Source organism: Sciurus vulgaris, assembly GCF_902686455.1.
Source record: "Sciurus vulgaris genome assembly, chromosome: 6".
Taxonomy (NCBI): Eukaryota; Metazoa; Chordata; class Mammalia; order Rodentia; family Sciuridae; genus Sciurus; species Sciurus vulgaris.
In genome coordinates this window covers 89823054-90111411 of record NC_136466.1, presented here as the reverse complement: position 1 = coordinate 90111411, position 288358 = coordinate 89823054, and the positions used below count along the sequence as shown (strand labels likewise).

Sequence of the window (288358 nt, the reverse complement as noted above, 5' to 3'; positions counted from 1 at the left end):
CAATCTCACTCTGTATTTTAAGGAATGATTTTTCCAGGCTTCCTTGGCTTCTGTTTTCTAGCAAGTTTCAGCTAATGGATTAAGTACTAGCAGGGCAGGAGGATGGTAAGCCAGAGAGTATTTTTTCCCCTTTATCTGTGCTTCAGGAGGGAGTCTGGCATGGGTGAATGGTTGGCTTTCACTGGGAAGCCTCCCTTCTCCCAGGCCAGTCATGTGGTTCCTTGGTTTGCAGCTCCATCAGTCCAATCTATACTTCAGTCCTCACACAGGTTCCTTACTTTGTGGAGGTGAGTGTCTTTTCTCTTTTATAATGACACCTTCTCAGATTAAAGACCTACCTTATGACTGCATCTGAACTAACTACACCTATAATAACCTTATTACCAAGAGACCACCTTCTGCAAAAATGGTCCCTGTTGGTGGGTTCCACCACCACCACTACCTCCTCCCATCATCTCTACCTAGTGGTGGTAGGGCTTTCTTCAGCTGCTAATCCACAGGTTTCCTCCAGGGGTCCCGGTAAGCGTCTCAGCCTTTCATCATCTGTGCAAGAACTTCCTGTATATAATGTCTTGCAAATTTGTAGACTGGTTTCTAATTTCTGATTGGAGCTCTTTTCTGATTGTTGAAGTCACTGCATTTTCCCCAAGGAGTGAATCTTGTTTCTCCCAACTGAACATGATATCTGAATTCCTTCAGAATTCAGAAAGACAGTAAAGAGAAACCACCAGGATGCTAAGGCTTCTCAACATTTGAGTTACACCAGATAATCCTGGCCTTTTATGACTTCTGCCAACCAGGTTTGAACCTTCAAAGGATCTTATTCCAGAAGCAAAAACTTGAATATTTGTCAATTTTGTTTTCACTGGCTAAGTGTATGCCTCCTTGACGTGATATCTCTGTCAAAGACCCACTTTGGGAGTCAGACCATACAATGTGAACAGCTCAGTTTTTGCCCCATGGGCCAAGTAAAGGGCGAGATCATCAAACCTCATCAGTCTTCCTTGTATTCTGCTCTCAAAACAGTCCATTCCTTCTGTATTTCTTAAATGTGTTCAACTGATGTTTCAAGTTCTTCCTCTGACCTTCAACACCACCTCATGCTTTCTAAGACCTGCTGCTCTGAAGAGCAATCTTCACTGATTTCTTGTACGGGGGTCCTGGGATGTGTGTGCTGGAGGAGGGCAACCAGATTTGATGGTGACAAGGTCTTCCAAAGGTTTTAGCATTCCACTTGTATATTTCCATTCTGTCCACTTCAACCTTCTTTGAAGTCTGTATGGACCACACAAGGATCCAGTTTCCACTCCCCAAATACCTTTTGTAGGAAACCTCTCCCGAAACCATTGATAAGCCTCACATTAAAGCAGTGTTCCAGATCTCTATCAAGGTATGTATTCTCTGGTCTTAGAGCCCCACACCATGAATTTCCACGTTAGATCACTTCCATCCCGTGAGGTTTCTCCCTTCATAAGAAGATACATCAAGTGTCCCAAGACTCAGGTTGGATCTGAACATAGTTCTTCTGCAGTGATTGAGTGATCTTGGCTTGTGACACAGCCAGTTTCTGTACTGCAGTTCTCCAAGGTCTCTACCACATTTGGGAGACATACTCCAAGAATGAGTCCAAATTTACTCCTAAGTGATTATAAGCATGTACATTTGTGAAAGGTTTATTTGTTATCCCCAAGGAGGTTTTCCTTCAGAATAAACAGAATTGAACAGGGATGTACATGGAAAGTTCTTTTTCCCTTTGCCACTCTCTGCCCTTTCTTTGGGGGCACCAGGTTGCCCCTAGTGATTAAAGTCAGCAAGACTTGTGTCTGTTTCTAGCCCAAGAAAACAAAGATGGATCCTTAAACTCCCCAGTGTGCAGCATCTGTAAGACAAAGAAACCTCTCTTGCTAATGAAGATCACTTCTTACGTAACATATCTGCAGTGTTTGCTTGTTCCAAAAGATGATCCCTTCCTTTCAAAAGCAATAAAGGGAAGAAATAGAGAAATTGAAGGTGGAAGATGACCTCATTCAGTTAGAGAAAAGAATAAACAATGAACAAACTTCACAAAAATGAAAAAGAACCCAGTAACATCCAGTTTTTTGAATTTTGGGGAAAATAGTGTGAGAATAAACAAAGTTGGATGAGTCTAAAGGATTTCTAAGAAAAATCCTTATAATTAAGGTTTTCTTCCTTTAGTATTTATATAACAGTTGTTTTATAAATAATATTCTTCAATTCTGTTGTGCAATAATACTTTTTAAAATCCCTGTAGAGATAAGTAACTAGACAGATAAAAGCACTAAACAGGTAGATAAACAAACAATATAAATCCAATCATATCACTGATGTTTTGATTCAAAGTCATTAAATTGCAAAAGAATCATCTATAAAGGAAAAAAAAAAATCTCCTTACGTGGTGGTCATTTATTTCAGGGCACAAAAGCAATCATTTGTGTGTGCGTGTGTGAGAGAGAGAGAGGAGGAGGAAGGGAGAGAGATAGTTCCTATGAAAGTAATTATTTTTCTTCAACAAGAAATTGTTTCAAGGGACATACAAATGCTATGAACTGAAATGGAAAAACCAATAAGTTGTTCAGTTCAAAATATCTTCACTCAGTTCAACTGATCCCCCAAACTGTTGAATAAATGGTTAACCATCTATGCAAAACTTTTTAAAGTAAGACTTGTTTGGAATGATTCCTTATATTTTTGGCATGTTGTGTTTTCTCTTGCTTTGGAACAAAGAGAGATATGATGCATCTTCTAATATCCATTCTCATTTCTCATGCAGAACTTGGGAGGGTGCAGAAGTCTATACATCAGTGAGTTTCTTAATGGTGCTTTGAGATATTTTGTAATGTCAAAATGATGTGTCCTAAAAGACAAATTTTTTAAATTCCACTCATTTTTACCCCTACACACATACAAATTTTTTTCCTTATTTGGTGAAAATAGTGGAGAACAATGAAAAAGAACATATATGATTAAGTCAGTTGGCTGGAATCCGTGACTTGACAGATTGCTTGACTCATTTATATCAAAGCATAGCTAGCTTTACAAAAAATACACTTTTACTTCCAATGTGTATTTATATTTGGGAAGTGAGTACGACATACCACCATGAACAAGGATGTTCCTGGGGAGAATGTTCTGTCCCTCTTTGTAGGATTATAAAACATTTGAAGCAATGGCTTCTTTCAGCCCCTGAATGACATGAAGAAGACAAGCACAGAAGTGTCAGCTGACTGCTTCAAGTTTGCGTAATGTGGTGACCAGTCATTTCTGATTCCCCACCTCTGTCCTGGTTTTAACACTGCAAATCTCATGTGCTAAGCAAGCTCACCATTGCTTCATTGGGATGGTTGAGTTTACTAAAATTAGTTCTAGACTTCAGGTCTTATGATTACTAACCCAGAAATGCTTGCCCATTCATCTTTGGGGTTTTTGTTTTGTTTTGTTTATACCAAGAGTGTAGTTGTTTTACTTCTAGAAGACAATTTGCATATGTGTTTAAGAATTAATTATGCATTCCTTAAATATTTAAGGTTTGAAATTTTAAAAATTGGTTTTAGTTTTGGTTTTCCAACAAATTTTTTAGAGAATTATTTCCAGTTAAAACCTGCTTTAAATATTATTTAACTTCATTCTCTCTCCTGTCTCTTCTTCCTTTTTATTCTTGGAAAGAAATATATTTGTGTTGTTATGCATGAATTAGACTGATAAATCAAATCAGTTAGACATTTCAAATAAACAAACAAAATGAATTTGAGAGGTTATAAGTGTTTGCAAGTGTCACCGTGGAGACCAGAGAATGGATTGTCACCATGGATACTTGCATAAACACTCTGCTTGTGATTATTTTCATGTGAAATCAGATATGGAGGAGATCTAGGAAGGAGGATATATAAATGGAGCTGGCATTGTGTGACTGGAGATGAGTTGTGTAAGAAGATTGGGGGGATACTAAAACAAGTACACTGAAATCTATCTATGCTCACCATTGCTCCATATGTGAGCAAGAAAAGTGTTCAGCAAAACCCCAAAATTCAGAGGGGAGGGTTCAATGGTGTGCTACATCAGCTACTAAAATGTTGCAGTGTCGAAGGTGATTCCCACCTAGTCTTTCAGTTCTTTATTCATGTTAGCCATCTGTCGCTTTTTAAAAAAATAATGTTTTAGTTGTAGATGGACACAATATTTTTATTTTATTTTTATGTGGTACTGAGGATCAAACCCAGGGCCTCACACATGCTAGGTGAGTGCTCTACCACTGAGCCACAATCCCAACCCCCATCTGTCACCTTTGTTATATCAAGTTCTATAGGGTTATGATCATAACCAGTCTTCATCAAGTGCTTATCACATTGCAGAGGCTGTGATAACATATTAAGAATATTATATTATTTGAAACTGAACAACTCTCATAAAGAAATGCAAATATTATACCCATCCTACCAACAAAGAAATTGAGGCACAAAGAAGTTAAATACATTGCAACAGTAAAGCCAGGAATCAAATCAGGCAGTCTAATGGCAAAGCCCATATTCTCCAGTTCTACACTCTCACAAGAAGATCAAGTTCTTGTCTCTGGGGTGCTTCAAATATAAACGAGGAAATAGAGATAGTAATGAATAGTAACACTAGGGTAAAAATATTATTTCTAGTACACAAATACATTTTAGCTAGTATTTAATTATAGGTTACTGTCAAAATGAAACTCATACTCTGATCTCTTGCGCCTCTGCAGATGCTACATGATTGAGAGTCTTAGCTGACGAAAACAGATTTCATACTAGCTAGCTAAAAAGAAAGAAATTAAAGTGCTTCACTTAGCTTATGAGATATCTTGGAGGTCATAGAGGCACACTTGAAAGGCACAGTACCCTAACTGCACTCCTTTTCTACTTCAGTGTACACATATCTGAATGCAATTCTCCCTGAAATGTACCTTCCAGCTGGCAGGTGAATTGACTCAAGGGTTAGACACATTTAGAATAATGCTGGATCCTCCCTATAAACTCTTACGTCCTCACAGAGCACCTGTGGACAGCATCCAATGACCAAGCTGTTCCACTGAGCACAAAGCTTTGTATGAGGGGTTCTCAGGATTCCAAGAAGCTTTGTATTGGGTCAACAAACCTTTCCTGAGGAGTGATAGGCATCAACAAATTTATTGTAATCTTAAAGAATGGCTACATCAATAATATTAGATATTATTTAAATCAAATCTGTGGAAGATTTCATTATAAATTATTGATACACAGAGATTCAACTGATTTTGTACTAATCAGTACTCAGCATACAGCAGGGTATACATGATCTTTTTTTTTTTTTTAAAGGAAAAGTAAAGGGCACTGCAAAGCTCATTGGATTCAGTCCAGAATAGGACTAAGTTGTTATAAATATTGAGCTAGAAAATACAAGTGTAGTGCCTGGCACTGAGCAGACAGACATACAATACCTGGTACTTCACTTCCTCCATCACATCTAACTCGATGGCTTCTCTGGACATGAGCAGTATTTCAAGCTAGGCTTGTCTAAACCAGAATGGAAAGCAGAATGCTATAAGTTATGTAAAGGTAATTCTGTTTCCTTTCTCCCTTTGATGGAAATTTCACAGTAAAACAGGTAACCTACCTCTATTTAGCAAGTGTGTAGAATTTCATGGCATAATTATTTAGTATTCTATACACCTTACTTCATCATACATTTTAGTACTTATTTTTTTCTTTTAAAACAATGTTTTATCTCACCATGTTTTATGAATCTTTTTGTTCTTAAATCTTATTTTGAAAAAGTGGCCTGACCACTTGGCTGTTCCTATGATGTCTGACAGTCACTCTGATACTCAGGATCCACTTATAATCTCTATCCCTGCTGTTTCCATACCTGAGGCTCCTTCAAAATTATTCCTACTTTGAGTTACAAACTGGTTCTGATTTTTTTTTCTTCAGTTCAATCCATCTGCCTTTATCTTTCAGATTTGTCATGATGTCTAGTCCCTAAATATTTTAGACAGTTTTTCTGCTGCTGTGACCAAAAGACCCAACAAGAACAATTTTAAAGGAAGAAAAGTTTATTTGGTGCTCATAGTTTCAGAAGTCTCAGTCCATGGACAGCCCACTTCCATTGTTGTTGGTCTGAGATGACAGAGAACATCATGGTGGATGAATGTGGCAGAGGAAAGCAGCTCAGGACATGACAATCAAGAAGCAGAGAAAGCCCCACTCACCAGGGATAAAATATAAACCTCAAAATCACAGTCTCAGTGACCCATCTCCTCCAGCCACACCTGCTTATAGTTAACCACCAAGTTAATCCATGTCAGTGGACTAATGCACTGATTAGGTTAAGGCTTTCAGAACCGAATCATTTCAGATCTAAACTTACTTGCACTGTCTCACACATGAGCTTTTGGAGGACACCTCCTATCTTAACCATAACAATGAGAGTCTCCTACCCTGCTTTTCAGCACTGAGTTTCATTTGTTCACTCTGTATTTATTTCTGTTCTGGAGGTGGGAGAAGGAGAATCAGAAATGTGCTCAGTCTGCCATCTTTTCACATATTCTTTGCTCTCTACCTCAGGGTAGATTTGTTTACCTACAGGCCACTGAACAGATATATGCAGATGTGTCAGAGAAACTTCAACTCAGAGTCCTAAAGCAAGTCACCTTGCTTTGTGTGTCCTTCTGAATAACCCAGAAAAATAATCTGCTGCATCCTGACCCTTCTCCCTCTTGCAATTCTCATTCAATAAATGTCCACATTCTAGTTATTTCACATCCTAAACACTCAAATTCATCCACTTTTGTCATCTCTTCATTGTTATAGCATTAGAGAATCCACCTACTATGTGCTGTTGCAGACACTAAACAAAACAGATTGTCTTTGCTTTAACTTTTATAACATATCTAACAAATAATAGTGTTTACAATGAACCAGGAACACTTCTAAAAGCCTGTGAGACTCAGTTCTAGTGGGAGATCCACATTAGTTTATCAAGATTCAACTGAGATCTTTTTCGAACCTCTTTTGAATTTTTCAGGCTGAGCCAAACCCAACACATCCTATGTAGACCATGCTCCCAGCATATAGTTCCATGTTCTGATCTCCAATGTCATGAACAATCAAGACTTCATTAAAGCTACACAAGTCAGGTAGAGAATTTTACAGCAAACCTTGAAAAATTATATAGAGAACATTGGTTGATTCTGCCATGGAACTGCAGCTTCCTGAGCCCTGCTCTTCCTATCCTTCCAACTGTATTATACAACACTGAATATGTATTTAGTAAGTGTTAATAGAAAACTGTCCGACTAAGCAAATTTGATCATGTCACTCTGATGCTTTAAATTCTTTGAAGAGTTACCACTACTAAAGGCCTTAAGTTGTCTATATTCCTTAGAATGTCACACAGGCTGACCCCCACCTCTCCTTCTGGCTTTGCCTTCCCCAGTCCTTGGTTTTATTTCTTTTTCTCTAGCCACACTCAACTATTTATTATGCTGCCAAAATAATGTCCTCTATAACTTCTCAAGGTTTGCTGTTAAATGCTCTACCCAACTTGTATACCTTTAATAAAGTCTAATTTATTTGTTCATGATGTTGGAGCTCAGAACACCATACCTCAAAGAATGGCACTTTGGTATGCTGAGTATTTTGACCTAAAGAGATTGGATTCCCTCAGAAAAAAGATCTCTCTGACTTCCTCTTGTCTTCCTGTCTCTGCCAGTCTTTCTCCTCCTGAAGCAATTCATAGAAATTAGAATACCCCTGACTAAAGATGCAGCATAGACATTAAAATCTCTTTCCTACAAAACCAAGCTATAAAATCCAGAGAGGTGACTCTCTCCCTTGTCATTTCTCTCTTGAAGATCCTCACTCCAAAGGGGTCCTGCCTCATAGCTAGGAAGAAGGAATGTTCTATAGAGAAGCCAGGAAAATTCTGAACAGAGAAAACTTGCTGAGTTTCCTGCTGCCTTACCTCTACTCAGCATCTTACCATTAGATCACACCCTTTTGTCCAGTCACATTTCTGCATAGCTGTCCAGTTTTCATCCATCCTAAGTATAAAAATAGTTTTCCCTGGGTCTTTGGATCTTCACTACTGAAATCCCCATGTCAAGGAAAACTTTGATTAATTAAATTCATTAAGCTTTCCTGAGGTTTTCAAGATGGCGGCCTAGAGGGTGGCTGCATTTCATGTTGCTCCAGGACTCAGGATTCAAAAGAGGAGATATTGAGACGCTTGGGACCAACTCAAAGCAGCCGGGTGACTCTCACCCCCTGGGGGGGGCATCCCGGATGGGACGGGGGTCCCGGAACGCAGGAAACTTTGTGAAGTAGAACTGCCGGCGAGACGCCCCTCCCCCCGCTGGAGCAGTGAACTCGGATAGCTGGGAGCGCCGTAAAGGAGGCCGCTCGGCACAGCGCTGGGACTCGGAGCAGCCACTGGGGCTCCGGTGGCTGCCCAGGGGAAGAGTGGCGAGGAGAACTGTGTGGACTCAGGACACCGGGGCCTGCCCTGAGGAGGAGGAGAGGAGCGTGGCCACTTGGATTCGGAGAGACTGCACCAGAGCTACAGGCGGTTGCCAGAGGAGAAGCTGCCCGGCGAGCTGTTTGGAATCAGAACGACGCTTCTGAACACCGGGGCCTGCCCTGAGGACGAGGAGGAAGAGGAGCGGCCGCTTGGATTCGGGTGACTACACCAGAGCTACAGGCGGTTGCCAGAGAAGGGGCTGTGTGGCGAGCTGTTTGGACTCTGACCACTTCTAACCCCGGGGCCTGCCCGGAGGAGTAGGAGAAGGAGGAGAAGGAGCGCGGCGGGTCCTTTGGACTCGCAGTGACGGCATTAGGGCTCCAGGCGGCTGCTCAGAGGAGAAGGCGAGTGGTGAGTTGTTTGGTCTTAAAGTGACAGCTCCTGAACACAGGGGGGCTGCCTGGAGGAGAAGCGTGGTGGGACACTTGGTCTTGAGTGGCCGCAGCTGAGCTCCGGGCGGTGCCCAGAGGACCCGTGCAGCGGGTCACGTGGATTCAGAGCCACTCAGAGGGACTGCTCCTGAACACCCGGGGGGTTATCTGGAGGAGGAGGAGGAACGGGCAGGGTCACTTCGACTCGGAGTGATTGATTGCCCCGGGCTACGGGCGGTTGGTGGGAGGAGGAGGCACGAAGTGAGTTTCTTGGACTCCTAGTGACCGCACCGGCATACTGGGCGGCTGTCTGGAGGAAGAGGCCTGTGGCGGGTCTCTGGGACTCAGAGCGATTGTTCGGGGCCACAGGTGGCTGCTCAGAGGAGGGGCCACGCAGCCAGGCGATTAGGTGCAGAACAGGGTCCCAGGATCTAGGAGGCTTCTGGGTGGAAGAGCCGCACAGAGACAGGCTTAGGGCGGAGCGAAGGTTCCAGGCCTGTGGGCAAATTCTCTGAGGAGGGGCAGCCTAAGGAGATTCATCTGCGAAGGGTGAGGCTCCCAGGCCCAGGAGGTAGGGCCGGGCCCCTGGAAACTTTGCAGAGGAAGGCAGCCCAGCCCAGGCAGTAGCTGTAAATTGAGGGGAACCTCTAGGAGGAAACTGACCAGCGAGACCTCCCCACTGGGTGAGTCTTCCCTGCCTGGTGAGGTTTCCCCACAAGGACGGTAAAACCAGAGACACAGGCCCAAACAGGCCTTGCCTCAGCCCACAGCCTAGGTCCCCTTTGGATGACCATTGGTCAACAAGTGGAGGCACCTCTGCCCATTAGCAGGGAATATACCCCACCTGAAGGCCACCACTCCTAGAGAGGCAGATTCCTTGTGGAGCACCGCATTATCAACTTCCTCCAAGACTTCAGCCTACTGAAGGCTAAGAGGGGATAAATATAGAAATCTTCAGGGACATTGTAAATCAACAGAGGAAATCTGCAATATCTCAGCGGTCCACTGATATCTGAACAATATGAGAAAACAAGGAAAGAAAATGCTGCAAACAAATCTAGATGTTACATCAATAAAACCCAATGACAGCATGGCAGAAGAAATGACAGAAAAGGAGTTCAGAATGTACATAATTAAAATGATCAGAGAAGCAAACGATGAGATGAAAGAGCAAATGCAAGCATTGAATGATCGCACCAATCGACAGTTAAAAGAGCAAATACAGGAAGCAAAAGATCATTTCAATAAAGAGTTAGAGGTATTGAAAAAAAACCAAACAGAAATCCTTGACATGAAGGAAACATTAAACCAAATTAAGAACTCCATAGAAAGCATATCCAATAGGATAGAACACCTGGAAGACAGAACCTCAGACATTGAAGACAAAATATTTAACCTTGAAAACAAAGTTGAACAAACAGAGAAGATGGTAAGAAATCATGAACAGAATCTCCAAGAACTATGGGATATCATGAAAAGGCCAAATTTAAGAATTATTGGGATTGAGGAAGGTCTAGAGAAACAAGCCAAAGGAATGAACAACCTATTCAATGAAATAATATCAGAAAATTTCCCAAATCTGAAGAATGAAATGGAAAATCAAGTTCAAGAGGCTTACAGGACTCCAAATACACAAAATTACAACAGACCCACACCAAGGCACATTATAATGAAAATACCTAACATACAAAATAAAGACAGAATTTTAAAGGCTGTGAGAGAAAAGAACCAAATTACATTCAGGGGGAAACCAATACACATATCAGCAGATTTTTCAATCCAGACCCTAAAAGCTAGAAGGTCCTGGAACAACATTTTTCAAGCCCTGAAAGAAAATGGATGCCAACCAAGAATCTTATACCCAGCAAAACTTACCTTCAAATTTGACGATGAAATAAAATCCTTCCATGATAAACAAAAGCTAAAAGAATTTACAAAAAGAAAGCCAGCATTACAGAACATTCTCAACAAAATATTCCATGAGGAAGAGATGAAAAACAAAGAAGCAAATCAGCAAAGGGAGGAATTATCCTAAAGGAATTGTCAAATAAAGGAGGAAACAAGTTGTGTCAAACAAATAAATAAACAAAATTTTAAAAATGAACCAAATGACCGGGAAACCAAATCATTTCTCTATAATAACCCTGAATGTTAATGGCCTGAATTCATCAATCAAAAGACATAGACTGGCAGACTGGATTAAAAAGAAAGATCCAACAATATGTTGCCTGCAAGAGACTCACCTCATAGAAAAAGATACCCATAGATTAAAGGTGAAAGGATGGGGAAAAACATACCATGCACATGGACTCAGCAAAAAAGCTGGAGTATCCATCCTCATTTCCGATAATGTGGACTTCAAGCCAAAGTTAGTCAGAAGGGATAAAGAAGGTCATTTCATACTGCTTAAGGGAAGCATAAATCAGCAAGATATAACAATCATAAACATCTATGCCCCAAACAGTGGCTCATCTATGTATGTCAAACAAATCCTTCTCAATTTCAGAAACCAAATAGACCACAACACAATAATACTAGGTGATTTTAACACGCCGCTCTCACCACTGGACAGATCTTCCAGACAAAAATTGAACAAAGAAACCATAGATCTCAACAACACAATCAATAATTTAGACTTAACGGACATTTATAGAATATACCATCCAACCAAGAGTGAATACACTTTCTTCTCAGCAGCACATGGATCCTTCTCTAAAATAGACCATATATTATGCCACAAAGCTAATGTTAGCAAATACAAGAAGATAGAGACACTAGCATCTATTCTATCAGATCATAATGGATTGAAGTTAGAAATAAATGAAAGAGTAAAACACAGAAACTATTCCAACATCTGGAGATTAAACAATAAGCTTTCCTTTTGTTATTCTATTCTTTGTTATAGGGGTGTTGACCATGAACCGCATGATATCTGAGGAAAGATATGAAACCCTCTACACCTCCAGTGACCCAACTCAAAGGTCACATAGCACTACATGTCACATGCTTCCCATGGGACTTTTATATCCATATAATTGCCTAGACTTATTTATCATATTATCATGACTTATTTAAGTGTGTCTATCTTTCTCCCAACTCACCCCATGGACTTTGAATTCTTTAAGTAAAAGTATTATATTTTACTCATCTTTGCATTTTCTCTACTTTCATATGTCACATATCTTAGCTGCTAGAACATAGCAGATGATCAAGTAAAGTTTGATATGATTGATTTATGAGTGAATAGATTTGTGCACCTCCATACAGAGTACTATATAGGATGGCCAGAGAGACTTCAAACCTCAGTTTATTTGAAATCCCTACAGAAGGTAGGATTCAGGGTCTTATTTTTAATTCAAATTAGAAATCTTTATTTTTCAGTGCCTCATCTACATAACCACACTTGTTTTATTGGCTGGCTACCCAACTCTTCATTTTTGTTACATTTTAAATAAAAAATATTTTTGTCCTTAGAGTGTGATCCCCCATTTCTAGTAGAACACTCTGTCAGTACCATCATCTAGTTATTACCTCTTACACAGTCTATATATATAACAGTTTCTTGAAGGCAAATTTCAATTTAAAATACCTGTAGGTGATTGTTAAAAAATGAATTTTAGCCCATCTCAAGTCCATATATTGGAAAAGAGATTGTTGTTGCACAATGAAAAGTAGTAATAATCATCTGCAAAGAGACTTAAAGAAAATGTAACCTATGTTTTCCCCAGGCCACATGAACCTCAGGGTAAAAAGAGGTCATATAAATAGGAATAAACTGTTTTTTAACTTTGATCCCCACTTAATATTATAGGACCTCAAACCTTTTGCAAAATGTTCTATTCCATCCTCAGCTATTTTCAAAGGATACTAAGAAATGATTGAAATGTTTCAAAATAAGTCCTCACAGCATCCATGCAGCATACACCATGTTTCTCCTGGCCCCTCCTCTCATTTGTGCCAGTACCTGCTGGTGAAGATGCTTGGTCTATCTGGTCAAAGGGCAACTATGTCACCTTCCTTAGCTGCTAATGCCACCGGAAAACCCCAAGCATTGACATAGCTTTGTCATATACTCTATATGAACATAACATAGGAAAGTTATGTTCCATTCATTGTCTTTCATCCTTCCCATTCCCATTCCCCCTCCATTCCTCCCATCCCCCCAATCTGGTGAACCTCCACCCCACACCCTCCCCATTGTGAGTCAGTATCCGAATATCAGAGAGAACATGTGGCCTTTGGTTTTGGGGGGCTGGCTTATTTCACTTAGCATGATGTGGATTTCTTATATAAACCATTTTATGGATTCAAAGCTGATACGTGGAATCAGAGAAGATGGTTGAATTGCTTGTGCTACCTGCACTGATGTGGGACAGGACAGTGTATGGAGGATTCATGCTTTATTCTCACTGCGGTGGATGCATTTCCCTTCCTCACACTGAAATGGCCACCCACCTTTTGCTCCTATGTCTAACAGACTCTGTTGTGAGGGCTAAAAGCAGAAGTTGCTGGATAACTTGCAGGTAAACCCAGCCTCAAGTTTTGTTTGGTGGCATAAGCTCAGGAAAGCAATGGCAGCAAAGAATCTGCAAAGTGATAGGACTCCAAAATTTGGGAAAAGCAGGACTGTATCAATTTGAGAAGTAAAGAGGCTTTGGTGTTTTCTTGAAGCTGAGGAGAGGAGGACTTTGATCATCTAGCAAAGAATGAAGATTAGTGCCATGCTTGTTCACAGCACTCTGAGACACAAACGTCCTATATGGGAATAATCATGTGTTGTAGGCATGGAAGATGGACCCAGAAGTATATCCCAACCTTGGAGACATTCCCTGTACCAAAGCTGCCTATTTCCAAGAAAGCATGATCAGGATGAACCAAACACTGTGGTGTACTTTCCTATATTCTGGATTCACAAATCAACAGAGACTACAATTTAACCCTAGAGAAGTAGAGGTGGTGCCCCCAAATGAGAAACTATGAATTTCCTGCCACTACAAGTAAGTATAAGCTTATGGGGAATCTTACTTTTCAAATACAATGTTTTTTTAAATCCATGCCAGGCAAGGCGGCATATGATTAATCCCAGCTACTTGGGAAGCTGAGGTAGAAGGATCACAATTTTAAGGCCAGTCTCATGAATTTAGTAAAACCCTGTCTCAAAATTAGAAAAACAAAAAAGTAAAAAGGATTGGGGATGTAGCCAAGTGACTAATTGCCCCTGGTTTCAATCTCCAGGATGTATACATACAGACATAAATACATAGATCTTGTGTTGGTGGTTCACATTTATTTCTGTTCTGAACACTGGAACTGGAAGTAGAGCTTGATCCCATGGTTTTTACCCTGTGTGATATTCTTTGCAGCTTGTTGTTCCTAGGGTCAAGGATAGAAGTAAGTAGGAACAAGATTGATTGCTGAAGAAACGAGATTGATGACATCTTAATTCCTCATCTTGCCTCCTTGTTCATCAGTGTTCTGTTTTCCCATGTGGATTTAATACTGCATGGTTATCTGGGGGCTACAGAGCCCTTAAATGCCAGTACTGTCTGTTCTGTGACATGGACCACAGATAGGCTACGTCTCACAGAACCAGGCATCATTATAGACCCTTTGTCTATGATCTCATCATGACTGTGGCAATTTGTATGCCAGGATTTTTCTTTTTAATTCCTCAAATATCAGACCAGGGAAGAGCTCTCTCCTTGACTGTGTAGTGGGAGTGGGAATTATTGTGTCTTGGAACTCACCATGATTTTCCCTGTATCTGAATCTGGTTACAGATTTATATACCAAGCCTCCAAGGGAAACCCAAAGTGTTACAGCCAGTGATATTGATGATTTAGTGGAGAATGTTCTTTTCTCTGAACTTCAAATGAAACCAGAGGGTTATGAAGAACCATCCTTCAACTGACCCATAAAGACAAGTTCCTGCCCTCTTGTGGTTAAAAATTCATGAAGCATTTTCTAAAAGGCTGTTGACAATCAGGCTTCTTTACATTCTTTCCATGTCCCTACTTAAATGTCATGTATATGATTAAATACCTTTAGAGGTCTTCATTTTTGCCAGTGAACTGCAATCTGGTGTTTCTGGTTAAATAAGAATAATGTTAGACCTGGTTACCATTGAGTTAAGCTAAAGAAAAGCATGGAGAACCAAAGAACAAAATAAACTGTAAATGCCACTTAGCTTTATTGGGATTTGCTACAAAGGTTAGCAATATGAAAACTGGCATACCAACATTTTCTCCCCAAGGTGGATAAACCTAACTGCCAACATGGGGCCGGCAACAGCTGCTGCTTCTACTGTCTAGTTATAGTTCTTCAGAGAGAGATCTTTGGTACTGGGGTGGAAGGAAGAGGGAGGAGGGCTGGCAATTGATCACACTGACAACAAAAACTGGTCCTGTGTCTCATATTTGTCCCACATGCCATAGGTTGCGGATGCCTACATTAGTGCTCTCATAACTGTTTCAAATAGCAAATTTTGGCAACCACATTATTCTCAGAGATGCTTTGCTTTTGCTATTAGAAACTTGTCCAAAGTCATTGAAATATTTCCCTCTGCAATGACCATATCATTGGGAAAAAGGCAGGGATCTTGATGAACTAGTTTTTTCAGAATTGTCGATGTCATCTAGGGAGGGAAATATGCTTATTTCTATCCTTTTAGGTTATTTGGGGTAAGAATTAAATTGACTTTAGGAAGATTAACAGAAGAGCAGTATTAATTACATGGGTGCACACGGGAACACAGAAACACATGAGACTCCAGGGAACAGCCAGATGATGGAGACATATTTCATCCTGCACTAGAGAGCGAGAGGGGAATACAGATTTGGGACTATGGGTGATAGAGGGTGGAAAATTATGGAAAGGAAAATGAAATGCATAGTGAATAAAGTTTGCTTGATTATGCAGATGGAAGTCTCTCCAGTGAGAAAATTTGTCTCTGAACAGCCCTCTTCCTTGTTCAGATATCTTTATACTAATGAAAATTTCCTTTATAAATACACATTTCCTTTGCAAAAAGGTGGACAAGATTTATACTTTACTTAAGGTAGTTGAGAATTAGAGCTTTTTCTGCATGGGCTGGTTCTCAACTTCTTTTAGCTCAAAATAATGACTGTGTCCACTTTGCCAAAGTGGCATATTTCAGGTGACATGTTCTGAACCCCTTACTGCCCTCTTACAATTAATAATTTATGTTGTTTGCAAAAAGTTCTTAACACGCAAAACTTGACCCCATATTTCTCAGCACCCTGACTTTGGTCTCAAGAGATCTACCTTTCAGGTTCAGGGCCTGTGGTAATAGTGACTGTGTTCCTGCCCACTTAAACTTTCTCATTCAATACACATGTGTGCATGCACATGCACACACACACACACACAGATTTCCAATTAGATGCTCATTTTTACATGAGACTATTCAAATTTAAAGAGGTTAAATAACTTGCTAAAGTCACACAGCCAGAAACTGGCAGACATGGTATTCAAATCTAGATGGTCTAACTTCCAAACTCAAACTGCCTCAGACTCACTCGAAATAAAGCATTTTTAAGCTTAGTCAGAACACACAGAGGGAGGCAGGTGTCATCCTGGGCTGAGGAGGCAAAGGAAGCTGTACAGTCAGATCAAATTAATTAGTGCAACTTCCTCCCCACCTGGGGTTCTGTCCACCCTCACCTCTCTAGGCAACCATTAACACGGCCTTCCACCAGGCCCCGCCTGTTTTCATTTATACCTCCCCCGAGACCAGAGGAAAGTATTACAAGTCTGATTTCCTGTGAACAACATGCCCCCGGGGAGAGAAACAGCCTGCAGGAGAATATTGCACATGGTCCACGTGTTTCACAAGATGTGGGGACAAAGACAGATGCTCTCCCCTAACAGTTGTTTTCTCTTGGATGTGATAAGACAAGATCATATTACTATTCAGAAACAGCTTTTATCATTTCATCAAATATGTATTATACTTCCAAATTTGCCTAAAATGACAATTTCTAAGATTTTTCTATTAAAATCAAGAATTATGACATTTATGATATTAGCTAACAGCATGTATACTGCTGACCCAAGAAATTATTTGTAGTACTCCAAGGTAAGAAAAGGCTCTTTGATGAAGATTAGGTTGGACAAAGCACCATACCCAAAGTCATGAGTAACATCTCACAGTGTCAGCTCTTGAGTTGAGTTTTAGTTCTCTACACAACCCATTGTGTGTCTCTGTTTCTTCCTTGAAGGTGTGGATCTTGGGAATGAAGCCAAGAATCTGTAGCAGGACAAATGACATATACCTGATGAATGCAGCTGCTCCTGACATTGAGATCCTCTCCATTCGCCTGATCTATTTGGTGACATTTTATTTGGCAGGTTTAAAGGAGTGAAATAGAGAAAGCTGTCTGGGCTTAGCAAGAAAGTCTTGCCTCTTTATTATTCCTGTGTTGTCAGGTGGTGTCATGATTCACAGTTCATTTTGAACTGAATATTTGTGGCCCTTATCAAACAAATCATGTTAATTTCATAAAGTTGAGTCAAGTAAGGATAACAACAAAAGATTCAGAGAAACTTTCATTTGGAGTGATATATTTATAGGCAGTTGAGTTCCTTCAGGAAATAATGTCTGTCTATTGTGTTGTTTTCTAGAACAAACTGCTTGTCAGCATCAGAGCTATCAGGGTTTTTCTTCCTCCTTTATTTGTTTACCAACTTTATTGAGGTATAATTGACAAACAAAACTTTTAGGCTTTAATTGATCCCTGTTTTCAGGTTTCTATTGTGCTTTAAAAATTAAGCAATGAAACAGATTGTTATAGTATTTTTCAGATCTATTTAAGGCAATATTTGGCTGCTTAAAAATACTTTTTTGAGATTTTAGCATTCATTTTAAACCATATTTATCCATTCTACAGGTATTTGAGAGCTTCTATGAGTCAAGCCTATGCTTGTGTTGGAGCAGCAGTGGTAAATACAATTGTACTGTTTCCACTTGCAGTATGCCTCACTATTTAATGAGAAAGAGAAAAATAAACAAAATGAATACTTTTAAATTTGGAAAGTTCTACAAGGGTGATAATAGTGCTGAGGACAGAATGGCATGTGCTATTTATGCAAGCGGATCATGGAAGGTGTCTCTGAGGGGTAGACTCGCAAACAGAGGTCAAAGGATGAGAAGCATGAGAAGCCATGCAAGTAAATAAGCAGGGAAAACCAGACATGGGAATGGCCCTGCCGACAGGAATTGTTCTTCACTGAGATTCTGCATAAGAGAGATAAATTGAAGGAGGGTACTGGAAACTGACACTGAACTGGAGTAAAGATTTCAAGTAGGCAACTGGAGAGTCTCGAGTCCAGAAATAAGGTCAGAAAGGAGATATGAAGTAAGAACTATGAGGATGTTGATAAACAGTTTAAGACAATATAGTGGACAGAATTGCCCAGCAAGAGAGTACAGAGAAAAGAAAAATTCTTCAGTACAGAAGAAAGACCCACAAAAAAAGTCAACTTAGAAAGAGGAAAACTGGAGGAATAGCTTATCAGAGAAGCCAAGGGGGAGGGGAGAGAATTACTGGCTAAGAATGTGAAATGATGGAACACATGTATTTCTCCCCTTTCTATTCCAAGACTACAGAAATGAAGGCAAATAAAGATTTTCAGAAGACATAAAACCACCACAACAACGTCACCAGGAAAAGAACCAAGATCAGTGGCTTTTGTGTCAACAATTTCAGGAGACAGAAAGCATATGGAGGTAACTGTGATAGAGGGAGACACAGCTCAGAGAACACACAGGGAAAACAGACTTCAGTAGAGCCCTAGGCTGCACTGCAGAATCCTGGAGTAGCCTGGGATATGCCAGGTGTGAGAGGAGAGAAATAAGACTCAGGGCTGAAACAGGGTAACTGAGTGCAAGAAAGTATGCAGAATTGTTGCTATTCCTCCATACTCATCCTTGCCTTCTGAATTTCTGTTACACATACCACAAATTTCTGTTACAGTCTCCTCTATAAAAACTGGTTGCCTACATTCTCTACCTTATAGAGATTTCTGAGTATAAATAATGTCTATTCCTAGCAAGCATTTTAATGTAAAAATTTGTGAATTAACAAAGAATGTGGGAGATCAAAACTACTTTTCAAGTAATAATGGCATAATATGACTTTTCCAATGCCACATTATGCACTGACAATGGATAGGCACTGGTGGTTACAATAGCTAACACTCTTTCAGTCAGTGTGGGGTACCAAGCATTACCAGTAGGCAAAGAATTATTTTCTACCATGCACTGTTTAAAAAAAATGGCACATTTCATTTAAGAATCTCATTACTGACATAGTAAAAATTATTGATTTTATTAATCTTGACCCTTGAGTACATGTCTTTTTAATATTTTTTGTCAAAGCAAGAAGTGAGTTGAATGAAGATGTTTTTGCTATTCAATATATTATAGTTATTCAAACTTGGAGTTTTAGCAGATATTTCCTAAAATGAATTAAATAAGCTTGTTATGTCAATGAAAAACAACTGACAGTAATTTATTGCTAATAATAAATCATACACTTTCAAGCAGAAATTAGAATTTTGAATTTGTCGTCACCAGAATGAGCTGACAGATTTTCACTACTTAAAGACTTTCCTGATGAGATCAATGATAAAATTATCAAATATTATCTTCTGATATTGTAAAATTAAATGTAAAGATCATGTTACACAATGAACTAACATTTTTTAAATAACCAATGCATGAGGTTACAAAATCATATACAAGCAAAAAGCTATTCATAGTATGAGATGGATCAATACATTTTAGTGCAACATTTTCTAAATAACCAATGCATAGTGTTACTAAATCATACATAAGCAAAAGCTATTCAAAGCATGAGATAGATCAATAGATTTTAATGTAACAAAGTATGAAAACGGCAATGATAAGATATCAGATTCTTCACTGCAATTAACCTTTAAAAAATTGTTTTGATGAAGTATAAAAGAAAAATATCCACAAGAGGCATTATTTTCTCTTTAGTGAACAATATTTACAAAGTTACAATAATGTAAGCACTTCTTTAATATGCAATTTTTAGAATCAACTTATAAGTCTAACTGTTGTTGCAGAACAAGTAGTAAATATTATAACCATGTCCATCCAGTAAGGCAAGTACAGAAGGCAGAAAGTGGGAGGGAGGTAGAAATGGGAAAGAGATACAGTATAAGGCAAAATAAATAATTCTTTCATCTTAGAAAAAGTTAAAAGTCATTACCTATAGATGATGGAATAAAAAATATGAAAATATTTTTAAAAACTATATCTTTTGGTATATAAAAACAACAAAACACATGTTCATTGTGTTGAAACAATATGCAAGCCTTCCTGCCCCTACTTAAACTTTCCAATAGTCCCCATCAGTTGTGCTATGATTGAAAAAGCTATCTCATTTCTATTGCTGGAGTCACATATGTGTATGATGAGCTATTGATGACCTTAAGATGAAAACTTGTTATTAAAACACTTCAGTTATTATGTTTCTGCGAGCAGCACAGGAAGAGTAGGAAAAATTTCATGTTTTTTTAAACACTTGTGACAAATGACTCAACATTTCCTTTCCAAAGAGGTCATCCATCTCATTTCACTTTCCTCTGTGTTACCAATGGACTCTGCCATCCTGGAAGCAGAAGGAAAGTGAAAGAGTAATAACAAAAGGAGAAAAAATTTTTCTTCCTTTGTTTTGGAAGCACTCCTTCCAAGAGTAATCAGACTGTAGCTGAGTCCCTTGGTTCATACTTCTACCTCCAACTTGACTTCCTTCTTCTCGATTCCTCTAGTAGGCAGTATGTCTCCACTTCCTCCCTTACCCACCCAAAAACCTCAGTCAGGTCATACAACCTATACACAAGGCAAACACTGGTTAAACAGCAAACTAAAAATTCTTTAGACAAACCAGAGTCACCCAGTGTCTTCCAAGCCTTCTATTGAGTGACTTTCTTTCAATTACCTGCATGTTATCTAGAGCAACATCAGGATCTAGTCATGAACAGTTTGAACAGATAAAAGTACCAATTTATTTTAAACATCTAGGAAAACAGGCCAGTGAGCTGTAATTGATACAGACATGAAACTGTACAGGGATATAAGGATGTAATACTTATATCATGCCTATTTATATAAGGAGAATTCTTCTATATTCCTAAGTTAAGACAGATAATGTATGGAGTTCTTTCTAAAACCAACTTACTTTGAAAAATCATTTAAAAGCATATAGATTAATTACAATAAGCACTGGAATAGTAAAGTAAATAACGAATTGCCTTAAAAAGTGTTGGACAAGCTTATGAAATTTTATAGAATTACTTGAATTTCTGAATTGATAATATAGTCAAAATCAGTGGGAAAATTAAGAGATATTAAGTTGCTATCAAATAGTTATGGACTAACTTAAACCTTAATTTTTTTTTATAACCTTGGTCTCTTAAATTCAAAAGGAACAAAAAATATAACATTGAAATACTGTATTGTCCATCATTCATAAGACTTCCCATAATTCCCTCAACTACATAGTCTTCTGGCCATAAGTGGAATGACTTTTGGAATACTATCTCTGTATCATAACCTTAGTTATAGAAATACCAGGTTATTGCATTGTGTTTTGTAAAAAAAAAAAAATCTCAGGAAGTGAGGATCAAACATCAATATCAAATGACTCATAAAAGTACTGTTTTTAATGGTTCTGCTGCTATCATGTCACATAAAGGGAAGCTCTTTATACTTGGTCAATATTGTAACAGCACATCTTCTGAATATTGTATGAAATAAACAATAGAAGTTTAATGATTTTGTCAGATCAACAACTAGCATTTGCAGTTAAATCAAATTCAGATTCTGTTCTATCTTATTTGTATTTTCTCATAAAAATATCTATGAAGATGATCACCTGAAATGTCAAAATATCACCCTTTTTAAAATGTAGCAATACTGACTCATGGTGCTCAAAACTGAGTAATATCTCAAGTGGTTGAGAAAATCAGCAAGTCTTAAAAGGATTCCAACTACGAACTGCAACCATAAGCCCCCTACTTTGACTGATGGACCACAATGGCATTTCAATTCTCCAGAAATTAGACAAGGCAGAGTGAACATCTAGTAATGCCCCAAAGATATGAGTATTTCTTTTTCTCCAGTACATGATTAAATAAGTTCTCTGGAAAAGACTTGGAAAAATATTTATATTATGTACTTCCAATCCTCAATGAGGCAATGAAATACAGATTCCCCTTCAGTTAAGAGATCTAGTGTCTGCAAATTGACATTAGTTCTGAAAACTGAAAGAAGGATATGATTCTCTACCGTGGTAATTAATATCAATATTTTGACAACCATAGATTGAGGTTTTCTATGTTATGTACATATCAACCAATATGCTAGTAGATGGGCCATCTGTATTGTTCCTAGAGATACCATGATCAATTAGTTGTCACCAGGGTTTCTGCAGAACAAATCATTTCAGTCACCAGTACTTTCCTGCAGTCCTTTGTTGTCTATGTACCTTCTTTGTCTTTGGTCAAGAACTGACATTGGACACTGCAATTCTGGGTTCTCATTATTCTCACTGAAATTAGGGCACTCATTTCAATGGCAGAATCCCCTATGGCCTTATGTCATCTACAAATGGGAGCATAGAGTTTTCAAGGATGCAGTTACTCCTAAAATTTATTTCTCTGTGCTTCAGTAAAGGGAGTATCTTCTGGGTAGGGCTGCCAGATTTAAGCAAAACAAATAAATATCCTTAGTTCAATTTGAATTTCAGAAACATCTTTAAATAACTATAAAAATTAAATAGTGTAATTAGTTAAATCTAAATTAAATTTAACCAAAAAATTCAAATTTTAGTGTATCTCTGCAGTGGCCCTGAGTTTTTTTCAGACCAGAGTTGGTTCATGGAGAGCAGGGTAGGCAGGTAAGGAGTCGGGCAGATGAGCAGGAGCTCTGCTGCAATATTGGCAAGCTGAGCTGGCCAGCAAGGCGCCACAAGCAAGACACAGCAAGTTTGAAAGTGAGCATCATGAGTGACCTACATGCTACCAACTACTGCAAGAAAATTACAGCCCCTTCCTCCTCATTTATTGAAGATGACCTTTCTAGCACACTCTTCTGGAAAGGAAGAACTTATTAGCTTACCAGAGCCAGCTCCAATATTGCTAACAGGACAACAAAGGGTAGATTAGAGCTATAAGTCAATTGGTCTTAATTTACTGGTACAAATATAGATGGTAAAATTCTATGATGCTAGCACATGAACACACACATGGAATAGAGCACACCACCAATATGGATCCAAGCACATTCTGGTATTTGGCATATAATAAATCAGTCATTTAAAATAAGTGGGGGAAAATGGATTATTCTAAAACTGGTTTTGAAAAAAATTGAAAAAGAGAGTTGCAAAAAATAAATTAAGCTAGACATTTACTTTACTTCTTAAAATAAGATTCTAGGTGGATCAAAATAAATAAATGGGAAAATCTTAAAATACAAAAATACAAAAGGAGGATACGTGTGTGTGCACATACTAAATATCAGAGTGGAAACATCTTTTGAATTATAATAGAAAATTTATAACCTATAGATGAAAAATTTCCTACACTAAAAAAAAGGCCACAAGGTAAAAGTATGAAAACTCAAAAAATAAATGGCAAATGGAAAAAATATTTGCAACTCATACCACAGATAAATGAATAAGAGAGCAATAAATTATTCAATTATCAAAATCACATTAACAAAATGTTTCACTGCATAAAACAATGAATGTTCCTCTTCAATGTATGGTAAGTGCTCAATCTCTCATAATAAGTAAAATACAAATTAAAATTACAATGTAATATGTATCACGGCCTTTCAAACTGAGCACTAAGAAAAAATTGGATAACAAATTGTGATAATAAGGATGTAGGGAAACAAGAAATGTCACATATATTGTGTGGGAGTAAAGAATGATACAACCTTAATCATAAGCAATTTTGCAAAGTTATCAAATTTACATATACACATACTCTCAGAACCTACACTTCTACAAATTTTACTATAAATGTACTTGCATAGATGTGCAATGACATATGTCTAATGATCCTTTTGTACTATTGTTTGTGTTACAAAAGGTTGAAACTGCTCTCAATTGCCAAAAAAATGGAATTGGTTAAATTCAATGAAAGACTATGAGGTTCATTTGTCATTTTTTAAAATGAGGCAGCTCATTTGGAATGCAGAATAATGTCTGATGGGGTTTTGAAGTCAATACCCTAAATATTTTAAGTTGAGGAAATTTGAAATATTCCCAAAACCAGGAAGGTCACTCTGACCTTCTCCCATACTACCCTGAAGCAAGTCAGAAGAGCCACATGTAGGAAGTACCCTGCCTATAGGTAAAGGACAGAAGTTTTCTTATCTCAGAAGACATAAAGACCCCCAGGAAAATCTTAACAAGGTTTTGCTAAGTTGACCCCAGTTGATTACCAATACTTGGATCCTGATATCTTTATGAAGACTCCCATGTTACATGAAGATTATATTAAACCCATTTCTAATTTTTCCTTGTTAATTTATCTTTTTTCATAGGGCAGTGGTGAACCCCAACTGTGTAGAAGGAAAGATATTTTCCTCCTTCCACATGTCCAAAAATATTTTAAGTGAAAAAAAAACTGAAGTGCTTAAAAGTGTGCCTAGTATTCCAACATTATCATAAGTGTACTCATAAGCTTGAGATTTCCTGGAAGGAGACACAAGAAACTTGGAATGATGTTTTTTTTCCCAAGGACATAAATTATTGACTTGGAGTGAAATGTACTTGTCATTATGTCTACCTTAAGATGTATTTTGAATTTTGTACCACATTACATGGACTACCTATACAAAAATGTAAGTATGCTTTATAAAAGAATTTTTAGGGATTTAATTCTATCAAAACATCAGTTCTCTGTTGCAGTTGCTGAATTCCACTGTTAATTGGATTTTGAGGAGAACAGATTTGCAAGGAGCCTCTCCTGACCAATTATGCTATCTTCATTCAAAGTTCTTGGCAGAGGACATTGGTAAGGTCACTTGAGCCTATGCAGACATCAGTGTCCCATCTGATCTGGAGATAAGAGTGACACATCTGTTTCTTGTGTTTTGCTGATCATGTCAGCAAGACTGTTGTCAGAAGTCTGTAGAGAACAGTCATCTTAGAAAGTGCTGCTTGAATTTCTGAGCTATGACACATTTCATAGAGAGCACTGTTATCTATACAATCATCTCATTAAGTTTTTACCTCTACTTCTGAACAATGGTTGATATTCAGGAAAGAGAACAATTTTTCTTAATCCTCCAGGGTCACCAAATACCATTGTTTTATAGGAAATAGGTGCAGGGAGGGATGCTCCGACTCCCTACCAACTGTAAGGTTCATGGAGCACTTTTCTTCAGTATCTTTCTGTTTGCTTGCTTTGGAAACACAATAGATGCCTCTCACAACATATCAGTTCCAGGGAAAAGGTTAACAGACAACAAAATCTTCCAATTGATTTTTTTACTTAGGTATGTTTTCAGAAACAATTTTCCAGACCAGGCATCTTATTTTGTTTTCCAGATTTTTCCTTTTTTAAGCATAAGCCCATCCTGATAGCTAGAAAAATGTTTTCAATTAGAAGATTAATACACATTTAAAAAGCAAACAGACTTTCAACCAGATAACACTACAACAAAAGTCCTTTGAGCTAACACCAGCTCTGAATCATTGGGGAATTCAAGTAAGAACACATCCATTAACACTCTAATCTAAATGTCACCTATTTTGAGAAATATCTACCAAACAACCCAACTAACTCCCCTCCTTCCTCTTAACTATTAAAACATTCATCATACAGAAAGGATTTTAAATGTTACCACAATGAAATGGTTAACTATTTAAGGAGATAGATACACTCATTAGCTAATTTGATTGTCCTACATTGTCACATACATCAAAACATCACATTGTACCCCATAAATATATGTAATTATCTTTTAATTAAAAATAAAATTAAGTAAAGCACACACCACATGATTTATAATTATTTATTTACACTCCCTTCTTCTTTCCTTCAAAGAAGGCCTGTATAAATTTGATCCTTCCACAAGTTAGATGGTAAATGGTGAGAGTACAAACCAGCAGCTAAATGTGCTGTTTAACATGATGCTTGACTGACTATAATCACTTTGCAACTAAATGAATGAGAGAATAAATGAAGTGGTATGGAGCTCACTCCAAGGAAGTATTTAAGTAGGTGGACTATGGGTAAGTTGGGTATGAGACACTGAAAATAGGTTGCCTAATTTTTCTGAACCAACCAGTCAGGCTAGAGTGTGTGCAGAACAAGTCCATGAGAAAACTGCAATCTCCCCATGAGATGGACAGGGCAGAAGGGAATACCTGCCCTCCCACAAAGTAATTGGTGCTCAAATCAATCTAGAAATCCTATATTCACTCTCCCTTTTAATGGGAAGCCTCTCTGCCTGGATAGAATTTCAGCAGACATATTTCCAGCTGGCTTTATTATCATGACCCAGATATAAATATCATGGCAGGAGCCCATGAGGTGGGAGCACAATTTATCCTAACTGAAAATAGAGGCAGAGAAGCATCAGCTCTAGTATCCCTGATACTAGAGTGAGGTTGCCATAGCAACCAGCTGAGTCACTAATGAAAAAAGAACAGTTGCACTATGACTGGGCTGACATTCTGTGACATTCTCTTATTTTACTGTAGCTCTAATGATGTCTTCAGTAGGAATGACAGAGAGAAAAGGTTCTGACCTCTCTATTAAACCTGCAGCTGGCTTGACACGCTCTGTCTTTAGCTTAATGAATGTGAATTTCTATGTGCAAATTCTGCCTTGGAGAAATCACTTTAGGAATTCGAATCATATATTAGACTTGTTGATTCCATTGTTCCTTTAATGTCATCCCTTCTTTTCCAAATTAAAATGGCAATGAAGCAGATGAGCCCCAAAAGCAAAACAGGAAGGGAAAAATTACTAAAAAGACATGATAGGGTGATGCTAATCCATCACCAATGATGGGAAAACAGCCAGAAGCTTCTGCCTCTTCATCAAAAGGGATAAACCAGAGGGTGTTAAGCAAGAAAGCTCGAAATCTTAGCCAAGACAGAGGAGACCCACAGAAAGTAGGTCATGAGACCTCCATGACATACAATATGCACTTAATGGTCATTGGTCAATGGTCATTATATTCAGAGCACTGTGCATGGAACTGTGGAGTGTAACAGAGAAAGATTATTCTCAAGTCATGGAGTCTAAAGTTAAAGGAAAGGTGGAATGGGTTTGCAACTTATAAATGCATGTGATCTGCACCTGGCATAACCCCTGCTGCTGCCAAGAAATGTTCAGAAACTAGCACTTTGGGATACAAGTTTTAAAAATTAAAGTTAATAAAATAAAAAATTACCACAAGTTTGAATACACAAATATATACAAGTTTGAAAATAGAGCTAATCAAGACACTGTCATTGGGTTTGTACAACACTGAAAATGCTTTGTTTCAGTTGTTTTTTCTTTTAAAACATACTCATTTGCAAACATGTGAACTTGTTTTAAGCCCAACTTGGGTTGCTTTCATCTGTACAAGAAGGATCATGAGGGCCGGTATCAGCATTTGCTGCAATTTATGTGGGAGTTTTTGCATTTGAGTGTAGGCTTCTGCATCTCCTTATTAGCAGGAAAGAAGAGAGTTCATTCATTATTAAAGCAGCCTTCTAGCAACACTCTTTCGTCAGCATAACACTGCCAGACTAATGTTCTTAGTCTCTGACTGAAATCATGTTTTTCTTCTCTTCATGATCTTAATTGAGCACATTCACTACGTCACTCTCATGGTTAGGAGTAGATAATGGTTACCCATTATGAATCAAGTTACACATAACTCTCCTACCTGATTTGTAATGCCCTCCACAGTTTTGTCCCAGCATATCCATCCATTGTATTCTTGTTTCTCTGAATGCTAGTCCTTCATTCCTGCCAGACTGTCTCTTCCCAGGCCACAAAAAGGCATTACTAATTTCTATCTCCCTGTCTTGCCAGGAAAAGGAAAACCCTTCTTGCAACATACCCAATCAATCCTAGCTCATCCTTGGAGAATAGGCAAAGGCCATTTGCTTCATGGTGTGCTCTGAATAACTGTTGCTTTTATAAACAGAACCTTCTACCCAGTTGACTACTTAACATTTTTTTAACCTGTTGTTTTCTCTGTCGTTTGAATTGTTCACCCCTTCAGAACAGGCTTAACATCACATTCTTCTCTTTTATGCACACAGTCTCATAGTTCGTTTACAGTCAGTCAGGCAATAATGCATTAATTCAATAAACACCAGTGGGGACATTAGGCCAGGGGAGATACAAAGAACCATAAGTTTTCATGTGGACCTTTAGTTTGTAGTGTCCTGAAGGTAGAAAGGAGGTAGTATCAGCAGGGTAGTTCAGAACCAGACAATGAAGACATCTTAGAATGACCTAAGGATTTAGGCCTTCTATCAAACTGCTTTGTTAGACTTTCAGAGTCCCAGGGAGGAGAATAAAACTATAGAGGAGGCCGTGACTGTCATTTTCCCTAATCAGAGCAGTTTTACTTTTATTTGCTCTTTTGGTTTAGACTTCAGGAAATATGGATTAAAATTTCTTTTGAAATAAAGAGTACTTTTCGACTGGACAAAGGTTGAAAACATCTTTTATGGGTACTGAGGGAGAGCCTTGTGTTAGGGCAAGCATATATCTGATGCCAAGTTAAGTCTTAATCCACACCAGAAAGTTGGTAGATGGCTTTACCCTTCCTTCAGCATCTCACAAGGCATCATGCATCATGGAAAGAACATAGGTGTTCTTTCATCTGCTTGTTACTATTAAGAGACATAAGTTAAGGTAGTTGGTTTTATCTTTAATACTGAAGGAGTTTAGGAATATTTTGTCATTGTTTTGCTCCCAGTTACCAAGAGAAAAAAGTGTCCCCTTTTTCTGTGCATATTTATTCTACTTTATGGGAATGTTTACTTTCTTTGGCTTGTTGGATAAAGGAGTATGTAAAGGAATAGCAGAAGACAGCTTCCACAACCAGCTCTAATAACTAAATCTATGCCTGTATATTAAATCATCAGAGAAAACGAGTAAAAGAAGTAATGGAAGTTTAGGGAAAAGGAATAACATAAGTGTGAGAAATCAGCATAGAAATGGTCTTTGCTGTTGTGTCAGAACCAAAAATAGAAGAGTGGGCTGTTGCAGAGCAGCAGCTACCCTCTGTTCAGATCAGATCTCCTCCGGACACTGCTGCTTTCTGAACAGAAGCCCATGGCTGCCACCTCCTCAGCTGCTGCTGTTACACATTTTAGGATAATGAGTGGAAGAAACTCCCTGAAGGTTTCTAGGTGCCAAATCAACAGAAACAAACTTCACTTTATGAAATACTCCCTGCCGAAATAGACATTCAAAAACACTCCCAATGTTTCAGCTCTTGAATAAACAGCAACAGAGACCTCCCAACTCTTACATCTGTTTCCTGCTACAAAGGTGATTTAGAGCCCAGGGCCTCTCGCTTGATAGGTAAGCTCTCTAACACTGAGTTGCACCCCAGCCTAGAAATTGTTTATGTGTGTACGTGTATATGTATGTGTACATGACAGTCTTCTGGAAACCACTGAAAGCATTGTTTCTGAGACCCAGAGACCAGTCCCATCTGCTGCTCCTATAAGCCCTAATCCTTTGCATCTGTTGCCCATGGCATTCTTCATCCCATTCCAGATTCTTTTACAGGTCCTCCTTCCCTGACCTATTATTATGTCTTGTCAATTTCCACATCAGTCTTTAATTTCCTTCTTTGTCATTCTCAACTTTTTATTGCTAACTTAGAAGTACCAGAGTTTAGCAAGGTCTCACTTGAAGGGGCTAAAGGTCTCAAAACAGCACTAAACAAGTCATCCATAGTGACAACGCAACTACTGATCCAGTATAATAGCTCATGGTGCCTATAAAAGCACCCATGGTTATTTCATTCTTCATTCGGCTATCCCTCAGCACTCTTTTACTGTTTGGGTGGAGCTACTTTTTTGCCTGCCTACCCTCTTCTATGTGCACAGAGCAAATTCTCCTATGAGTCAGTAAACCAGACATCCAACTTGGCTCCAGCTCAATATTATGTCTCACCTGTTTCCTTTGTATAGAGCAGGTGGCACCTGGCTCTCAATCACATTTCTCAGTCTAAGACCTTCTCAGTCTAATTCTATCTGACTAATATCACAGTGACAGGTTGTATCCTCAGATATAACAAAAAAAATTCCTGGTCTAAAATCAGTAAGCTTGCTTATGAAATTGTCACAGCACAGTGGTTGAAAACCACAAGTTTATGAACTTATCTGTCTGCCTCCAAGACTATTATATAATCCTTAATATGCTTTTGAAGAGGACTTACATCTTGTTTGCCACTGTATACCTTGGTTCTCCACAGATGGGCAAAAAGAAGTTCAAAGAAAAAAAAAGGAAAGAAAAATAATAGCGTGTTTGTACTGCCAATCTCTTACACTACAACAGGTGAAGAAGGAAACATTCACTGATCATGGAACTCTAGCCTAGATTCCTGTTATAGAGATCAAGGTAAGGAGAAGAGTGACTAAATTTGAAGAATGGGGACGGGATAGATTAATTTAAATCAGGAGGATCTTGAAATTCCAAGAAAGATAATTATAAAGGTGAAATTAAGGAGTAGCAGGAAGTGATGGAGGAAAGCCCACAAAGTTAGAGATGGGAAAGGGGTATGTGTTAGTCAGATTTGTACCACTGTGACCAAAATACCTGCTAAGAACAAGTTAGCGGAGGAGAAGTTTATTTGGCATCCCTGGCTTCAGAGTTTCAGTCCATGGTCAGAAACTTCATTGCCCTGGGCCTGAGGGGAATCAGAAAATCATGGCTGAAGATCTTGGCAGTGGAAAGCTGCTCAGCTCATGGCAGCTGAGAAGAGAGAGGCAAGTGACCAGATGAACTCTTCCAGAGCACAGCCAAACTTCATGTAACTAAGTCCCACCTCCTATTATTCCCTTCAGCTATCAACGAATTAATTCACTGCCAACTTCAGAGCTCTCACAATCCAATTATTTTCTCAAAACTCCTCTGAACCTGGCGGCACTGGTGACCTTGTTTTTATCACATGACCTTTTGTGGGACATTCCAGGTCCAAGCTATAACAAAAGGGAAAAGAAAAAGGATATTTGAGAGGAGCTTATGTTAGTCAGCTCTCCATTACTATAACAGATACCTAAGATAATCAACTTATAAAAAGAAAAAGGTCATTTGGCTCATGGTTTTAGAGGTTTCAGTCCATGATTAGTTGACCTCTTTGCTACGAGGTCTGTGGGGAGGCAGTGCATCATGGTGGGGAGAGTACAGCAGAGCAAACTATTTACTTCATGGTAGGGAAGGAAAAGAGAAGAAGAGGAAGGGGCCACTATTCCCTTCAAGAGTATACCCCTGGTGAGCTGAAAACCTCTTATGAGGCCTCACCACTAAAACTTCTACCACCTTCCAATAGCATCACTCCGGTGAACAAACTTGCATAATAAGCCTTTGAGGAACATTTAAAATTCAAACTGTAACAGAACCCTCTCCGTAATTAACACAATGAAAATATAAGGAAGATAAAGAGGAGCCTTAGAACATGTATAGTGTACTTAAAATAAGTTTCTTCCCTTTCAGTATTTATTCAAGCAATGTCAATAAAGATTTACTTAGTTTAATTAATTAGTCTTGTTTTATTTTTTGTTTGTGTTTTGTTTTTATTTTTTGAGATGGGATCTCACTGTGTTACCCAGACTGGTCTTGAAACCTGGGTTCAAGTGATTCTCCTACCTTAGCCTCCCTAGTAAGGAACTACAGGAGCACAACCACATCCAGTTTTTCAGGAAAATTTTGAATTTGTGTTCACTACTTAGAGAAAAATCTTGAATGGGATTTCTTTTGAATACAATATAATGCTGCAACTGAACACAAGGTGACCCAAGTTTATTTGAACTACAAACAAAAGGTATAATTTCCTGGTTAAGCAGAGGAGTGAACCAGGTGGACCCTTAGACTAAAACTGTCACAAAACAAAACAAACAAACAAAAAAATCAGTGTTAAATTAATTTTTATTAGGAGTGTCTGATGATCCCCCATAAATTTGAATAGTGTTATTAATTTGAGACCTTTCAGCAGCATGATGGCATCTGGCTGGGCAAAATCAGGTGTGTGTGTGTGTGTGTGTGTGTGTGTGTGTGTGTGTGTGTGTGTATGTGTTTGTGTTTGTGTGTGTACAAAAGAGCAAGATGTAAGCAGAAGGACTTCATTCTGGTGAACTGTCAAAGCTTTCTTGACCTCTGATATTGAATGTTTGCCACTGGGATATGGTTCAATGATTCAAAAGTATCCTTTGTAATGTGTCCAAACTAAGAGATGTGTCTGAAGTATTCAAATCTGAATGTAATTCTGGCTCCATGCTTTGGAGGATTCTTCACTTGGGAAGAAGAGATAGGCAATGAAGAGGGGGTGCAAGAGTCTTATGAAACAGGAGCCCACTGTTATGGGGCACAACTTAAGAACAGACCGATCACCACTGAGAAGTCCAAATTTGAGAGTCTTTATTAAGCCGGCTGGCTGACTGTCTCACACAATGCCCCCAAAAAATGGCTATTGGGAGAACAGCCCTGACCACAGGGTTGTAGGGGTTCTTATACCACAAATTACATTAATCATAAGTGTCTGTTGCTATGATTCAAAATTACACGTTAACATCATGAGATCATTGACAGAGGGGGAAGTGGGTCAAAATGACCCTTACCTAGGTACAAACTAAAGAATGGTTACTAACATCCACACAATCACTGTTCACATGTTACATTGTTAGGAGCAATAGGAATCAAAAGAGAGCAATTCTTTACTACATAGGAGTTGCCATTGTATATTATTAAACATGTCACACCAAGTAACTGATGATGGGCACAGAGGCAGGTGTTCCCATGGGAGAAGCTTATTTCCTACATAAAATGGAGTCTCAGAGCAAAATGGAGTCTGTTTAGTCATTTCCCTTAGAGTCTGGCCTATAACATTCTCATGGAGTCAGATCTGTCAGTCCATCACATCTACTTATTTGATGCTAAATTTATAGTTCAATAGGAGCAAGTAGTTCTGGTTTGCTATTACACAGAACAATGACTATAGGTGACAATAATATTCTGTACATTTCAAAAAGCTAGAAGAAATGAGAACCATTTGAGGAGATAACTATATTTAACCTAATTTAAACATGTTGCAGTGTATACATGTATCAAAATGTGATGACTGATGTGATCCTAAAATATGTATAATCAGAAAAATTATCATTTATTATCATTAATTATTATTATTATAAATATTATTATCATTTATTATCATTATCAGAAAAATTCCATTTATGTATGATCTATCAAAATGTATAAATGCAGTCCACTGTCATATACAACAAATTAGAACAAATAATTTTTTAAATGTGACATGGTATACTTTTAATACATACTTTTTATTTTTTAATATATCAGCTTTAAAAAAACTAAATGAAAAAAAATCACTGCTGGAGGCTTAACTCTCTGCTCATTAATATGTTTCCATTTGAACCAGAAAAAGGGTAGGAACTGCTCTTCACTTCTTCACACAAACATACTCTGAATATCTGTTAAAAAAATTTGGTATAGCAATACTATTCATTCTGAAAATATATCATATAATTATTGATGGGAACTATGGGAGAAATAACTGATAAAGAAACATGTTTTTAATTTTTAAATTTTATTTGTTCTAATTAGTTATACATGAATAATACATTTATACATTTTGATAGATCATACATAATCTCTCATTTTTTCAATTATACATATTGCAGGAGCACATTGGTCATGCAGTCATATATGTACATGAGGGAAGAATGCCTGTTTCATGCAACTCTTAGTAAATACACATATATTTTTATCTAAGTCCTTTCACCTAAGTGTGGTCATAGCTACCTGAATGGGGCCAGTAGGCTTGGTAAGTTTTCTGTTTCAATAATCACTCTAGGGAGAATAAAGGGTAAGAGTCCCAATTTCCATTGGATTGCTCTCTCACATCAGTCAGGTCTCTATTTAACTGTAATCTTCCTGGAAGGGGATTTTGATAAAAAGTAGCACCTATGTCATTTTCTATATCCACCCTACACTGCCTTACTTTCTATCATAGGTCTTAGTCTTGTCATGATATTACATACTTATTCACTTACTTGTTTGTTTCCTGACTTCCCAAATAGAATGCAAATTACACAACAGTGGAAACTTTGTTTTGTTTACTGATGCATCTTAAAACAGTGCTTAACATATACTATGTATTCAATATACGTTGGTATATTAATATTGAATTTGTTAATAAATGAATTATGAATGGAATGAATGAATGCATGAATGGACACATAGCATGTGCCAGCAATGATAAATGATTTACAAATACTCAACATTTTTTAAATTCAGTGCCAATCCTTTTAGGTACCTGCTGCTTTCTAGATGGACAGATGTAGGAACTGAAGCTCAGAGAACCTCATTAATTAATTTGCCCAAAAGACAGATACACAGTAAGTTTATACAAAAACTATAGGTCTGGCTGGTTTAATATCCTTTGAAGCTGCAATCCTGGAGAGGGATTTTAAGGAAAACTATTCAATAATACTGTCGTGTTGTGCTTGGAATCTCCTGGTTTTCCCTTCTTTCTCCTACCTCCTCCAATTATTTCTGACTTAAGTATCAAAACAAGGCTTTTATGGGTCCCTTGGCTAAAAATAAAGCTTGTTTCCTGCCGGTTTCTGCAACTTGGATGGTCTTTCTCTTTCCTCAGGCATACCAGAAAAGCAGAACAGCTGTGAGCCTGTCAGAACTGAAGGCAACTCTGCCTACAGTGTCTGCAGTCCTAGCGGGTATGGCTCATGGCACCCTGCACAGCCTGGTGGGACTTGGTAAAACAAAAGGAAGGAAGGCTAAATGAATAACAAATATGTTCAGGGCACAATAGAAATAAACCAGGCAGGGAGTTGAGTGTTGACAGGAACAGGTTGCTTGATGATTAATTGGAGAGAAGGACAGACGCTGTAAAGCTGAAGGACAATGGGGAGCGACCCATGATGCAGGTAACTGCTGTGGTGCTGAGTCTGTCTCATAAAGTGGTTTTCTTTCTTACCTTTTATGGTTTTGCCCTTGGATTGTGCCCTGTGTGGAATGACTCAACCGGGTAAGAACCAGATGGTTTTCTACCATGTCTGTATGGGAGTCCTCAGAAGGACAAGAAATTGAACTTTAAGGTCTCTTCAGTTACCTTGAAAATTAATTTTTTCTTGTTTGGTGTTTTGCTTTTAAGTGCTTTTTATTGAGGTATATTTATACAAAATGAAGTGCACAAATCATAAACGTAGAGTTTGGCACAAGTTGACAAATAAATATACCCACATAACCTACCCCAATAAGATAGACAATATTTAAATAAACTTAGAAAGTTCCCTTACACCTCTCTCAAACAATCCCACCCACAAATTCCTCAAGCAACTTCTGATTTCCATTATGGCAAAAAATGCTTGCCTATTCTAGAGCATCATATAAATGGAATCATGCTGTCTGTACTATTTGTTTCTGGCCTCTGTTAATCATCACGATGTTTTTGAGGACTTTCATGATTTATACTTGAGTATTTTATTCTCTTGATTGCCAAATAGTATTCCATTGTATTTATACAAATTTGTTATCAAACCTTCATACATTTTCCCATTTTCTTTTCTTTTTTTCTTTGTGATTTTCATTGTTTGTTTTTGTTTGTTTGTTTGTTTGTTGTTTATTATGGTTTGGGGATTGAACCCAGGACCCACACACATTCTGTCTCCCTGGCCTTTTTTCCCCCCCTGAGATGGGCTCTCACTAAGTTGCCCAGGCTGACCTCCATCCTTCTGCCTCAGCCTTTCAAGTAGCTGGGATTTCAGGTGTGTACCTCCACACTGACCATTTGCCCATTTTCTTATTGAACTGATAGATTCTGTTCTGTTAACTTTTGACAATTCTTTAGATAATCTTGGTACTAGTTGTTTATTGAATATGTGGTTTGCAAATACTTTTCTCATTTTGTAACTTGTCTTTTCATCTTTTTAACATGGGCTTTCATGTAGCAATAGTTTTCATTTTTATGAGGTCCAGTGTATTCATTTTTCTTTTGATAGATTATATTTTTTGTCAAGAGTTTTGTGCCTGTCCCCAAATTCCCACATTTTCTGTTGTTTGTTTCCCGAAAGTTTAATAATTTTACATTCTAAATTCCTATCCATGATCCATTTTTTCTTAACTTTCATATAAAGTGTGAGATTTAGCTTCAAGTTCTTCTTTATGCCTATAGATGTCCAATGAATTGTGTACTTTCATCAAAAACTATGCCAGCATATTTCTGTGGGTCAATTTATGGGTTCTCTATTAGATTCCATTGATATATGTGATATATTTCATGTATATAAATATATTTAAAATACACATATATATATGCACACACATCTATGTAATATATATATATATATATTGCTCTTGCTTTTCCAAACACATCATAGAATATAAGCTATGTCATAAGTTAGTTAAAAAAACTTGCTGAGATTTTGCTAGAGGTTACATTAAGCCTGTAGATCAATTTGGAAAGAATTGGAAATGTTTGCTCTGTTGAGCCTTCCAGTGTAGGAACATGGTAGGTGTCTGTGTTTATTCAGGTTTATTTATTTATTTATAAACATTTTTTGATTCTCAGGATACAGCTCCTATACATACATATTAAGTATATACTTAAATATTTTCTTTTTTAGAGAAATTGCTATGGCATTGCACTTCACATTTTAGTTCTACCTGTTATTGTTGGTATATAAAAATGAGATTGAGACTTGCATCTTAATCTTGTTATGCTCTAGCCATGTTGAACTAGCTTATTAGTTTTTTAGAAGGCATTTTTAAAAAATTGTGTACATTTCTTGGGATTTTTCTATGTAGACAACCATGTCATCGACACACTAAGTTTTATTTATTCCTTTTCAATCTGTAAGTTTTTATTTCTTTTCCTCAACTTATCACGGTGGCCAGAGGTTGTAGTAATGTGCTGAGTAAGAGTCATAACAGTGGACATCCTTGCTGTTGATCCAAGGGGAGGGAAAGTAGTCAATCCATGACCATTACTCTTAGCTGTAGAATCTTTGTAGGCCCTGCTTATCAACATGCTACAATTCCTTTCAATTCTAACTTACTGAAAGTTTTTTTAATGTAATACTGTTTATTTAACTTCAAAAATATTTTAGCATTCTAAACATACAAAAAATAGCATAACATTGGAAATTGTATTTAAGTACAGAAGGTTCTTGAACTTTCATTGATGCGGTGGCTCTTTGCTTTGCTGACAATGAAGAGTACTACAGTTTGTTTGAAAACAAAGTTTAAAATCTACTGTACTTAACTTAAAAAAATTCAAACACTTCTCATGCCAGCTGACCCCCCTTTTTCCACAACTAAGAAAGGCAACAGAATGCCATATCACTATATACAAAAACAAGACAACCTGAAGCTAAATGGATGCCCACTGCAGGGTCAACAGGTCCAGCCTCACAGTGCATGCCCTGAGCTATGGCCCCTCCAAAAGGCATCTTCCCCCACAGCCTCAACACCAGCAAGGATCATCAAGAGTTTTTCTTGGTTGTTTTGTTCTTTTTACAGACTATAGATATGTACATTCAATAACTGAGGATTTCCAGCCAATAACCATATAGTTAACACCATCTTACAAATTTTTAAAAAATGCCAGAAACATCTTCAAATGCCTTGTCACACCAACAACAAAGTGCACAGAGTGAGAACACGAGAGTGCCTTTTCATTTTAAAAATGTTTGGAAATATGTACAACTTTGATACAGTTTCAGGGTGCTCTGGACACCCAGGGCCACTTCATGTAATGAGAGAAACAGACACATCTCAAATGAGATGTGTCAATCACGGCGCTCCACTACTCTAAGGTATTTAAGGAGACGGATAAAGTTTTTTATTCATCCTCCTCCTCCTCCTCTTCTTCCTCCTCCTCTTCTTCATCTTCCTCTTCCACTTTTTCCCGGGCAACTTTAGCAGGACCCTTTGCGCCATCAAACTTTCCTTTAGACTTATAGTCAGCAACATCCTTCTCATATTTCTCCGTCAGCTTTGCAGCTTTAGTGATGTATGGCTGCTTTTTGCTGTCACTTAAGTTATTCCACATCTCGCGCAGCTTTTTTGGCCACATATCCAATGGATATACCAGGATTTGTGGACTTGATCTTGGGGCGGAATTCCGAACAGACCAGGAAGAATCCAGATGGTAGTCTTTTGGGGGCATTAGGGTTCTTTTTCTTCTTGTCTCCCTTAGCTGGTCCATAATCCTTCATTTCCCGATCATAGCACACTTTATCCGCCTTTGCCATTTCATCAAATTTAGATTTCTCCTTCCCAGACATTGTCTTCCACCTCTCAGAGCACTTCTTGGAAAATTCTGCAAAATTGACAGAGACTTCTGGATTTTTCTTCTTGTGTTCTTCCCTGCAAGTTTGCACAAAGAAGGCATAAGCAGACATCTTGCCCTTTGGTTTCTTGGGGTCACGTTTAGCCATTCTGACTAAAGCTAGTCTCTACTGAAAATTTTTATTCTGAGTGAGTGTTGGATTTTTTCCAAATAATTTTTCTATGCCAATTGATACAATCATATAGTTTTTCTTAATTGTAATCAAACTTGTTGAATTTTAGAATGGTGAACCAACAAGTACACCCAGAATAAACCCAACTTCATGGTGATATATAATTCTTTAAATAATTTGCTAGTGTTTCATTGAGGTGAGTTTTTGGGGGGAGGTCTAAATTCATGAGAGATACAGGTCTGTTTCTGTGTTTTCTTTCATTGTTTTGTTGTTGTTGTTGTTGTTATTTATTGCTTTAGTTTGGTTTGGGTGGTGAAGTAATATTGTCCTGATAAAATGAGTTGGAAAGTGGTCCTTCTTCTATTTTTGGGAAGGAGTGGTGTAAAATTGGAGTTAATTCTTACTGTATTCAGTAGAATTCTCCAGTTTAGCCATGTGGTCCTGGAGATTTCTTTTTCATAATTTTTTTATTATGCACTTGATTTTTAAAATTGTCATAGACCTTTTCACATTACCTATTTAATCTTGGTTGAATTGTGTCACCTTTCTAAGAAACTGATTAATTTCTTCTAAATTGCTAAATTTATGATAATAAAGTTCACAGTATTCTATTGTTATTTTTAATGATTGTAAGATTTGTAATGATGTACTTTATTTCATTCATGGTATTGATAACTTGTGTTTTTTTAATTTTTTATTATTCTTGTCAATTTTGGTGGAAGTTTATCAATTTCATTATTTTTATAAGAATTAGCTTTTTTTTTTCCCATTGATTTTTCTCTATTATTTCCTGGGTTTAAATTTAATTTAATTCTACTCTGATGATTGTTTTCTTCCTTCTGCTTGTCTGCAATTTCTTTTTATCTTATTTTCCTAGTTTAATGACATACAAACAAATCAGTTTTGAAATCTTTCCTTGTTTTTGATGTAAGCATTTATTATTATACATTTCCCTCTCAGCACAACATAATTTTGATATTATATTTTCATTTGATATGTTGTATTTATTTTCATTCACTTCAGTATATTTTTAGTTTCCTTTGAGACTCCCTCTTTGATCCAGGGGTTGTTTAATTTTGATATGTTTAGAGATTTTTTTTCCTATTTTCTGTATTTGATTTCTAGTTTGATTCCATTATGTTCAGAGAACATACTCCACATGATCTCAAATCCTTCAATTTCACTGTCTTTTTTTTTTTTTTATATTTACAGACTGCATTTTGACTCATTGTACACAAATAGGGTACATCATTTCGTTTCTATGGTTGTACACAATGTAGATTCATACCATTCGTGTAATCATACATGTCATAGGGTAATGATGTCTGTCTCATTCCACCATTCTTCATATCCCGCCCCTTTCATTTCCCTCTACATAATCTAAAGTTCCTCCATTCTTCCTTCATCCCACCCCCCACCCACTCCCATTATATATCATCATCCACTTATCAGGGAGAACATTCAGCCTTTGGCTTTTTGGGATTGGCTTATAGTCTATCTTGGGGTATGTTCTGTGTTCACTTGAAGAGAATGTATTCTTCTGTTGGGTGGAATGTCTACATATATCGGTTTAGAACTTGTTTGCCAATTATGTTGTTCAGACATACTATATCCTTGCTAATTCTCTTTCTAGTAGTCCTATCAGTTGGTGAGAAGCAGGGTACAGATGTCCTTAACTAAAATTGTGTGTATCACTACTTCTCCTTTCAGTCTTTTGGTTCTTACTTTGTGTTTTTTGAGGCTCTGCTGCTAGATATTTCATTTAAGATTACTATGCCTTCCTGGTGGATTGATCCTTTTATTCTGATGTCATGTTCCTGTTTGTCTTTAACAATTTTCCTGGCTCTGATGTATAATTTATCAGATATTAGAATAGTTAATCCTAACTTTCTGTTAATGTTTTTGTGATAATCTTTTGTCATGCTTTCCTCTACAACTTCTATCACTGAATTTGAAGCAAGTTCCTTGTGAGTAGCATATAACTAAAACATGCTCTGACAATTTCTTCTTTTGATTGGTATATTTAGCTGATGTATAGTTAAGGTAGTTCTTGATGGTAGCATGTAAGGTTTTAATTTTATTGTTTTCTATTTGTGTTTTTTTTTTTCTTTCTCCATCCCCCTCCATCCTGCAGGTTACTTTAAATTGTTTAAATTCCATTTTCTTTATTTATTCACTAAGATTTTTCCCTTTTTCATTTATATGTAGGGAAATTGAAGTTTATTATTAAAACATTCCATGACAGCTGCTTTAAAATCCATGTCAGATAATTTCAACATCTAACACCCAGCCTAACCTTGGTATTAATTGGATTATCTTTTCCCACTGAAATTGTGATTGTTTTAGCTCTTGGTATGACACACAATTTTGGGACATTTTGTTTTTATTAAGAAACTGTAGATCTTATTGTAATCTCCTATTTTAACAGCCATTGAACTTGTTTAGGTTTGGTATATAGTTCCTGGCCTTTTTCTTTCCTCCCTCCCTCCCTCCCTCCCTCCCTCCCTCCCTCCCTCCCTCCCTCCCTCCCTTCCTTCCTTCCTTCCTTCCTTCCTTCCTTCCTTCCTTCCTTCCTTCCTTTTCCCCAATAGGCTGTGTTTCAAGCAACAGCTGAATTTTCAGAGCCTCTGTGCTGTTATTTGGTTTCCTAGGTTTATCTGGTACCACTGGGACTCCCACTGTTTCTTGATGATACTGTCTGAAGAAGGTAGAAGGGATTTCCCTAGACCAGGTGTCTGGTGTCTCTCTATGGAAGAAGAAGATCTCAAGTTCCAAAGACAAAGACACTTTTTGAGACAAACATTTGTGTGGCTGTATAATTCTTGCCAGATCTGCCTGCCTACCCCAGTGTCTGCCAGTGAGGAAAAGAATCTGAAGCACATGGAGGCAGAAGTTCCTTAGATGGGCACTCGGGGCAGAATTCTCCCGCAGATGCCCAAACCTGCACTGGTGCCCACAAACAGGGTCAGAGGGATCAAAAATGCTCCAGCCTCCTGGTTGAGCCACTTGTTAAAGTTGCATCCTTCATGCCACGTCTTCCTATCAGTCTTGGGAATTTTTGCAAAAGAGAGCAGTGTCCTCCTGGCAGGAAAAGAGGTCTCTTCCCAGGCACTTACTGTTAGCAAAGGTACTACATCTATTCGTTTTTGTCTTTGGTGTCAGTCTGATTCAGAGAGAAACAACATACAAAATCAATAGCTTAAGAAGGACACTCTTTATTTTTAATGTTTTTATTAGTACATTGTACTTATACAAAATAGTTGGGTTCATTTTGACATATTCATAAATGTACATAATTTGCTCCATTTTAATGTCCAGTAGTTCCCTTTATCCTCCCTTCTCCTCCCTCCTCTGTTCTATGTCTTTCTTCTATTTAATTATTGTTTTTGAAATTGGTGCTTCATATCTGTACATAAGAGTGGAATTCATTGTGATATATTCATACATGCAAACAGCTTAATTTAGTCAATCTCATCCTGTACTTCCTCCCCTTTCCCCTCCTCTTAACTCCCTGATCCCCTCCCTCTATTCCAGTGTTCTCCCCTCCATTTTTCATGAGATCCCTTTTATTCAAAAATTCCTTATTTCTCTCATTTCCACATATGAGAGAAAACCCTTGACTTTCTGATTCTGGCTTTTTTCACTAAGGATGATGTTCTCCAGTGTATGTTCTCTATCCATTTACCAGCAAATGACATGATTTACTTTTTTTTCTTTTTTTTTATGGTGCAATTTCATCTTTTATTTTCTTTCTAAATATTTCTTTTAAAGTTCTTTAACTTTTCCAACATTTTTATTTGTTCTTTTTAGATCCATATGACAGTAGAGTGTATTTTGACATATTATACATTCATGGAATATAACTTAGGATCCCATTCTTATGATTGTAAATGATGCAGAGCTACACTGGTCATGTGTTCACATAAACATAGGAAAGTTATGCTTGATTCATTCTACCATCTTTCCTATTCACATCCCCCCTTCCCTTCATTCCTCTTTGTCTAATCCAATGAACTTCTATTCTTCCCCACCCCACCTGCCCATATTCATCCATGTATCAGAGAGAACATTTGGCCTTTGGTTTGGGGGAATTGGCTTATTTTACTTAGGATGATAGTCTCCAGTTCCATTCATTTACCCACAGATGCTGTAATTTCATTCTTCTTTATAGCTGAGTAATATTCCATTGTGTATATATACCACATTTTCTTTATCCATTCATCTGTTGAAGTAGATGATTTCATTCTTGTGTATGGCTGAATAAAACTACATTGCGACATTTTCTTTATTCATCCATCAATTGACAGGTGCCTGGAATGGTTCCATGACTTGGCTATTGTGAATTGAACTTTTGTACACACTGATGTGCCTTTTCAATCTAATATGGCGATTTTAGTTCTTTTGGATAAATACCAAGGATTGGAATACCTGGGTCTTATTGTGGTTCCATTTCTAGTTTGTTGAGGAATCTCCATATTGCTTCCAAAAGTGGTCATACTAATTTTCAGTCTCACTAAAAATGCTTGAGTGTCCCTTTTCCCTCACATTCCTACCAGCATACCTTGTGATTTGTACTCTTGATGATTGCCATTCTAATTGGAATGTAGTTCTGACTTGTATTTCCCTGACTACTAAGATTGTTTTTCATATATTGTTGGCAACTTGTATTTCTTCTTTTGGGAAATGTCTGTTTACTTAATTTTTTCACTTATTGATTGGTTATTTGGGTTTGGGGTATTAAGACTTATAGTTCTTTATAAGAAGATGGGTTTCACCCCAAGGATACAAGTTTTGTTCAAAATATGTAAATCAATAAATGTAAAATCAATAAATGTAATGCACCACATAAATGGAATTTTTAAAAAATCACATGATCATCTTAGCAGAAGCAAAAAAGGTCTTCAACAAAATTCAGCACCCATTTATTTTAAAATACTGAAGAAACTAGGATAGAAAGAACTTACCTCAACATCATGAAGGTTATATATGACAAATTCAAAGCTGATATCAGAAAAAAAAAAACTGAACAGAAAAAAACTGAAAAGCATTTCCTCTAAAATAAGAAACAAGACAAGAATAACCACTCTCATCACTCCTATTTCACATAGTTTTTAAAATGCTAGCCAGAGCAATCAGGTAAGAGAAGGAAATTAAAGGGCTACAAATTGAAAAAGAAGACAAATTATCTCTGTTTGCTGATGTCATGACCCTGTACTTAGAAGACCCTCTCCAAAAAAAAAAAAAAAAAAAAAAAAAAGATAATGAATTCAACAATGTAGTGGGATACAGATCAACATACAAAAATCAATAGCTTTCCTATACTCCAATAACAAATCTGCTGAAAAATAAATGAGGAAAACAGTTCCATTCACAATAGCCTCAAACCAACCAACCTTGGGAATAAATCTAACCAAGGAAATGAAAGACCTCTACAGTGAAAATTACAGAACACTGAGAAAAGAAATTTAAGAAGACCTCAGAAGATGGAAAGACCACCCATGTTCTTGGGTAGGCAGAATTAATATTGTCCAAATGGCCATAATTCCAAGTGATTTATAGAATCAATGTAATCCCCATCAAAATATCATTGATATTTTTCACAGAACTAGAAGAAACAGCCCTAAAATTCATATAGAAGAGTAAAAGACCCAGAATAGCCAAAGCAATCCCGGAGCATTGCAATACCTGATTTCAAATTATACTACAGAGCTAAAGTAACAAAAATAGCATGGTATTAAGGTAAAAAAAATGGACATGTGTTTGGGGGTAACAAGGATAGTAGAGTGAAACAGACATTATTACCTCATGTACAGTATGATCCTACAATAGGTACAATCAGAAAAATGAGAAATTATACTCCATTTTTGTATGATTTATCAAAATGTATAAATGCATTGTACTGTCATGTACAACTAATTAGAACAAATTAAAAAAAATTTTTAAGTTAAAACTAGAGAAAAACCAATGGAATAGAATAGAAGATTCAGGGAAAAAGCCACAGATACAGTAATCTGATCCTTAGCAAAGGTGCCAAAACAAACATTAGAGAAAAGATAGCCTCTTTAGTAAGTGGTACTGGAAAAACTGGATATCAATATGTAGAAGATTGAAATTACTTATCTTTTACCCTTCACAAAAATCAACTCAAAGTGGATCAAAGACCTAGGAGTTAGACCATAAACACCACAACTGCTAGAAAAAAACATAGAATCAACACTCCGACATATTGACACAGGTACCAACTTCCTTAATAAGACTGCTAAAGCTCAAGAAATAAAACCCCAAGAATCAGTAAGTGGGATGGCATCAAATTTGAAAGCTTCTGCCCAGTAAAGGAAATGATTAAAAGAATGAAGAGAGAGCCCACAGAATGGCAGAAGATCTTTGCCAACTCCTCTTTCAAAAGAAGGACACGTTTTCACCGAGGGAAGGAATGAGTCTATCTGGGCTGCTTTCTGTTGCTAGGCTGAAGGTCAGGAAATATGTTGGGGTTGCCATCTTCTAAGGAATAGAACTCACAAAATTCTCAGCCACTCTGCTGTTCCTCTTGCCTAGGGTCCCAAACAAGTTTACCTGATTCTTTCTACCATTCATAGTTCTCATTTGGCCATCTCTTTGCTAATTTCCAGGGCTTATAGTTACTTTTATTTAGTGAGATGAACAAAGAGGAACAAGTTCACATCATCTTGTCCAAACTGGAAGTTGGGTGTATTTCTCAAAGAGGAACTGACTTTGATTCTCAAGTACTGCTCAGTGAGTTTAGTCATTGTAAGGGCTATGGTTATCACTGTTTTGGGACAGCAGCATAACCCTAAGTTTCCCCTGGGACAGCAGTATAACCTTACATTTCTCCTGGGACTTGATGCCTGGATCTGTCATAAAGCAGATGGTATGGATAAGGGAACAGCAACAGATTGTTCTCACTTAGAAAACTACCTTCAGCTAAATGTACATTATTATATCGCCTTTCTTCTCTTTCCCCTTAAAGTTTATCTTACTATTCATCCTAACTGGATTTAATGTAAGAAAAAGAAACTGAGTATAAAGGTACTTACTAGAAACTTTACCGTACAACTTTATTCAAAGTTTTTGATTAGTTTCCCCCAAATCTAGATGAGTCTTTACATTAAAATGCAGATTTACTATTCAAAGAGAATATCATGAATCCGAATCATTAACTGAAATAAATACCATGAAATTTAATGAAGATAATGGAAAAATCTTGCATTTAGGTACAAAATGTTCAATAATAAACTAGACAAAGAATTTAATGAGAGTTTACTCAAAAACAAAATAGAATACTTAGGTACCATGATCTAAAATGATTTGGCAACGTTAATATAAATATTGAAACTGACTACAAGATTTTAAAGCCCTTTATATTCTACCACAGTATTTCTAAAATTCTAATGTGCATGAGATTAACTGGGTATCTTGTAAAATTTAAGATTTTGATTTAGCATTTTCTGAAGTAGGGCTCAAAATTCTAATCAGCTCCAAGTGATTCTGGTTCCCTTGGTCAATAAGACCCTGTACTGTACTAATTATTTTTAGGGTAAGACATTAATTTATGAGAAAACATTACATCTGAAGAGAATCATTGAGAAGTGAATTTGTTTGGAAAAGGTAAGACTGGATATTTAGAAGTTAGAAATTGCCAATGACTATGTTTCCCTAAAATTCATTTTGAAATTCTAACTATTCAGGTGATGGTACTAGGCACTGGCCTTTTGGAAGGAAATTAAGTTGTGATAGTGAAGCCCTCAAGAATGGGATCAGTGTCCTTATTTAGGAGACTTTAGGAAGCTCTGTTGTCTCTTCCACCAAGAGACAAGAAAGCAAGGCCTTCACCAGACGTGGAATCCACCAGCACTTTGATTTTACATTTTCCAGCCTTCCGAACTATGAAAAATAACTTAGGTTGTTTTGAAGCCACCCATTTCATGGCACTTTGCTGTAGCAATCCCAAAAGACTAAGATGGAAACCAAGTTCCATGAGTAGCAATAGAAAGGTCAACCCTAAATCATCTAAAATCCTTTTCAGACTGAAAATGTAAAGTATTGAAAGAAAAGTAGGCAAATAGTTTAAAAACAATAATAAAATCACAGAAGAACAAACAGATAATGAACACATGAAAAGACGTTTAACCTCAACAATGATCTTGGCATGAAAATTAAAACCACAATGAGATATCTTTCTTCAGTCAGTGGATTGGCAAAAGTTTAAAAATTTGATAAAAATAATGGGAAAATAGGCACTGTCAACTACTGGTGGGATAGAATTTTAACAACCTTTTTGAAAAGTCATTCTGCATTTTCTATTAAAATGTTTTCAAATTCACACATGTACTTTGGATTCAGTAACCTGATTGATGGGAATCTCCCTTAATAAAATAAACCTAAAATTGTGGATGTACTTTAAAAAGATGCTTACTGAAACATCATTTGTTGTACAAAAGCTTGGAAACATCAATGCCCATCAACTAATGAACAACTAAATTGTGGATATGCAATATAAGGGAGATTTAAAGGAAAACTTTCCATAAATTCCTGTGTTCCAAGGATGGAATGATGAACTAGTAAGCTCCTTTCACTAGAACCTTCAATAAAAGGCCATGAGAAGTGCTATTTTTTGAATTCTTGTAGAGGCTAGATATCAGCATGCATTATTTCTAAGTTTCTTTCTGACTCTCAATTCTGCAATTCTATAAATTGGGCACAACAATCCTTTTACAATGAAAAAAGGAGAAAGAAAAAAGGAGGCAAGCCTTCCACTTTTTTATCTGCTCTCCTCATTTTGGAATTGAGGCTTTGGGAGTAGGTCTAAGTGTAGAATATTTTCATTAGCATGTATAGAGGCCACAAACCAAAGCTATTTCCTTTAGATACATCATAAATGAAAAAAAAAAAGGTTTTTGGTTTCTCATCTGTAATTGTTCAGATAAGATCCATATTTCAGAAAATGCCCCCTTTATATTCACAGTCACTAGCAGAAAGTGACTAATTTGTGACTGGGCAGGGACACGGCGTCAAACACCCTGAGCATATGGATAAGTGACTCTCTGTGTGTCTAAGATCAATGGAGCCTGATGCCTGCTCCTTTGCCAGGAGCGTGGGCCGGCATAAATGTACTCAGGGAAGGGAGAATGGCATCTCATTATGTGCTGGGACGTGAGGGGAGGTGCAGCTGGATGCCTGTATTTCCCTGCACTAATGGCTCACAGACTGACACTTCTCAGAGGTGCTTCTGAGGCGCAGCAATCATTGGTTACATGTGTTTAAAATATGTTTAAATGATTATTTTTAAAACTAATTAACAACTCACCAGATAACACATTCAAATGTAATACATCCTGAATTTTAACACAGTAGAAACCAACAAAACATTAATATACACTTTTGTTGATCTGCTATTTAGAAAACATTATGAATGTCAGTGCATAAAATCAGCTCATACAGAAAATACGGTTTCACCTGTTCTATGAGTCATGATTTTATTATTTGCAATTTAATTTGGAAAAAGGAAATTATGCTAAAATAGTTGGCAGTCACTACCCACAAATCACAAGTTAGGGAAAGATACAAGAGCAAGGGTAAAATGAACAGTGTGAGAAATTACTATTAGAATGTTTAGTCCATAAATTTTCCAAATCTTTAATTATTCTCATGTCCTTCAGATCATCTCTTCTTAAAGTTTTTTTATTCCACTTTGAATCCATATTATTTTTGTCAAACCCTGATAATGTTCTTCCCTCATTCTTATTTTTACTGTCCTGTTGTTGAGTGTGGGAAAGTTGGTAATAGAAGAGGAATTTGAGTCTAATTTGATGATAAAGTTGAATGTGATGACTTACTTGATAGTTTCTGTTCGGATGACAAGACTCTCAAAACAATTCTTTTTCTATTGCAAAAATGTTTTGAAAATTTAAACAAAGTAGGAAACTTTCCAGCACCAGGTCTGGAGTTTGAGCACTCAGTTTCAAATTCTAGGTCCACGATCTTTAAGGTAAAGTTTAACATGGACACACTTTCTAAGTTCTGTCTCAGTTTCACTTTTTGTAAAATGGGAATAATAATGGCATTGACACCACAGGAATCTAGTGAGGACATTATGTGAAATGTTTAACATTGTGTCTAACATCTGATGAGTATTTCAGAAATGTTAGTACCACCACTGTTTTTATTTTTATGTAATTTTTCACAGAAATTTACCATGAAACTGCAAGTATCAAACAAAAAACTAAAGAATAAAGCTAAAAGGATAAGAGAATATATATATGCATCCACTTACGTCAAATATGTCAAAAGAATTTTGCATTATTATTTTATTCTTCAGGAAATCCTATGAGCTATCCCAAAGAAGAACCAAGGCACCAAAAAGCAAGTGATGGAAGAGGAAGTGAATAGAAATGAAGGCTATCAGCTGTAAGTCCTACTCTGTCTTCTATGATGTTCCTTATATCATAGTTGTTTCAGGCAGAGCTGTTAAAGTTAATAATAGGATGCCAACTTCTATTTTCTTCATTATTTTTATAGGCATGGAATTCTAATATCCTCTAGATGGTAACACAAATTCAATGTTTTCATTCTTATATTGTGTAAATATATAAGACCATGTGGAAGGTCTAAACTTGGTGGAACAAAGAAACAAACGATTCCACAAAGATGTTATTATATTAGTCAGGAAAACAAAACAAAGTCACTCCAGTTATTTAACAGACAAAATGTCACATCAGAAGTTGGTTAAATGGGTATTGAAAGACTAAAAAGGTCAAGAGGGATCATGAAGCAAGTGAGTGCAAGAAGGAGCTTTCCGTCTCTAAGACTGGGGAAATGCAGGGAAGAAGTTAGGATCTTTGGAACCCTAACATTTGGAGAAGCCCTTAGGAGCTTACACTCCAGTCTCCCAGGAGGAGGCACTGGCTGACTGATGCTAGTGTTTCTGCAGTGTATGAAGAGGTTGCTTCTGCAAGGGAGGGAAACAACTAGAAACTGGAACCATCCTGAGCCACCAGGATGCATTGCCTAGGTGATGCTGCAGGCACTGAAAGCAGAAAGGAAGGACTGGGTCCCGTCTCCTTTTTCAGGGTTTACTGTTTCCCTCTGCTGATTGGCAGAGCCTTGTATGAAACCAGGGGGCAAAGCAGAAATGTGGTTTACTGAGTCCTAGCCCTAGCATCACAGGTGGGTTCGAAACTGAGAGAAAATAATTTATTAACTAGAGCAGAGATATATGCATACTGTTATGCCTACATAGTATAGACACGTAAGGTGTGCAGCATATAAACTCTTATCTTTATTAGGTGATTCCTAGACCTCATTATATCTAATAAACCTATGCCTTGATTTATCATTTATCTTATATATTATCATTTTTATCTTATAGTTTATATTTATCTTCAGCCCCTTTCAGTTCCTTCTCCCACTGCCTCAGATGAAACCTTTTATCATGTCTTGATTGGATCAGTCCCAGGTGACTTTTCTGCTTCCAGTTTTACTACCTCTAGGCATCCTATATGCAGCATAATATTCCCTTTTACTCTGCTGCTCAAGACCCTTAAATAACTTCCTATAACCTACAGACTAATGTCCAAACTCTTGTGCGTGGAATACAAGTTGCCTCTCCTCCTTCCAACATTTGCACTCCCTCCTTAAGATCCCGTCTATGCTAAAACTATTCAGTTTAACTGTTGAGTGTAACTGACTTATGATCACAACATAACAATGTGGGATTGGGTGGGGGTTGCAGAGACAGAAAAGCAAAATATTTACAGAATGAAAGAAATACCTGGTCTGGAGCTGTAGCTCAGTGGTTAAATGCTTGCCTAGCAGGGGTGAGGCACTGGATTCAATCCTCAGCACCACATAAAAAAAAAAAAAAAAAATAGATAAATAAAATAAAGGTTAAAATTATTTTAAAAAAAGAGAGAGAAAGAAAAAGAAAGAAAGAAAGAAAGAAAGAAGTCAATCTGGTCTGTTATGAATATTCACCCAGCTTGCTTTTCTGGCAAAAGCATCAGGGGCTAAGAGTAAGGACATTGAGAGAGCTCTCCAATCATCCAAGTATCCCATAAAAATCTGCCAAGGACTAGAAACCACCCAGAAACACAAACACATATTTTAAAATTTGGGACATTTAATATTTCAGAAATATAAATCATAGTCAAGCTACTTTTCTTGAAAAGCAATAGAAGAAAGTGAAGAACAGAAGATTTCTCATCTTCATTGCCCAAAGATTGCATCATTAGTAACTAACTCCTGAGATGTGAAGTACAGAAACATCTGGGATTATCCATTAACAACACTGTTTAACTTTTAAAAATACTCAACCTATAATAAAATGTCTTCTAAAAAAAAATAGCTAACATATATTGAAACCCAGGTGTCAGGCACTACTCTAGGCACTGTGCAAACATTGTCTCATTTATTTTTCACCAGCTTCCAAAAAAGTAGGTGCCTTTATTGTCCCATTTTACAGATTAGGAAACTAACATTCAATAGAGCTACTTATTTTCCCCATGGTCACACAGCTACCATGTGGTGCTATCATTGGCTATTAAAGGGCCAATAAGTGTAAGGTCACTAAATTCTTGAAAATAGACTTTTTTTCCCCTCTGGCTATAAATAACTTTTTATGTGTGGTTTAAAATTCCTTTTTGTTTAAATGGATTTTAAAGGTTCAGAAAAAGAATCTTTTCAATGAGTTGTATCAGTGGTATAGGATTTTTGTAGTTAGTGATTGAAAAGAAATTTCATAATATAAATGAGCATAATTTTTTTTGATAAAGAAAAATTCTAGCCCCAGGACAGAAGAGAAACCACATCTATCGTGGAGTTCAATGTTAGAATCCAGGTGCCTAGCAGAGTCAGAAGGAAGGTCTTGCTGCAGCTACAGTGTGGTGAGGAATAGAGCTCATCAGAGTAAGTTGAGAATCTAGCAACTATTTGGCAGCAGACTACAATTCCTAAAATCAACCATTTACTAAAGGCAAGCACATCAGTGAGAGATCTGACCCTACAAACAAGACCAACGAACTGCTAATGCAAAGCAGACATTTCAGTATGAATTACATACCTTTCATGAGTAAATCAGAGGTTATTGAGAAAGCTTTGAGAGAAATGATAATAGCTGCTATTTATTAGGCACTTCCTAGGTGTCAGCCAGTCACTCTGTTAAGCTTTCTACATATGTTATTCCTATTTACAGTTCAAATAAATTCCATGCGGTATTTTTATTTCAATATCACAGATGAGGGAGTAGAGGTAAATTAGACTAAATAACATACTTGAGATCACCCAAGTAGGAAAACTGCCTTCAAACCCAAACCTATTAGAGATTAAAACCTACACTCTTTCTACAGCATTTCACTGCCTCAGATATTCTGAACATAGTCTTATTTCTGTAATTGCTTTGGTTATTTAAGCAATAGAGTTTGGCTTTCAGAAAATATTACCTCTCATTCTCAGTTTATGACATCAGCTAGAAAGGCTTATTCAATGGTTCTTTGCTATGAAAAGTAAAAATAACATTATTTAAAGCAACCCATTATAGCTGCTGGAGCCACAGTCCCTGAGTCTATAGCATGTGTCCAAAGTGCAAATCCTACACACCAATATAATAATGCACTTTAACTTCCAAGAGGTAAAGAGTTAGGATTGAAAGTGGTTAGTTGGGGAAAATGGATGGAGATTTCCTGACAAATGCAGCTTAGTCATGCTGGTAAGTATTGGAGGACCGATAGGATTTTGATGGGTCTTTACAAATGTAAGTTGGTAAATATTTTGAATTTGATCTTTGTGAGGAGCGAGTTGTTGGGACACAGAAGGAAAATGATTGTTTTTTAAGCAGAAAGATGAGTAGGAAGTGAAATATGGAACACAATTAAGCATGATAAATGGTGAAGTTATTGTCAATTTTAGTTCCGCAGACACATTTGAAAAGATTTTAACTTCAAGAAATGCTCATTTATATTCACATGGAGAGGAAATGCTGACTAAGAAACATCAAAGAGTGACGAACTCACTATACTGTTGAGATTATGTTCAATTATGTATAGTATTTAAATAAGGAATATTGGAAGCTCTGCTTAGCTCTTTCAGAAGGACTATTTTTAGGAAAAGTGGTCTTTCTTACAAATATTTATTCCTAACGTACAAAGTGTCCATCACAGTGCCTGTTCATTGAGGTTGCTGAGGTAGTTCAGATTTTTTGTTATTTTTATTGGAATTCCAGCTATCACTCCACAATTGAGTTACTCCGTATATGTAACTACCTGGACTATAATCATTTCAAGGGAAATAATATCTTCTAGAGTGTTATTATTTCTTTTATAAACCAGAATCTAAGAAATTAAAATGGATGTTATAACTTTTTTTTCCCCAGTACCAGGGATTGAACCCAGTGGTACTTAACCACTGAGCCCCATCCCCAGCACTTTTTTATATTTTATTTTGAGACGGAGTCTCACTAAATTGCTTAGGGTCTTGCTAAGATGCTGAAACTGGCTTTGAATTCACAATCCTCCTGCCTCAGCCTCCTGAATCACTGGGATTACGGGTGTGCACCACAGTGCTCAGCTTTTATGTGATAACCCATTTTAAATTTACACTTTCCTCATAGAACTATCAGCTCACCAGTCTTTTTCATCTCATAGCTACAAGGGTCTTAGTCTAATTCTTCAAATACAGATTTAAAAAGCTGCCTTTTGCCAAATATATGAAATTGCAGTAAGATAGTCAGAAAAATGATTTATGATTAGACCCCAAGAGAGTAATCAATTTTCACTCTGAAGCATGAAAACTGACTGCCCTTTTCTCTAATGTAAAACACCATGTACTACAAGTTATTGGTCATAAAACTACTCATCCATAGTCAAAGCATTTTGTTCTGTGATATGTCCATGCAATCTTCAGAGAAAGGCATTATGTGAAATTTAGTAACTGTTTACTTCATCTAGAGAAAGTCCCACCCACTTAATTTTGCTCTGTTTAGGAGAGAGGCTGTCATAACTTGGTAATGGAATTCTGCAGTTAACTTTTAGAATATATTTAATTCAAATGTCTACTAATTTTTAGGCCTCCAGAATCACTAAATTATCTTTCCATATATTCTTTTTTCTTCCCTATATTATGAAGTTAGATAACATTTTTATTTCCAGCTTTTCAAAATTATTACTTCATCTATTGTTTCTCCTAAAGATATGTTTATTCAGAAAATAAAACAATTTAATTTATATTACTCTAAAGATAGCAGATTTCTAAATAAAGTCAAATTCACTCTGTACTACTTATGTTCAAAAGTTTTAACCAATGCTCATAAGTATTAATAGAATAAATTCACGTTTATCAAACTTTTCAAAAAGATTCAAGGAAAGTATTTGATATTTCATAAATATTTTTGTAAAAATTTCCATTGTTTGAATTTAAATAGAGATGTGTTTATGTTTTAATCTTATACATGCCAATGCTTTCTCTTCTTCAAAAACTGATTTGCATAAAAATAAAAATTTTTAAAGGTTTATTTGCAAAATATTTTGAATCTTAGAAATTAATTGCCTCTTTCAAAGAAATTACAACTCCACTTTCAACCTTATCTGAAAGTCATTTTTACATTTGCTTTTAAATATGTTTCCATTTGGAAATGGAACTTGTCACCAGTACTCTCTGAGTCTACCATTGCCAACAATTGGAAAGAAACAATAACAATTTCTAGAGCAAAAAGTTTTAGTCCCAATATGAGGAGAAAAGGATATTTTGTTTAAGGTCAAGTGGTTCTTTTAATAGTATAACTTCTCTACATCAAGAACTTGGGGAACATAATAGTTTTGAATGTAATTATGCCTTTCTTTGAATATGTTCAATCTAGCACAAAGCCTTGCTAAATAATCAGCTATCACCTCTCTTTCATGAGGTTTTTTTTTTTTTTTTTTTTTGATTACAAGAAAATCAAATTTAGTAGTTTCCTGCACTCCAGGCGAGTGTTGCTTATAAATGAGTTATAATCACTTTAAAGAGACTTTTGTGGGTTATCAAGAACAATGCAAAATTTCTAATATATCTAATGTGTAAAGCTGAACAAAGACAGGTTTAGGCAAATGAGTGTTTGACTTTACCTGCAATTTGAAAGAGGCTGTTTTATACTGTTCCTAGTATTAAAGTAAGAAAATTTTCTATGATCTGCATACTATGATTTTTCTAGAGCAAGCTATATTAATGAATCATCCAGTTCCTTATTATATGAAGTGTGGGTCCATGGACCACACTGGTACCATCTGGGAGCTTGTCAGAAATGCAAAATCTCACACTTACTGAATCGGAATATGTAGTTTTAGTGAGATTCCCCAGGCCATGCATAAGCAACTTTAAATTTAAAGAGCATTGATCTAGTTTGATAAGGCTAAAGATTGTTACAGCATTTGCAATCTATGTGCTAAGGTAAGCTGTTGTACTACCAATGGGTTACAGGTGCATACAACTCCTCTCTCAACCTTCAGAGCAGATGAGTGTGGATTGACTTGATCAGAGCTCCCAGAGCAGCTTCTTCCAGCTGCACGTGCCTTGTCCATTAACTCCAGTGTTCTGTGTAGATATCATTATTTTCTACGTGTACCAAAATGTAAAAGATAACAAATCATTGTTATGATTAATTCCATTTAATGGAGGAATATTTTATGGGGAAGGACCCATCAAAATGGGAAAAGTAAATAAAAGTAGAAAATCAAAGTAAGAAAATCAGTGAGAGAATGAAAACTTGCTTCTTTGACTCCTTAAAATGTTAAGTAAGGAAGACTTACACAACAACCAACTGATTTGGGAAGAAACTTCCTGACTGGCAGATCTTTTTCAAAACTCTTGCTATCAGATTTATTGGTTATTTAAAATAATGTTAATTGATAAAATACATAAATAATTAAAATTTTAAAAAGACACACTAGCATAGCCAAGACTATGCACACAGATTTTCAGCAAACACTCAGGAATGACAACAGAAAGATTGCTTGACAGTGTTACATGAACCCTGAACAGTCCCTGTTCTGCAATGAGGAATCTTCCAGATTTCTCCCAATAGGCAAAGGTTCTCTTCCCAAATAACAGGAGCATGATATGCTCCCCTCTAAAGGCACAGAAGATACCAAACATTGTGTCTACCAATCATAGAGCTCTTGGTGTGTGTGTGTGTTTCGGAGAGAGGACAAAAACAAGGAGGAGGAGGAAGTAGAGGAGGAGGAAGGGAAGCAAGAATGGTGAAGAGGAGAGGAGAGGAAAGAAGTAGAGTCAGTAGCACTTATGAAATAGAAAAGTCCCAAAATACTAAATAAGTTGTTAGTAGCAGACACATTAGCAAAGCACATTAGAGAAAAGCAATATTATTGATAAGTATTCTGTGCTTATCAAAGTCTAAACTTTGCAAGATTTATCTAACAAAAGACTGGTGGTTCCTTTATCATGTTTTGAAGACCTTAATAAAGATGCTACACTGCAGACAAGTGTAGGACAAAAACAGAACAGAATCTAGAAGGGATCAGCAAACCCAAATACTACGAGAATAAGAGAATACAGACCAAATTAGAAAAGACGTTTCTCTCACTGGCCTGGTGTTTTATTCTGCTCTTTAACTGCTGTGACCAAAGGACCTGATAAGAACAATTAGAGAAGGAAAAGTTTATTTAGGGGTTTCAGAGGTCTCAGAGGTCTCAATCCATAGATAGCTGGCTCCATTCCTCAGGGTTTTAGTTGAGGCAGGACATCAGGGCAGAAGACAGAGGAAAACTGCTGGGAGCATGGCAGTAGGAAGCAGAGAGAGAGCTCTGCTTAAAGAAGACAAAATACAAACCCCAAAGACAAGACCCCAGGGTCCCACCTCCTCCAGTCACAGGTGGAGGTAGTACTTGCCTACAGTTACCAAAAATTAATCTCTATTGGGGGATTAATATAACAATTAGGTTAGACCTCTTATAACCTGTTTACTTCATCTCTGAAATTTCTTGCATTGTTTCAGGTATGTGCTTTTGGGGGACATTTAATATCTAAACCATAACACCAAGTATGTGCAAGGTCCTGGGTCTAATCCCCAGCATCTCAAAAAATAAAATGCAATAAGACATTTCATTTCTCTTAGTTATATCTGCCAGATTTTGACCAGTACTTAAAAGAAAATGGCTCAGAAATTGATTTAAGAACCTAACCCTTTAGCAATTGTCATTGCTGTAAGTGGCATAGTGCTTTTTAGTTTTCATTTAACACTTTAACTCTCATTCATTAATACAGCTATGCCTTCATCAATTAACATTTTTTTAAAGGAAGAAAATTAAAGAATCCCCTGCCCCCTGCATGCTAGCTTTTTTTTTTTTTTTTTTTTTTTTTAGCTTAGCAGTGGCTTCAGATTGGTTTCATTTGCCATAATCTTCTTTGAAACTCATCACTGCATAACTATCAGAGAGACCCTTTTGAGAACACAAATCCTTTTAAGTAATTTTCTTCTTATTTTGTGCCAATGATGTGGCTTTCTGAATAATTTAAATTGATTCATTTGGCACTTACATCCCCTTAATTTTCTTAAACCTTAACTTCCATTGCTGCCCCACACCCATCTGAACTTCACCACACCAAACTGATGTAGTCCCCCAATTGGCAATGCTTTGTGGTATCTCTGTGCTTCTGCCCCTGCTGTTAAACTCCTCTCCTCCTTCACTCGCTTGACAAACTCTTTCTCATCCTTGAAGTTTCAGCTCCAGTATCACCTCCTGCAGAAATTCCTCCTCTCTTCCACCTTCTAGTGAGGTATCAGCATGAAACCCGAGCATGTCTTTTTTATGGAATTTCCCATGGGTGTAGTCACTAGGACCAGCTTTGTGGACATGCCACCTGTGCAGTTATGTTGAGCCCTGTACTCTGAAGGGCTCACATCTTATTTAATGCTCTGCTGATACCATTGTGAAATTCTTAATGAGCTTATCTTTGAATTTGTGTTTTGTAAGTGAAGTTCAATAGGACATTGAAGTATGCACACAATCAGAGGAGATATATGCAATATATGTGCAAAATTCATATGATGAAACCTTACCCCCAGTGTGATGATATCAGGAGGTGGAACCTCCGGGAGGAAACTAGATCATAAAGGTAGAGCCCTCACGAATGACATTAGCATTCTTATAAATGGGACACAAGAGACCTCTCTTGTTCTCTTTTCTGCCATGTGAAAATCCAACAAGAAGAAGGCTGGTTATCTTCTATGATAGCACCTGAAATAAGGCAATGGGTGCTGGCCATTGTTTACTGCTCCATTTGCCTAAAAATTTTGCAATGCAGCTTTTCAGGACCCACGAATAGTGGGAGTTCAGGAAGACTCAAAAGGAGTACAAGGTGCTACATCTATTACTGAGGAAGCAGAAGCATTTACAGCCCCAAGAGCATGCTTTCCACTCCAAATGGAATTTTCTTTGAATACAGAAGGAAGGCAACAATGCTGTAAGACACATAAATGAACGAGAAACTCTATTTTTCTCTTCATACGCTTATTGTTTTCAGCATTAGCCAACCACTTATCCTGAAAACATAAGATGAAAGGGAAAGACAGGGCAACCCATGGTTCCTTTGCTTTCAGTTATTCCTTTTTCATCTGTCAGCTAAAGGTAGAGCATGTTGGCAGAATGAACTCGTATCAGGAAATAGAATAGAAACAGCCAAGTTACCCTGATGCATGATTTCTACTGTTCTAGTAAAATATCTCTATATATATAAATATATATATTACAATTATGTACTTTCAATGATTCTGCACAAGTTAAATGCTGTCAGATTTGAATTACAACTGGTATTGCACAAAATAAAGATAAATGAAAAAATTCATGACAATAATTAAAAGTTTTGCCATGCTAAGTCCAGAGAGCTTGCAGATGAAAGAAAAAGGTTTTGAGCTTTAGTGGCACCTCTGTATACTGTTTTATTTTGTTGTTGTTTTTTTCGTTTTTGTAGTGTCAGGGCCTCATGCATGTTAGACGAGTACTCTACTACTGAACTTCCCCCTGCCTTTTTTTCTGCTTTCTTAGCAAGAAATTTCACCTTTTCATTTTGCAATAAACCCCAAATTATGTAGCTGGCTGTGGTTGAAATGTCTGTTTGAGTTGTCTGTGTACTACATTAAATAGTAGTTTAGCATTTAAAGGCAGAGACTGTTCTTTATATCGTTACTCCTAGTGCTTACATATAGGAAGCTCCCCCAACCCCCCCAAAAAAAGTGGATTTCAAAGGACAATTGAAATTAATTTTAATGTGTCCAGAAAGGAGAGAAATTAAGAGGCTCTTCTTCCATTATATGTCTCTAACAAAGTATATTTTGTCTTTAATGAGTCAGTATAGAGTATGAAGAATAAAACCAATTTTTCAACTAGCACTGGTTTTGAACACCTATTAGGTCTGTGTTAGGCATTGTGGAAGATTCACACTGTATGTGGAAGCCATTTGTAAGTCCTAGGTGCTTCCAACATACAGGGTAAAAAGTGCAGAGGGACAGGGCTGCCAGGGGACATGCACATTGCCCTATCTGCAGAAGTGGGTGTCTATCCCAGAAGATAAAAGCACAATTCCTCTAGTGATGACCTCAGTAGCTCAAGCTGAGGTAGGAAGGTTCTATGTGCAGTGGCCTGAGTCCCCAAATGACTATCAAAACTGAAATTGTTCATAGAAGTTAAGTGCAACAACCTGGGCCTCAGTCACCAGGCAATCTGGAATTTGCAGCAGAGCTCTAGGTCCCAGGGAAGAGCAACCCAGCAGGGAGGTGGGACCCAACTCAGGGAGGGCAATTGGGTCAGGCAGGGGGTGACCTACAACCAGGGCCAATGGCGGAAGGAGGAGGGACAAAAACTGAGAAAGATACTGATGCGCTCAGGCACTCATTTGGGATTGACCCAGAAACTGCAAGGAGCAGTGGAGGTGAGTTCAGCAAAGGAAAAACACATTTTTAAAAATCTTATTTAGTACCTCTGCCTCACAGCAATTTGTCGAGGCTTTTGTTGTAAAAACCCCACATTTTAATGATTAAATATACAATGGAATGATATGATTATGCATTTACAGTACTTGAAATGTTTAAAAACCATACACAATAATATTACAAAGAGAGCTGCGGCAGCTTTCATTTTAATATTGCATTCTTTTAAGAACATTTTCTTTTATTAAATTTTTTATGAAAGGTCTTATTGTAAATGCATGGTATTCCTTTATTTTTTTTTTTTCTCCTCCTCCTCAAATGTCAATGTTTTAACAATGTATATTCACTTGGCTGGGAAAAATAAAATTTAACAAGTATATTTGTTAATCTACTTACTACAGTCTGGATCGAAGCACTAAAATCTACAATATACAGCTGACACATTATACTGGGAATATTCCATATTTTCTGCATATGACAGGATAGGAAGGTGGGGTCCTAAATCCCAGGGCTCACATTACAGTGCACTTGCCAAGCAGCTTCTCAGGGTTCTTGGATCTCTGTTTTTTTTTTTTTTTTTTTTTTTTTTTTTTTTTTTTTTTCTAGGAACCCTGGAGGCAGGTGGTGGGCTTATTCTCAGTCACATATGGAATAGCTCCTGAACATTGACATCTGCATTGACCAGAGTTTCCATGAGGGCACATTCTACTTCAGCATGTAGGCAGCACCATCTTTTGAAGCCAGTTCCTGGGTCCTCTCCTGGCTCTGGTTGCCCACAGGAAATTTATGCAGGTCATTGCTTTTGATCTCATGGATCAACTTATAGAAGAACTTAGTTATTCCTAGATGGTCTTCCTCATGACTAAGTAGAACAGGATGAACAAATGGCTCCTGGCAGTGGTGAGGTGCTGCAGACCCATATAGCAGTGTCAGTTATGTGCAGGGTACCTGTACAATGGTTGCACCAACCAACAAAGCCAAATACAACCATGGGATCATCTTTGCTCCTCCTACAGGGTATGCAGGTGTGGATGATAAGCTAGATAAGCAAAGGCAATAGTCACTGCAACAGTCATGCCCTAAAACCTAATCAGGAGTTGTCTATTGTTGGGAATCAGAGAGAGAGAGACAACACAACTTCTTTGGCCCTGAGCCATGGATAGGAGAAGTCTCTCTCCAAGATATGAACCAAGAAAGATAGTGGGAAATTTGCTCATTGAGCTGGCCACAGCAGCAACCAATTGGGTACTCCGAGCAGCATCTGGGGAAAGCCAGGTGATTGGAAGGAAAATACAGGAATACTGTTGGATTTCAACTGGCACTAAAGCCAGCGGGGAGACTCCACCTGCACATAACTCCTTCCATATGCATTCTTTAGAATGTTCTCCTTCCTCCATCCAAAGAAATTATTTCAGGGGCACAGAGAAGAAGAAAGCATGGAATGTGGCGGGCGAGACCCGGGGCCCAGGGTTACACCACATGCATCCAAAGATGGCGACTGGCAGAGAGCCAAATGGCGTGCTGAACGCACCTTGAGAAAAACAGGAAGCGTTTACCATTGGCTGTATGATAATTAGTTCAGCCACCTAGTTCGTGGACAGATACATCTTACATGAGCTCTGTGATCGCTTGACCTTTAATAGGATTGAATGGACATATCTGGTTACAATTGCATATGCATGAGACTGATTATATATTGAGAGTGCTATCTGAATAAAGCGAGAAGCTGCTTCATGAACTTCTGAAGAGTATGTGTCCTTTGTCCCGCTGGTTGGCAGCAAGCGACAAGCGGCAGCAAGCGGCAATGGAAAATGTGCAAAACTTAGGAAATTTATATTTCAGTTACAGAAAGAAGACAAATATACATTGAACAAAATAGAGTTGAATTCTACATAACATTAGAATCAGACAATGGAGTTTCTATTGCAAGTAATATAAGAAGCCAGACTGAGTTGAAAATCGAGTGAAGGCTTCCTAGAGGAGGTAGCATAAGTCTGTGGTGTTCGAAGAGGAGAGACAGTTCATTTAGAAGGAACATCATTAGCCCACAGAGAGTTGCAAATGAGAGTGGTGTCCATGGCAGATTGCTCACTATCAGGCGCCTATCATCCGCCATTTGCCTGCCTCTCGCCTGTCCTTCGCCTGCCTTACACCTATCCATCACCCAATGCATGAGGTTCACCTCCTGATCCGACCGACAACAGTCAGCAAACTGATCGCCAACCGCCAGTGGAGCACCAGCTGCCTGCTGTCGCCTGGAAATTCACTGTTACAGTACCTGCAGGTTTGATTACACGTGACTGCCGCCATTTTGAGACAATAGCCAGGCCCCGTAGGACCTCTGGCTGGACTGACTGAGCCCCGTCTCCAGGATACCTCAGCCCAACCGATCACTCCCTGCCTCTGGGGCCTTCACTTCAACTGACTGCTCCCTGCTGCCAGGGCCCCCAGACCAACTGACTGCGCCCTATCACTGGGACCCCAGACTGACTGACTGCACCCGGCCTCCAGGATACCACAACCACACCAAACACACCCGACCTCCAGGACCCCTGCCTGACCAACCGCATCCCGCCTCCAGGACCTCCAGCTGACCACGTCCACACCCTGAGCTGCAGCTCCCCATTTGCCAACACATTTCAAAGCCAGGGTGGCCATCTTGGACAATCCTGAAAGCCATAGCTCTGATCTTTGGGTGGGGCAAATCCCATCCTGAGACATCTGTTAGAGGCTTGAAGCTCATTGTCAGATACCTCTCATGCATCAGGCTACTGAACACTGGGAGGTTTCATTACTATATGACTGTAATACTGTAGATTTTTTTTCTCCTTTTTAAAAAAATTTAAGTTTTTATTTCTTTACTTTTCTTGCTCTCTTTTCCTTTTGTTTACCTGTTCCCTCAGTCTTTCTCCCTTTTTTGCATGCTAACATCCGATTTCTTTTGATTACACTCTCACTCTTTCTATTTTCTAGAACTTCTGTATATTCTTTTCTTATTCCATTAACAGCCACATTCTACATCCATCTACATCCTCTTTGTCCTCCATTAGAAACTGCAGACCTTATTGCAAACCTGTTTGTTTTACTGAAGATAATATTTGAACTCATTCTGTTTACTATGACAATTTTGTTATTGTCCCCATAGGGGCTATTTGGTCTAGGATTGCATAGTGTCTGATTTGGGCACTGCTAATATTGATCTCCCCTTAAAGAAAGGGTTTTGGAAACCTGTAGGGCCACTATAAGCCTATAGGGGGAAATCTGCAATACCCCAGATCTGCACTGCTAGAGGGGAAGATACATGAACAACATGAAAAAACAAGGGAAGAAAATGATCCAAAGAAATCTAGATTCTATGTTAATAGAATCCAATGACAGTATGTTAGAAGAAATGTCAGAAAAGGACTTCAGATTATACATGATTAAGATGATTCGCGAAACAAAGGACAAGATAAGAGAGCAAATGCAGGCAATGAATGATAATACCAATAAGCTGAAAGAGCACCTACAGGAAGCAAAAGATCATTTCAACAAAGAGATAGAGATTCTCAAAAAAAAAAAAAAAAAAAACAACAACAACAAAAAAAAACCGGAAATCTTTGAAATGAAGAATAAACCAAATAAAAAACTCAATGGAAAGCATCACCAACAGACTAGACCACTTGGAAGACAGAACCTCAGACAATGAAAACAAAATATTTAATCTTGAAAATAAAGTTGCCCAAACAGAGAAGATGGTAAATCATGAACAGAATCTCCAAGAACTGTGGGACATCATGAAAAGACCAAATTTAAGAATTATTGGGATTGAGGAAGGCACAGAGATACAAACCAAAGGAATGAACAAACTATTCAATGAACTAATAGCAGAAAATTTCCCAAACCTGAAGAATGAAATGGAAAATCAAATACAAGAGGCTTACAGAACACCAAATGCACAGAATCACAACAGATCCACACCAAGGCACATTATAATGAAAATGCCTAACATTCAAAATAAAGATAGGATTTTTTTTTAATCTTTGAAACATCAATTTCATTATACAATTTCGCAGGTGGGGGCGCAGGGGTCTTCGGGTGGATGCAAAGGCGGGCTCGGGAATCCGTGCGGAGAAGCCTGAACCAGTGGACACACTTCACTCGCTGGCCCAGCATGAAGGCGGCATCCGCACAGCGCAGGGTCTCCTGGCTGTCCGTCGGTTCTGTCAGTCTGGACTGGGCATTTCCAGTGGAGCCACTCTCTTTCTGGACAGTGGCCCACGGAAGCAGGGGATGCAGCAGAGGTGACTGAGGCATTTGGCGATCCTCCTCCTCACCCTCTTCCAACCCCGGCTGCTGTCCCAGGCTTGGCCAGTGGAGGGTCCTTGGGAGGAGGAGCGGCTGGGCACAGGGTCATGCTGGGAGGTGAGGCTGGCAGTGGGTGTGTCCTCGTGAAGGAAGCAGAGAGGGAGGGCGGGCACGCTGGCACTTGCAGCAGCCTTGTGCTGGGGCTGCTGCTGCTCACAGGGCAAGGGAAGGGCAGGCTCACTGGGCAGCTTCTTGGGGCAGGGCTCCGCGGGGCCAGGGCGCTGCTCCGGCTTCACCTGGAGTGCACAGGCCTCCCCCTGGCCTCTCTGGCTCTCCAGGATGCGATAGGTCGCCATCGCGTGGTTGAATTTGCGACTCACCACAGACACCCAGGTGTGGTAGTGGTCAAAACCCAGGCGGACCATTTTTGTCAGAATTTCGGGATCAGGGAGTTTGGGGAGCACCTCACAAGGAGGACTGACTGAAGCTTCCTCGCCCTGGGTCAGCCATGGGTGCCCCAATACCTGGTCTATGGTGGGCCTCTGCCTGGGGTTGATGGTGAGTATGTCCCGGATGAGGCTCTGGGCGTCCTTGGAGACGTGCTGGGGAATGTGGTAGGTGCCCCGCCTGATGAGCCCCTTCACCTCTCTGTCGGTGCTTGCCGCAAACGGGCATCTGCCTGTGAGCATAGCGTAGAGGAGGACCCCTAGGCTCCAGACGTCTGCCGGGGGGCCCTCAAATAACTTCTCACAGACGATTTCAGGGGCAACGTAGAAGAGAGTGCCCCAGAACCTGTTGAGCTTCCTCCCAGGCGTGAATCTGGTGCTCAGGCCAAAGTCTATGAGCTTGGCCTTGCCACTGGTATCCACCACCACGTTGTCCGGCTTCAGGTCCAGGTGCACGATCCCGTTCCTGTGGCAGTGCTGCACAGCCCGCACGATCTGCCTGAACAGTGGGCGGGCCTCCTCCTCCTGCATGCCACCAGTTTCCGGGATGAGGTCCCAGAGCTCTCCCCCACCTGCGTGCTCCATGACCAGGTACATGTAGTCCTTGGTCTGGAAGACCTGGAAGAGGTGGATCACATTCGGGTGGTCCAAGCCTGCCATCATATCTGGTTCAGATAGGAAGAGGAAGTTTGAGGCCCCTTTGGCCAAGACCTTCACCGCAACCTCTGTCCCAGTGAGGAAATGGCGGGCAAGTTTCACCTGGGCGAAGCCCCCTGCCCTAATGTTCTTCAGGACCGTGTAATGGTCCTCGAAGGCAGGCTCACACCAAGAGCTCTGCCCCCGCAGCTCTATACTGCTCTGGCTACTCTCGCAGCTCATCCTAAACCGGAACCAGGATGCTAGCTACTAGCTAAAAAAAAAATAACAAACAAAAACAAAAAACAAAACAAAATCCCCAAATACAAAAGCAAAACAAAATAAAAGGGGAAAAAATAAACCAAATCAAAAAACTCAATACCCAAAGACCACAACCACCAACCACCAGCCACCAGCCACCAACCGCCAACCACCACAAAACGCTCTAACTATCTGGGAGTCCGACAGGTCACCACCAAGAGCTTCCTGTACTTATGGACAAAAAACCCAGCTGAGGCCACTATCTTATATACCCGTGGTTTGAGATTCCCTCACAATGGCTCCTTGTGAGGTCAGAGCAAGAAATGACTCAGCCACACCTGGGCATAACCCCCAGGGGTCATCTCACTCTGGGACCTCCAGGACCTTCCCCACTTTCATAATAAGAATAAGAGAGGACTCTGGAAAGTTTTTTTTATTAAGTAGATTATGGAGACTGATGTGTACTTGTCTAGAAATTAAAATTTGTAGGATACTTCAGTGCTCTTTTCCTTTTGAGTCTGAAAATCTGTAATCGCTTTGTGTCTTTGAAAGACCTCATCGTATCTACACTCAAAGTTTCCACTTCACTGCTGCCTGAAACCCAGCAGCTTTCCTCCTCTGGGCCCTTGCCACATGGTGGACTACCTCACCTTGGGCAGAGCAATGGAATCAACCATCTAGGAACTGAGACCTAGAGAACTTTTTTCCCCTCCAAGTTGTTCTTGTTGGATATTTAGGTCACAGAGGTAAAAGAGCTAATAAAACACACCAATACATCACTGTGCCCAGTTTGACAAATGGACTTCTGTGTGTGTGTGTATGTGTGTGTGCGCACATGTGCCAAACCCACGCATGATTCTCAGAACTAAACCAGGTCATTGCACTTGCTGGAGAAGCTCTATTAATGTGTACATCCCATCCTTGGGGTCTGGCCTTCCTGGACTCACCAACTCTCAATCCTGTTACATTTATGCTGAACTATCAACAGGAATTTTGGAGGGATACACACATTCAAACACAACATAGGATAAACAAGAGCCCAGGGAGTTGGTCCCCACTAGATGTGCCCTGTATAAGGGGAGTCCTTCAGGTTGCCCTAAGGGACATTAGATAGGAACTCAGATCTGGGTGGAGACAGAAAGATTCTTGGTAAATCTAATTTGTGACAAATTATAAAAGCTAGTGTTACTTTTGTTTTCTATAAGATGTAGGAGAACAAAGTATCAAAACCCCCTAATTTTATTCTGTGGTGTAAAATAAATACCTTATGTAACACTGTAGCATCAGTAAGTGAGGGGCAGGGTCTTAGAAGTACAGTAGTTGCCTCTGAACACTACTGAAATCAGGTTGCTTTAGATTTACATCAGAATGGCATCTCCTTCTCATGTTAAATGGAACCCCCAGGGGAACAACAAAGAAATCCTAGTAGAGCACACCCCAAATGAGAGGTAAGGGAATTGAAAGGTTTCATTACGATCACAAACTAAATAGGAAGGAAGATAATCAAACAGCGAAGCAAGTCACATTGAATCAAAGCTTGTGGTCTTCTCCTTATAAGGATACAAGGTAGTCTGAACCAGGGGCCTCTCCCTGATCTCCTCATAAGGGCATGAGCCAAGCTGAACCAGGGCCCTACCCTGATCTCCTTATAACGACATAAAGCACAGTGAACCGAGGGCCATGATGAATACCTTGTTCCAGCACATGTCAAAACTCTATTCTATAAGCACTTCTCCTAGTCTATGAACTATCTTAAGTGAGAACAGGGACTAGACCTTATTTAATTTTTGATATCCAGCATCTAGTATAGAAATTAACACCTAGGAATTTTTCACTTAATGTTGGTCAATTATTTGTTTTCCTGATTGAGTGGGTAGGTGAATGGATGGATAGGTAGATGGATGGACAGATTACTGAGTGATTTGTGGAATGGATGGATGAAAAAAGGAGGATGGAAGGATGAACAGTTAGATATATGGTTGTGATATGAGTCTTTAAAGTCAGATCTGGTCTTTGTTCCCCTGGTGTTGAAGATAAAACACCCGAGGAATGCCAGGCAAGAGCAAAAAGTAAATATTTTTATGAGATGAGAAAGAGACTACCCCAAAGAGGAAGGGACACAGAGTTGCTGCTTGTGGACCTGGGGTGTCTTGCCCCTTTGTAGATTTTAGTTTTCCTTTCTCTCAAGCCTATATGACTTAAAGGTAGGCAAAGACCAAGATGCAGAAAAAGAACCATCAAGGGAATTTATTGCTTTTGTTAGAGTGATCCTTTCCCTACCCCAGAGTTGTTAGAAACCTGTGACGTGTAATACCTATCTACTTATTTCCTTTTATTTGATAATCAACTATCTGTTGGGGTCTTAAGCCCCCTTGCCCTTCTCGACCAGCAACAAGGGAAGGGGACACTCCCCAACAAGGTCAGACCGGGATAGGTAGGGCCGACTGATCGCCCACTCCCAGCCCTCTGGGCCGAGGACAATCAGACGCGTCAGGGAGACCAGTCATAGCAGGAACTCGTTTATTGAGGAAGTCACAGCTTTTATGTAGGGTGGGGGCTAGGCGGGAACCAATCAGCTTAAAGGTCAGCAAGGCAGGGGGGTTCACGCAGGTGAGAGTCCCATTGGACTATATGGCAAGCAGGAGCTGATCCGTTCGCAGAACTGTTGTTAACCAATCCCTGATGGTGGTCCGATTCATCGTCATTAACTATTGAAACTGCCTTTGAGGCCTTGATCTTGCTCACTCGCCAGGGAGTAAGGAGTCAGCCTGAGTTAATGTGTCATTAGTCCCAACACATCCCCCTTTTTTGTTTTATATTAAGGGTGTGTCTGTCTTAGGTTGCCCCTGGGAGGGTCTTACCCGTCATGGACCATCATCCTAGCAGTTTGGGGGTCCTCCTTACTCGAAGGTGTGCCTGTCTTAGGTTGGCCACAGCAGAGCAACATCCTTACCCGTCATTGGTCAATGAGGCTCTAGCCCTCATTTCCTGTCTTAGGTCGGTATGAGCTCCCCATGAATCTTACCCATCTTTTACTACCACCTTAGCATTTCAGGCGGGCCCCTCAGGAGGAGCAGTGCTTGAGGGAGAGACACTTAGACTCCAGTGTCCTGATACAAGTGATCCATGATCCTATAGGGCTCCCCAATCATCATTATGAAGGGCAGTATAATGCTGTCAGACCACCATGAGCTGCACAGACTTAGCCTGGCTTTTCAGCAAATGGATAAGCTTATTGATTATGCAAGGCCCAAAGGTGAACACAAGGATAATGGTGATTAGCAATCCCCTAAGTGGGAGGAGGTAGGGGAGCCACCCAAGTAACCCAGTCTAGAGGAAATTCGAATGAAGCTCGTTCCTATGATGTTCCAGATCTTCTTGTAGGTTTTTGATTTAATCTTGTACAATGCCAGAGCAGTTGGCGTAGAAACAGCACTCTTCACCAAGGAACAGGCAATGCCCTCCTTCCTTCGCCGTTAGAAGATCCAAACCATGACGATTTTGCAGGATGACAGCAGCCAAGGAATCAAGTTGAGCCTGTAGATATAAGATGGTAAAGCTGCAAAGTGCAATGTTAGGAGCTCTGTGTAGCTCTCAAGGAAGTCCACTGTCCAAAGTCATGAGGTCAGAGACCCCAATCTCAATCACTGCTGTCCCATTTTTGCTACTGCGCATTACACTCTTTTTAAATGTCATTTTAAGCAGTTTATATATATTGACTCCTGAGTCTATATGAACATTAGTTAACACAATTTAACATTATATCTAAAACATGAATTAAAGAATGACTGAGAGGGCTTTTAACTTTCCTTTTGTGTGGCAAAATGTTTTTGTTTCACAATATTAACCTTTAAACAAATCAGGCTCTAACCTTTAGAAATACATTTACACTTAAAATTTTCTCGGTGTAAAAAGTAACAAATTTTACATATACCCTATTGATAACAGGTCCTATAATAGAACATTAAATGATAGAAATAAATCCCCAATAAAATTTACTCTTTATAAGTTTAAAATTACCATTACACACAAGTTTAATCTGGAGAATAGCAGCTTGATAAATTCCCTGCTCTAAAAACTTGTATACCTGGAAAATATGAACACATTTAATATACAAAGAGTGACCATTTCACAATTACCTTGACACTTTTATCATATCAAATTTAGTTTTTTAAAGAAAAATTTAGACTCTTTAACATAGTACAATACTCTAACAGTTGTTTAACCATAACTGTATACCCCAATTTTTAAGACTAATTGTTCTAAAGAATAAAACTTAATAGACATAAAGTTAAGAGTAAATTAGTGTTTCTAAGAAATCCTTGTCATTTTACCATATAGATTAAACTTTGGTTTATATTAGAACATTAGTATTTCACCTTAGGAAAAACCTTAAATAGCTTTAACTGTTTCACATACATACAACCAACTTAGTTACATGCAAACTTATTGAAATTTGTCCTTTACTTACATAGACTTTCTTAGCACTTACTTAGACCCTCATGTATTTCATCACACAAGTACTTTCTTACCCAGAAACACTTCCTTTTCCCTTTTACTAAATATATTTCCATGCCCAGAACCTTTTATTTTCTCTTTCCTATTGACCCCTTTTTGTTTACATTCTGAAACAACTCTTATGAAATTTCTGAATTTAGATAAATTACTCTATTTTAACAAGATTAAATATTTTGTTATTTATAGTACTCTAATTGAAACACAGTTGAAACTTTTGCTACCCTTAGTATATAGAATTGTACCTATTAGGACATAACTCTTAGTAACCTTGTTTTTAGTGACACAAAACAATTTAAACCCTTTTATTTACCAACCTATGAAAACACCAATAATGTTTAAGTATGTTACCCCATGGAATTTAAGGAGTTAAGAGTACTCAATGTTATTTAACAATTAGCATTTTAACTTTGTAGATTAATCAGATGTCTCTACAAACACATTTGAGTAATCCCATACATGTTAACGCTAATTCACTTATTTTGTAAAAACCAAGAATTCAGACAAGTGTCCTGAACAGTATTTGCCGTCTCTTTCCTGTGGAAGAAAAGTCCTAGAAAAATTGATGTTAGACATTATATAAACATCAACATTTTATTAGCTTGAACACCTAGAGACTTGTGAGTTAATTTTAAAGACATTTTACTTCTATTAGTTTACCCAATTTAAATTGAACCTTTTGCAATCACGTGAATTAAAAATATTTGGATCCATTTTTAAAATTTTAATTTTAGGAGCGCTCAATTTTGTTACAGACAAAACATGACATCAGACAGCACAACATACAAATAACACAAAATCAAAGGCCTTGTAACTTTATAGGTGAATCTCCATTGCAATGTAACAGATGTTCAAAAACTCTAGTTGAATTAAAAAATAGAACTGAAAAAAGTCATGAGCTCAAAAAAAAAAATGTAGAATTCAAAAAAAACAAGAGTCCTGGAAAAATGATATGGCCGTTAATTACTTTAGTAAAGCACCATAAAATTTACTTTTGCTGGAGTTCAGGCAAGAATTTTTGCTCTTTTCTTTTTTTTTTTTCTTTTTTTTTTTCTCTTGGGTTTGAGACGGATCTCCTACTGTGCCTTCAGGCTTTCTCTATTTACATTTCAATGTAAGCCTTGACTGAGATCTGGATCTGAAAGGGACCAAAATGTTCTAGCAGAAACTTGATGCCTAGGGCATTTTAACCCTTGTTCCTGGTTAGTAATCAATTCAGGTTTGGACGCAGAAAATTGTGAAACAATTATCTCCCAATACTTCTGGTGACTGGGGCTGCTATACCATACTCCTTACTAGGAAATGCCACTGATGGTTGGGCTGGTTAGTCCCTCCACGCCGGCGTACGTGGGACCTCATGGCAGGAGGACTAGGTAGGCTGGGTGGGGTGAAGTTGGAGGAGGAGGAGGAATTAAGAGGGGGAGAAGAAGGAGGTGTTCGAGAGTTTGCAGGAAGAGCAGAGAAGCGCAAGAAAGAAGAGACTTGAAGATAAGGAATCCCTTTCCATCTGCCTGCTCACTTGCGGAAGCTGTGTGCCAACATCTTTGGTAGCCACAATCCACCTTCCCATGGAGCAATCTTTCATCCCTGCACAGGCCAATTTGTGATCGGTAGTCATTCCTTCCCAAACTAACATTTTAACATTTACCGGGAAGGCCATACAGGGAGTGGGGAGGTTAGAGTCTATGAGTTCTTGCCCAGTATCATAAAATGGCCACTGGGAAGATTTCCCACCATCCAGAAGGAGGAGGGCGAGGGCTTTCATTGGAGTCTGATGTGGCCCCAGAATACAAGATGGCAGCAATGAGCCTCCCCCGGGCACTAGTGGGCCCTCCCTATGTGTAGAGGCTGGCTGCCCTTGTGGTTCCTCAACCTTGGGAGGAGCAGATGGAGATGTTGGGCTCCTTATTAAATGTCTCCCAATGTTGTTTACTATGTGGCAAGTTTCTGGAAGGAGATGCAACGGGAGGAGCTGGCGTTGAGAACAGGGTCCGGTGTTGAGAACAGGGTGATATCTGAGCAGCTAACTGTCTTAATCACCAGGATGCAGGCAGTTGCAACTGCACCCTCAAGAGCCAATACAGCGCAAACAGGACTGCTGGGCCCCCTGCTTATCAAGGTTGTTAAGAGATATTTGTCTGAGGAATGTGCAGCTGCCTAGAAACCTTATCAATCAAGGACAGGGGGACTTAACCCCAACTCATCTCCTGCATAGTTCACCCCTCCCCTCCTCCCTTCCTCCTCTAGGACCATTCAGTTCTGGTGGGACCCAATGAGAATCAAATAGATTGGCAGGACCCAACCTGAGGAGGACTAATGTTTAGCTGTTCAAATGTTAACCAATTAAAAAGAACACTGTAAAACCGTTTGCCTTTCATTATAAAAATCCTGCTGAACAAGGGCTCAGGGCCTCTTAGTGTCACCAGTTACTGAGTGCGCGGAGGACCAGGCTCGAGCTTGCTAATAAATGACTCTTTGTTGCTTGCATTGATCATGGTCTCTGGTGGTCTTTGTGGGGTCTCAAGCTGCTGGGCACAACATATGGGGCCTCATCCGGGATACTCCAAGCCCACCCAGACACCTGATCATAGAGTCATAAGTGACATCATTGGCTGGTGAGTAAGGCATTGCCGTATTTCTGTCTGGATTGCCTGCAGGTTCTGGTTCTGGGCTGGTAAAGTCCTGGCAGATGCACTATAGGACCCCAGCAGGGTCTCAGGAGACGTCCCCTGACCCATCTGGGTGACTCTGTCACATCTGGACAGCCTTTGTGCTGCATCTGGGCAATCTTTGTGTTGCATCTGGGCAACATTTGTGTTGCATCTGGGCGACTCTGTTGCATCTGGGCAGCCTTTGTGCTACATCTGGCAACCTTTGTGTTGCATCTGGGTGACTCTGTCACATCTGGGCTTTTGCTTTTGTCAACAAAATACCAACTAGCCAATTTTGATCTAGCGCGTTATATGTCTGTCTGTGTATTGTACCATACAGTCTTTACTCTTGTCTCATATTAAATTCTTTATTGTGTTAGTCCAATGTTAGGCTTAGGGATACTCATTGCAGGGTACTTTACAGTCCTTCTCCTTGTTCCTAAGAGATTTGTTTACTTCAATCCCCCTAGGCAGAGAGCTCAGAAGCTCCATTCCCCAAAAGTAGTGGGGAATAATGTTTTGTGATTTTCTGCATTCAAATGTAACCTGATTTCTCAACCAGAAAAAAAAAAGGGGTTAAAAAGTTCTGGGCAATACCCCGCTTCTCCCTGCCTGGCCTTGCTGAAGCCTGCATTGGAATGTAAACAGTAGCAGTCTCAGCGGGAGAGGGGGAAGTAACCTGAGGGGGGGGGGGCGGGAAGAGATGTCCATTTTAAACTCCTGGGCTGCTACACAGAACTAACTCATTTTCTAGGATTCTTGTTTTGTTTTGTTTTTCTTTAATGCTGTATTTCTGAGCTCATAATTTTGATCCTACATACCAGGTTAATGATTTTTTTTATCAGTTCTATTTTTATCCAACTCTAGAGTTATTTTTAAACATCTGTTACATTGCAATGGAGATAAACATTACAAGGCCTTTGATTTTGTGTTATTTGTTTTTGTGTCTGATGTCATGTTTTGTCTGTATCAAAACTGAAGAAGAAGATGTACAAGCAGAAGAAGATGTACAAGCAATCAACAGATATATGAAAAAATGTTCAACATCTTTAGTAATAAGAGAAATGCAAATCAAAACTACACTAAGATTCCATCTCACCCCAATTAGAATGGCGATTATCAAGAACACAAGCAACAATAGGTGTTGGAGAGGATGTGGGGAAAAAAGGTACACTTATACATTGCTGGTGGGACTGCAAATTAGTGCAGCCACTCTGGAAAGCAGTGTGGAGATTCCTTAGAAAACTTGGAATGGACCTACCATTTGACCCAGCTATCCCACTCCTCGGCCTATACCCAAAGGACTTAAAATCAGCACACTACAGAGATACAGCCACATCAATGTTCATAGCTGCTCAATTCACAATAGCCAGATTGTGGAACCAACCTAGATGCCCTTCAATTGATGAATGGATAAAGAAACTGTGGTATATATATACAATGGAATATTACTCAGCTATAAAGAATAATAAAATTATGGCATTTGCAGGCAAATGGATGAAATTGGAGAATATCATGTTAAGTGAGATAAGCCAATCTCAAAAATCCAAAAGAGGAATGATCTCACTGATAAGCGGATGATGACACATAATGGGGGGTGGGAGTGGGACAAGAATGAAGGAGGAACTGTATAGAGGGAAAAGAGAGGTGGGAGGGGTGGGGGGAAGGAAAAAATAATGGAATGAATCAAACATCATTACTCTATGTAAATTTATGAATATGCAAATGGTATGCTGTTACTCCACGTACAAATAGAAACAATATGTATCCCATTTGTTTACAATAAAAATAAAAAAAAGTAAAATAAATAAAAAAAAAAAAGAAAAGGCCAATAGCTACCACTCTGCAGCTGCAGCCTCTCCAAAGCTGGGCTGTAATGACTCTACTCTGAAACCCAGGCTCACCCCACCCCAGCGGCACCTCCTCAGGGACTAGGTCAGTGGTCAGCAGCGCTGGGCCTATGCGCATGTGCAGCTGCTCCCTGCCCCCCCCCCCCCCCCCCCCCCCCCCCGCAATGGCAGGGCAGGCCCCCTCCACTCCGGGCTGCCCAGCTTGCCCCCCAAGCTTGGCTGGAGAAACATACCCAGGGTGGGGGGATGGTCACAGACCTCGAGGGGGACCTCGAGGCTGTCCCTCCCCGGCCTTCCCCTCTCCGCTGTCCTCTGTCCTCAAGCCTGCAATGACTCCCACTCCCCACTTGCCTCCTGTCACCAGCTTCCTTGTCCTCCTGAGGCCACACGATGGAAGGAGACCCCTCTACGTCCACACGCCCGTCTGCCGGCTCTCTACCACCAGGCCAAGCCCTCCATCCTGCTCCTGGCCCCGTTCCCTCTCAGGGGTCAAGGTTTCCCTTGCTCACCGGCACCTCCCTGGGCACACGAGCTAGTTGCGGTGTCCTACTGAGAACAAAGCACCGCAGGACAGCGTGAGCCCTGAAGGCAGCGTCCCCACCTGGAACCATGTCCTCCTCCGCGGTCTGCCATCAAGGTGCAGCCTTGAGACTAGCTCTCACCAGTGGAGTGGGAACCCAACGAACGTCAGTCACCTCGAGGCTAAGAAGGTCCTGATGCAGGTGACTCACCATCCTCCGTGCCCCTCCAAGGCTGGATGTGCAGGAGCACCAAAGATGGGAGAGCCTGGTCCCAGACACCTCTTGAAGAAGGCTGCCACAGAGCAGCCACACACCTTGGGACTTTACACCACCAAGAACTAAACTTCTAGCTGGGCATGCTGGTGCCCACTGCAGTCAGCTCGGGAGGCTGAGTCAGGAGGACCTCAAGTTTAATAACAGCCCAGGCCACTTGGCATGTGCCCATCTCAAAGTAAAAAAGGACTGGGGATGTGACTCACTGGTAGAATGCCCTGGTCTCAATCCACAAAAATGACCAACTGATTACATAAACTAAACCTCTACGGGGTCGAGCTGGTAGACACCTCGGGTTTGCTTGTCACAGCAGCTAGTCAGCATCAGTCTACCTAATGCAAACCACGGCCCCATTTCCCAGCTCCTCCTTATAGGGAAATTCCTTAAATGCTGATTCTGCCTCCTCTCCTCTAGTTCTCAAGGAACCCAAACGGGTGGGGACGTCACTCCTAGTCCCCAGCATGCCCTCCTGTCCTGGGCCTCGGAGGAGGCCACGCTGCCACGCCCAACAGCCAGGTACAGTCCTCATCTCCTCCACAGGCTTGACATCGTGGACCACCCTGTCGGGTACTTTCTACTCCAGCTTCTGGAACACCGGCCGGCCTGGTTTTCCACACCCCACTGGCTTTGCCTTCACCTTCTTTTGCTTCTTGACCTCTCACAACCATAGACCGGAAGGCTAGCCTCAAACCACCCCTCTTCGCTAAGAAAAGTCACCCCCAGAGTGAACTCATCCAGTCCTGTGAACTGAAATGCCTTTTATACCCCAGTAATTCCCCAGCCACTCCATGACTCCACGGCCTGGGTGGCTCACGGCCATGCCACGTTCCCAGCATCCAAAACCAAGCCTTTCCTTCCCCTCGGGCTGGCTGCTCGGCTGCCTTCTTCAGCTCCATGAGTACCCCCGACACACCGGTGGCATCCTTCCTTTCCACCCTCTCGTCACTAACCTAACCCTTGTGGGGTCAACGGACCCCAAGACCAAGCATTTCCCTCCCTGCCCCAGTGCAGACCCCTGACAGATGCTTTCTGGATGACCCACACACCTGGGAGCCCCTGGCTCACACCAGACCCCTTTCAGGCTGCTTTCTTCCTAGTAGCCAGGGGATCTTTTAATACATAAATCGGACGGTATCACTCCCTTCCTCCAAACCCTACAACGAGCTGCACGTTCTGACCCCATAGCTGGGCTACCCCCAACTCCTCTCATCTCTCTGGCTCACTCCACCCTGACCCCCGACCACACTGATCCCCTTAGTACTCCTTGAGTGTACAGAACATTCCCACCCAGGGCCTTTGCCCAGGCTCTGCACTCTGCTGGAGTGTTCTCTCCTCAGACAGTTTTGTGTCTTGTCCCCCACCTACTCAGGTCTCTTCCAATGTCACCTCCAGAAAGACGTCTCCTCTGATTACACTGCTTCAAGCAGCCCCCCTTTGCTGTCCACCTCTTATGTGGCCTAGTGGCTCTAAGGCATAATATTTACTTTTTGTTGTATTATATTCATGTATTTCTTTGCCAGCTTCCCCTCCCCTATTGGCATGCCTTTCCACAGAGCATGAGACGAAAGCAGGGAATTATCCCTGCTGTCTCCCCAGAGTCTCCTTCATCTACTCTGTAAATGGATCTCCAGAGTAACCAGAAAAGCACATTCAGAATCCTCTGAGAGAGGGAGGAAATGAGGTGTGTCCATGTAACAAGAAGTGGAAATTAGGAAACAAGAACAGGCAGAACCAAAATAGTGGCAGAGTCAGAATAGGAAGAACCCAATAGTGATTTTGAAATGAAAATTATAGACTCTGAAAATAAAATGTCCATGATTAGAAAAATAAAAATCGTAATAGAAGATTTAAAAAGCAGAATGAATTCAACTAAAGAGCAAGTTGGTAAGCTGGACTCTTACACTGAATATCCCCCCCAAGGAGAATGTTGGTGCCAATGGATTCTGGAGTATGTTGATAATATGTAACTTAAGTATTTTTTTATTAATTAATTTACTCATTCCAATCCAAAAAAAAAAAGTAAAATGTCTTTAGAAATAATTTGCAAGTCTCTAGGTGGTCAAACTAATGAAATGTTGATGTTAAACAATGTCTAATATCAATTGTTTCTAGGACTTTTCTTCAACAGGAAAGAGACAGCAAATACTGTTCAGGACATTTGTCTGATATCTTGGTTTTTGCAGAATAAGTGAATTAAATTTAACATGTAGGGGACTACTCAAATGTGTTTGTTAGCAACATCTGATTAATTTGCAAGGTTAAAATGCTAATTGTTAAATAACATTAAGTACTCTTAAGTCCTTAAATTCCCTGGAGTAACATACTTAAACATTATTGGTGTTTTCATAGGTTGGTAAATTAAAAAGTGTTTAAAATTGCTTTGTGTCATTACTAAAAACAAGGTTATTAAGAGTTATGTCCTAACAGGTAAAACCCCAACCCGGAGGGTGAGCGTTCCATCTGCTCCCTTACCACTTCCCCCTGCTCCCCATCCAGTTCTGCAAAGCTCCAAGGAGCTCTTAGGTTTGGAATTAGAGTTACCATCTCCCCTCTCACTGTGTTTCAGTTAGAGTACTATAAACAACAAAGCATTTTATCTTGTTAAAATGGAGTAATTTATCTAAATTCAGAAATTTCATGAGAGTTGTTTCAGAATGTGAACAAAAAGGTGTCGATAGAAAGGAAAGAGAAAATAAAAGGTTCTGGGTATGGAAATATATTTAGTAAAAGGGAAAAGGAAATGTTTCTGGGTAAAAAAAGTGTTTATGTGATGAAATACATGAAGGTCTAAGTAAGTGCTAAGAAAGTAAAGGGCAAGTTTCAACAAGTTTGTGTGTAACTAAGTTGGTTGTATGTATGGGAGACAGCTAAAGCTATTTAAGGTTTTTCCTGAGGTGAAATAGTAATGTTCTGATATGAACCGAAGTTTAATCTATATGGTAAAATGACAAGGATTTGAAACACTAATTTACTCTTAACTTTATGTCTATTAAGTTTTATTCTTTAGAACAATTAGTCTTAAAAATTGGGGTGTATACAATGATGGTTAAACAACTGTTAGAGTATTGTACTATGTTACAGAGTCTACATTTTTCTTTAAAAGCTAAATTTGGTAAGATAAAAGTGTCAAGGTAATTGTGAAATGGTCACTAGTTGTATATTAAATGTGTTCATATTTTCCAGGTATACAAGTTTTTAAAGCAGGGAATTTATCAAGCTCTGCTATTCTCCAGAATAAACTTGTCTGTAATGGTAATTTTAAACTTAAGGAGTACATTTTATTGGGGATTTATTTTTATCATTTAATATTCTATTATGGGACCCATTATCAATAAGATATATGTAAAATTGGTTACTTATTTCACTGAGATAAAAATTTAAATGTAAATGTATATCTAAGAGTTAGTGACAGCCTGATTTGTTTAAAGGTTCATATCATAGAAGGTGAAAGCATTTTGCCACACAAAAGGAAAGTTAAAAGCTCTCTCAGCCTTTCTTTGATTCATGTTTTAGATACTATGTTAAATTGTGTTAATTATAAAGTTTATATAGACTCAGGAAACAGTACATGTAAACTACTTAATGATATTTAAGGAAGAAGCAAAGATCAACATCAAAATTAGAACACTTAAGATTTGTGAAGAGCCCAGCCTTACCTGAGATAAGGCTCTGCCTCACCCTGCTGCATGTTAGAGTGACTCCAAAATAAGTCAGACTTCAGCTTATTTAAAGTTATAGTCAAAAGATTGGTTTTTGTTGTAAAAGTACTATGATCTCAAATAGGGGATATAATGTGGTTCTTAGTCAAAATTCAAGATAGCTATTATACAAGCTGAATATGTTTTTACTCTTGCTAATTTCATTTTGTAAAACTGTTGCCTGTTACTTTTTTGCAGAAGTAGCTGCTTCCAGAACATACAACCTAGGTAACTTGTGATAATAAGCCATCACCTATAGAACAGATAGTGGTAACTTCCAGTACTAATACAGACTCCAGTTAGATAAAAGGGTAAATAACTGTAAAGTTGTAAACATTAAAGTTAAAGCCCAGTACTCTTACTTTATGACTGGTGAGACTGGCTTGCTGGATGATTAAGATCAAACTTAAAAATTGGAATTAAATACAGAGGCTAAGAAAAAAACAACAGTATCTTGCCCTCAAAGTCAGCCTGAACCCAGGGAATAAGAGGACTTCTCTAAGGAGTGTTGCGACTCTGGGTCACACAACCTCCTGATCAAGGAGATTGTTGAGACTAGAGGATAAAAAAATCACTCAGTGCATCTGCTGCAGAGGAGGGTCATGGAAAAAGGGAGACATCCCTGATGCTTTCAAGGAAAGCCACGTCATCGAGAAGACCCTGCCTAACCAATGGCACTGGTGGAGCTAAGAAGCTGCTCTTAAGTTCTCTACAAGTGACCCCTGTGGGAACTCAGCTGACTCTTTAACAAGACAGGAACAAGGTCAATTTGACCAGCTTGATCTTAGACACCCAGCAAAACAGTTAAAACCAAAATACAGCCATTCTTGGACATTTAAAAGAAATAATAGTTAAATGTAACTTAAGATGTACACTTATATTAGCCCACTAGAATAAAGACTGGAAGCTACAAATGAAAGAAAGATTCTTCAGCAAATGTGCCTGATAACTATCAAGAGAAACTGCCAGAGTCAGAAGTTTTTTAGTCAGTTTAAGGCCTGCAGATCTTCCTAAGCTACACAGGTAGACTTAATCTATGTTTGCTAGTATGATTATCTAGCCCTAAGTAACAGAAGTATAGAGATCTCTACTAAACACAGGTTATACCAATAAAGGGATATTTTACAAAAATCAGATGACATTAAGTAGCTTAACTATATTTTCTGGGGACATCTATGACATTAAGAGTTAAATGTTGTGTTTACATTCCTGATAACCTGGACAATGTTAAAGTCCCCAAATAAAAGCCTTGTCCTCTCCAGCCTTTGCTAGGCCTAGTTATGAGAACAATTTATCAGTTCTTCCACCTCCTGGTGAGAGATTAACTTCTGTCATTTTCATGATACTCAGTGGCATGTTTCAGATGCTGCAACATTTACTTGGTACTAATCTCATTTCAGTACTCATGTCATTTTGTTCTTCTATCATAGAAGCACCCACCCCCAGATGACTTTACAACCTGCTCTTCCCCAACCAGTCTTCTACCTTGGACCCCTTGATTGACCCAATTTTTTAAAAAAGAAACTCCAAACTGCTTGCCCCTCGCTGCCCCCTTTCAGCTTCAAAGCAGCCAGAACGATTGGTGCCCCCTTTTCCTCACAGCAGTTAGGAGTTCCTAAAGCTAAAGGGGGGGAATGAAGCCAGAATTAAGGACAGGTAGTTAGTGTAGAAATAGGGAATCGGGTCAATTCTAGGAAATGAAGCCATGAAGCCATCTGCCTCTGGAAGTTGGAGACTGCCCCTGGAAGAATGGAATGTCAAGGATCTCCAGAGCTCATTGATTACCAAATTTACCTGCCTTTAAAGACTGTAAGCAAGGAGGTCTATGTGCAACCCTGGGAGAAGAATGTTGGTTTTATGCTAATCATTCTGGAGTAGTGAGGGAATCCATGGCTAATGGTCAGAGAGGGTCTCGCCAAGAGAAAGCGAAAAAGGGAGGCCCAAGAAAACTGATTTGTAGCATGGTCCAATAGGTCCCCTTGGCTTGCTACCCTAGTAGGCCCCTTAGCTCTGCTTTTGCTTATTTTAACTTTTGTACCCTGCATTTTAAGTAAGTTAATAGATTTTGTTAAGGACCATGTAAGCACGATCCAACTAATAGTGCTGAGACAACAATACGAGAGAATACTGGCCCCAGAAGATGAATATGTGCAACGCCCGAATGAGCATGATTCCTCATTATGAACAACTGAAGGGGGGAATGTTGAGAACAGGGTGATATCTGAGCAGCTAACTGTCTTAATCACCAGGATGCAGGCAGTAGCGACTGCACCCTCAAGAGCCAATACAGCGCAAACAGGACTGCTAGGCCCCCGTGCTTATCAAGGTTGTTAAGAGATATTTGTCTGAGGAATGTGCGGCTGCCTAGAAACTTTATCAATCAAGGACAGGGGGGCCTAACCCCGACTCATCTCCTGCATAGTTCACCCCTCCCCTCCTCCCTTCTTCCTCTAGGACCATTCAGTTCTGGTGGGACCCAATGAGAATCAAATAGATTGGCAGGACCCAACCTGAGGAGGACTAATGTTTAGCTGTTCAAATGTTAACCAATTAAAAAGAACACTGTAAAACCATTTGCCTTTCATTATAAAAAGCCTGCTGAACAAGGGCTCAGGGCCTCTTAGCGTCACCGGTTACCGAGTGCGTGGAGGACCAGGCTCGAGCTTGCTAATAAATGACTCTTTGTTGCTTGCATTGTGGTCTCTGGTGGTCTTTGTGGGGTCTCGAGCCGCTGGGCACAACACCGGCAGTTCTTTAGGCTGCGGCTCTTTGGGGAGAAACTTGGATCCCCCTTTGGGAGGTCCTGGAGAGAAGCAGGCCTTAAGGGTGAATAATGTAGGGCAGACTCCCAATGGGGTACCCTCCCCTAAATTGATTTCCCTCTTCTTAACAAGTTGTTCTACATGATCCCATGTGGCCCAGTCAAAAAGATTAGCGGCAGGAAGCCAACGGGCCACCCAAGTAAAGGTGTCCCAGGCTTTTTCCACCTGTGTATCAGACCACTCAAGGCCCCTACTCTTCAGCATGAGTCTAAGAGCTGAGAGCGCAGGGTCACCATGTGTGGTGTGTTTGCTCCATCTTTTCAGGGATGCCTTACCTCGGAACTCGCTTGGCCCGATCTGCCGGTACTTTCGGTTTCGAAACTGCCTCTTCGCTTTGGCTGTGGATCAGCCTTGAGGGGCCTGACGTAGGGCACCAGATGTTGGGGTCTTAAGCCCCCTTGCCCTTCTCAACCAGTGACAAGGGAAGGAGACACTCCCCAACAAGGTCAGACCCGGATAGGTAGGACCAACTGACCGCCCACTCTGGGCCGAGGACAATCAGACACGTCAGGGAGACCCATCACAGCAGGAACTCATTTATTGAGGAAGTCACACAGCTTTTATGTAGAGTGGGGGCTAGGCAGGAACCAATCAGCTTAAAGGTCAGCGAGGCAGGGGGTTCATGCAGGCGAGAGTCCCATTGGACTATATGGCAAGCACGAGCTGATCACGTTCGCGGAACTGTTGTTAACCAATCCCTGATGGTGGTCCGATTCACTGTCATTAACTATTGAAACCGCCTTTGAGGCCTTGATCTTGCTCACTCGCCAGGGAGTAAGGAGTCAGCCTGAGTTACTTAACGTGTCATTAGTCCCAACAACTATCTGTCTATTTCCCTTGTCTCAGTTGGTTGACAACTCAGTGGCTGGCTAAAGATAGGATTTTGAAGGCCGTGACAGAAAAGCATCAGATTACATATAGGGGGAGACCAATACGGATAGCAGCAGACTTCTCAACCCAGACCCTAAAAGCTAGAAGGGCCTGGACCAACATATTTCAAGCTCTGAAAGAACATGGTTGCCAACCAAGAATCCTATACCCAGCAAAACTAACCTTCAGATTGATTTGAAGATGAAATAAAATCCTTCCATGATAAACAAAAGTTAAAAGAATTTACAAATAGAAAGCCTGCACTACAGAATGTTCTCAACAAAATATTCCATGAGGAGGAAATGAAAAACAACAATGGAGGTCAGCAAAGGGAGGAACTACCTTAGAGAAAAACCACTCAAAGGAGAAACCAAGCCAACTTAAAAACCAAAACTAAGCCAAATGACTGGGAATACAAATCATTTCTCAATAATAACCCTGAATGTTAATGGCCTAAACTCATCAATCAAAAGACATAGACTGGCAGAATGGATTAAAAAGAAAGACCCAACAATATGCTGCCTGCAAGAGACTCATCTCACAGAAAAAGACATCCACAGACTAAAGGTGAAAGGATGGGAAAAAACCTACCACGCACATGGACTCAGTAAAAAAGCGGGGGTTTCCATCTTTATATCAGATAAAGTGGACTTCAAGCCAAAGTTAGTCAGAAGGGATAAAGAAGGACATTTCATACTGCTTAAGGGAACCATAAATCAGGAAGACATAACGATAGTAAATATTTATGACCCAAACAATGGTGCATCCCTGTACATCAAACAAATCCTTCTCAATTTCAGGAATCACATAGACCACAACACAATAATTCTGGGTGACTTTAATACACCGCTGTCACCACTAGATAGATCTTCCAAACAATATCCAACCAAAGAAACCATAGAACTCAATAACACAATCAATAACCTAGACTTAATAGACATATATAGAATATTCCATCCATCAACGAGCAGATTCACTTTCTTCTCAGCAGCACATGGAACCTTCTCGAAAATAGACCATATGTTATGCCACAAAGCAGCTCTTAGGAAATGCAAAAAAATAGAGATACTGCCTTGTGTTCTATCAGATCATAATGGACTGAGAATAGAAATCAATGACAAAATAAAAAACAGAAATTACTCCAACACCTGAAGACTAAATAATATGCTATTGAATAAAACATGGATAACAAAAAATATCAGGGAGGAGATAAAAAAATTCTTAGAGGTCAATGAGAATGATGATACAACATCAAAATCTCTGGGACACTATAAAAGCAGTACTAAGAGGAAAATTCATTGCATGGAACGCATTCCAGGAAAGAATGAAAAGTCAACAACTAAATGACCTAACATTACAGCTCAAAGCCCTAGAAAAAGAAGAACAGAATAACAGCAAAAGTAGTAGAAGACAGGAAATAATTAAAATCAGAGCTGAAATCAATGAAATTGAAACAAAAGAAACAATTAAAAAATTGACAAAACAAAAAGTTGGTTCTTTGAGAAAGTAAACAAAATAGACAAACCCTTAGCCACACTAACAAAGAGAAGGAGAGAGAAGTCTCAAATTACTAAAATACATGATGCAAAAGGAAAAATCACAACAGACACCACTGAGATACAGAACATAATGAGAAACTACTTTAAAAATCTGTATTCCAACAAAATAGAAACTACCGAAGACATTGACAAATTTCTAGAGACATATGCTCCTCCCAAACTGAACCAGGAGGACATATACAATTTAAACAGATCAATATCAAGCAATGAAATAGAAGAAGCCATTAAAAATCTACCATCCAAGAAAAGCCCAGGGCCAAACAGATTCTCAGCCGAGTTCTACAAGACCTTCAATGAAGAACTCATTCCAATACTTCTCAAAGTATTCCAGGAAATAGAAAAGGAGGGTACCCTACCAAACTCATTCTATGAAGCTAATATCACCCTCATACCCAAACCAGGCAAAGACACATCAAGGAAAGAAAATTTTAGACCAATATCTTTGATGAATATAGATGCAAAGATCCTTAACAAAATATTGGCAAACCATATCCAAAAACATATTAAGAAAATTGTGCACCACGATCAAGCGGAGTTCATCCCTGGAATGCAAGGATGGTTCAACATTCATAAATCAATAAACGTAATCCATCATGTCAATAGACTTAAGGATAAGAATCATATGATTATTTCAATTGACACAGAAAAAGCGTTCGACAAAATACAACATCCCTTTATGCTCAAAACACTAGAAAAAATAGGGATAGTAGGAACATACCTGAACATTGTAAAGGCTATTTATGCTAAGCCCGTGGCCAACCTCATTCTCAATGGAGAAAAACTGAAACCATTCCCTTTAAAAACAGGAACAAGACAGGGATGTCCTCTTTCACCACTTCTATTCAACATTGTCCTCGAGAGTGGTGTCCACAAGGGGTTTTTGTCTGAGAGCATGGGATACAGGGAGGGGCAGTGTGGTAGGCTGAATAATGACCACCTCCAAGTAATTCATGTCCTAATTCCCAGAACCTGTGAATCTTATCTTGTATGGCCAAAGGAACATATCAAATGAAATGGACAGGTTATCCTGAATTATTCAGGTAGGACCAATGCAATCACAGTGGTCCTTACAAGAGGGAGGCAAGAAGTGTCAGAGTCAGAGGAGAAGGTGATCTGATGATGGGAACAGAGATTGGAGTAATATGGAAGCAACCACAAACCGAGGAATACAGGCAGCTACTAAAAACTGGACAAAGAAAGGAAATACGTTTTCCTCTCAGAACCTCAAGAAGGAACAACATCTTAGACTAAGTTTTGGCTTCTGGCCTCCAGAACTGGAACAGAACAAATTTGTGCAGTTTTGAGTCACTAAGTGTAAGTCATTTGTTACAGTAGCAACAGGAAACTAATACAGATGGTAAGAAATGTGGACTAAACAGCAAAGCTCTTTGTGATCACTATGGCTATACTGCCCACCTCCCAAAAAAACAAAAAACTAAAAAACCCCACAAATGTAGCCAAGCGTGATAGAGCTTTCTGTGGCATGCTTTCTTCTCTGTTAAGTATGGAACATGCAAGGTACCTTCAAATAAGCCCTTAAGGTTCAACTGAATTCAGCCCACAGCATCATGTAAAGAGTTCTCAGGGGCCACCAGGTTTGCTCTCACATTCTGGAAGCTGGAATATAAGATGAATGTGCAGGCAGGGTTAGTTTCTGGTGAGGGCTCACTTCCAGGCTTGTAGACAGTCACTGTCTTAACATATCCCCACGTGGCTTTTCCTCTGCGCATGCTGTTGTCTCCTCCTCCTCTTATGAGGATACCAGTCCTGTCGTTTATAGCTTCATTTTACCTTAACTATTTCCTTAGAGGCACTGTTTCCAAATAATTTTATTTTTAAAAAATAATTTTATATTAAGGGTAATGAATCTGGAGTGGGGGGGGGACACAATTTAGTCCATAATGGACAGTGATGTTCAGGATGGCACCATTCTGAGACCTCATATACACCAGTTTTATGAAGATCATATCAGGAACATTAAAAAAATACTTCCAGAACACCTTTTAATTTTTCATGCATTCTCAAGGCTTACCTAGTGCTACAGTATTCCCAGGAATTCATTCATTTGCTCTGAGAAAGAAAAGATTAGATTGTCTACTGGGGAGCCTTTTCCTCCCTCATCTATGTGAAATACTAATTCAAACTGTACAATGGAGAAAATGTTATTTTTTATAAAAGCATTTGGCTGAGGGCCTGCTGTTAGGATGTAATTATACAAACTGGAATTGGTCTCAGGCAGGACACGAAGGCTACCATCCCAGCCACATAAAGTGCCTAGGGAGATCCTCTAATTACCACCAACCCGAGTTAGTCCTATATCTCTTTAGAATGACGTCAGCAGCAGCAGAGACAGCCTGCACCTGCCAACATCACACCCCTTCATTAGTGTGCTCTGACTCACCCTCCTCACATCCTACTCCCAGATAAACTTTCCATCTAGTGACTTGTCTTCCCATGTACCCAGTAGCATGTAAGTCACTGCCTTCTTTCTTCCTTCCTTATTTCCTATCAAATAATTATCAAGGGTCTCCTTTTTTGCATGGACATTTATATGTGCTATTTTATTCAGTCTTCATTCTAATATTACTAAGTAGATATCTCCTTAGATTGGTAAAGTAGAGATCGGAGTGGCTACGTGGCTCAGCACCTCGTGAGTCACCCCCAGTGAGCCTCTGGAGAGAGGAACGAGGGAAGAAAATTCCGCAACAGAAGGGGGATGTTCTCAGTGAAGTTTACTGAGCTCCACCTCTGCTTTCCCTCAGGGTCAATATGGCCCTGCACATCCCCCAGAATTTCAACACGCAGAGACTAATTATATGAGGGTTTGTTGTAAAGGGAACTTGTATAACCTGCCAGATGAGAATAGGCTGGACTTGCTACCCAGATATAACAATCTGTAGTGTTATTCTATAAATAAGCTCTGGTTCCTGTGCCTAATAAGATCTTACAGTCAGCCTGAAGGAAGCACTCCATCTTTGCTATCAATTTTCTTCTCTTCCCAATGCAGGGGAACCTCTTTTGTCTTTCTGCAATAGACTTCTGTCCATCTGAGGTGAAATAGGACCCTCAAATCTGACCACTGGCTAGCCAGTTCCCTTTCCCAGCCTCAACTGTGACCGGGACCAGGAAAGATTGTCACATCCCACTCATCTGAGCACTGGGGAAAGCAGACTCATTCCTCAGATGCTCTTTCTCCTGTTATAGTCTTGATTTCTTTGGAAAGACAAATAACAGCCTGGCTCTACTTCCCTTCTTCCTGTCTGAGATCTCTGAGTTGGATCACATGGACTGGATGTCACAGGACAAACCAATAAACACTGTCCTACCTCTGTTTTATCTGTGAGAAAAATTAAAGATGATCTCTGTGATAGTTAATTTTTATAGGCTAACTTGACTGGACCATGAAGTGCCCAGACATTTGGTCAAACATTCTGGATGTCTCTGGATTGGAATAGTATTTGAATCAATAGACTGATTAAAGTAAATTTCCATCCTTAATGTGGGTGGCCCTCATTCAATCAGATGAAAGCCTGAATAGAACAGGAAAACTGATCCTCCCTCAAGTGAGAGGGACCTCCTCTTGCCTGACTGTTTATTTGCTTTGCTTTGTTTCTTGTCATTGTACTCAAAATAAAACATTTGACTCTTCTTGGGTCTTGAGCATATCATCTTTCAAACTGGAGGTACACTGTCCACTTCCATAATCACATGAGCCAATTCCTTACAATAAAACTGTCTCCTGTCCCCACTCCATTGCATGTATATATGTCTTATCCTCTTCATCCACGTGTTTGATATCTACAGGTTCAATGAACTGAAAACATATATATTTAAATTGGAAGTGTATTGAACAAGTACACATTTCCCCCTTATTACTTCCTAAAATTACAGTGTAGTACCATTATAGCATTTACATTGCCTCAGGTATTATAAGTAACATAGAGATGATTTAAAGTATAGGGGAAGGTGTGCATAGATTATAAGGAAACACTATGCCATTTTATATAAGGGACTTAAATTTTTGTGGATTTTGGTATCTCCTGGGGGGTCCAGGAGCTAAACCCCATGGATACTGAGGGATGACTAAATATATGACTAATGAAATGATAATTTTGTGAGACTTTAAGTGTATGATTATTTTTTTAGAAATTTTTCAACTGTCAGACAAATTCACAATATAAAAATCATCTTTGATCAAGTCTATCTTTATTTAAGTCAAGAAAGATGGAGGGACTGGTTATTCATGTGCCAATATGCCCTTAGACTGATTTCATTTACTATTGGTCCCCAGTAGCGTAGGTGTTATGATTTTCAGTCTCTAACCTCAAAAATAAAAGAAATATCTATTTATTTTTCCTTAATCAAAAAGGAAAAATAATATGAAAATGAAACCAAGCATACATTTAAGCAAGCTTTAATACTGGAAATTCATCTTAGGCAGTATTGGGGCTGTTTCTCTAGAAGCCTAATGAGAACCTGAAAGTCTTACATAGTGTCCATAAAACACCTTTCTGCTCCATCTGCCTTTCCAGGGTCTCCAATCCTTGGGCTACCATGGATACCAGTACATCTGTTCTGCTTTAGTGCACCCTAGTCCCTCAAATTCTGATGCCTTGAAGTCAGATCATCACATAACAGGTTCAGAAATGTTTGCAGGGGATGGAACACCACCCCATTTGTTTTCTGTGTTTCACCCACTTGGAACACAGAATTACATCCAGATTCATCATAGCCTATAGACCTCTCCACCTTTCACAGCAGATAAAAATCATTTTCCCTTCCCTTCTTTTCCTTATTCCTTGAAGAATGTATTCAATTCCCACATTTTCCCTTCCCTCTACCAAAATACCCCATATTCTTGTTTCACTGGTTTAGGCTCAAAAACAAAACCAAAAAATAAAAAATAAAAACAAAAACAAAAACCAAAACCTCTAAGTGTATTGACTTTAAATGGCACGTTTGAAGTGTTTTGTATCACTTCTTCTGGGAGTTTTGGCTAGGATTGACTTTGAGTTAGTGACTACACATGTGGTAGTTTAGTCAGGTATTATGGAAGTCAGATGTCTAGTAAGGAAAAGAATGGTGTGCCCGATGGGCTAAGGGTGGAATGTAGTTTTATTCTCTCCCTTTCTAGGTGCCTGGCACACATACACAGTCCAATGCAGAAGGTTCACATATGCCTGGTACCACATGTCCTTCCCCTGTGATGAGGACTGTTGTGGTCATGAAGGGCACCTAACCCATGGCCAGCCAAACTCTCTCTGAGGGAGCCTTAGATAGGAGCTCTGTCTAGTGAGGATACACCATATGGATGAAGACTGATCAAGTGCAGACTCTCCATCTTAGGAAAATTGAACCCAGAGACAGAGAAAACCAGCCATGAAAGGAGAAGTAACGGAAGCAGAGGTTGAAAAGTAAAGTAAAGGTAATGGAGGAAAACCAAAGGAAGAACATCAGATTTCTCTAGTTAACCCAGTGACAGGACACCTGGTGGTTACAAATGTGTTCTCAGCTAATGATCTTCCAAAAGCCTGTTTTTCTTCTGTTGGTGTTTCCTATTTTCCTTCCTCCTCTGCATATCCATTCCACACACCCTGATCCTCTAAGTAAACCTGAGCCTGTGTCTGTTCCTTGCAACCTGAAAGAAGCTCACTTACATGTATTTAAATAAAAGCTTCTAAGTCTTAAGTATTAGAGTTGCGAAAGAGCAGAAAACAACTGATTAAATCAATGATTAACATTTAGATAACAGATGCATTTATTCTGAAGTCTGAAAATTAAGCAATTCTAAAGAAATAATTACCAAGGAGGACAAATCAGAACCAGCTCCTGCTTCTCTTAATTTTGGTCTCCCTCTCTGTTCCTTCTGCATGTCTTCTATTTTATGTACCTACCTTTCACCCCCACGCCCATCTTTCTTTCATTTGACTCCCTTGTTTATATCTCTTCCCTTTCCTTTTTCTGTTTTTTTTTAAGATGAATGTCTTGCCCACTCTTTCAACCTCTCTCCTTCCCTTACTCTTCCTCTTACCATCTCTTCTTCCCTGAGTGCCTCTGCCACAATCTAGCTATTACTTGCCTTACCACAACTGTTTAAAGACCACAAAACAAAAGAAAATGTATTTATTAGAATGTATTGCATTGATCACATTTTGTAATCTATTTTGTTTATTTAACATTAGGAGGCTTAAGCATTTTATTTTTTTTTTCTAATAAAGAGAAATGCTTACACAATCTGCTTTTGTAGGTGTCCCTTAATTGGTTACTATCTCCAGAATCTTAGCAGAAATTAAAGGCTCTCTATCCCCCAGGACTCTGTATACAAGGTTACTAGGGAAACAATAGATTTTCAGATCAGTTTATGTTTGAAAGGAATTCTTTTCAATGTCCCTGGAGTTTCTTTAAGCTGAGAAGAGAAAGGAAAGATGCAATCAATTATTTACTAAATTAGATTATTAATCCAAAATGTACAAAGCTGTTATTGCTGTGAAAGTAGTGATTTCAGCTTCATTATATAATGATATCTCTCTCCTGGTGGTACCCCGGTGCTGACATTAATCTCTCTACTAGATTAGATTTTTTTAATGTTCCTGTATTGCACATTTTCTTTATGAATCTGAAAATAAAATTTCAGAATACATCTTACTTTTCATATACTAGGGCCAAAGCCCTTATCGTATATCTTGTCATCCTGTCAAATGATCAAAACCCCTGTATATTTAGTGTCAACAGAGAAAGTTATCCAGCATTTGATAAGTACTACAATGCTAATTATTCATGTTTCTAACCAAGAGCATAGTCACTTGCCATCTAGTGTCTGAACAAAAAACTGCAGTAAATGATTCATTCAACCAAGGTTTTCTGGCTCTTTTTGAATTCAGAGTGGTACAACTGGGGTATAATTTCAAACTCACCTGTATGTCAAGGACCTTTCTCTGGGACAGCCCACATGGTCTGACTGACTATCTTTGAATAGGAGAATGTGCCTGTCAGTCAGGTGGGATTCCTCTAGTATGTACTTGAGAATACTCAAAGGAGTGCTCTAGTTCCAGACTCTTTGAGGGAGCAAAAAATGGGTAAGAACAGCTGAAACATGCTAGACATGTGCAATATATCAAAATATACTCTACTGTCATGTATATCTAAAAGGAACAAATAAAAAAGTATGTATGACTTATTTTATGTTGTTAATATTTATACATAGTTTTTGCAATGACATTTTAATCTAACATTTTATAAGTGTGTAGCTATCTGCTATGACAAGCTAGTCCCTATAAAGTTTATATTCTATAGAGGAAGACAGATAGCAAGCAAATAAAAAAGATAAATTCCTATTAGGTAAATATTGTAAAGCAAACAAACAGGGACACAGATGAACTTATTGGAAAAGACGACTTTGTTTAAGATGGTCAGGGAAAACCTTTCTGAGAAAGTGGCATCGAGTAAGATTTAAATACCAGAAATGTTTCATGTACCAAAATAGCTGGAGACAATCCTTCTAGGTGGTGGGATCAGAAAATTCAAGGGCCTTGAAGAAGAAAGCGGTTCATGTGTCCGAGGACCAGAAACAGATAAATACAATTGAAGTGCGTTGAATGACATTGTGGTACATGTTCTCTAAATACTGGTGATTCTGGACATTAAAAGAAATACAATAGCCTTCAGACATTTAAATTTTGAAATCAGTGCAAAACAGATCACATATTTATTGGAACTTTTTTTGGTTACAAAAGACAGAAATCCAAATTAAGAGAAAAGAAAGTTGGGGGAAATGGCTTACATAACCTAAGCATATCTAGGGATGCTGGAACCAGGGATATCACTGACTTCTCTTTCTCTGCTTCTCTGTAGATGCTGGATTCAGTCTCACCTACCACTGGGCTAGGACCATGGCTACTGGCAGCTCAGAATTGTACATAGCATGACGACTGAGAAAAGTTCCCTTCTTCTCTGCTCAGTTTGAAAAATCTGAGAAAGAAATCTGATTTCCCTGAATTTGTGAACCAATCACTTGGGTCAGGGAAAAAAGGAACTATTTATAGTCACCTAGTTTGCATCATATGCCCACCCTGTGGCCAGGGCAGTCCCCCATAAATGGAGGGGAAGCATGCAGTAGCACAGGACCACCCTGGGATGTCAATACCACTCTAACTTGAAAAATATGCTAAATCACATCAAGACTAGCATGCCAATAAGGTACTTCCTTAAGTTCAAAATAAAAAGGAAAGATGAGGTGTTTAATGACATTTATTCTATTCAAAGAATGTGTCCTTCTGAAGCAGTCTTGTCAACCATTAAAGTACAGAGAAATGAAAGTCACTGAGATGAACATTAGCAATTCTCACTTTATTTTTATCTGGGAGAAAAGATGGTCACTATGGTGAGATATAGTAAGCCAGTCAATTTCTATGTGACCCATCCTATTTTAATTCAACATGATCAGTGAATTTTTTTGGGATGATGGAAAAGTGTTGTTTCTTTTTACCCCCACATTTTTTTTACTGGTACATTATAGTTGCACATACTGATGGGATTTGTGGTTACATATTTGTACATGCACACAAAATACACAATGTGACAATATAATTTGACCAAATGATCATGAATTTCTGACATTAATTTGAAATACATCCTCAATAAAGAACAGAGAGAGTTTTGTCCATAGCCAGGAATTGTCAAAGTTCTTTTCCTAACCATATTTTTTCTTCCATGAGCCAGGTTTTGTTGATGAGCTGCTATGCCCCACATTGTGTTTGTCCCATTAGCAGTTCCATTAGAATTTTTATTTCTTGCAATATTGTTAGTAAGATGGTCTTTCTGCATCAATTATTGCTATTAATTCACATTAAATTTAGCATCTTTATCAGCATAGTTATCTTGATAAGGAAATTTTACTTCTTTTCTAAAGGGTATTACACAATTTCTTCTTGCTAGATACTTGCTATTGGAAAATAGCTTTTCTTTCATTTTACTGCAGCTCAGCTGTATGAGTGTGTGTGTGTGTGTGTATGTGTGTGCATGCGTGCACACGTGCACATGCACATGCACAACACTGGTTCTTAGCTGCCTGATATTCGGCATGATCAGTATTCACCTTGGCAGGTTTTATATTCCATTGTTTTTGACATAAAATGTAACACTCAACCCTACTGAGAATAGATTCAGCATTTGACAAAATTAGGGATCGCAATAAAGTTCCAATGAAAAATATTAAATACCACTCTACTGAATCAGAAATTCTGGGAATATGGACCATCCTTCTGTGTTTTCAAAAGCCCCTAGATGAATCTGATGCACACTAAACATTTTAGAATTACTGTATTAAAGTATTGAAGCAGATGTCCCCAACAATAAAATGGTTAGCAATAAGTAAACTCCACAGCACTTTTCATTTCGTTCACAATCGTAATCATGTTAAATATTTTTCTAATTCTTGTCTTCTAGGCCCAATAAACTGAGGGAATTTCCAAATCATATTCTCCTTCAAAAGAAAATAGAATAGCATCCTTTTGACACTTGCTACAGCTCCCAGATAACACTTAAAATTAGATTTTTACATATTCATATATCCCCCTGGGTATGAATGGGTATTCTTTCGTATGTTTAAATATGTATGTATTCTCCTTTGCAAGAGTTTCTTTTCATAATCACTTTTCCAGGTGTGTCAAGTAAGGTTCAGCCTTCCCAAGTAAGGTTCCTTTCCAGGCACATTGGTCTGACTGCAGTGCTCTTTACGGCACATGGAGAAACCACTAGTCCAGGAGTGCTGAGCAGACTGTGGATTCTGCCCCCACAGGATGAATCCAGTCTCTGGTACTTACTAGCTCTTTCCTTAGGCTTAACTTCTAACACACTTGTTTCCTTATCTATAAAAATGAAGTTAATAGTAATACCTGTGTATGCCTCATACTTTTTTGTCAAACACATTAAATACTTAATAAATGCTATTATCCCAGTTGCTCTGGAGGCTGAGGCAGGAGGATTGCAAATTCAAAGCTAACCTCAGGAATTTAGTGAGGCCCTAAGCAACTTAGTGAGAACTTGTCTCAACATAAAAAGTAAAAAGGATGTGGGATGTGACTAAGTGGTAAAGCATGCCTGAGTTCAATCTTCAGTTCCAAATAAATAAATTCTATTTGTTGATATTGTGACTTCACAGAAGGTTTTGTTGTTGTTGCTTGTTTTGTTATGTTTTGTGGTACTGAGGATTGAACCCAGGGGCACTGTACCATTGAGCTATATACATAGTCCTTTTTATTTTTTTTATTTTGAGACAGGGTCTCCCTAAATTGCCAAGACTGGCTTTGAACTTGTGATCCACCAGCCTCAGCCTCTCAAGTCACTGTGATTGGTCATATGTCTGGCTTCTTTTTTGCTTTTATGTGGAATGAAAAACTTGCAAATTTTGAAGAAATGAGGTAGAATCATAAGATCGCTGTACAATTTGAGATAAAGTATTTTACATAGTGCTTTTCAAAACTTAACATGTATGAGAATCACTAAGGATCTTATGAAATACAGATACTGTCCAATATGTCTGAGGTAGAGTCTGAGATGCTGCATTTTCAACAGGTTTCCAAGAATGCCAGTGCTGCTTATCCTGCATTTAAAGCACGAACTCCTGCCCTGAAACATGAGCATATATAACTATGCTCAGTAAACTTTAGGCATTGGTATTGTGACTTCCAGAAATCACTTTGCTTTCCAGGATAATTTGAAATACTTGCAGATTTTTGAACCCGGTAAGCATGAAATGGAATTTGTATCTTTCAAAACCAGAAGTTGATTGCAAGAACTAGCTATTCTTAAGTGCTTTGTTTGGGCATAAAAGAGAGGGAGGGACTCACTTTTCTTTCTATTCTTTTAATGAGTTGCTTTTTCTTTCCTGTCAGAGTGCATTTGTCATGGGCTTACACTTCCTTCATACCTAAAATGCTCTACCCTTTCCTCCTTTTAAGCACTCTACTCCTGGGTCCAGCTCTTTCATTAGTACTGAAGTTCTCAGCATGCAAGTATTTTGTCATACAATACCACAACATATATCTGTAAAGCAACAATACCACATTTAAAATATAACCACTTTTGGCTGCAGTTGTACCTCAGTGTTAGAGCGCTTGCCTAGCATCTGTAAGGCCCTGGATTCAATCCTCAGCACCTCATAAAAATAAATAAATAAAATAAAGATATTGTGTCCATCTACAAGTAAAAAAATTTTTAAATAAATAAAATAAAATATAACCACCAGTGCCAATATAATTGACAATGAATGTTGCCTTTCACTGTGGAAACAAAGAAAGGCTGTGGGTTTATTTGGAACTTGTTTTTTGGAATTGCTTCTGTATTAGTCAGAATGTACTAGGCTATGTGGCATGACAAACTATGCCAAACTCCCATTAGGTTAATACTACAAAAGTTTATTTCTCACAACATAGTCCAATGCAGGTCAGGGGCTTTTCCTGGAAGCTCTGTTCCAGATAGTGACTCAGAGATTAAATCTCCTTCCATTGTGCAATGCTGCCATCTCAGAATGCTTGACAGCACATTGACTAAGCACACTGACTATTGCACAAGCAGGTCTATTACCAGGGCAGGAAGTAGTTCCCACATTCCATTGGTCAAAACAAGCATGTGACCTCACACTTAATTGCAAGCAAATCTAAATTCGCAGATAGAGGGAACAGTACATCCAGCTAGGTTCTGTTACAAATTCAGTCATTTTATAGGATGTACAGGAAGATTTGTTACACTATTGCACTATAAAGAGCCCTTCAACCTGAAAAGTACCTGAAGCAAAGTTGTGTGTGGACACTATTTATGAGTATGCATAAATACCATACCCATTAGATCTTGGGGAGAGTGGCAGAGGTCATAGCAGCCAGACCCCCAGGGCAACCACCACTGGACGTAAATAGCCTCCATCTTGAGCCAGTGTGCCACACAACATCATTTTGTAGTTTGCAAACCAAAGGGAAGCACTACTATGTGGTCTATCTAGTTATTGACCAAAAGTCATATCATCTAAACTGATCACAGTTCTTAGCACTTCTCGAAAATCAAGCTCACCCCCAATTAACTTCCCTATCATAGTAAGTTGATACACATACATTCAAGGTAATTCCAAGAGGAGTTTCAAATACATTAAATGCTAGAAGTATCTCTAGGATACAATGTTAGAAGTCATGAGGGACTGGCTTGAAGATCATAACTATCACTTTTATGTATGAAATACATTTGTAGACGTAGCAGTATCATATAATTATGCAGTTGACTCTCCTATCTGGAATAATTCTCCTCCTCTTCTTTCACCTCTTTCTCTTCCTCCTCTTTTTTCTCTTTCTTCTTCTTCTTCCTCATTTCAGATACTTTAAGGGCCAGGTGTTCTTCTTCTTGGATCCCCTCTCTGTAAGCTGCTTTCTGTTAAAGAAAAAAAAAAAATCATCAGCTGAATAATTCACTCTGTGGAAATGTTGATTAAGTATATTGAAGCTTATATATGAGCTCTTTTAGGGTGAAATGCCAGTTTTTAAGAATTTCCTCCTAGAGGTAATTATTTAACATCAGTTACCTCACTGATTAAGAGGGAATAATTTATTTAAAAGGATTTCATCCTCCTTAATAATAAAGGACATATGAAAATATGCACAAATCACCCATGATATTTTCTTTCTTTCTAAAGTATCTAAAGCAAATAACAATTCCAGGTAATATTATTTTTAAATGTATCCAACACTGACATCAAATTACTAAACACTACAGACTTTGTTGAAACCCTCTGTATTCTTAGTTGAATGTCATCTTTCCATTTTCAGAAATAAGTGCTAAGATATAAAATTAACACCCATGAATCAAATGCATTCCTAAACATCAGTGATGAATCCACTGAAAGAGAAATTAGGAAAACAACCCCATTCACAATAGCCTAAAAAAAACAAAAACAAAAAAAACAAAACTGAGGAATCAATCTAACAAAAGAAGTGAAAGACCTCTACAGTGAAAACTACAGAACACTAAAGAAAGAAACTAAAGAAGACCTTAGAAGATGGAAAGATCTCCCATGCTCTTGGATAAGCAGAATTAACATTGTTAAAATGGCCATATTACCAAAAGAGTTTACAGATTTAATGCAATTCCTATTAAAATCCCAAAGACAGTCTTCATAGAAATAGAAAAGGCAATCATGAAATTCATTTGGAAAAATAAGAGATCCCGGGGGCTCAGTAGTAGAGCACTTGCCTAGCACGTGTGAGGCACTAGATTCAATCCTCAGTACCATATAAAAATAAATAAAAAATAAATGTATTGTTCCATCTACAACTTAAAAAAGAGAAAGAGACCCAGAATAGCCAAAGCAATCTTTGACAAGAAAAATGAAAAATGAAGCAGGAGGCATCACAATACCAGATCTTAAACTATACTACAGAGCCTTAGTAACAAAAACAGCATAGCATTGGCACAAAAACAGATTTGTAGACCAATGTACAGAATAGAAGCACAGAGAAATCCCACATAACTACAGTTATCTCATTCTAGACAAAAGCACCAAAACCATGCATTAGAAAAAAGATAGCCTCTTCAACAAATGGTGCTAGAATCCATTTGCAGCAAAATGAAATTAAACCCCTACCTCTCACCCTGCACAAAAATCAACTCAATGTGGATGAAAGACTTAGGCACTAGAACAGAGACCCCTGCTATGCCTAATATAAGAAAAAGTAGACCCAAATCTCTACCATGTTGGCTTAAGAACTGACTTCCTTTACAAGACCCCTAAAGCACAAGATATAAAATCAAGAATCAGCAAATGGAATAGATTCAAACTAAAAAGCTTCTTCACAGCAAAGAAAACAATCAATAACATGAAGAGAGAGCCTAGGGAATGGGAAAAAATCTTTACCACACACATCTCAGAGCATTAATCTCCAGGATATATAAGGAACTCAAAAACCTTATACCAAAAGAACAAACCAATCAGTAAATAGGCAAAGTAACTGAATGGATGCTTCACAGAAGAAATACGATTGATCAACAAATATATGAAAGAGTGTTCAACATCTCTAGCAATTAGAGAAATGCAAATCAAACTCACTGAGATTCCATCTCATTCCAGTTAGAATGGCAATCATCAGTAATATAAACAACAGTAAATGTTGGTGAGGATGTGAGGAAAGGGTACACTCATACATTGCTGGTGGGACTGCAAATTAGTGCAACCACTCTGGAAAGCAGTATGGAGTTTCCTAAGAAAACTTAGAATGGAACCACCATTTGACCCAGTTATCCCATTCCTTGGTTTATGCCCAAAGGACTTAAAATCAGCATACTACAGTGACAGAGCCACATCAATGTTTATAGCAGCTCAATTCACAATAGCTAAACTGTGGAACCAACCTAGGTGCCCTTCAACAATGATTGGATAAAGAAACAGTTGTATATATACACAATGGAGTATTTCTCAGCCTTAAAGAGGAATGAAATTATGGCATTTTCAGGTAAATGAATGGAACTGGAGAACATCATGCTAAGCGAAATAAACCAATCCCAAAGAACCAAAGACTGAATGTTTTCTCTGATATACAGATGCTAATTCACAATAAGGTGGGGGAAATAGAGATATTTTGGACTAGACAGAGGGGAATATAAGGAGGGGAGTGGGCATGGGGGTAGGAATGATAGTAGAATGAATTAGACATTATTACCCTATGTGCATATATGATTACATGACCTGCGTAACTCTACATCATGTACAACCAGACAAATGAAAAGTTATAGTTCATTTATGTATGATGTGTCAAAATACATTCTACTGTCATGTATAACTAATTAGGACAAATAAAAAAATATATTAATAAAAATGAAGTAACTGCTTCCCTAAACTCATGTTCATTGTTTATATGCCTATCTTAATTTTCAGTGTAAATATAGATGCATGCACTCTTTTGACTCAAACAACAAAAATGTATTTCTTACAGTTTTAGAAGATGGCAAATCTGAGATCAGGACACCAGCAGGGTTCATTTCTGGCGTGGATCTTCTTCCTACTTTGCCAATGGTCACCTTCTTGCTATTTCCTCTCCTGGTGAAGAGCAGAGAAAGGAAGTAAGCTCTCTCCTGTCTCTTCTTATGATAGCACTAATCCATCTTGAGGGCTCCACCCTCTTGATCTCATCACTTCTCAAAGACCCCACCTCCAAACACTATCACACTAAGGATTAGGGTTTTGACATATCAGTTTGGGGGTAGCACAAATATTCAGTTCATAGCACATGTAGTCTTGTAACTTTTTAAGGTTATCCTTTTTTTATTTAGCATAATTCCCCAGAAACTCATACAGTTATATATATCAACATGTATAGGTGTTATTGCAGAATAGGATTCTGCATAGATAGAGTAAATAGATAAGATACACTCATCTATATATACATATACAAAATATGTGTAGATATACAGACATCTGTAGATATATATCTATATATATCGATCTACATATATTTCTTCTTTTATTTTTTTGTTCTGCTGGTCAGCTTTCTATTCCCTGTGCAACTCCATACTGCCTTACCTACCATAGTTTTATAGCACATCTTGATATCTAGTACAGTGACACCCCACCCCCATCTTGTTCTTCCAGAATTGTCTAAGCTCTTCTTAGCCCTTTTTGTCCAGTCATATCTTAGAATAAGCTCATCAAGTTCAACAATGACAACAACAACAAAAACAAACTGAGTTGAGGTTGAAATTTGAGTTTCATTTAAAAAGATTAATTGAAAGATGATTGACAGCTTTACAGTATCGAGAGGTCTTATCCTTTAATACAGTTTTGTCTTTCCCTTCATTGAGGCACTCTCCAATGTCTTTCAGTGAAATTTCATACTCTTTTCATAATTTCACATCTGTGTTTAATCTTAATACTAAGTACCTTATTTTTTTAATAACTGCTGTCTGTGCTACCTACATTTTCTGTTTGAATTCTCACAATCATATAAGTTAGATATTCTTATTTCCATTTTGTAGCTAAGAAAACTAAGGTTCAGAAAGATCAATTAATTCACCTTATGTCATCAATATTTAGTGAGTTGGATGGGATAAAAATCAGGTTCCATCTGGCCCAGTGTTCTTAACCTCTAATCCATCTCTATTTTGTGATGATTGTCTTCAATGATGGTATTTTTTTAATGAAGTAATTATGGATGTTCAAAGGCCCAAAACAATAAGAGTAACAAACATTTATCTTCCTGGGGAGAACATCAAGATAAGTATCTCTGAAACTTTACTGTCTATACAAATAACCTGATAAGTCTATCAGAATGTACATCTTAATCCTACAGGTGTGGGGTAGGATCTGAGAACTCTTAGGTATTCTCAAAGACAATTCAATGAAATCCAAAACTTCTTTTTGTAATTGCACATATTTTGCTAGATTTAATAATAGGTGCTTTATATTATTACTTTTCATGTTACTTTCATTTTCTGTTTACGTCCTGACAAAGCAAGAGTTAGATATTATATGCCAATTTTATAAATAAGAAAACTAAGGCACAAAATAACTAACAACAGGTCAATTGGTAGTAATCAATACTGCTGGTCCAAAGAAGTTCTCTCAAGAACCACTACTCTATGGTATTCTCTAGCCAGTAGCCTTTTAATTAACAATGATTAATGGTAAGAATTCCACCAGGTGGCAGCAGAGGCTCATTATTTTCTCAAATGAATTATCACTTCACCCTGGATGAAATGTTGACTGTTAAGAAACGCCTAATTTGTTAGGTAGTTCCAGGGATTTGAATCAGAGCCCCACAACTCCTGCTGTTCCATGCAGTCCTGTCCATGATAGCGTTTGTATTGACAATGGGTTTTCATCTAAATTATCCAGCTGGGACAGGGTATCGTGCCCATCAACCTTTCTCAAGAACCTTACAACAAGAGGCTTATAAATGAGGAGAAAAGTTGTGATTTCCATGGGTTGCTTTTTCATCAGAGTGAGTTCAGCTTAGGCTTTAACCAGGAAATGGAGGCATGATTTGAAATGTTTGGCTAGAGATGAAAAGAGGAAATGATTCATTCACTGTGGAGGAAGGGCAAACTGTTCAGGCAATAAGCCTAAAACAAAATCCAAAGAGTCAGGGGAAATAGAGCATGATGCCAGTGGATCATTATCCCAGGCCCCTGTGGTCCCCAGGAACACCAGGTTAGCCCTCTTTCTCAATTCCCATTTACTTTCTTATTTGAAATTAAAAATTAGAAAGGTTTTTTTTTTTTTTTTTTTTTTTTTTTTTTTTTTTTTTTTTCCAGTCATGAAAAGCAATCCACACCCCAACAGTACAGGAGAAATCCATTTCTCTTCACTTTTGTGACCATAATCAATTTTTTTTTTAAATGTACTTAAAAAACCAGAATCCATCACCTCTTAATGTTCCCATCCTGAGCTTGGTAAGGTGAAAACCCTTCAACATCATTAGGTAGATAATGAGTTCATTACACTCTGTTGCCTTTTAGTTACTCAGCAGCATAAGTCTGTGCATAGGGAAGCCCCAGAGGTGGGTTTCAGTGTGTTTAATGATAGAACTCCTGGGCAGGTCCCACCTCTTCCCCTCCCCTTGTCCTACAGTAACCATCTGTCCAATTGATGTGTGCAGCATGGGGACATCTCCCAGGCTACTTCATCCATGGTGCCATTGGCATCAGGGTTAGTGAAACAGAAAAGCATAGTGCAGCCATCTTTGCTGAGACTGGCACTGGGGGAAGTTCACTGGCTTCACTGTTCTGGGCCCCAGGCAGAGCCCATAGTCTGAGGGGAAAAGCTAGAGGAGTGTGACCATGAGTAGAGAATCAAGATCTTACCAGTGGCCCTATTATTTAAGGGTTCCTACTTCAAGTGCCTGCTGAGAATGAGGGACAGAGAACTGGGGTCCATGTCACTGAAACTCAGTGACTTACATTAGGGCAAGTGTCAGAGTTTACACCTCAGCCTCAAGTTGTTAAAGCTTCATCTTAGTCTGGGGATATTTTCTAAGAGAGCTTCTTCTGCCTATGAAGTCCTGCCAGAGTCAGAGACAGAGAACAGCCAGGCTCCTGATGGAAGCTTCCACAGACCAGGAACTCTAGCCTCTTGGATTGCCACCATCCACCACAGTGCCTGCCACCTGGATGGAAAACAGACTGTGTTGCAAATTGACTTTTGTGTAGCTTACATTTAATCTTCACTGCCATCTGTGAGATGTGTACTAGTAACCCCTTGGCTTTATAAATGAGAAAACAGCAGCTTAGGGAGGTCAGGCCACTTCCAAAATCATGAGGCTATAGAATGTGGAGTTGGGACATGAACCAGTCACTGAACTCTAGGCCCCAATGCACAAGTTTTTAGACACAAAAATACAATATTCAATAAGTGCATATTGAATAAGTTCATTTATGAGAGAAGTTACGTTTTTTTAAGAAAACACCAGAAATAAGTAAGCAACCATTCAAAAACAGGTTATTGGACTAAAGAATGAAAAATCCTTGCACTGGGATCCTGCCTCATGGCTCTTTTCTCTGGGTGTGAGGACTCCAGCTCTCACTCCAGGGTGTGCCACCCCAGCTGACTGGAGCTTTCAGCCACACTTGCTTATTGACACCTTGACCACACCTTCTTATGGCTCTCTGCCCTATTCCTCTGTTGCACCAAGGCCATACAGCCTGAATCACAGGCTAATCCCCTGGGATAGGTTGCTCCTATGAATCACTTCATAAAACAAAGACACCTTTCATTAAAAACAAAAACCTTCCAAATTGATTCTTACTGATTCTGTAACAGTGGTTCTGAACAATCTTTAGATAACAGACCATTTTAGAATGTACTAAATGCTACTGATTCTTTCCCAGAAAAGAGCACACATGTGCACATACACACATGCACACACACACGCACACATGCAAACACAGAAAAAAGAGGGACACAACTTCAAGAAAATTCATACATGCCCTCAGTCCTACTCAGAAATCCAAAACTAGGAACCTCCACCCTAGATGGTCATTATTTGGGTTAATTTAAATTAGGAAACACACACAAAATACCATTGGCACCATTTATTAAGGGATAAACTGAGACAAGAAGAAATAGAACTTGGACATTATTCATCCTAATTTTGTACCTTTTATAAAAATTTTTAAGCAGGCTTCAATAATAGGGCTTTAAAATTGTTTTAAATATTTTAATAGGAAAAAGTAGAGGTCATTATAATAGTTTCAGTAGTTATATCCATGGTCTAAAGGAGGGAGGAGAACTTGGACAGCATTTCAGCCAGACAGAACAGCACTTTCATATTTGGACAAGGTCCAGTGATCTGCCCCTGGGAAGACACAATTCTGATCCCTACACAGGACAAAGTTCTTTAGGTATTAGTTAAGGGGGAAAAAGAGTGATCCTGGCTTAGAATGGGCAGACAGAGCTGAGAATTCAATCCCATTCACATGGTCCTGCTAGACTGACTCCAGGGTGCACCTCTAGAAACAGAGCAGATTTCCAGGCTGATGGTGAACACTGAATATAGTAGGACGCAAGAACTACCTCTGCAGAGTCTTTTGGGAAATATGCCTGAGCTCGTGGTTCTTGAGGCTTAAAGTAGTATAACAGAGCTCCATACTCAGACAGGGGTGACCAACCATTTTGGTTTGCCTGATATTTTTATTTTAGTATTAAATGTCCTGCATCTGAGGAAACCCCTCAGTCCTGATCAAACTAAGACAGTTGGTCACCCTATTCTAATTCTTGTCCCTCATCTCATTGTCTGTATGACTTTGAGTAGGAAGCTTACTTTCATGAGCTTCAGTTTCCCCTTCTATAAGATGAAAGCGATACCCACATATTTGGGGGAGGAGTACAAAGATTAGATTACACATGATGCATGCTAACTGCACAGCATAAGGTAGCCAGGCAGTAGGCCAACTGGCAGTCTATCATTGCTTACATTAGGATTGGAAGGTCAGGGTCTCTGAAGGGTTCAGAGATGGTAACATTAGGAAATTTCTTCCTCCAACATTCAGTTAGGCCTCTAGGGCAACAGTTTCAGGCCCCAAATTCATGATTAATCATCAGGAGTCAGGAGGACAACCCAAATGTGATAGAAGGTAATAGAATGTGTTAGAATGTGATAGAGGCAAAATTGTTTTGCTTTGATTCGTTTTGTTTTGTTTCACTATGGTACTAGGACTGGAACCCAAGGTCTCACATATGCTAGGCAAGTGTCCTGCCATGGGGCTACACCCTCAGCCATTTTTATCTTATTTTAAAACAAGATCTCCCTAAGTTGCCCAGGCTGGCCTCCAACTTGTGATCCTCCTACCTCAACCTCCCAAGTATTTATGTGTCCCCATGCCCAGGTGAAAGCTGGTTTTTATCCCTTTCTGCATATTGTTTTTCTTTCTCCCATGTCTCCTTTAAACTCCCCACAGATATCTCAAACTCCTAGTCTGCCCTGAGAAAAGAGATGCTAATAGTCACCTGTACTTTAAGAAATTTAAAAGTGTTTGCATTTTAATTTTTTTGACTCCTAAGCCAGGCTTTGAAGCCTATTCAAGTGAGTTCATGCACCAGAATATGATCCTTTGGTGATTGTATACATTCAGCTAAGCTCAACTGCTGTACAAGAAAACAAGATTATAACCATTTAAGCAAGATGACAGTTTATTTCTCTGTCACATACAAGGTCTCACTTGGCAGTTTCCCAGGCCTCATGGATTATAGTATCTTTAATTTTTTTCTTCTCCATTCAAGTACTGATGTCCTTTTTGAAAGTCACTTCCTGATTCCAGGTGCTATTGGAGAGTCAACCGTGACAAATCATTTAAGGCCCCAAGGAGGGAAAAGTAACAGGGTAGAAAGTATACCTCCCAACTGACCCAGTTCCCTATAAGCAGCCTTCTCAAAAGTTCCATGCAGCACTAAGGTTTACATCTCACAGGTCAGAGCTTGATCACATGGTTACCACCAGTTGCAAAAGACATTTGTAAATATGCTCTCCTCTGAGTGAACTTCAACCTTGCCTAAAATCTGGGTTCAGATACTAAGGAAGAAATGGAGAAAGCATCTAGAAAATGCACCCAAGGGGAGCCTGTTGTGGATAAAGCTTCTGTTGTTTCCCCTGGTGGCTGGTTTGTGAGTGACATGTGAACAAAACCACTATTGCTGTAGCTCTCTCTTCTCCCATTCTGATGACCCCTGGAAATTTAGGCACCCCACAGCAACTAATAAAAGAATGAAGATTGGAGGGGTTTGGACTCAACTGTTGGCCTCTGGTCACATTTTCAAGGGATATTCTGTTTTAGGATTTAAAAATCCTATAGTATAGACTTTTCACAAATCTGGTGATTTAAGGATTCTTATATTCTCTTGAGATTCTATTTATAGCTTCTTAGCTGTTCCTCCACTGTGTAATGAAATTAACTTTTGAAAGCAGTCAGGAATGTTTAAGAACAGAGGCTATTTCTTTTTCAACATTTATTGATCATGACTCACATAGGAAATATGGAATAACCAATGAACCTTTAACTCATGACAGAATTGCTAATGTAGTGGTGACTACAGTGGTTGCTGAGGGTAAAATATATCTTAAGGGATAATTTCTAGCCTGACCAACCAGGAGTAAATCATTCAGGTTAGTTGCAATGTGCAAATAAGATCTGGGATTTCTGGGCTAACATGACTGAAAATGAATGAGATGGGCACAGTGCTCACAGCCTGGAGCCTGATGCCAAATATATTCTGATTCTTTTTCTATGGACACATGATCTCTCAACATTCAGCTTTAATCTCAGAAGTGCAGGCAATAAACTAAAAGATTCTTTAAGCTAAAAATAGCAATGAGAAATAAGTATCAGAGCTGGCTGGACAAATACAAAAGCTAAGATCCATGATGAAAGCATCCCAGATAGATGAATCTGATTGACCGGAAAGAGTAGGAAACCTTAAGTGCCCTCAGAGAATCTACTGGTTTAGGGTAAACATTGAAAACAGAGTAAGCCAGGGCATATATTAATTTTAAACTAAAAAAAAGAGAAAAGGCAGGCCTTTGTTTGTGAGAGAAAAGAAAGTTTTGAAATGTACAAGCATTTGGCATGAATTGACTCATTCCTTGTGGAACCCTCTAGAAGGAGAGGGTACAGGGACTTCAGCAATGGTAGAGACTAAAGTACATTCTCCCTGGTGGAGATATAGTGCTTAGTGCTGGTGTTTTCTGTATTTAAAGCAGTCATGTCCAGTTACATCTAGTGGAATGCTTCACAAGGAATTGAAATTATTTTCCCTCCACAAATAAATTATATCATAACTAATTACCCCAATAATTTTTTTTAATTGAGTCTATGTTGACCAGGCCAGCCTTGAACTCCTGACTTAAGTGATCCTCCTGCCTCAGTCTCCTGAGTAGCTAAGACTACAGGTGCTTGCCTTCTCAACCACCCACCTCGATAGTTTTTATAATTCTGGCGCTCTTTGCTGTCCTCTACTGTCTGTATCTTAGTGACATATCACAGAATCTAAAATACAATGATAGAATTTTTTCCATCAGTTCAAAAACAACCAGTTATGTGAATGTTAAAGCTAATTGACACTGATAAATTCATAGTATAGTACATGGATGTGAACAAAGATCAAAGTCAATAAATACTACTACTGCTACTACTAATAGTAGCTACTAAGTGGCATGCCCACTTTGAGTCAGATACTCCATTTAATTCTCCCAAAAATACTCGAAGGGAACATTTGCATGTCCATCTTTCGGAATAGGAAAGTAAGACTCATAGTCTTGCTAATATCAAGTGCAGTGTCATTATTTAAATCTGGTTCTGCCTGAAACCATATCTGTGCTCTTTTTTCCTGTTTGCATCATGAAATCTCAAGTTACTTTTTCCTCTGACATTATTTTTGCATGCCTCCTTGGAAGAAAAGGGGAGAAATATTAGGAATTCTGTTTTATTAGATTATGATAATTATTCATTTTTCAATGAAATCTAACATGTTCTTTTGGTCAGATTATTTTGTATCTTTATTTTATTTATTCTAATTAGTTATACATGACATTTTGATACATCATACATAAATGGAGTATAACTTCTCATTCTTCTGGTTGCATATTATGTAAATAGGACCCAAGCTGTCTGCACATTTTTCTAGATGGTAATTGGACCTGTCTTTTATCTATGTGCCATGTCAGGGTTCTCTCCAAATATTTTTGGGTACAATGAGGAAATAACTACAATTGATTCAAGGGAATGATGACTCACCCTGTGTTGTGATATTTGGGGATTTTGTTTTTCTTTGGAAAGGAGGCAATTACCCTTGGTTAGACAATGGGATGTTTCATCTGGCTGACTAAGCATATGACATTGAACAAATTTGGAATAGTCTGGGGAATAACATGTCTAATTTGTTTTATAATATATTTGTATAATGATCTAGAAGAAATTATAGCAGAATTGTAATAGCGGTTATCACTGAATGGTAGGATTCTAAGTGTTTTCCCTTTTATTCTTTTCAGTACCTTCTAAATGACCTAAAATTAATGTGTATGGCTCATATAATGACCCTCAAAGGTAATATTTTTAATGGGCGTGGAATGAGTGGCTGGAGGCACAATCACACATTAGGAGATCTCTTAGTAGTTCACCCATTTCTTGCTTATGGATGCTGTCATTAATACAAAGATCTTTAATATTTCTATGCTACTTTTGCATTAGCTAGAAAGATAAACTGGTCTCAATAAAATAACAAAGCTAAAGGGTTTCCCATGGGGTTATTAACTAAACCAACATCATTTAATAAACAAATAGATGCCTTCCCTTTTTGGGTGGCTTCATATTTGTTTCCTCTGTGCAAGGATTGTTTCTAGACTTTAGGAACCATAGTGTCATTTTGGTTACCTATTTCCATGGCAACACATGGACTTAAGGAAGTACCCTAATGCCTTTGCTATCTGTTCTGTGCAATTTTTACAGACACATGGTCTCTCTAAGACAGAAAGATTAATTCTGAGTAAAACTGCCTCATTTTGTTGTATATATTTGAAGCTGAGTGAGGTACAAATCTGGCTCTCTGAACTCATATTAATATCCATAGTTCTGTGAGTAGCAATGAAGAATATCAGTATACCATCAGTATACCATAAACATCATCTGCTTTTCATTACAATTTTCTATTTAAGAGTCGCAAAATAAAATAAAAATCTCTTTAGGACTGCTAGTTAGTCTAGTATGTGACATCAGTCATGTTTCTAATTAAGGATTTATTCTCTCTCTCTCTCTCTCTCTCTCATGCACACACACACACACAGAAAGTAGACTATGAATCTCCCCTTTACAGGAATGGATTAGACCAAAATTTTGTCCAAGATCTTTCCTTGTAATATTTTCCCAGTAAATACTAACTAGCAAGAAAATCATATAGAAAGCTTGCAGACAGAATTCTGGTCCTAGTTTTGCCACCATATCTGCAAACTTGAGCAATTTCCTCATCCTCTCTGCACTTCCAGTCTCTCCTTAGTGAAACGATCTAAGCTAATAAAAAGAAGAAAAACAAGTTTGAAGAGGAAATTTCATAACAATCCTAAGCAAAAGTTATTATTGTATGTAAAATATTCTAGAAATAAAAGTGACATTATTTAAAACTGCATTTTGTTTTTATTTTAGTTTCTTTTGTTGGGGGACAGGTAACTGAGGATTAAAACCAGGGGCACTTAACCACTGAGCCACATCTCCAGCTTTTTAAAAATATTTTATTTAGAGACAGGGTCTCACTGAGTTGCTCAGGGCCTCACTAAGTTGTTGAAGCTGGCTTCGAACTCATGATCCTCCTGCCTCAGCCTCCAGAGCCACTGGGATTACAGGCATGTGCCATCACACTCCTTTTCAAAACACTGGGAAATGCATTGTAATTTTATGTTATCTTCTGCACTTTAAAGTTTACAGCTGAGTTAAAGTGTCCCACCACGATGTCAAGGGATGGGGTAGATGGTGCAGATAACTAGCAAGAGATTTGGTTTCTTAATGGCTCTCAAATTGAAAGATCTGATATGCCCATTAGAAGCTGGGCTCCCAGGCTTGTGGGAGTTGGAGTCTAGGCTCAGGAGGATTGATTCAATCTGAGAGTGAAATGAGTGAGACCTGCAGAAACTCTTTGGGGAGCAGAGGTGACTGACAGTCCCAGCTTCTACACATTCTGATGCACCACAGCGATTGTGCTGAGGCCACACTATTCTGTCTTTGGCAGTCACTGGCTGAGCATGGAGGAGGTAGTAACACAGGACAATTCCTGCCCAAGCAGGACACCTCCAGCAGACAACCCCTATTCCTGGGCTCCCTATGAGCCTGGCTAAGACATCCAGTCAGGTCCTGCAGTCTGAGACTACTGCCCTGTACTCCTGTGCCCTGCAGGGGTCAGGGTTTCATGCAGTTTGAAGGCTCCCACAGCCTCCTCCTGCCTCTCCCCCTTTATCCTTCACAGATAAGTTCACCCAATAAATCTCTTACATGTCTAATCCCATCACAACATCTGCTCCTCAGACAAGGCCTGACATAAGGGAGAAGAGAGCTGGATGAGGACCTGGGCTGGCTCTTCTGAGAGGTGGACAGGAGTCTTCAGAGGACAGATCAGGCTGCCCCCTTAGCATTGCTACCACCAAAAGCCAAACTGCCATAATGATTACCTGGTCTCTTTCCTGTCCCCTGGATAATTAGAACAAAACATTTTTAGGCAATTCCTCTCTAGCCTACAGCTTCCCATAGCTCTTACAATACAATCTGAATTCCTCTCAGCCTATACAGACTCTTAGTCTGGACACTGCTTCCATCTTTGGTCTCATCTCTTCCTATTCTTCTCCTTCCTCTCTCTGGCCCTCTTTGCCTCACTTCTTGTTCTTTGTCTTTCTTAAATGTATCCAAGTACTCCTTTCTCAAAGCCTAATCATATCCCATTTCCTGGAACTAGTTTCCCCTGATTTTTCCAGGGTTGCTCATCATCAGAGTCAGAGCCCAAATCCATTATCACTACCCCAGAATGATCCCCCTGAACACTTTCTACAAACCCTTGCTTCCAGTCATTCCCTCCATGTGAAACTTTCTTCGTGACAATATCTTCTCCACATTGTCTAGATTGTTGTCGTCTCTCACTAAATGTAACTTAAAATGGAAGCTGCATATCATTGTGGGCGGACTGTCCCTCTATGTCTGTGATCCAGCACTTGAATATAGCAGGAACTCCCCTAAATCAATGAATATCTGGCAGGGTCTGAAATGGATGTGTGATATAAACACTCTTCTTCAGCTTTGCTACACAACTTTTAGCCAATTCTATACCACTTTCTAATACTTTAACCAGGAATGTTTTATTTTAGAGATTGTAAATAGATATACAGACTTCATTCTAAGGTCAACTAAGAGGAAACAAAAACTGTGAGACAACAGCCACATGCCAAAGTTAAAAAAAAATAGATAGAAAACAATTAAAATAGCATTTCAGGATCCAGTATTACCAAATGAGGAAGATGAGAATCCAAAGGACCTTTTTCAAATCTTGGATCCACCAGTGTGTTGTAGGATGTGGGATTAGTTACTTAACCATCCTAAGTAACTGAATGACTTTTCTATAAATAGGGATGACATAAGAACACCTACCCTAAAGGGTTATTATTAGATCAGCTGAGATGATCAATATAGAGTTCAATACTCTGCAGGGAGCATGGTACAGGTATACATGGACCTATAATCATTATTAAACACAGTAGGTGGTTAAATGACTAAAATAAAGATAGACAAGAAGAACTAGGGCATTACTTTTTTTATGCCATAGAATTCAGGAGCAACTTGACATGATTGCTAGATTAAAGTTTAGATTTTCTCTCAAATGGTTAACACATTGTTGAACAGGAGGAGCATTCTAGACCATCCAACTTGATTTCAAACTAACTTATATCTCAACCTTTCCTTTCATGCTCATCCTCCATCACTCCTCCCATGAGCCTTTCACTCAAATGTCATGAATTTGTTTACTTCCCATCTTTAAAATCCATTGTTCTGCTACCTTGGAGGAATGCCTTCCCCATACCTCTCTGCTCAACCTTCAATAATCAGACTGAACAATGTGTGATAGCACTTATTTGGTGTTGACCTTGGCAGAGATGAATTTCTTTTTCTGTAAGTGCTATGAATTTTTCATACACATATTTAAACCACATCCAAGCCCTAGAACAGCAAAGCTATGGGTATTGTGACCTAGATACAACAATTCTAGGCTGCTTCTAGGCCAATAACTGGAGGAGGCTTGATCTAGCTCTTACAGCTTCCCACCCTCTCAATTAGTCATTTGTTCATGCAATATTTAGGGGAAACTGTTTTAGGCACTGGACATGTATCAGTGAATAAGTAATCAAGTGTCCTGCCCTCAGAGTTTACTGTCTAGGGATAGAGGCAAAAATCCAACAAACAAATACAGTTGTCTGTGCAGCACACTAATGGAGTACAGTGATGGAAAATAAAGGTGACAAGTGGGGATCTGCTTCGTTGTCAGGCATTTCCAGAAATGCCTCTCTGGAAGAAGGCATTTAAGTGGGACCTGAAAGACAACAAGGCAGTCACCATGGGAGACTCAGGAGAAGAAAGAGCATTTCAGTCATCCTGTGCACCTTGATCAATTAAGTCACTTTTAAATTGACAACCAAAATATCGGAGGGGAAAATAGAAACAAATTTTATAATCAAGAGAATGAAGAGTCATGTCAACTTAAAAGGAAAGAGAAATTCATTGCGTTTTGGTCTGTAACTGATTCTTTACATAATTTAATTTTTAAAAATAATCTGGTGCAGAGACTTGAGCTGAACAAACAGTTCCATGGCTTTGCTTTTGGACATGTGACATTTACTAGGTGGGTTTTTCTCCACTGCCCATTCACAAGTCCCTCCTTGCTTTTCTTAAAGACTTACTTTAAGCAATTTTTTAGCAGCATTTTTTAAAAGTTGAAGTATACTTCAATGACATAAAATTGATCATTTAAAAATCTGTGTTTCAGTAGTTTGAGTAAATTCACTATGTTTACAATCATCATAACTCTCTAATTCCAGAACATTTTCAAAAAATTTTCCCCCAAAAGGGAACTATAGAATATGTAGAAGGAAATGAGAGGGAGGGGGGGTATGAAAAATGGTGGAATGAGACAGACATCATTACCCTATGTACATGTATGATTACACGAATTGTATGAATCTACATTGTGCACAACCATAGAAATGAAATGATGTATCCCCTTTGTGTATAATGAATCAAAATGCAGTCTGTAAAAAATTAAAAGCTAACTAAAAATAATAATAATAAAAAAATTTTAAAAAGGAGTAATGCAATTTAAAAAAAAAAAAAAAAGAACTCTAGTACCTATTGGGGGTGGTCCTACTTCTCCTCCACCCCCACGCCCTGGCAACCACTGATCTACAGTACTTTCTGTCTCTATGGATGTGGATTTTTTTGAACTTTGTATATGAATGGAATTCTACAGCATTTATACTTTCATGTCTTCTTTCTTCTAGTATAATGTTTTCAAGATTCTTTTGCATTGCACTATGTTTTGATATAAAGCATCCCTTGCAAAGCTCCTGTGAATGTAAAAATGTTCAGAGGTGAAGTGATGAAATTATGAGAGCTGTAACCATGAATGGATTAGTGGGTGGCAACTGTGGGCAGGTGGGGTGTGGCTGGAGAAATTGGATCATTGCGAGTGTTCCTTGGGGATTACATATTTTGTTCCTGGTTCCTTGTACTCTCTCTATCTGCTTCCTGACTGCCATAAGCTAAAACAGATTTCCTCCACCACATGCCTTGATTATGATGTTCCGCCTCATCTCAGGCCCAGAACAATGGAGTTTGCAGACCATGGACTGAGGTTTCTAAAACTGCAAGCCCAAAACAAACTTTTTCTCCTCTATGTTGTTCTTGTCAGGTGTTTTGGTCACAGTGACAATAAACAGACTAGTACACATTGTAACATGTACTATTAAAATAATGTTTCATTGTATAGACATATTCATTTTTATCTATTCATTATTTGATGGACATTGAATTTTTTCAACTTTTGGGTTATGAGAATAATGTTACTGCAAACATCTGAATACAAGTTTTTCTGTGACCACTTATTTCAGTTCTCTCAGGTATATATTTAAGAGTGGAATTGTTAGGTCGTATGCTAATTCTACGTTTAACTTTTGAGAAACTGACAAGCTGCTTTTCCACAGGGGCCGCAACATTTTACATCCCCACCAACAAAGTATAAATATTCCAAATTCTCCATTTCCTCAACAACAGTTGTTAGTGTCTTTTTCTAATTATTATTATTATAGCTTTCCTAGTGGATATGAAATTATGAATTCATCATGGTTTTGATTTGCAATTCTCTGATGACTTGATATTGAGCAACTTTTCATGTGCTTGTTGACCATTATCTTCTTTGAAGAAATGTATATTTAAGACGACAGTTCATTTTTTATTTGGGTTGCTTGTCTTTTTGATGCTGAGTTGTAGAGTTCTTTATATACTTTGGATGTTAGGTCCTTATCTGGCATATAATTTGTGATTATTTTACTTGTTCTGTGGGTTGCTTGTTCATTTTCTTAACAGTGACCATTCATACACTTTGAGTTCAAATTTTGATGAAGCCCAATTTACCAATATATGTATATATCTACTATATATCTTTATAGTACATATATCTACTACCTAGCTATATAGTAGATATATACAGATCAGATATTATATATGTATATGTGTATGTGTATATATATATATATACACACACATATATAAGTATATATGTGTATATATATATGTATGTGTATATATATCCTTCTGCTTTTGGGGTCATATTATCAAACCATTCCTTATTCCTAGTGAAACTGCAGTTTCTCTGCTTCTCCTGGCAGGTAGGGTCTGCACAAGCTGTAGGCCTCTGCCGCTGAGAAGTGTGTTGTACCTCTTAATGACAGGCTATGCATTCAAGTATTGCAACAAACCCCAGCAGTTCACTGCCAATTTTTTCCTCTGGGTTTGTGTGTCATGAATTAGAAGAATGAAATCCAGAGACCAGGATAAGTGAGTGTAAGAGTAGGATCTATTGAAGAATAGAAACAGGAAAGAAGTCACATACAGCAAAAGGGGACCACAGCGGGGTTGCATGAGTGTGCTAGCCCAGGGGTCTATATAGCCCTGGGATCACTGCTATTGGTTCAAACTTAGGCTAATCAGGGTTAGAAAAAATATTAATGCTATGGGTTTTAAATTATGCTAATTAGGATTTGAAAAATTGCTGTCACCATTGGTCCAAAATTATGCTAATTATGGTTTAGAAAAGTATTAATGTTATTGATTAGCTCTTGAGTCCTACTTCCTTTCAGGTCTGCCCCATTTCCATTTTCTCTCCACTCATCTGCAATTGCAGCTTCCCAACAGATTTCCTTCAACAAAGAGTGCTTGCTCAGGGTTCCAGAGTGCAGTGCTATGTGGAACGGGCTTCTGCAGAGGCACCGTACCCTGGCAGGGTACACCTTAGGTCCATCAGATCTCAGGCCCTGCACCTCAGGCATATGTGAACTTGGTAGGCTCCACACTACTGTCACTCAGTCACTTTGCTGTTATTTCTCATTAGGGACCAGCAGGCTGACTGCATGGTTTGGCAGCCAAGCCATGTCAATAGGTCTTAAAGATTTTTACCTATGTTTCTTCTAAGAATTTTATACTTTTCACTCCTATATGAGCTCTTTGATCCATTTTCAGTTAATTTACATATATGGGATGAGAAAAGATACAAAATCACTCTTTTGCATGAAAATACCATTTATTTTGAAAATATCATTTCTTTCCCCCATTCAATCTTCCTGGTAAACTTGTCAAAATCAATTGACCATAATTCTATTAAATTAATCTATATTTCTACTGACATGCCAGTGTTATGATTTAGATATGAAATGTCCCCAAAAAAGCTCTTATGTGAGATAATGCAATAAAATTCAGAAGTGAAATGATTAGATTATGAGAGTTGTAACCTAATCCACTGATATGGGTTAACTGGGTTGTAACTATAGGCAAGAACAGTACGGTTGGAAGAAGTAGTTCACTGGGGGCAAACCTTGGGGTTTATATTTTTTCCCTGGTTAGGTCTCTCTGCTTCCTGACTGCCATATCCTGAGAAGCTTTCTTCTGCCACTCCCTTCTGCTCTGATGTTCTATTTCAACTTCAGCCCAGAGCAATGAAGTCAGCTGTCTACGGACTCAGATCTCTGAAACCAGGAGCTCTGAAAGAGCTTTTCCTCCTGTACCTCCTGTTTTTCCTCCTGTTCTTATTAGATTTTTTTGGTTACAGTAATTGAAAAGCTTACTAAAGCAGTCCAGTCAGTACCACATTGTCTTGGTAGTAAGTTTTAAATTGGGAAGTGTGAATCCTCCCACATTGTTCTTCAAAATTATTTTTGCTATTTTGTGTTTCTGCTTATCTACCATGCACGCAGCATTGGTAAATAACATTGCACATGTAGCAATGGTTATAATCTGAGGTGTCTTCTAATATGACCATTTTATCCTCAAATCTTTCCCTTCACATTTTCTTCTACTTTCAGTCCAGTGGAAAAGTATAGTAAGTCTTAAGGCTCTTTGGTTAAGGTTTTCCTAAGGGTTTTGAATTTTTTTATGCTACTGTAGTGGAATTAGTGGAATTATTCTCTTCATTTAGTTTTCATATGTGTCTTCTCTCATATAAACTTACCTGAACTTCACCTATCCCAAGTAAGAATCAATAACTTCATTCAATGTCTTTTTGGTACCTAGCATGTACCTGCCTTATAATAACTACTACAGTGTGCCAAAAGACCCAAATCTGCATAATGTCAGTTTCCCTTACTTGTGGGCAGAGAGGATGGCCTTCACCTTTTCCTCCCTTGACAGAGTGCATAGAAGTAGCAAAGTCCAAGGATGGAGTTAATCTGGTGGAGATGATGACTTTGGTATCTTCTTGGTAATAGTGAAAGAACTGACTTCACTAAGAAATGCACTCTATGCTAATCCTACTGGAAGAAAGCACCGCATGTCTTCCCTTTATTAAAACCTATTCCTTTTCTTTTAATGACAGCTAGTGCATATTCTTTCTCTAATTTTCCAACCAATTAGAACAAGTCATGACTCATCTTAACTCCTCCACTTTTGCAAATAGATAGAATTTATGTCTTATTTCCTTATTATGTTTCTGAGTTCTAGCTTAGTAGTATAAATTCCTTTAGCAAATCAAATTTTATACCATGTGTATGCTGGTGGTGTTGACTGACTAATGTGCTTTCTAATTTTCTTTTAGGATATAAGACAATGCTTCGATTTCAGAACAATGTGCCAATTTCTTTAGCGGTTTTAAATCCCACTTGTTTCTTACCATGTTTTTCAACTGGCTTATCCTTTATCTTTGGGATCAGTGGCCTTGTTATTTTATGTTGGGGGCTGGGTCATGTTGGCAGCGCCGGGATGGCACCTGATCACATTGGCAGTGAGGAGGTTAATTGACATAAGCACACTCAGGTGATTTTCTCATCCACGCACACAATGTATGCGCATGTGTTCTCGAGCACTAATTGCCTGCTCCCAGCATCTCGCCTAATCTTTGCGTAAGAGGCGTGGCCCTGCTCTCCACCTCCTGGAGGTGATATAAGCATAGGCGGAGCGAGACAGAGACACAGCAGCCATTAGCAGAAAAGCAGTAGAAGAAGACACACGCGCGGCAGCAGCCAGAGGGAAAAACATGACACAGCAGCCATTAGCAGAAAAGCAGTAGAAGAAGACACGCATGGAAGCAGCTAGACACGAACGGCGGCCATTAGCAAAAAAGCAGCTAGACGCGCGGCAGCAGCCAGAGGGAAAAACACACGGCAGCAGCTAGTAGGGAAAAGCGGCGGCAGCAGTCAGAAGAAAGAACACAGCAGCTAGTAGGGACGGACAGCAGCCATTAGCAGAAAAGCAGTAGAAGAAGACACACGTAGGGAAAAGCAGCTAGGAAACGCGCGATGGCAGCTAGTAGGGAAAAGCGGCACAGCAGCAAGTAGGGGCAGCGGCAGAAGGCAGATCGCGGAACGGAGAACTGAGATGCATCACTAGGGCACCTTGGGTGGACGTACCCTTAGTTCACAGGATGCAGGACTTTGAGGTGTAGCAAGTCTCTTCCTCTAAGCTCTAAGCAAAGCCTGTCTTTCTCTCAAAGTTTCTCTCTTAAGCAACGTCTTTCTCTCTGATAAGTTAGCTCTCTCTCTCTCTCCTCTCAAAGCAAGTAAACCTCATTTTCTCTATCCTCTATAAACAAACAAGCAAGAAAGCAGTGCACTAAAGAGAAAGATAGAAGTGCCTCAGTTTCCACTCCACCACCCATAAGACCCGTGCAAGTTGTTGCTGCAGGCGATGACAAATATCCACGGATTTTGTACAGCAAAGAGCCAGCGACAATTTTATTTATTACAATGGGTACATTAGTTAATCTTTATGAAATTCAATTTCTAAAATCAATATTGTTGTGAGGATCATATGAAATAATGTACATAAAGTCCCTGGCAAACATTCACATATGTTGGTTTTCCTCCTCTTCCTTTTTTTTTTTATTTTTTTATTTTTTGGTTTTTGTTTTTTTCAATAATGACACACTACCCATGCCTAAACTTCAGATAAAGTAAATTAGGTAGAATGGACTTCTCTTTTAAAATAGAGAACCAGAGAGTTGGGGTTACAGAGGACAAGAACAGCCTCATTTATTGAATCTTCCCCAATTCCCCTACCTAAAAATGTCAAGGGTATGTCTGTTCCAAAATCTATACATAAAAAGCATTAGGTAGTGCTTCCTCAGAAATGAGATCTGTCATTCCCAACCTAGTCTGCTTTTTGGACCACTTTCTAGTATGTTTTATGAGGACTACAATCTTTTATTCTTTTTGAATTAGCTTATTAAACCTCAAGATTGAAATAAGCCCATGAAACTATTTGTGACTAAAACCAAACAATTATTTGTATTCTGATTATAGATCCAGCAATTTGGGGGACTCAGAGAAACATTGGGTAAATTTCTATACTTAGAAAATTTACAATCTGGCTGGACAGATGGAGACTGTGTAAGGTCAAAGAATCACAAACAATGTTATTCATCTGTAAACTGTGATGCAGACTCCAAGTGTCATCGAAATTCCAAGAGGATGACCATCAGAGGCTTTACACACTTGAGTGAGACCTGGAATACTGAGTAGAATATGAGACAGAGGTGTGTGGACTTCCTAAGAAGAAGAGTACTTTGGGCCAAGGGAGTGATGTAAGCAGAGACCTAAACATTGGGTCTTGGTGTTCGACAGGGAGAAATGTAAAATACCCTTACTGAGGGAGGTATCTTTGTTGGAACTTTATGGGAACACATAGAGAAGTAAAATTACAGGATTTTTCTATGTTCTTTGTTTCCAAATTCAAACTGCTCCTCCCCTCCCACCACCACCACCCTGGGGAAAGATGAGAAAGCCTAGAAAGAAAAAAATGTTGTGTAGCACTGAAGGTAAGTCCAGGTCAATCACTCTCCAAATTGATTAGGAATTGGGGATGTTTTAAAGAATTGAGTGCTTGGATTGGACCTTGACTGGTGTGCCTCTATCTCTCTGGACTGAAGCAGGATAATAAGTAAGTCATCCAAGAGTGATTTAAAGCTGTGTGTTAAAGTTTCTAGACATAGAAACTGTAATATCTGTAACTTGCCACTTCCAAAGCAACCTTCACATCAGAAAATCCTGCCTTTGGTGTACTGAAGTTTCTCTCATTGTAACCTATGCCTCATGTGTTTGTTTCTGCCTTAGTGGAAATTAGAAATAGTCGATGCTCACAGCCAATTCCATTATCTGCTCCAACTGAGTTATTGCCATTCAGTTATCTCTTTGACACATTAAATGACTCATGTCTGTACTTAGATTAAAAAAAAATTGCTTCTGTTTCAGATTATTTTAAAGATTCTTCGATAAGGTGCATAATAGACTTAGACGGCCTAATTCCCTCTACTTTAATTCCCTCCTCCCTATTTCTCTCTAAAACTTTGATTTCTCTCATTAACTAATGTTTAATATTGGAAATATCAACTTCCATTTTATTTAGGTATAAGCCTTGTCAAAGAAGCTTGAATTTGAGAGTCAGACAAGCTTACGTCTCAACTTGATCTCTTTATGACTCTGTTTCCCTGTCTTCAATAAGAAAATAATGGGACCAGGTTCATAAGTTTGCTGTGTGGAAATTATAAAAAGTACTCCATATTAAATTTGGTATGTAGTGAGCACTCTACAGTAGTTATATTTCCTTGTTTAAACCTTCACCTCATCATATGCTAGCTAGATGACAATCTTACTGCTTCCTCATCTGATAATGTGTATAATCCGACCTGTCTCACAGGTTGTTAAGCTCCTGCCTGACAGGTATATAGCAGCCCTCAGTGAAAGGAGTCATTGCAAATGCAGAAAATATCTTGTATTCACAATGGCCTGTCCACTTCTATAGGGTATTAAAGGAAATTATTTCAATTTTAGACTCAAAAGTCTGTTTAAGTACAGGAATCTCCCATTTCTGTCCAAAGTTTTCTCTAATCCTTTGTGTGTCCAGAAGAGTTTCTGTACCTATCATTCATAGCCCTGATGGTTTTTCTACAATGACTACCATTTTTGTTTGGCAAAACATAAATAATAAAATTCTGTAGATATCCTTACATAATTGCTACTGATCCCCTAATATCAAACTACTTTGTGGGAATTGGCAAGAACGTAAAGAGAACAGAAAAGTAAAAGAAAAAACTGGTGAAAAGAAATATTAAATGCAAAGTTGAACCACATTTGGAAATGCTTTCACGTATAAATTTATAATGAAAAGTAATCAGTAGTGGGGGGTGTGTTGCAGGGTGGGGGGAGCTCAAATGTGGCTGCTATAATCTCCATAAGACACTTGCACAAGTGTAGGAAAGAGGACCAGTGCTAATTCACTCAGGGGCTGATGGACCTGAGCAACCCTCCATTGACTTGTCTTGTCACTCAAGAGGAATCTGCTTCAGTGGAATCCTGGGAGGGGTCAGAGCTAATACAGATCAGAGTTCCCCTTTGGAATTTCCAACTGTTGTGCTTCTCCATTTGTGCATGGCTGTTACTCTGACTATGTAAAGATTGCAGGCTCGGCTTTGGGGTTAGCACCAGGGCAAGATCTAGCAATTCTCAGGCTTGGTCAATTGTGTCTTAGGTCGGCCCAGTACCGGTGGTACCATTATTAATGTAGTTTTTAAAAATGTTTGTCAGATAGCATGTGCAAGTCCAAACACTTCACATTTACTTTCTCAGTTAATATGTGTAGAAATCATATAGGATTGGTTCTATTTCACAATGAGAAACTAAAGGACAGGGATGGTCGGGTGGCTTGTCCAAGTGAACTCAGTCACAAAATTCACACAGCTACTTAGAGTTTAACTCCAGAGCACCTATGTAAGCAAAAATTTATACTAACTTTATAGAATGTGACTTTTCAGCATTTCAGTGTTCCATTGTAAGTCATTCCAGTCTATCAAAAATGAGGTCAACTTCTTGGGACACATTTTGCAAATAACTTCCCCTGGAGATATATTATAGGACTAGTTATCAAAGGAATTTTAGGACCTTTAAGTTATATTAAACAGATGAAGATCGGCTAGGCTTAATGAACCTAAAGACATTGCATTGCTGTCATATTATCAACCTTTCAGAGTTAGGGCAAAGATATCCCCCCAGTAAAATAAGATAAATTAAACCCAATCAAGGCAAAAGAACTTCCCTTTTAAAACCAGCTTTATTTTTCAGTCAGTGGTTGTATTCATTTTGACAAAATAATTTCTTACTATATAAATAAATGCTAGTATTTAAGTAAAATATGATACTGTAAGAAACCTACAATATCCTGTCCATCTAAGTAAACTCAAAAATTCATAGGTTGGCCTAATATACTGAATTCATAGTTTGAGAATAAGCATGACTAGAACTTGGACAGAGTTGACTGGAGGATTCAGTCACTAACTCTCTTCTGAAAAGCCTCAATGCAAATTTCAGAAAGGCTCCTCTCCTGGATAGGCCAACTGGGAAAAACCACTTTCTCAAACTGGATGAAGTCTTAGGAAGAGCACATGGTTTGGCAAAGGAGTTTGGGTTCCTCATCTGACTGATTTCATGTACAGTACAAAATGCACAGTTGTAAGCAGTGGCCTTACTGGACTTCTCTTCTTTTGGAAAAGCCTTTGACATCCTTTAGGGGATCCCCTAGGCCTCCCCCAAATACTCATGTGCCAAATACTCTTTGTGCCAGAGCATGTTAGGTTAGTTAGGTAAGGCAGCTAGCTGAAGTTTCCTAATCTGATTTTCTGATCAATGGGCTCAAAGGACTTTGTTCTGATACAACCAGTAAGGAAAATATAAACTCTTAAAATCCTCATAGTGAACCTATTCCTGTTCATTGTCAACACTATGGAAACTTTCACTACTCATGAGCCCCTTAAATTCATGAGTCTCCTGATTTTCTATCAGCTCCATCTGATTCCAAGGGTTCCTTTCTAAGTGAAGCATGAAATAAGTTGCGATTTTTTCTTTATCCTCTGGAGCATTTCTCTTCCTTTCTCAATCTGGGCTCCTCCCCACCACAGTCCTTCGGGAGATTATTACCAAAAAGGCCCAGCCTACCTCTGAGGAGTTCTTAACAGTGGACACACTTGCCCTGGTAAGTGACCTTCTATTTCCTAACCGTCTGCCAACAGGGTCTAGAAGCAGTGATGACACCACAGTGGCAAAGAGCGTACTCAGCACGCAGACCTTGGATGGCTATTATTCTCCAACAAAAAGTTCTTCCTGGGAAAATGGCTGGTCCTAGGGTTGGACATAGAATATACAAGGTGATCCTGGGGTAGCACAAGTAAAGAGACAATCATCAAACAAAATGGTGGAATAAATTGAAGGAAAACAGGAGATGACCAAGCTGCAATAGCCAAGGCTGAGCTAATTAGAGTAACAAAATAAACAATCAGAAATAATGTGCTTTTAGATTATAGACGTGCAATGGAGTAAATATTCATGTCTCCAAATACACATATGTTGAAATTCTAACCTCAGCTGAAAGTAGTCGGAGGTGAGGCCTGTAGAAGATGATTAGGTCTTGAGGGTAGAACCGCTTGAATAAGATTATTCCCCCTACTAAAAAGGTTCCTGAAAGATTCCTTGCCACTTCCAACACATGAGGCTACAATAAGAAGATATCCATCTATGAGGATGTGACACCAAATCTGTTGCCACCTTGATCTTAGACCTTCCAACTTCCAGAACTGTGATCAATAAAGAAGCCACCAAGTTTATGGAGTTTATGGTATCTTGTTGCAGCAGCCCAAATAGATCAGTTCAAATCCAAAGTATAAAATAAATATCCATAAGTTCATACTGTTAAATAAATGATTGAATAAACAAATAAGTAGACAAATATTCCATACACAAGAACTTCAACTAATTTATATATCCACTCCCTCCTCAAGGAGGTGAGGCTTGGAATATGGAAAAATGGAAATAAGTAACTTTACAGTGAAGAAACCTGACAAATTTCACATCAGCCAGGCGATCAGGGTAAACATCATTACAGATAAATCACACTCAGCACCCTTGATAAGAGGCAATGGCAATGACTGTACATCTCTAAGATCTTCCTCACAAAACCCTATTTTAACCCCAGTCTAGAAAATCATCAAGCAAACCCAAGTTAATGGACATTCTACAAAATACCTGACCAGTGTTCCTCAAAGTTTTCATGGTCATCAAAACCAAGGTAAGTCTGAAAAACTAGTACAAGACAGATGAATCTAATGAGATATAAAATGTAGTATTCTAAATGGGATCCTATAACAGAGAAAGGGCAATTAGGGAAAAACTAAAGATAACAAAACAAAGCATAGGGTATAGTTAATGGTAACATACTGGTGTTGGGTCATCAGTTGTGATGGATGTGCCATGGTCACATAGTGTGAATAATGGGGGGAACTGAGTGCAGCATATATGGGAACTCTCTGTACTATCTTTGCAACCTTTCTGTAAATCTAAAAGTATTCTATTTTTTATTTTTTTTAATTTTGTTCTAATTAGTTATTGTTTAGTCAGCTTTTTCAATAATGTGACGAAATGATCTGACCGGCACAATTATAGAGGAGGAAAGGTTTATCTTAGGGCTCACAGTTTCAGAGGTCTTAGTCCATAGAAGCCTGGCTCCATTCTATGGACACAAGGTGAGGCAGAACATCACAGTGGAAGAGTGTGGCAGAGGGAAGCAACTTGCATCATCAGGAAGCAGAGAGAGAGAGAAAGAGAGTGAGAGACTCCACTCTCCAGATACAAAATATACACCCCATGGCCACCCCCAAATTCACACCTCCTCCAACCACACCCTACCACTTCTATTAATCCCATCAGGGATTAATTGCATTGTCTAACATGTGAGCTTTTGGGGCATACCTGGCATCCAAACCATAACAGTTATACAGAATGCATTTTGACACACTGTACACAAATGGAGCATAACTTCTCATTCCTCTGTCTGTACATGGTGCAGAGTCATACCAGTCATGCAATCATACATATATAGGGTAATAACATCTGTCTAATTCCACTGTCCTTCCCACCCTCACACTCTCTTCCGTTCCCTGATGCCCCTCTGCCCAACCCAAAGTGCCTTCATTCTTCCCTACCCACCCCCATTATGGGTCAGCATTCAATTCTCAGAGAAAACATTTGGCCTTTGTTTTTGGGGGGGTGGCTTTTTTCGCTTAGCATGAGATTCTCCAGCTCCATCCATTTACCTGCAAATGCCATAATTTCACTCCCAATTGCTGGGGTCCCCATATTTGGGTAATACTGCATAGTAGACAAAGCATAAAAGCTGCAGGTCCAAACAGCTGCATTCAAATCCCACTCTGCATTTACTGACTGCATATCTTCCAGTTGGTTACTTAACCACTGTAAACCTCAATTCCCTTACCTGTTACCTGTGGATGATAAAATTGGATACCTACTTCCTAGGGTTATTCTGACGACTGGATGTGTAATATATTAAAGTACTTAGCACAGAACCTTGTGTATGATAATTACACAATAAATGCTAGCTGTAATTATTAAACTAAATTATTATTATTAGTTAAACTGAAAAACTCCAGAGTGTTCTCTGGACAGGAACAAAGTATCTTTGACTAGATTCCAGGTCAGAAGCAACCTCCCATCCAGTTGATGGATGCTCTAGATCTGACTCCAGTTAACCAGCATTCCAGACATTCTCCAGCCCAGAGGATGAGCCACCACTGAGCAGTGCCCTGGAAAGGCCCAGATCCATGCTCACATCCCTGACTGAGTTGGCAGGCAGAATTCAACTGGATGAGCTCATCCCCAAGAATTAATGCTTTCTCCATTTCCTGAGGAAATACAAAGTTGTTCTCCCTCTCTCTCTCTCTCTCTCTCTCTCTCTCTCTCTCTCTCTCTCTCTCTCTCTGTGTGTGTGTGTGTGTGTGTGTGTGTGTGTGTGTCTATGTTGATAGAATGACTGGCTATTTGAAAGAACTCTTTACATTTTCTGAATAACAATGAAAACAAGTTTGGGATGATGTGTGCATGGTAATCAGTGCATCAAACCCAAAGTCCTACAGGGTTCCTACTGAGGTGATTATATATTCATTATGGCCCCTGGGACCTAGAAGCAACACAGGACACTGAGTCACACAATTACTGTTTGGGCTGACAATTGAGTTGTGTTCTTTGAAATCTGGTTGTTTTCCTATAACTTCCATTCCTCTCCCACTCGTAAAAGCATTTTAGTTAATTTTCTAGATAGAAATTTCAGCAATCCAATTCTCTTCACATCAAACAGCTTGATTACAATGTTTAATAAAGATAGATTAATTCTTTAATGTGTTATTTTGTCTAGAATGTACCAAGACAAAGTGGCACTCAGGAACCAACTTTTATTATAAAAATTATTCTAGTCTTATGATATAGAAGTTTTCAAATTAATGATCCCATCCTCCCTATTTTCAACATTTCATTGACTCCCTCCCATTCAAAAAACAGTCAACTAAATTTTCTTTAGGCAATGGACATGTCCCTGACTTAGCCCTTATTTCCTCTCTCAGCTTGTCTTTAGTCCATTAATAACCATTTCTTGTAGCAAATCCAGAAGGCATTTAGACTGGGATGATATGCTAAGCAAACCACATTTCTTCACTATAAAGAAAAAGAAACCACTATTGGTCATCAATATGACTCATCTAGACTTCCACCACCACACCCAAACCACACAATACTGCAAGAAGTTTGGTGAGATTTAACTCATAAAATAAAGTGAACACAGAGAGCAAAATTGTGTTTCAAAGCATGCCTAACTTCACCTCTGTTTGGATTTTCTAATAATCTTGATCATCCTTGTTGCAAATCACTTCACATTACAGATTTAATGGTTTGGGTTTGTTTTTATTTTATTTTATTTTTGTTTTGTTTTGTTTTGTTTTTTTCCCCCTTGCATTTCTATTTCAGGCTCTCACATGAGAACAATGTGTTATTCAAAAGGCTCTGCAATGGCCTGCAAGCCAGAGTTTCTTTCATTGAGAAAAAGTGTCTCTTTGAATATACTTAAAAACATTTTGGGCGCATGCACAATCTTGACTTCTTTGACTCAATTTATAATAATCCACTAATTTTTAGAGAGGGGAATTAACAGCCTGCACCAGAGATCATTTGGAATGTCTGTGCAGCATGCCTCAGTTCCTCTTTCTCTGGAGTAGAATCTCAGAGCTCCGGGAAGCTCCATAATTCCATCCTCTTCCACCTCAGCCCAGGGACCACAGTAGACCTGACTTGAACTGACCCAAACAGGCTTGCTTTGCTTATTGGGAGGTGGGGACTAGTTAAAGAAATTAAGATGGAAACACAGAAAAAAATCTTTTAAGTGGCAACGAGTGTGAGAAGGGTTATGTGGATGTAAACTTCATTGTGGAAACTGATGACCAGAACAAACATGCACAGGAAGAAGGAGCAGGCCTGCGTGGGAGAGCAGCGATGAGGGACGCAGCCAGGACAAGGCCCAGCTTCCTTGCAAACCTCAGCTACCGGCTTTTCTCTGCTGAGGCCCCATAGCTTTAAGGTGTCTTAGGCTCTTGACAGGAATCTCCCTCATTTTTTTTTTTTTTTTTTTTTTGTGCACATTGGGTTTTCTGTTACTTAACAATTAAAAGAATGTAAGCGAATTCAGAGAATAAACAGACTACACATGCATCATGCAAAATGATTTAGGGGAAAGGTCTCAGACTGGGGGAAAATGTCTCCCCCAGTCTTTAGTAAAAAAAATCATTTTATAAATAATTACAGCATGAAGTTTCTAGAAATAATATTTATCTTCATTACCTATAATCAAGTAAAAGCATATTAAAACTGTGAAATACATTTTATTGTATAAACACAAAATGGGAGTAATTCCAAAACAAGCAATAGAAAATAAAACTTCAGAGAGATATCATTTAATGCCATAGCTGTGTTTGTCTATTCATATATCTATTTCAGTCTGGAACACAGAAAGGGAAGGCCGCTCTCAGTTCTGGTACACTGTTGAGCTTGGTGTCTTTCCTTTATTTTTAATTGACTCAGGGTTGAAAATCTTGGTCTCCACCTATAGGTTCTTAAGAAAGTTAACCACAGCAGGGCAGTATGATATTTCATCTTCTATTTTGTTCTAATCTCTTTTTAAAATTACTGATGATGACCCACTAAATTTCACACCGGACTAACTGTATCCATGGTTTAAAAAGCAATGGTCCAGGATAAATTATTAAATTGCCTGCTACTAAGGACAGTTAAGAAAAAGCAAATACATTGCAAGTAATCATGGTACCATCCTTGCTTGAGCCCATTTTTAGAGCTTTCTTCATGGAAAATCCCACTTTTTCTCTCAGTACTACACATTACTTTAAACAATTTTCTTTATGAGAAAGGTATTTCCATTTGACCTGGGCCACCATTCAAACTCATTTCTCCCTGTTTGGTGCTCAGAGAAGATAAAGAAGAGGTATGTAAACCTCTTTGACTGGGCCACCCTCTCCCACCCGTATCTCACCTTCTCCAAGGAAGGCAGCTCTTTACTAGGTCAGCTTGACCTTCACTGGGTGGTTCATGATCACACTCTTTTCCTCTTCTCTGCAGTTTTCTACTTGCTGTTCTTCCTGGAGCATCTCATACCAAACTGATATTCTAATCATGCACATCCTTTAGGTTGCAGCATAAGCTCACTCTCCATGAGGCCTTGCCAATCACTCTGACCCACATTTTTCTTTTGCTTTTCTGATATTTTATAGGCCTTGAAGCATTTCAACTCCATATTTATTTACATTTCAAAATTTTCTGTACCCTATGTTAGGAAAAGAATACATTTACAATATGGCATGTGTATTAGAGAGCTAAAGATAAGGCTATATATATTAAGAAAGGAACTGTATGTTACCATTAGGGGTAATTTTATTCCAGTTTGTTTTACAAGTTTTTTCTTAATTATTTCTAAAACAATAACAAGAAGGAAAGGAAAAGTGTAAATTCTTCAATCTAATTTTCAAGAACTTCCAGAACTTCCATAATTTAATTTGTGGTCTCTCCCCTCCTCAAATTTAGCATATCTGTACATGGTTTTGAATTGTTTTCTGCTCATGTAATCCTGTTAGCTTCCATTTGCAAATGTATTGCAACAATCCTAAAAATTTTGATCCTAATTTGTTTTTCTTCTTAACTGTTCTTCTGTTTTCCCAATTCTGATTAACAATGAGTTATTGATTAAATTATTTTGAAATAATCTGAGTATCTGAGTGAAATCAAGTGAAACTTCACGTGTGTGTGTGTGTGTGTGTGTGTGTGTGTGTGTGTGTGTGTAAAGTATTGGTGAGATATTTAATTCTTTTGAACCAAAGAAAGCTCTTATGGGTAGACAAAATATTGCTTCTCAGATTAAAACATGACAACTGGAGAAAAAAGCAACTTGTTTTTGAAACTGATATACAAAATAACTTTGCAAACTACACACCTGGGGTTTCTTTGCTTACATTTGTTCTCAACAATTTAGTTTTCTTAAGAAAAAGATATAGAAAGGAAAATGGAAAAGTACAGAAAGTGGAAGGAAAGTAAGAAAGAGAATTTAAACATTAAAGTGATAAAGAAAAAGGAGAGATTCAAGAGAAAAAGAAAGCAAAAGGGGAAGAAGGAAAAGCATAGTTAAATGACAAGAACTAAAGAGGGGAAACGAAGTAGGATTTTTAAGAAATCATAAACACTAGGCCAAAACTACCACTAGAAAAAGAATAAAAATAATGAATAAGAACAATGGTTGGTTGTTTTTGCTCTTCAGGTCTCTGAATATTTGAAGATAGCTATTTGGTTCTTCAGATCCTTTTTGTCCCCTCTGCCTAAATGAGTTAAAATATTGCTTAGTTTTTTTGTTTTTTGTTTTTGTTTTTAAATATCAAGTCAAAACACTTAAGTGAATATCTGAAGAGAAAACAGGAAAAAGAAAGTTTTCAAATAATTTATATTTCATTTATAATTTATCTTTTGCCTATTCTAAGCTAGGGTTCTTTGTGCATTTTATGAATCCTCACAGCAACAATTCCTATTTTGCAGGAAGGTGCAAAGACAAGCTGTTTCAGAAAGACAAGCATCTGTCCCACAGCTGGAGATGGCAGACCAGGTTGGACTTGGCTTTGCCGTGAGGTGGTGGATCTGAATTGGTTGGCCTAGAATCTCTGCTCTAATTCCAAGACTCCCTATGTGGTCTGACTGCCCCCAACCCCCAAGATATAAGATAACTATGGTATAGAGCACATATCTCCCTGGAGCCTGTGAGAATATATCCAAGGCAATCCTTGAAATGTGAACCACATGGCCCTTGATCTACAGATATGACTGAGGAAAGAACAACATGAGAGGGGACCATCTAAGTCTTTTGGGAGATGTTCCTTCAGCACTGGGCTGGAGCTAAACTATCTCCTCAAGTGGGGTAAGAGGGTGTGGTCTCAAAATTACCTAGTTACCTCTCCTGAACCTGTTGCCCCACAGGAAGGGAGCACAGCTCCCGTGTCCCTTTCCAAGAATCTCACCATCATGTGCATTCACAAGAAAGTAATTAAAAAATATAAATAACCATGGGTAAATGGCAGAAAGATCAGTAGAGGGAAGGTGGGTGGGGAGAGGGAAGGAGAAGGAGAGGTACCAGGGACTGAATTAGAACAAGGTATATTCCATACTTCTATAATTAAGCCAAAGTGGATTCTACTGTTACATATAACAAATAAGTAAATAATATTTTTTATAAAGACTCAAAACAAAACAAAGGAATGCAGTAGTCAACCTCCTGCAGTAGTAGCCTCCTGCTATTGTAATCCCTGTGGCCACCATTTCTGTCACCAGCTTATCTTTTCTGGGTACTTCAGTAATCACATCTTATATTTCTCATTGCATCATTTTAATATAGGCAAAATGAGCACATGTGTAAATAGTGCAGTTCATGGGAATCTTAAACAGTGGTGCAGATCTCATTCCCTGTGTGGGTTTGATTGGATGTTGAGCATCAGGAGGCTGTGCGAAATAGGGCATTTAAGTGCAGGCTTCATAAAGGAGTCACCTAACCATAGGGCTTCCTCTTTATGGGTGTGCCACAAGTTGATTGCATCTGCAGCTGAATTTATAATTAGATGCTATGGATTACTCAGTTGTTCTTCTATTTTATGTCCCTTCCCAGGGTTTTAATTGAGCACTATTTAGTACTTAGACTAAAATGAAATTACATCCATTATCTTTGCTTAAAATATCCTGTAGCCCATTGACTCTGTTTCCCCTTAAATTGTGCTATTCTTACACCATGAATATACTAATTATAGACTTCATGTAGAAAGCCATTTGTAATTATCAAGAAAAGTAAAGGCAAATATCTCAACTAGGAGTGGAAGAAACTTAGGGATGTTTGAGACCTTTCTTGACTTGAGTTATCTTCTTAGAACCAACCCTTAACTTCGGTCTTCTCACCTCTGCCTCATATGGCCATTGCACTGGGAAAGGACATGGATTTTAGACTTAATTAAATACAGGTTTGAATCACAGCTCTGAAACTCAGCTGTGAGCTCTTCAGTAACTTTCTCAAGCTCTTTGAGATTCAGTATTTTTATCTGTAAAAAGAGACTCAGTTATCCTTATCTATAAAATACATACCTTGGCAGAGCTGTTATTTTTAAACCACGTCACAGGGAAATTCTAGTTTAATACACAAATTAAATATGTGTTTTTATCCCTTCTTTCCCTGAAATTCCATGAAAATAGGCAATATGAATTTAAACCAAACATAAATGTTATAAATCCAGCAGGAAAAAAGGAATAGGATAGGAGACAACTACAGACATCAGATATCAACATGTTCTCATAAAATGCAAAGTAAGAACAAAGTAATGGAAACAGACTTGTAGAGAATGGAGGAAGTCCATCTGAGAGCCTGCAGAGGGGAACCTGACAGGAGTGAGCCAGGCTGATGCCAGTTTGAAGGCTCGGGTTTGAACATGAAGTATGGACTGAAAAGAGGGAAAGGGTGACAATCTTTACAGATTGCAGTCAGCACCTCAGGCACCTTCTTCCACCCCACATAGCAAGCCAATGACCCCTTCTCGATCTCAAAGGAGAAAGAGGCTCACAAAGAAAAGGACAGTGCAAAAGAAAAAGAAAATTAGAGGATCAACTCAGGACATGCACCACCTACTTAGTAGAAGTTATTAAAAGTGACAATAGAAAAAGCAGATACGACATTATTAAGTAGTGGCATTTTTAAAAGATCAAGACTTACTAATGGTAGTTCACACCACACACACACACACACACACACACACACACACACAGAGATACACACACTCCCCTGTGCACACTACTGGTGTTCTGTCCCAAATAAAAATGTACCAGAGGGCCAAGGAATATCCTCTGCATACTGTTGTAGAGAAACTGGAACGTGTTTATGCTCTCCTATGCAGAGAGTATGTTGCTGTTGAGGAGCCCAGGGAACCAAACTTTCTGATTCAGACAGTTGAGATGAGGAGATTTGAATCACCATTATCTTTCCCCCAAAACTACATTTATTTCTAGTCTCACTCACACCTGTGTTTTACCTCTTGAAAAAAATTTCAGAATATTCTTACAGATTATCTATCTACATCATCATCCATGTTCAATTCTGAAAGACAATAGCAGGAAGATGAATCACAAATTTTCCAGTCAATAAATACTTCAATGTAAAAACCAGAAAATCAATTTTCAAACACAATTCTAAATATCTACTTTTCCTACTCTCTTGAGAATATGTTTCCTAAACCTTCTGCATCTCCACCTTAAAGATGTGGTATATATTTAGGAAGTGGTAAAGACTGTTTTGAGTATTTTCTTTCTTTTCCCCATCTGAGCTCAGACACACACACACATGCACATCACACACACATGCCTACACATACATACAGTTAAGACTGTGTACATGGAAAGTGTATTTCAGCTGATGGGTAGAGAGAGTAGAGGGGAGAATCAAGAAAATTGCAGAAATTTACTCTGCACTGAAGTTTTTAAGGTAGAAATGTGTTAGAGGAAAATTGTTAACTTTGAGTTTCAAATTCTAAACCACAATTTATAATTTGTAGATGAAAAAACTGAATATTTTAGGTCAATAGACAGTATAGTATAATAACAGAGGCTATACTACAACAACCAACAAACTTTTAAGACCTTAATGGCTGCTCCCATAAAGGTATATTTCTTTTTGTATTGGTGCATACTAATTATATAGAATAATGGGTTTTGTCATGGTGTATTCATAAAGTACACAAAACAAATTGGTCAGTTTGATTCCCCTGTACCTGCCATCATCCCACCCCTTGATTCCCTTTCTCTGCCATGATGTTTTCCCTTCTGTTTCTTTTTTCTTTTGTCTCTCTAGCTTCCACATAGGAGAGAAAATATATGACTCTTGACTCTCTGAGTCTATCTTTTTTCATTTAACTTGATGCTTTCCAGTTTCATCCATTTTCCTGCACACAAATAATTTCATTCTTCTTTATGACTGAATAAAACCTCACTGTGTATATCACATTTTCTTTATCCATTCGTCTATTGGCCAACAGCTAGGCTGTTTCCAAAACTAGGCTATGTGAATTGTATTGCAAAAACAGGGGTATGCATCTATCACTATAATATGCTGACTTCAGTATTTTTTACTCAATACCAAGGAGTGATATAGTTGGATCATATGGTGGTTTCATTCCTAGTCTTTTGACTCCATTCTGATTTCCATAGTGGCTAAACTAGTTTATATTTCCACCAACAGCCCATAGAGTTCCTTTCTCCCACTATCCTCACCAGCCTTTATTGTTTTTTGTATGTTTAATTATTGCCATTGTAACTGGAGTGAGATGAAATCTCAGTGTAGTTTTATTTGTAATTCCTTGATGGCTAGAGATGTTGAACATTTTTTTCATGTAATTGTTGACCATTTGTACTTCTTTTGAAAGGTGTCTGTTTAGTTCATTTATCCATTCATTGGATGAGTTTTTTTTTTTTTTTTTAGTTTTGAATTTTTGAGTCCTTTATATATTCTAGATATTGATCCTCTATTGGAAGATTAGCTGACAGATTTTCTTCCCTTCTCCAGGATCTCTTTATTCTGCTGTTCCCTTTGCAGTGCAGAAGCTTTTTAGCTCAATGCCATCCCATGTGTTGATTCCCTGCATTAATAGGAGTCCTATTCAGAAGTTCCTGCTTATGTCTTTATGTTGGGTTATTTCCCCTACATTCTCTTCTAGCAATTACAAAGTTTCTGATATAATTCCAAGGTCTCTGATCCATTTTGAGTTGACTTTTTTGCCTGATGAAATATCAGGATCTATTTTCAATCCTTCAATATGGATATCCAATTTCCCAGCACCATTTTTAAAGAGTCTGTCTTTCCTGCAACTTAAGTTTTTGGCACTCCCATAAAGGTCATGTAAAGTGCACTGCAGGTCCAGTGGCTCCCCAAGGCAGCTTGCTTCCAGTAACCCATGCTGATTTCATCTTTAACCTCATCATTTCAACCTGAAGCCTACAGTGGGAGAAGGGAGAATATGTGAAAAATTCCACTCTTCTATGCTTCCACCTGGAAGTGTACCACATCACTTTCACTCTCAGCCCATTGGTCAGATCCGTGGCCCCAGTTTACCCCAATTTAATTACAAGGGAATGTGGGAGATGGGGAGAAGTTCGTGGATATTTGGTCAGCATTAAACATCTCAACCACAGCAGAAAAATGGGTACAAAGCCTGGTTCTGCCACTTACTTACAATTAATTCACCCTCTCTATGACTCAGTTTCTTCAACTGTAAAATAGAGATCATGATAGTATCTAACTTATGATGATGCTCTAAGGATTATAAGAGAATATTCAAATAAAGCATTTGGCATAGTGCCTACCACTGAAAGAACTTTCAGTAACTGAGCTACTCTATCACCATCATTATCTAACCTGCTATGTCCGTCAGGTGTTGGCTAGTCTCTGCCTCTGTGACTAAAAGTCAGAGGTGCAAGGATAGGAGGAACATATTACATGAAAATAGTATACTACAGTTTAAGTACCCACAATAAATCTGTGATGCTTGTAGAATGAATATAATTTCCATTTATTATTTTAAAAACGGTCCAGAGATTTCACATTGGGTCAAGTCACACCACTGGTTCTGAGCATTAAGTCAGAATCCAGTTCTCTTGACTCTGTGCTCAGACTTATCTGCTCATCCCAGACTGACTGATCAAGGTAGAAACCAAGGTGACAGAGGTGACTTGATCTAGGTCACACAGCAGAACAACGAAAGAAAAGTGAGAAACCAGGTCCATTGACTTCAAATATTTTAAAAAGTTGAAAAACAATAGATCCTGGGATAGGTTACATTCCCAACACCAAGGACCAATGCCAAGTTCTTTGTGGGAGAAGAACTTCAACCACACCTATTGAAACAAAATGTCTGCAATGGTAGGATGGCATGCTCAGGTTGAGATTGTACAGTGACTGAAAAACAATAATGCAGTGTCCTTGTCAGAAACCAAGATCTAAAATGGGAGTCAATGGGACATGGAAAAAATGCTTTTATAAACAAATCAAGAAGCAAAAGACTGAACATTCTATCAACTTTAAATCTTTTAAATTTTATAAGATTGAATCTGTAGAAATGAAACTTTGACTACAAGCAATTTAAAATGGTTTGAACTAACATTGGGACTAGAAAGATTTCTTTCCCTATGATTGCCTCTATTCCTATTTACAGACTCATACATGTACAGTGCTATAGTCAACTCATGCAATAAAAATATGAATTGTGCATCTACCATGCCCTAGACACTCTTTTAGGCCCTGAGGATAGATCAATGAGCAATAGATGAAGTCCCTGCCCTATTAGTCAGAGTTGGCTGAGTAGATTATCTCTATGAAGTATGACTGTCAGAGCCAGGAATTCAGAGTCAATCCAACCTGCCATAAATTCCTGGCTCCACCCCTGCCTAGTTTGTGGTCATGAGCAAACGTCTTTCTCTTTCTCTCTCTCTCTCTCTCTCTCTCTCTCTCTCACACACACACACACACCACACACACACACACACAGAATATCCCTTTCCCAATATGGAATTTGAAATGTTTCTTATTTTGGAATGTTTGTATATACATGAGATATCTTTGGAAAGGGACCTAAGTCTAAACACAAAATTCATTTATTTTTCAAATGCACTTTGTGCTTGTAGACAAAAGATAATTTTACAGAATTTTTTTGAGTGCCTGTATTTTGGTTGTGACCTATTACATGAGGTCAAGTAGAATTTCCCACATGTAGCATTATGTCAGTTTTTGATTTTGTGGCATTTCAGATTTGGGGGATGCTTTACCTGTGTACATAGAAACCAGGTTCACTTGAAGACGTACAACATAAAAACTCATAAACTCCTACTATAACATTCATTACCCCTTGCTGAAACAACCTTCCCTTCAAATATTGTACCATATGATGAAAAATACATATAAAAATATACTAAATCAAGTGCTGAAACTTAAAAATGCAAAGAGAAAAATTAAGGAAACATAGAGGACAGGAGTGTAAATTTGATACTCCAAAGCATTCACGGGTGTTGCCGAGTGAACTTTTACTGAAAGTCAGTCTAGAAAGACCAAGCTCTGAAGGTAAGTTTTTAAGGGACACAGCTCAACAGAAGAAGAGGAAAATCATTCTACAAAAAAGGAACAACTTGAGTAGGAACATCTGAAGCCTAATAGAAATACAACCAAAGAGTAGATCAGTCCACAGAGACAAGTGATGTTGTATCCTTTCTTCCTGGCAATGTGGGGAAACACAACCTAATCTGAAAAAGTTATTTTTCTAGATTAAATGTCAAAATCAGAATTCAAATTCATAGAGGCATTTCCAAGTATAGGAAAAAACCGAAGAAATTCATGTTGAACCAGAGTCTTTTGTACTTATGTCCAAGTATTCCCCATCCTGGGTTCTTAGGCTGCTCCCACAAAGAACTACAAACCAGAAGACTCAGAACAACGGGAATTTATTTTCTCACTGTTCTGGAGGCTGAAAGTCCAAAATCAAGGTGTCAGCAAGGCAACACTTTGAAGATGCTTGGGAAGGATCTGGTTCATACTCTCCCTTAGCTGCTAGTGGTTCCTTGGTTTATGGCAATATGACTCTAATCTGTGTGAGGCATTCTCACTGTATATGTGTCTGTACCCAAATTCTTTTTATAAGAACATCTTTCATCTTGGATTAGGGTCCACCCTAATGAGCTCCTCTTAACTTGATTACCTCTGTAAAAACCCTATCTCCAAGTAAGGTTGCATTCTGAGGTATGGGGGTAAGACTCAACATATCTATTTTGAATATGAAAATAATATATCTATAACACTTCAAAAATGAAAACCAAGTGGCACAGACCTGTAATCCCAGTGGCTGGCAAGGCTGAGGCAGGAGAATCATGAGTCCAAAGCCAGACTCAGCAAAAGTGAGGTGCTAAGCCACTCAGTGAGACCCTATCTCTAAATAAAATACAAAATAGGGCTGGAGAGGTGGCTCAGTGGTAGAGTGCTCTGAGTTCAATTCCTGGTACATGCCCCCTCCAATGAAAACTGCAATGAAAACTGATCTAATCATAAAATATAATATTAGCTAGAACAGTACAAAATGGTATAGTCCAAGATTTGTATAAGTAAAAACCCTAATAAAGCAAAACAGTTTTATGAAGAAAAAAAAAAAGTTTCTTTGTAAGAAGGCTATTTTGACCATGGCACTGTGCTCTATCAATCTGAACAAGTGACCTTCAATGTCTGATCTTGTAAAACATGTGCCATTGGAATCTGGACCAGATCTGATTGACAAATACACTGAAACCCACAGGGTACTGTGGGCCTTACAGAAATTGGAGAACTGAGATGTGAAAGAGTTGGCTTTATTTTTCCTCACACTTAGAAAATGAGATGTTGACAATGGAAAGGAAAAGTATTCCAGGAGAAGACTAGGGAGCAAAGGAACAGGGAAGCACCAGGTGAGTTCCAGGATTTGAAATTGACAGCCAGATTTGGAACATAGCAGCAGGAAGGCCTCAGGCTGCAGATCTCCCAGGTCAGATCCTGCAGCTCGGGGAGACCACAGCCAGGGATCTAAATCTCATCCTGTTGGCACTGAGAACCATTCAGAACTACAGACAATGAAGAGGGTTGATTCACATAGCACTAGTTAGTTGTTGGCCTAGCAGTAGGTACTGACTCCAGAATGGAGTTCTTTACACAACCCCAGACCCCAGAAAACGGAGAGTTGTAAACCTCAAGAAAATTAACAAAGAAAGCAGAAGACAGGAGTGGTGAGCCTCGATGGCTTCCTAGCAAGCAGGAGGCTCCCTATACCTCCTTGCCTACCAGGCCTGTAGAGGCAGTCTTCATTTCGTTTTAGTATCATCAGACAAAACTAGAAAAATGAAATCATATTTATTCTTTCTTTTGAACCATTCTTAGCAATCTACACTTATAAAGTTGATGTTTCCACATCTAGATAGTCGGATTAACAGCACATTTGTTCTGCAAATCAAAATATTCATCTGTGACCCTTCTTGAAGGGGGAGAATTTAATGCAGTAAGCAATAATTTCAATCTTAATGTCCTACTAGTAATTTGACAGCATGCTTTTGCAACGCTTACTCCTGCCATTCTATTTACAAAGTTTTATGGGGTTATGTAGCACTGAGCAATATATTCAGAAATAACAGAGACTTTGCCCTAGTTCCTGGAAGTGGTACCAGTAGACAGCTCATCTGTCAGTACTCCTTGGGGGACACCACAGCTTCAGAAAGCCACCTTCCTCCCCTAAGACCATTCTTCTTCCAAAACCATATACATTGACTGGTGGTACAGGTTTACAAAGGTATAGTCCTCTCTCCCTGATCCCCATCCCAAACAACTCTAAAGAGCCATCTCATCATAACTCCCTAAAAGGTTGTCCGAGGCATCTAATCATCTGCATCCCAACTCAGCTTCTCCCCTTGCTCATCCCTTCCTCCCCTTCCACAAGTGTCAGTCCCAAGAGCACTCCTGAAAAGGAGATATGACCTCAGTCCTCTTTGGTCCACAAAGATAAGAAGGATGAAATTTTGTCATGTCAAAGAACAGGGCGTGAAGATGTTTAGCAGGTGTTCTACTACAGGGAAGTGGGACATAAATTATGAGCAATAAATCCTGAGGACTTGGCTACAGGTGTCTGTGTGCCTCAAATTCTTGCTTTACAGGAGTATGTGTGCTCAAGTTCTTACTTGGTAGCAGTGAAAATTTAAAACTATTTATTCTCTCCTCTTCTTGCTTTGTCCCTCCATTCCTTCCATTTCAATTATTTTCCCTCCCCCGATCACATCAGCAACCTCTAGCAAGCCCACTGTAATCTGAGAAGTACTACAAGGCCCCTGTGGCCTAGTAATAATTCTCCAACTGAATGACATACCTTCCACTCTGTTATGCACAAAATTTCACCACTGAAGCTATGCTTTGGGTTAATTCAACACTCAGAAGCATGAAGCTCCTATTCAGATACATGTATGTTATGTGGGGGGAAAGGCTCTGAAAGCTTTGCCTATTTTGCTAATTAGTCTTTGCTTTTTTTAGATTTTTCTCTTTTTTTCTGTATCCAGGAAAAAAATTACTAGAGACTGAAGCAAAGTCAGCTGAAAGGAGGTAGCAAATAGAACAGGTTAAGTTTCAGTAATATTGGAGAACACTGGATGTCAGTCAGAAGGTTCAGGTTTTCTGGGGAGGTTTTCTTCCAAGGGATAGTGTGATAAATACCACCCAAAGTGAAAGGCACTGACCCAAATCCTAGGTACCTTGTAAAAATACTCTGCTTCCTTCTCAATTTTACCCATTGAGTTACCAAGAAACTCTCACCTATCTATTCTTCCTATGTTGTCTGACTCAACCTTTGAGTTACATTTTTTATGTTTATATGGTCCATATTGTGGAAAGTCCCTTCCTTTTAGAAGGGCCTTTTTCCTTGGTCCATGGCACCCTCTTGTCTACAGGTTGCCTTCTTTTCCCTGAAGCTCCTCAGACTTTAGTTGCCCCTCCTTTTCTGGATTCCATTCTGTCTTTCCTATTCTCATTGTACACATTTCTTGATAAGAATTGATAAGTTGCCTGGTGTAGTGGTGCACACCTATAATCCCAGAGTCTCAGGAGGCTGAGGCAGGAGGATCGTGAGTTCAAAGCCAGTCTCTGCAAAAACAAGGTGCTAAGCAACTCAGTGAAACCCTGTCTCTAAATGAAATACAAAATAGGGCTGGGGATGTGACTCAGTAGTTGAGTGCCCCTGAGTTTAATCCCTGGTACCCCCAACTCCAAAAAAAAAAAAAAAAAAAAAAAAGTGATGTGTTTCTGAATAAGTATGGCAGCAGTGGGGATAAAGACTAAGTAAGATGTGAAGAATACTAGGACAGAATTTCAACTCACTCAGGGCAAACATGGGGGAAGGGAGTGGTTCCTGAAACACCTCCTTCCAGCCCACCCCTCTGTCTAAGTGAGAGATCCTAGAGCATTCTGATAATAACACCTCAGGCTACCTTTGCCCTTATCTATGAGTAGGCAATGGTGACTGTAGATTTACTTGTTTGTCTCTCTAACTGGACTATTAATTCCTTGAGTATAAGAAGCCTCTAGTACCTCCTTGTAATAGCAAGAAAATGTAATTGAGTAAATAAAGGAATGAGTATTTATAATGAGCAGACAATAATGTAGTAAAATCCATATATGTGTATGTGTATGTGTGTGTGTGTGTGTGTGCACAGCAAGAGAGAGAAAGAGCTGCTTCATTATTTCAAAGTTCTAATAATACCTCACTGACTACAGAGAAAGTGATGATACTTCTTCAACTTCTTTGAGATTCTTCTTTACTTAGAATCATTAATGCACTATTTAGTAAGTACTGTTTATGTACTAGTGACTCTTAAGCAAAGCCTGAAGGCTCTTATAGATTTTGATATCTAAAATATCCTGTAGCATAGCTGTTCAGTAAATAATGGGTTTGCCTAATGAATTAGTTACTCCTGAACACAGGCCCTCTGCTTCAGCCAGAGAGTGGATTGCAACTCACCTCTTTTTTTTTCCTTTTGCGGTACTGGGTATCTTACTGAACTCAGGGCCTTAATGCTTGCGAGGCAAGCACTCTACCAGCTGAGCTATATCTCTCCAGCCCACACCCCATCTCTTGAGTAGCTTCTACCTATCCTTCTTTTCACATCCTACTGAATAGCCACCCTGCTTAAACCTTCTTTCCCATCCTATAATTGACAACATCCTTGAAACCCAAACTCCTGAAGCATATTTATACTAATTCACATACCATGTTTTTCAATATCACCCAATCATGTTACAAAAGTCATATGACTTCAATTAACACATATGTCTCTGAAGGGCAGAAAATGTATTTTTAATCTTTCTATCTCTCCCTCTACTGTTCCTTTTACAGTGCTTTACATAAAAGGCTCTCAAGAAATATAAAACGAACTAGCTTAAGTTCGGTTCTTAAATACTCAGAAATACTCCACATTTTAACATCACCAAGTTAATGAGAACCATTCTTCCAGAGTTAGAATAATGTACTTCAGGGATCTAAAATCTTGAATCTGAAATATCTCCCTCATAAGAAAATTGTTCAGGTTTCTGGGGTACAGGCTGGTGAGGAAGAGTTAATCAACTTACCCTTATAGCTTCTGTGTTTGTTTAAACTACTGCAATAGATTGGTTACAACAATAAGGACATTCTTTCAGGTTAATGCTGTATTTCCTCCCATTCTCAATGTAATTGATGTTACCAATTTTTCCTAAATGGACAATTATGGTCTGTATGTCCAAGGTGTTTCATTTTTATGTATATATCCCTGCATTGCAGCTTGTTTGTTGAAATGCTAGACACAAAATAGTAGAACAATTAAGAAGAAAATGCACCCCACCCCCACCCCCGCTCTGCCACCCGCCACCCCCTTGCCCACATTCCCACACTAAGAAAGCTGCAAACCTATACTCAGGGAAGGGAAGTAAGAATTCCAAAAATTTAAGGGGCCAAGGGATACCAGAATTCTAGTCTTCAAAACTTTGTGGAAGATGACAAATCTTTCCAGACAGCCTGAGTCCTCTTTGTTCAATTGTCTAAAACACACCTCAGAGAGTGGTGGCCCAAATCCAAAAATGACCATGCTATTTCCGGATAACAGGTTTTTCTGTCAGATCTGAATCTTGAACTGGCAGCAACCACAGGAGGAGCGTTTCTAGTAGGGCCTGTCAAATACTTCCAGCCCAGTCCTAAACCAGGAAGTGCTGCTTAAAATGAGCCCAAGACAAAAGCAATCTAGCCTCAGATTAAAACACAAACAAAACAAAAAAAAAAAAAAAACACTCACCAAAAAACCACACCACCCCAAACACACCAGATTCCAGAAAGAATGTAAGGATTTAAATCTGGGACTGTTCTCCGGTTTGGATTACAACTACCGCCTGTCCATACAACACTATTAAACTTTGAAAACCGCCCGAACAAAGTGAAAGGATCTAACACATACACAGATGTGTGCACACATGTATGCACGCAGATCCATTTATTTTTGTGATCTGCTTCCTTATCTAGACAGTCCAGGCTTGGGTCAGATTAGTAAACACAGATAAACCGAGGGAGTTTGCAGAAAAAGTGTCTTAACTTTCGAGATTCATAGGGGGGAGGGTCGAGTGGTAGACTGGCTACACCCGGGTCCCGTTCTCCGGTTGCACAACTGCACGATATGTCTGGGCAAGTCGAAGGAGGAGCATTGCATCCTCCGGCGCCCCCTCTTTCTGACCCACGGGGAACCTTGCAGTCTAAGGACACCAGACGGGTCACTAGGTAAAGATTAGGGTGCTAAGTTTCAGGCCAGGAGCTCAGGACAGTTACAACAGGGGCGCAGCCTGCAGCGGGCAGGAAGGGGAGGGCCCAGCAGGGCGAGGGGGAGCCCTAGCGCGGGCTTGGGGCTGGGTCGGAAAAGCTGCCTCACGGGCACGCTCGCCAGCCCCTCCGCTCCCTCCTCCCCCTCCCTGCCAGAGCTCGCCGCTGCAGCCTCCCTTCCAGTCCCCGCAGCGCCTTCCCGGAGGCTGAGCCTGCAGCGGCCTCGCCATGTCCCAGCCGCGCCAGAAGCCAGCCGCCTCCCCGAGGCCTCGGCGGGCCGCTGCAGCCCGCCACGCCCAGGAGGTGAGTGGCGCTCCTGTCCCAGACATAGGACTGGCGGATAGAGGGACCTGGTCCCCGAGCGGCTGTTCGCCTTGGGTGTTGCCAAGCCCGCCCCGTCTGATCCTTATATGCCCCTTCTGCTGCCAGGAAAGGGCTCCGGGTACCAGTACCCGCCGTGGGACAGGTGGAGAACTGTGCCTGGACATTTCGGGGCCAGGGTCAAGTGCGTTGGGCGTGGCGCCGACTGGATAGAGGGGCGCGTAAAAAAAAAAAAAAAAAAAAAAGTTGGCTTATTAGACAGGGGTGAAATGATGATGTAGTGAAGGGAGAATAAAGTTCATTCAGGACCCCCAAAGTGAGTGTGGTAATTTCATCCGAAAGCAGGACCCTGTCTTCCGCGTGAAGTCCGGGCCGCAGGGCGTGGCTCCTGCAGAAATAACCCCTCTTCCCTAACCAGCTCAGAGCCAAGTCGGGGGTGGGGCCAGGCTGGTGGGGGCGGGGCCCAAGGGCACTCCGGGTGCCCGCCCACCTGGCAGCTGCGAGGCCAACCTAGCCCAGAGTCAGCCAGGTCCCAGAAAGCTGAGTGTGATCCCTGCGCCCCCAGCAGTGTACCCCGCCCGCTCACTGGGTAATCCGCGGTGCCGCTCGGAAAGAGTCGGTTGTCGCCATGGCATTCGCAAGCTGGTGGTACAAGACGGTAAGTAGAAGCGGCCGTGTCTGGGCAGGACTGGGAAGGGAGTGTGCTTACTTTGCTTAGCTCTAGTGAGCGTACCGACGAAATATTGTCTGAGGTTTGGCTGGGAAAGGGTGGGGATCGGGTGCGACCTCGTCGCATACCTTCGGGTTAGGATCGGGGAGAGGCTGGAGGCTCACCCTCCTAGGGTATGAGAGCCTAAGCGCAGCCTTGAGAGCCGGTGCAAGCAGATGCCCCGCGAGCTCAGCTGGTGCTCACAAGATGAATGGAACAGGAGTTGTTGCTGGAGGAATCCCGCCCCTGGAGGCGCATTCCTGAATGAACTGTGAGGCAGATAACTAGAGAACCTAGAGTTTATTTTCAACCCTTAAGTAAAACGCAAAATTTGTAAAGGTTGTTAATCATGCAGTCTCAATCGCAACGAAAGACGAAGTGCGGTGGGGAGGGGGGCTGAAGGACAAGAAGAAAACCCGAAACCCCAAGATGCAGAAGCAAGTGATATCAAAATAGATGAGAGGAGGGAAGGAGAGACACAGAGATGGCTGCTGTGTACTTTATTACCTTGGATGAGTGTTCCATGTGTGTAGTGCATTGAATGTCTGTTCTATGATTAGGTGTGATAGCCAATCAAGCTGGCACTTGTAATGTTTTGAAACTTGGAAGCATAATTTAACATTAAATTGCTTTCCAAATACACATGCGTGGGCGGACACACACACACACACACACACACACACACATTTTGTTGACAGGGAGACACAAAATATTTATGACCCACTTATTTATGGTGAGAATTCCAAAATATTAGTTAGGATACTTCTCTCTCAGCATGTGGTATTGGGAGAAGCATAGATGTAGTTTGTCAGGCACTCTGAACATGAAAGATAGTATTGGAACTTAAAAATCGTTACTTTTCAAACAATGAGCACTTATGAGCTTCTACTTTGTGGCAAGCAAAGTATTAACCTCCAAGTACATGGTGGAGAACAACACAGAGTTGTTCTTGAATGGTAATAAGTCAATTGTTTTTTTATCCTCCTTCCGTATCTGGAGGAGAGGAGTGATATACACTACATGAGGATTGGTGCCTAACCAGATTCATAAATCAAGATGCCATACAGTTACACTTTTACTGATAGGGAATTCAAATTTCCCTTGAGGTATTTTTTCATGAATATTTTCTATTACATTTTCCATGCTTTTCAAAGGGGCAATTTCATTGATGTGTAAGGAGCAAGTTTGTTTTGAGTCATTATTTGTTGTCCCAAGAGTCTTATCAAAAATGTACCAAGTGAATTATCTGCAAATATACATGGCATGGGTTCTGAGTTGACATCAGACTTATTCCATACTCATGATTCTCTGAAATCATGCTGGGCTACTTGGATGAAAACCTATTACTTGGATTTAAACCTGTTCCTTTAACACTGTTATATTTTAGACACAGTCTGACATTTTTGCTAAAACCTTTCTTAGAATCCAGTTTGGGAACTGGATTGCTGGTAGAAACCTCCTAGAATCAGCAACATACACCTGTGACTAAGGTTTAACTTTTCCCAAGTCAGTGCTAATCAATACAAATATAGTGTGAACCACATATGAAATTTTAAATTTTCTAGTAGCCATGTTAACAAAAGCAAAAAGAAGCAGAGGTGAATTTAGTGGCAATAATATATTTTATATTTAATTAATATAATTAACATATTTTATATTTAGTTAATCCACTATATCCCAGATATCATTTCAACATGTAATCAATGTGCAAACCATTGAGATAGTTTAAATTCTCTTTCACATTGAGTCTTCAAAATTCAGTGTATATTTTACACTTACAGCACATCTCGGTCCATACCCGTCACATTTCAGGTGTTCAAAGCCATAAATGACTAGTGGCTATAGTATTTGATAATAAGCTCTATACCATGGGTTCCTAAACACTTTTTTAAATGGTGTTTCATGGGTGATCACAGGCCATTTTGAGAATCAAATGGAAGTCATGTTTTGTTTTCTCACAACAAAATACACAGATATTAAAAATATAATTTCCTATATTGCTTGAGGAAATTCAGATTTTCCAAAAGCCTACCCATAACTCCCCCAAATATTCATGAAGCCAGTTTATAACATGTATACACATTGTACACTCAGTGTATTGTATGTACATTTAATAATATATACATTTTTATACATGAAATAAACATGTATAATACATGTATAAAGGGATTTTATAGATTTGCATGTGGAGAGACAGATAAAGGTATATAGGCAACCTTCCATAGCCACATAGTCAACCAACCATAGATCAAAAATATTTGAAAAAATTTGAACTTAATGTATACAAACATTTTTCATGTCACTATTTCCTAAATAATACAATATCAAAACTATTTATATAGCCTTTACATTAGATTAGGTAGCATAAGAAATCTAGAGATGATTGAGAGTATATGGGAGGATTTTATAGGTAACATTAAAATATTCTGCAATTTTATGTAAAGGACTTAAGCATCTGCAAAGTTTGATATCTGAGAGAGTCCTTTAAACAATCCCCCACAGATACCAAAAAATGAATTGTGTGTGAGTGTCATACTTTTGGTAAATTCTATAATTAAAATATCTTTATTTGGATCCTTTAAATACTTAAAAAGATTTCAAATGACATAACTTTCACAAAATTTAGGCAAAATAAAATAATTAAAAGGTGTGTCTAAGATGGGTTCCTCTAATAGCAGCTACCTGTACATCTAGTCTATATATATTTCCACTTGGAATACCCTCCTTTGATCTTATCTTTGAAAGAATTTTGTGATTATAGTAAAAATAAACCCATAACACTTTTAAAAACTACATTTGAGAAACATCTGATGAGCACTGTAATGATCAAGTATGAAGAGGAGTAAATGTGACTTATACCAGTAATCAGATTCCTGAGTCATAAGTTGATTCTATTAGCCTATGTTAATTAAAGGTGTTTCTTAGCCTAATTAGACCCATGGACTCAGTGACAGCATGATCAAGGAACCCAGTTATTTGGGAGGCCCTGTTATTGCAGTCAGTCTAGGAAGAGTGTCACAGGCCTTCCCTGGCATAACAAACCATTTGGATGCAATTAATTTTAGAAGCAAGGAAGTCAAGGGTCTGCAAAAAGACCACAGACTTTAGGGCAGTGGAAACTTTCCTCTTTCTGCTGGCAATCCCTGAATAGCTTGCTTTCCATTGCATACCAGTTTTTAAAACCATCTGATAATATTGTTCTTTAATCAATGTTGATACTTCCTAGAAAGTTAATTATATTATACAAGTGCTTTTTAAAGAATGATGTAGCTCTCTGGGGGTGGAAAGAGTGGGTGGTCATTTGAGATTCCAAAGTAGATGGGTGGGTAAATAGTTCTGAGTAAGCTGTCTCCTCAGATACAGGACATCTCTAGGCAGACCATCTTTATTTCCCCCTTGGGATATATTTAAGATGGAAATCTTATTAATGTGATATCAAAGTTCTGTTCCTTAAGTTGCCTCATTTTCTTTTGATGAAAATTTGCCCAGAAAGCTTTACAGCTACCATAAAGAAAAAATGGGGGGTTGGGGGGGGGGGGGTACAAATGTCTTTCAGTTAAGAAAATTGGAAAAAAACAGCTCTAACCAGTGAATACTTCTTATAGAATTACCTCTTCAGATGGAAGAGAAGGAAAAATGGTCTATGACTAAAATTTCCTAAAAATGTATGTAATTCAATTTTACTATGGAACACCAAGAACACGTGAACACGAGTGAAAAGCTGAAGGTCAGAGATGTTCATTGCCTATACTATGTGTCAATTTATGTGCAGAATATAATAGACATCAAAAATCCTGCATATGGTCTATGTCTGGCCTTCTCTAGCATTTCTGTGGATAAAACCACAACTATATCCTAATGACTACAATAATGGTAACAAAGTAACAATTTAAATTCTCCTGTTTTTGTTTTTGTTGCTGGGGATAGCACCTAGGACCTCACATATGCTAGGTAAGCACTGAGCCACATCCCCAGCCCTTGATATATCCTTTAACCTAGAGAAAACTCAGAAAATCTTTTGGCAGATAGATCCCAGAAGCTAAAATGGCAGTTAAGTAATCAATGCTACTGAACACAGAGTGTGTGCTTTTACAGTGCCATTGTAGCATGTCCACTAGAGTTTTAATGTCCTTTGGAATCTCCATATGTAATACGGAGGTGTGAGAGTAAAATAATACATTGTCATGAAATAAACACTGTACTAAAATGTTAAGAGTAAGCATGCTTGGGGTTCAAATTAAATAGATATTTCATTTATAGCCATGCAGTTAATCCTGAATAACTATCTTCTTTATATGGGTATTACAAAGAAAGTTATTCCTTTAATGTTATAATTTGATAACAATTTTTAGATGAGTGTAAAGGTATCAGATATTAAAAACTAGGCCTTTAATTTTCTTACATTTCTTTAACATTACACTCCCACAACACTGAGCTCATAGTGGTCACTCAAATGATTTTATTTTTTCTTTCTTTCTTTCACAAATAAGCCGTACATTTCAATTAGCTCTTTCCATGAGTTTGGAATTTTCAGTATTAAAACAGCTAGGATTTTGTTTAGGGGTGACTTTAAAAAATTCTCTTGAGATAAGGGGATCCTAACATTTTCAAGATTTTTTCTTAAGAAAAATTTCACATATATACAGAATAAGAGAGAAGAGTATGATGAGCTGCCCCTCTAATTTGCAAACCAACTGGCATCAATAATCATCAAAATCTTGCTTTTTCTGTACACACACACACACACACACACACACACACCCCATTCCAAAATATTTTAAATAATGAGAATTACAAATTTAAGTTTTATACCTGTAACCAACTTGCTGTAGATCCCCCATGCAGTTCAGATTCTCTGGGGTAACATGGATGTGTGAGAATAATATAATAGTCATGATATTAAAAAAAAATACTCAACAAAATCTTAGAAAGTGACCCTGTTTTCTTTGTAACTAAAAAACTAAATTCTTCTGCTGTGATACTTACAGTCTTAGAAAATGAAAGCTTCAAAGCTTTCTTTACTTCTCATCTTCATTTCACTGTCTCATAATTCACAATCAGATTGATGCCAAGGAAAAAGAAGAGAGTGGAATAATCATAGTACTCTTAAAATGAACTACACATTGGGTCAGTCTCCTTTAACATTGACAACTTTCATAAATACACCAGCCCCTGGGATGAGTACTATTAGTTCCATTTTGTCAGGAGAAACTGAAAGGTTTATTATTTGCCCAAGGTTACATATCCTTCCAAAGCCATGTTTTTTTCTGTCCTATTAGAGTTTATCACAACTAAAAGACAAAAAAGACTGTGGAGAGTTGGTTGCCCTGATCATAGAAAAGACTAGGAAACTACCAGGGATGAGTAAGGTGATCCAGAGATTAGAAATGATAGGAAGATGCTGCCAACTCTTGGCTGGAGGGACTGAGGGAGGTGCAGGTTGCCCTGCTGATACTGGAACCACAACTGGCTTGGCCTGAAGAGGTACCCGGTACTGGAGAGGCCCCTAGAGGCAGGAGAGTGGGCGTACCACCTCTCCACACACCCACCACCTTCTGTTTCTTCTTCACCCACTACCTGCCAGTGCCTCCCAAGGCCAAACCCAGCTTGAGGCCATCCATTAAGAGAAAGGCAGAAAGCAAAAATCCCCTGGGACATCAGCAGAATTGGGTTGGGGCTGTGTGGGGAGGAAATCACCCAAAGGCAGGTGGGCCCAGGATCTGCTCCCAGGGAGACTGTTATGAAACACAGGCAGCTAGCTATGTGTCTTGGTCCTTCTGCTTGTTTGCTGTATAATGTGGCTTTAATAAGTAGAATACATAAAAGAATAGATTATTAAGGGAGTTTGCCGGAAATACCAATTTACACATTGTCTCTTTAATTTCCAAGTCATTTTCTCAGCCTTCTTTTTTTATCTCCTTTACTAATCTAAATAGAGCAAAAGTACTTCTCAGTACTGTTCACAGGTTTGTGGAAATACATTATTTAATCAAGAATTGTTTGTCATGGCCAAACCATGTGTCTTGGAGAAAAAAAGAATAATTTACCATCTGGCTGGGAAAGCAAGATACACATGTATGAAATTATTAGTGAGCAAGAAAGTAGACAATAAAGTTCTAATCTGTTTGTTCTACTCAGAAAGTAGAGACTGCTGTACAGATGGGAAGATATGATGTTTTACTAATAGAGCTCAGAACTGGACAGGAAATCCTGGTGTGAACACAGAGTACAGGGCTCCCTCACTCAGCAACCAGAACTTGCCCAGGAGAATCCCAAAGCTGCACCCACCTGCCTGAGCCTGGGAACCTCCCCATGAGTACTGACTCAGTTGGGTGGTTTGAGGAGCAGAACCTTCCACTTCCTGTCACAGTGTCCACAAGTCTCCCCTCAAAATCAGTAGTTCCTAATCCTGGCTGCATATTAGAATCAGCTGGGGGATTATAGAAAAATAGATCCATTCCCAGGTACTTTTTACTTTTCAGTTTCATAAACACAGTAGCATTTTACACTTTTCACATCCTGGCTTAGATTTGCAGGAGCCATCTTTCTGTCTTCTTTCTTCTCTTACAAGTTTAGAAGTTTGTTTGATTTTATCCTATTCTGTGAAATGCTCTGTGTGTGTGTATCTGGATAACAATAGGGAGGGTGCCCAAAAGCTGCAAAACTGAAGCCCAGCGCTGTGTGAGAGGTCAGGCTTCAAGTCTTGCCACTCCTAGTTCTTGTTGATTTCCCCACAGTTTTGTGGGTTTGCTGTGGCAGAAAATTTTAAACATATAAATACTGTCCCCCAGAATGAAGCCAAAGGACAACTTTCCTGGCTGATGTCAGGGGTGAAAACAACATCAAGAAGAATTATTTCTTGTCAGTGGAAGACAGGGAAACTTTCCATCCAGTCTTTGCCCCCTGCCTCTGAACTCCCGTTGTACATACCACCCAGTTCTTCATCTCAACCCCATGTGGCTTCCTGTCTTCTGTGTCCATATCCTCCAGTGAGGCTCTTTACTGATTTAGGACTAGCACCCTGTACAGCTGCTTTGGCTTTGACCTTCTCTCTACCTGATAATGTAGTACAGAATTCATAAGTATTCTTAAGTATGCATAAGTGTGTTTGATTAAATTTATACAACCAATCAGTTTTAGAATAGGCAAGTTTTGCCATTTGTTATTCTTGTTTATTTTGTTTTCATTTTAGAGTACTAGATTGCTCTAAGTCTTTCTTGAGGCAAAGCACATGGTCCTAGCTAGCATTAAGCTAGATATAGAGTGATCTAATCTCAGGGTTATAGTAATTATAGTAAACTATAATGCTGAGTGGTGTGACCAAGTAGGACATCACCTTTCCGTTCCTCAGTTTCTTTATCCATAGAAACAGACAACACAGTGTAGTGCTGTGGAAAGCCAAGGAGACCACACAAGGAAATACCCACACTGCCCTCGTATGGGATTCATTGACTTCATGGTTCAGTCTCTTTTCTAGTCTACACCACTTCTCTACTGCATGCTTCTCTTATCTCTCCCCACCCCTACCAGCTACGTATGGGTAATGTCATGTAAGGAGAGTTTTCTGTCTTCTTTCTTAGGAAAATTCATGGCAGGTTCCTGAGCTGGATCGCTTTTATATACATCTTTCTCATGTGTTTCATTCCACCAGCTAAATATTGTGCATAGTGATCCATTAGTCCATGAAATCAAAACAAAAACAATAACTGGGCACTTTGAACCTTCCTGTGAAAAGACTTAATTCATTTTTCAACATTAACAAACTGCTGAATATTGAATAATCCCCAAGAAATGAGCAGGGCAATGCATATTGTATACAGTTGCTATTTATTGGAAATTGAATGTTATTAAGGAATTCTTAATTGTCTTAGTGTAATAATATTAGGTTTATATGGGGAAATGTGCTCAATTTAAGTGGATACTTAGCCTTTGAAACATTTAGCATTCAAGTATCAGGTTATCTGCAATTCACTTTTAAATACAGGTACATATAGAGGTTTAGACTGTGTGTGTGTGTGTGTGTGTGTGTGTGTGTGTGTGTGTGTGTGCTTGTAAACATGAGAAAATGTAGCAACAATGTTAGTAGTTGTTGAATATAGCTGGTGGGAATGTGGGCATTCATCATATTATTATTTCAACTTTTTTCTATGCTTGAAAATTTTTAAAATACAAAGCATTTTTAAAAAAGAAGAAAAAGCTTTTTAAAAAAAACTTGAAAAGTATAATCCATAAGGTTTGAAAAAAAGTTGCTACTTGATTTATAAGTGATTTTCATTCGTCATTGTAGTTTTGTGTGTTAAAAAAAAAGTTCAACAAATGGTACTGGGAAAACTGGAAATCCATATGTAGGAGATTGAAATTGAACTCCTATATCTCACTGTGCACAAAACTCAAAGTGGATCAAAGACCTTGGCATTAGATTCAGAGACCCTGCACCTACTAGAAGAAAATGTAGGCCAAACTCTCCCTTATGTGGGTTCAGGAACAGATTTCCTCAATAAGACTCCTAAAACACAAGAAGTAAAATCAAGAATCAATAAATGGGATGGCATCAAACTAAAAAGTTTATTTTCACCAAAGTAAACAATCAAGAACATGAACAGAGAGCCTACAAAATGGGAGAGTCTTTACCACTTGCACCTTAGATAGAGCATTAATCTCCAGAACATACAAAGAACTCAAAAAACTTAACACCAAAAAACCAAATAACCCAATCAATAAATAGGCAAAGAAGCTGAACAGGCATTTCACAGAAGAAGCAATACAAATAGTCAAAAAATATGAAAAAAAAAATGCTCAACATCTCCAGCAATTAGAAAAGCAAATTAAAACTACACTGAGATTCTATCTCACTCCTGTCAAAATGGCAATTATCAAGAATACAAGTAATCATAAATATTGGTGAGGATGTGGGGGAAAAAGGTTCACTCATACATTGTTGGTGGGACTGCAAATTGGTGCAACAACTCTGAAAAGCAGTATGGAAATTCCTCAGAAAACTTGGAATAGAATCACCATTTGATCCAGCTATCCCACTCCTTGGAATATATCCAAATGATTTAAAATCAACATAGTACAGTTATGCAGCCACATCAATATTTATAGCAGCTCAATTCACAATAGTCAAGTTATGGAACCAATCTAGATGCCCTTCAACAGTTGAATGTATACAGAAAATGTGGTGTATATACATAAAGAAAGATGAAATTATGGCATTTGCCAGTAAATGGATGGAACTGGAGAATATCATGCTAAATGAAATAAGCCAGTCCCCACAAACCAAAGGTGGAATATTCTCTCTGCTAGGTGGATGTTAACACACAATAAGGAGTTGGCGTGGGAAGAATAGAAAAGTTCATTGGATTAGACAAAGGGGAATGAAGGGAAGGGGGATGGGAATAGGAAAGACAGTAGAATGAATGCGACACAACTTTACTATGTTCATTAAATATGAATACACAACCAGAGTATCTCCACATCATGTTCAACCACAAGAATAGGATCAAAATTGTAGTGGGTTGCACCCCATGTATGTATAATATGTCAAAATACACCCTACTATCATGTATATCTAAAAACAACAAATACAAAAGAAAAGAAGTTATGTTTATTAAAAGGAAATAAGTTTTGAAATCATAAAATGCCAGTGCTTACATCTTTAAGTTGCCATTATAACTCAACATTTTTAAAAGCATTCATTTTATACAGCCCTCCAAATCATTACTTGAAGCTTACAAAATTTGGAGAATTTTGAGCACTCCATTGGAATCAAGTAATGAATGATGTTGGTCAATCAAGAGAACTATGAATGGAATCCCATTGAAGCACCATAAGGAAACATTTTTAAATGTTTAAATAAATCATCTATATGCTTATATTTTATTTTTATTTTTTGTTTCCCACCTCACTATGTTTATTTAATCAGAGAATAAGCAAGTAGACTTAATTGTATTGTGTAACATATAGATTTGATATACTGTGCCAAACTTGTCTGTATGAAACAATCTTTACTAGTAACTTTGTCCTACCTCACATTTTCCTAGAAGATTGCTGTAATTTAAATTTAAAAGTGAAAATGCTATATGTACACTTACTGGGGGGCAGTAAACCACAATATACATTTGCCACAAAGCAGAGAGTTGAGGGAGACTATACAGAGAACATGGGATCTTGTACTGGATAAGAGTGAGTTGGCTTTTTATGTTTTCTCATTTGAAGAATGAAATAGTAACAACCCTTGACAAGTAGATAAGGCACTCAAAATTGGTAAACAGTCAGTAAAACTGTGGATATTGTTGTTACTTTATCTAATCTGAAGGAGATATGGAAATGAAGATAACTGAATGTGATATCATGGTTCTAAAATTACTAGTTTTGGAAGGAGACAGATTTGGTAAATCTCTTGGTAGATTTCTCCTTATCAATCCAAAGAATGAGTGATTCTTTTAGAGATGGTAAAAGAAAAACTTCAGACAAAATAAATTTAACAGAGTTCATTTGAGCAATGAAGCAATTCAGGAATTGGGCATCTAGACTCAAACCTGGAAAAGGTTCAGATAGCTCTGTTCCAGCAGCATGAGCAGTGAGCTTATGTAGGCCAAACACAGAAATAAAGAAATTACTTGTTGGCTACAGCTAGACATTTGTCCCTAGGTTGTTTTCATTATTGTTGTTTTACCATTTGATTGGCTGTGATTGACTGAGGCTTTTTTTTTTTTTTTTTTTTAAGTTGATTATAAGAAATGTTTCCCAGTTCAGTTTGAATTAGCTTCCGTAGGGAACCTGGCTTCAGAGACAACCTTCCTACTTTAACCCACATAAGTATTTCCCACCTCATCTCCAAGTCTGGCCTCTGCAAATCTTTCTAATTCTTCTAATACTTGCCACTTACCATCTACCTCAGGTATCTATGTGGGCTTTTAGTTTTGTTAATGCTGTTATTACTGTTATCATTTGAGATAGGTTCTCACTGTGTTGCACTCATGGCCTCCCACCTTAGCCTCTCCAATAGCTGGGGCAGCAGGCAAGTGTCATAATGCTGGGCTTGTACATGGGCTTTTAAATGACCCACATATAATTATTCAGTACTGAGTGCCCTTAACTATGGATGAAGAATCCCTTGACTAGGACATGTAGGTAAAACTAGTCATGTAGAGAATTTCATTCATCAAACTATTGCAGCCCAGTTGCTTTTATTGGATTTCATCCACTGATCCATGAGGCTTTCTTTTGTGGAAGAATTTTCATCCATCAAAATGATTCATTACTAGTTGTTCATACAAAGAACTATTAAAGAAGGATTTTATCATGTGTTCTGGTCTCCTTGACCATTTTTTTAAACTAGCATATCTGTTGATATGATTAAAGATATTGTAATCCAATTCCATTTATCATAGTAGTGTGCAAACAACAGATTTTAAGTTAAAAAAAAAAAACTGTTTTATGACCTTTTTCCATTTACTAGAAATGGGCCCTTCTGAAAAACACCAAATTGCTACTTTCCTTAGTTTTCTCATTTATAAAACCATATGACCTATTTTGTATCAAATATGTATATGAAAATGCATGGTAAATAATGTAGAATGATATACATTATTACCATCACTATTTTTGTCACTCTTCTTAATTTAAATAATTTACTTCTCCATAATCATGTGTGATTCTACTTTAGGGAACATATTATTTTATGTTTTTGGTTAACTGAAGATGATCAAGATTGAATCCAATGATGAGCTTTTATTTCTCATGTATTTGGCCCGTTTCTCACTGTCTTGCACTTCTCACAGTGTGAAAGAAATGAAATAATTCTTTGTATGCTTTTTAAGGAATATATAAATATTTTTCATTTCTCAAAAATGTTTAATAAACTCTGTGGCTTATTTTATCACTGAAACAAATGAACATGTGAGCTTCATAAAGCTTCAAGTTCCATATAAAAAGACTTACATTCATCCCTAATGTCCTATTTAAAAAAAAAAAAAATCTAGACATAATGAAATTCTAAAGCCATAACAAATAGAAGTTGCATGTGTGGTCTTTCCCCTTCAGTTTTTGTCATTCTGCATTGGTGAATATTCAAATGGAAGAACTCTAGGGAATTCTCACGATCTGTTGGAAGTGGTGGGTGACTGGAAGGTGATTGGACACTTGTATTCATATGAGCTGAGGCTTAAGTATGGCTTTCAGACACAAGATGGCCCTTAGAGATCTCATCTCTATGATGAACTAGATGTCTCCCATTGTAGCAATTTGGGCTTCAAAAATCCACGAGATGAGATGCTGCGTTGGCATCACCATCAGCTCTGCATCTGGCTAATTACAGACTGACTTTCTAGATGCCAAATGAATATCTGTAGCATCCCTTCTATTTCAAAAGCCACCTATGTTTGTGTATTACTAATATTCTCTGGAGGGAGATTAAAGGATGCTGTACTTAAAGCCTATTCATTTAGCATTTCTGAATTAAAGACACTATTATCTTTTATCACCTTCCTCTATTAAACATTGTCTTTTTTTTTTTTTCTTTAACATTGTTATAGCATGTCAATGAGAAAATCAGTGGATCGCCTTCCAAACAAGGAGAAAAGAAAGGATCAGATGAGGTAATTTCCACAGTACTGGGTTTTCATTTTCTCTTGCTTGCAAATTGTGAATTCTGTTTTGAAATATTAAATAATAATGTAATAAAGATTTCTTATTGGCCAACTTAGTTTTAACTAAGATTTGATTCATGAATGGAAGTGGAAATCACTAAAAATAAATTTAAAAAAATGTTTCTCAGAAAGAAACCTTTAGGAATACTTCTAATTTAGAAAGAGAATTCAGTTTTTTAAAGCGTTTTCCCCACAGGACTTGTGCATCTTAATTGTTTGGTTGGTGAATGTGATAGGGATAGAAGGGAAGCCAAATGCTGTAGTAGGAAAGGAAACCCTTTTTCAGGATAGTGTACCCATGAAAGGAGGTCATGATGGCCTACATTAACTATTCGGGTTTGTAGACAAAAGGAAAAGTGAACTATTTTTATGTGCATTGATCCTGTGGAAATACTAGTAAAACTAAATCTCCCCACTCTGAGATGGGTTTTCTTTGCCTGTGAATCTCTCCATTCACTGAATGACGCACGGTTCTGTTCACCTTCAGCCTTGACCGACTTGTCTGGGGAAGGGTCGTGTGAAAGTTCAGTTTTTGAAAGGGTATTAAATTTACCTTCATTTTGCTGCTTTTTGCACATTAAGAATCAGGAGAACTATTCATCTTCAGCCAGTAGAAATTGTGTTATCTCTACCTTCTAAAGGTCAGGTAGCCAAATCCTAAAAGATCTGTGGAAATTTAGAAATTTAGAAAGCATAAAGTGCTTTCTTTTATGTTTATACTATCAAGATTAAGCTGGAGTTTTTGGAAAGTTTTGTTCTCTACCTGCTTACTTTCTGCAGTTCCAAAATATTCAATACATCCTGACTAGAAGCTACTGTGTATTCTGCAATGTTTATATTCTTCGACTTTCTACCATTGTCTCCATTACCAATATTCCTGAAAATATAATTTAGATTATTTCTCATCAGCCAAATTTGTATTAAATGTTTTGTTACCATACAAAGCAAGTTTTTAAAAAACAAAAAGCAAAAATAAATTTGTATGAAGATTTCTACAATGTGCACAACCATAGAAATGAAAAGTTTTACCCCATTCATGTACAATGAATCAAAATGCAGTCTGTAAAAATAAAAAACAAATGATTAAAGAAATTAATTTTCATATGAAAAATCATGTATTTCTGTCTTTTAGTATCTAAAACTTCATCTGGCATCATTCAATCTCTTTATCAACCCTACTCTTTAACTATATTCCCAAATAATTAATTAACCAAATTAATTATTTAGACATGTAGGAAACGTTTCCTCTTTGAAAGCTCTAGCAATCCTTTTTTCTCCAGACTATGATATATGTTTTTGGATATTATTGTATATTAATATTAATCAAGATTAAACTATTTGTGTGCATACACACACACACACACACAAAGCAAAATCTTTTCCAACCTAGTCAAATGTTTTTTTTCCACACTTTTTTCCTAGAGCTTTATTATTATTATTATTATTATCTTTTTTTACAGGCTGCATTTTGATTCATTGTACACAAATGAATACAAATTTTCATTTCAGTGGTTGTGTGTGTTAAATGTTTTTATATGGTCTTTCTGGTCAATTATGTTATAACTTGAAGGCTTAAATAGTATATTCTGAATTTTTTGTTAGTCACCTTTTAGTTGCTGTGACGAAAACACCAGACAAGAACAATGTAGAGGAGGAAAAGTTTATTTAGGTGCTTGGTTTCAGAGGTTTAGTCCATGGTTAGTGGAGTCAATTGCTCTTGGTGCAAGGTCATTGCTGAGGGCATGGCAGAGAAGCACTGCTCTGTTTATGGAGGCCAGGAAGCAGACAGAGAGGAAGGGGCTGTAGAGAATATGAACCCTTCCGGGACATGCCCATAGTCCTCCTGTCATGCCCCACCTGCCTATAGTTACCACTCAGTCCATTCAAACTAGGATGAACTTATTAGATTGCAGTTCTCACAATCCAGTCATTTCACTTCTTTCAATAATCCTGCTAATACAGAGCTTTTGGGGGATGCCTCATGTCTAAATCATAACAAATGTATCAGCATTGTTTAAACAACAACTGCTAGCACAGAGTTGTCTTTTTATAATATCTGGAGTATAAAATCTCTCATTTTGTCTTTATGAAAGGATGGAGAAACACTTCTTAGACATCCTGTGACAAATGCCACAAGGGAAGAACTCAAGGTTTTTGTGTCCATAGAGGTAGACACAGAACTTTGATTTTGAAACTGGAAGGCTGAACTTCTACCTCAACAGGAGAAAAAGGGAGTTATCCTCTGTCTTTTAGTAATCAAACAATTCCAACATGGTTTTAGAGATTCACTGAAAATTCACATGTACAACCCCTACCCTTTGCTGGAGCCTGGGTATGTTGGTTTGTTCATCCAGCAGACATAGAGAATAGAGTGACTGCCTTGCTCCCTTGTCTTAAATTATTGCTTTATACAAAATAAATGCAATAGAGTTTAGTTGAGCAAAAAGCAATTCATGAACCAGGCAGTACTGAAAACTGAAAGAGTTTCAGAGAGTTCTGCTCTCTCACCAAATTCCACCCATATCTACTTGTCAGGGTAGACAAGCATAGGTGTGAGTGACTTGTAGTCAAGATATGTTTCTAAATGATCCATTCCCCAAGTGTCTATAATTACCTTACGTGCAAGTAAGCCACTGATGAGATATCTTGGCCCTGGAGACAGTTCAAGCAAATTGTCCTGCAACAGGCAATATTTTGCCTTTGTATTCATGATTATAAAACATGTACAATCTGAATTTGCTATCTGCTGTACAGATAACAAATGACCAGTTATCATTGACTTTCTTACCAAATTTACTAGAGGAAGTTTTCCTAAACTGATTCCTTCTTCCAGTTTCTCATCTGCTACTCTGCTGAATAAAGAAGGTACAAGGGAGACCAGTAGATTACACAACTTTCCTCTGCCCTCCTCCAATCCCCATCCTGTACTCAAAAGATAGGGTGACTAGAGAGCAGAAAAGCAAAAACACTTAACATCAGCATCTCATGAACCCCAATGAACAAAATTCTTATAGATTGTGGTTTCTCTATTTTTCAGTTCTAAATTACTGTTTGTGTAAACTTCCTGTATATTTAAAAACCCCTTCATGGATGTCTCTTTTTAATTGGAAAATATTATCTATGTGAAAACAGATAAATACATTTTCATTGTAGGTCCCTGTTAATAATGCTCTTTTGTTATCTTTGCTTAGAAATTGGAATATGTCATGTATAACTAATTACAACAAATTTTTTAAAAACTCAGGATAAGCAGCTTTTCACCAAACATAATATATAGTTAGCCCTCTGTACTGTGCATTCCATACCTGTGGATTAAACCAAACTTTGGTTAAAAATATCCAGGAAAAAAATGTGTCTGTACTAAACATGTGTAGACTTTTTTCCCATGGCATTATTATATAAATGATACAATATAATATAATGGAACAACTATTCACATTGCATTTATATTTATATTGGGTATTATAAATAATATAGAAATGATTTAAAGTATACAGGAGGATTTAAGTTATATGGAAATTCTACACCATTTTATGTAAAAGGCTAGAGCATCATAGATTTTGGTACCTGTGGGGGCCTCCTGAAACTAATCTCTCACAGATATTGAGGGATAACTATGTAGGAGTAAAAGAGACATAGAGAATGTGCCAAGATGTAAATAGTGGCCATCTCTCTGGGGGCTTGAATTTTAGAAGATGGTACCTTTTAAAAAATTCATTGGCAGTTTTTAGATTTTTTTCAATGATTATGTTTTAGCTATATGATTTTAAAAAGTTACTAAAATAGTACGTATATTATGAATGCACAATGTTATCACATTGATTTAAGAATATACACAAAATTTAGTAGCAGTGGTTATAATTAAGTGTTGAGACTCTGGGTATTAGTATTATTTTTTACCCAAGTACATATTACTTTTGTGATTTAAAGAGAAAAAAGACTAACTTCATTTAAAGGAAAAATATGGAAAAATAATTTAAACTGGAGTCACTGTTTAATTTATACATTTTAAAGAAAGGAAAAATGTAAATACCAAAGAAGAGAATGCCACCAATGCTGTTATGATAAAGAAAATGTATCAAGTTTTTATCTTTTCCTTTAAGCCACAGTTTCTATTCCTCTCTATTTATATCTCCTTTTCTTTAGTCATAAAAAAATCCATTATTAAATTTGAAACTTTTAAAACTGACTCTGTAAGATCGTTACCACTTTGTGCTTTAAAGTCCATTCCCCAGGATTTCACTGAACTATGTTGCTACAAGGCTCACATTCCCCCAATGTGACCAGAGTTGTCAGTCAAATATTTTAGATAGATTTTATTGCACCCAAATTTGGAAGGACTTCTTCCCCCCCCCCCGCCCCCCCGCCCAACTGTATTTAAAGACACTGGTGATAAATGTCTTCATTTTTCTTTTTCCTTGCTCTCTAGTCACTCTTTTATTTGGGTCCTTAGTCCATGCACCTTTTGGTCTTATAATTTCTCTACATCTGAGAAAGGCTTAAAGAGTTGGTAACAATTGGTATGAACAAGCAAATTCTCAACCCACTTACCCTACTTTATCTTCTGTCTATACCTGGGATTAAATATGGTATTTAACCTGATCATACTTGGTGCTCTGTTTTTAAAGGAGGAAATGTAACTTTTGGTTTAACAAATCACTTGGGATAATGTCCCCATGTTGAGTTGGTCAACATTAGCAAGTCCTGGAAGAGAACTGGGACAAGCATCCATTTAAGGGACATGGGTCTTGACAGGAGAGTTAGCTGCAGGGTGTTCACTGTGGCTCGCAAGCTCATGTTTCAGTGCTAAGAAAGAGGCAAAGCTGCAGAGCTGGGCCAAGGCCCGTCCCACCTGGCTCACCTGGAGATCCAGACACTAGTGGCCAACCCTGAATCCATCTGGAACCCCCAAATTCTTATAGACTCAGTTTCTCTATTTTTTGCTTCTAAATTGTATCTAATTTTTTGTTGGCCAGATATTTTTTAAGATGATTTTTCTTCACGGAAGGAGAATAGTTAATGTGAATCTAAGCATGTTTTACTATTGACTTCACCCAAGACAGGCACTCAATATAAAATTATAGTACAACATTCTTAGGTAGCAACTCTCTCCCCTCCAAATCCTGTACCTATTGCTCCATGGTTTTCTGACTTTTCATGCTGCAGAGAAAATTAGGCAGTCTAATTTTGATTTATTTCTGGAGAGTTTATTTTTCTTGCCTTGTTCCTTGTAAGATGTTAAAATTTTTTTAAAAATTGCCGAATATACCTGTATGTTTTTAAATTAATTTTCCTGCAATTTCTATTACTTATTTATATAATTATTGCTCTTACTTAAGTTTCACCTATTCTCAAAAACAGAATAATTTTGAGATTAAACATTCATTGTCTTCTGCCTCACAGTCTTCTCTCTTTGACATTTACTTTTGCATTCTCAGGGAATTTCTGAAGTTTCTCCTTCATATTTTTATTTTTTCTTAATTCTGCTCTTTGAAGCTTCCAATACAAGTTTAAATGGGAGGGAGGGTGTTTGTTTTGGGTCATCTTTTCTTCCCTCTCTTTTTGTCCTGCTTTTTTACCTTTCCACCTCAGTCTACAGTCTCTACCCATTTCATGGTAGTAATTCTTTTGTGTTTCCTGTCATGGATGCGTACTTTTTCCTATATTTTCCTCTTGTAGCACCCCTTTCTGTGAGAGCTTCAGTTTTTCAGTCTTTAGGATGATGGTGCTCTCCTCCTTCCTTGGTGGTGTTTTGGACTTCTCTGCTTCCCCATGTTGAAGTAGGGCTCTGTCTGCACCCAGAGCACACCAACAGTTGTGAACATGTTGTCCTACGCCTGCTCTCTGTCCAAGCCCACAGGTGAATCTCCTCAGATCTAAGCTTTTGACAGATGGATGTGCACACTCCTGGTAAAACTCCATTCTCTAATGTGCTTTCATTCAGTATAGAACATCACCCGCATGGAATTAAACAGGGAAGAACTTCACTCCTTAGGATGTACTGCTAATGGGGCCCTTCTTACCTCTACCCTCATGAAGACCACTTTACTTTGGACAGATTTTCCCCAGATTACAGTGTGCTACTGCCACACCCTATCCACAAACCCTTGCTCCAACACCTTGCACATTCCACTGAGCCTGCCCTAAATTCTGTTTAGTTTGTTTCCAGGATTTGTAGTGTTTGAGTTAGTTTATGAAGAGAGGTCCTAGCTGAGCTCAGTGGCACATGCCCTGTAATCCCAGCAATGCAGGAGGCTGAGGCAGGGGTATTGCAAGTTTGAGACTAGCCTGAGTAAGTTAGCAAGACCCTGTCTCAAAACAGAAAGGGCTAGGATGTAGCACAGTAGTAGAATGACCCTGAGTTTAATCCCCAATTCCACTTTATTCTCCACATGAGAAGGATTCTACTAAAGAGGAGTGACCTTAGGTTTTCTAGACTTGTGTTTCTGTGTGGAATAAGAGAATTAAGGAGAGAGAAAGGACCTTCCAGGGATGTGGACTTAATCTGTTTCATAGTCATGACACAAAGGTTCACCAATAGTGCCTTTCAAAACAGACCCATTGGCTTTGACTAGAGTGGAGATTCTGCCTAGATTTTGGCACTGGGTTGACTTCCTTCAATGTTTATTGAAGTTCTCTCCACCTCTGTGAGAAGATGAGAGAACAGAAACTGTTAAAATAATTTTCTTTTTTATGCCAGGAATTCTTGGGATTGTCTTATAATTACAGTGTTTAGCTTCTTCAATCAAGTCTTCTCCATTCTGCTCTACTTTTGTATAACCTGTGATATGGGTTTTCATTTTACACTCATTAGTTTGTTGGTTGTGTGTAATTCCTCTTGGTTTCCACAGGAGTCTTGAGGCTTATAAGTTTGGAGATAATTAATCACTGAGGGGCATGCCCTTCTTCTTTTCTGGGATTTCTCTTTGTGGATTCTGGTACATTTACCTTTTCCTAGGTGTTAGTCACAATGAAATAATTTAGCTCACTGCTTGCCTTTTTATAAGTAGTACTAGAATTGTTTTCTTACTTGGAGCCTCTAATATGGGTCTTTATGAATGGTGTATGCATTTAAGTTTAAAGCCTATAATAAAATATCAGGTATTATATAGACATTAAAACAGTTGCTTTATCCTGAGACACAAATTTTTCTTAAATTCAGAGAGATTTAGAAAGTTTACAAAATTCAGGATAAAAACTCTAAGCCACTCTGACGCCACAGTACGAGCAGCTTCTCCATCTACTGTAGAAGCTATGGAAAACCACACTCACAAACCAGTTCACCTACCATCCAAAATTCTTGGTTGGAATTATTGTGGGAAAAAAGTATAGAGCAAAAAGAGAGAAACAAAAGGCGAAGATTGGAAAATGCCTATGTGGGAGGTGGGAAAGAGAAATCGGTGAACAAGTCAAAGCAGCAGCAAAGGAGTAAGAGAAACTAAGCACTCAGAGTAATCAGTGGGGAAGGTGGAAGGAGTAGTGGAGAGTCAGCAGGACCTGAGCTGCTAGTATTTCCAGAATGAGGGGGGCCAGGGCAAGACCCTGACTAGAGACTGGCAGGATGTCAGTATTCTTCTGAACTGCTTCTGTGGAGTGTGGTAGGAGATGTCCATTGCACCGTGGTTATGATTAAGAGGGTCCTGAATGGAGACTCTGTAGATGACTCTTCTTCCAGTGTACACAGATTTATGTGAAGAACAGCTGATAAAGAAGAAGAAGGAAGGGAGGAAGAGGGGAGAAGTTGGTATTTCTTTACACAAGAAATGATAAGTGCTATGAAGAAAACTTTTGAGTGACACTTGGTCATAGCAGAGGACGTTTGCTGGGTGGTGTGAGACGTGAGGCCCTGAAGGAAGACAATTTCTTTGAAAATAAAAGAAAAACAAAGATTAGTAGTTGGAAGCAGTTTGTGATTCCTTAAGAAGGTTTCTAGATGTGAACTTGAAGCATCTTTAGATGGCGGAGCAAGTATGGCAGTGCAATCTGATTCCTGTACTGGTTTGCAGTTGGAATACCTTGGTGATGGGCCGTGGAGAACTTTGAGATTGGTCCGCAGAGCAGCAGGCACAAAGGCTGCCGGACGTTATCTGTTGTAGAGACTTCCTTTAAGTTAATATCAAGTTGTCTGGTTTTAGACTGTAGGACTTTGGGAAGAGGGCAGCTTTAGTTCTCAGTGCTATATGCCAAGTCAGGAGGATGGAGAGTTGTAGCCAGATATTAGAGGAAAGCAAAATAATCGAAAACCTACAAGGCATAGTTTTACATTGGAACAAAATTTCTCTCCAAAAATTACTTCCCTTTTGGTTCTTGTTTACAAAATAAGTCTTGTCTCATTATATTTGGCAGCAAGAAGGGTAATTGGCTACATAATTTTTCTGAATTTCCTTAGCTGGAACTTTTCATGAGTCTTTTCAAAAGACTCTCAAGGCTAGAAAGGCAAACCAAGAACTCACCACCATACTTTGTCTCCTGTACCAATAGATTTGGGTTCATTACAAGATTCTTTACAAGGTCACAAATATGCCCTGAATTTCCCAGGCTTGCCAAGAAGAGATCTTCCTTTCTCACCCACAAGGCTGGGAGCATGAAAGCCAGTACCAGGCTGATTTTTCCTACAGAGCTTTGTAATCATTGACTCCATCAAGTCACTCTTTGTTCCTTAAATCAGATTCTATACGTATTATATTCAAATAGGACATTCTAGTCAAAGCCTTGGTAATATAACCAATTTTTTCTCAATTATGTCTTGTTTTAAAGGAAAATAGATTTTTATTGAATTTATGAAAATAATTATATTGCCATTGAAATAAGAACATTCAATAAAAACTTCCAAATTTTAAAAGGATCAGATAAGGAGTAAAGATAAATGTTCTATTTTTTATTACAAAAGTATAATCTATTAAATTTTTACCCATACAAATAACTTAAGAGAAAAGGGAAAGGGATTATTTATATCTGGACATACAGAACAAAAAAAACCAGCAAAGTTTTAAAACAAAAGCTAATCCTTTTCTGTTCATTCAGTCCCATGTAGTTAATTCTTATACTGTTTGATCTTGGGTGAACAGTTTTATACACTTCTAAATTTATGCACTTGCCTGCTGCTAAATTGCTGAGACTGGCTTTGAACTCATGATCCTCCTGCCTCAGCCTCCTGAGCTTCTGGGATTTCGGGTGAGTGCCACTGTGCCTGGCTCAAACCATTGTACTTTTCATATTAAGGCTTATTTAAAAAAAGAAAAAAAAACTTTTAAATAAATCCATTCAAATCCTAGCCAGTTTGACTACACGAGATAAGTTCACTTCTACAAACCTTTTTCAAGTTTCTTATATCCATACAGCTTTGTTTTTTCCCTGACATTGTCTAACTCATCTGGAACAACCAGTCATTCTACCTTAGAATATAATTACTTTATTTTTCCCTTAACAAAAGCATATTCTATATACCTTGCATACTTTTCACACAAAGTTGCTTCTTTTCACCCTTAGGGTTTACAGAAGTTTCATTTATATATATTGGTCATAATTTTTAACCATTAGTGACCTTTCTTTTACAGAGAGAAGTAGAAAGTAGACAATTGTGAAACTCTGGGATACCAACATTGTGTAGCAGAGCAGCAAATGTTATGAATACACCATCTCACATTTTTTATTATTATTATTATTTTTATTTTTTACAGACTGCATTTTGATTCATTGTACACAGATGGTGTACATCATTTCATTTCTATGGTTGTACATGATGTAGACTCATGCCATTTGTATAATCATACATGTACATAGGGTAATGATGTCTGTCTCATTCCACCATTTTTCATACCCCCTCTCATTTCCCTCTGTGTAATCTAAAGTTCCTCCATTCTTCTCTCACCCCCCTACCCCTCCACCCCCATTATATATCATCATCCACTTATCAGGGAAAACATTCAGCCTTTGGTTTTTTGGGCTTGACTTATTTCACTTAGTATGTTATTCTACTTAGCATGTTATTCTCCAATTTCATCCATTTATCTGCAAATGCCATAATATTATTATTCTTTATGGCTGAATAATATTCCATTGTGTATATATACCACAGTTTCTTTATCCATTCATCTGTTGAAGGGCATCTAGGTTGGTTCCACAATCTAGTTATTGTGAATTGAGCTGCTATAAACATTGATGTGACTGCTTTACTGTAGTATGCTAATTTTAAGTCCTAAGAAGACATACAGGCCATCTCATAATTTTATAGGCATAAGCTGTTTCTTTTCTTTTTTATTAAATTTCTTTTAACTGGTACATAAAAAACATAAAAATCCTGCATATTAATGGGATAATATGGTGTTTCATTACATAGTATTTGTAGTGTAATGTTTAAATTGGGTAAACATATCTCCTCAAATACTTGTCATTTCCTTACTGTAAAAATCTTTCAAATCCTTTCCAGCTTTTGTAAATATACAATAAATTATTGTTATATATATTTACCCTATTGTATATCTGCTCCTTACATGCAGTTTCATACTACAGTGTTCCATGTGGTAAAAAGAATATGTTGATTAAGAGACAATAATTATACTTAGCCTCTCCATGTACCATATAAAAATAAGATGACAAAAATGTACAAACTTAAACTTAGTAGGGAATGTTTCAGTAGTCTATTTTATTTAGGAATGATTTAGATATTTAATGAATATCTATTACTTAACATAAACCTAAGGTTGAAAGTTATGTGTTTGGGAACTGCTTTCAGGCAGACATACTATAATACAAAACAAAGCTAGCCATCACCTCAAGATATTTCCCAATTCTTAAAAATAGTATTTTTGATTAACAAACCCAGATAAAATAAAATTATATATACTCATTATTATATTTAATGCTAATAACTCAGAAAACAACTTCTTTCTTTTTACATCTCCATTCCTTTTTTATTTCTTACTTTTTTCTGTCATATTTTTATTGGTGCCTTATAGTTGTACATAATGGTGGGATTTGTTGTTACATATTTGTACATGCACACAATATGGTATGTAGTTTGGCCACTATCATTCCCCAGTATTTCTTCTTTCCCTTCCCTCCACCATCTCCCTGATCCCTTTCCTCCACTGATCTCCCTTCTTGTTTCATTGAATTAGTAAATTTCATTCACTAAATAATCTTATTTACCAAAGATTTATCCAAATTCTTTATGGCTGAATAATATTCCATTGTGTATATATACCACAGTTTCATTTTTTGTCTTCTGGAAGTTTGGGAAATATTTAACTTAAATAAGTACTCATTTATCCCTAAGTCAATTTGAATAGAATTTCTTCAATGAATGTCATAAATTAATTTGATATATGAGGTGATCTTCAAAAGCTCTTGTGTTGATGAAGGAATGTTTGGAGATGAAATGATTGGATTGTGAGAATCTATAATCTCATCAGTCCATCCTACTTTGAATGAACTGACTGGGTTGTAACTGTGGGCAGGTGGGCATGGCTACTGGAGGTGAGCCACTGGGGGCGTGCTCTGGAAGGGGCATCGTTTTCCCTGTGACCCCTTCCCTCTCTCTCTTCTTTCTGATTGCCATGAGGGGAGCAGCTTCCCTCTGCCATGCCTTCTGCCATGGTGTTTTGCCTCACCTTGGGGCAAGAACAATGAACTTAGCCAACTATGGACTAAACCTCTGAAACCATGAGCCCAAATAAACTTTTCCTTCTCTGTGTTGTTCTTTTTGGGTATTTTGGTCATAGCAATTAAAAGCTGACTAACATATTTGGTAATGCCATCTGGGGTAGGAAAATATCACATATATATAGTATGCATACATACATGAACATACTTGCACAAACATACAAAAATGCAAAGGCCATATAGCTGTCACTCTACCATCTTAATTATTAATTAGGAAGAGATAACAATACAAAATTCACTGGTTTCTTCACTGAGTCTGCTCTTTACTGCACTTTAAATTTTAAGTGCATTGTGTTTCTCACAGATGGAACAAACCAAGGATACCTACTTAATGAGAAGACAATACTGTGTAGCAACATTGGTGGGCAGATTTTTAGATTTTCATTTGCCTTGCTATATACTCTTATGGAGGCTATGGATCAAGTTTTAGACAAGTGACCCAGGAGACATTAAGCAGCGATCTGGATTTGTCCAAAGCCTCATTTGAGTGAGTAAAATATCAAATTTGTTTCAAGTTAGCCTTTAACCTTTTCAGCCTCAGGCAGTTGCTTTTAGTGTCCCCAGTCCCTTGAGATCTCACTAATGGGGTGGGGTCCTAAATTGGAAGCGACTGCAGAGAACTGAGGATCTGAAGTGGGAAGGAAGATTCTGGCAGGGGTGTACAGAGGAGTAGAGGAGGTAGAAGTTCAATGTGGGACGTGTCTAAGGATTTAAGGAAGCTCAGGGGGAATTAAAGGTGGTTAAGATGAGAAAGGAGGATGGGACCTGATAGGAAGGAAGGCATCTTGGAGGAGCCATTTTGGGGAGATCTTAAGTTTTCTAAAGAGAACATTAACATTTCAAATTATCCTCAGTAAAATCATACCAGCAAGAAGGAGATAGAGAGCTGGAGGAGCATGTTGTTGGCAGGGATTTGAGAAGAGGGATTTCAAGTTCCCATGTGAGGGACACAATCAGATAGAACAGAAAGGCCTCATAGAGAGCCAGGGAGAAAAAAATTCAGCCCCAAAGCCCAGAAGAGGATCCCCACTGCTGGGAGAATTTTTCAGCCCAGAGCCAGGCCCAGGAGTCAGGGAATGAATCATCCCCTCTTCAAACAAAAAGCCAGGAAGATCTTCTAGTTCAGGAGGTACCTTTCTAAAAAAGCCTGGGATTCTCACCCAGCTTTAGAGCATGCATTCAGAATCTTAAGTGTAAATATCTGTCCTTACCAGCTTCATTGGGCATTGGTTCAGAGGCACTGAGACTTAAAATGGATCAGCCAAGAGCGAAGACAAAGGCATCAAAGGTGCATACCTAGGGTCAGGAGTGAGAGGTTAGGGATCAAATGATACATCCATCCTATCCAAGTCACAGAACTATAACCGTTAAAGAAAAAAAATTACTCAGGACACTTCTAGGGAATGGTAAGACAGACTTATTCAAGTCCATCTCTATGGGCATATGGACAATTGTAATGGGATTTTTTAGTAAGGGAAAGAGATTGAACTCAACTCTAAATGCAGTCAGAAAAAAATGGAGATTTAAAACCAAAGAGCAGGGTGAGAGGTTGGCGAATGGAAACTGAAGAAGAAGAAACATCAGGGATAAGGAGAATCTTTGTATGACTGAGATGCTTTATATTTTAATAAAGATCTTGGGTTGTTTGGTACTGATCTCTGCCAAGCTTTAATAGGTAATGAGATGCATTAACTAATTAAACAATATCAAATTAGAAAGTGATTATTTGTAAAGATCTCACAGTGACTTCTAAACATACATTTATCTTAATCATTAGACTTCAGACTTCCTAGTGGTCATCATATGAAGGTTGGCCTCCCTGGACTTTTTCTTTTACAAACCAACCCTCTGATTTTTAAGTGATCTCACTTGAGGTAAGGAGAAGAATGTATGGATTCTAGTAAATTCCAGGAGTATATCACTAAAATATGAAATCTGAAAATACAGAAAAGTATATAGGACACTGAGAGCTAAAGGGATCTCATATTTGCATTTTGATTTTGTCTTCACTCAGTACTTGATAGAAAATTGCTTCTCTGAAGATAATTTTGTCATTCACTTTCTTTCTTGCCCACTTTCAGTGAGTGGATTCAGTAGAATCTTAGATCATAAATTTGTTTATCTGAACAATGACGTAGAAGGGTGAATGACTGTTGAATTTAAAAGATATTGATATACTGCTAGCTATAAGGAGACATTGCTTGAATGCTAAACATATACTTTAGGTGACCCCTGGTGGCCAGAATGGGTAATTTCATACTGTGGTTCAGTGTTTAAAAAATTATGGAATAAACTATTTCTTGCCTCAGCAGTGATAACACATTGCTAACTTTGTCTTTCTGGATGCACATGTGTTGGGGTCTGTGTGTATTGAGAAGATTTGGTTTTGACTTTATATGTTCAAAATTGAATAATTGAAAAATCATAAATTATATGCTTGGAAATATTAGAAATGTGATTAGACTTTTCCTTCAATAAAAACACAAATGATATTTAGAAATGTTAAATTGATGACTAAGAGTCATGAATAAGAACTATTAAAATTTTTTGCCTTCAAAATCCAAATTCTAGGAATTTGTTCCAAGTATATAATCAAAGATATGCTCAATGACTTATAGATAAGCATATTTATCATAGCTTTATTTATAATGATAAACTAACAGAGATGGAAATGTACAGAAGTAATGAATTGCTAAAATTGAGGCAGAGATGTAATGACTAAAGCATCTTTAATGCCAAACTCTGGAGAACATTTAATATCAGAGGAAATGTTTATGTTATTAAAAAATGAAATATGTACATTCCATTTATGTTACATACATGTAATATGTTTACATATTTTGTACTAACAAAAATAGAAAAAATACGTAGTTGTCTTTACTGACAGGATTTTAAGTAATTCATATTTTTATGTCTACTTTTCTCCTTATGGTAAATATATTCTTTTAAGAAAGAAGAAAAAGAACAATAATCAGCATAGGTAATAGAAGAAGAATAATCTAAGAGTGTTTTAACAATAATCAGAACCCATTCTATACATCTGTCTGCTTAGATCTTAAAGAAAAAAGTGCTGTATACAGGAGCCTTTTTGCTTTGGAGCCTCTAAGGGTTACTTCGAGAACAAAGCTGCTTCTGAGTTCTGTGGGTGGGTGGGGTGGAGAGAAAGAGAGAAATGTACTTTGCGGGGACACGAATAACATGTTTTAGATAAGAACACACTGTAAATACTTAAGCACAAAGACAGTTTAGCGAGCAAGAATTCTTAAGTATTTTTAGTTCATATGCTTTGGAATCAATCTGATGGAAACTGTGATATTTTCTCTGAAAACTACATACACATATGAATACAAAATCACCTCCAAAAAATGTAGCATGCAATTTAAAGAGCTTTATAGATTCACACCATCCCCACCCCTGCAGGGGTCATCTTATCCATAGATAGATTTAGAAGGCACCTTGGAATAGTATTTTGTTGATGTGTAAAAGTACACCCTTGAGAACTTCTTAACCTTTGAGTTAAGCGTTGCCCTCCCCTGGATCTTGTTTTAAATGGTAGGTATGCTTACAAAGGATAAAATATTAATTATTACCACCTTAGTAAGAAGGAATTTGAGGGAAAGCAAAGTAACTTATGTAAGCACTATTTTTCTGTAGATTTGCTAAACATGGTAAAGAACTGAGATCACTGAATAATAATAGGTAATACTTATATAGGTATTATAGACATATGCACACATAGCCCCTATAGTAGCCCTCTTCTACTGAGGAAATCGAGGCACACCTTGACTAAAGGATCAGTCCAAGGTCACATGGTATTTATTAGTGTACTCAGAAATTAAATTCGCTTTCAGAATATTTGGTTACTAGTATCTGATACAGATTTTAAAAATTATTTATATGAAGTATTCTACTTTAAAATATGGAGGCCAATTACATTTTTTTACTACTATTGTTAAGTTTTGTGTTTCACTTCTCTAACACTTCATTCCCCTTTCTTCCCTGTGTCCTGCCTTCTTTTCATTCAAGATCATACAGTGAACCAAATCATTCCAATTCCCATGATGTGGGTAAAGCTTTTCCCTCTGTAGGTAGGAAATGAGTCCAGAGAGAAGCTAATCAAAGCAGAGGCACAGCCAGGCAAGACCGCACTTTTCTGATTCCTGGTCAGTGCAGCCACCCCTAGACTAGAAAGGCTTCCCTTGAGGATTCTACCTGAGATAGTGAATGAAAACGGAATGTTCACAAAAAATTCAGATTTGCTGGAGAGTGCTCACCAGAGTGTGTGTTATTACAGCCATTAATCCTGGGGCATTTTTTTCACTAAGTGAACTTCTTTGTAATATTATGAGTTAATAAGACATTCTTATTGTGACTTACTGGTCAGTATTTCCTGCAATCAATATATCCTTTTAACTGCTTTGCATTTGTAATAGCACACATTTAAACTTCTTTTTGTAATAAAAGTAACTTGTACTTAGTTGTAGACTACTTAAACCCCAGTATAAAAGAACATTTGTAAATACGAGTCATAATTTTGTAATTATTAGTGTTGGGGAATCTACCTGTCCTTTTGAAAGGCAATCTTTTTCCAGAAACTATTTTCAAATAAAGCAGATGTTTTCATATGAAAATAGTACTTGTCATTTTTTAGGGTGACTATTAATCAATAGAATTGATTTGGTAACAAATATATCAAAACTTACATATTTTAATGAAGGATTTTATCCTGAAAATACTACACTTTATCAAGTCTAATATTTCATTGATTCAGAAACACACCAACTTGAAAATGCTAAGAAATAAAAACTATCAGATTCTAAACAAATCATTTTTATATTGATTTTAAAATATGTTTTTATGCAAGACGTATAAAACAGGAGAGAAAATAGTGACTTCAAATCAATAAAATTCAGTAGCAACCTGAAAAGTTTTATATAGCTGCTTTTTATTGTTCTGGTACTTTAAAAACTCTTTCCCTTTCACCTTTCTCATTTTTTTTCCACTAAATCAGTATTATACATTTTGTTAGCCTCTTATATTGACCTGATATGAATATGATTAACCTCAGTACTTCCAGTAACTTAAGTGTACACTCAGAAGATAAATATTTATTTTACTTTTGATGATATTCAAACAATGTGTTGCAGTTTCTATAGACAATTCAACAGACAGGGTTCCAAAAATTTTTTGAGTAATTTTTGAGCTTGCTAGCTGCCGAGTTCAACCTTTGAAGTTTTCAACACTCAAGTAGATGTGTATGCTTTTGTGTACTTCTGTGCTCAAAAATTGAGTCATATATAGCATTCAGTCTGTTGCTTATACATCATTGTGAGCTGGAGAGCCACCTCCATTTCCTTTTGTTTCTTCCTCAAAGAACACTGTACTGTGAGGCCTCTTGTCCAAGGTCTGCAAATCACTATTTCATATTTTTTTTCTCTCACTCTTTTAGTATAGAAATACTTTGCACTTCTAAGTCTAAATTCTATTAAGAAACTTTAATCATGTAGAAAGGTAAAACACCTCTATTGTTGAAAGGAGGATATAGCCCAGTTTACAAATTTAAGTTCACTCATTTACTATGAAGGTGCCTAAGTGCAGTTTTGGAGTTTAGTTCTTAAATTTTTCCCATTCATAAGCCTGAACTCTGCCTTGCTTCTTTGTTCATAGGCTCATGAGTTTAGGTGTTCTCCAGGTATTCTGCTGATGTTTAAATGTGCAACAAAACTGTTGAAATCACCTGTGCAGTATCCTGACCCACTGCTACCCTGTAGCATCTTGAAAGGGCTCTTGAAACTCTGGACACACACTGAGGTCAGGCTGTTCCTGTTTGTTGACCTTGAAGCCTCCCCTGCTACACACACACCTGTGTGACTACATAGGAACCTGTGCGACACACCAGAGCATGGACTAGAGGAGCCTTTATCTTTGACATCAGGTGTGTGAATACCAGAATCAACTGTTCAGGCTCTGGCTGGCCGCACTCATTAGAGCGGCTATGATGTTTGGATATAAGGCATCTCCCCAAAGCGCCTGTGTTAATGCAGGAATACCCAGAGATGAAATGTGAGAGATGTAACTTACTCGGTCCATCCTAGTGTGAACCAACTGACTGGATGATAACTGTAGGCATGTGGGGAGTGACTGGAGAAGGTGGGTCACTGGAGGTATGCCCTGGAAGGGTTGTTCTTCCCTGCTGCCCTTTCCTACTTCACTTTCTCTGCTTCCTGGCTGTGCGAATGGAGCTGTGCTTCTCCGCCATGCCCTTCCACCATGATGTTCTGCCTTACTTTGGGCTCAGAACAATAGACTCAGCTGACCATGAACTGAACCTTTAGAATCATGAACCAAAATAAACTTTTCCTCCTTTTAAGTTATTCTTGTCAGATATTTTGGGTCATAGTTATGCAAAGCTAACACAGAGGCCTTCCAGCATTAACCCTATAAATGGTCCTGGGTTGTCCTTCAATAGCATTTATTTAGCAGACATAGTGTGTTTGGCCGTGGGCTAGTTGCATCACATTTTTGATTTTATGTAATCATAGGGCCAGGAATAGCATGGTTCCACCAGTCGGAATAGCTAGATAGCATACTCCAGAGAGTGTTAGTTCAGTGTTGAAAAAAGGTTAGTCCTACTTGTGCAGCAATAAAACAAACCTTTTTTCTACTTTATTCTCACACCCAAAGCAGAACACTTGGTCACCAAAATGTGTGGCAGTTCCTCCTATACTAAGCAATTCATTTCTCAGCAGACATCAACTGAGTGTCCTACTGTTCACCTCAGTTTTGACATTGACCAGAGGTGGTGTAGACCCCACAGACTAAGGACTATATCCCACAAGGCTGTGTCTACTTCAGATGCCAATAACAAATCCTAAGTTGTCCCATAACCCCTTCCTTGGGTTTGATAATTTGCTAGAGTGCTCAAGAAGTTCTAGAAAACACATTAAACCATTTATTAAATAATGAAGATCACAATAAGGGACTCAGATGAAGAGGCAAATAGGATAAGGTGTTGACAGGTCCTGGGCCCAGAAACTTCTGTCCCTGTGGAGCTGAAGTGTGCCACCCTTCCGGCACACAAATGTGTTCTCCAAACTGAAAGCTTTCTAAACACTGAATTTTGGGGATGTTTCAGAGGCTTCATCTTGTAAGCATAATGAGTTATTAACTTTATTTCCAATCCCTCTCCCTTCTGCAGAGAATGGGAGATGGGGATGAAAGTCCATGTTTCTAATGGCTTCTGGTGACCAGCCCCCACCCACAAGCCCACTAAGAGTCACCTCACTAGAACAAAAGACACTCTATCACCCAGGAAATTCCACAAGATTTTAGAAACTTTGTCAGAAATCAGGCCCAAATACCAGAACCAAAGATCCTCCTTGCACCCCTGTGGTCCAGAAAATTACAAGATTTTTTAGGAGCTCTGTGCCAGGAACCAAGGTGCAAGACTAATATTTATTTATTAGTATATCACACTATCACTATTCTAAAGATTGTTCTGGTACAACCTAACCCAGTTTAAAAGCAAATTTCAAAAAAATCAAGCTATTTCCAAGTAGTTTAACTTAACTGTGTCTCACTATTAGAATAATGGGCTAGTCCTAACAGGGGAAAATCACATTTTTCCATCCAGTAAAAAACAAAACAAAAAAGTTGTTTCTTCTGGGTATGTAAATAATACATGCTTAAAGAGGGTTTTCAACACCCTCTAAATTCTCTCATGAGTTAAAACTAGATTGATCATTGGAGTTGCCCTGGAAGGTCAATCTGTCCCATTGCTACCTATATAAGAACTCTGGAGCTCTCTCTTTAAAGCAGGGATTTCTAACCCATGGGTCACAGACCTCAGGACATATCTCATTTAATGCTCAAAATCACCTTTGAGATATGAGTAGAGTCATTCACATTATTCAGATAAGGAAGTTGGTTGTTTAGAAATGTTTAAAGGCTGACCAAAATCTCATAGCTGGCATTTGTTTGACCAGAATTCTTAAGACGGACATGAAAAGTGTAAGACTATTATCCTAGAGAAGGTGGCACCTTTCTGTGCATAGTCACCATCTCAGGAGGCTTCACTTAAGGACCTTCGCTGAGATTTCAGGTAGCAATGACATAGCAACTCTGCCTGGTCCTTGAATCTTAGTTGTTATTTTGAAAATATATTTTAAGACTTGAGTTCTGAGTCACTCAGTATAAAACTTTTATGATGATCTAAAATAAACATACAAAAAGTTATGCGATTAACTCTTCATGCCTTCCTGTAATGCCAGATACAATTCATCTATCTGTATATTCTCTAGTGAGCTTCTTGGCCAAAGCAGAAGGTGTCTGTTTTGCTGACTGATTCACTTTTAGAGATGAGGCAGCTTCTTCTAGCAGTAGTGTGGATTCCTAGTTTATGAAAACAGGACCTGTGTATATCAATAGTCTGCTACTGCCAGGCATCGTGGCGGATGTCTGTAATCGCAGCAGCTCTGGAGGCTGAGGCAGGGGGATTGAGAGTTCAAAGCTAGCCTCAGCAACAGCTAGGTGCTAAGCAACTCAGTGAGATCTGTTTCTAAATAAAATACAAAAGAGGGCTGGGGATGTGGCTCAGTGGTTGAGTGGGAGCATTCAATCCCTGGTACCTGCCCCCCACCAAAAAAAAAAAAAAAAAAAAGTCTGCTACTGAGCATGAGGGTTTACAGGTTCCTGCCAATGGACCAGACCTGGTGCCTTAGAGTCCAGATCCAGTAAAGGCAAATAAGACATAGAAGAAGACACTGCTGTTCCTGTCAATCCTTAGAACTGAGTACCTGTGACATGCTGAACTACAAGCAGGAAATGACTCAGCCAGGCCTGAGAATGGAAACAAGAGACAAGAGGCAGGATGTTCCTGGCAGCTTACCTTCCACAAAACTCAGCAAAGGGGTAGACATAAATATTAGAAAGAATGTGATTGGTTAGCAAGGGAAAATCTTCTAGAATGCTTTTAGTCTATGGAAATTAATCTATGGGAAAATAACCCCAAATTTAAATTTACCATAGGATTAGTGTTTTCACATAACATCTCAATCATTTTGGGGACTAGAGCATACCTATGGTTGGGACAAATATGATATGAAATTGTTTTGAGAATTTGCACTTACTTTGGGTACATGAACTCCATTCTGCCCTGGCTTTTTCCAGTTCCTCCAATATATCAAACCCATTCCTACTTCAGGGTCTTTGCACAAGCTGCTTCGTCCACCTAGATGCCTATTCTCCCCTGGCTCACCTTTACAGGATTGACTTCTTCATGACAGTCAGGTCTCAATCAAATACCATTCTGTCCATCTTGTCAGAAGCAACACTCAGGCAGTCACTATTTCATTCCACTGTTTTATAGTCTATTCAGCAGTCATCGTGCTCCAATAACGTCTTGTATCTTGTTCATGCATTTAGAGACTGAGTCCTCGTACTGGAATGTAACTGCTGTGAGAGGAGCGCTTTTTCTATTTAATTGGCTATTTTATCTGTACTGCCTAGAATACGCCTGGCTCATAGTGAATAAACGAATGAATGAATGCATGAAGTCAGACACAATTCAAGAAAGGAAACCAGATCTTATACGTCAGCTGAAACGACCTGTAACTAAAGTATGGTTCCTAACTAACTGAAAATAAGGAGTCTATGTTCTATATAGGTATGCATTACTAAGCTTTTATATTACATTTTACAAAGGGCTTAGTAAGTATTACCAAAAAGATTAATGAAAGATCATATTTACAAATTCTACTTTTGTTCCAGCTGAACTAAATTGGTTGTCTGTAGACTGTACACTGAATCCATTTATACAATATAGTTATCAACAGATTGTTTAATACACTTAATAAGTTAAAAAGCCTTCCTTGCAAAATGGATGAAATTCAGGACGTGTCCTTCTTTTACCACTTCTCATGTCACACCCATGTTACAAGCTTTTTAGCAACTCTTGGTTTCTCTCATATTTATCTACGGTTTTCTTTCCCCTTGGTTGATGGCAGTACGTGTGTGCTTGAGAGAAACTATTTATTTATTCTAAAAATAATGCCTGAGGGTCTGCACCTCCTGCAGATTTCTCTGAGGCCTCTAGATTCCATTTTATAAAAACATGTATCACCCTGGTGATCTCCCTGAATGCTTTGAGAACAGTTAACCAGTGGCTGCATAGAGATTATACAGGGAGGACAGAAAGATAAGTTTTGATTTTTCTGCTTGCTAAGGTAGTATTTACCCCAAAGGAAAAGAAGACTTCAGACCAAACTTTCATATCTGGCAAAAAAAAAAAAAAAAAAAAAAATGAAGCAATAAAAATTTGACTAAGTCTTTCAACAACTGGTAAAGAATTAAACCAAATTATTCTTAGTTATATGTATGAAAATTTTTGCTGCATAAATAGAGTAATTTCATGTGTTATATGTCAGCTAATTAATGCTTTCATCTCCTGTGTGTTTGATGCTTATACTTTTTCATGTATTCCAGATCTTGAACGATAATCTCACAATTTTACATTATAAAGCTTTAGAATTTTTATGTTTGCTTCTTTGGAATATAGATATTAAAAACTAAGAAATATAAGATATGAGTGCCTTGTTGAGAAAGCAGCTGTATTTTATGTTTTTTTTTGTTCACTTGCTTTCCTTTTCTCAGTAAAAATATTTGTATAAGAAAATATGAAAGTGCCCAAGAAGGAATCCTTTTAAAATCTTTTTTGACCCCACCATTAGAAAATGTGACCCCATAAGAACTTCAGGAATGATAATATACATACTATTTTATAATGTGACTTTCATTTATATAAAATAGGAATAATGTGCTTTCATTTGATGCCATGTACTTTTAAGAAATGACTTTTAATAGCCACAGATATTTCATTCTGTAGCTATGTCATGGCATAACCCCCTATTGTGGGAGTATACGTAGGTAAGGGAAAAGGTCTGAAGCAGACATCCTTTTATTAGTTGTGGCCATGGTCGAGTTATTTATTCATTCCATTCCTCATTCTCTCACTTATAAAATGGGAGTAACAACAGTAGTAGCTTTATGTCAGTTAATGTAAAGATTTTAAAAGATATTGCAGATATCTTAAAACAGAGCTCTTAAAACAGAGCTCTCGGGCTATGGTTGAAGATCAGTGGTAGAGTGTTTGCCTGGCATGTGCGATGCACTGGGTTTGATTCTCAGCACCACATAAAGTAAGTAAAACAAAGGTCCATTGACAACTAAAAAATGATTTTTTAAAAAGAACTCTCAGAAGCTCTAATAAATATAATAATTATATCTAATAATAAATAGAATTATAGCCTACTTATAGTCCTATTAATAACAAATAGTATTATAAGACTATTATTTAAGCATTGATAATTATTAAAGATTTGTTAACTATTAATTCTATTATTCTAATTTTTAATTATGTTATTCTACCTGGCATATCATAAATTCTTAAATACTCATTATTATTGCTTATATTGTTTTCAGCTTTTTGATGTTACAATGTTGTGATGAATATCTTCGAATAAAAAGTCTTGCTCTTAATCACTTCCCTAAGGTAGATTTTTACAAGTAGAATCATATTTTAATAGACTGCTAAATCAACCCCGCAGAGGCTTATCGGTGCCCAGTCTCCACAAAGGCAACAGGGGCACTGCTGCACAGTGAGTGATGTTTCTGGAAGTGCTTTACGGAGGGGAATGACAACCGCCCGTGAGACGGTTTTCGTGGTTCTCCGGAATTGTTGAGTATTGAACAACTTGATTTATGCAACTTACTCTTCCTTTTCATTATTATATACTCTCCAGGCAAAGTTATGAAGAATTAAAAACTTGTTTACCTTGGTGTGTTTAACATATTAGTCTGGTTTTTGCTTGAGAAGGTATTTGTATTAATATGAAAGTTAGTACTTTGTTAAGGTGTTGTCCCCCACTGAAACTAATGTTTTCTCTTTTTCAAGAAAAAAGTAACAAACCTTGGGAGCAGTCCGCCCTCCAGAGGCCATGCTGGTGGGACAACCTCAGCCACAAAGGTCAGTCATTTCCCGAATTTGAGAAGACCTCTATTCTACCCTAACTCTACAGGGGTATCCCCAGTGGGTGGGGCCTGTACAAGAGGCAAACAGTGCCCATTTATCACTGGCATTTTTTGAACAAAGTTTCATTTCTCTGTTGGAAACAAGAATGTAATTTCTCTCTTTTGAGGGGGTGGGAGGGGACAGGGCTCTTGCTGTTTTGCCCAGGATGATCGTGAACTTGTGGGTTCAAGCAATTTTGTCTTAGACTCCCGAGTAGTTGGGACTGCAGGCGTGTACCACTGTGTCCATCTATGTAATTTCTTCACAATGATTAGAATGATCTGAAATTTAGTAAAACCATTTGTTATAATTATTCCTGGCATATAATAATAAGTATCCAGTAGATATTATCATAAATACCTATTGATTAAATCCAACTTTTACATATAGTGCAAATAGAAATAATTCTCTTTTTACGTCTTCAGAAACTAAAATCCCCATCGTGAGTGAGAACCACACCAGGATTCCTACTAAAGCTCTTGATCCCTTCACAGCCTTCGTATTATTATTCCTTTACATCTAAGGAAACCATGGCTGAAAGAGGCTAAGTAAACTCAACACGGTCACAAAACCAAAATAAAAGTAGATTTCAAGCCTGGGTTTCCTGCTCACAGAAGGTCCTTGGCACAGCTAGATCCCATAAGCTCTGGCTAAGCATATTTTGTTAATATAAAACTTCAAAGTTTTGCAACTTATTTTTTAAAATCATGGATACATCACTTTTCAAGGCAAGAAACTATAATTTTATGTAGTCATTTTTAATAAAATGATTGTGTTTGGCCTGTTTCCACTTTGTGGTCTTCCAGTGTCACAGTCTATCTAAGACCTTAGTATATTTCAGGATTATCTATACAACTATTTTACATAAGCACTTTTTTCCCTGTAAAATTGGTGGCTATCCTATGGAAATCTGTGAGCTTTTTAATTTATGTCACTTATTTGATAAAGAGTTAATATGCTAGTATTTCCCAGAGCTCCAGGATTTTAAAGGTGCCAAAACCAAGAACCTGCTAAGAAGTTAGAAGAGGCTGAGTCCTCTAAAGCTGAGTTGGGCACAGTAATACCACCCTAATTTTAGGTATTGAGTGTGTTTCATAGTACCTTTTCAATTCTCCCTACCAGCAAGGAAAAGGATGAAAATTATTGAAAGATGATGAATTTTAAATACAGGGGGTAAATTGTTGTTTGGGACTACTAAGGTTTGCTATCTTTTGGCCATTCTGTTACTGCTATTGGGTACCCTAGAGCATTGTTGCTGACTGGGTGAGAGATTGTCCATTCATCTAAGCAAACCTGAATTTGAGTTTTTTCTTTACCATTTATTTATTTAGTGCCACTGAACCCCAGTTTCCTCATCAGGATGATATTAAGACTTCTCTAACACAGTTGTTGTGAAACTGAAATGAAATAAAATATATAACACACTGTGCCCTGGGCCTGACATTTGATAGGTGCTGGGAAAATATGTCTCTACTGTGATTCTTCTTGTCCTCATATTCTGTTATTTGGAGGTCTCCAACTAGAAAAGGTTTTCCAAACATGTCTTTATCTCTTATGGTGTTAAGACTAATATTTATCTTATCCCTCAATTATACCTCTAAAAATGAAAAGACTCATTAGCAAAACCTACATACAATGATATTTAGTGAAATTATTTGCAAATGGTTTCCAGGATTACTATTATTTAAACTTCCAGAGGGTCAGGATGTTGTGGGAAACCACACCTAGTTTTTCTTGAACAGTCTTAGGGGTTGAAAGGCAAAAGAATCATATCCTTTTCCATCACTTTTTTTCTACACCTGGAAGTTATCTTACAATCTTTTGGGAGTATAGATGATTATAAAAATGTGGTGCTCACCCTTCAGACCCTGTTCTGTCTTAAGAAGACATGGGAAAGGTAGCACAGTTGGCCACATGTTTATTGTTTTAGTATTTAAAAGCAAACTTGAAGTTCTTTCCTTGACCTCTTTCCCACCCCTGTTCTTGTCACTCAGTGTTGCTCTTTCTGTTTTTTTTTTTTTTTTTTTTTTTTTTGACTCCCTTTCCTCCACCAGTTTCCTGAATGGTAGGTTTCTTAGGGTTTGTAACTCTTCCTGCCCGCTTTTGTCACGTTTAACATTCACAGAGTTGTAGAAGAAAATTATAGATGCTTGCCTATTTCTTCTTTTGATGCTGGATTGTAAACACTATAACTCAATATCAACATCTCTTTAAAAATCATCATTCCTAGGCCTCACTAAGAAAACTGAGGATATTGACATATGTGAGAACCTGAAGCCTTTTATTACACAATTGCCATAACACATACCCAGGCAAAGTAACATTCTCCTAAAACAATCAGAAAAGGCATGCACAAATGGTAGATACAATTGACAATTAGCATTAGTACTGGTTTTCTTAATTCTGGACACATTTAGCCTAAAAAATAAAATAAGTGCTAATTTTATAATTATTGAGAAACACTTAACACCTGTCTTTAAAGATACTTATTTTGAAGCTTATGTGCACGCTATGTGTTATAGAATGATTCCTGCATATTACAAAATTGTTACATGAGAATTCTTACAAAATAAGTAATTATGTCCATAACAATATTTCTTCTGCTATGCAATTCTAGACTTGGAAAATCCAAAGCTCATGAGTGCTATAGATAATTACAATTCAGACTAATTATTGTAAAATGTTGAATGCTTAAATTTCATATTTTGGTAAATTAGTAAAGAATGCTAATGAGTTCCAGGAATTATGTAAGCTCTTATTAAAGTCAACATGAAAACAGTTGTGATCAATAATTAGTCATACAATTTTATTGCTGGAAGAGTTCTCAGACAACATCTACTTGACAATCAAAATAGATTCTTCTGAAACCAAGGTTCAAATTGCATTAGAAATGTGTCCATAGAAGACTACTGTTTATATGAATTGGTTAAAGTCGTTCCAGTTAGAATCCACTCCAATGAGTTTAAGCCAAAAGGGATTTCTCAAGGAATAGTGCGTAGTTGCCAGGGAAATCTAGGTGCATCCAACAGAAGGAATCACTGTTCCTTACAGCCAGGAACAAGGCACAGCAACAACCTTTGGATTTCTCCTGATAAACTCTGATGCTTCCATAGCTTGACACCTAGCACATTCAGGACCAGATGCTAGAAACTCTGCCAGTACCAGTCCTGATGACAAAAAGCCTTGTTAATAACGTTTTGTCGTGGAAATCCTCCACACCTAGTTCCCCTCATTCTCTTACAGCTCATATATCTGATTAGCCAACATTAAGCCACACGTCTTAATCCTGCTACAAGGAAATCTGGGGTTACGAATTTTCTGGATTCTACTCAGGAAAACATACTGATTAGATGGAAAATTATCAATATGTAGTGAAGGTTTTCAAATGTGTGGTTAGTTATCATAGACATCCACAATAGAAAGGAAAATAGGATAACTACCTACTTGAAGGAGAAGAAAATCATTAATGACAGCATGTTCATCAATGTCAGGCATTTAAACAAAAGGTACAAACAAATTTTCACCCAGCCTAGAGTGGAAATAAGAATAAGCAGAGCTTAGGGAAATACTTCTGTGATTGGGATCCTTTTCTGCTATAAATAGCTCTGTTAACTTTGGCAACACAAGTCTGGCACTTTTCTCATCCATAGTACGAGTCAGGGGCTGGAAAGACTGCCACTCAGTGTCATAATCACTCCCATAGTGCCCTCACACCATGTATAAGATGACTGCGTGTGTTAGGAAAACATTTTATTTCAATAATTTTTCATATACTTTAGTGAGCTATAAAAAAGCAAAGTAGCACATGAAACTCCCATGGACATTTTTGCTTAAAATAAGACTAAATTAAAGGTTAAAAAGAGTAAATATTTTTTTTAAATTATCTAAACATAATTATGAAACATTAAAAATATTGCATAGGTAATGTACAAATAAGTGAAGTTTGGGAAATAAGATTTGATCAGTAATTCTATTAATGTATATATTGAATAAGTGGGGTTTTTATTAAAATGAAGATTCTGGTTCAGGAAGTCTGGAGTGATGCTGAGATCCTGCTTTTCTAACAGGATACCAGGTAATGCTGCTGACTTGGCAGCCACACCACAAGCAGCAAGGAGGCTGAGTTGGGCTGAATGTGGGAGTTTAGACTACCTGCACCTGAGATCACCTAAGTATCAATTGGAGGATCTGGTTAAAATGGGGTTAGGGTTAGCTAAGAATTTCCTATCCATCAGAGTAGAGCAAGGGACCCAGGGTTTTATATATTTAATAGACACCCCCAACTGCTTCAGCTGCACATGATCTAAAAACCACATTAGGAGAAAGGATGACCCTTAGGGACCATGAAAGCCAGTTTCTCAGAGAACAGTCACCATCCCCCTTCATCTCCAAGGAAGGGAACCCTTTCCACCTGGCCTAGAACATTAGGTAGGTAAGCCAGGCCACAATTGTGTGATTACTTGTGAACTCTTTAGGAATACAGAAATACCTTCATTGAGGAAGATACAGCAGCTTAACCCTGAGGGCAGTGGGGTCCAGGGTTTGTCCCTTTTGGGCACAAGTCACCATGTACTCTTTTGTCACAGGAGAAATAAATATCAGAGTAAACTAGATGAGCTGAGGTTTTGTGAAAAGAAAAGATAATGCTAATGATTAATGAAAAAGAAAGTTTCAAGCTCTATTTTCATCAAGAAGAATTGTACCAGGGTCTTCTCAGGCAATTACAAAATTTTAGAGTCGGAAGGTCTCTTATTCATCAGCTTTATTTGACAGAGGGGTAAATGAACGATGAAAATAAATAAGGGAGCTGTGAGGAATGCATTGAAGGAGAAGCCAGAGGGACCCACTGACTGCTTGGTGGAGTGGCTGGCAGGCTGTGTGGAGGAGTGTTCTACTTTTTTAATGCTTGCTGGCTGCCACCTCTGTTTTGGCTAAAGGCAGCACTGAGTCATTGCTCAGCTGTCACTAGCTAGGCCTGAGCTCTTTGTTCCTGAAACACTGGCCACCACCACATCCCGGCTCTCTCTCCAAGTTCAGGGTCTAGAGTCTTTATTATGGTTGTGTATGGGTTCTGGGAAAAGTTGGCATTCCAATTTTAAAATTTAATGACTCTTCTTTAACTCCACCATTCATTCTATATTTATTAGTTGTCTTTCTTCTGTAAGAAAGAATGTTACCTTTCCCCCTATTTACTTATTTATACATTCACTTATGTGCAACAGGATAGACTTACAAGTTCATTTTTTATTCAGCGGCTTCAAAGCTATTCTTATTTTGATTTTTTTAATCAGAAAAACGTAACACGTACAATAATTCAGTAGAACTCTGATTCTTTTAACATAATCCATTACACAATTTTAAATCGGTTTGGGAATTCTTGGTTTTAGTCATTATTTACCATATAGTTTCAAAGGAGCTATGGAGGGAGTATATTCAGGAAGAGTCACTTACCCAGCCTCGCCCCCTTATTTTGTTACAAAGGGTGCCACCCTGGGAAAGGCAGGCCTGTCATCAGCCCGCGCTGTACAGTACACAGGCACGTGGCCTGCATCACAGACTACGGCTTAGTGACCCAGCCCGGGTGCCCGGCTCCGACGGGAGGGTGGGGCGAGCGGAGCCGGGAACTCCGTCCCGAGGCGCGTCCGGAGCCGCCGGGGCGTGGCCGCTCGGGAGGGCAGGGAACAATCCTGCGTAGCCGTCCCGGGACCCGCCCCGCCGCGTCACACTGCTGGCTGGGCTGTGGCTCCGACCTGAAACCGCGGGGGCAGAGCCCGACAGGAATGAAAACATCCCGAAAACCAAGCTGAGGTCTCCGGGGCCCGCGAGTCGCACGCAGAGTGAGTACTGATTTCGGCCGCTGTGCTCCGCCGCTCACCCGCTTCACCGAGCGGCCCACCCGCCTTTGCGCCCGGCCGGGCGTCGGGCCTGGACCCTGCCCCTGGCTCCGGGGCTGGGACGCGCGCCCTTACTGTTATCTTGACTCCCGAGATCCAGATAGGTTCTAAGTTCGATAGTGTTTCTTGACCACCCTTCCTCCCTGTCCAGAACGTCGTTACTGACCCTTCAGCTGGGAATGTATCTGGTGACCGGACTTGAAGGGCTAAAATACCAGGGATTTGTGTGACTTGGGCCAAATGATGAAAGAAGAAAAGCAGGAGCTGTGTTAATCTGGTTTGGTACTTTGGTCTCTAGGGTTTAGACCCCCTCTTCACCCAGCAGCCCTCCCCGTCCCAGCCCCACCCCCGCGATGACCTCTGTTTTAAGGAATGAGCTCACTCTGTGTGACCTTTCTGAATACCTGACCCATGCTGGGTGTGGTGTGGCAAGTGTTTTAACACGTTTCCGTTCTATTTCCTTGAGCACTACCTGAGACTGTTGTAGGTTAACTTCACTTGTAGATACTTTGTATCTTTCAAGAATACAAAGTGTTTTCACTGAAGTTTAATGATCTAATCTGTTCCATAGTGTTAGGACCCCAGCATTCTCCAGTTAATAACCGGCAAGAGGCAAACTCCATATTCCCATTTTACAGCTTGAGAAAATGAGGCAAAGAGGCTTTATGCAGCTTCCCTAAGGGGTAGTACCTTAGAGCCTCTGACTAGTCTTCAAGAATCAGAGTGACAGGAATTCTTAGGCAGCAGTGGGGAAAGTTCCTGCTGTTTGAGATGTTTTCTAGAGCAGAAATCTCTGCATTGCAGAGAAGCTCAACAAGGAGTGGCATGTACTATTTGAAAGGGGAAAGTTTATTTTCTAGTGAATAACTGGAGATCCTCTTCTGATGTTTTGCTTGTAGGCATGAGTCCAATTGCAGACTCATTTTGCAGTATCTGTAAGTAATATCGAGTTGATGGGTATGTGGTACGGTGTGCTACTTGGGTTCTAGGAGGCATAGAGGATTAAAACGAAGTAGTGAAATTGAGCAAAATCATGCTGAACTGCGAAAAGCCACCTCTATAGATGGATGAAGTTGACATCCAATAGCAATGAAGCTGAAGGGAGAACCCTGGTGTCTGCAGCAAGGACTCTTGCTGTTCTCTGCAAACTGTCAGGCAGTGTTTATGAAGTGGCATGTTCGTTCAAGAATAAATGTGTGTGGTGCCATTCACATGCTTTGAGAGAGGCTGCCCAGTGCATGAGAGGAGTGGATTATAATAAGTTTTAGTTCCTTGGTTGTTCTCTGGTAGAATTGGCTGAACTTAATGCCTGTCTCACAATTAAAGTTTAATGGATATCATACATCTTGCACAAGAATGGGAAGTTATACTCCATGGATGTATGATATGTCAAAATACATTCTACTCTCATATATAACTAAAAAGAACAATTTTTTTAAAAAGGTTAACATGTATCACATAAACTAATCATTTGGAAGAATGAAAACAAAAAGAAAAGAAAGCTATCAGGAAAATATGAGTAATTTATTTGAACAGGCCAAGTGCTTATGTTTCTACTGTTGGTCTATATTAACAGTTATATATTTAAGTCATCACAAATTCTTAGATGGAACTATTTACTTTTCCTCAATATGAACTATTTAATTAGTCAGTGTTATTTAAACAAAAAATTCATAGCCCGTGTTCTCTTGTGTACATATATATATCTTTGTATCTTCTCTCTCTCTCATTATAGCTTACAATTTCCTCAGCTGGGCAATCATATAAAACAAATATATATTTTACCATCAATGTATTGACCCTGGAAGAGGACTATGTTTTATCCTGTAGTTTTTCTGATACTTTGAATTAATAATCTGAATACTGGAAAAGTAAGATAGGCCTTCTCAAACATTTTGCATTTTATTTTTTCTCTGTAAATAGCTCTATGTTAAAATGTCAACTACCCTGGGTTCTTCAGCAAGTATATCCTTGTCGTTTGGGGTGACAATTCTGAATTGTCCTTTTATTTCCAATTTTTTAAGGTATTTCAAGATATCTCCTAAGACTTGATGTCTTCTGAGCAAAATTGCTCATTTGAACTTTGGAAATTTGGGTGAAAACTATGTGTAATCATACCAGTAGAAAAGTGACATTGTTTGGCACATGCCCTAGAGTACTCTATTGTTTACATTGAGCAATAATAAATTATGACCAAGTGACCATAATGGGTTCCAGTGAAATTAAATCAGGATCATCTGTATTATAACAGAATATTAATAGTAATAGCCTCAATAACTGAAATATACTGTGTTCTGGCATATCTTGAACACTTGACACACTGTGATGATAATGTCGGTTATAAAATACATACTCTTATTTGCTCATTTTACAGATTAAGAAAATGAGATTCACTACACTGCACTGTTTCTCAGTATATATTTAACAGCTCTCCATAAAATACTGTTCATTAAATGAGATTAAAGAGAGTGAAATACCACATACTGAAGTCTCATTTTACTACAATTACATCTGCTATACCACAAATGTCCTGAAGACAGAGTCCCCATCTTTGTACCCCCATAGCACCTCCCATGATGCTTTCCACATACCAATTGCTCAATAAATATCTTTTGGATTTCAAAATTAGATTAGTTTTATCTTAATATGAACAGAGCCCTAAGATACTGTTGCATTGAAATAGAGATTTATCCTGGATAAATACAAATGGTAAAATAATATTCATTTTTATTCTCTAGGATTTCCAAGTAGAGTTTTTGAAACTTAATATCTGTTTGTCTTTTGGCTAAAGATTGACGAGTTAATAACTTTTTAAACTATGAGTGAGGAACCGCTTTGTTTCCTTTTTTTTTTTTTTTTGAACTTCTACAATGGACTAGACATGAAGCTAGGCATACAGAGGTATTGTCATATGGTATCTATAAAGAGACAATGTGGGAAGTACTAAGAACCTTTTCTTGAAGGTCTTATAAGCAGAAGGAAAGGTTGAGGGAGGGGACAAAAGGTAAAACTTTATTGGGTGGAGGGGACTCTCTTTTCTGGGAATGAACTCTAGGAATATGAGTTGTTAAATGAGATCTGCACCCAGGAGCCCAATCTAAAGTAAAAAATGACAACAGCAACAGATGTTAAGGACTGAGGCATTATTCAAGCTGGGCACCGTTTGTGTAAGGCAACACTAAGTTGATACGCATTCAACTTCCCGAGCATCGCCTTGCCTATCCATCCTCCCATACTTTGCTCTTTCTTACAAATTAAAACACTCTAGTTTCCCCTACATAATTCTACATGCGCTTTTTTTTTTTTTTTTTTTTTTTTCTAATTCTAGAACCTTCTGATGAGATGTTCTTCACAATCTTCCCTTGTAGATGGACTGGATTTCCATCTGGTGTTAGATATCCCAAATTTTTCCATTTTGTCCTGGGGCTCTATATAGTTTAATTAGAGACCTCTTAGCAGCCCTGCAAACAAGCTTTTAGGGTTACAAGTTCTTGCTATTCCTCCTCCTCTTTCTTTCTTCACCACCCAAACCAGGGTTCAAAAGAGAATAGACAAGCTCACTAACAGACAGAATAACCTGCCTGGAATTCCATACCTCTTATCTCTTATGACACATTAGTGTCAATCTAGTTTCTGATTTCATATTTAGCAGCTGCCACCTGGAGGATCCATATCATTAGCTAGATGAGGAGACTCTCATACTCCATTTTACTCACCTTTTATCATTTCCCTGGTTCCTCTCTCAGGAATGGTTGATGCATATTGGTTACAAAGTCAGTTGGTCTGTTGTTGACTGTTTTTTATTTTCCAACACATTCCTTTGCAACTATCTTTAAAAACAACAATAACAACATTGATGTGAATCTCACCAATGAGACTTGCTGATGGATTATTGAAGAATGACAGATGTAGTTATCTAAGCAAACCTCCTTAACTATAGAGAGCTGTACTTCAGCAGCTGGGACCACTTAGAAAAGAGAAAATTCTTGGTCCAGAAAGTGCAGGCCAGTAGGGTGATTCTGGAATACCCACCCACCCCAATGGTCTTTGTGTTCTCCCCATGTTGTTGATAACTCTGTAGATAAATATATATACCTGTTTGATGATCACTGCTCTAAAAACATGAATTGAACTATAAAGAGTCAGTCTGTAAAGTTGCCTTCTGGCCTTAGCTGTGCAATGAAATCTTGGTAAAAATTCTAATCACCCATAGAGTCTCAGACTTCTGAATTATATTGAAGGTCTCCTGGGAACTGAATTGATTAATGTTCATTGCTTATGTTTGGAGCCTGAGCAAGAGTCTGGACTATTCCCACTTCAAAGTCGAAGAGATTAAGATTCCTGTAGCATGTAAGCATACTCCTAAACTCTGTAATGGACTGAGTTCATTCATACAAGTGTCTCAAGGCCTAGAGGAGACCCTGAGACCTCCAGAGTTGCCCAGAATAGGGTTGTTAGGGAAGTGTGAGAGATTGCTGGTCCTGCACAGAAACCAGAAGCTCAGCTTCTTGGTCCTACTGTTTCTTTAATGACTGTGCTAAGAGGGTGACCAGAGAAAGTAGCAGAATGGAATTATTGGTACATTTTTTAGTTGTATATGCTTTTTCTATGTTTTCTTTATCATGAACATAGGAAATTGTGTTTCTATCCAACAGAGCAAATAAAATCCTTTTATACAACTTGATTACTGTGGGCAGTGATCATCAGAGCCCCTTATCACATTCCTATGCTAACAATGTTTAAAACAGTGCCTCACATGCCTAGAAGTGCATCTTTTTATAACATTCTATTTATAAAGATGTATCAGATTCAGAGGGCTGGGTCTGCAGCAAAGACCCAGTGGCCAGAGTTTTTATCTTTGCATTCTTAATTTCTTTTTTGTGATTTTTAGCTCTTTATTTTCCTGTGCTCTACTATAAGTAATGTCTTCAGATCTATCTTTCTGTATCTTAAATCTCTACTCAGATACTTACAGTTTATTCTTTCATCTATTTGTGATGTGAGGGTTTTAGTCCTTCTTTTGTCTCTAAATTTCAAAACCTATTTAAGGTCTCCTTCAGATTTTCCTACTATCTTTAAACCCTGAAGAGCAATTTCTTCCAGGCTTATAACGGCTGACTCTTCCTTATGGTGGTTTGCTTGCTGATGAGGTGACTTGAAGCTCATCTTCAGTGAATATTGTTTTTCTTGAGAGTCCCTTTACTTCTATGTTATAAGAACTGTCTCTTATCTGACATTTTTTGTTTGTTCGTTTTTATTTTGGTGTGGGGGATCCAACAATCCAGGCGTGCTAAACCACAGAGCACATCCCTAGTCCTTTTTATTTTTTATTTTAAGACAGGGTCTCACTAAGTTGCTTAGGATCTCCCCAAATTGCTGAGACTACCTTGAACTTGCTTGCACTCGTTCCTCCCTCAGCTTCCCAAGTCACTGGCTCTACCAGGTAATTTTAAATAAATCTCTACTTAGAATTGTTCAGAGTTCATCAGATTATATAAACTGGCTTGGAGCTTCCATCCACATAGATAAAGTGAATTTGGATTCTGAATGCCCAGTGTCACAGGTTTGGAATTCCTCTTTTCAAAGTGTGTTTTAAACTCATTTTTCGGTCAGAAAGATAGTTCCATTACTATTACTCTGGGCAGGTGGGCAGGTTTCAGGTTTATGTTTGCTGAAGACCAGTCCTTTGTAGCTTCTGGTTTTTTGTGGACAACTCAGCATAAGGCCTGCAGCCAGGATTCCTTTCTCATTGGGTTATTCAGTTCCTAATTCCCAACTTTTTCAATGTTATGGTTTAGATAATTGGTGTCCTCCAAAAACACATGTGTGAGGCAAAAAAGTTCAGAAATGATTGGGTTAGGACAGCCTTAACCTAATCAGATTGTTAATCAGCTGATAGGGATTAACTGGGTGGTAACTATAGGCAGGTAGGGTGTGTGTAAAGGAGGTGGGTCACTGGGGGCATGCTTTGGGGTATATATTTTGTCCTGAGTAGCTCTCTCTGCTTCCTGTTTGTCAAGCCCTTAACTGCTTTCCTCCACCACACCCTTCTGCCATGATGTTCTGCCTCACCTAGGGCACACAGCAACACAGTCAGCTCTCTATGGACTGAGACCTCTGAAACTGTGAGTGCCAAATGAACTTTTCCTCCTCCAAAATTGCTCTTTTCAGGTCTTTTGGTCACAGCAGCAATAAAGCTGAGTAAAACATTTAATATCCCCATGAGCCATTCATCTTCAACCCTGCTAACTGGAGGACTTGGACAATTACTGTGCTATACAACTTATATAAAATTTCATTTATTCCTCTTAAAAGTCGTGCAATTTTCAACAAGGAAAAGAGGTATTCTGATGCTTTTATAAGTTAAGAGACAGAGACTCAGAGAGTTTAAATAACTTAACCCTAGGTCACACCCTAGTTGACAATATTCTATTAGATTCTGGTGCTGTATTCCATAGATCAACCTTATAAATTCCTCTAGTTAGTAGTTTATATCTAGGTACTATAAATAACAAAAGGGAATTTCTATCTAAATTCAAATAAGCACTAGAATTCATTATTATGCTCTTTATGACTCTCAATACGTTAATATTGTTGAAATTTTCTCTGATAGTTTCTCTGAGAGTATTGTACACTGAAATTAGCAGGTAATAGTTTAGTTGATAGTTTCTTCAGAAAATCTACATAGGCAGTAGAGAAGGACTAAATCAGCTATCTTTATGGTAAAAATTTTAAATGGCAGAATTAAATAGTATATAACTGAAAACTCACTTGTGTAGTTTGAAAAACTTTTGCTTAGATGAAAGGTAAGCAGCAATGTTCTTTTTTTTTTTGCATTAATTTAAAAAAAATCACACTTTAAAATTTGTTCTTCTTTTCTACTGAAAAGTGGGATGTGAGCAGAAGCACCATTATATGAAATAAGCACAGAGCAGTTAGGGACTTTGCTCAAGGTCACACAGCTTACAGCAGAGCTCGTATTCAAACACAAGTGCCGTGGATTTAGGGCCATTCTTCTAACTATTGCAACACTGCTTCTTTCATATTGCTAAAGAGTTAACTTTATGTCAACATACATCTGTAAGTTTCCCAAATGGCATTTTATTTCATCCCCCATTTAAATTTGATTATTTGAAAATCAGCCTGTATGAGAAAATGTAGTTATAATTTCCAACACATAGTATTTCTCATTAGGAACATGCTTCTGCCAGGTGTGGTGATGCATGCCTGTAATCCCAGCTACTTGGAAGGCTGAAGCAGGAGGATGGCAAGTTTAAGACCAGCCTGGGCAATATAATGAGACCCTGTTTCAAAATAAAAATGTCTGGGGGTATAGTTCAGTGGTGGAGCACCCACAGAGATTGAGGCTGGCCATTGGTTCTACTTCAGGAGGACCCATAAAAGTGCTCATGTTCTTCTCACCCTTCATTAGGTCTCCACCTAAGAAATGAAGACACACTGTGGAGGCCAAGTTGAAAGGCTTCCAAAATGGATGTTCAGCAGAACTCAGGATTTTTCATTCTTACATAATAATCATACCATTTATAACCTTGTGCATTTTAAATGTGCTCACAATCTTTTAGGATTTTACAAATCTGTGCTCTTACTATTAGGGTTCCGCTTTCTTATTGTAATGGAACACGGACCTAAACCAGCCATGCATGTGAATCCAAAGAAAATTCCATACTGTAGAATGTTACATTTTCCTTTATGAGAAAGATAAGCAAATTTAATGTGCACCTTCTTGAAGCAGTGGTTATCACAGGACTGTTCTGCCATTTGCTTGACTCACAGTCTGTAGTAAATCCTTGCCAAATGCACTCTCTAGGGGAAGAATCATAGAAGATAGGCTGTCTCTTCCAGGTCTGACTTTTTATATTGGGCAGCCCAAGGTCAAACACAGATGGAATTATATATGAACAGAACTTCAGAGAAAAGTAGCTACTTTTCCATTCTTCAGTGACTGATCTAGGCTGTGTGCTGTGTTCTTCTCCTTGTTTACAAAGTGTTACTGTGACAACCCCCGCCCAAAAAAAAAAAAAAAAAAAAAAAAGCTTTGGAAAACTAGAGTTTACAAAGCAATGGAAAGTGAAGCAGTTGCTTTCTCAAACCAGAAGTTTGACTTCATGATATAGGTGGATTTTTCTGTAGAGGGGTGGTCCAGTGTCAGAGCTCGTAATCAGACACAGTGTGTGACTAAACATTCTACAGCTTTCCTGGCTTGAATTTAGATTATAGATCAGCTGTGGTTATTGTCCCAGTTGCTAGGCAATGTTCGGATGTTTATTTTGATCTCTGCCCACATGTTGCATCAGAGGCCAAAGTTTCATGTGCACTTTACTTCCCAGATCAAGTTGAGTTTACACACTCTATTTTTATCTTAAATCTGCGTGTCCCTTTTAATGCATGTCATGAGTGCACAGCATACTCACTCAGCAGAGTTATGATCACCTGCAGGTTTCCCCAGGTGGTGTTCAGATGGCATCATTCTGTAGCATTCTATCTGTTGTACTCTAGACCAAGTATTTCTGGATGTCCCCACCTGCAAATCTTGCCGTAGTTGTTTTGGAATGCCTGCCCTATTTAGTATCCATTTGCATTATCTGTAAAATCCAAATACTGTGTTTTAATTTCAAAACAAAGGAAGTTGACTTATTATAGAAAAAGTTCACATCTGTATTCAAATCTAAGCTCCACTACTTCTGAACTGTGTGATCTTACAGAACTTGAATAAATTCTCTGAGCTTCAGATAATACTGTTTACATCCCAGGATGTTATAAATATATGTTGAAATCAGATATATAAAGCACCTGTCTCAGTTCATGATTATATGCAAAATTCTGTAAGTCCTCACCTTCCTATTGATCACACCATTATACATACTTAATAAATAGTCCCTACCTCCTCTATGAAGCCCTTGCTAACCATCTGCTAAACCTACATTTCAATTTTTCTTTTCTCATCACCTACAAAATCACATTGTACTTTTAATTATATCACGATTAAAATTTAAATGATATCACAATCAAACTTGTCATCTCCTAGGTTCTAAGGTATAAGTTGGCACCCTAACTAGATCTGCTAGCACATGACTTGTTCTCCTTGAAAGAAATGGCTCAACTCCTTCATAGATAATTTGTTACTATCTCTCATCAGAATCACATTTTCTGTTGTGTACTTTGTTAGATGGCTATAAAGCTGGTCTCTTCAAGAGCACCATTATTAAGCTTCATAATTAAAGGCATTGCAAGAATGTGTGTCATGGTGTGACTTCATGGCACACAGTAGGCAATTAAGCATCTGAATATTAATTTCCTGAAGTGAAGCATCTGTCATTACAGAAAGTAACATGTCAACCTGTGTACAGTGGTCCGTAACTGGTGTTTATAAAGAATGTCAGTGCTCCCCTGGAAAAGTGCCTCATTAGCAGCCTGTTGTTTTTGGCAAGTGTCTCATAGGAAGTGGCTCAAGGATTCTTGTGTGTGTATGTGTGTGTGTGTGTGTGTGTGTGTGTGTGTGTGTATTCTTATAAGTTGGACAACTCCCTATTTGAGGACAATAATGATGCACATGATGAGTTGGTTAAAATAAGTTATCCTAACCAGTTTTCTGACCTGTGCTATGGATAAAATTTTTGTTAATCAAGTAATTAAATCATATAATGTTGAATTTGGGTCATCAGATATTACTCTTGTGTTTATTCAGGCAAAAGCTCATACATTTATTTAGCAAATACATGGTAAGCAACTACTGTGTGGCAGACAGTGGGGATAGGGACGTATACTGGCGGAGACAAGTCTGGCCTCACCCTCATGGAATTCACATTCTTCTCTATTTCATACATCTTGTGGGGAGAGAGTATATTTTTTACATTCATTATTTCTTTCATTATTTGTGATGTTATTAATTTACTTAAAAAACTGTTCACAGTTCAGAAACAAATTATTGTTTTTTTCTCTTATACATTACCTGGAGCTAATTTTAAAAGTTAAAAATTATTATTGATTTGTCAGACTTTATTAATTTAGAGAGTGTTTAATTTTTGTGTGTGTGTGTTTCCCTAAATTGTCCTAAGATTTGGTGTCTAAAATCTTTGCCTCTCACATTAACTCTGCGGGATCTGTGGTATCCCAGGTGAGAGACAAAGTGCTCAGCCTGTCTAACGGAATCTTGGGCCATCTAGACTGAAACTTAAGTCTCCTGTCTTATCAATGAAGTTCTTGATTCTAGCTTAAAACAAAGCTCAAAGTACTAAAACTATATTTCATTCTTTGTTTAAACAAAACTTGAATTGGCAGTTTAAAAATGGAAGCAAGATTTGAATCAGCTGTGATGCTGTGATTTTTTTTTTTTTTAACTCCTCCCTGCTACCACACCCTCAGCACCATGGTAGGCACTGTAGGGAGTAGAAATGTCCCCTGCCTCTTGGTGCATTTATAGCTTCATTGATTAGACATGCCATATACTTAGGGAAGAAACTCAGTTATCTTCCAATGCAAAAAAGATGAGTAAGTGTTCATGTGAAAAGTACTAAATTTCTAAGAGTTGAGAAGATAGTATGAACTAAGTAGGTAAAGGCATTATATCTTGAGCCAAAACTTCAAGGTGGTATTTGGGCAGGGAGGAGGCTTTCTCAGCAGTGGGAATGGCAAGGTGGAAGCGAGCTTGTTGGTGATGGTGGCAATGACAGTAACTAGCATTTACCTAGCAATTACCACTGGCCAAGCATTGTTATAATTGCTTTGTATACCTTAACTTACTTATCCTTAAAACACCCTGACACAATTCTCAAAATAATTCATCAAAGTGAGAATTGTTACTCTTCCCATTTTGTAGATGAGGAAACTGAGACACAGAGTGGGTAAGTAACTTGCCTGATGTTGTACATGCATTAAATGTGGGCTGTATTCCATTCATCTCAAGGCCACAATCTCCTCTTAACAGTCTTAACCAGTATACTGATAGGATGGTAAGGACTCCATCCTGGCTGGAGGGGAGATGTGAAATGGCCTTAGTGAAAGAGGTAGTTGAATAAATAGATCAAATGATGGACCTAAAAATTAGGCAAAAGGCATTGAACTTTATGCAGGACAGTGAGAAATCATTGATCTTTCATCAGTGTGGCAATATGGTATGCATTTATTTTAGAAAAATTAGTCAAGCAGCCACAGATATAAAGGATTAAGAGATAAAGGGGATAGGGATGAGGTGGGGTGGGGAGGACCTTGATGTATGTAAGTGATAAGTGACTAGAGCAGGAGTGGGTGTGGCAATGGAAATGAAAAGAAAGAAATGGTTAAGAGGTCTAGAGCCAGCCCTGCTCCTGAATCCTGTTGACTCAGGGTCAGGTGAATTCCCTATAGTAACCCTAGAACCCAGTGGTATCATTCCCATTTTACAGATGAGGGAATGGAGGCTCTAAGAGGTTAATTTATTTGGTAAATAAGTGCTGAAGCAGGGATATGAGCCTGTATCTTTTGAAGTGTCCTGCTTTGAAATAGTGTAGTGATAAAACAGGGTTGTTGATAAGATACGAGGAATCACCACACAATAAGAGATACTTACAGTTAATGGGGAGAGACCAATGTTGTGAAAGCAGTCACTCGAGAGAAAAATCAGGGTGACTGAAAAGGTGAGTTGTGGAATAGTAAAGAGCACAGAGAAGAATGGAGTGAGTAGAAGAAGCCTCCAGAAGAAGGCAGGTCAGAGATATGGGGTGAGAACCTTAGGCCCCCAGTGCACAGCAGCCAATGAGAAGAAAACGGTCAGTGACTCACAGTGAAACTGCTGAGGGACCATGAAATAGCAAAGAAGAGTCATGCACGCAGCCTGGTGTCCTTAGTAAGCCTCAACAAACAAGGCAGATGCAGGTGTGCCAGGGGTGACTAATGGGGCAGGTGGGAGGACACAGTCTGGCATGAGGAGAAAGAACTCGGGCACATCTGGGGCCCCACTCCAAATGCACTTTCTCAACCAAGCCAGCTAGGGAGGAGCAGAGAGAACAAGGTGAGGCTGAGTGGCCAGTGGGAGGTAAAGAGGACTCCCGTTAAGCCAGCGGGAATTTTTAGAAAGAAGTCGAAAACTGTCTGGGATTCATGGGAAAGGTGAAGACATTATAATAGGTGGTAGAGAAGCAAGGAGCTGAGGGATTTTCCTTCAGCTGAGTTTAATGGCAGCAGAATAGATAAGTGAACATTCTAAAAGTCCACTCCTTCTTCAGAAGCCCTACCCTGCCCCTTGACTCATTTACTAGGACCTCAAACGACTCTCCACTCCCATCCAGCTGTGCAAGATGATTGAAGTTTGTCCTGGGTCTTGCTTCTCTTCTTAAGTAGACTCTGTTAAGACCCTGAGGATTTAAGGATAGAGACCTGCGGTTAGGAGAAACAGGTCAACATGGTAGTACACCCAACAGACAGCTCTTGTAATGATGCAGTATCAGGAATTGCCTCTCTATGGTATTACAGGGAAGCAAACTGGGACCGCAGAAGGAGTATGCTCAGCAACTGTCTGCCGTGGTGCAGAAGTTACGATGCCAGGGAGAGACCTTAAAGAAAGGGTACAGAAGCTTTGGGTCATTGAGTAGAAGCCTATGAACCAGTGGCATTTGTGTGAAAAACGTAAAGGGAGAGATGGGTGAAATATGCCCTGGGACCATATGGGGGCTGGTGACAAGTGGAGGTTCTGCATTGGGAGATGAGGTGAAATTGGAGACGGGAGCCTTTAGGCAGGAGAAAGGATTTCTGTATTTTCTGTGTGAAACAGTGAATCTGTTGGTTCTGCTTTAGATACATGTTTCAGTGCAGCATGAGGGAAAATGAATCTGGGTAGAGGGGCGGTAGAGCTAAAATCTGGAGTCTGAGAGATCTTTGGGCAATCATGTGAAAAAAAGAAAGTTGTTTCCATTTTCTGTAGCTCTTTAAAGCATATTATCTTCCCTTCCTATGTCTAATCATTTAATGTGGTAAATTTTTCAAAATTCTTACTGTAACCAGTAAACAAATTTAAAGAAACTTTGTTAAATAATGCCAGAAAATTAGATATCATATTGCTCAAGTGCAGGATTAAGTGTTCATTTTTTTCTGGATTTCAACTAATCTCTTATCAGTATTGCTTTATTTTAATGCAATTTGACAATGCAGCAAGATTATTTGAAATGGGCCTGAAATTTAGAACTCAAATATATGTTTTGTCAAGTGAGAGACCTCTTTTCACTGCCTCTGGCCCACTTAAGTTGTAATATAAACATGCTCAATATCTCTTTATCTCACTGAACTCAACTCTGCCAAGGCCATGGTTCTATGTTACTCAGTGTGTATGCTCAACCGTGGCTTAAATACCTATCATTGAATGGGTAGATGGAGAATGATTTTATGTATGGTTGTTGTTAGTCTGATTTGTGCCTGAATTCAAGTTTGTAAAGGACTGTTAGTACTCTGGATATTAAGGAATTTGCCTGGGTCATTTGGGAAAGTATTGTTATCAGCTGTGCTTTGCTCCAATTTACAATGCTAATCTCTTAGAGTTATTTTGGTGTATGTGAACACTGTTGATTGTGCCTTAAACACTGGCAGCTCCTTGATGTTCACAGGTCTGGCTGAGCATAGACACTGAAGTAGAGGGACACTGTTTTAGAAATCAGATGACCTACAGATCCCCGCAGTCAGAATGTTCATGCATGGAATGTTCCTCTCCAACCCAGAACCCTTCAGTTAACACATAATCTTGTCACATCCCCAGCTTTTTCTGCCTCAACCATCCCCTGAATAAACTCTGCCTTTCTAGTCTGTGTTTGCAGGGGACCCTGTGATTTTCTTTTGTAGTGAGTAATGTTGAATGACTGCTTTACTTATGTCATCTCCAAGGAGGCTATGAATTTCACAATTAGCCCAGTGTCCCTAGCATCTAAAGCAGTACCTGGAACAAACTGTGTTCCTGTTAAACACCTGAAGAGCCAGAGAACTAAGGTGAACCCTTGACATGAGTTTCTGTTTTCCTCATCTGTTTGAAGTCTGTTTATTAACCTTTTTTTTAACAATTGGAAATATTTTTATTGTGTTTATGTACCATTTGAATTTTAGCATTTGCATGTACCACTTATTTGAAGGGGAAGCATGCAGAGACCCTCAGGTAACTACATTTGAGTAATACTGAGCCCAGTATATATTGTTTGTTCTATACTGCATAACTGTGATGAAGCTTAATTATAGTCACAAGAGATGAGCAATAATAATAAGAAATAGAACTACTGAAGACTTGTTTTGGATGGTATCCTTTCTTCTTAAACAACTTCAACTGTCAGAAACATGGCAGCAACTTCTTCATTGGCAGATTCAGCCTTTCCAGTAATTTTTTTCTTGTTTTATCTTTTTTTTTTATTTTATTTTTACAGACTGCATTTGGATTCATTGTACATAAATGGGGTACAACTTTTCATTTCTATGGTTGTACACAATGTAGGTTCATACCCATTCATCTAATCATAAATATATATAGGGTAATACTGTCTGTTTCATTCTACTATCTTTCCATCCCCACCCCATTTTCCTCTACACCATCTAAAGTTCCTTCATTCTTCTCTTCCTCCCACTGGCCCCCCCTTGTTATGTATCATTTTCCACTTATCAGAGAAAACATTCGGCCTTTGATTTTGGGGTTTTGGCCGATTTCATTTAGCATGATATTTTTCAACTTCATCCATTTTCCAACAAATGCCCGAACTTTCTTCTTCTTTAATTAAGTAATATTCCATATTAACCTTTAATAAGACTGTCGCTAAGGATTTTCCTCTTCAAAGATACAGGGATTAACTTTTTTTGCATGATTGTTTTTTTATTTGTTCTTTTTAAATATACATGAAGTTCAAGTGTATTTTGACATACATACATGGAGTATAACTTTTTACAGTTTTTTACTTATAATACTTATTCGCACCCATGATTAGCAATTCCAACAGTACAAGAGAACTTTAAATGAAAGTATATTCGGTCCTTCACAGGAGATAACAAATATTAAAAACTGCTTATTTTTACCAATAGAATAAAAGTTGAACAAGCTAGAATAAGCCAGAGTTCAGTGGGTTAATAATGGGTTGGGGTTGTTTCCCTTTGTTAGTCCTCATGAATCAGCTTTCATAATTTTAATTTCAAAATGATTCATGCTTTTTAGTGAGGGGATAAAACTTTTATGGAATCCATGCTGTGAACTGGTGGGACCAAGGCCTTCAGCTGAATTCCCATTATAAACTGCTCTGTGCTTATTTATAGTTATTCCATTTAGAAATTTAACTATTGGTGACTCTTTCAGTCTTCTCCTTTGTAGGAGTTGAGGCCTACTTTCAGCTATTGTTTGATAAAGTAATAAGGCAGGTTGGACAACCCAAAGCTAGGTGATTTTATGAATGTTTTAACATATTTGAATATTTTAAAAATAATTAATATTCACCTACAGATTTGTTACTTAATAGCACTTTCATGTGAAGAGTTTGGTTTCTTTTTTTAATTTTACATTTGAAGTGTTTGGTTTCTATAATGGTTTTTATATGGCAGAGGGAAATCAGAGAGAAAAGTGGAACTTTTGAGTTCGAATAGAAATGTTTACAACAAATTCTAATTGTTGAAAGATAGAATTATATAAATATGGATACTTTAATTCCTTCAGATTTTAATCTCGAGAAATGGATAGTCATGTATTTTCTATTAATCTGATGGGAAGGAAAATTTACCTTGTCACATCTTCCAGTTCTTTACCCTGAAGAAGAATGTAAGAGAGGTCGCTGCAATAGCCAGGGCATGTATGCCTGATTGGTGCCTAAGAGTGTTCAGGATACACTCATATGATCATATTTGAAAAACCAATGTACTAAAACATTGGGCTTTTATCTGTAAATTGTGGTATTCTAAGTTTAGCATCAATATATTCTACATTAACTGAGGTCTGTGGACAAGGTGATTTTGTTTATGGCTTATAGGTTATAGTGGGTTTCATATGGTCACTTTGAGTGACAGTGTATTGGGGTTAGGAGAAGGGAAGGGAGAAAGGAGAAGCTGGGATCCTGCTTTCTGACTCATCCCCTGAAGTGGCTCAGGGCCAGGCATTAGAGACAGAGTGAAGTCCATAGTGTAGGCTTTCCCGGGTATTGTTAGCAGGGGAACAGCTGTTTACTGACAGTCAGTTGCTTAAGAAGGTAACTCATGATATACTAAATTCCTGGGCTCCAAGGCCTAATGGACTCAGATGTTGAAGATGTTTAAGGGAGCCCCAGTTGGGATTTGCAAAGGCAATAATTTTCAATTTAATATTAACTAGTGTAATATAAGTATAAAAATAATACTCAATGTTATGTAAATATCTAATCACAACTGCTTAGGTTATTAGCTTGCAGGATTTCACCACCCCCATGCATCCCTAAGAAGGGTGTTTCTTGAGAACTGCTCTTACCGTTGATAACCTCTTGCCCTACAAGGAGGGGCCTAGATTAGACAAATAATGCAGCAAAATTCCCTCTGCAACAGTCTCCCACCTTCTCTTCCTTACGTCACACTGAAAGGGTGATTCTTATCCACCCAAGTCTGTTTCCTCAAGTTGTGGTTCCAGTTCCTTCTATTTTACATAATGTATTAGAAGTAACACACTAGTAAGTTAATGAATATATACGATGTGACAGACATTTTTGCACATTATCTTGAACACTTATACAACCCTGCAAAGTAGATATTTTTGGCCCATTTTAGAAAACCAAGACTCAAAGTCACAGAGCTAGTAATTAGGAGTTTAGACTTGAAGTTCTTTCAAGTTTCAAAGTCAATATTCATTATAAAAGCACCATTAACAGTATTTTCATAACATTCATTAAACAGTTATATGTCTTATAATCATTCTTATATTCAACTTGCAATGGAGTTGCTATCTACTGAAGAAAAATTGAGGATGAGAAACTGAGGATCAGGAAATTTAAATAATTTGCCAAGATTATTTAGTGAAAGACCCCATATTTGAGCCCTTGCCTTTCGTCCTGGTTACAGAACTTTTTCTCCAATGGACAACATCACCTAATGGACTTTTGTGAGTGTGGGGCTCTACACTGGGTAAAACCAAGGTGAAGAGTTGAAGGCAGGGTGCTTAAGGGGAGTTGAAGGACAATGTAGATTGCAGATTACATAGAATCAGATGTTCTCTTTCTTTCCTTTCTAGGTGTCAACTTCCTCTGGTGCATCCAGCAGGTCTTCCACCATGAATCCCACAGAAACCAAGGTAGGAAGACCCCATCAAGGTCAACTTGGGTGAATGCTACTTCAGCTTGGTTTTATATTGTTTGATTTATAAGCAAACTAACTGTGGACTAATTGTTAACTGGTGAATTATGTGTCCTCAGAAGCTTATGCTATGGGAATAAACATTTCCTTCCTAATTTATGGGATCTTTGGAAATTCAGTTCTCATTGTAATATGTACTTTGAACATCATTTGTAGACATATACATTGTTTTAGACTATCTAGAAAAGATTAGTCATCTAGAACTTTGTCTCTACTTGTTTTTTTATTGTTATTTTTTAATTGTCAATAGATCTTTATTTTATTTATTTAACTGTGGTACTGAGGATTGAACCCAGTGCCTCACACATGATAGGCAAGTGCTCTTCCAATGAGCTGCAACCCCAGCCCCTCTACATATGGTTTTTAATTGAAGATGATCTCTCCAAGTACATTTCTTAAACCTAAATGAAAATATGAATCCTTAAATCTTTACCAAGGTGATTTTACTATTCTGGACATATAAAAATAAATCTAAAAATGAGAAAGATTACACTAGGTGAACAAAGAACAAAGGAAACAGATACTGGTAATTTCAGATGTTTTCTGTGTTTGCATTCTGAAATTTGAGTCATGTGGATATACCACCTCATTGAGAAACTTTTAAAAGTTGAGCTGTATTTGGGATTTATTCTTATAATTATTTCATGGAATTTTAGAAGGAAAATAAAAAAGTCCTCTGGTAGGCTTGTCACATGGAGTAAGCTAGTTCTGAGTGGTGATTGAAGTGCCTTAGCCCTGTCTCAGTTACTGTGCCCCAAACTCTATTTTTTGGCACTATTTCAAGGTAGAGCTTAAAGAAAGGGCACTTTCAAAATGCTCTCAATTCATAAGTCATATTCCTTAGTGCCTTTATTTGCCTTGTTTAAAAAATAATAAAGATATATTTGCTTTCTGTCTTCCATATTACTTTGCTACTCTAGTTGTTTGTTATTCCTGGGGATACGGCACCATAATTTAATGCTTTCAGGGATTCTGAGGCATTATCTTGAACTAAAACATTGCAAATGTCTGGAAACAACTTTCCCATTTATCTAAGCTCTTATAAATGGCATTTAGCATCCATTTTAATTTTTAAAATTATTTTTAACTAAAATTATACCACATTTTAAATTTACATTGATTTCTTAATTCAAAATATACATTATATGATCTACGATTAATCTCTTAGCTGTCACTACTTATTTATATCAAACTTAATGTTTAAAAAGTGAAAAAAGTCTTTTTGTTTGTTTATTTCCTGGTGCTGGGGATTGAACTGAGGGCCTTGTGCGTATGAGGCAAGTGCTCCACCATTGAGCTATACCTATAATGCCCTCACCTCCAAATTCAGTCTTAATCTTAAAATAATTGTAAGAAATTAAAAGAGAAGCATTTACCAAAAAAAAAAAAAAAAAAATTCTCTGCAAATTTAGAATCCATGAAATATAAGTGAAGAGAGGGATGGGTCAGAAATATAGGATTTACGTTTTACTCTTTTGGTTCACTGTTAACCTGTTGCCCAAATGCAATCCCCCTGTGTCTCAGTGCAAGTTCTGGTGCTTATATCAAGTGTGCCCAGTGTTCTAGAGCAAGTGTCAGCAAGCTCTTCCGGCATCCCTGAGCTTTAGTCATGAGAATTCCTGGCAGTCCTATGAAACCAGGGGAAAGGAGGAAAGGAGGAGATAGAGAGAAGGAGAGACAAAAATAAGATGCACATGATGTGGTGTCACTGGTGACTGACTGGGGAACCACTTGTGGACTCAACTCGTTCCATGGTATATTTCAATCATACTCTTCTCATTGATGTATTTCTGATGTTTGTGCTTCTAATATTTCAAAACAGTTATATTTAGCCTCCTCTTGGATATCTTTGAGAGCTTGAGCTTAATGAGTTTTTGTCTCCAATATCTTGAGCTTATAGAGAAAAGATGCTAATTCAAGATAATGCCTAAACCAAATTCTTGTCTCGTTATATACTGTAAAATAAAAGTCATCTATCTCTGGGATGTTATGTCTAGATCTGTGTTCTACATCTGTTTTCTCTGGAACATTAGAATTGGTGTTCACACTGTTGAGAAGAAGATGGAAAGTCAAGTAATTTCTAATCACAATGAAATCCCTGAGAAATTGTGTATTTTGTACACTGGAGCAAGATGGCCTGGCTTGGAATCCTGATTCCACACCAGCTATGATATTAGATAATCCCTCTTTTCATATGTTTATTTACCTGTACAGTTTAAAGGAAAATGATAGCATCATCTATTTCATAAAACTTTATAAAGAAACAAACATACAGTGCTTGTCCCACAGCAAATGCCTGTGTGAGCTGGTTATTGGCTAACGTAGGAGACAATGCAGCACAGTAACTAAGGACACCCAATTCCAGCTCCATCACAGGTGTCATTGGGAAGTAATCTAACTTCCTTAACCTCAACTTCTCATCTGCAAAATTAAGAGTAATGCCAAGGTCTATCTCATGGGGGTCTTATGAGTGAGTTGACACATGTTAAACAGAACAGTCCCTGGTAGCTAAGGGATGATTGACAAGCACTAGTTATTATTTGCCATCATCACATCATATTCAGCATCAACAACTACCAAAAATAAGTTCAGTGATCACTGATATAAATGCGTATTGCATGACAAGCTGCTTCTGTCTGTGAACATACATTTTTAATTATAGTATAGAATTTTCCCATGAAAAATCTTAAGTGCCAAATTGTAAATTGGAAGCTACTAATAGATTCAAACCACTACAATACCAGCTGGCTTATTTTCCTTGTTAATCATTTAATAAAGTGCACTTGTATAAACTCTAAAGAAGATGCATTAATAGTAGCATGAACAGAAACGCATTAGCAAGGATGCAGTGTGAAAGGATCCCAAATTTAAAAAAAAATTTAAAACATTTATTTCTTTGATCATGAACTTCAATTTCTTCCCCATATAATATGTGTTGGTATAACAAGAGATCATTTTGTGAGGAAGAATATATCTTTACTACTATAACAAAGACATAGTAAATTAAGAAGATACTTGACTTTAACCTCTTTAGATGATTAAAAAGACAAATGTGTGCTGATACTATCAAACTGCAAAGAGGGAAAGAAATGATAGGTATTATTAAGCCTAATTTGTAATCTCTTATTTTGAAAAAAGTTTATGAAATGTATAATCAAGTTTTATTCCTGATTTTATATCTTACCTTCATCAAGAATATACTTATAGTTATCTTTTTTTTTTTTTTTGCACAGGTTACTTTTAATAGTATAAACTGTAAAATATTACACTAAGGTCCTAAACTGTAACCAGTTCTTCAGAAGAACATTAAATTAGATCTCTGCATAGAGGGCAATGACATGTACAGAAAATATCCATACACTAAATATTTACAAAATTATTTTAATATTTTGTTGATAGAATTTCAGAAAACTTTTTGACAACACCTGTGAGTATTTGGTTATATCCAAATGTTGAAAACATAAGTAGAAAAAATATTGCTCAAGAAGCCTTTACGAAGAGAAGGGAAGGGAAAGGAATGAGAAATTCATTTTATTAATAAAAATCTTCATTGAAAAAATGTAAACCCAAACTGAAATATGTGCCAGGGACCTTAAAGTTCATGTGTCTACATCTTCCTGAAGTTTAAACATATGTATTAAGTCGATGATTGGATAAGTAGAGTGGATCTCAAAGTGAACATTTGAGCACTTTTTATGGATATACTTGTTTGATTGTCAGATAAAATAAAATTACACTTGGGGCTATGCTCTTATATTAGGCAATTCCAATCAGCAAACAGATGGAAGGACCACATCCTCCTAACAAGAAAAGACACAAAAAACAGGTGATGTGGTTCATTGTTTTAGGGCATCTCTGCTTACTAATGCTCACTTCAGCTGCTCAGCACATCCTAATAATTTTAGTTCACAATCTTCCACAATGCTCTGACTCCATCATGGACTTTTCATAGGCTTAACTATTCATCAACCACAGTCTGGCACTAAAAATGTATTTCCCTGCTTTCTGTGCCCTCAGTTCTGTCACCATTTCATTGTTTCACACTTTCAGCTAAAACCAGTGGTATTTCACTGCTAAAATGTTCGTATTATTAGTGACTTTGAAATGTAGTACCCTTGACTCCAAAGGATGAGAGCTTTTATTGTATGTTGCTTACCTACTCATACTACAATGTTAATGGTAATGGATCTTTAAACATCTTTGATACACGTAGCAGAAAAGATGTAAAGTGCCATATAAATCATATAAATCGTAAGAGCAAAATAATAATTAGCACACTCAAGTATTTATGAAAGGAGTTATAATTCCAAGCAAAGTATAACAAACTTAACTCACGTTTGTATTTATAATAACATCAAAATCACCTTTTGAGCCTACTTAGTTGAATAAGATCTATAATCTTTATAAACTATATTCATTTTTATTTTCTTCCTTCTTCCTTTACTTCCTTCCTTTAAAAAAAAAAACCTGAATTTAGGCTGTGAAAACAGACCCTGCAGAACCTGAGAAGTCACCATCAACTAAGGTAAAGAGTTAAGTCTGCTATTGAGTTATTCAGATTAATTTTAATACTAATAACCATTTTCCTATTGGTGCCATGGTAAAGGGATTTGTCAGCTCACTTAGCTAACTTTGACTACCTTTCTGAATATGTTTGGATAGACTATATATAAAATATTTAAAACATTAAATCTATATATTGCTAAAAAGAATATAGAGTATTTTAGAGATATAATATATTTCAGAAGACATTATGTTCACCATTGTATTTTTAAGTGAAATAATTGCAAAAAAAAAAAATAAGAGGAACAAAGGAGAAAGGACAAAAGAAGTAAGTAAGCAATTAGAGCTCAAATCATGAAGAATAATGAGTTTGCTGGACCCAGCCCCAGATAGCGTAAGAATGAGGGTCTTTGCTAAGGAGTCAGCCGGTTAGTCTTGAGTCTTGCCTGGCTGGTAGAGCCAGCTATCGGTTTTTCAGGACCCTTTCCCTGGAGTGGTTTCTCTGGACTAAAGCTCTCCAGGCTGAAAGCCGTTGTACCCCCACTTGGAGGTGGATCCCTGCTGTACTTTGTTATTTTCAAGTGTTTAAGCAAAGGCTTAGCTAAGTCTAGAAGGTTTTCTGTGGGAGAGCTGAGATGCTTCGGTCTGAAGTATTCAGTCTTGTGGAAGGCCTCGTGGTGGACCCTGAGCATGGTGGTCGAATGGTGGATCTAGAGAGAAGCGTGCAGCAGCTGGGTGGAAGTTGTCTTCTAGTCCACCTTTAGATGCTTTTAATTGTCTTCCAAATCAGAGAACTGGGTCTCTGGTGTTACAACCTTGGCTACTTGTAACAAAGAAAAAGCTTTGAAAATCATCAAATTGGAGAAGCTATGGTGTCTTTCATCTCCTATGAAAGGAAATTAAAAAAAAAATTAATTTCTAGAGTGGAATCCCTTGTCAGCAGATTTAGTGATCATCCTGATCATTTAATGTCTCCATAATTAGACTTGCAATTAGCAATTTATCTGCATGAATTGTGAAAAACAGCTAGGAATATAGAGAAAGGTATATGTGAGCACATCATTCTAGATGAAATACTTTATTTTTCATTTTTCTAATAATTGCCATTATTGGCAGCGTTGCTGTTGACCAGACAGCACACCTCCTCTGATCTCAAATAACTGGCCTAAGTGAGCTTTTCCTTAGAGAGACAGATGATTTAAGTGGGAAATTGTATTCTTGAGCTTGTTTGGAATTATTGAAACAATATGGACCCCAATGCAACTGACTTTTTATTCCTTTGAAATTAATAGCCATCTGTGGTTCATGAGAAAAAACCCCAAGAAGGAAAGCCAAAGGAGCATACAGAGGTAAATGATTATCATTATGACATATCATAAGGTTATATTTTTGCTGCAGTATAATTAAAATCTCTCATTTTTTGAGACATTCTGCCTGTTTTGTCAGCTAAAATGGCGCCATCATGTGGCTATAGGAGTGTACACAATTTGCTCAAGTGATTGCTTGCTGATGGGAAGGTAGAATTTGTGCTATTTCAAATTTTATACCTAAAATGAAGTTTTATCACATTTACATTATTCCAATTCAAATTCATATAATTCAGAATGCACAGCAGGTCTTTTATGTTAAGAAAAGTATCACTATTATGTTTAAAACTACTAACTACTATCAAGTTAACAATGTTCTTGCATGTTTGTGAACACATGTGTGTGCTTTCAGCCAAAAAATCTACCCAAGCATGCATCAGATAAAGGAGGCAAGCATGCTCACAGTGAAAAAGCAGTTTCCAAATCAAATGAGCAGCTGACATCAGAAAAATCAACAGAACCAAAGGTAAATAAAGCAGATTGATAGATAGAAAAACAGTAACATCAACCAGCTGTTAAGATATAGTTTCCATATTCACACTGAGGTGTATAATTGAATCTCTGGGAATATATTTTGTATTGTAATGACTTGGTGCTATTGTTTTATTGGTTTTGCAAATTGCCTTGTAGAAACTTGGGTTCCCAAATAGCAAACTTTGAATTGTGGCTTCCTTTTGAACCCACTGAAACATGGGCTAGGAGAACACAGGTGCCTTGCCTTATCAGCTTCTTTTTTGTTTGTTGTCTGTCTGTTTGAGACAGAGTCTTATTATGTTGCCCAGGCTAGCCGTGAACTCCTGTGTTCAAGTGATCCTCCTGCCTCAGCTTCCCAGGTGGCTGGGACTTCAAGCATACCCATCATACCCAGCCTTTTCTGCTTCTTTACATGGAAGTCTTAAAGTGTTTTCAATCATGTGTATAAGAGATGAACTGATAGAGCCTCAAATCAGAAATTTACTCCATAATTTTATACTTCATGAAGAATAAATATCTAGGAGAAAAATTTGTTCATTGTTAGCACTTGGAAGATAATAACTATGCCTGCTTTGCAATATGTTTTATATCAGACTTCACAAATTTGTGACTCACCAGTTAAATGTAGCCACATGTGTATTTGTTTGTCTTATAGTGTTGTTAATTGTTTTTAGGTAGTTGCCAATAACTGAAGGCCAAATATGTCACCTAAAATCACAATTTCTAGCTTCTCTTGAAGAATCATGTTATCTAGCAACAGTGGACTCACATAGTAAAGGTCAACTAGAGCCCTTCTACCGGTGCATGTAAGCTGGGGCACACATACCACGTATAATGGTATCTACCTGTTTGTGTGACCCTCATGGAGTCTGGAGGCCTTGAATTTACCTTTTTGTGCTTCCCAATATTGCATCATGTGCAGTAAAGCTTGTAAACAGTTCTCTATTATGATGTCCTGGAGGAAAAATTGACAGTTATTAGTGACATTTGAAACTCATGATCTTGGTAGTAGTCAAAGATACTTAGTTCTGTCAATCTATTTCCTCACTCTCAGACAAAATCACAAGACACTGTTTCTGCTGGTGGAGAGAGTGCTGTTGCTGGTGCAGCTGCAACATCTGGCAAATCAGACGACAAGGTGAGCACACATAAGCAAATATAAAAGGCTGGCCTCTGTGCTTATCAGGTTTCTTTTATAAGAAACATATGCTCAGATAACCTATCATTCTATCCAAGTGAATGCTGTTTGTTAAATTTATGAAGAAGAGTGTGCATTCAGGGATATAAAGCAAGCAAGGTGCTAAAATGATTTTTAAAATTCATATATTCAATAAATACTTATTGAGCACCTGCCATATATAAGTACTGATATTGATGCCAAGGAAATTGAAATGTGAATTGACTCAGATCCTGCCTTGTAAATTTATGGGTATGAACCAAAGCACATAAAATTTCCATGAGTATTTGAATAACCATTACTCTTGGCTTTCAATGTTGACACCAGCTACCTTGATACTGGAAATCACAGCCATGGCATCAACATGAAGAAAGGAAGACTTCGTCTGAGTCAGGGTATCCACAGGCACTTTGAGAGGGCAGATCCCATTTGAGTTAGACATGGGCAACAGCCGGGATCTCAGCCTTGCAAACCCTTCAAGGTGGTGAAAGGTTAAGATGTATTCTATGCATAAAATGCATTCTAGTGTGATGAAGCAGGAGGTGAATGGTGGGCCTGTAAAACCAGAAAGACAGGTTAGGGCTGCGATGGAGAATGCTGAGGTGAGTTTATAAGTAGAAATAGGAAGGTAGAAGGTTGATAAAGGGATGCTTTAGTAGTCCTGGTTGTGCACAGGACAGCCTAAGTTAGAGCCTACTATAGAATAAGAGAGTGGGAGTTAGGCAAGAGGCATTGCAGAGATAAAATCTCCAGGTTTTAGGAAACAGTGAGCCAAAGTGGACAAAGGCAAAGTAGGATCTAAGATATCCTGAGACTGTGGAGTCTGATTAAACTAGGTTGGAAGCCCTAAGGTAAGGCAGAAGAAGTGCTCAGGACACACAATTGAAGATTACCTGAGAGTACCTCCTTATATGGTAAGCAGGAACCTTGCGGTTCTGTCCCTGAGCCCCTGGTTACCTTCAACAGGTGGACAGAAATCAGAAGAGTTGGGTGGCGGGAGGGAGGGAAGGGGAGAGAGAGGGGTGCAGGGGGAGAGGAAGGAGGAGGAGGAAGTTAGAGGAGAGAATATGAGTGCATATCTACATAAGGTGGTAGTTGAATCACGGAAGTGGTTTCAATTTGGAAGTGGTTTCAATTGCCTGTGCTCAGGCTCCCACCCTGGTGGTACCCCCCATAGTATTTTTAGCATCCCAATTACATCAGTTATTTATCTCAATTATATAGCAAGTACTTAGACAGTAATTAGCAAGTGCCCAACACTGATTTTCATACTTTATATATATTATCCCCACACCCATGAGGTATAGGTACTGTCATTATCCCCACTAAACACATGAGAATACCAAAGGAGAGAAGGAGAAGTGACTTCCCAAGTCTCAGGCACCTATGCAAATTGTGACTGGTAGGCAAAACCAAGTACCTGGAGCCTGTGCTCATCACCTGTGATCTGCCACTGGAATTCAGATACCTTCAAATGAGATGCCATCACCTGTTGTCTTAAACCCAACAACTTTAGTTGCTGCCAAGCCTGGAAAGTATTTGAAGCTTGGTGCTAGAGAATGGTTTTTGGATAAGATGGTCAGCACAGCACAGAACAGGAACATGTAGAATGTGTGCAGTTGGGGGCAAAGCTGAAGTGATGCCACAGGTGACAGAGAACAAAGGACGCAAACACTGAGTACAATAAGGATGATGCTGGGTTATGGCAGCTGTAAGAGACTGAGTCATAAGGGTGCTCCCCAGGATTAAACTTGAGAGTGTCTGGATAAAGGCTTATAGGCTGCAGATTAGAAAATTACTGACAGTCTTTGGGGGAGGAACTACAGAAATGGTGAGGGGGAAAGAAACTCATTTTGGGAAAATTAAGGAAAGAGTGAATGATGAGATACTAACAAGGGATATAGAGGTCTTCATGTGGGGTCAGAGCTGGGGGAAAGGCCCAGAGAATCACAGCTTGAAGTGGCAGCCTACAGAAAGAATCCAGTGGTGTTGCAAAAACTGGCAGGTGGCCTCAGAGGAGCACAGGGGAGAAAGAGACAGACAGTCCTGGATTTAAACCTTGGTTCAGTCCCTTACTATGTAACCTGAGAAAAGTGACTAAGTGAGATTAACAGTATTTAAAGAGTTCTGGAAAAGTATAACACATACAAAAATAACATGTGACGGGTACAGAGCAGATGTTGAATATATGTTCAGTGCTATTAACTTTGCAATGAATTCATCTTAAAGTATGGAATAGTATTGAGTTTTATAAAGATATGTGAAAAGGAGTTTTAATATCTTTCTAAATTCCCACCAGAAAAAAGAAAAGAAGTTATTAACAACAGCTGTATCAGTTGAATCCAAACCAGAAAAACTATCTGAAAAGGTATGAAGATTGCTGTGCACTCCTGGATTAGATGTCCAGCTCTGCTTTGTATTTATCTTAGTCTGATTTCTTGTGGACAAACAATATGAGAGGAGCAACTTAAAGAACCATTTTTTTTTAATTTTTAAGTTTTTATTTTTACAGACTGCATTTTGATTCACTGTACAGAAATGGGGTACAACTTTTCGTTAAATGGTTGTACATGATGTAGAGTCATACCATTCATGTAATCATACATAGGGTAATGATGTCTGTCTCATTCCACCATCTTTCCTTCCCCCAACTCTCCCCCTACTCATTTCCCTCTATACAATCCAAAGTTCCTCCATTCTTCCCTTACCTCCCCACCTCCATTATGTATCATCATCCACTTAGAGAAAACATTCAGTCTTTGGTTTTTTGGGATTGGCTTATTTTATTTAGCATGTTATTTTCCAGTTTCATCCACTTACCTGCAAATGCCATAATTTTATTCTTCCTTATGACTGAATAATATTCCATTGTGTATATATACTACAGTTTCTTTATCCATTCATCTACTGAAGGACATCTAGGTTGGTTCCACAATCTAGCTATTGTGAATTGAGCTGCTTTAAACATTGATGTGACTGCGTTAGTATAATAAGTATGGAGAATCCTCAGAAAACTTGGAATGGACCCACCTTTTGACCCAGTTAATCCCATTCCTCATTTATACCCAAAGGATTTACAGGACAATTTTAATTATTTTAAGCAAGTATGACTAGGTTGAATGCGTGACTTTCACACCTAATTTTTTAACAATTTGTATTATAACTCTATTTTGCAAATGCCAGTTTCATTTCATGGAGTTCATGTTCTAATATCTCTCCTGTCAATATATCTTATTTAACCAGATGTATCACTAAAGAATATAAGGTATTTCTTTGTTCTGAAGCACCCCCAAAAAATTAATCTAAATTAATTAATTACATGTAGCATAAATACACATAAACATTAATCATTACACATAGCAATGATCAGATGAGTCCTAAGTTTTTTTGTGTGAATATCATAGTTGCAGGGGGGGAAAGAAAAAAAGCAAACCTTTTAAGCAATCCATTTTAATCTGAGTTAAATAGCAAAGGGTCTTTTCCCAGACTCTTGTTTTCCCCTTCAGATGTGGGTTATTGTTCACAATGAGTCATTTCAACCTCAAAATAAGATGGTATCTCCCTCTCATTCATTATAATAAACTGTCAGTTCTTATAACTTTTAACATCTATTTCAGGTGATTTCTGTTTTGTAGACAATTCGGGTTAAGCAAGTGAACAAAACACACATACACACACAGATGTGCACGCACACACACACACACGAATGAATGAAAGAATACAGGGAAATCCATTTTTTAAATAGATTCTATTTGAAAGTGGTGCCATCTAGAGATTTTGTTGTTGTTCTTTGTATAAAACAATGCAAACATTTGATAAGAAATAAATACCAAATACTATGTTGTTATAGCAACATGGTCATAATTCTTTGTATTTGTTTTGTTGTTTTTCTTTTTCTTTTATGACTGTCAGTTCACTGGGTTGGCCAGCTTACTCATACATTTATTCATGTAGTTAATGCCCTTTGAAATTGTTAAAATTGTGATCCTTATATGAATATGGCTTTTTATCTTTCCAATACATGGTCTGTATTCTGGGACACAAATAAATAAGATCACATTTAAACTATTTTAGTATTTGAAGAACCATTCTTAGAATGGTTGAGAGTTTTTTGTAGTTAAGAAACCAAAAATGAAATATATTTAACAAATAACATTTAAATATCTATTTTTTTTTTCATTTCTAGTCAGGCATGGATGCTGCTTTGGATGACTTAATAGACACTCTAGGAGAACCAGAAGAAACTAATGATGATAATACAACATATACTGGACCAGAAGTTTTGGTATGTGATCTGGTATCTGTAAAAACTTATAGTCATTGTGTAAGAGAGTAAATAAGGACATAGTCAGCAAATGCAATAAAATACCTAGTATTCTGTTGCTTGGTAGAAGCAGGATGATGTCACTCTCAATAATTGCAACCAAAAATTAGTGTTGGGGTTGGAGTGGTTTGTCCTAGAATAGCTACACACAAATATTTGTCTGTACTAAGACTGACAATGAAACACAGACCATTGGGTCTGAGAGTCTCATTTTCTATCTTCAAGATTTAAGTCCAGTGAACTGGAGCTTATTTCAATGTCCAGTCATTTCCAATCCTACATTTTGAAATTATTTTGATTTCTAGATATTTACCATCCTCAGTGCATCCCAATTCATAATGCTTAAAAAGTAATAACATCATATATTTCTTGGTATTAAAAAAGATATTACATAGACTACATAAAAGTATTTTCAACAGGTATAGATTCTAGAGTTTATAAAAAATATAAAACAATGAGAAAAAGACAACCCAACAGAAACTTAGAATAAATTTGATTGCACAATGAACAAGTAAACTGAGTCTCCCTGATAATTTAGGAAAATGACATTAAAACCCAGAAAGATAACATTTGCATTATCAAATTGACAAGTCTGACAACTTGCCTGTATCTGGTGTGTATGAAGATATATCCCCTTAAATCAGAATCCACCTCCAGGGTGATTCTTCAGGGATGAGGGGGCCATGAGTACAAAAATTACAAAGAGTGGTAAGAAACTTTTGAAAAGAATTTTGTTCAACAGAGGACAGGATAATGCTTTATAGTAGTAAAAAAGAATTATTCATGTATCAGCATGAGTACATTATGAATTCATAATTTTGAATAAAAGGAATACAGAATGGCATATAGAATATACCACCTTTATAAACATTTGAAAATATTCATAGTAATGCTATATAATTTTTATGAATATGTACATACATAATATTTTTTAAAGACATACTCAGCATTAAATGGATGGAGATGATAAAGTTCAAAGTTGTGGCCCTCTATGGGTAACAAGAAAAGGGTATTGGATTGCACAGGCCCAAATAAGAAATATTCACTGTATTTGTAATTTTGTTTCTTAGGCATTAGATAAGAAATAGATGTTGACTATGAATAACACATTTTGTTTAATATAAAGTTCAATTTAGCATAGTATTTTAAATATTTTTATAACATTACATGTGTCAATCCAATCAAATATTCTTGTAAACTTATAACTCCTAATTTGTGTGATTAGACTCTTTATTTTATTTATTTGTTTGTTTGTTTTTGGTACTGGAGATTGACCCAAGGGGTGCTTTACCACTGAGTCAGATCCCTAGCCCTTTTTTATTTTTTATTTTGAGACAATGTCTTTGAACTTGTGATCCTCCTGCCTCACCTTCTGAGCTGCTGAGATCACAGGTGTGTGCCATCATAGCTGACTAAAGTATTAGATTCTTAATGATTTATATTGTATCTCATAATTCCATAAATGAATAATGCAATAGTACTTTGGTTTCAGAACATGCACATAACATTCTCAGCTGATTAATTGCATAATATCCCTATTTTTGTGCTTTTATTCCAGGATCAAATGACTTCTATCTATATTGAGGAATTGGGTAAAAGAGAAATCACAATTCCTCCAAAATACAGGGAACTTTTGGCTGTAAGTTAATTAATCATTTACCTTTATTTCACTGTTTCCTTGTCAGAGTATAATTTCATATCAATATCTTCAGAGGTTTTAAAATTTAGAAAATATAATAGGGCATTTGACTTGTCATTATTAAGAAGCTTACTTTATGTGTTAGTTTGCTGGAGTTGCCATAAGAAAGGACCACAGACTGGGTGTCTTAAACAACAGAAAGTTTTTGTCTCACAGTTCTAGTGCTGAAAGTCCAGAATCAAGATTCCTCCTGAAGTCTGTGAGGAAAAACCCTCTTAAGATTGGGCCTCTCTGAATGGCTTATGGTAGCCATCTTACTTAGGAGTCTCTTCCATCATTTTCCCTCCCTTCATGTTTTGGGTCCCAAGTTTCCCCTTTTTGTAAGGAAGCCAGTCATACTGGATTAGGACCCACCTTAATGATCTCCCCTTTATAACTTCTATAAAGACCCTATCTCCAGACAAGGTCTCATTCAGTGAAACTTAAAATTATGACTTTAGTGTATGGCTTTTGGGAGGTACAATTTAACCTATCACAAACTGAGAATACATCCTCCAATCATGAGGATTAATTTTGCCTTCTCAACCTCATCAAATTAATATTTGTTACAGAAAAAAGAAGGGATCACAGGGCCTCCTCCAGACTCTTTGGTGAGTTTACATAAAGGTCTTCTAAGGTATAAATCAATATTATTTATGTCTTTGGGGAAATAGGTCTATCAATTCTATAATTGGAAATTATGACTAAACTGATCTCTAAGTCAGATAATATTATCTGTTCAAAGAAAGAAGGTGGGTGAAGGGTGGTGTCCATGAGCCATTTCATGGGTAGTTTCTCTGTGGGGAAGGAGAATGGAGCCAAGAAAGGTATTAGAATAAAATAAACATAAATATCAATAAAATGACTATGTCCCACCATGAAATTTCTTTAGAGGGAGGAAAAGAACAATAATACTTACTAAGCACCCACTCTCTCAAACAGAGATAACTTTTTTGATAAAAGTTATTTCATTGATGTATCTTATCAAGTAACAAAGGAGTGCAAAAGTAAATTCTTCCTTTGCTGGGCTTGTAACCCCCTCCTTCCTGCAATGGTTCCCAGTGTTGTTGCTGACCCTGTCTGGTTGTTTTTAGAAACCTATGGGGCCTGATGATGCCATAGACGCCTTGTCTTCCGACTTTACCTGTAGTTCTCCTACAGCTGGTGAAAAGAAAACTGAGAAAGAGGTATTGTTTTTAGTTCTGTTAAGGAGAACTTGATAGAAACTCTCTTGAATTCAGAAGAGCAACTTTTTAGTTCTTGTTATTATAATTTAATTTCCCTTAACTGTAAATCTAACCTTTAGTATTTTATTTTTCAGAAATCTATAGGAGAGGTTTTAAAAGCTCAGTCAGTGGGGGTAATCAGAAGTGCTGTTCCACCCAAGGAGAAGAAAAGAAAGTTGGAGGAGGTATCAATAATTATTCCTTTGGAAAGAATCTTGGCTCACCTGATAGTAGTTGCTTCCCTGAGTCTAATCTTGCTTATTGGGATAATCTGAATAGTGCATTACCCAAGATCAGGAGCATATTTCCTCCTCTGTGCCTGTGTGGAATAGTGAAGCCGATAAGGAACATATTGATCATCTATAGGCAAGCCTGTGTTTCTATAGGTCCTTATCAACGATTGTAGCATAGTCATGATCCAAGACCATCTGCCCACAACACATAGAAGGGAAAAACCAGAGGAATCTTAAGTTTGATTTCCTAGAAGAGTTCAAGCCTTGTGGTTCATCAGAGGGATGTCACTGGCAGCTGTTTCTGATCAGCTCTCTTCACTTCAGTCAACCTTGTCTTAATTCTAACAAAATCTGAATGGGGATCCTGCAGCTCTGAGCTGAATGAGAAAACTGGTCCCATGTGCAAACAGCCCAGATAATGCTGAGGACAGTTTCTATCAGAGCTGTCTCCTCCTCTCCTCCTGAAGTGAACAGTTTATTTTTATCTAACTGACGGGGAGAACAGTGGTGAGTGCCACACCCTGAGAATGGGAGTTCCTACAAGGATGAGCCACTGTGCCTTCTGAGAAGGCAGCAGCCAGGGTCCCTTTCAAGTTTCCCTGCTTTGCACACTGCTATTTTGCTGAAGGATAGGGTTGTCAGAAGCCATTTTTAGAGATGCACTTTTAGAAAAAGAAAAAAAGAGAGTAGTGAAAGTTTACTACTTGCAGTGTTTATTTTGATAAGAGTATTTTATGGTAATATACTTATTACTGCAGTTACACTTCTAACTTGCAAAGTAAGGGGCGAAGTGTGCCCCGGGAGTGCTGTTACTATAGGAACGTGTCTTAGCCCCAGTTTTCGTTCACTGGTAAGTGCTTTTTCCTTTCTTTCTTTGCTTAGATTTCAAATAAAGTTCTCTTCCTAAAGGACTTCCCCAATCTACCATGCATCTTATATATTTAAGGACTCTGGGGAGGTTCTCTTTTTTTTTTTTTTTTTTACACACAGAACTTTTCATTTCAACAGGATGCCATGAGCGATCAAGCACTTGAGGCACTGTCAGCTTCGCTGGGCACCAGGAAGCCAGAACCCGAGCTCGACCTCAGCACTATTAAGGAAGTTGATGAGGTACTGACCTTGCAACTGATGTACAAACCATGTTAGTCTGCAGGTTCCAAAACTGAATGTCTCTTGTGTGTTTAGAATTCTTGAGCAGTGAGGTGGGGAGAGGTATTTTACTGGGAATTAAAAATGAACTACTTCCCATTCTGCCTTACTTTCAAATCTGGTTAATTTAGATACTTATTGTTGATAGTTAGCAATCAAGAGAGATGTTTGTCTTTTAAATAGTATAGAATTTTAATATTTTAAATCAACACTAATCTCTTTTGCAAAACTCACATGGCACCTGACTAAACAAGATAACAGGAGGCATTGACCTAGTGAAGAAAGTGAGGTTCGTTTGCTTTGGTGGAAATAGTTCAGTTGTATTTTCAGAGGAATGCTTGGTATATCTCTCTATGAGGAGAATGAGTGCTAAGAAAGGGTAGGAAGATCCTTCTTGTATAACTATGGAGAAAGCAATTGAAAATTATCTCACATTAGAATAAAATAAAGAATATTACTCAGCCTCAAAGAAGAAAGAAATTATGACATTTGCAGGTATATGGATGGAGCTGGAGAATATCATGCTATGTGAAATAAGCCAGTCCCAAAACAACCAAAGGCCAAATGTTTTCTCTGATATATAGATGCTAATTCACAATAACAGAATTGGGGGGGCGCTGGGAAAAATGGAGGTACTTTAGATTAGACAGAGGGGAATGAAGGGAGGGGTGGGGTATGAGGATAGGAAGAATAGTAGAATGAATCGGACATTATTACCCTATGTACATATATATGATTACACGACTGGTATGATTCTACAACATGTACAACCAGAAGGATGAGAAGTAATATGAAAAGAAAGAAATAAAGAAAAGAAACCTATAAATTAAAAAAAAGACTTTAAAGACATATCACAATTTTTTTTTTAATTGACAAGACTAAGCTAAACCTAGGGATATGCATTTGGTTCCTAAAACTATCAAGAAATGCAGAAAGGTGATTAGCATAAACATCAGATTGGTAGAGAGGGTGGGGTTTGTGACTGGGATGGGCAAATGGTGGGACTTCTGGTGTGGTTTCACCACTTTACAAGGTAGTTGTCACAAAGTCATTTACCTTAAAACAATGCATTATAGACTTGTGCAGTGTTTTAAAATTTTTTGGCATTCTATTTTATAATAAAATGGATCAAAAAAGAAGAAAAATAAGGCAACAATTATTAACTGGAGCTCCTGCACATTTAGAGCATTATGCTGAGCATAGGTATCTCACCAGCCTCCAAGATCTTAACAAGCCTCCTGAGCCAAAGCAAGCTTGTATCTGGTATAGAAAAGTTTTGATATTAAACGGCAATTTTTCACCTGCTTGGTGGCACACACCTGTAATCCCAGTGGCCAGGAGACTGAGGCAGGAGGATCACAAGTTCAAAGCCAGCCTCAGTAACTTAACAAGACCCTAAGCAACTTAGCAAGACCCTGTCTCTAAAAAAAAAAAAAAAAAAAAAAAAAAAAGACTGGGGATGTTGCTCAGTGTGAAGTACTTCTGGGTTGAATCTCTGGTACCAAAAAAATAAAAAAATTAAAAATTAAAAATAAATAAATAATAATTTTTGTAGAATTATTCAATTTGATCTTCAAGGAGAAAAGAGGAAGGGAAAGAGAGGAGTTAGAGACACAGCCTGGAATCCTCATCCTCAGGAGCTCCACCCTGTCAGTTCAGAAGGGGAGCTGGGGAGTGTGCTGTCACAATGCCTGGCCTCTGGTGTCACTTCCTGTTCTGAGTCACCAGGGGAAGGGAATCCCCCTGAGTCCCAGGAACTCTCCCCGAGTCTGGGACAGCCCTGGTCCAAGATGGGCCAATTTCTATCTTCGACTTTCTTGGAGGGCTCACCGGCCACAGTGTGGCAGGATAGGTGTTATGACAGTGAACACAAGGGAGCAGGAGAAGCAGTCCCTGTCCTCCAGGACCAAGTAATGTATCTGGAAGGAAGGGAACTGGTTGCCTCACTACAGCAGATGCACATTGCTTGGATTAGCCTGAGAGAAACCTGTTGTCACAAGGAAAGGTGGTCTTGCAGAAGCAGGGGAAGTCGGGAGGTGGTGGAGTCATGGTTCTTCCACCTGTGGGCTGTGGCCAGAAGTGAATGCACTTTTACCCAGGCCTTTTACAGATCATTAAAGTGATTTAATAAGACAGTAAATGTGGGGGGAAAGGTATAAACATGATATAAATCCTAGCACCAAAAGAGTCATGGAGTGACTAAAACTAGATAAGAAGATATACAAAAGTGACATAAATGTAATTCATAAGGCAGAGTGGGTAACTAGTACAGGGATACAAATGGATATATTCAGTTTCCTCTAGAAAATCTTAGGGCAGCAGTAAGCTAAATTCCAGTAAGAATAACTCCTCTTTTCTACTCTTAGGACATACTAGTTTTTGTTTTTTCAGTCATGTCCACAACATAAATATTTTCTAAGAAGATCTTTCAGTCTTCTAGATTATTGAGCTGAGTTTGTCATACCTAATAGAGATTCTTTGCAATAGTCTGATGTTTTGCTAAGGCTCCTGAAGGTGCATAATACCCCAGCGAAGAGGACCAGGCCTCCCTGGTATTCTTGTGTTATGTCATAACAAATCAGATGTGTGTCTATTCTACATCAGTACCTAATTATAAATCTCTCCATTTTTATATGTGGTTATCTAGTCCTGTCTTACTTCTGAAGTTCAGTAGACTTTTTTCTTTTAGTGCCTATTTGGTACAAATGACAGTATAGCCATTCAAGAACATGAAGATCAAAGATGAAAAGAAAAGTATCGAGCTGTGTGTGTAACTCTCACTGGCCACGGCCTAGAGCAGTCTTGCCACACATGGGCCCCTCGATGTTCAGGAAGGCTGTTATGGCCAGAGACCTCACAAATCCCTGAACTGGGGGTACCACTGTGTGACAGAACTTTATCCATATGCTGCAGCAGAATAAAACTGGAACTGTTAAAAGAAACAGCAATAATAAAAAAAGAATCTTTTGTAATTTAAAAATGTTGTTCTAAAGAACAATAAAATTATAATTCCAAAGCTTATAATAGAGCATGTCTCATTAAAAGTGCTTAATTTTAAAAAATTAATCAAAGAACTAATCAATCAATGGAAATCTGAAATCAGAAGCTGGGATGTAGAAGGGGACACTGGAGTGAGTCAGAATTTGCTTAGTGAGTTTCCCTCTTGATTTGTGAATTTAATCCATGTCTTGATACAGATGTATATTATGACATATTATGGAATATTTTACTACTCACCAGAAGATTAAGCTGCAAATGGTATATCCTAGAATTTGGTCTACTTTACAGCTACACTTTTATTTCTAGTATAGTTAGTTGTTCATGGGTCAGTAATGATGTGATGTCTAGGTGTTATTTGTGTGTGTGTGTGTGTGTGTGTGTGTGTGTGTGTGTGTAAAGCAAAAATGTTCATTTTCTAAGATATTATGTTTCTATTTGTAAAATGTTTTTGACAGTCCTTCCTCTGTGATTCAAATCTCTCCTTATTGAATGTGACTGACATAGCTTGACTCACTCATGCTACAAACCCAACCTCATTTTTTTTCCAGAAAAAAAAAAAAACTATAAAATCTCTTGGCATTATCAGTGAAATTTAACAATGGCATTTTCTATTTTTTTTTAATTATTATTTTTTTATTTTTTACAGACTGCATTTTGATTCATTATACACACAGGGGTACATCATTTCGTTTCTATGGTTGTACATGATGTAGCTTCATACCATTCATGAAATCATACATGTATATAGGGTAACGATATCTGTCTCACTCCACCATTTTTCATACCCCCAATGTGGGGGAAAAGGCACACTTTTACATTGCTGGTAGAGTTGCAAATTGGTGCAACCACTCTGGAAAGCAGTGTGGAGAATCCTCAGAAAACATGGAATGGACCCACCTTTTGATCCAGTTATCCCACTCCTCAGTTTATACCCAAAGGACTTAAAATTAGCATACTACAGTAACATGGTCACATCAATGAATGGATAAAGATGAATGGATAAAGAGACTGTGGTATATATACACAATGGAATACTATTCAGCCATAAAGAAGAATGATATTGTGGCATTTGCAAATAAATGGGTGGAATTGGAGAATGTCTTGCTGAGTGAAATGAGCCAATCCCAAAGAACCAAGGGTCTTGGTGTTATTGAAGGAAGTCCTTTTAAAAAAATTAAAACCAATTATTCATTAATTGGCCAAGATTTGGGATTGGATGCTTCTCCCAATTTTAAATTTAGGCGTTTAGGATGAGAATTGGTTTGTTCCCTCTCTCCTCCTCGGACAACTGCCTCATTGAGTAAGACAGAGGTTATTAAAATAATTGCAGCTAACTTCAACACTGCACTTATTGTCCAAGGACTTTTATTTACTGTTCTCTAGTGGGCCTTACAAGTCAGGGAGCTACATAAGGATTACAGCAGCACAGTTTACAGCTGAAGAAGGCAGGCCAGAGAGAGGCTAGGTGGCTTCCTAAGGTCATGGAACCTGAGAGCAGAGCAGGGTGCCCCAGGATTCCTGGCTGTGTTGTTTTACTGTCACCCACACTGCCTTCTCATTGCTCCTCACCAGGGCTTGTGCTTTTATCTGCCTTGGTGCTCTGGTGAAGTACACAAAGCAGTGTCATCTCATTTTACAAGCATTATCCAGCTGCTTCTTTTTTTCTCTCCATTTTCATCAGACAAAAGCTAAAGAAGAAAAACAAGAGAAGTGTGGTGAGGATGACGAAACAGTCCCAACTGGATACCGATTAAAACCAGTCATGGTAAAATTTCAGCTGCAGTGCTAAAAATTAAAACAGCCATATACTCCTCCTGCTTTTGCATCTTATCCCAAAGTGTCCATACCCTTGACACCAAGCAAATGTATGCCCAAATTTAGATCTGGGCTCTGAAATCCCTGGACCCTTTCTCCTCAGCTCTCTGCAGTTAAACACCCCTCAAGGATGGGTTTTCCTTCCTGGTTTCCTAAGCAGGGACCATGTGTCAGTAAAAGTCCCATCAATTCAATTATTTCAGCTACTAACAGTGTTTGACACAGATCCTTAACCTTAAAGCCTAAGGGGCAATTGGGAATAATTTTTTCTCTAACTGCTATGTGAATAAAGCACCACAGATCTTCAAGTGGTAGATTTAAATTACAACTATTTAGCAGTATCCTTAGCATTAAGGTGGTTGTGTTGTTTTGGTCTGGGGTGAGGATGGTGGACTAACTCCTGTAATTACATTTGCAATTTATCTTTGGAAATCTTACATATAAATATAAGGTGGAAGATCATTGTGATTGTTATATGTCTTCACATGTGAAAAATTTCTCATTTTAAGAAATGTCATAAATTGCATAACCTCATATTCAAGAAACTAAATGATATTTATCATAGGAATGGTATCTACCTCTTTACCCTGGGTTGGAGAATTGAAAATTTTTAAAAAATTTCCATTAATGTAGTTGTACTTTTCTTACCAAAAGCCTTTTAAGATGATTATTACTCTTCCATTACCCTAATAGATAGCAATTTTTTTCAGTAACTTTTAAGGAAAAGTAAATGCACATCATATTTCATAATATTTGATATTTTGATTATTATAACTCAAGTCCTAACTGATACTATATAAAAAGTTAATAATCTAAAGCAAAAATTCACTCAAATATAAGAAAAAATAAACTTGCCCTTATATCCTGGAATTCTCAAAAACAAACTTAATGGGACATGAAAGCAAAATTTTCAATTTCATTTCCAGTGAAATTTTCATTTTCATTTATAGGATAAAGATGGAAAACCACTATTGCCAGAGTCTGAAGAAAAACCCAAGGTTGGAAAATAAGTCTTTTTTTTAATGCTTAAAAAACAACAGACATTTAAGTATAAAATAAGGTAATTTCAGCAGGTGTATTTCACTGTGAAGTCTTATATGACGTCCTAGTGTAGAGGAGGGGAACTGCTGAGGGGAACACTGACTGATACCTCCGACTCCTTTTCATATATTTTAATGATTATTTTCTGCATGAATTATTAGTAGACAATAAGCTTCTAGGAGATTTTCATTGAATATTAGGAGCTGATGCCAAAAGTGTTCTTAGATGAGTTTAAGTTGCATTTACTTTAGAATTTGATCTAGACACATCAAATTTCCCTATTCTATGTTGCCTTAAGTTGGTAGCAACCATCAGGTGTGTTTGTCCTGATAATCCTAATTAGCAACATTTATTAACCACTCACTTTGTGTTCAACACTGCATCTAATGCATTTTCATGGGTTTTTTGAGTCCTCACAGCATGAGGAGGTCAGTGTTACCATTTTCATTTGACGGTGAGGAGATGGACAGAGAGAGGGTTACAAGCCAGAACATGGCAAGTCTAAGACTGTGAGCTCAGGCTGTCCCTGCTGGGGCCCATCTTCTGAATGGCTGTCCTGCCGTCACAGGCTGCTGTTACTCAACATCTCCACATGCTCTAAACCAGTAATACCACAGCTCCTGAAACAACCAAGTTAGCCCAACTTTACTGCCAGAAATCCACATAGACATGGCAAAGGAGTATGTGCCCTGTTTCTCTGACTTAGGCAGAAAAGAAGTTACTAAGAAATAAGAATACAATAATCACATTTTAAAAATCTATCCAAGTCTTCATTGGGGAGAATGGGAAATTTTATTTGAACAAAATTCTTCTGAAATTGAAGTATCAGGAAAACTCTTGATTCAATAAACCATTAACACTTAGTTGTATTGAGCTATTCAGGGTTCCTTTGTTATATGATGACTTTTTCCTCTTATAGTGATAAACAAATCATGTGCTTTTGGTTTTAGATCCTAAAATGTAGTCTACTATGTGTTAGTCAGCAGAAAAATATTGCTCTATGAAAATGTGTTTTACAAAATAGAATTAATTGCTTCATATATACAATGTTCCTTATGTTACAGCCCCTCAGTGAATCAGAACTCATTGACGAACTTTCAGAAGATTTTGGCCGGTCTCAATCTAAAGAAAAACAATCAAAGCCAACTGAGAAAACAGAAGTATGTTTCTGAAAATATAAATCTCTGCTTTTGAGGGGTTTTATGTTTTGTTAATCTTAAAATATGTGAAATTAGAACGATTTTAGCACGATGGAGTGGATAAGCTCATTGTGCCATCTTTTTTACGTGCAGTTTTCTTCTTATCTTTTCCTAGATGTGTTTTCTTTACCCAAGCTAACCCTGATATTCTTGCAATTTAACACCCACAATTATTCCTTCAGGGATGCACTCAAATACACACTTTGATCCATTGACCAAGAGTTCTGTTTCTGTTTCTGTAACTTACCTAATGTTATCACCTCTCCCCTTAGATGGCTTTTTTTCCATTTTGCTTCCTGTCTATCCTGCCTGTCCATTAGAATTATTCTTTCTGCAACATATCTGTAGTCAAATCATATCCCTGCTCCCACTCACGAGCCTATAAAAGTTCCTACTGATGTATCGTCACCCCAGCTTCTTTCCCCATTTCCCCTCATCACTCGACAGTAAGTACATCTGTCTCTATGGATTTCCTCATTTGGTTCCTTCCATCTGGAATAGCCTTTCCTCCTAATTTTATATCAACTAAAGGGTCTTACTCATTCTTCTAAGACTCTGCTAAAACATGGCTTTAATCTCCTGCTTTCCCCTCCCTAAACCACACCATTCTTCCAACCTGTATGAAGGGTGTAATGTGGCAGGGGATTTACCATTCTTTTTTCATCCCTATTAAAGCATTTGTAACAAACAGGTTTTCAGCCGTATTGGTCCTTCTCCAACTCTTAACATTTAACCTGTAGTTTAAAACAGGAAGTTCCTAAAAAAAGAGATCATGCTCTAGAAATAGATTATCTGATGAGTACTTTGCATAGAGGATAGGCTTCCATAAATGCCTGGATTTGAAATTTGACTCCTATAATAAGATAGGATAATGATTCTCAAACTTTAGCAAACATTACCTGGAGGTTTATTAAAATACAGTTTATTAGCCTTTCCCTCCTAAAATTTCTGATTAGTACATTGGAGACCCAAGAATCTGCATTTCTATCAAGTTGCTTGATAGTACTGAGGCTGTTAGTCCAGTGACCACTCTGAGGTTACTATTACTCCCTGTACTTATATGTAACTATAGTTTGTAATGTGCCCTTAGATTTATATAAATACATCATTTTATATAAGATTACATTGTATTATATAATATGCATATTTTAGTCTTAGATATTGTGTGATGACAAACAATACAAATAATAGCAATAATCACTCAAGCTTGTTGAGTTCGCTGTTTCCATGTACTGTGGGTAGCACTTCACCTGTGTTATCTCATTCAAGCCTCATATCAACCCTTGAGATGTAGGCACTGTCATTGTTCTCATTTCACAGGTGTGAAAACTGAGTCTCAGAGAGGTTAAACAACCTACCTGAGGCAAGAGGTAAAGTGAAGTTGAAAATAATGATTGCTAAAGAGTTTTAACATGCCTTGATTACTTACTTCTCAAAAATCTTCAGGCATTCAAGAGAATCATGCTCACAACATATGATACCTCAATGTCCTATTGCTCCATCATTATTCAGTCTTATTAACCAGTTATTTCCAAAGTTAGTCAAAGGACCTGTTTCTTTCCCCAGAAAGCTAAGACTGCCACTCCCACCCCTGTGGCAGAGGCCGTGCCTCGGACCTCCATGTGCAGTATACAGTCAGCACCACCCAAGCCAGCTTCTATGGTGAGTGATTCCTTGGCACTGACGAGTCTCCTGAGATAGTTTTGCTTTGCTTCCTGTCACTCTCTGCTGTGCATTACCGTCATATCATGGTATTCTGGGAAAATAAAATCTGATATAGTTAGGCTATTGATTATTCTTTGGGCTTCAAGAAGGTGCTGAAAATTCAGGCTAGATTTAAATTTTTAATTGTTGCAGGTTGTGTTTTTGTTTCATCTTCTGAAATTATTTCTACTTCCTTGGCTAGTATGTATAGTCGTGCTTTCTCACTGTTTTGTGTCTTTTAAGCCTATTTGGAATTTGACAGATAGCCAGTACCACTTTTTTTATTGACCCAGGATGGAATAATTTTCAACAAAATCATTCTGACTTCTCCCCACTCTCTCAACCAGAGGAGAAGAGATTGACTCAATTCCTTTTCATTTCCTTTTTAATTTCTTGCCTCCTCCTCCTGCTCCAATTTTTGCATGAAGTGTGGTATTTAACTAATTGAGTCTGTTTCCTTTTGATTTTAGTGGGTTTTGTTTCCATTAGCTGATGATAGAATCTGATTCAGAGAATAGGGTCTCTTTTAGAGACTAAGTCAATCTATACTCTAAATAGCTAACTTGCATCACCAATGATGCCATTGTTCCAGATGCTTGGCAATAACATCTCATTGATTTTTTTTACAAGCACACTGTAAAGTCTATTCTGATCATCTTTATATAATAAATGAAAGAAACGGGGCTTTGGGTTGACCTTGAAAAACCCATCTAACATTTTAGAGCCTCAACTGAGATGAGATATGACCCTTGCTTTCAGCTGGGGTACAGTTTGATTATTCTTATATGGAAAAGGGCAGAGAAAATGTGGGTGAAAGAGCCCCTCTTCATGGGAGTTAGGAAAGACTTTCCAGTGAAGGGCAGGGTCACAAGGGAAGTGGGAGTAGCACCATTTTCCAGGGAGACCAGCCAGCAGAATAGATCTGCAGAAGCATGTGAATCCCCTGGTCTGCTTGGAATTTGCACATCTAGTTGTTTGAGAAAAGGGGGGTCTTGAAGAAAGTGAACAATCTCTTGGGTGCTGTGTACTAGCCATGTCCTGTCAGGGAAGTGCTTGGTGTCAACTACAAATCCCCATGTCCAGGGTCTCCCTCCTGCCTTATAAATGGGACTTGATTCCCCCAGATTTGGTTTTTGAGATTTCAGGGTGCACTGCAGCAGCTTATATATTGTCAGACCACAGTGGTAAGGACTAGGAGAGGAGGAGCAAATCCAGGAGAGTCCAGTGACCAGCCCTGGAAGTAGAGATGGTGATTGGAATCAAAAAGACAATAACCACATTCCAGGGCAGAGGTCTTATGACAAAACCTGAGCCATCTAACTCATGCACCAAGTGTAACTGCCAGGAAAGGCATTACAAGACTCAGTTCCTTTCCAGCTTGACCCTGACTGTAGAGTATTGAGCATTGAATTTTCAGTGAACAAAAAGGAGCAAAATCATCCCCTCCCCACAACCTCCTTTCCTGGGCCTCTACCCTATCAACTCAGGTCACAATTGCCAAGGTTACTGTCAGTGAGGCAGTTGGCATTTCTGGGATTGTGACACACTTGGGAGCTAGAAAGACTAGCAGGTGGAGTGTGATAAAAGTACAGAAGACTTAAGAAGGCATGAGGATTAGTGAGTAAAGGGGAGTCAACCAGCAGAAGGAAATGAATGTATGTCCAGGGTAATTCTTTGGTGTATAAAAAGAAAAATTTATTAAGGAAACTCAGAGACCTGAATTCTACTTCTGAATTTGACATGAAATACTACAAAAATGGACTTTGTAGTCCTTAGACCTGTTTCCAGTTTCCTTTGTTCCTAAGACCGCTTTTTTCCTAGTTTTACTGTTTCAGTAATTTGTTAAACCAGGTATTGGGAAAGGGTGCAGGTTTGGGAAGCAGTGATTTCCAAAGGTCCCAAAAGACTTAGTATGACAAACAGAAGTATATTGTGAGCAGGTGTCTCAGATAGGTACCAAGCCAGATTTCCTAGATGAGACTTGGGTACCAGTGCAACTTTAAGGAATTAACTGTAATCCAGTTTTCCCTTCCTGGGAGCGAAAATCTGTGAAATATCCAGCCACTAGATGGTGGCAAATCACTTTCCACTTGGTCTCCCTTTCGTCATTGGTGACTTGTAGCCCACTTGGGCAGAAAAACAATTTTTCTTATTTGCAATGACGATGGCAAGATTTATAAAACAGAAAGAAGGACTTTTTTTTTTTGTAATGTTCAAGTACTTTCTCAGTGTGAGATGAGAGATATTTACAATAAGAATAAACTCTGAGACTGTTCAACTCAAGGGCTTCCTTCCATGCCTTGCTTGACCAAGATCATCAGTAGAAAACTCTTGATATTGTAACTCAGTACCCACATGATGGGGAATGACAATTTAATGAATGGCACTTATTCCTATTATGTCTGAACCATTTGATTTTATAGTCTATTCATTAAAAATGTGAGTCCTGACCATAAAACATTCCACTGATTTTTGAGTCACCTAATGTACAAATCATAACCCATTATTTGGAAAAGTCAGAGCTGGTCTCTCTTTTAACTCAAACATAAGTTCCTCTTTTTTTTCCCTTTTTATCTTTTATGATCTGTGTTCATCTGTTCATTTTAAATACCAGCATGACCAGAGCTTATGACACCATGTGAGAGCACGTTTTGTTTTTGATTACTGGACCACAGGTAGACAGTTCTCATTGTGCTGCTCAGGTTAGTCAGTCATAGGCGGGGTCACCTCAACAGTCTGAAGTTTTCTAAATACTGATTCTAATTCAATTGATAACTGAAATTATTTTAAAAATAACATGTGCTTCTTATTTAGGCCTGAAATAAGGACTTGCCTTTCTGAATTGTTTGATGAGAGTCTGTTTTAAAAGAAAATCACTATCTATGTACTTAACATTTCCACCTATGTCCTTTTAGAAAGGCGTGGTGCCAGATGATGCTGTAGAAGCCTTGGCTGGTAGCCTGGGAAAAAGGGAAGCAGATCCAGAAGATGGAAAACCTGTGGTAGATAAAATCAAGGTAATAGCAGCTCAGATACTTCTAGAATGACTACCGTTGACCACACCCCCAATAAGTTAGTCATTTGGTTTCTTTAAAAAACATGTTATCTACAAAACATGTCCTACTGGCTTTCTCTATTGTTATACGTGTTCTGTCAAATAAACTAACCCAAGGATGCTCCAGTGTTGAACTTCTACTATGAATGGACAGCATGCACATGTCTAAGCTCTCTGAGTTGCACCTTTGCATTCCCAAAGCTGCATTCCCATTGCTGAGGACCCGTGTGAAGTGGCAGCTGCCTGCTGCTCCTTGCAACCTGTGCTCAACCCAGCAGCCTTGTGTGGTGGTGTTTGTACCTTCTAAACTTGGATGCAGTGTTAGATATTGGGTTGCTAAGGGAACTCTCCATGTGTGGCCATATATATACTGGAACCTAGTGACAGATTAGTTTCCCTCAAAGTTAGCCACACTATCCCAGGTATCCATTTCATAGGAAGAAGATATATTAACAATGCAAATGGTATGATTTTTATTTAGGAGAAAGCCAAAGAAGAAGATCGTGAAAAACTTGGTGAAAAAGAAGAAACTATTCCTCCTGATTATAGGTTAGAGGAGGTCAAGGTAAACAGGCTGGAATATTTTATTTTATTCATACTGAATTTCTTGTATGTAGTGAAGGGATGTGGAATAGGCCTGGAATATTAGGTTCTTGTTTTCTAATGTTTCAAACACTAACTGTATTAGTACACAGATATCGTGTTAGAAAACCAGAAATGAAGCTAAAATATTTCTAAGTGAAACTTTAAATCCTCCCTTAAGTAAAAAAAATCTAATGGCACTGCTACCCAAAGTTATCCTTTGCATACATGATTTATTGCAATGCATAAATACAGAAAACCTTAGGCAGATAAGAAAATCAGGATGAAGAGCAGATACTTCCTATGAGGAAAAATTTGTAACTCTAGGTTATAAGTAAAAAAACCGAGAACCTGTTTATTAAGTAAAGTGATAAATTGACTCATTTCTTTTATGTCAAAAGTACAGATTATACAGAATGAGCATCAGAGGGAAAGAACTCATTATGAATCTCCTAGATTAAGTGTGTTCACTTAAGCAGGCAGGTGCATAAACAAATGTCAGTCATCTTCATGACATACCACTACTTAAAAGAATATGCAACGAAACTATTAACAAATAAGGAAATCAAATTCATAGTCCTCATTCATCCACATGCATTAATGCATTTATTTAGCAAATCAGGAGCTATACTGAGTTCTCCCTGATTGAAAGTTTATTCTGGACACCTTTATGTTGCTGGCTTTCTGCATTTTGCAGTGCAACTGAAACCATGGTGTTTCAATTAATTTGGGCTCTTTTGTATATTGCTTTGCAAATTCTTAAAGAGCATCTTCAGAGCTACAGGTCTGCCTCACAAATCCCTATTCAGTAGAAGCTGGCCAGGTGCAGTTAACTTGCTTTGTATAGTAGTCACTGGGTAACTTTCTGCCTTCACGGAAATTTAGTAGCAGCGTTTAAGTGATGAGCTTTCCCCGACCACTCTATTCAGTGGTGGTTTCATTCTCTTCTGCACTTAACTCACACATTATTAGTTTCCTTCTTTATAACATTTCCAGGTGTTGGCCTGATCTCTTGTTTAAATACTATGCCTTTATTCATCCACCGTAATCACATCAGGTCTCTTCAGTGAGGGTCAGCTCCCTAAGGGCAGACCTCAAGTTTCCCCTTCCAGACATTTGATGATGGGGGTGATAGAAGATTGATTCAATTTGAGTGTGGAACAGAAGGGTCCCCAGGGTGGCAGGTATCACTTGGAACATTTATTACCTTCGCAGCTAAGGGATGGTAGATAATAAGCCCAGGTTCTACTTTGCCTCCTAATGGAAAAAGGGTCAGAAGGTGCAAGTGAACTGCAGAGGAAATGGAAAGGGATAAAGGAGTTTGTGTTTTTCATAAGAGAAGCAGATTATATCTCTAAACCATGGCACCTCACATTTTAAATATAAAATCTAAAATAAAACCCACCTTGAACAGTTTTTCAGGAGAAATCTTTGTATAGAACCTTGTGCTTTATTTGTGTGTGTGTGTGCATGGATAAATGGGATTTACCATTAATTTATAGATCCTCTTTTACCAAAGAACCCCAAATGCTCTATCAGTTTTTTCTTATTATTCAAAAGTGGCACTTGGAGTCATTTAAAGGATTGTATAATCTGAGCCTCAAGTTTTATAAATCTCACCCCAATCTAAACTCCCTGAGGATTGGTTGGGATTTGTACTATTTTTTAAAATGTATTCTCGGTGCTTAAGGCACATTATCAATGCTTGTTAGTTGTGTGCATGCTTTATGAAGTTAACCTGAATTTTCCAGGCAACCCCTGCAAAACCCACCCCCAGGTAGGCAAGAGACTTATTTGTTACTGTCCTGTACATCCCTGTCACAACCCCATTCATTATATTACATTGACTGTTCATGTGTTTTTCTCCTGTGCTAGTCTCTGGGCCTCTGGGGCCATAAGCCATGTGTAATCTGGTGCACAGACCCCATGCCTTGGAAATACCTAGTGCATGTGAGCTGACTGTTGGCATGAATTAATTAGAGTGTATTCTCTAGTGAGAGAATTTGTTTCCTGACGTGCCAAATCTAATTTAATGTGATCCCCTGTAATGTATTAGATTTCGTATTTGGGATAAAGTATGGAATGATTCAATGCCATGTTTTCCCCTGAATAGGATAAAGATGGAAAACCACTCCTGCCTAAAGAGCCTAAGGAACAGGTAAGCAAATCAGTTTTCTCTGAGTGTATCTGTCTGCTTTTGGGCCTGATTGGCAGTTTGGGAAGGGAAGAGCTTTCCTTTTAGTGAGGTGATCAGTGTGGAATAGTGACAGCCTTTTCAAAAGGAGGCAGGTGTCACTGGTGTTTGTTGATCCTCATTTCCTGGTTCTTGCAGCCCATGAGCGATGACTTCCTTCTCAATGCGTTGTCTGAAGACTTCTCTGGTGCCTCGAACATTTCCTCTCTTGTAAGTTTGAAACTTCTAGTTTATTTCTGGCAGAAATAAATGGAAACTTGTAACTTAGAATCTGACTTGGGAGCTGAGGAAACAATCACAACACAAAATTTATGGTCCTCAACCCACTATAACCATTAAAAATGTATTATACCCCAAAACATCATTCAGAACAGTGGATGATCAACAGTCTAACTAGTTAGACCAATGAGTATTTACTGTGTCAAGTATCTTTATGATAGAGAATTTAAATTTGGGTTTCTCCAAAATCACTTTCCAGACAACTTTACCTCTTATTTCTGTAATTTATGGTTTTCCAGATTGCCTCCTAAGGAAACTTAGCTCCATATGGAATGGATATTCTCTCAAAGGGAATGTTGCTGGACAAATTGGACAATGTTAGTAATGTCAAACAGGCTTCTCTACTGTAGGATTTTCATGACTTTTTATATGTGAACATATAAGTCTGTTAGAGTTCCCCAACTTAAGTAACTATGGCACCTGGTATATCTATTTACAGCTAACTCAGTTACTAAACCACTGACTGTATTGTTAGCAGTCAGTTAAAAAACAAATTAAGAAGCTCCTGTGTGGATGATGACAAAGAAAATGTATCAGTTGGAAAGCAGAAGACAAAATAAGGATTCCTTGGCATTGCCTAAAGTTCTGCTCTTGCTGAAGCAATAAGCCCTTTGAGGTTACTAGCTCCTCACAGTGCCCCTATGAGGAGTACCATGCCATGTGTCACCCCATCCCATGACCTTCCTCTCATCATGAGTGTAAGCAGAATGCATCACAGACAGATACCCCAGCCCTGACTTAGCAACTGTAAGATACAGGGAAGGTATCACGGGAGCAATATCCTGGGGATATGAAATCTCATCACAGTAATGCAGCACATAGGAGCCAGGTGTGGGAAACAGGCCCTTACTTCCTTTCAGCATACTATCATTATTAATACCATAGTCAGGGGTATTCCCCTGTAAGGAATTCAAAGATTTCAAAATTGTAACATTGGATTTATATGACCTCGCCACCCTAAGAAGTTTTCTAAGCAAAGACATGAATTGAGATAAAAAAAATCAGATAAACAAACTAGAAAACTATTTGGGGAACAGTCCCTAGAACTTTGAGGGAAATGTATCATATACTAGCTCATAGTATTCCAATGTACAATACTACTATATTTTTCATGTTCTTTGATAATAGTAAAACAGAACAGAAATAATTCTACTTTAAAATATTCCCCTAAGATGACTGAAATCAAGAAGTAAATTCAAAATAGACTATATTTAAAAAATCAAGAAGAGCCATGAGTGGTGACACATGCCTATAATCCCAGTAATCGAGGGGATCATGAGTTCAAAGTAAGCCTCAGCAATTTAAAAAAGCCCTCAGCAACTTAGCAAGACCCTGTTTCAAAATAAAGTATAAAAAGAGTTGGGGATGTAGCTCAGTGGTTAAGTACCCCTGGGTTTAATCCCCAGTACCAAGAAAAAAGAAAATAGAAAAAAATCAAGAAGACATTACAGATTAAAAACTTTGAGAAGCAACCACAGCTGTACCCAGATGTATTTATTGTCATAAATGTCTTTATCAATAACAGAGAAAGAAAAACTTGATAAACCAAGTGTTTGGTGAATTTTAAATTTAAGTTGCTAAAAGCTGTAGTAATGTAACCACCCAAAAGAAGACTTGGCAACCTAGGAGCAAAAGAAGCAAAGCACTCATGACAGCGGACAATGAGAGTAGTAGCCTGAGCGAGAGCTGGAAGCAGTTATTTCTTCTGAAAAAACGAATACATTACAAAACACCAGCAAATGTAAAAGAGGAGAAATGATCATGTAAATAGAATAAAATTTTTAAATGAGAACAAGGTAGCAATCAGCATTAGAAATCAACCCAATTATTGATAGTCCAAAGCCAATCACCAGTTGATTCTTATGGATGTCTAACATTCTATAATGCACTGGCAGGTATAAAAGAGGAAAATCATCTTAATAAAGCACAGTCCATTGTAAAAGTAAGAAATCCGTAAAAAGTAAAAGTAGCAGCTATCAGTACAAGAACTACACAAAATTATCAGGAAATACCACGTATAACAGTTTTCTAAGGAAATAATAAAAATACAAAATAGAACAATTCATGAAATTTGAACGAAGGAAAACTGAAGAAGAGATTAGAGCTGTCCCCCAACTTACCTCCTGCCAGAGCTTTAGAGATAATTCTTTTACATGTTTAACACTCAGGTAATTTCCAGGTGACAAATATGTCGTGAAAAAGATGGTGTTCTACATAGTTGCTTCTACAGGGATTATGGTCCAAATCTTAAAGCTTCACTGAATATAGCAATATCATGCAAAGGCACTTAAATCTGTAGGTATACAAAAAATTACTATAATAAACTATAACAAGATTTTTAAGTAGACACTAGCCTTTATCATACGTTAAGCATTCACCGGATGTGGTGGGGCATGCCTGTAATCCAAGCACCCCATGAGGCTTAGGCAGAAGGATTGCAAATTTGAGGCCAGCCTCAGCAATTTAGCAAGGCTCTAAGAAACTTAGCAAGATCCCATCTTAAAATAAGATATAGAAAGGGCTTTGAAACCAAGGGCACTTTACCATGGAGCCACACCCCAAGCCAATATATATATAAATGTTAAGCATTCATTCACTAGCAGAAAAATCATATAGAAACAATCAATTATGTTTATATAAAAGATATATTTGGAATTTCACCTACATTCATGTTTTAAGTACAAACCTTGAAAGGATAGGTAATTCCTTAATGTGTTAAACAGTATTTATTTCAAGAATCATATATTTAATACTAAACTGGTGACATTTCCCTTAAAAACAGAAACTATGAAAAATCAATTTTGTAGTCATTTCTGTATAATTTGGAGGAATAATTAATGACAGATATAAAAATAACAGACATGAAAAGGATCACTTGTGTATATTTGTAGCTATAGCTATTTGTATATAACACATTGATAGATGACATTATGTGTGCTGTGTATATAATTGGCAACAGATTAGAAATTAAAAGTACTATAAGATGTCAGAATTATGTAAAGAAAAAGAATTGAACAGAAAAATAAAGATGCAGAAATGGAAAACTGTATGTCTTAGACAGTTTATCTAAATATTCTTGAAGAATGTGTATGATTCCTTCAAGTCATTTTATGTGATTAATTTGTTATTAAAATAGCAATAAGGTACTTTCTGTAACTCAAATTATTCTAAAATATATTTGGAAAGTAAATGTATAAAAATATGGAAAACAAAAATATGGGAAACTTTTTTCCAGCATTTTTAAGGAAGATTAGTAGAACTAAACACAAGGATATGTTGTGCAGTAAAAATGTTTCTTATTTATGATTCAGAAAGTAAACATTGTTTAGGTCAGTGAATGAAAAGAAGTGGACATAAACGACAAACTTAGTATATTCTTTAAAATAAAGCGAGAAGAAATTATTTCAGAAAGTTTCTGGAATAATTTGTCATCTAAAATTCAGGAAAAATATTAAACTTCAACTTTGCACCATATATTGCAATATTGAAGCAACAGTTTTGCATCATATTACATGTATTGTAGCATCAGAAACACACTTGTTCATTGTTTTTAGCAACACAACTCCTAGCAACTTCTCAGAGGGCAATTGGGTAGAATAGAGCCAGCCCTATAAGAACTCACGTCTAAAGCTTATGTAAATCAATTTATTATCAAAAATTTGAAAACCTTTCAACAACCTAAGTATATGAAGTACATAAACAAACCACTGAACTCTTAAATCATTAGATTATTGAATAATTAATATTTAGAATAATAAATATGACTAGGAAATAGAAAATAGTATAAAATAAGGCTTTGGAGAAGGAAATAGAAAAAATTACTTTTAAGATTATGTGTTGTTCTGCATGTACTTGAATTAAGAGAAAGAACAGTTATAGAGCTATCTTAAAAGCTATATTTAAAGTGATGGCATTGTAGCCATAATTTTATATGCAACATATTACTGATAGAATTTTTCTTTCCATAAAAGAAATTTGAAGATGCTAAACTTTCTGCCGCCATCTCAGAAGTGGTTTCCAAAACCCCCGCTTCAGCCACCCACTTGGCAGGGCCCCCACCTGACACTTCGGTAAGCAACTTATTTTATTTGTTAGGTAAATATTTGTTCTACAAACAACAACAAGAAAGAAAATAGGATACCTGCTTAGAGCAAATGAAAATGGACAAGATTATTAGATTAGGCACTTACCATTTTAGAAAATCTTAGTCTGGTTATATTGGGAGATGGCAGAGAATATTTATGAAATGGTTAAATGAAATGATATAGGTGAAACTATTTTATTCACAGTAAGGAACTTAACATTATTGCTGCCTTACCATAATTGCAAGTACAATAATATATATTGTGTATATATTTTAATTACTAGATTTGAAAAATTCCTTAGCTTTCCTGATAATTGATTTTTTTTCCTTTATGAATTTTCTGGCACATGCTTAATTAATCTCAAGTTTATTTTATGAATTTTGCAGTATTACTTAATCTTAAGTTTATTTTATGAATTTTGCAGTATTTAAGCTTCTCAAAAAAAATTGCAAGTATGTCATGGAATAGCATTGTTTCTTTTCCTCTCAATTCACACCAGTAGAAATTTGTCATTTTCATGCTGTCAATAGGAAAACCTCAGCATCAATTTTGTTTTAATTATTTACAAGGTCTGAGACAAGGCCTAGGACCAAAGCTTTTCCAGACTTCCTTGATTAATTATCTGTACAATGCCAAATCATACATTATCCAGGGCACTTCAGAAGACAAAGGGTTGCCCCAAGCCAGGTCCCCATCTTCCCTCTTGGGAACAGTGCCTTCTTTGCTAGATGGAGATGAAGTTGCTGTGGTGAAGTCGGCTCTGTTGCCTTTTCTTTTGATGTAACTTCAAAGCTTACTTAGTGCTGGAGTCTCAGATTCTGATGGATTTTCATCCTGTAGGGTCAGTCTCAGGACCATCTGAAAATATGCAGAAGCACAGATGAGGAAGCCCAGACTGGAGCACTGGGTGTTCCACCATTAGCAGCTGCAATCCTGGGCTCTAATGAAGCACTTTAACTCAGTGTGTGTGTGTGTGTGTATGTGTGAACACATTCACAATGGCAGAGGTCCTTGTGTAACAGAATCAGTAATATCCGGAGCTGCTGAATGTATTTCAGTTAATAATACCTACTTAGGCCAGAGGTTGACTGAGGCTCTTAGGAAACAGTAATTAAAAACCTTTTGCCTTTCACAAATACTTTTTAGGATGATTCTTCACTTTTCCTATCAGAAAGTCTAGTTTTATTCAGTGTTTTATTTGAAAACATCTCTAAAACTAGGTTAAAAATATTTATTTAAATGAACATGTCTGGGTATCAAGGAGTCAACTAAACCATCATAATTCACCCAAGTTTTCTTTGCTGGGACATTGGACTATGACTGCAGTGTTACACACACTGAAAGCTTCTTGATAATACTTTTCACTTCTATGGGCTTCCTGAAGATAGCAAGATTCCCCAGCAGTGCAGAAGTTCTCCGAAGTCTTTCAAGACCCTTCATCCCTGATGTGGCAAAGAAGCCCTCTTTACTCTTGTGATACCAATTTGTCTCTGGGGTTTTGTGCTCCAGGAAGTACTGGGATGGTAACGTGGGCTGTATGACTTCCTGCATTTGGCCATGCTGTACTTCTTGAATGTACTTTCTATCTGGTTGTCATGTGTACCCATGACACTAGTGAAATACTCATTCTCTTGCAAAATCCTGCTTGCTAACCATCTGACATCTATGGATTGTCATATCCTTTTTTAAAAAATTATGTTTAATATCTAAATGAAAGGAAAGTGACTGATTCATTTATTTTTGAACCCTCTAGGTGACCTCTAGGTCACCTGTTGGGGTGCAGCCCCTAACACTGCCATTAAGACTTCCATAAATTGGTGGGTTTTCACCAGAATACTGGGTAGGGTGGGCACATGACCTTGATCCTCCAACCAGTCAAATTTACACGTTACTGCTGCCTTTCCCTTTCACTCCACACTTCTATGACAGTGTCTACTCCTTTGCCCCACCCAGTTTCTCTTCTAAGAAAACAGATCCACTCCTGAAAAGATGGGGCTCTTTGACTGACTTACCTCTGATACAGTTTGACTAAGGTATAACTAATTTAGAATTATTTACTTTTTAGCAAAGTGACAAAGAACTTGATGATGCCTTGGATAAACTTTCTGATAGTCTCGGGCAAAGGCAGCCTGATCCAGATGAGAACAAGCCAATGGAAGATAAAGTAAAGGTAAAAATACAATTATTCATGTAAGGTTTTCTAAAGCATATAATATCCCACCCTCCACAGAAAAGGAAAAAAAAAAAAAAAAAGCACTCCGGATGTTATATTAGTTGGCATAAGTGAACAGTTGACCAACTTGAATCTCATTGTTTTTCCTGCCCGGTAGTCTATGTGGCATTTCTTTATTTCTGCTCCAAGGATTATGTTTGTGGCAGAGACACTAAGACAGGAACATGTCCTACTTGTGAGACCAGACCTTGTAGTGATGTTTCCATCATTACACACAGCACAGCTCTACTTTCTTAATGCTGTTCTCTTCCTGCATCACCTTTTCCTGGTCTCACCTGCATCATGTGTAGGATGCCATACACATGATATGCACATGTGTGCACTTTTTAAGTGGACACATTCTGTACTAGTAGTGGCAGAGGTCACGTATTTGGCAGAGGTTTTCCCAGCAGCCCTCTCTGCATGTATAACTGAATCTGAAGTCAAACTCCAAATGAGAACACCTTGGGCGGAGTTCAGCACTATGCAGAGGCACAGTTAACTCCACATTTGATACACTAGGTACAAGCGCTTATTTATAGTTAGTGCACAATGCTTAACAATTCGTTTCAGCTTGGAACCACAAAGTAACTATCTGACTAGCCAAATCAATGTCACAAAGGTAGGGGCATTTCTACAATTGTCAGTCCATCACAGGAAAGTGATGTGAATTTATACTTGGAAAACAAAATTCTAATGATTCAGAAAATCATCTCTACTCCACTTGTGGGGAGGGTTCCAGAATCTGTACAGAGCCTAGCAGAGACCCCCAGGTGGGGATGCTAGACAGATACCGCTTCATACCACCAGGTGCTTCTCACCTGCAGCAGAGGCATCAGCACATCCATTCAGATTTTCTACGATCCTGCTCCTTCAGATTGGCTTAAAAATAGTTGAAAGTAGCTGGCATGGTGGCACATGCCTATAATTCCAGTGACTCAGGAGGAGGAGGCAGAAGGATCTCGAGTTCAAAACCAGCTTCAGCAAGTTAGCCAGGCACTAACTCTAAATAAAATACCAAAAAAAAAAAAAAAAAAAAAAGAGGCTGGGGATGTGGCTAACTGGTTAAGTGCTCCTGAGTTCATTTAACCACTGAGCTATAAATATGACCTCCTGACATGTCAATGTATTCTATTTGAAATTTGAACAAGAACAAACATATTTTATGCCCTTGGGTTTTTATCTCCTAATGTGCTTCCTGAAGATAATTATTTAATCTTTTATTCCAATTTAAAATATAAGTGGAAAATTCAGACATAGGTTGACATATAGAAACATATGGATTCACATTTTTTCACCAACTGTTGTCAACCATTTTGTTGTTTTGTTGCTTAAAAAATAAACAGAGACCATATGTTTTGCCTCAGAAAAGTACAACAAATACTGCAGCATAGAATGTATTTTTCTAAGAGAAGGAGGAAATGAGTAGTCATTATATCTGTTCAATGTTTATAGGAAAGAGCTAAAGCTGAACACAGAGACAAGCTGGGGGAAAGAGATGACACTATCCCACCTGAATATAGACACCTCCTGGACAACGATGGGAAGGTAAACTGAGGCAAATGGCAAGATTGGGTTTATGCTACAATGCTTTATAAATTCAAATATTTATTTTTAAAATACATTTTTACTTGTTCTAATTAGTTATGACAGTAGAATGCATTTTTTAGACTTACATAAACTTTCATTTTATCAACTTTTACATAACAGACAAGGTGTAGACAGTTCTAGATGAATACATATACCTCGTCACATATATTTTGGGTGTCAATAATACTGTTATAACATAAATAACAGCTGTTTGTTTACCAGTTAGAAAGTAATCATTTAAGACTTTAAAACAGGTACAAACCCTAATTCCTGTAAAACTTAGTTTCCCCAGGAATAAAACCTAACAAATACAAGGAAATTATTGATAGATAAGAGCAGATCAATGCTTTAGTCTTTGCTTCAAATCAGTACATTAAAGTTCAAATAACTTTAACTGACTGTGCTAATTATAACCAATTTAATCACAAACACAGACTTTTTGAGATTTACCTTCCACAAACCTTCTGCAACATGCTTAAATATTTACAAATTTGCATCCTTAGTTTTGTCCTCTTTCATCTTGGATTTTAGCACAAGAATATTACTTTACCAGACAAAATACTTCTCATCAAGCAACATCTCTTTTACCTTCTAATTTTCCATACTCACATATTTCCATAACTATAAATTTCTTTTATTTTTTTAAGTTTCAGACCCTTTTATTTTTTTTTAGTTTGAATATCATATATATCTTCATATATATATTTCTATATGTTGTATACATTCATATACATATGAACATACCCTAATGGCAACCAAATCCCTGCCCATGCATTTTCATATCTATTGTTACATAATCATAAACTATAACTAAAACAAATTGTGAACATTCATCACAAAAGAAAAAATAAGTATATACAAATTTATATCAATTTAAAATTTTTAAAAATCTTCCCATTCATAAACATATTGTACGTTCATATGCATATTGACTGCATGACCAATGTGATCCTACAATATGTATAATCAGAAAAATGGGAGATTACACTCCATTTATGTATGATCTATCAAAATGTATAAATGCATTCTACTGTCATGTACAACAAATTAGAATCAAAAAATGTATCATGACTTAACACTTTTAATGTGTCTCCAGAGGTGACAAGCAGCCTGTCCAGAATTCTGTTAATATTTATTTGAGCCACTATCATTTAGTATTTATATGCTGAGCCCTATGGTACAAACAGAATTGAATAATGGTCATCATTATTCAAATTTACACAGAATTATTATTCTTCTAAGAAAAGGCTATTAAAATGACCAAGACAATGATATTTCAAAGGAATCAGTCTCTTCTTAAGGAGAACAGAAAGGGAGCTATTGCTGGAATAATTAATAAATAAATAAGGTACCTTCAATGCCTGGGTCTCCCTTCTTTCCCTGTATCTTCAGCACTGTTGAGCACAGGCAAGACCACATTCTCAATTGCAGACTTGTTTCCCTGTCAAGGAGTCAGCCCCTGGCCTTTTGTCCCTAACAAAGGCCAGTGTTTCCAGGTCAACCCAACCTGTACCACCCTTCCTCTTTGGCTCCTACTGCAGGGTTAATTAAAAGATAAATAACCCTTTCCGGGCCTGTCCATCAAATAAAAACAAGGAAGTCTAAGTTATACACTGCTCTTTCTGTAATGATTCATATGGAGGGGAAGATGGCTTTCTGGTTGAAGTAGTGCTGTCAGCTTCTGTACCTCCTGTGACAGGAATCAATTCTCCCTGCTTGCATTGCATGTTCTTCAGGATGACAGTTCTGCAGCCTGCGGGAACCCATCCTGTTTTGACAGTACCACCTTCCCCTGCTTGTAATCTTTGGGAAATGTATTATTTAATGCTCCTGTCTTGAAGATGGAAAATTCCACATAAGTTAGTTGTATGTGTAATCCTTTCTAAAAATAACTTTCAAATCCTTTCCAGGTGTAATAAGCTTTAGTAAGACATTTAAAGCACAAGGTTCCTTTCTGTAACATTTTAAGTAGAATTACAAATTATAGTACATGACTGCAGAGAGTTCTTAAATGGGATTTGTGTCACTTGCAGGACTACTCTTACATTTTCCTCAGGCCTACTGAAATGGTTTCAAAGGTGAATCAAGCTGGTAGAGAAATGGTAGGGACCCAGGTTAGCAGTTATTGCAAACCCTGGACTCCATTTTTCTGATTCAAGTCATTGAATAACAAATTCTAGAAATACTAAATATGCTGAAGTAAACCTCTACAAAGATCTGTGTTTAACCAATAGTCTGTCTTGTTTGTAAGGACAAACCAGAGAAGCCACCTACAAAGAAATCAAAGGAATTAAAGGTAAATACTATGGTAGCATATTTCCATTAATTTCTTTTGATTCTAATTATAGCTTTATTTTGTATTTAAAAAATAAAATTTATTGGATGTTTACCTTGTGCTTGGTACTATGCCAAGCACTTAAGTATATAAGTGTGTGTATATTCATCTCATTTTTGTTCTTCACAAAAGTTCTTTAAAATAGAAAGTACCACTTTCCAGGTGAAAAAAACTTAAAGAAAATTAAAATGCCAAGATTTTCATGTTATACTCTTACATTTACAAAATAGCGTTGTTAGGAAAATAATGTCAACAAATTTTTTTCTTAATTAAATAACATTTGTTCTTAAATGATGAGGTACCATAGAACATTTTGCGGTTGTGCTTCTTCACTGATGGTTATTCCTGTTGATATTTCAGAAGCCTACAGATGACCAAGACCCCATTGATGCCCTTTCAGGAGACTTGGACAGTTGTCCCTCAACTGAAGAAACCTCCCAGAACACCACAAAGGTAGTGTGCTTTTTCATACTGACTTGCTTTGAAATATGTGAATGCGTGTGTACGTATATGTAATTTTTAAACTGTAGAATGAATGATGTTATAGAAAAACCTCAAATAGAGAAAATAAATATTTAATTGTACTATCCTACAAATATTACTATTCAGTATAAATTTTCTTTGTTTTTTTCTAATATGTTTATTTTATAAAGTTAACTTCTAGTCCTCTTATAATACATTGTTTAACATTACTTCATCAGTGTTTTCCACATTGCTTTATAATTTCCAAAGCCATCATCTTTTTACTGACACACTGTGTCACAGTGTGACAATAATGCTACCTGTGTTCCTTTAATGTGAGCATAGCCCCTATTTTGTCAGGTCCCCTCTTGTTCATTTGCTCTCTGGAGTTTCCTCTCCTTCTCTGACAGCCCTGTTGGTTGACTCCTCCTCACCCCTCGTGCCTGGCTTAAGTATCAATTCCTTCAGGAAGACCTCTTGCCCTCCTCCCTTCCCAGGCCAAGCTAAGGAGCCTCTCACCCTGCTGTCCCTGTGTTCTGGTCACCTGTCATGCCACTGGGCTGTGCACTGTTCACAGTGGTGCTGGGTCTGTGACCTCTGTGCTCAGCAGTAGCAAATCGCCTGGTCCTTAGCAGATTCTCAAAATGTGATTAAAAGTGAATGACAAACTAATGTCTAATTCAACAAGTGTGAGGCTCTGTACATATAAACCACCGCCCCCCTTAAATCTCTTAGAAATGAATGCCTTAGCTACTATTTTCAGATCAATGAATCCTGCAGATCATAGGTTTACCATTGCTTTGGTTGTTACTAATCATAGCTTTCAATCACTGCATTGTCAGTCTTTCTGTATCAGGTGATTTAATTTCTAGACCTCCTCAGAATCCTATTTCACTCTTGGAAACTCCTAAGTAGTATCTTTTTATGGTAAATGGACTTTATTTTCATATGTCACCTACCACAGCTCTACAGTTACTTGCATTGTTAAATTTCTCTGTTAACACTGGCAACAGTGTCTTTTGATTACAAAAGCCAGTTCAAAAACAGCTCTGAATTTTGGAAGTTTGGTTTCATTTTTGGTGTGTGTGTGTGTTTTATGTACAGTTCATTTTGTTTGTTTTTAATAAACTGTTTTTGTGTATATTTGAGATTTACATAATGTTACAGGATCCATAAAGATAGTGAAACAGATTACATATCTCTCATCTCACATACATTATGTGACAAGCAGCTGAAATCTACTTAACAAAAGTTTCTTATACAATTAGTTTTATAACTTTATCATCATAACGTGCATTAGATCTCTAGACTTGTTCACCCTACTTTGCTATTTTGTATCCTTTGACACACATCTCATTTCTTGTCCTCCGTTCCTGCCCCACCTATGGTGACCACTATTCATTCTCTCTGTGTATTTAAGCTCTTTTTTTTTTTAATCAACATGAGATCATGCAATAATTTACTTTCTGTGTCTGGCATACTTCACTTGGCATTGTCCTCCAGGCATATCCATGCTGTAGTAAATAGCAGGCTCCCCTTTTCTAAGACTGAGTAATATTCCATTGAGTATATATTTGACATTTTCTATATTTATTTCTTATTTCTTATTATTTATTTATTTATTTCAGTTATCTAAGTATATTTAGGTTAACTACATATCTTGGCTATTGTAAGTGATACTACAATGAATATGGCAGTGCAGATATTTTTTTAAGGTGATAATTTCATTTCCTTTGAGTCTGTACTGGGAAGAGGGATTGCTGGGATATGATAGTTCTGTTTTCAATTTTTTTTAGGAACCTCCACACTGTTTTCCTTAATATTTGAACCAATCTATATTCCCACCATCAGTGTATGTACTCAGATTCTCTTTACACCACACCCTTGAAAAAACACTTGTTCTTCTCTCTTGTCTTTTTGAGGATGGACAAGTTCCATCTTGATCAGATCAATTGTATGTGAGTCACATACCATGGAAATCCCCAGATCCTCCATACGACTCACACTTCACACCTTATTTTTAATCTTTTTGCCTCCTGCCTTAAACACGTCCATGTACATTCCCCAGTGATTTAAAAACTCATGACTAAAACACCTGTTATTAATTAAATTGGGGATTTATAAGTTTCTTGGAAAAATAATGTAGGTTAATTTGGTTATAGCCAGGATTTAGTTGCTAGGCGGATTGATGACAGCAATAGCCTCATTACATTTCCTTTGCTTTAGGATAAGAAGAAGAAGGCGGCTTCCAGCTCCAAATCACCCAAAAATGGAGATAAAGCAAAGGATTCAGCAAAGGTAAACATGAGGAGTTAATATGGTAAACATTAGTTTAGCATTTACATGGAAGTGGGATTTATCCTGGTAGTAATTTAGTTTCTTATTGAAAGTCAACTTTTTGTTGCTGTGACCAAAATCCTCTGACAAGAAAAATTTAGAGGAAAGAAAAGTTTATTTTACATTCACAGTTTCAGAGGTTCAGTCCGTGGAAAGGAGAGGGAGAAGGAGAAGGTGAGGGAGAGGGAAAGGGAGAGGGGCAGGGGGGAGTAGGAGGGAGAGGGAGGAATGGGGGAGAGGGAAGGGAGAAACATGGATCCAGGGACAAAATAAAATCCCCAAGGGCACACCCTTAGTGACCTACTACTTCTGTCTATACCCCACCTGCCTATAGTTACGACCCAGTGCCCTAATCCTTTCGAATTCTTTTTTTTTTTTTTATTGTAAACAAATGGGATACATGTTGTTTCTCTGTTTGTACATGGAGTCAAGGCATACCATTTGTGTAATCATAAATTTACATAGGGCAATGTTGTTTGACTCATTCTGTTATTTTTTCCCTTCCCCCACCCCTCCCACCACTCTTTTCCCTCTATACAGTCCTTCTTTCCTCCATTCTTACCACCCTCCTTAACCCTAACCCTAAACCTAACCCTAACCCTAACGCTAACCCCTCCCACCCCCCATTATATGTCCTCATCCACTTATCAGCGAGATCATTCAACCTTTAGTTTTTTGAGATTGGCTTATCTCACTTAGCATGATATTCTCCAATTTCATCCATTTGCCTGCAAATGCCATAATTTTATTATTCTTTATGGCTGAGTAATATTCCATTGTATATATATGCCACAGTTTCTTTATCCATTCATCAATTGAAGGACATCTAAGTTGGTTCCACAATCTGGCTATGGTGAATTGAGCAGCTGTAAACATTGATGTGGCTGTGTCTCTGTAGTATGCTGATTTTAAATCCTTTGTGTGTAGGCCAAGGAGTGGGATAGCTGGGTCAAATGGTGGTTCCATTCCAAGCTATCTGAGGAATCTCCATACTGCTTTCCAGAGTGGCTGCACTAATTTGCAGCCCCACCAGCAATGTATGAGTGTACCTTTTTCCCCACATCCTCACCAACACCTATTGTTGCTTGTGTTCTTGATAATCGCCATTCTAATTGGGGTGAGATGGAATCTTAGGGTAGTTTTGATTTGCATTTCTCTTATTACTAGAGATGTTGAACATTTTTTCATATATCTGTTGATTGCTTGTACATCTTCTTCTGTGAAGTGTCTGTTCATTTCCTTAGCCCATTTGTTGATTGGATTATTTCTATTCTTGGTGTAGAGTTTTTTGAGTTTCTTATATATTCTGGAAATTAGCGCTCTATCTGATGTATGAGTGGCAAAGATTTTCTCCCACTCTGTAGGCTCTCTCTTCACGTTACTGATAGTTTCCTTTGCTGAGAGAAAGCTTTTTAGTTTGAATCGAATTCTTAATCTGTCAAATGGGTTCATCTACTGATTAGGTCACAACCCTTATAATCTAATCATTTCACTTCTGAATGTTCCTACATTGCATATCATCTAACACATGAGATTTTTTTTTATTGTTTTGTTTGGTTTAGTTTTTTTTAGATATACATTACAGTAGAGTAACACATAAGATTTTCAGGGAATACTTCATAGCCAGACCATAACAACTTTTTATAATAAAAGATTTTTAAGCACTATCTAGTCATAGCATTTCTTGCTTAAGAAACTAAATTTTAAAGATATGTTTATGCATGTGTATATGTATATGTGTACATGTATATATACATATACATGAATATTTCTAAGTAATTGATACTTTAAAAAACAAAACAACAATTCAGATTTCCTGCCCTTATTTCAATAACAACAGAATATATGGTTTATAGAAGTTTTAGGGTATGGAAAGTAGTATATAAAATTAGGGGAAATAGTACAGTTTCTATGGTCTAATACATTCATTAGACTGCACCTATTAGGGCAATTAGTACATAAATAGGACTATTAGTTCATGTATTAGTCATTTTTCTGTCACTATAGTGAAATATCTAAGGCAATTAACTTTTAGCTCATGGCTTTTGGAGATTCCAGCCCATGTTTGATTGTCCCCTTGTTTTGGTCCTCTGGTAAGGCAGCACATCATGGTGGGAACATGTGACAAAGCAAACTGCTCACTTCATCAGCCAGGAAGCAAAGAGAAAGAGGAATAAGAAATGGCTAACCACAATCCCCTCTGAGGGCATGGCCCCTAGTGGCCTAAGGAGGCCCCACCTCCTAAAGGTCCATAGCGCCCCCCAGTAGTACCACCCTGGAGACCAATCCTGTTACACATGGACCTTTTTGAAGACATTCAACATGCAAACTATAGCAGTATATAACTTTTCATGTTGCTCTAGAGAGTAGAATGAAAGCTAATGAATGGAAGTTATAGTGCCAAGGCTAGGGTTCAGAGTTAGTTGAACATTAATGGACACGACTGTTGGGAGCTTCCTAACAGGAATAGACATTGGATTAGACAATTTATAGGTCTCTTCTAATTCCAAGAATGTATAACTCAAATGGTTATAATTAGGATCCTCTGATTATAATGAGAAATTAAAGGTTCGGTTTTAAAAACTAGTTATTTGCATTAAAACACTTAAGAACAATATAATGAAATATTCTATATTAGATTCTATTAAGGGATACAAGAAACAGGACTGATAATTGACAGTTACTAATACTATTATATCTTACATGCTTGCTTTTTAATTTTAGTAATACTAAGCACTTGATTAGCCCCTTAACAAAAAATAGAAAATTTAATAACCCTATATAATGAGTGTATTAGCTAGCCAGTCACAGCCCTATATACAGGAAAAGGATGTATCACTGTGCAATGATAGAATACTTCCATCCAAGAAGAACTTTTTAAAAATTTGCCTACCAAGGGCTTTTTAAAAAATAAGTTTATGGGATTGGGGGACTAATGCAGTGGTAGAGCATTTGCAAGTAAGATGCTGGGTTATATTTCCAGCACTGCATAAATGTATAAATAAATATAAATATAAACAAATGTTTACAGTGAGAAATTTTGAATCACTTAAAATTATTTTTCAATTAGAAGATTGAAGGGGAAGAAGACATGGTGTTCTGGTCAGTTGAAGAAGAGAACCTTAGAAAGAACCAGTCTCTTGCCCTCACTGACTACCATCATCTTTGAATTTGACAAGCTTATTCCTTATAAACCTCCTCTGGTTTTTGACACTTACTCCAAAAACTAAGGAGCTCACTGATGTTTTTGCTCTCCCATTTAGACAATGGAGGAAGCTTCCAAGCCAAAACCTGATGAGAGAAATACAAGTTAAAGTTTACACTGTTTGGTAAGGTGAGTGTTCATTGTAAATGAAGACTATTGCCTCTTCTGTCAACCTGTGTTATGGGAGAGCATCCAAGTTCACCTCTTAAATACTTCATGCTTTTTTTAATACTATCATCATAAAATGCACCTTGCAAAATTTGCAGAGTATCAGTGATTATCTGAAAAACACAAAATGGGATTATGGTGATATTAGAACGTTTAAAAACATTAATCTTATGATTATTATTTTATTAGAGCAGATTCTTAAGTAAATGATCATCTAAAGCCAATTGAATTTCAAAATCCAAATGCTTATGACTGCAGGTTATTGTGGCAAAGCAAAATTAGCATGTTATAACTTGTAGTGCAATGTCCTTAATATTACACCAAAATACTAATGTTCTTTGGGGTAGGGGAGTACCCTTTAGAGTCTGGTAGAAATTATAGGGTTCAGGCAACAAAGGCAAAGAAAAAGATTGACCACTTTAATTTGTCTCAATTTTGGAAAGTAAAGTACTATGTTTAATTCTAATTTATGATGCCTGAAGAAATACAGCAGATGAAGGAATTTCTAAGATCTATCTTGAGTGATGGATCCTTGTTTAAACCATCAGAACGGGCAAGTTCTTACCATAAGTCACAGTAGTGTACCTCTGCTTACTGACCTAAGCCTAGAAACCAAATTGTAGACTAACTCAAGTTCAATTCTCTCACCATGATCCATCTTTATGGCTCCTATATAGAGGGAAGTATAGTGATAAGAACCCCTGTAAGATTTTTTTCCAGAGTTTAATGAAAATTTTCTATTAATACTCTATTTTGATATTTCCTTGAAATAGGAAATTGCTTCTTGTTGGTATACAATGCTTTCACTAAGTAGCATATTTTCTATGCTTGTGACATGAAAATCATGTATTAAAGCATTCACTGGATTTATTTGAATCTTTCAAGGTATCTACATATAAAATCTTCAGCTGGTGGATGGTGACTTTTGAAGAACAAAGGCTTTGGCAACAGAAAATTCTTCTGGGTGGCTTCTAGATAGTGGTATTTGTTAAGTCGTTTGACATCCTAAACAGTGTTTGTTATTCTTTTCCAGAAAGAAAATGAATTTGTCTGATTCACCCATGATATTGTACTGAGTATTGATGGACTTTGAATTTTTTTTTTAATTGCCTTCAGTTGGGAGAGAAAGGAAGCTTTATATTTGTAAGAAATATATTTGATAAAATTTCTTAAATACCCCCCAAAGAAAAATAGAAAGAAAAACCTTGCAGACTTTTGCACATTCTACACACAGTGCCTGTAAATCTTACTAGTATTTTCAGTTTGCACATTTTTTTAAGCATTTGGAAAACAAAGCTTTAAACATAAACATTCATCAATGTTCTGATTTTTTATTACCTCTTTTCTTTTGGGCTTCTGAACTGTATTTGATATTTCTTTGGGTTAATGTTTATAGGTCAAACATAAAATACTGTATATTGGGCACATATCTCCTCTTGGGCTGCTAATAATAAATGAATAATATGTAACCTGGACAAACCAGGAAGCACCAATCTCCTTTTCAGTTTGAACTCTTCTTTGCCAGTGGTGAGGATTTCTGTACCTTCTAGTCAGGGAAAACTCACTGAGACTTTAATCAAGTCAGCAGAAGAGTAAGACACAGGCTAGATAGCCACTGGGTAGTAAGTTTCAAGAACAAGAACATTTAATCCTTAGAATATTCATATGGCTTGAATTTTGTTGGTTTAGCATGTTATTAAACTGTATTTTCTACTCTCTCCACATAAAGCCTGAATAGCAATTGTTTGCTTAGAGCCATTTACCACATTAGTCTTTGCACTGTATACATCTAGCTTTATGGAAGTTGAGTTTACCAAATACAAAAATAAACTTCTGTTTTAAAAATAAAAACAAAAAATACACACATATATGTATATATGTACACTAAAATTTAAAATCTGGTTTTCCCCCACAGTAATTGAAGAACTAAGCTCTGATGTCTTACAACTTGAGTGGTTTTTCATGTCTTTCTGAATGAATAGTGCATGGGCATTGCACTGATATCATTGATGGATTTTGATAAATAATTAATTTCATCTTTATTTCCTGGTAGTGGATACAGGAAAAGATGTCAGATACATATCATACAACAGATTTGGAATTTCTTGTTTCCAGAGAGCACAGCCTTCCTTAGCATCAAGTTAAAGCTTTTGTTAGGACTTCACTAACTTCACTAAACATGAATAATATCACCAGTGCCGTCTAATGAGGGTGAGGACAAATAACATAAACACTGTATATAATGGGCCTTGAATTTGTTAATACTTTCTAAAAGGACTCTCTACAAATCAAGCATGTACCTATAGAATTTCAAACCTCACCTACTTAAAACAAGTCTCTGTCCCATCAGAGAGGTAATCATGATTCTATTTTCAAACTATGAACAAGAAAAGAAAAAAAAACTTTTCTTGTGGGACTTTAACTATGTACCTAATTCTCCTATTTGGGCAGTATAGTTATTGCTCTTTTTGTTTTTAAAAAGACTTAAACCTTTGACACTACATTGTGTGTGAAAGGATGTGGTTGTACTATTACTAATTTCCGTGAATACTGAGAGATATTTTTAAATGATATAGAAAAATCCACAGGTTTAAGAATGCTTGGAAAAGTAAGCATTCATCTGAGGTACTTGGAATATACCTTTTTTTCTTAATTAGAAATATCTTTGAACTTGAGTGTTTCCTAGTAATTCACAATGACTTGAGAAAGAAGAGGATCTAAAGCAGTCCTTTAAAAAAAAAAAATCTAGTCAGGAGAAAATGATTACAAATATCCACTCAAAAGTAAAGAACAGACAATTTTTTTTTAATACCAAAAAGGTTTCCATACATTGTTGTGGCAATATTACATCTGTCTAGAAAATCAGTTTTTCTCAAGTAGATAGTTTCCTCAGGTGACCAAAACTGAAAATATTTCTATGTTTCATTAATCAAGAAATAAAACATCATTAAAGCAAAATATTTTACATTAAAATTGTGGCTTTGTATTATTTTTAGAAGTAAATTAATCTTGGAGATATTTCCAGTGATTTTTTTTTAAATTTTTAATTCTCAAAACATCAGCCATCCAATAGGTATAAACATGAAATTATAAACACATTTATGTCCCAAGAGTCACCCTATTCCATGATGTATTAGAGCAACACATTTTTCATGTCTATCATGTTCCTTTATCTTGAAATATGCCATATATTCAAAAATTCACATGTAAGTGAAAAACCAAATAATACATTGTCTTCACTTAGCCTAAAATAAGCAAATAATTTTGACTTCCCAGTGTATTACCATTTATTTGTGACTCTGCAATGATTTATTGACAATTAGTGCCAATGAGGAGTTATTTAGGAATTAAAAACTATATCATATGAGGAGCAGAGAAATTATCACCTTCCTACCTAAGAATCAACAGCTGTCCAGAGCAACTTTAAATAAAAAGTGCTTCCTGTGGACCTAAACATGCTCTACTTTTTTCCAAAAGGATATTCTATTAGTCAGGGTCTCTGAGGAAATAGTTAACACTAGAATAATCTGAGGAGGGTTCTAAACATGGATATTTTACAAAGATGTGAGTAGGGTGTATAAGAATCACCAGGACTCGTAGTGCCAGGCTCTCGTTGTGTTTCCTAGTCCTGAAGGGATCACAGAATCCAGAGATGAAGACGACTGTGGAAAAGAGGGCCACCTCTCAGGAGCTAAGGCCTTTGGTGAAGAGCAGCCTAAGGCAACCCGCAAAGGAATAAAGATTTCCATCTTCCCCTCATCCAACCCCAGCTCCAAACTCCTGGGGCTTGCCACTGACTAAATCCAGAGGACAAGGAAACTTGATGGCTTGGGCCCTCCAAGTCAGCATCTGGACCTGAAGTGGAAAAAGAGAGTGGACAACAGATCTAGAAGGGTCAGTGGGACCCTTCAGCACAGCTACATCTGCCTTAATTATTCATCCAGCATTCATTGTTCAGTATTCTTTACTATTAAGTCTTAACAAGGACATTAATGAACCAGCTTATGAAGACACATGGAGCACAGAGGTTTGGATACTGCATGGCTTAAGCATAAAACATGAAATGAGAAGAATCAGGTCCTTTACTCTTCTGTGGTAGGGAACCCACCACTTGGGTTTACATCATAAGGTAATACTTATAAATAGCAGCCACAGCCCATTGATGAAAAAACTAATTGCTGGTCTGTTGAGTGAAATGGTCAAATGCATAAAGTTGAGGGGAAAGGAAGTATCTTCAGCTGGAGCCAAAACGACCTTTGCTATTTGAAGACGTTACATCAACAAAATTCTGGTGATTATAGATCACAGGAACTTGGCCAGAAACGAATTGTTACAGCAGGTCAAGCTTTTCATTTTGCAGCCACACTCTGATTTTATCAAAGTTCTTATCCATCCAACGTATGTTTTCCTCGATGGTTTCAATTGTTTGTTGGACACAACGGAGCTGAGAACCATTTTCTTTCAAAGAGCTAAAGAATCCTTTTACCTTGTGAAGAAAAAAAAAGATTTTTAAAAATTACTTTTATTACATTAAACAAATATAACCCCAGGCTAGTTAAAACTGAAGCCAAAATTCCAGCATTTGTCAAAATTCTATATATAAGGCAGCCCCAGGTGTCTGGATATGATTAGGTACACATAAGCTTGAGTTACATTAAATGAGCTCATGCCTCATGATGTAGGTTTTTTGTGTTTTTTTCTGCAACTCTTATTTATTCACCGTTGACAGGCTTTAAAGGACTGCACTGTTTATCATTTTATAATTAAGATTTAATTGAGTGTGTCTATTTAATGTGTGTTCTGTTCCATACACACAAATGCAAACTTAATTTTTAAGCCATGATATCTAAAAAGCCGAATGTGCACAGTATCTTTTTTGCCAAGCAAAACAGTTCCAACCACATAAATGCAGCCTTTCTCCACAGGCCTGATCTGGTGTGTCATTATGGAAACACTGTAGGGAACAGGGTTCTTAGCAAGTTGGGGTGGTAAGACTCCAAGCTTTGCCAGTTTTGTTTTGTTTTTTAACCTAATCCACAATTCATATATTGTTCTCAGAAGATACAATCTACAGACAGTTCCTCATAGTTCTACAGAGATAAGAAGAGACTCTTGGCTATCTCCTCAAAAATACCTTTTGTTCTTTTTTTCACCTCTGGGTATCTGAACCCCTTAAGCTCACATGAGGGATAGGCTAGCTTTGCTGCAGCACTGAACTTTATACTATTTTGTTTCACCTTAAGTGATTCTTAATCTTTTCCCATAAATTTTCAATATTGTAGTGAGAAAGCAAGTGTAGGCCAACATGTATTATTTATTCAACATGGACTCCAGACAACTAATTCTTTAAAAATTCATGTCAGAACACCATATTATGAGTCTAGAAACAAGGGAGAAAGGGTAAGAATTGGCTTTAGGAAGCTCAAATTCCAATTTAAAACGATGTAGAGTTGTTTAAAGTTACATCTCAGTACAACTTCTCAATGAACTGAACACAGGGCCTCCCAGTGGAGCAACATAGATGCAACTTGTTGCTCTGCTGCTCCACCTTGTATTGCAGCTCATCCTCATTTCACTCTCCAGAATGAAGATTAATTCCCAGTCCATTAAAAATCATGTCGTTGGGTGCTCTTTGGTCAAAGCACATGAGTAATTTCACTCATTGGTCAAAAAATTAACCCTGAAAGAGCCCATAACAATGGCAGAACTAGAAAACAGACTCTCTTCATAAGCTGTAGCAAAGCCATCTGTTAACCCTTTCCTAATTCCAAACTACCTCTCTGTCCTCATCTGCAAATGTAGCATCTCAACTGAGTATTTGACTCGCCTCTCTCAGAACATTGTCTGTGCAATAAGCAGTTTACGCCTGGAGGAAAGTGTGCTTTTGTAGAATACTTGTATGTCTCGTGATCCCTCTTATCAGACCATGAGAATAACTCATCCTGATTTCTCATTTTTGCCTGACTGCTAGGAAGCTCTGTGATAAATTTAGGATAGTACTGTAATAATTATCCTTAGCATCATCCCTCATTTAATTATCTGTCCCTTGTACAGCTTTTTATTCTTTATTTTAACATATATTTTGTAGGTGGATTTTATAAGATGCCTAAAATTCTTTCTGGAAGTAGGTGGTATGTGCCGTAAATAGAAGGGAGACCATGAGTTTGGATAGTGAAGAACCTAGGTTCCAGATCCACCTTTTCACGACAGCTGATGGCCACTTCAGTCATTTGCAACCCCAGCACTCACTTTTAACATCCTTAAACAAAAACTTGTTGCCTCAGGTAATTTTTTAAAGTCTCTATATTTTTACTTACAGAACAAAGACAATATGTTTAAGAAAAGGCACTTTTCACTAGTTTATTTACAACTTATTTTTGCTTTTGTCAATACCCTGAAATCCAAAAACCACTTCTAAATGACAAGATCTATTTTTAGTTCATCAAACTTTTAAAAGTATCTGGTTTGCCCACATTTAGTAGCTGATTGTCACTTGAGTTTAAAAGATTTTTTGCCCCTTTTACCTCTTCAAGCCGTGTTCTTGTGGAGAATTGACTTGTTGTTCCTATTACCATGTGGGCTATGGAAGCTGAGCCAAGTTCAAATCTAGAAATGGAAATTGTTAAAATGTATTGTGAAATATTTATTCATCCAGCATATATGTAATGGCATTTAACTGAAAACTGATGAGGCATGAAAAAGATATAAAATATGACCTCCATCCTCCAATGAGTTAAGATCTAGTGGTAAAATATAATACATGCCAACATCTGAATAAAGGATTAAGTATCTAAAAGAAATGATAGAGATAGGCAGTGCCACAAGAGCTAAACAAAGGCAGATGCATACAGCTAATATGCTAACCTACAAGGAGGTTGGCTTCAAATAGTCCAGTGAGTACAGGGAGGGGTCACTCTAGACCAAATGGAAAACCTTACTATCCAGATGCATTAGTTAACACTGAAACAGGGTTTTACATTTTATGTGGCTATTTTAAGTTCCTCTACTTCCTATCATCAATCAAAAAAAACCCCTTCAGACTATTACTATTCTTTTACATACAGCAAAGCTAAAACAGCAAGGTTAAAGAACTTGTCCAGGCCCAGCAAGACTTTTGGCATTACTTACTTTTGTACAAGCTTATTCCAATTTTCCCTCAGAAATTGCCAGGCCAATGGATATCCCACTGGGTTTCTGGCAATGAGTATAAGAATATGTGGAAAGTCCTGAGTTTTTATTATATCTCCCTTAAAACTTTGATCTAGTAGCCTGTAATGATTAAGAGAAGAAATGTTAGCAATGAAGAGGTGATGAAATGGTTATAAAAAACTATAATAAAGTAACTTGTAAAAGAACAAACCAGTCTGCCAATAAGAAAGGCCAAAAAGGTAAATTGGTAACCAGAGTCCTGATAAACCCACAATAGCAACATAATAATAAAAACTAACATTTATGTCACATATATAATACCTATCCTCATATGTTCTCTTATTTGCTCAAAAGAGTAGTTAAGACAGGTATATATAGTAAATATTCCAAGTACATTATTTCTTTAAAAGTATACAATATATATTCCTTTAATTTTTTTCCCAACACCTGGTTCTCCCTAATTATTTGCCTTTTTTCATTAGATGTGTGCCCATTTGCACAAATGTTCAGACCAAAATAGGCAATTCCTGGCTAGGAGAACAAAAATAGGTGCCAGAATGATCTGATCTAATTTAATTTCCTTTGGCCACATGAACATGAATGAATGACTCACCACTGAAGCTTTTCCTTATTTTGGCTCGTACAGAGGGCAAACTCAATCTGGCTTTTCTCAGTACTGGACAAAGAAGACTGATATTTACTATAAAGAAAATCCCAGCCTTCTGTGTTCTGGGCCCCCACAGCAAACACTGCCAAGGTCACATCAGTAGGCAGGCTGTGGGAAAGAACACACCCTGTGAGAACTGGAGATGCAAAAAGTACATTTAAATGCATAACAGTGACCAATTATGAACTAGTGAACTGGCCCCACACTCGGACAATATGCTTAGGAATGTACACAACAATTACTGCTTTCCTTCAGTTATATTTTATAAAAAGGGGCAAGAGAAAATATCTAAAATTAGGTTTTAAGTAGCCTTCTCAAAAACATAATAAGAAATGTTATTTTTATAAACACCTACATATATAACATCTTTTAATAATGCTGAGTGAATCCATAAGTGGTCACCTTTCAAGCCAAAAGAAAGAAATTCAAAATAGACTCAGAATTTACTCAACGAGTACAAGTCAGGAATCCAGTAGAATGACTGCTTGTAAGCATTTCTCTAAAATGCAGCATATAAATTGTTGGCATAATGTTTCCTGGATGGCATTTAAGTTCCAAATAGAAAAGAACTGAGGTATAGAAGGAATAGAGATTTTCAGATATGGTGAGAATCCTACCTTGCATAGACAACATTAGCAATAACTAGGTATCCCTGTCAGGGAACTTAAAGGCCCAAAGATTCTATTATAAAATGCATTACCTCTTTTTCTGTCGGGTCTGACCATCTCAGTCTGATAAGATTTTGATTTAGCTATACAAAATGGGAATTATTATAATTCCTTTCTAACTACACAGATATATTTGACTTTATTGCATAGAAGTTCCTTCCCAGCATTTCTTAAAACTGGAAGTTGGGAGATATATAGATAAATCTTAAAAAGCAATTTATTTTCCAAAAAAGGTCAGTTAGTGGAGACTTGTCTATACTTGCTTTTCTCACTGGTCAGCACCAATGTTGGGTAGAAAAGATACCTTTTTCATTAACAAATTGGTTTATTCAGTAGGACTGACCTCATATTTCCATTGGATTCCCTCCACTCTCTGAAATAGCCTTCTGCCCTCTGCACACAAGGCTGATACTTGCGCACACAGGCGAGGAGGAGGAGCTGACTCCGAAGCATTCGCTCTGAGACAGAGCCTTCATCTGCCCATATCTGTTTATCAATGAGGTCCCTCAGCAGCCTGATGAGGAAAGCCTGCAGGTGTAGGACAGGGGACATGTGGCATGTTACAGTCCATTTCATGTTCATATAATCGAGTACTCCCTCAGGTGATGGGGACTGATTTTTAAATCTCAATCCAACTCTTACTTTTAAACTGTGCAGCTCTGTTTATATTTAATTATGAAAAGGATCAAAAACAAGGAAGAATGATGAATGATTTTAGTATTTGCTTAACAATCTTCCTAAAGATATGGTAAAATGAACTAACACTCTTAAACTAAGAGTTAGTTTATGTTACTGCATTTGAGAGCAAATTATACAACAAAACTTGTTACATTTCTGTCAAAAGTAACAATTTTGTACTAATTTTGATTACCAAAATCTTTGCTAATCAATCCAAACACTGAATTTTTATTTGCTTTTCCTTAATATAAATATGACAACATATAAATATATGATGGTAACACTTTTTCACACACAAGAAAAGCAAAACATAATTATAGAACTTTTCTATTTACTTCAGGTTTTTACCTTGAATTGAGTTTCCACTTCATTCATATCTCTTTTTTCCATTAACTTATACATAGGTATCAGCTCATTCAGACCTTGGAACACGGGCATAATTTCAGTTTCATGTTTCAAGTACAGGGTTAAATCCAAGGCTTTTTCAATTGATAGCTTTCCAATGCTGACCAAGAGACATCATGGTTACAGGTTTAAAAGAAAATCCAGGAAATCAGCTTTTTTGCTTCAAAATGTAACAATCTCCCAACAAAACAATCAGATATGAACCCTTCATAAATAATATTCTTTAAGTTAGTATCTTTTCTGTCATACATGACATCTGGCAAGATTACACTGGGGAAGAAGTTTCTTAAGAGGAGAGTTAGGGCTAGCTTGTGGTTAAGTTGAAATGCAAGCGTGTCAGCATCTGTCCCCAGGAAACACTGGATTGTGTACTGAGCTTCCTGGCTAAGAAGGGGATGTCCATCAAAGATCCTATAGGAAACATGGTCAGAGAAACTACCACTCAGCAAAAGTGTGAATCCCTGGTGTAAACACATCTTGCCTCTTTTAAAAAAACACTGAATGCACATAGAAACGCTTCCTGATACAGGGTTGATGTTCAAAGCCTCAGTAGTACTGTATATGCTTATATAATTAAGCAGAAACATTCTAAGATTCAAGCAGAATCTTACTCAGGAAGAAACAAATAAGCAACCCCAAACTTCCTCCCCCTCTGCTTTTTGTCACCTTGAAAGGCCCAATGTGGTCACCTCTGCTTTTTGTCACCTTGAAAGGCCCAAAGGCCCAGAAGGACCAGAAGGGAGAACTCAACATTCGGGGTAGAAGGACATAGGGCATGAGAATAACAGAGCTCTTCTTTCCCACCTGGATGGTTCCCCTTAGGACTTCAGTTCTGCCTAAAGATTTAAGAAGTTTAAGGCTTGGCAAGCATTTCCTTAAAACCATTGTCATGGGAGAAAATATGGAGAATTTTCACTTTATGTTCAACCACACAAAGGTCATTTGGTTGTACCAAATTTTATGAGCTGTATTCATAGAAATGCTCTAAAGTTCAGGTATCTGGTTTTTAAAGCAAATCTCTCCTTTAAGTCAAGAGATGCAATGCAAATAACTGGGCCTGGCATGCTTGGTCTTCAAGAGGGCTGACCTGAGCTGCTATAGCAGGACCTGGGAAAGCTGCAGGACCAGCTTTAAGGATGGAAAAAGAATGTTGTCTCTCGGCTTTCTACGCATTTATCACAGTCTGATCTGAGTTGTTAATGAGAAAGATTAAAATACTGATTCCATACTTCGAGTTACCTGCTAGTCACAGGAGGTTAATTACAAAGTTAAATGCAACCTTGAATTGTTAGAAGAACTTACGAAAAAACACCTTTCAATTTTTCATTAGCAATCAATCACTTTCATCTTTAGAAATCAAGAATCTGAATAAAATAACAGCTGCTTTTAGAAATAAACCAGTACTTTACACAGCTTGTATTACCTGACAAGCTGAAATGCATTGTTAATGAGACTCGCCCGATCATTACTGCTGATAGCTGTATGTGCCCCTTTTAAAAGGCCAGTCAAAGAATCCCATCCATCATCCTCATAATGTACGATGTAATAGCCACTCATTCGAACATTAAATTTGATCCATTCCACTGCTTCTGGGAGGATGAGCACATCTACAGCAAATAAAACAAATCTCCATTTACTATCTTGACAGATAAAAGCTTTTCTGATCAGAGACTGAACAAGAAAACCAGAGAAGAGTTTAATACTAAGCATATTAAAATCACTTATTCCTTTTAGGAAGCAGACAACAGCAACCCAATAGACAAAAGCCAACACCAGCTTTAGATGCAAATTTTGTGAGATTTATAAATCTATGAAAAAAAATGCAACTGCATTTCTGACCATGCATACCGTAGACCCTGGTAATGTTAATAAAGTAACGAGAATTTTCATTGGTAATTCCTCTTTTTTCACATTACATAACTCAACTATTTTAATTCCTATCAGGATTACATTGGTCATTAAAAAAAAAAGAACAGGTAATATTTGAACCTAATTTGTTTGTTTTAAACAAGATAAGCAGCAAAAGAAACTTAGTGTTTAAATCCTACACTTCCCCCTTTAATTCAACTAGTTTAATTTCCATAATAAGTTACCTGTCTTTGTCTTCAGCAAAAATCTACGGACTGAGTCTGATTTGCTGGTAATGTATGTCAATGGAACATGCCATAGGTACCTAAAAGGAAGGGGGATAGATCGTTTATTTTTTTATTCATTCAACAAACGACTATTAAAATCACCTACCATGCACCAGGCACTGGCTAGCTTAGAAGAGGATGGTATCAAAACTACTGCAGCCAAGATCTCAAAACATACCCAGCCTGTTTTCCATCTCAGACACTATTCATCCTTCTTGACTCCTTGAGCAGAACTGGGATTTGGGGCTTAAATGATTGGTGATTGGAGGCCAGAGACCTAATTTATAACAGTGACCATGTACTAACAAAAATTGATATCTCATGCCTTCTAAATTATGTACTCAGAAAGACACAATGTCACATCTGGAATTTCTGCCTATGATGCACAATCTGAATCTGATCATGAAGAAAATACAAATTAAAAGATTAGGGGGTGGGGCAGTGGGACTGAGAAAGATGGTAGAATGAGACATTATTACCCTATATACATGTATGATTACACAACTGGTGTGATTCTGCACCAGGTACAGCCAGTGGAATGAGAACTTATGCTCCACTGTGTACGATGTGTCAAAAAGCATTCTACTGTCATGTGTAACTAATTAGAACCAATCTTTTTTAAAAAGGGTACATGTGGAGGAAGCTTTTGACTTAGCAGGCATCTCAACTTAAAACTTAATAAATGCTTCACTTCCTTCAAAAAAAAAAAAATTAGAATATCCTGTACTAGCCTGTACTCTTCAAGAATGTCAAGAAACACAAAAGACCAAATAATTGCTTCAGAATAAAAGGAAACTAAAACAATGTCACAAATATAATATGTGCTCCTATATTGAATCTTGAAGTAGATTTCTTTTCTATTTTGATATAAAGATATTTTTAGGGCAACTGAAAAAGTTGAAGTTTAAATAACAGTATTGTGTCAAGTTTATTTCCTAATTTCAAAAATTGTATTATGATTATATAAGTGAATGTTCTTGTTTTTTTGTAAATACTATACAAGTATTTAGGGGCAAAGGGGGAACATTTCTCCAACTTTCAAACAGTTCAAAAAATATGTCATATATATCCTATGTATATGGCGGGTAGAGACAGGCAGTGAGAATGGCAAATGAAGTGTGATAAACAGCTAACATAAATCTGGGTAAAGCATATATGGAAATTCTTGGCACTATTCTTGCAACATTTCCATAAGCATCAAATTGTTTCAAAATAAAACAAATATTTTTACATAGTGTCCATCCAGAGTCAATCAAATTGTAGCATCTCATTTTTACTTGTATTCTTCTATGGCATTAAGCTGACAGTTTCCAGGATTTAACTCAGACTTCCAAAGAAAAGAATAAGCTCTCTTATAATTCCCCAAAATAACAATTTCTTTTCTCCTTAGCACCAACTGAAATGCCAAACCCTGTTGAAATTCAGTGGCAGGTGCTTTTAGATCAGAGTTGATTTCAAGCCAGTTACTAGAAAGTACACCCTATTAAACTATAAAACATGAGCATATTAAAATAATTATTTAACATCAGTTTAACCAAGATTAACCAAGGTATAAAGCCTTCTCAATCCTTTCAGGAAGATGGGAGGTGTAAATCAACTGTGTAGGGCATGTAGATGCCATTGAAATACTTTAGCAATAGAGGTAAAGGCACTATTCCAAAAGTAAGATTTTATTCCATCAGGTAGATGTTATCTAGGTAACAAAATGAGTTTCATTCTAAGATTACCCAGTTTCTGAGGCACTGTCAGATCCCTTCATATAGTGCTCTTGCTTCATGTGTACGTTCCTCCCTCTCACTGTGATGGTTATCAGGGGAAAGCCCTTCTGCAGTGTCCAGGTGTTCATCATGGTTTTCACATCCACACCCTCCTGATGCCAGTGCTGGATTATAGAAAAAGGCAGATGCATCACCCACTTAGACCCAAAACTAGGAGAAGAGAGCAGGCCAGCCTACACTCCAAGGGCTGCTACCCACGGACAGCCTCCTCTGTGAGGTCCCTGATCCCTGCCTCTACTCCCCAGCCTCCTGCCTGGCTCCCTTTCCCTGGTGTTTCCAACCATGGCACCTCTGTTAGAGCATCGACTGTTTACTTTTCAGTCTCCTCCACTACACTTATGTCCTGGCAAGTAGCATATCTGGGCCTGCTGGGTACACCCTGGGGCTGGCATAGCCTTGACACCAAGCAGGCACATAAATGAGTAAATGAGGGGAGAGAAGGGAGAGAAAGTGACCAGATTTTAACATCTACATAATTATGCAGGTTCTCAGACAAGCAAGGTAGGAAAAACCATTCACCCAAGAGCCTGTGCTTTCAGAGTGATAACACAGAGATGGCTCATTTCATAAGTTCAAAAGGGAGTGTGTTCTTGGATACTAAAAAAGCTTTTAAGAAAAGATTTAAGAGCTAGTAAAAGGATGAAATATGCTGCAGTTAATCTAGAAACTTGAAATAAAACAGTCTATTAAAAAAGCCAAGAAAATAAAAATACAGTGATAAAATTTTGTTGAATTTCCAGATCCACCCACAGTTGCCTATGAAAATACTCCACAAGTCCAGATAAATAACCAAACCATTTTGTTGCTCAGATGTTATGAATACTTTATAGTGTAGCAGTAAAAAACATGAGTTAGATCTAAATTCACATCTCTGCTGTGCAATTTATCGACCACATGCCTTTGGATTTCATATTCCCATGTGTAAAGACAGGAATAGTAATAGTGCTTGGATCACAGGTTGTTGTGGAAGAGTAAAGGAGATCATACACACAAGTGCATAGCATATGGCCTGATATATATAGTAAGTGTTCAAGGACACCACTGCCATGATTTGTTTTTTCCCAAACCGCAGAGTCTAGAAAATGATGGCATGTCCTCCTAACTGATACAAAGTAACCTTAATCTACCATAGAAACCTATCATAAATCCACTGCTTTACAGAGGACTGAAAGGAAAGAATTAGCATCAGGGCAAGTATCATCAATGAAGGCTGTGCCACCCTCTTGTGCAGAAACTTATGAAAATTGTAAAAGGCTATCAATCTGGTGGCGTTTGAATGAAGTCTTTTTTGGATTGAGGGGAGATAAGGACTTCAGAAAGTTTGATACAGAGCTAATATCCTTCAAAAAAATATGAAGTAAGAGTACATGCTCAGGGGAAACATGTGCAGATTTAGACACTTACTGAGGACGAGAGGGAATGTTGACTTCCAGAGCAAAAATCCATCCATTGTTTGTGCACCATCTGTAGGGCAAATCTAACACCAAAAACAAGCACATCACTCTCGTTTCGTAGAAAATGCTCAGGGTTCTTCTCCGAGTTATATGATGAAGGCAAAACAAAACAAGATGATAAGCCCGTCCATCCCAAGTATGGAGACACTCCAAAAGCACACTCACGCTTGCCATGCTATTCCACAGGTCCTCGTTCTTTGTGTTTTGTAGCTATACTTCTGAAGATACTGCACAATCCCACTTTTAAATGCATCCGCACTCAGATAATCCCTTAGCATATTCAGAATACAAGCTCCCTGAAAAGATATAGAAATAACTGTTAGCTATAGTTTGGCCACATCTCTCTTTTTTGCCATAATTCTTTTAGAATGCAGCTGCAGTAACATTTTTAATGATGGCGATTTGTGAAACAAAGTAAGTGGATTCACTCTGGAGGTGTGGATTTGTCTAATGTGATTTTTTATGCCTCAGACTCACTGGGGCTGTTATTTTCTACGTGGTCAAGCTTACCTTGGGGCAAAATCAGCATCACCTGCCAGCTTCCTTTATGCACTGTGAAGTGGATGAAGGTGCAGACTAAACATTGCACCTTGAACCACTACCTAGCTCTCCCACTGCCACTCCAAGGTAGGGGTGGGAGAGGCAGGTACCACCATGGGTGGAGCTCCAGAGGTGGAAGCAGCAGTAGACAGCAGGTGAGGAATGGTGGACAAGTACAGGGAGCCCAGGCAGCCTTGAGCACAGAGGGCTGAGGGAGCATTCCCAGGGAATGGGGCAAGAGAATTCCCAGGTACCCTGTACTTGTAAAAAGCTCTTTCCCCCCTCCACCCCCATTGCCATAGATCATAAGCCACAAACTCAGATCTCTCCAGTGACAAATGACACATGGCATAAATGAGGGAAGTCATCTAAGGGTACGAATACTCTTTTACATTCTTTTTTTTCTCCCTTGCACTTTTGATGGAAACATGTAAACAAGAAATACTGCTGTGTTTGGTATAAGAACAACTACAGGCAAACACAAGGACAAATGGCAACAACATTCTCAACCTCAGTGAGAAGACAATAAAATGAGTTGGGAATGGAGGTGAAGTGGAAATGCAGAACCTTGATCTTGGAAAGAAGGAGACACATCTTAGCTCCAGTTTATGTTGCCAAAGGAAATACAGGCCCAGCGTGGCCAAATTCTTTTTTTTTTTTTTTTTTTTTTTTTTATTTAATAGAAGCAGCAATCTGGATTTTTTAATATTAATTAGTTTAGTGTCCAAATTATTCCCTTACAAAAAAACAAAAAAGAAAAAGAAAAAACAACTTGTACCTGTATAATTCACTTTTACCTTTTCATAAGACACATCATCAAACATCTCTCGAATTTCAGCAGGATTCTCCACAGGTGTGGACACAGGGTGTGAGGAATTTAAAGCATCAATCTCCATTGCATCAAAACACTTGCCAAAGAAATAATCTTCCTATTAAGACAGGAAAAAAAAAGAGGAAAGTGGGGAGAAGGGAAGGTGGGAGGGAGGGAGGGAGGGAGGGAGGGAGGGAGGGAGGAAGGAAGGAAGGAAGAAGGAAGGAAGGGAGGGAGGGAGGGAGGGAGGGAGGGAGGGAGTAAGGAAGGAAGGAAGAAATCATCTATGACTTACATTGAAAATTATGAAAGGGGAAAGGTTTGGGCTAATAGATCTATATTTCTAATTTTTGTGCCAATATACTCCATATTTCTAGTATTTATTGAAGTAAAATAGAACTACTATGCTTTTTAAAGAGCATCCACAAAACAGTGATTTTAGGTGCCCATTCTAGGTCATCATTCTATAGTGACCAGGTTCCAAAATCACTGAAAGGAAAGCACAGCTCAGCTCATTCACACATTTCTAAAGAGGCTGGATTAAACTGTTATCTATAATGGCGCCTGAAACACAAAACACTCAGAAAGAACTATTTTAAATGTTTATTTATGAATATTAACATGTATTTGTAGAACAAACTTTTTATCCAAATAAAAATAAAATTTTTTCAATATGCATTATGAAACATGAAACTATGCTTTAAAGAAATTATTTTCCTATGATAGAAAAATAAAATTATTTTAGACTTTATTCATTTTAAATACATATCACTTTGGAATAAAGAAAATTTCATATTACCCAGAAAACAAAACCACTCTGCCTATAGTCAAACAGGAAGTAAAATGTATAGTGATTCAACATCTCCATTAATCATCTGTGCTATTTATAAACAAGCATATTTAGCTTTAAAACCAAAACCATATAGTAAAAGAAAAAATGGAGAACAAATTCCAGCCTTAACCTTATTTGGCACGTTAACTCAACTGAATAGGATGCATTCATAATAATTTTTATTATTAAAGGTTATGTAGAAACAGGAAAATATTTATGACCTACTAAGTATAATAACAATATGTACTTTATGTTATAGGTATGTATAAATAAATTGTGAGTGAAAATGGGAAGTAGTGAATATACATAAAAGAAAAGAATTGTAGTTGGGTAAAGGTGTGGGGTTTTTTCACATAAAATATTTCATTTTAATCTTGCTGTATGTGATTTTCTCAACTTTAACATAGGATTTTTAAAATAAATATATGGCAGCTCCAAAGCATGAAGTTTGTAATTTGAGAACTTATTTTTATACTCAATATAACTTGTGATTTGCCAAGAAGGGTTTTGTTGAGATAATAATAATCTGTACCTCATACTTCTGTAACCAGCAACCTGAAAGTTGGGAAAATGATACGGAACATTCAGAGTATTATTATTTCTATTTCTTTGATATTAAAGGTAGATACAATTTAACACTTAATTTCATAACAATCATGAGTTGACACTTAGGTCTAAAAACGAGTCTGTGATAAATCTTGAAAGTTCACTAGTATTTTTGAAATGTGATTCATATATAAGCTTCCAAGAAAGTTATCCATGAAATATTTCTATAAATTCTGTAATCAAAGATTAGAAAATATTTTCAGTGGCACTGAACAAATCCACAGATTAACCTAACATGCAAAAGATAAATAACAACTTACAACTTTCAGCTCAGGATGGGTCTCACTGACAGACACAAACTCCATAAACTTGGCAAATCCCTCATTTAGCCAAAGATCATTCCACCATTCCATAGTAACAAGGTTCCCAAACCACTGAAAGGAAAGCACAGTTCAGCACATTCACACATTTCTCACATGGAGACTGGATTAACTTACCTATAATGGCAGACAGAAACACAACACACTCAGAAATATTTAAAATATCTATTTATGAATAGATATTTAAACATCTATGAATATTAAAATGTATTTATGAAACAAATGTTTTACCAAAATAAAAATGAAAACTTTTCAATATGCATTATGAAACATGATACTCTATGCTTTAAAGAAATTATTTTCCTATGACAGAAAATGAGAAAAACTAAAAATAAATGAATAGCTTCATATGTCCCACAAAAGCAATATAAACATTTAACTATACTTTTTAAGAGGGGTGATTGAGGTTGTATACCTGGTGGGCAAGTTCATGGGACACCGTCATAGTGATGCCAAGTTTACTGGATGCAGAAGATTTTTCTGTATCAAACAACAGTGCAGACTCTCTGTATGTTGTCAGTCCCCAGTTTTCCATAGCACCAGACTGAAAGTCAGGAATAGCAGCAAGATCTTGGGAAGGAAGTCGTACCACATATTACCAATCACAAAACTACACATTTCCCCAACACATTAAGCATCAGAATGAATGAATGTTAGAGTCAAAAGAAAAACTGAACTTCTTTTGCAGAAATATGGAACTCCAGACAGGAAGAACATTTCCTAATGGAGAAAAAGGGACTCGGTGACTCAGAGCCATTTTTCTTCCAATGTGACCAAGCCCAACTGTGTCTTAGGTCTCTTGACTCCAAAACATAAGTTTTGGGACTAAGTAATCTGAACTAGTCCCTCAATAATCCATTTTGAATCCCCAAAACACACATATACCTAAAAACTCAAAGACACAATAGTTTTAAGGCATTGTATAAGAAAGAAAATGCAGATTTCTTACACTGTGTAAATTATTCACTCAAAAAAAATTTTTTAAGCACCTCGATATACTTGCCAAGCATGTACCAATTAAAGAAAAACAAAAACAAAAAACAGACTTGGCCCTCTGCTGTCTGCCTCCTAATATCAGAAGGCAAAACAGTTCCCATGACATATGCCTCAAGAACTGTACTGAGATTTGCTTTTACTGTCATTAGAAGTTTATTGTGTCAATCAGAGGAGAGATGATCAGAAGGATCACTGATATTTAGCACTTTTGATGACATGAGGGGCTGCTCAGAGAACCATGGGGTGAGTCAATGACATAGATATAATCTATGATTGGGAGTTATCAAATGTCACCTTGTAATATCTGTGTGAAATCTCTACCTTGTTTGGGTAAAGGGTTATGGTATGGCTGAAATAATCCTCATAAAATTCTAGAAGAGTCACTGCAGCATCCAGTGCATAATCTGCTTGATTTATCTTGTCAGGCACAGCATACACAGAAACCTAGAGAGAAAGGCAACAAAAAGATATTCAAACATCATAGTGGAGAAGACCTGCCATCAATGGCTTCCTATTGTTGGATCGGGTTATCAGTATTAAAGAAGACAGTTAGGAATTCCATGTCTTACATTAATGCCGACTTCCTTTCTGAAAACAAGTATAAATCCTGCATAATATTTACAAAATATCTTCTTAAATGTGTCATAAGGTGGTACAAAAAGAAAGGAAGACTCAGAGGTCAAAAACAAAGTGGACAAAGCAGCAACCTCTGGAATTCTGCAGAGCACTACAGCCAGTGCCCGGCTACACATGTCATTTTTACTGTGGGGTTCTAATAACAAAACTCAGCGCATCTGGCCTGGCCTAAGTCATGATCCACCTGATTCTACCACTAACTAGGTTCTTGCTCCCTCTGAAATTTAAGATTATACTTCTTTAAAATGTGTAATGTTTAGTGAATTAGGGTTTTATAGGTTGTTTTTCGTTTGTTTGCTTGCTTGTTTTTTGTTTTGTGGTGCTGAGAATCGAACCCAGGGCCTGGTGCATGGTAGGCAAGTGCTCTATCACTAAACTATATCCCCAGTCCCCAAAATGGTAACTTGATGTTTTAATCTGCATTTCTATTTTGTGTTTGTATGTTTGTGTGTGTGTGTGTGTGTGTGGTACTGATACTCAAACCCAGGACCTCACACATGCTGTGCTAGGTGAGCACTCTCCCATTGAGCTATATCCCCAGCCTCATTATAAAATGAATATCTATAGCTAGGCACCATGGCACAAATCTATAATCCTAATGGCCTAGAGGCTGAGGTCAACCTCAGTAACTTAGATTCTCAGCAACTAAGCAAGACCCTATTTCAAAATAAAAAAGAACTAGAGTATAGCTTAGTAGTAAAGCATCCCTGAGAGTTCAATCCCCAAAACCAAAAAAAAAAAAAAACAAAAAACAAAAAACAAAAACAAAAGGGAACATTTGTGACAACAGGGCCAACAACTATTTTTGCCCAAGATTGAGGGATTTCCCAGGATGCAGGGTTCCCAGTTTTAAAACCAGGACAGTCAAGCAAACAAGGACAACTTGGTCAACCCATGTGTCAATCCTATGTTCACCTTCACTCCACTCTTGGTCATCTTGCTGACAGACTCAAAATCTGAAATAATGAAGGCCACCAGGTAAGTGCTCATCCTCACAGTGACATCAAAATGGTCTTCTATGAGTCCTTCAGCAATAGTCACAGATTTCACCTAAAATCAGGGTAACTCATATTACCAAGTAATCCAATTCAAAACACTGAACACATAAGAAGAATTTCCCTAATTATCAGATATAATATCAAATGTATATGACATGATATTTCTACAGTTACTTCAAAACTTCTCTACTTAATATCTGATTATAATTTAGAAATTAAGGTCAGACCATTTGACTCAATTTCTTTTTTTATTGCAATATAATTCACATACCACAAAATTCACTTCTTTAAAGTATATAATCCAGTATTTTTTGGTATACTCATTAAGTTGTGCAACCAACACTGGACTTCTTATAAGAAACCCAGAAGATTGCAAACTGACTCATATTTGGTATATGTTGGTTGATAACATGGGACAAACCAAAACTGAAACTGCTGGTTTTACCAAGATGTGGCCCACTGGTCCCTAATCTAGATTTAAGAATAATCTGGAAATGAAATGTCTAATATCCTCTTCACTGGGCAAATACATAACCATGTCCTACCTAAAAAGAGCTTCTGTTTTTCTATACAATTGGAAATGAACTTTGCCCATGCAGATCTGTAAAGTCTTTTCCAAATTCAGATATGTTTCACCAGAATCAGCTTTTAAGTGCAATCAGCATTTGAAGCACAACCTCTTGCAGGTGGGTAGGCTTGATGGGGGTAGCAGTCTAAGATCAAAGGAAAAAGTCTAACACCTCAGTAACAGGAAGCATTGAGGTGGGATCTTGGAGGAAAAAAAACATCAGAAGTAACCTGGGGAAACCATGTCAACAGGCATTTTTCCTGTAATCCCATATCTGCCCCTATTTGTATACTTTTGTCCTTCTTACACCCACCAGCCTAATACCCATATACCTACTTGTCATTTAAACCAATTCTGCTACACAACCTAGATTTACTCTTTAAGGATCCCAAATTATCTTTTCTTTTCAAATACCTTCTACATACTCCCAACCAAAATTTCAATTTTTGATGCTGTGCTATTAGGAAGGTAACCTAATTATATAATTCAAATTTAAACATGATTAATTCCTGCATACTTCCTGTACACTGTAATGTTCCAGTGGTATACAATATTTGGTTTTCTGGTCTCCAAAAATATCCCCTTGTCCTTCCCCTCAGTTTCACATCTGCAGCCAGAGGTCAGGCCACTCCTATGGTATTCTGCCTGTCACAGACTCTCCTGTCAAAGGGGCGAGATTGCACAAGAGATGTTCCTGTCCTCTGCAAGTGGGACCTGGATATCCACCAATATCCAGTATCTTTGTGGAGTCTCTAAACTCTCAGCCTCCCCTCTGCAGATCTATGGGATTTCTCCATTAACTCTACTAGCTCTTTCAATCTCTCACACATTTCCATCCTATGCCTGTTGCTTTATTCTCCTAGAACTCTTACTCTCTAGTTAAAGAATGCTTTCCTCTTCCGGGGAGCAATGCCCAAGTATAGCTTGGGCAAGAAGATTTTAACTTGAAAAGGCATATTTCCTATCTCAAATTTGTATTTGGAAAGTGGCATAATTGTTTCTTAACTTTTACATACAAAGTCAGGAACAGGGACAAAGTTCTCAGCTGGTCAGGGTTTGCAGAAGACCATCTCTTATGGAGAACAGCCCTTGACTGAGAAAGGGATCCTCAAAGGTGGATAGAATTTTAAGGTTGAGAAAGTTGGTCTGTGGTGCTCAGTATCTCTTCATGCTAAGATATTGCTTCTGTGTCATCACAGGGATAAAGTTGAACAGTTTTTAGATCCCTAGGCAAAGCCCATTCCACCCTGAGGCTTGTCCTTGGTGAGTATTTCTGAACAACAACAACAAAAAAATGTATATCCAGGAGCTGGTGTGCACCAGCTGCAGAAGGACAGCTGGCAGATGCTTGTCCAAGCTTCCAGAATCATGGGATAATGACGCTTAATGAATAATATCAGTCCTCTGGCATGGTCATCTGTTGGTCACTTTTGAAAATCAGGAGTGCTGTGCACACTGGAGGATCATGGCTTCTTTTAAGGTATGTAAGCTATCTATCATTATCTACCTTCGGCATCATAACATTCTGAAAATATTACTTCTCATTTTCTGTCTGCCCAATTTTGCACATAGAGTTATATATTGTATAGTTAACATTAGTATATAGTAATGGATATTATTAAAAAATAGCTATATACTAGGAATACGGCCTTATTTGACAAAGCATTCTCTTTAAAATCTTGTCACAAGATGATATGAAAAGATTAAGGTGAAAGAGCTTTGTGGAGGTCATTATGATTTAAACCTGCCCTCAGTAGTTACAGTTTCTTTCCTATCAGCATTAATACCTGGAATGACATTAATACTGAAACCTTGGAATTTTTGGAGGCAATTTTTTCTTTGACTACAAATGAACTGTAGCTTAAAACAAAAACACAGACTGCAAAATGAAAAAGAAAATTTAGTAACTACCTGTCAGGGAACAAAAGAAACTCCAGTGTTTACTGTCACTGGGGTAATGCAGTCTCAAGAAGAAGTGACAGATTTTCCTGTGAGCCAATGTGTAAGAATTCAGACTCACCAATGGCATGTTGGAGATGGCCAGGTGCCTTGGCTCCCTTCTGATCTTGATCAAGAAACTCGCTTTGAGGGCAGGTTCATCAAAGCAGGGGAAAGCCATTCTTGCTGCAGTTGGTTCAAACTGTGTTGATGCAAGTATCCTGAAATCATGGCAAGGAAAATAAAATTGAGCATGATACACCAAGGACTCCAAAATAGGTTTTTGTCTGCTTTTTAATTCCTGAACTTAATATAAGATTAATGGATTTCACCAGTAAATGAATATTTTTTAAAAATAAAAGGAAAAAATATTAATATGACAAAAGCTCTTACAAATTGAGTTAAAAGACAAGTAAAAAAAAAAAACAGGAAAATACACAGAAAATCATCTGAGGAAGAGTTAATAGTTTTAAAAGACAGTTAACCCTTAAAACTCAGTAAGAAAATATCCAATAAGCAAGTGGAATCTCTGGCTAATGTCATAAACAGGCAATTCACAAAGGAACCTACAAATCACTAATAAAACATATCAAAAGCTGTTTGACTATTTTAATAAAGTAACAAATTAAGGGTCCTTTGTAAAAAGATTGATTAATAAACATTGATGAGGGATGTGAAGTATAACAAGGGATATCAGAAGTCTGGAGATTCTTTGTCTTACCAATCTTACTTATAGGCCTTTATTCTAAAGAAATGATTTACAGATTTCATCAAAATGTTGCTGATACTGAAAAGTGGGAAACAACTTAATTTCCATACATGGGAAATTAGTTAAATAAATCAATGCATGAACATGTATTTTAATAGTTATTAAAATGACGCAGTGATAGTCATTGATATAAAACATCTTCCCAACATATTAAATTATAAAAACTCCCTTGTAAACAGAAAATATACAATAATTTCATTTACATAAAATAACATTTAGGCATTTCCAGAGAGAAGTCTAGAAGGACAGTCTCTTGAATCAGAAGTAATTATCTTTGGGGACTGACTATGTTTGGGATAAATTTTACTTTTTAAAAAATCATTTTTGGGTCAGGCACAGTGGCACATGCTTGTAATCCCAGCTACTCAGGAGGCTAAGACAGAAGGATTTTGAGTTCAAGGTCAGACTAGGCAATTTAGAAAGAACCTGTCTCAAAATAAAAAATAAAAAGGGTTGGGGATATAACTCAGTAATCAAGTACCCCTGGGTTCAGTCACCAGTAAAACACACACACACACACACACACACACACACACACACACACACTTCTTTTTGGTAGCAGCTAACTTTTTACCTTGATAAAATAATATGAAATTGAATAACTTACAAAGAAAATTAGATTTAAAGGATTAGTATAAAATTTTCCAAAATACACATTCTCTTTAAAAGCAGAACCAAAGCAAGGACGAAGAGTTCTGTAAAATATTTTGGTTGAGATAAAAATATTTAAAAGCTGGGTACATCGATGTACACCTATAATCCCAGTGGCTCAGGAGGCTAAGGCAGGAGGATTGCAAGTTCAAAGCCAGCCTCAGCAACTCAGTGAGACCCACAAAAAAGGGCCAAGGATGTGGCTCAATGATTGAGTGACCCTGGCTTCAACCTCTGGTGCCAAAAAAGTTTTCAACATTTATATATATATATATGTGTATATGAAATATAGATAGATAGATAGATATAGATATAGATATCTTTCCTCTAATGGGCTGTTATGGGTTGAATTGTGTCTCCCAGAAAGATACGTTGATGTTCTTACCCCCAGTCTCTGTGAACATGACCTTATTTGAAAATAGGGTCTTTAATAAAGTTAGAAAGAGGCCATGAGGCTGGAACCTAATCCAATATGGATTGGTGTTCTGATAGGATAATGGAAGTGTCTGTATGACAACAGAACAGTGATGCAGGAATAATGGCCACAGGATCAACAGCTACTACCAGGAGCTAGGAAGAAGGGTTGTGCATGAGTCAGAGAAAACATGGGCCTGTGAACACCTTGGTTTCAGACTTTTAATCTCCAAAACTGTGAGAAAATAAGTGTCCTTTTCTTGTTGGTTTGTTTGTTTTTTAATAAGACATCTAGTTGGTGGTATTTGTTATAACAGCCCTAGGAAACTAATGCATACTCAAAAGAATTTAAAATGTTTAGTAGTTTCAGAAATCTAATGAAACAAACAACTATTTACTCTGATTAAGCTGGAGAAAAGAAAATGGTCAAAATAGGATAAAAATAAGATTTTTAAAAAGCAAGGAAAAAATCGGCCATTTCTAATGCCATAAAGAATAAAACTCAAATGAGTTCAACAATAAGGAGAGATTTTAAAAGACAATCCATCAGAAATAATGAATTCAGTGCAGGCAGTACTTGAAGTTTAAAATTTTTTAAATCACCTCACTTCCCCTTCTTTGGTTCTGTAGGTGCTTTTATAAAATCCATGGAAACTCTCAGAGAGATTGCCAGCAAAATCAATGGCTACTGTGTATGGGAGCCCTGTGAGGAGTGGCTCAGGAGCCAGAAGTGCGATTTGCTCGTGAGGGGGATACTCCAGGACTCTCAGCGGCTCTTCAGATGCCCTCTCTGCAGCTCCTTTCCTGAGGGTGGCCTTGGATATTTGCAAGTGGTGACTATGCAGGATAATGGTACTGGTGGACTGGCTGGCTGTGATCTCTATTTCTGTGGTTCCCCAGAAGGTCAGTGTGCTGAGGTTGGCATGGATCATGAGAGCATAATGAACGGGGATGACATGCTCAGGAAGTCGAATTTTATTCCAAGGGAATGGTGTCCCATCACTTGCTTTTGGAAATGAAGCATCACTGCTCTGACACCATGAAGGAGCTGACCCAACCAAAAATAAAGTCAATAATGAGGAAAGTAGAAATGGCATGCTTGCATCTGGCCATCGGAGGGGCAGGGCCATCATCTTCTTGCTCAAACTACCTACAGGCACAAATGTATAAGAGCAAAATGAAAAGTTATTAATATGTTGTCAAGACAGCATAGCATCAGAATTGATCTACACAATATTAACAGATAAAGATACACACTTCCAAAAGTACAAGATATTTTCCTGAAAGTAAAACTACCTTCCCTATCTTACTGATTCAGAAATGAAAGAAGTTTCTGATTAAGAACAATCTTAACACATATTAGAAAGCATTATTTGGCTTTCACATTTAATTCTGTCAGTGTTCTTGGTTGAAAGAAATCAAATAAGCTCTGGTTGATGAAGGCAGAGAAAAATTATCTGATGCTTTGGAGTAACTCAATGAATAGGTCCCAGGGGTGCAAGACATTTGGGAAAGTAGGTTCACAAAACAGACAAAGATGGACAAAAAGAGTCATTTCAGACAAGATTCTGTTCAAGAAACTGCTCTTCGACAACACTGGACCTCAGAGGAAGTTGCTCTTCTGTCCTGGAAAGCAGAAGGTGGCACTGCTGCAGCTAGACTGAGGTCCCCCCCACTGTCCCTGCAGCTTTGCATAACTTGTTTCAGTTTCAACATTCCAGCTTTAAAGTCCAAGTACCTCGGCTGAGCTGAGGTGTCCACACCACCAACCAGGGGAAGCAGAGAAACAAAGAATTTGGACTTCTAAGCCTGAGTATGAGATTCAGGCATCAGATCCCAGCAAGCCTCACAAGGTGGAGAATTCCTAAAACAGAAAGTACAGGGAAGTCACTGAGATACTAAATAGTGAGAAGGGGGAAAAGGCAGGTATCCCTAACATTAATCTTTAATCAGGTTAGAACCTTCTTCAGATTGTCAGGTCAAAAGTTAATTTAATATTTATATAAATCAAGAATAACTTAGGGGGCTGGCCGCTTCCAAGCGGGGCTGGTGGTCCTCTGGCCATCCCCAAGTCCTGGCCGAGGGGTTGGCAGTCTGGTGAAGGAAGGGGGTGACGGAGACCAGCGAGCTGCCATCTCTTCACAATCCCAGAGGGTGTCTACTCCAGTCCTGGGGATTCCGAGAATTTCAAAGCTGTCCTGGAAGTTTGTCTTACCAGTTTGCTGAGTCTGGCCTTGAACTTGAGATCTTGCTGCCTCCGTCTCTTGAGTTACTGGGATTGCAGGTATTTCAGCGGTCTAAAGATAACTTCATACCTATATAATGTAACAAAAAAAGTCAGAAAACGTTAAGTAAATAGAAGTGTGGAGCTGTTAAGCACGATGAACATCTCTGGAAGCAGTTGTGGAAGCCCTAATTCTACAGATATATCTAATGACTTTAAGGAACTTTGGACAAAAGTAAAAGAATGTCATGATAAAGAAGTACAAGGTTTACAAGTAAAAGTGACTAAACTGAAAAAGGAACGAATTTTAGATGCACAAAGACTAGAAGAATTTTTCACCAAAAATCAGCAGCTGAGAGCAACAGAAAGTCCTTTATGAAACCATTAAAGTTTTAGAAGATGGGTTAAGGGCAGGATTATGTGATCACTGTGCAGTAACTGAAGAACATATGTGGAAAAAGCAGCAAGAATTTGAAAATATCCGACAACAGAATCTTAAACTTATTACAGAACTCATGAATGAAAGAATTCTCTCCAGGAAGAAAATAAAATGCTTTCTGAACAACTGCAGCAGAAAATCGAGAGGGATCAACAGCATCAAGCAGCTGAATCTACAAGAAATAGTGAAGATAGTTTAAGATTTTCAAATGCTACTTCAAAGATTCCTCAAAAAGAATTGACTACTTAGGTGTCATCTCCAGTATTTGGAGCTACTTCTAATGTGAAAAGTAGTTTGTATTTGAATAAAAGTTTATCCCCTTCTCTTTTAGACACTGGGGGAAAAATCATCTGAAAACAGCCCCTTTTAGCAACACTTTTTATTTCTAGATCAGAGATGCCTAGATCAAAATCTGAATATAGTGCCCTTTATAGTCTTGGGTCTGAAGTGAACAAGGTCATTAACCAGTCATCTTCTAATAGGCAGATACTTATAAATAAAAATATAAGTGAATCCATAGGTAAATGGGATAGCACTGATCACATTAAAGATACTATTGATAAACATTTGGTGCCCCTGAAATCCTTGAAAGGCAGAACATCCAAAAGGAAGAAAACTGAGGAAGAAAATGAGCATGAAGTAGCTGCCCACAAGCCTCTTTTGATAAAGAAAATGCTTTTCCTTTCCAATGGATAGTCAGTTTTTCATGACTGGAGACCATGTGATGGATAAGCCTCTGGATCGCTCTGATCCGTTTTCAGCTGTTCAGCATCAAGAGAAAAGCCAAGCAAATGAGACCTTTAAGAACAGATTTAAGCAAGTGACTCTCTATAAGGCTTTTAAGCCCATTCCAAAAGGTTCTTCCTCAGGCTATAAGGCCTTGGATGGGAGCTGCATATTACCCAAGGATTCCTCAGAGGAGCCCTGTTTACAGGAGTGCATCCTCCAGTCCTTGAATAAATCCTTGCCAAACAACAAAACACCATTACAGATAAAAGAAGAAAATCCTATCTTCAAAATTCCTCTATGTCCATGTGAAAGTTTGGAGACAGAGAATCATTTTGATGACATGAAGGGTGGTGGTTCTCATGAGCCAATATAAATTAAGACCCAGTCAGTCCAAGGAGCATGTGAACTTGCATCAGTCCTTCAGCTGAATCCCTGTAGAATTGCTAAAACAAAGTCTCTGCAAAACAACCAAGATGCAGCCTTTGAAAATATCCAGTGGAATATAGATCCAGGAGCAGATCTTTCTCAGTATAAAATGGATGTTACTGTAACAGATACAAAGGATGGCAGTCAATCAAGATTAGGAGGAGAGACAGTAGACATGGACTGTACATTGGTCAGTGAATCCATGCTTTTAAGAAAAAAGAAGCAAGAGCAAAAGGAAAGAAGTCCAAATGGAGAAAAAAAAATGAATGATAGCTTGGAAAATATGTTTGATCGGACAGCACATGAAGAGTATGAGTCTTGTTTGGCAGATAATTTCCCCCAGATGGCAGATGAAGAGGAGAAATTGTCTGCTGCCACAAAGAAACCAAACACACATGTTGATAAACAAGATAAAGTTAAGCAGAAAGCATTTGTGGAGCCATATTTTAAAGATGATCAGAGAGAGACTAGCTTACAAAAATTTTCCTCATATTGAGGTAGTTCGAAAGAAAGAAGAGAGAAGAAAGTTGCTTGGGCACACATGTAAAGAATGTGAAGTTTATTATGCAGAAATACCAGCATAAGAAAGAGAAAAGAAGTTAGCTTCATGCTCAAGATTTCGCTACATTCCACCCAACACACCAGAGAATTTCTGGGAAGCTGGTTTTCCTTTCACACAGACATGTATGGAAAGAAGTTACATTAAGGAAGATCTTGATCTTTGTCCTTGTTCAAAAAGACGGCAGCCTTACAACGCAATGTTTTCTCCAAAAGGCAAGGAGCACAAGACATTGATTTTGAAATGAAAACAAGATAGAGGATGGTTTTTCCCCTTTTAGTTTTTAATAGTTTGTATTAAACATTGATTTTGTGATATTTTGTAAATTGATTTATAAAACATTTTTCTATTAAAGATGTTTCTAAATGGCAAATAATAATAATAATAATAACTCAAAGAGTTAGTTGAGAGTTACAGCACAGATACAAGTTAACTAAGAAAAGAGGGAGCGGTAGTGTTCCAGTCAGAGGAAAAGGCAAGCATACTTGCTGGCAGAGGCAGTAGAAAATACTGGATATGAAAGTTAATGAATTTAAATACAACACACAGTGGGAAGAGATGTGCCTGGAGAGGCTGGTAGAGGTCAGAGCACCACACAATCAACAGGCCTGCGTGGATTTAGAATGGTACTTTCAGTGCAATAAGAAGCCACTGGAATGGTTTTGAGCCTCATTAAAGCTTAAGATTCACTTCACATTTTAATAATCACCCTGATTGTTACATGGAGAGTGGAAAGCAGCAAGAATGAAGGCAAGAGACCAGTTCAAAAGCAGTCCACACAAAGTAGTGTCTTATACTGGGATGGAGGAGAAAAAGGGAGAGGGACAGTGCTGGGAGTGTACTCATCATCTATATTTAGGGTAGACTGGAAGTGGGAAAATGAAGTTATCAGGGATGACTACTGTGTTTCTAGAATGCACATGTGGTAGTCATGGGTGCCTTTTACTGGGATGGAGAGTGGAACAGAATCAAAAGGGAAGACTCAGGTTCATTTTGTTAAATGTTTAATTTGTAACATCTTTGCAAGAGAGGAAATTCCAAGTAGGCAGTTGAATACATGATTTTAGAGCACAGAGATAAAGGAAGAGTGACAATTTATCTTGTTGGGTTGCCCTGGTGATTTTGACTTTTCCTACTCATCTGGTAGTTCAGTGGCAACTGGTCAAATTATTTTCTGCTTCCCTTTATGGGACACCATTGAATGCAAAACAGATCATCAAGGAACAATGCACTTTCTTCCAAATGTTTCTGAACAATGTAGTTAAGCAGTGATAACTGCTTGCCACTACTGGCAAATGATTTGAATGTTGGATTACTTTGAATATTTCTTTTAACATACCAGAATTTTTCTATTTAGATCTACCTAAAAATGTGCCACTTCTCAGTATATAAAGATTTTTTCTTCGGTCTTGTTAGTTTTTTCAACCGTCGACCACATCCTAAATTGAGAGTAAATATTCTGGGTATGTAATAGAAAATAGCATTTCTTTTGAATGTGGTCTACACAAAGAACCTGAATCCAAAGTATAAGGAAGTGTTGCTTTCCCCTTTCTCTTAGGAAACTTAACCTGGAGGCCTACTGGCCCGTGAGAGCCAAGAAGGAAACTCTTCCCGCTTCTCCCACAAGGGCCTAGGACCCAACTTAGGGCCTTGAGCGTGCTAGATAAGCCCTCTGCCACTGAGCTTAATCCCCAGCCTCGGAAAGAAATTTAATTTGCTCAAACAGGAGCAAATTTTATCTGAGTAAAATTTTTATCTGAGTAAAACCCGGGTAAAGTCAGAGCAAAGAGAACTGCTGTTAGGAGAAACAGGGGGGGAACCAATCAACAAATAGCACCCCATCTCACTAAACCCCTACCCTCTCCCCAGTGTTAAGCCAAAGCCAAAGCCACGTTCGTTCTCTGGCAACTACCAGCAAGGCGTCCTCCGTGGCCTAAGCCCGCCCCTCTCTGGCGCCAGACAGAGTTGGGTGGACAGAGCGACGGGCAGAACTCCACGAGTGAGGCGGGGCGCGAAGCGAGGCTCCCGCCGGCGGGACGGCCGCGTGGCCTGGGGAGCGCGCCAGCAGGCGGGCGGGCCGCGCGCCCCCGCCTTCTCCCGGCGGCAGAGGACCCGTGCGAGTGGGCTCTTCGTCCAGCTGCAGCGGTCCCCGCTGACTCCGGCCCGGGCCAGCCCAGCCTCGCCCTCCTCTCCGCGCCTCTGGCCTCCGGCCTCCCGCCTCCCCCCAGGTTCAGAGATCAAGCCCGGGTCGCGCCCTCCTTGGCCCCGCAGCCCCCTCCCCGCCGGGGACCTGGTCGCGCGCGCCCTGCCTGGGACCCGACTCACCCTCGAGCCGCCGCCGCCGCCTTCGCCTGACTCGCGGGCCCGGGACCGAAAGTGAAAGTGGAGTCCCGGGAGCGGCTGGCGGGCAAGGAGGGAGCGTCGGCCACAGCCTTAGCGGCTGGTGCTGGGAGCCCCCGCCTGAATTGGCAGCCGGCGAAGGGGAAACTTGGGAGTAGGGTCCGGCCACGGAGGCCATGGTGCCCAGGAACGGAAGATGTAGGAGTATGGACACCCGGGAGCTGCGGGGTTGATACAAGGGATCGGATAGGGAGGATCACCCTCTTACGAACGCGGATTAGCTCGTCTGTCTTTCGAGCCTTTTTTCTTTGCTTATTTTTTTATTTTTTATTTTCCCCATTGGTTACTCATTACCGAAGCGGGCACTTGGAGTATGCAGAAGGCAGCTGGTGTTTCAGGAAGGGACCAAATAAGGGACCAAAACTCATTTGTCCCCCGAGCCTGGAAGAGCTTGACGCCCTTTGGAATCAGAGGTGTCCATCATCTCGCCTCTGCAAATGGGCTGACAGCTCTAGGCCCGCCTTAGAAACAGGAACCGCAAAATACTAAGTAGTTGAAAACCTGAGCTCTGTGGGATTTTGGCGTAGTGTGGTGATATTAGGACATGCTGCATCAGAAGAGGGAGGGTTATAGAAGGCCCCAGAACTTCCCTGCCACTACCGAGGGGCACTGTACCTCCGAGGACTGGCTACTTCTCGAATTAAAATGTACCCTCTGTTTTATCAGAGCAATTTCTTCATTCTCCTTAGAACCTTAAGATGGGATGAAAAGTTCAAAAAGGCCATATTTAAACAGTTGGGGTCACAAGCCAAGAAAAAACAAGCATTCAAATTCACCAAAAGCTGCAAGTTTCAAGTGGGCCGTGGTCCCTGTGGGAGCAGCATACTTTCGTACTGTTCTCAAGCTTTCATGGCCTGGCTCCTTATTAGCCTCTTTCCTTTGAGAACCTGGGGGGTTCTAAGCTATTGGAACAATATTCGTCAACATTTTTCTTTTTCAATCTTATGCGATTCTTTTGAAATATATATATTTCTGTATATTCTTCCCAGGACATTTTGTAATATAAAAATTTAACATTCAGTTCCAAACTCAAATCAGGGCAGGATCAAAGCAAGGGAAGTTAGTTTGTTTGCTTATTAAACAAAAAAAAATTAAAATTAAAATTCAACAAGCAATGGGGACTTTTGGATCTGGTGGTTTCTTGCAGGTTCAAAACATGGCAGGAGGTGTCAATGAATAGCTGTATCCTCTAAGATCTCCAGGCATCTCATGAGTGCTCCAGTTCCCTCAGGATGGGTTTCTTGTTCAAAACTCATGCATTTCTTTACTTTTATATTTATATTTTTGGATTTGATGGTTTCACTTTCACTTCTTTTAAAGCATTTCTTGAAGGTCAGGAGCAAATGAACCAAACAGGCTGATGCAGAAGACACCCAAGAAGGCAGAGAGAGGTTAGTGCCTGCACATGAAACTGGAAGAAAGGAGCTCAACCATGGGCAAGGAAAGAGCTGACAGTGTTACCCCTGAAGACTATTCACATAGGCTCACCCAGGCTGAGGCTTTAGACTCATCTACACTGATTTTCTCTTCAAGAGTCCACATAAGCTATAAAAGCAGTAAGACCAAGCCTTTGGCAGCATTTGCTCCTAGTTTCAAAGCTGTCGCAGAGATGTAGGGCTTGCCAACCTTGAAGTATGTACTTGGAATTTTAAGGAGTAAGTTGTAGAGTTTGTGACATCAAAATTTAGGAAACTACCACACTTAGAAATATCTAGAAGGAACAAAGAAAAAGAGCGTGTAGTTTGTGGATTATCTTTATACTTACAATTAAATACTTTGCTGAACGTTGGGTGTGTGTGTGTGTGTGTGTGTGTGTGTGTGTGTGTGTGTGTGTAAATCTTTTCTGCACCCTGTAATCTAGATATTATGCTTTATAGATGAGAAAAGAGAGAGGTTACCAGCTTGCTCAAAGTCAAAGGGAAAACAGTGAAAACTTATTTGGACCACAAGTATGTCTATTTGACAACAAAATCCACAATTTTTCCCCTAACCACATAGCTCTCATCTGTGTTACTTGCTCTCTTCCCCTTTTCACTTTATCTCCATTTCACTTAGTGCTCCTAGCTTTGTTTCTCTAGCCAGTCCCTATGAAACACCCATCCTGAAAAATCTTCCTGAGTCTCTAGATTTCCTCCCAGAGGGTACAGTGTTAGGTTTTGCTGCTTTAAAAAGTAACTGTGAAACACCCATACTTCAAATAAAGCTTTGTTTTTCACACGTGGTACATATCTGTTGTTGTTAGACAGGGTACTCTGACCTGCACAGCCACCTAGGACTCAGGGGAACAGAGGCACATCATCTCATGGGTGCACCATCTGAAGCTTTGGCCCCCTGAATTGTGATGGCAGGAAAGAGAAAGTTCAGAGAAAGATACATCAGTTTTCTACTAACTTGGTGCTGAATAGCACACTCGTATTTCATTGGCCAGAACAAGGAGGAGTTGGTAAACAGTAATAATACTGTGTACCAGTTGATCCCACCCAATTCTGTGTCCTTAGTGCCAGAGAACTAAAGGAAGGAGGAAGGCCCTTCTCAGACCTCAGCCACTGGAACATGTACACCTTCAGGCTATTACTGATCTTTTTAAAATTGGATCCTGAATATCATCAGGCTGTGTTTAATTTCCCTCTAATTAGGAATTAGTTCAACCTTTATTAACTTTTGGTCAATTAACGTCAATATTTGATTTATTTCTTCTGTCTTGTTGCCAGATTTGCTGCCATTTTAATCTACTACTCATTTTGATGTAAAATCTCACTCAGAATCATGATGCAAAAGACAAAAGCAAGGCAGCTCTATTCTAGTTAAATGGGGCAGCTCTGCCATTTAATTCTTGCCCCCTCCACACACCCACACACATTTGATCTGAGATGACTCCTCAGACTCCTGTGTCCCCAGAACTCAATTTTTAAAATGCTAATTTCAAAGAGAATAGCAATGTCTCTCACTCTTTTTTTTTTTTGCAGTACTGGAGATTGAACTCAGGGCCCTGTGTTTGTAAGGCAAGCACTCTACCAACTGAGCTTTATCCCCAGTCCTGTCTCATACTTTTGATAAAGCAGATGACAATTTCTTTTCTGTGTGCCAAATTACAGGACAGACCTGCTAAACAAAATCTGTATGAGTTTATTTATAATCTTTATTTGTAATCAGAAACAGGAAAGAAGGTATATATTAGGGTAGCTGGCACAAATATCCAGAAGAGACACATCTCTGAGTTCAAGCAAAGGTTTATTGACAGAGGAAGTCTGCCCAGCTGACCTCTGCAAGGCACAGCAGTCTGTTGGAAAAAAGCTTCTTAACTATATAGTCATGTACAGTGAAGTAGTTAAAAAATAACCCGTCTGTCCCTGTGATTTTTACTTGATGTCTTTGTTGTGGTTTCGGTAGTTAGGGACTCTTTGGGGGTGGGCCTAACGGGAAGGTCATGCAGGTGCTGATTTTCAGAATAGAGTTTCTTTGGCCTAAGAACCTAACAGTATAGATGCCAAAAAAAAAAAAAAGAACTGTCCCAAAGCAGGCCACTGAGCTCATGACAATTAATTCCTTTGCAGTTTTGGAGTTGAAAGTGTTCACATGTGCTGTCTCATTGGATTCCCCCCACCATGTACTTGTACAGGTGACTTACAGTTCCATTTCTCTAGGATGAGGAAACTGAGGATTTGAGATGGTAAGTGACCTTCCAGGGGTCACCTACCTGGTAGCAACAGATTCCTTTAAAGTGAAACCAATTCCAAGGAAAGCAGAGCTGACAGAGTGAATGGCCCCAATGAAACTGGGATCCAGAAGTTCTGAGTGTGTGCTCTACCCTTGGGCATTCCAGTCAAGAGAGTCCGTGGATTCCTTTTCTGATTCAACGAGTTGGAGCCAGCCTTCAGAGAAAGTCGCAAGTCACAGTGATAGAACAGTATAGGAGGGAGCAATGGGCACCAGCTTCTGTAGAACAACTGGAGTTCTTATTAAGGGATCACAACTGCTATTGGAACTGCCAGGTCCTGAAGAGTATTCTAGGTGCTATGAGAACTGAAGGCTTATTTCCCATTTTCCCTTCTTACTCCGGCATTTATTGCACACACTCAAGCCATAAGGTATCCTGGGCATGTCTCCAGTTCTTGCAGCCTGACAGAAGTCAGGAAATCCACCCCTCTTTGTCTTTCTCTTTACCCAGCATTCTGGATTCTGGTTGCTTTGTTCCTTTCCTTACTTCAGTTAGGAGGTAAAGCACCATAAGGCATGCTTTTATTTTTTATTTGCATTTCTTCAAATGCTAATGAAAGAGGACACGTGCACTTAACATATGTTGATTAGATGCTTTTCCTTTTTATTTCCACTTTTCAGAATTATGTTTGTTGCCCATTTATCAGAAAATTCATATTTTTTATATAAAATTATCTATGACACACATGAGAAGGTAATGAATTTCACTGAAAATGAAAAATATATAATCGGTGGGGCCGTATTGTTGCAATGGAAACCCACAAATGGGTTCAGCTGAATCATGTCAGTTTCTTAATATTCATATCTATGCCTACTATGTTCAGTCATTTGAAGTACTGGAGTTTACTAGGTTCAATCTGAACACATCAAAGCAGATTTTCATTCAGGAAATCTGGTATCCAAACTTAATCTTGTTTATGTCTCCCTCTGTCACAGCAATTGCACAAAGAATGAGTTATCCGGATAGCAGTGAGAATGTTCTTTGTGTACTCCTAAAGAAATAATAAAAACATTGGAATCAAAAAAAGACTCATTTACTACTTTTCTGAAGAACTATGCTGTCATGCTACTAAAAATTCCATGCTGAGTAGCAGATAATATTGTAAAGACATGAGAACAATACTATCTGTTGCAATAACTGAACATGGGAAAAATAACTTTCCTAAAGCTTATTTTATAGAAGGTAATGCCTTTATTACATTGAAATTAAATGAGCTATGATATAAAACACAAAAGAAAGGGGACTAGTAACCTTCTAGATGTGGTTCTCTAAGGTATAAACCATTGGGGCCTGAAAAAGAAATATCAGCTATGCTCAACTATGCATGGTTAGCACAAGGCACTATGAGGCTGAAAGTCCGACTTAAGACTCTGGTTCCAATAATTCTTGAAGAATTAGATTGTGATTATGGAAGAAATTGTTCTGGTGGTCTCAAATGTCAGGCTACCCTACCCTTTATTCCGTATTTTCTCTTTCCCAACCCTTCCTAAGAGACATATCTCATTTAAATGTGTGGAGTTGAATTAAGAGGAGGGAAGTGGAAAGAAAAGGTGCTCTCACTCTTGTGAAGCGATATAACTCCCCTGGCTGCCCCGTGGTCAGGAATCCTGGCCTTCTCTGTCCCCATGAAGCTGTCTGGATGGAGGGGGAATCCCCTGTTTTACTTACAAAGATGTCTGAAGGATGACTAATCCAGTATGTAGAGGCACTTCAAGACAAAGAAATGCTAGTATAAAACTGGAAATAAATAGCTTAGGCATAAAAATGTAAAGGAGCAAAATAACCCAAAACTATAATAATAATAATTTTAGAGAGTTAGGAACATATCTGAATTAAATGACCTCCATACTGAAAGCAAGACATGATCACTCATCTGGCCTTGCTTGGCTCCAAGGATTTCTCTGTAAGATTTTTATTCCTTCAAGCAGAGATTCATTTAACTAGGTGGCTACAATGGCAGCGACCCTTAGTTGCCTGCCCCAAATCCATTCACCTTTGCTTCCTCACTAAACGTTTGAGCACACTTCAGTTAAACTACCTAGGCAACATATACAATTTCCCCCACACACTTTATTACAGGGAATTATATTGTTCTATCTGCTTATTTAGATGTAACTAGAAGTTCCTTGCCACGAACATTCAGAAAAGTATTTTTTTAAAAAGCAAGAATTGACTAGACTCTACTTTTATCCTTTATTCTCATCCTATATTTCCTTGTGTAACATAGATGACCCAGAGGTACAGTAGGCATCTTACCACCATGGAGATAACCATGGTATTTTCCAGGATTTCTTCATTATTTGGTGTGAGGAAATGCCCCATTCCCCTCCCTCAGAGGAAACTGTGTCTCTTACTATTACTTGTATTGATTATTGGTATATCATTAGTACAGGTTTGAATATTCCTTCATAGAAATGCTTGGGACAGAAGGGTTTCTGATTCAAAATTTGGAATAGTTGCACACACAGAATGAGATATCTTGGACAAGGTACCAAACTTTCTAAATGAAATTCATTTATGTTTCATATACACTTTAGACACATAGCCTTAAGGTAATTTTATAATAATATGTTTTTTGGTTTTTTTTAGCACACCTGTGTTTTGATTGCTACACCTCACATGGGGTCAGAGGTGGATTTTTACACTTGCGGCATTAAGTTGGTGCTCAGAAATTTTCAGATTTTGAAACATTTTGAATTTCAGGTTTTCTGATTAGGGATGTTCAACTTGTATTACCATGAGATTGGTTATTGGGCTGGGAGAGTGCTGAGAGTGATCAGAAAGATATTAGTTAAAGGATATGAGACTTCAGTTAAGAAAAATAAGATCAGGAGATCTATTGTACCACATAGTGACTATACTTATAAATGAGAATCACTAAGAGATTAGATATTAAGTGTTCTACCACAGAAGATGTAAATATCAAGTAATGTATATGCTAATTAGCTTGATTCCACAGTGTATGCATCGTATTTCAAAACATCTTTTTGTGTACCATAAACACACAATTTTGTCAATGAAAAATAATAAATTTTAAAATAAATGTTTTGTTATACTGTTAAAATAATACCACAAATTTTGCAACTTAAAAAATATGTTATTTATCCCCCCCACCACCATTGTGAATTAACTTCCACATATAAGAGAAAACATTTGACCTTTGGTTTTTTGGGACAGGCTTATTTTACTTAGCATGATAATCTCCATATTCGTCCATTTACCCAGAAAATGTCATAGTAATTCTTCTTGATGGCGGAGCAATA

The 288358-nt window shown here is 38.0% G+C and overlaps 2 protein-coding genes and 2 pseudogenes across 14 annotated transcripts; 2 read left to right on the top strand and 2 right to left on the bottom strand.

Moving 5' to 3' along the window:
- Positions 1–38043: 38043 nt before the first annotated feature.
- LOC306664162 (high mobility group protein B3-like) lies at positions 38044–38641 on the bottom strand (annotated as a pseudogene). Its single transcript has one exon. The product of its transcript is annotated as a high mobility group protein B3-like (transcript).
- A 103141-nt stretch (positions 38642–141782) lies between these two features.
- Positions 141783–250652, top strand: CAST (calpastatin). 11 transcript variants are annotated; one of them, XM_079145871.1, is made up of 32 exons: positions 141783–141872; positions 155139–155201; positions 178867–178938; positions 202072–202131; positions 205954–206019; positions 206671–206718; positions 207989–208045; positions 208416–208529; positions 209592–209675; positions 212014–212082; positions 213901–213999; positions 215597–215677; positions 216289–216327; positions 216811–216903; positions 217038–217127; positions 218184–218285; positions 223006–223089; positions 224090–224137; positions 225245–225340; positions 226946–227041; positions 229999–230100; positions 230620–230703; positions 232834–232878; positions 233053–233124; positions 237165–237263; positions 239344–239448; positions 240946–241038; positions 243332–243376; positions 243776–243868; positions 246104–246175; positions 249478–249548; positions 250473–250652. In XM_079145871.1, the coding sequence occupies exons 1-31, from the start codon at positions 141798–141800 to the stop codon at positions 249526–249528; spliced, it is 2397 nt and encodes a 798-aa protein (XP_079001997.1). In that variant the 5' UTR covers positions 141783–141797; the 3' UTR covers positions 249529–249548; positions 250473–250652. The 11 variants fall into 11 exon arrangements, with proteins under 11 accessions (XP_079001997.1, XP_079002001.1, XP_079002004.1 ...); XM_079145874.1 differs by lacking the exon at positions 141783–141872 and adding an exon at positions 142438–142548; XM_079145875.1 differs by lacking the exon at positions 205954–206019.
- Positions 250653–251703: 1051 nt separating this feature from the next.
- ERAP1 (endoplasmic reticulum aminopeptidase 1) lies at positions 251704–282035 on the bottom strand. Its single transcript, XM_079145870.1, is given in 24 exon segments — positions 251704–254073; positions 256112–256193; positions 256716–256856; positions 257350–257511; positions 258415–258599; positions 259098–259254; positions 260578–260761; positions 261248–261327; positions 263017–263171; positions 264472–264510; positions 264512–264544; positions 264687–264725; positions 264731–264817; positions 265859–265990; positions 267571–267684; positions 268046–268200; positions 268948–268972; positions 268975–269070; positions 270178–270312; positions 272849–272987; positions 275204–275750; positions 276339–276464; positions 276816–276915; positions 281303–282035. Coding segments are annotated over 21 exon segments (2826 nt in total). The 5' UTR covers positions 275734–275750; positions 276339–276464; positions 276816–276915; positions 281303–282035; the 3' UTR covers positions 251704–253917.
- LOC306664785 (DNA endonuclease RBBP8-like) lies at positions 276928–279241 on the top strand (annotated as a pseudogene). The gene has a single exon. The product of its transcript is annotated as a DNA endonuclease RBBP8-like (transcript).
- Positions 282036–288358: the final 6323 nt, after the last annotated feature.

Coding starts and splice junctions, on each gene's coding strand:
- CAST (XM_079145871.1), top strand. CDS start 141,798: ATGTCCCAGCCGCGCCAGAAGCCAGCCGCCTCCCCGAGGCCTCGGCGG. Junction 178,939..202,071: donor GGACAACCTCAGCCACAAAG/GTCAGTCATTTC, acceptor TTTCCTTTCTAG/GTGTCAACTTCCTCTGGTGC. Junction 232,879..233,052: donor CTAAAGAGCCTAAGGAACAG/GTAAGCAAATCA, acceptor TGGTTCTTGCAG/CCCATGAGCGATGACTTCCT.